The 288358-nt window shown below is 40.1% G+C and overlaps 6 protein-coding genes and 1 long non-coding RNA gene across 21 annotated transcripts; 3 read left to right on the top strand and 4 right to left on the bottom strand.

The window, feature by feature from the left end:
- Positions 1-4383: 4383 nt before the first annotated feature.
- GDF9 (growth differentiation factor 9) lies at positions 4384-9448 on the bottom strand. 2 transcript variants are annotated; one of them, XM_019924416.3, is made up of 3 exons: positions 9349-9448; positions 6725-6920; positions 4384-5587 (listed from the first exon to the last, which is right to left on the bottom strand). In XM_019924416.3, the coding sequence occupies exons 2-3, from the start codon at positions 6900-6902 to the stop codon at positions 4620-4622; spliced, it is 1146 nt and encodes a 381-aa protein (XP_019779975.1). In that variant the 5' UTR covers positions 6903-6920; positions 9349-9448; the 3' UTR covers positions 4384-4619. The 2 variants fall into 2 exon arrangements, with proteins under 2 accessions (XP_019779975.1, XP_004331608.1); XM_004331560.4 differs by lacking the exon at positions 9349-9448 and having other exon boundaries at positions 6725-9342.
- Positions 9384-10707, top strand: UQCRQ (ubiquinol-cytochrome c reductase complex III subunit VII). Of its 2 annotated transcripts, none has more exons than XM_019924417.3 (3): positions 9384-9522; positions 9689-9856; positions 10508-10707. In XM_019924417.3, the coding sequence occupies exons 2-3, from the start codon at positions 9703-9705 to the stop codon at positions 10600-10602; spliced, it is 249 nt and encodes an 82-aa protein (XP_019779976.1). In that variant the 5' UTR covers positions 9384-9522; positions 9689-9702; the 3' UTR covers positions 10603-10707. The 2 variants fall into 2 exon arrangements, with proteins under 2 accessions (XP_019779976.1, XP_004331609.1); XM_004331561.4 differs by having other exon boundaries at positions 9419-9531.
- A 142-nt stretch (positions 10708-10849) lies between these two features.
- LEAP2 (liver enriched antimicrobial peptide 2) lies at positions 10850-17879 on the top strand. Its single transcript, XM_004331562.4, has 3 exons — positions 10850-15637; positions 15856-15995; positions 16302-17879. Exons 1-3 carry the CDS (start codon positions 15581-15583, stop codon positions 16336-16338), a joined length of 234 nt encoding a protein of 77 aa, XP_004331610.1. The 5' UTR covers positions 10850-15580; the 3' UTR covers positions 16339-17879.
- On the bottom strand, positions 17313-110073 carry AFF4 (ALF transcription elongation factor 4). Of its 6 annotated transcripts, XM_019924412.3 has the most exons (23): positions 109777-110068; positions 96134-96834; positions 80785-80876; positions 80189-80315; positions 77251-78045; positions 75183-75227; positions 70995-71081; positions 52344-52380; positions 50603-50651; positions 48295-48349; positions 47807-47844; positions 47198-47360; positions 45673-46590; positions 43530-43618; positions 42680-42920; positions 38718-38812; positions 38041-38104; positions 37791-37927; positions 36319-36390; positions 28116-28209; positions 27187-27230; positions 25739-25959; positions 17313-23022 (listed from the first exon to the last, which is right to left on the bottom strand). In XM_019924412.3, exons 4-23 carry the CDS (start codon positions 80309-80311, stop codon positions 22895-22897), a joined length of 3495 nt encoding a protein of 1164 aa, XP_019779971.1. In that variant the 5' UTR covers positions 80312-80315; positions 80785-80876; positions 96134-96834; positions 109777-110068; the 3' UTR covers positions 17313-22894. The 6 variants fall into 6 exon arrangements, with proteins under 6 accessions (XP_019779971.1, XP_019779969.1, XP_019779972.1 ...); XM_019924410.3 differs by lacking the exon at positions 96134-96834; XM_019924413.3 differs by lacking the exon at positions 96134-96834 and having other exon boundaries at positions 80189-80334.
- Positions 110074-124063: 13990 nt separating this feature from the next.
- ZCCHC10 (zinc finger CCHC-type containing 10) lies at positions 124064-173433 on the bottom strand. Of its 6 annotated transcripts, none has more exons than XM_073802521.1 (8): positions 173202-173433; positions 168039-168173; positions 166284-166338; positions 150814-150947; positions 150308-150452; positions 136198-136359; positions 132514-132555; positions 124064-131861 (listed from the first exon to the last, which is right to left on the bottom strand). In XM_073802521.1, the coding sequence occupies exons 3-8, from the start codon at positions 166316-166318 to the stop codon at positions 131594-131596; spliced, it is 786 nt and encodes a 261-aa protein (XP_073658622.1). In that variant the 5' UTR covers positions 166319-166338; positions 168039-168173; positions 173202-173433; the 3' UTR covers positions 124064-131593. The 6 variants fall into 6 exon arrangements, with proteins under 6 accessions (XP_073658622.1, XP_073658624.1, XP_073658623.1 ...); XM_073802523.1 differs by lacking the exon at positions 173202-173433 and adding an exon at positions 172911-173178; XM_073802522.1 differs by lacking the exon at positions 173202-173433 and adding an exon at positions 172893-173178.
- Positions 144095-150301, bottom strand: LOC141278321 (uncharacterized). Of its 2 annotated transcripts, none has more exons than XR_012330851.1 (2): positions 150132-150301; positions 144095-144422 (listed from the first exon to the last, which is right to left on the bottom strand). It is a non-coding gene; the product is annotated as an uncharacterized lncRNA (long non-coding RNA). The 2 variants fall into 2 exon arrangements; XR_012330852.1 differs by lacking the exon at positions 150132-150301 and adding an exon at positions 146544-150123.
- A 225-nt stretch (positions 173434-173658) lies between the features above and the next one.
- On the top strand, positions 173659-216572 carry HSPA4 (heat shock protein family A (Hsp70) member 4). 2 transcript variants are annotated; one of them, XM_019924419.3, is made up of 19 exons: positions 173659-174001; positions 184447-184504; positions 186567-186707; positions 188545-188667; positions 193901-194000; positions 194650-194783; positions 197465-197709; positions 201644-201720; positions 203210-203361; positions 203854-203960; positions 204399-204532; positions 205753-205934; positions 206971-207060; positions 208810-208962; positions 209849-209974; positions 210755-210862; positions 212592-212711; positions 214023-214184; positions 214367-216572. In XM_019924419.3, exons 1-19 carry the CDS (start codon positions 173895-173897, stop codon positions 214568-214570), a joined length of 2523 nt encoding a protein of 840 aa, XP_019779978.1. In that variant the 5' UTR covers positions 173659-173894; the 3' UTR covers positions 214571-216572. The 2 variants fall into 2 exon arrangements, with proteins under 2 accessions (XP_019779978.1, XP_019779980.1); XM_019924421.3 differs by lacking the exons at positions 173659-174001; positions 184447-184504; positions 186567-186707; positions 188545-188667 and adding an exon at positions 193778-193800.
- Positions 216573-288358: the final 71786 nt, after the last annotated feature.

A 288358-nucleotide genomic window follows, 5' to 3' on the forward strand; every position in this document is an offset into this window, starting at 1 on the left:
CTGCTCCTGGGTATATATCCACAAGAAACAGAAACACTAATTTGAAAAGATAAATGCACCCCAGTGTTCATAGCAGCATTATTTACAATTGCCAAGAAAGTAAAGTAAGCGCTCATCAACAGATGAGTGGATAAAGAAAATGTGGCATATATATATATATATGTATATACTCACGTATATATATATATATACACATACAATGGAATATTGCTCAATCATAAAAAAGAATGAAATTTTGCCATTTGCCATAACATGGATGAACTTGGAGGGTATTATGCCAAGTGAAATAAGTCAGACAAAGACAAATACTGTATATCATTCACATGTGGAATCGAAAAATGCAACAAACTAGTGAATAAAAAAAAAAAGAAACAGACTCACAGTTATAGAGAATAAACTAGTGGTTACCAGTGGGGAGAGGGAAGTGGGGAGGGGCAAGATAGGGGTAGGGGATTAAGAGGTACAAACAATTATGTATAAAATAAGCTACAAGGATGTACTGTACAACACAGAATATAGCCAATATTTTATAGTAACTGGAAATGGAGTATAACTTAAAAACTGTAACCTGCTATATTATACACCTGCAACATACTATTGTACATCAACTATACTTCAATTAAAAAACCCTCAAAATTTCAAAGGTAGAGATGAAATGGTGTTAGACAAAAAAATATTGAACCATTATTTCCACCCAGAGATATCAAAACTTTATTGATGTTAGGGTCAACATTTCCCTTGACCCAAGTTGGTTTCAACGTGTGAAAAATTCTAACTTAGTGTATCAATGTCAATATCCTAGTTGTGACAGTATGCTATAGTTTTGCAAGATGTTATTGAGGGAACTGGATAAAGGATACATGTGATCTCTCTATTATTTCTTACAATTACATGTGAATCTATAATTATCTTTAAAAAGTTTAATTAAAAAATTCTAAAGGTAAGATAATTTAGTATTCATTCAGCCTGCTTATGTAGTACCACCCCAAAATGTATTCCTCCACAGAATGTTCTGTGGTGCTGAACGCTCACTGTTGGAACTTAATAATAAAGGAAGTCTCCATTTCTGGTAGGTGATATATTTTTCCCGGAGCTGAGGACATCAGACTGTTCTTAAGCACACACAGCACCTGCCCATAGTCAGTGTTCAATAAATATTTATTCAATGAGCTAATTATTTCTGAGAATGCCAAAATGACATCCAGGCACAGGCTATGAACTCCTAACACTGCCTGTCACAGCACTTCAATGTGCAAAGACACCAGCACCACAGACAGGTCTGTAAATGACTCTGAACTGTTCACAAAGCACTTATTCTTAATAAGATGTCCAAAATATACAGCTGACTCTTATCCACATTTATCTAGTTACTCAATTCTTCCATACAAGTTGTATTACGTAGTAAGGTAGAACGAAGAAATTACTGTCAGGCCATCTATAAAATCCTGTTCTTTAAATGGATATTGAAATAGTCCTAGTCTTACTGACCAATCAAGCCCCTTTCCAAAAATTGACTAGTATAAATGGGGTTTGGGAAGGACATCTCCATCAGGAAGTAATTAACCACATGAAGAGAACCTACTTGGCTTGTCAATTCTGGTAAAGGATGAAGTGTCTAAATCTCCAGGTTGTGTTTATTTTTCCGTCTATTTATAGAACAGTTAATGTATAAAACAGCATACTTTTCTGCTCTATCATAATCCACTCAGCCAATCTCTATATTTAAGGAATGTTTTGGGGACTTAACATCCTCTAAATATTCTAAAGAGTATTTTAAGTGTTTTAATTTCATTTCAATTATTTTATAAGTTACAATCTCTCCAAAGTTGCAAATTGAAATCAATTACTTAAATTTTTGATATAAACCAAGTTCTTCTGTCTGAGCATTTTTCTTTTATCACTTATATAGTCAGGAATACTTCCTCCTTTACCTCGTGAAAGAGCAACTTAATTTTTCCCACAGGCTGTCTAAATTGAGTTCTGAACCAACTCGAGCAGCTGCTGCTCCTGAAGCTGATTAGTAAAACAAAGTATTCAGCGTAACACAGGAGTTGATTTAAACCGATAAAGAGCAGGAAACTCAGAGCTGAAGGAGAACCCAGCTCCTGACATGGCCCATTGTTCCTTGGTACACTAAGGCACTCATCAAGTTAGGTGACCTCGTATCTCATCTGGACTAAATACCAAAGCTGAATGCACCTATTTAAGGCAGATGAAGCCTCATCCTTGAATTTCCAGATCTAAATCACTATGGTCCTTTCTCATTTATTTTCTAAATTGGCAGCTTTTATAAGAGTAACTGAAGAAACACAGGTTTCATACGGAGAAGGCAGTTAGGAGACTAGTGTATCCTCCTCGATTGTGTAGAAGAGAATCTTTGAAGTTTAAATTCAGCAGATATAGAAGCCCTGCATATTAACGCTGTCCTCTGAATGAAAGAGACTAGATTTACAAATAAAGCCTAAAGGGATGGGGGAAGTAAAGCTTACGGTTTTCAAGCTATCATTACTCAGCTATAGCATCAAAACACTGTGCAAAAGTGTTTTAAGTCAGTCAATTTTAGAACTTACCTATACGGATGAACTATAATATTTATCTACTCCTAATTTTGGCATTGACCCTAATACTTAACTTCCACCAAAACTACCCCACCATTTTCTTCTTTTCAAAACCTCTGATTGCCGACCATATTCCATACTCAGCCGCAGAACTAGGCCATGAAAAAAAAAAAACCACCCCAAAACAACAATAAAGCAAAACAAACTCCCCTGTTTAAGGGGGAAAAAAATGTCAGTTTTGGGCATTTGGGGAACTATGAGGAATCCTTAAAGTTGATGTAGATTTCATGTGGTCCATTTGAAAACAGCCATATTTAAGGGAGATTTACCTTTAAATAAGCTCAGTTGTACCTTGCCACCATCACTCATGCCCTGGCCATTCCAAATATTTTTTTACTCCTAAGAATGACAGAGAATGATACAAAACCCTGAAACACCATTTTATCTCTTATACTTGCAGCTTCATTTACCCAAGAGTAATGACTCCTTCAAGTTATACAACAGATGGCAAAGTTATTTGGAAACTAGGCCACCTAAAACTTTTCAGTCCCATTTTTTGGAAAAAATGTTTTTTGGAGGGAAAAAATCATGAGCAGATAGAGCATTTTGGACAGTGTGTGCAGGTTTTTAAGGTGTATACAAGATAACACCAGGAAACAATTCAAAAATAAAGCTAAGAAAACAATTTCATTCCCAACAGCATCAAAAGAGAATACTTAGAAATAAATTTAATAATGTAAAGTGCAAAACATACTCGAAAACTACAAAATACTTTCTAAAGAAATGAAAGATCTAACTAAGTGGAAAAACTTCTCACACCTGTGGATTGGAAGACTTAACATTGTTAAGATGGCCGTACACCCCAAACTAATCTATAGATTCAACACAATCCCTATCAAAATCCCAGCTGACTTCTTTAGACACTAAGCACCAAGCAAAAATCATTTACAAGAATGAGAAGTACTTGCATCTTGGAGTTACTTTTGGTTTGTAGATAAGGGTTTTACAAACTCTGAAAAAAATCACTGCATCGGCCCCGGACTCTGCGCCTCCAGGGCTTTCTCAAGGTAGGTTTACTGAAAACCCACATAAAAGCCCTCATATCCAAACAAGGCCTGCTCTGTAATATAACCTAGTCACTGCCAGCTTAATTTAGTGCTAACAGTGCTATATCCACCTGGAAAAAAAACCTGTCGGGGTGGAGTGATAGGAGCTGAGGGAAAGCAGCAAAAACAAGCCAACCAGCCAAGAAGAAACGCTTCTTGACCTCCTTGCAATGGGTCAGAGTTTTAAAATATATAAAGGAGAAAATACGTTTTAAAAACCTTGAACTCTGCATTTTCTTGGGAAAATTTGCAAGGCTATTTCCTTTAAATAAATGGGACAAATGTTATTGTTTGACATGAGTCAACCAATTTATATAAGCCATCTAAGGAGCAGAGTTAGTACCAATCACTAATACAACAGATATGGGTTATATTGCATACTCTCTAGTCTAATGACTCTCACTTCGTCAGGATATAGAGAAGTTAGTCTCTCTCACTCTGAAAAAGGGATAGTAAGTGGAGCTGAGACTATCTTTTAGACACATTTCCTCTCCCTCTCAAATGACCATTTAAAAGCAAATCTTTAATTAAAACCACACACAGAGAAAATTTATGCCACTCACAGGAATTTATGGTTCCATTAAATAAGACTATAGCAATCTGAATTGTCTATTTAGAGCTGCAGTTCCATCCAAGATTTATGCTAATTAAGCTTTTTTTTCTTACATCAAAAACAAGACTCCTACAAAAGAAAAAAATAATCACTCAGGGGAAAAAAATTTAAAGCTTTCCAAAGAAGTACATTTTATTTACATTTGGAAATGAGAAAGGCAGCTGTTATCCCTTTACAGTGATAGATGCCACAGAATGTGCTAATCTACACAGGCTCCTCCTTACACAACACACTGCATTACATTTAGAGATTTGATACATGAAACTTTCTCCCAAAGGCAGACAGCCGCACGATATTTACTTTGGCCAGGAGACTCACGGTTTTACTTGAGAGGAGCCTATGTTAACGACAGGTGCACTTAGTGGCTATCATATCTTCATATTCTTTATAAGCGATTGAGCCATCAGGCTCAATCGCCAAAACACTCAAAGGGCTGTACTTGGCAGGTACACAGGATGGTCTCGGCACTGAGGAATCGAGCTTCTCATGGATGATGTTCTGCACCATGGTGTGAACCGGAGAGCCATACCGATGTCCGACCGCCCTGGGACAGTCCCCTTTACAGTATCGAGGGTTGTATTTGTGTGGAGCCACAATCCAGTTGTCCCACTTCAGCTGACTAAAGCTGAGTTTAAAGTCATGGAGCTCACACTCATTTTGGGGAAAAAGAAACTGTTTGAAGTATTCACTCAGATTGAATGAAGCTGGAACCAGAGGCTTCTTCAATTCAGAGCTGACAGTTTCCTGATCTCTCCGGTGACGGGACGATCTTACACCCTCAGCAGGCTCTTCTCCCATGGGATAGGCAGACAGCTCTCTCTTCTGGTCAGGACCCTGTGAAGGCCTCTTTTTATAGTGGAGGGAATACCACCTGTGATAAGCCTGAGCACTTGTGTCATTCAGATATAAAAGCAGTGAGGGGGCTACCAGAAGAGTCATGTTAAGTGGACAGTCCTGCGCTGAAGGATGCTGCAGCTGGTCTTTTACACACGTAACGTTTACAGACATGTGAATACTCCTCTTGTTGGAGGCCACTAGAGGCTGAAGGAGAGCCGTCACATCAATCTCAATCCATCTGTATTTCTTTCTAAGTTCAAACTGTGAGTGAAAGGTAAATGAGTATGGAACTCTTGGGAGAGTCTTGCTAGAAAACTCTGGCTCTTTTATCACCAGGTTGCACACACATTTAACAGGAGAGGGGAAAGAAACGGAGTTGTTGAAAGTGTATAGCAAGACTGACTTGAGTAAATGTTCAACAGCAGTAACACGATCCAGGTTAAACAGCAGGTCCACTGATGATGGGAGGGTACCTGAGGAGAAAAACACGCCACCAGTAATGCTCAATACAAATCGAAAGCAACACAAAGTCAGATCAAGGAATTAGCACCTCAGAATGTGCTTCCACCCTTCTTTTCCCACTTTCTCAAGTCTCAAAACAAAAGTTGGGGTGGGATGGGTGTTATATAAAAAAAAAAGGTAACCAGTACCATAACTAAGTCCCAGCACTTACAGCTGGATACTTAATCACCAGCAATTCAGAACAGCTCTGGTGGTGAATTAAAACCGGGACTCACTACATTCTGAAGTTTCAGAATCTTAATAATTTGCTTCAAACATAGAGGAAGCTAAGGAGGAGAGCAGTATTTTTCTCTTGAAGAGTCTCTAAGGGGAAAAATGTAATAAAGACACTTGCCAGGCTTGTTAAGAAAACGTTCAAGTCCTTATGGACAGAATCAATAAAGAAAACATAATTGTCTAAGTTAATTTGGAATACTTGAGACCGACAACAAATGGAGGCTCTAAACCCACTATAACAAAACAGGACATCAAGGAAGGAGGAAGGGTTTTAAATAGCCACAAAGGACCTGCTGAGTTAGAAGGGTTTTCTGTAAGTTATGAGCTAGTGAATATAGATTCTGTTTTTTAATAGTGCTGTTCTGTTCTCTCTCACACACAAAATTGTTGACTAATGCTTTGTTCTTATAAGGATCTACTGTTCCACGTAGGTACTTAAGCTTTCCTCTCACAGAAAGCAACAAACATGGGTAAATATCCTGTTTCATAAAACACACCAACAACTGAAAAAGATTCTTTAGGCACATATCCAGGCCAGAATTGGTAGAATGAGAAGAATATGCAACTAGAAGTCAAAATACCTCTTTTCCAGTCTTGATTTTGTGACCTTGGACAAGATGCTAACCTCCAGCAGCGCTTTCCCAGCCTTTAGGGCCATTAAGTCTCTTCTATCATATTAGCGCAGCTTAACCCATGAGAGAGCATTAGGAAGAAACAATAAGATCAAGTACCAGATTTGTCTGGAATTTGATATTGAGTATCATGCAAAGTAAAATGTAAGTCAAGGAGCAAGGGCCAGATCCTTTCTGTAACTGAAATGCAGAAGGTCTATCTTCTTCCCTCCACACATTAACCAGTCTGCTCCTACACACCTGTCACCTGGTCCCCAGGAGCCTGCTTGTGCTGGGCACAGGGGGTGAAGAGCCGAACAGTGTTGTAGAGGTGACTTCTGTTGGATTTCGGGATCCCCTCCTTGGTAGCACATGCCTTATAGAGCCTCTTCATATAGTGCAAAGCTCTGTCATCTGGCTGCAGCCTGGGGGCCTCCATTTGCCCATTGTACAGAACCTTAAAGAGAGGGGAAAGGAGGCCAGGTCTGTGTCTCCCATCTAGAGGCTGCAGAGAGGACTGAGGCTCAGCCTCAGTTTCCAATGGAGCACTAGCTGCAATCTGAGCTTCTCCCCTAGAAGCCTGAGAACCAAGGCTAATAGGAAAACAGAGCCAGGCAAAGCAGCAAAAACAAAGGAAGAACTTGCTGGGAAGTGCCATGGCTTGGAAGAATTAGCAAGAAACACGTTTCCCCATACCAGTCTTCTTCCTAAAAGCCAGGAAGAGCCTCTGTTGGTCTCTTAAATAAATGTTAGGTGTGTGCGTGGGCTAGGTTCACTTCTGTAATCAGACATCAAGGATGCCTAGCTGAAGGTAATTTTATCAGCTGTATGTCAAACAGCTGATAACACCCTATTTATCCAATTTCTCCTAACTAGATACAGATTTACTTGGTTATGTAGCTTTCCTTTTCCTTTTCCCTGGCATTTATTTAAAATCGCTTAAGTTAATGGACTAGTTATGTAGCTGAAAGGCTAAGAGGAATTGAGGAAGGCTCTTAAAATAAAACCACCCATTTTCTGAGAGAGATTAGCATCCTTAAAGTGTTCCTTAGGTGCTTGCTGAAACTTCCAAGGGACATGGAAAGGCTAACTAATTATTCATGATGATACACAGATCTGTTGGTATGCAACTTATGGTATTCGGTTTACTCTCCCTCTCTATTCTCATCACCTCTCCCACTTCCAGGTGCTTAGAATAATTTACTGCATGTTGATTTGGAGGGTGAGAGAAAGTCACAATTGGCAATGAAATTCCAGAGAGCACAGAACTATTAAGTTGCCTAGTTCTCTCAGGTAGCTTAGTAAGGATATGTACTTGGAATACTGCAATATGCTTTTAAAAAGGAGGACATCGCCTTTAATCCTGACTCATTTTTAAATATAATTATCTTGATGCCTTTACTTTGGTCTGCACATTCATCTATACATACTTTAGTTGAAAGGTTTAGAGGTGTTTTCAGGTGCTAGAAAATAATTGAAAGTTCTATTTTTTATTAATCACTCTAATGGTAGTAGAATTTGCTAGGATATTTTTGTTCTTAACTGTTATAAGTATTTGTGTTCTTGCCTCTGAGCTAAAATCAGGTTAGAGATTATGTTTTAGAAAAAATGAGATGCGTGCACAATGAAGAGCTGAATATACTCATGGTATAAGATACAGACCAGTCTATGCAGTACCCAGGCTGATAAAACCGAGGTATATTTGTAAATATTTTTAAAATAAATTTATTTATTTATTGTTTATTTTTGGCTGCATTGGGTCTTCATCGCTGCATGCGAGTTTTCTCTAGTTGCCGCGAGCAGGGGCTGCTTTTCCTTGTGGTGCACTGTCTTCTCATTGCGGTGGCTTCTCTTGTTGCGGAGCACGGGCTCTAGGCGTGCCGGCTAGTAGTTGTGGCACGTGGGGTCAGTAGTTGTGGCTCGCTGGCTCTAGAGCTCAGGCTCAGTAGTTGTGGCACATGGGCTTAGTTACTCCACGGCATGTGGGATCTTCCTGGACCAGGGCTCGAACCCGTGTCCCCTGCATTGGCAGGTGGATTCTTAGCCACTGCGCCACCAGGGAAGTCCCTATTTGTAAATTTTAAGTTCATTGCCTGCCAAGCCTCCCTGGCCCGTGGCTGGTAAGCAGGGTTATAAAACACAGCCAAACTGTTGAATGAGAACTTAGTCCTAGATTACACATGGCCAGCAATGCCATGAACAAAACATTCACAGACATGCTGCATCAAGTGGAAAAGTCAGTCAGCTGTACAGGACAGCGGCATCCTTAAGCAGACAGCACTTTTCCGAAAATGGAATCGCTTCCCTCCTGGGAAGTGGAGTGAACTGTGGGCAACGTGACATCCCGCCCGCGGCAGAACCCTGTCCGAGAGAAGCCGGCTGCTGTGGAGGTCGCTTCTTTCTTCCCTCCTACCACCACTAACAGCTGTTCAGCAGTTGCTGGACTATTACTTGAGGGCTCCTGTGGCTAAATTTGAGGAAACATTTTTATTCTCTCTTGGGAAAGTCTACACCCTGCCAGTGGATTCTAATCCGGTGGGTGCCAAGAGAAGTCCCAGATCCGTGTCCCTGATTCGGGGCCTGAGGTCGCTGAGAGCTTGAACATACCCGATTCCTGTTCCAGCTACTGGACAAAACCCTACAAAACGTCGCGTCGGCTTGCCAGGCGGCGGCTTCAGGGGCGCTCTCCACCACGGGAGAACACCCGACCCTAAGCGCGCGGCCAGCGAGGCCCTCGAGGCCGGCGGGGCCCTGGCTCTTCAACTCTTAGTCCGTGCGGCTCCCGGGAAAGGCGGGAACCGAGGAGAAGTTTGAGAGACTCGAGAGGGTGCCCCCAGAGCCCACTCAGTCGCGCTTGGCCCCACCCCCAAGCAGGCACCACCCACCTCACGTCACTCGGCCGGGGCGCTCCTCTCCCGCCCGGTGCGGATGGCGCCTTCCTCCGGAGACAGCCGAGAAGGGGTCCTCCCGGAAGTGACCTCACTGCCTCCTAGCGCGGCGTCCGATCCTACCGGAAGTGGTGGACGGAAGCCGGTGGATCCCGCGCTGCGGAGGGCGAGGTGACCTCGGTGCGGGAGTGGGGTCCGGTAGTGCGGTCTCGGTGGCCCTGGCGGGGTGGGGGCGCCGTCTAGGCTGGGAGGGATGAGGAGCGCCGGGGAGAGCCTCGGGTTGGGGGCGGCATGTCCGGGGCCTGAGCCGAGCGCCTTTCCACCCTCCGTCCTGCAGGCGCCACCGCGACCATGGGCCGCGAGTTTGGGCATCTGATGCGGATGCGGCATGTAATCACCTACAGCTTGTCGCCCTTTGAGCAGCGCGCCTTCCCGCACTATTTCAGCAAGGGCATCCCCAACGTGCTGCGCCGCACTCGGGCGTGCATCCTTCGCGTCGCGCCGCGTGAGTGTTCTGGCCGGGCGGGGGGCTGGACTCCCATCCACAGTGGGCACTGCGGGTCCCTCACTGAGCACTCTACAGCTCGCCATACACACGTTTTCTCATTGAATAGTCCTGAATGACGTTGAACTGGTCGTATCCTCCCCATCTTATAGACGAGGGAGGTGAGTCATAGAGAACTTAAATGACAGGCCCAAGGTCACTTGTGTGACTCCAGCGTCTCCCTCTGAGGTCATCTTTACCCACTTCTTAGCGATGAACTGTTTTGTGTTAAAGGTGCAGCAGATAGTGATGATAGTTGCACAACATTGTGACTTTGCTAAAAACTACAGAAGTGTACGTTTCAAAATGGTTAAATGATGAAGTTTATGTTATGTGAATTTGATCTCAGTTATCTCATTAAAATATTTTAAAATGTGCAACAGGGGAGCCATAAGGGAAGAGTTGGTCACCAATTTTCCTGGGTAAACCCCTTTCTTTTACACACCTGTAAAAATGGGTTTGTAATGTAACTTTTCTTGATCGTCTCGTTTAAGAGTGGTTTCTTAAAAACTAGAGACAGGAAGGCAGAATATGTTGTGAATCAGAAAAGAGGACTGAGATCCATGTGTCTTGTAAGTGCTCACTGCTTATTTTCATTTATTATTTTTATAGCATTCGTAGTGTTTTATCTTGTCTACACATGGGGAACCCAGGAGTTTGAGAAATCCAAGAGGAAGAATCCAGCTGCCTATGAAAATGACAAATGAGCAACTCATCTGGATAATAGTTCCTTGTCTCTGAAAGACCCTTCTCTGGGAGAGGAGTCTACATTGCAGTGTCTTGAAGACACAATAAACTTATTGTAGGCTGCACTGTTATGATTTTGCGTTTTGTGTGAGCAGAGTCCTTGGATGTGACTGTTACTTTTCAAGTTCATGAATTCCCCTCCCCAGCATGAGTCCTGAACGGTTTTGGCTAGTCTGAGTTTGGTGAAGGATTGTAGCTCGCTCCTTGTTCCATAACCTACAAGAATGTAGCTGCAGCTACTCCTGTAGCTGAACAGTCGTGGATGGCATCGACTGTGGGTAATGTTGGCTCCCTGCCCACTATTTCCATACTGACAATAAAATCTAGTAGTTACAGTGTGTCAGGTACTCTTCTTAGCCCTTTACACAAAAAAGTTCTTTTAAACCTCACAACTACCTTTGGTTTTTTGGGTTTTTTTCCTTCAAAACTACCTTTGAAGTATCATTATTACACTCATTTTGCAGATGAGGACACAGGCACAGAGACGTTAAGTAATTTGCCTCAAATTATACAGCTAGTGAATGGTAGAGCGCTAAAGTTTGTGCTCTTAGAGCTGTGCTGTACCACATGATAGGAAGTCAGCTATGAAAGGAAAGGGTGAGGTGACCCCTTTGCCTCTAGAGCTGGGGTCAGCAAGCTGGCTGTGTTTGTACCAGGTTGCTAACAGTGGTTTTTAGCTGTGTATGGAAGGAGATTTCCTGCTGGTCCAGAGCAGCAACTTTCACAGGGCAGCCAGCATCTGGCCCAGGCTGTGTCTTTCCTTCTTATTCTAATGATTGTTTCTGCCTTTCAGGAACCAAAACTACCTCAAAACAAAACAAAAATCAGTAAGATGGCACTGATTGTGAGGCAGGAGAAGGAGGTACAGCTGAGACTGACACCATAGCCTTTAACTGTTGCTTCCTCAATGTGTTATCACACCCTCATTCCTTAGCTGTGAGCTTCGCATTCATCAAATAGATGTATTAAGACAAAGCCATAGGTCTGAGGTTAACAGTGAAATGAGTGGCGTGTAAGAGTCTGGCAGGGTGGTACAGGCTTAACAAAGGACAGCGGTGTGATGAAAACTCTTGTCTCACCAAACATAGTCTAATTTTCCTGTTTGGCTTTTTGTCCAAGTTTATTCCCAGGGCTTGCTGCCTGATCTGCAACGTATATGGGTTATAGACTCCTTTGAGAATCTGGTGAAAGCTGTGGGCCTGAAGAAGGTATAAATGCATCCTTAACCTGGCATAGTTGGAACAGGTTCACCGGCCAGGGGAGGATTGATCACTGCCTTGACAGGCCATTGATCTCTGGGTTTTTTTTTCCCTCCAGTTTTAGCCCCAAGCTTCCTAGGGACTATGGCCACCCTTCCTTATCCCATATCTTGGCTTCATTTTACCCTTAGACTTTTATTCTGGTTCTTTTGAGTCCTTTGGAGATATCAGCCCAAAATCAAACTTATCCTTTCTTAGCCCAGACCAGGCACTGAGCCTCTTGGTCTGAAACCTTTTATCCCAGGAGTGCTCTACGGAGACGACTGTCCTATAAGCCCTTGCTAAGCTTCTGCTTTTGGATAAAATTGTTAAAGGCTGCTTTAAGCCTGTCCCTCACCAAGGGGCTTCCCTCTCTACGCTTGGAGACCCAGAGCTCTGTGTAGCAGGGTCCTGTGGGGGTGGTGTGGGGCTGGTGGATGGTGTGGAATATGAGTTATATCTCAGTGCTCCTGTACATGATATGTATGGGATCTGGGATCATTTTATGGTTTATTCTATCTGTAGAAATCCATAAAGAAAAGGAAAGTGGGTGAAGTCTCTTAACGAGGGATCACTGTTGTGGGCCTCTGTGCCTATAACCCACCCACCTGGAGCCTCCAGCCAGGGTGTGGCTCCTTCATCTGCTGCTGGGGCACAATCCCGTGTTCATTTAGCCCTTCTTTTCCCCAGCAGTGCACTTGCTCCCACAAGGGCTTTTATCTCTGCAGAATGCGGCAAAGGGGATTTTTCCGTTGGCCAACAGAGTCCCAGAGATACAGGCCCAGAAGTCCGTGCCAGTTCTAGCCAGCAATTGAGCAAATACACTTTGACCCTTTGTTGAAGTTTTACCTGGAAAAGTCTTTCCATTTCAGAGGCTTTCATTTTTCATTAGGCATCTCCTGCTCAGGGGCAGCAAAAGTTTCCAATTACTGTCAAGCCCTTCATGATTTCCCCTCTACCTGGAATGTGTTTCAGATACCTGCTCATGTAGCTACACACTCTGTCTCCCATTTCACCCTAGGCACTTAACCTCAGAAACACTTGTATTGTTGTATTCAGAGTTTCCAAGCTGTAAGCTATCAAACATGCTTCAGTCTCTTTCTTCTTCTAAATTAATCATTTGAACCCCCAAATGTCAGTGCCTGAGGGGCCTCAGAGATATGCTCCCATCTCATTGACAGAACAAGAAACTAAAGCCCAAAGAGGGGCAGGGCTGGCATCTGGTCAGCTCCCCTACCTGGGCCCCTGGCTCCTGCCTCCCAGCCAAGCATTTCTCCTTATGGACGCCTAGACCTTTCTGCTGGAGGAAGGAACATGTACTTTGGGTTGATTCATTCAGCAAAATACTTGATTGTAGAGAGCCCCTAGACTTTTACAATTTTTATTTTTTAATGTCAGGAACAGGCCACAGCTACTCAAGGGATGTGGGATGGCTGTGGACAACTTCTGTCACTTCAGTTTAATGCTGTTTGGATGCTGCTTTAAGTTTGATTTTGCTCCATATTTAAATAAAACAACTACAGAGTTTGTAGACACATGAAATACTCTCCCTCACAGTGATTCCTTCCACAGGCAGTAACTAATGCATCTTTTCTTTTGGGAGGAGGGATGGCATACAAGATAGAGGCTTAAGGGACTTCCCGGACGGTCCAGTCGTTGAGACTCTGCGCTTCCACCGCAGGGGGCGCGAGTTCCATCCCTGGTCGAGGAACTAAGATCCTGCATGCCTTGCGGTGAGGCCAAAAAAAAAAATAAGAGGCTTGAGCTACAAAGGCTTCTGCAGTGTTGTCACACCCATGATGATGAATAGTCCTTCTCCCCGCGCACAGAGGGGGCCCAGAGCCTCAGGCCCTTATCCTTGGCTGTCGTATTGGCTTTATAAGTTAATACAAAAGGCTACTTTGATTTTCCTTGAAATACAGGAAGGCAGAAATGGAGGATTAGGAGAAAGTATCCGTCTTTGGAATCAGCACTTTCCAAATCCCATTTGGCACATCCGTCTACGCTCAACAGGAGGCTGGCACTCAGTCCACAGACCCAACTGGCTCTAGGATATCACGCTGTTCAGTCTTTCACTTAATCAGATTTGTGTTCTTACCCAGTGTTCACTAGGTCACCACACAGCCTCTTCCCCACCCCACAAAAGTTCTAGCTAAGCCCCTACTTGGGGTCATTCTGTATCAAAGCTCAGGAGTAAAGGGAAGGAACAGCTGACTAGTCTCAAAATTGCAGGATTGCTTAGGTGAGTTTGGCATAGTTCTGCTTCTCAATGTTCCTTAAGTGCAAGCAGTGGTATCTCCCTCCAGGCCTTGCCTGGTCCTGAGAGGACTGGAACCAAGCAGACAGATCTGTGGAGTCACAACCCGCCCAATCCCAGCTCTGAGGCCCACCATACCACCCTCTTCTCCCTTGGCAAGAGGATTCGTGACTGTCCTGTTCCACCTTCAGCTGTGCCACATCTCCTCCACTTTCCCTTGGGAACAGGCAGGCCCTCACCACATATCCAACCTGTGAAGATGAGAAGGGCTTTGGGAAGAGGTAACAGCCAGGTGTTCAGGAGGACACAAGGCTGAAGAAAAATTTTGTTGCATTTGTCTTCTTGGCTTTTCCTTCCAGGTTATAGGAAAATCTGAAGTCCTATTTATCTTACTCAGAATTCACACCTTTCCACACAAATTTATTAAAATGTCTATGTCATTTAATGGGTACCCATAACTACTCATGGTTTAGGTACATGCTCTTTCTTGGTCTAGAAACTTGTGTTGGTTCCTACTGAAGGTGACAATGTTTTGGGCTTTGGAGAGATCTCAGCCCTATGCCTGCTTCCCTGAGGCTGCTGGAAGGATGTGCTCTGTAAAAGGCCCAGTCAGCTACTGGCAAGAAAGCTAGTAATTCAAGGTTGACAATGTTTATCACCACCATCAAGCTCTCTCACTGATTTAGGGGCCCCTGCTATCTCCTCATTCACATTTTAAAAAAGGAAACAAAGTCAACCTATACTTATTCATTCAATTCACCCATGATTGAAACAACCAGTCAGTCCTGATTGCCCTTCCCCTGGGAGATGGCAGGTAGGCCAGACTTTGAACTTTCTGCAACTGGGTTTCCATTCTTTACAGAGATGATGTGGAACAAATAATTAGGGTGATAGTCCATCTATACAAATGGGGATCTGGGGCACTTGTAGACCATGCTTGCTGAAGTATCCTCCCACAGATGGGAGATAAGGGCCTTATCCAATTGCCTGTAACAAAATAGGTCAGTGCTTTCCTAGACAAGGCTGAAAGGGGTCAACACTATTTCTGAAGACCTCATTATTAGAATTCTGTTTTGACTAAAGTGATCTCACTAAGCTATTTTGGAATCAAAACGTGGCTAGGTGTCTGGTCTCCCTCAATGGCTTCACGTGGCTTTTCAAAGGGGAGGCGGTAGTGCTGACTTTTGGCAAAATGGGTGAAAAGGTCCACGCCAGCAACAGATCACTCAAAGTCCAGATGAGGGATCAGTAAATACTACATGCCTGAAAGGCAGGCCTTGAGCACATTCCTCTCTGGTAGACATTAACTTATTAAATTGACCCTGACTGCAAATATAAACTTTGCCCCCATCTCACTTGGCAACCATAGAAGAGGCAGATCTACCTATAAAAGGGAGTGGGAACTGTCCCCAGCCTTCATGATCCAATATCCCATCTACTGAGATGTGGCACCTCAAACTCTTTGCAGTACTCCTGGTCTGCCTGTTGCTGTTAGGCCAGGTAAGAAGAGAAGGATACATACGTGGGTGGGTGGGGATGGTAGTGGTGGTGGAAGAACTGTAAGCAGACCTTGAGCACCAGACTCAGTCCTGAGGAATGGACCCTCTGCTCTGAGTCTACAGTATCTGGCGGGGGGGGGGGGGGGAATCATTATTCCAAGTTGTACAGCAAGGCTTCAACTCTTCCATACCTGAGGTGAATCTGTCTTTGTCCTACAGGTATATGGCTCCCCAATACCAGAATTGAGTTCAGCAAAGAGAAGGCTGAGGAGAATGACCCCATTTTGGAGAGGGGTTTCCCTCAGGCCCATTGGAGCCTCCTGTTGGGATGATTCTGAATGTATCACAAGGCTATGCAGGTACTCCACAAACCTGGGCCCAAGAGGCCTGGGAAGCTGCGCAAAGGAGAGATCAGCACATACACAGACCTAAAAATAAAATTGGGGTGGAAAAGTGCCTGGGTTGAGGTGGGAGCTCCACGGGGGAGAATCCCTCAAGAGTTAAAAGCCAAGAACGGCTCCACACAGGTACCATGAAAGAGTAGTCCTTTCCTTTCTTCGCTCTACCCTGAGATTGGATATCAAGCAGAGGAAGGGAATGCAGTAGACGTGGCTCTGGGCACTGCTAGACCTCTGTCTTAAAAATCACCTTTTCTTTTCCCTTAGAAAAAGACGCTGTTCCCTAAATGTGGCCCAGGAATGATGTATATACACCAGGGGAAAAGAGGACAGCACTTACCTACAACAATGCTCCGTTCTATGGAATATTGATTAACTGCATTTGGTTGGAGGCACTTAAGTAAAGCAATGTTGTGTTTTTAGATGTTTAAAGACAGGTGTATGCTTTAAATTGGTCTCCGTTTCTTCTTACAATGTTGATATGCAGATAAGCATAACTAGTCAACTTAAGAGTTTATTTTTCTATGTATACTATAAAATGTCTCAAACTGAAATTCTGGCAGCCTGGAATTCATGCTTTTGAGGGGAAGAAGGATTTATTTTGTATACTATAGAAAACCCAGCAAGGCCTAATAATGTGTTAACTTCTCAATCCGGAAAGCGCAGTGAGAGTTAACATTTCTTGAAGAAATAAAGAACACAATGGCAGGCTAAAGGCAAAAGTTTACTAATAGCTAGTGATTAACCTCGGCAAGTTCATAAACTATGGCCCTGGATCCTAACCCTTCACTCCACGTAAAGAACATTTCAGTGAGGTGTCAAAAGACAGGCGATACTGGCACTCAGTACCTGACGATGTGCCCTAGTTTGTCTATGAACAGAGAACTGGAAGAAAATGAAACAATAAAAGCCCAAGCCATGAAGAATAACAAAAAGGATGTGTATGAGATTTCTGTTGGAGCAGGGTGAATTCTGATCTATGCAGAAGGACCCATGGCCAGCCAGTTCAGAATTTCTATAATCAGAAATTAAGACCTGGACTGATGGGACCAGACTTTTAAAGAAGAGTAGCACTGGACCCTAAAATACAAAACAGAAATTACACGAAAAGGGCAAAGTAGGACTTGAAGAAGTGTAGAGAGCAGTGTTTATAAACTTTAATACAGAAAATCTATTTGATATTTATTAAACTTCGTTTCTCCAGCTATGGTTTGGCATTATACAAAGCATCTTAATGACACAGTAGAGTTAAAAAGATCTTTACAAATTGAAATGTGATACCCTTGTCTCCAAATATTTTAATTGCCATAAATTTGTTTAAAAATACACATTAAACGCATGTTTGACACTCTAAACTTTCTATAATCTCAATACCACAAAATACATATAATATACTATACAGATGTGGAAAAATCTAGTTAGTATATAATACTTTGCTCACCATTAACAGCTTTGTTATGTGAAATGCACATACTGACTTAGAAATCCTAGCTTTTGAGCCCCAAAGTACCTCTGAAATTTTAATGTATTACAACAAATAAAAATCACAGTATATAATTGAAATTTTGGTTGAAAATGTCAGATGCCTAAATATTTTGGATAAAAGAAATGTAAAACAAAGATTTGGATCATGTACAAAACAAAGGCATTCTATCAGACACTAACAGTACCTTTCTGCAGAATCAACAAGGCTTTTATCAGCGGCATTACCTCCCCTCCAAAACCCTCCCCAAATATCAAACCATTATTCACCAAATAATTTTAATTTCAAATAAAAGGATTTTCAATAAATATATAAGTATTTCCATCCTCCATATACAAAATTTCTTAAAACCATTCAAAACGGAGGCTAGATAGAAATTTTCATAACTGTGCTTACCAACCCTACATCCGGTCCTCAAAGGTGATGCCTTTTCAGGCACTACCACCTGGGCCAGCTCTGTTGGTGAGCCCCGTCCCGTCCCGCCCCGACCCCAGTACTGCTGAATGCTCATGTCAATGATTTGCCAGGTGTGTGCATAAAGTTGTAAAATGGGGACACTTCTTGAACAGCAACAACAAACTCAACAGTATGGATAATCATGGCATTGATTTGAAAGGCAGCATTTCCAAATAGATATTTTCCAGAGAGGAACACAGCAGGTAGAAAATTCCAATGGATAAAACCTGAAAAGAAACCCTATGTGGAAGCAGTAAGAGGTCAAAACTGAATATTACTAGAATTTCTGGGTGAGAGCTTTTTTCCCCATGCTCATTTAGAGAGCTTTTTAGCTGTTTCTTTTTAAAAATGGGAATTTATGCTTAGCCGAGCAATGGTGGCAAGGAGAGGTCCAAGCTGACATTCCTGAAAGTCAACTTCATTATATGACGATTACTTAGGTTGCTATTTTAGGTTGCTTAAAGATTGTAAGACTTGGTTTAGACTTAACTCTAATGCCTTATTCTGTGACCAAATTCTATCAAACAGAAGAGACTGAGATATTCTTTCCATTCGCTTTTCTGGAGACTGTAAGTTCTTTTTAATTAACCATATGGTTCGAGTAAATAGAATCTGTATCTGCTTTACCAACTGTTAATAACTTACTTCCTATCACTTGCCAGCTTAGTTACAGGGTCTAGGGGTCTAAAATGAATTTCTCTATTAGTGAATATGTGAAAGATATGCTCACAAACATGAACAATTTGGCCTCTTGTCACTACATATTCTAAGTAATTCAATACTTATCTCTTCTATTTATTTTACTGAATAGCAACCTTAGATGTGCAATATTATTTATTATTGGAAAAAAGTTTGCCTCTCCAAGACATAGATAGATACATGAAATTGAAATGAAATCTGTGTTCCACATAATTAGGGAATATGAGTTATAGGAATCTATATGGATTTGAAATGTTTTGCTTCCCAATTTATTTAGGAAAAATAAAAAATCATCACAATCTGCCTAAAGCATCATTCCCAGTAGATGTTCGTGGGACCCAGAGGCAAACTTCTATAATTCAAAACACATTATGAGGCCCTTTTGTTCAATTAGCAACTGGAAAATTAAAATCCTTCCCACCCTGTAAGAGCCCTATTATACTACGGAAGGGCTCAAATATATTTTAAAAGTTAATTTACTACAAATCATAGTAATTAAGCTTTAACAATCTAAAAGGAATATACATTGCACCCTTGAACATTAATATTCAAGGTGTCAACAAGAAAGTGTCTTAGATCAATTTAATAAATAATGTGGAAATAGTTGCACTAAGCTAAAATACTAAACACACACATTTTTGACAAACTAACTTCATGTTTTCATACATACATACATACATATATATAAAGTGTGTATGTGTACATAATTTTAAAATCCAAAGTCGCATACCCTCACACTTATAAGAGTGCACAGCGTACCTCTCCCCTACACAACTAGGCATCACTGACTGGAGCGATCACGGGCTGTGCTGAAACTCCGCAGAGTGCTGCTGGCCTCCAGAGCCAGAGATTTCACTTAGAACAGGTGTGTTTTGTAGGCTCTTGCTTCACAATGCAAGCTTATTCAATAAGGTAATTTCTCGAAGTTACTGTCATTAAATATAAAAATGATGCTGTCTGATCTAGCTGATTAAACCTTTCTTTAATGAAAAGAAACAAACAACAATTAAAAAACAACAACAGCAGCGAACCTAATAAAGCCATTAAGTGTGTCGCTCAAAGTGCAACCCAGATGCCTGTGGATCCACCAGCATGAGAGCCCCACAGAGCACAGGCATGTGTGGGCACGTGCACACATTTCTCTAGACAGCTTTTACATTGGAGAGTTAAACTAGTGATGCTCAACCTTCTCTACTCTTCAGCAACTACAGCTGTAAATTTATCTGAAGTACTCATTGCTTATAAAGTCAGTTCTTAACTACTTGCCCAGAAAAAGGTGGCACTGAGGCAAGAAATGGGCTGAATCCTCCCCAGCCAGACCGGACCTGTGCTGGATTGAGGAAGCCTGAATCACCTGGAGGGGAGTGCTCCCCACAGCCCAGCCTAGGCCGGGCAAGACTATACCATGTGACAACTTCATCCACCATAGTATGTTCGTTGGTTGCCTGTAAAGAGTCCAGTGGGGTAGGCTACTGCCTCCTGGCATACAAGTGTGGTCTTAGAGCAGTCAACAGAGTAATTTTTTAAATAGCTGCTATTTTTATAATTAACTATATTAAATACAAGTCTCAGACTAAGTAAGTTTTTAGCTATTTGTCAAAATCAGTTGTAAATAGTTAGAGAACACTGAAGACACCTACTGAGGAAGAAGGAATGGTCGCCTGTGAAGGAGTGCAAAGTATGTGCTGGAACAGATGAAGACAGAGAGAACTTCTGAGGAGATGGACACAGAGGAGAGGGAGTGGTGTTTCCAGAGACTATTACACTGAAAATTCAATTATTTAGAAGAGGATTTTGATCCATTGCCCATTACCACCTGGTGGGAAAAACCCTCAACAATGAAAAGCTTATAAAAATTCATTTTCCAAGAATTAACACAGTTTTAGAGAGAGAGTACTTTACCACAGCACCAAAAAACATGCAGGAAATTCTGCTTTAACAAATTATCACTGTGATCTGGGAAATGCTCCTGCTACCCCTCAGGACCCACAAGAGACTAGAACACACTGGAACTCAGAAGTGCCCCACTGGCTGCTGTTGCTGGAAGTCTAAAAGCTCAGAGGATACTTTTTCCATTTCTAAGATATCATGGAAAATTAAGGAATCAGAGTCAGAGAAATCAGAGAAGAACAGGACAAACATATACTTGATTAACTGTGGCAAGTTTCTTACTGAATAACGATCACTGAGAAGCTGTCCTCTTAAGGAAAACTGTTCCTAAAACACACTAAGATTAAGTTAGCAAGGTACCAGAGGCAATTTCTCCAAGGGAAAATTGTTAAATTCAGCATAATTTGGAGATCTGAATCTTCAGTGATATGCAAAAACAACTTGAGGTACAAAACCATTAAGAAGCTCTATAGAGGCCACAGGACAATGAAAGTTCACTAGCTTCCTAACTGTAGACTCAGATGCAGAGGAGTCATTATACCACTGGGCTTGGAGATTTTCTATCCCTTCTTTCCCATTTCAAGCCTTAGCAATCATCTATAAATAGCAGGGCAATCCTTTTTTCTGATTGGATGGATTCATTTTTGAAATTGGGAGAAGGACAAACTATTTTTTGAAGCAGCATTACCCAACAGGTTAGACTAAGTCATGTACCAAAGCATTAGCTTTTCTGAAAGAATTAATCTTTATGTGACCCTAAAGGACGATTGAAAAGGAAAGAGAATTTAACATTATTACTACAGAATACCAACCATATGGGTGATCTGCAACTAGTGTAAAACTTCATCTGTAAACAATCCATAGACCCTTCATTTAAAGGTAAGATTTAAGGCACACCAGACATGATAGGGGCACTAAAAACAAAAGATAGAAGGTATATTTCTCACTTTTGACTCCTATATGCACCTTATAGGGAAAGGTACTTTGATATACAACTCTTACAGAGCTGGCTTCTCAAGCTCTACCCCTGCTTCCCTCCCCTTCCCAAGAGAATTCATACTGAACCAAGTTAGGTACTTTTCTAGTGTGAATTTTCTGATCCCATCAGAAACATACATCATTGATGAGGGCCTTCATAATACAAAGGTAGTAAACACAAGACAGGTTTAAAAGGAGAAACTGATCATCTCTACATCAGGCATTAGAGCTCTAAGTTGTATAGCAAAAGCACACACACCAAAGCTCCAGCCCATTCCTACATCAGTCACTGAATGCTCCTATCAGAGCATCACAATCTAGTGTGGGAAAAAAATTTTAAATTAGAATTCTGAAGAGAGATTTTACCCTACAAACATCATCAATGCAAGAGATATAGGCAGCAACGCTCAGGAGTTAGATCATCCTTTGTTCAACAGTAACTTATTCTGTTTCAGTTAAGTGTCAAATTATTAGTAACAAAAAACCCCAAAAAACAAAAAACATGGTTTTAATAAAATCCATAAGGTTCAAGATTGTCCTTTTATGAAACCCTTCACATGATATGCTTCTCCTAGAAAGTTTGCCTGCCCTCTTTTGTAATGCATTAAATGCAAGTTATAGTCACCTTGTGATTGCTATAGTGTTATTAACACATGTTCACAGTTCTTGAAATAATGCATACCAAATCAGACACATTTCCTTTTACATCCATGTAGAACGCCATCTTCTCATATTTAAGTGATTTTTCATGTGTAGAAGAATATCCTTAATACTAAGTATAAATTCTGCAATAATAAAATTGTACTTAAGATCTGAAGTAATATCAGGTAGTAGGTGTAGAAAGAACATGTCCACATTCTAGATGAACCAACTCTTACTCTTAGAAGAGTTACCACAAAAAGACATTATTTTTAGGTAACAAAGCTCCCAAAGTATATAAATAAAAATGCCTACATTAAATTTACACAAAATATTCAACAGAGTAAATTCATAGGCAGAAATAACTAAGTTTTAAACTAGCCCCAATCTGGGCACTTAAAAAAATTAAAATAAATAGAATTTCAACTGATTAGTTATGAATTGCAACTGAAATTTCAATCTTATTACAGATCATTGAAACCAGCTTATCAACGTGCTGCAGGTTTAAAAGCATTTAAATAATTTTTCATATTGGGAATATTGAAGGGGTCAAACTACATGATGGCTTTGGGTTATAAAAAACAACACATGAACCAGGGAGGAGAAAACCATTCCTCATTCTTAGTGTCGACTAGGTGGTATGTTATGGCAGTTTTCCTTCGTGATGTGACACAGTGTTGTGGAGAAAATCAGAGGCAACAAGAATGTGTTCAGTTCAGGATATCAACTTGGCATCCTGGCGAAGCCAGTGCAGTCCCTGCCGGGTATAACGAACTAGGTCTGTCATGATGCTTGCGTTAAAGATGAGAGGACCCATTACTTTATCCAGTTCAGCAAAGAATTCTAGAAAACCAAAAACACTTATTAAATGATGCACACTCTTTTAAATAAGTGCTTTATAAAGTTTTTAGTCTAGACTGTAAAATGCTATTCATATAAAGTAAAAAGCACTCCCTCCTGCACTAAAATAACTCTTCGTGTTTTAAAACAAATCATCCCATAGTTTGTCAAGTTATATTTTTTCCCTAAGTCACGAAACATTTTTAAAAGACTATATGGTCAGGAATTAAGAGTTACACATATAAACAAAATGTCACTGATGGAAATTGCTAGTATGCAGCAAACATTATTAAAATGGAGACCTAATTCTACAATGTACTATGACTCAAAACATTCTCTGCGTACTGTTTTTGTATAAGAAGCAAGTGGTACAAAAAAGGAGGATGTTATCTGCATTTTTCCCGATAAGAGCCACTGTGAGGTTAGACAACCTTTCTGCTATAATCATATGTCATACAACTTTGATACATTAAATCTCATGTTTTAGACAGTAGTTTAAAAATGTAAGAGACAGAAATGAAAGGATTCTTCCTATGCAAACAAATACAGACTGATGTGCATGTAAGGCAGGGTGCAGAGAGGAGGAAGGAATGATAATATCCTGACATTTGATCCCAATGCAATTTTGGAAGAAGACGGATGTAGGACTCAGTAAGGAGAGTTTTTACATGTGCAGTGATGACAAAGACCTCAGTATACTTAAACAAGATAAGAAGTAATCAAACAGTTGAGGAGAAAAGAATCTTCTTTATAGAATTCCAGCTAATAAATTCCTGATGAATTTTCTGTTTCCTAATGGAATAGCACATGTAGGTGATGACCATCAATGGATGCTAAAAGCCTAAGTTAAAGTTTAATAGGGAATCTTAACATCAAACTGAGTCAGGCCGACACCATCTGAATGAACCAATGGTCAAATCTTACTGACACTAAAAAAGGGATAACCATTACATGCCTCGTAATATGATGTAATAGGAAATATAGAGTAACACCTATGAAAAGTTCTTATCTAAAATAATGAACTTGAATCTAATCAAGTCTCAAGATATAACTATCAGCATGAACGAAATGAGGTGGACAGAAGAGCAAGCTAAATGTACCATGAAGAAGTAATCAGCCAAATCTAGACTATGACACATGCTATGCTGCAGTTTCTCCTTGACATCAATGGCATGCCTGCCCCCCCACCCCCCCAAAAAAAAGTGGAGAAGAGGGAGATACTTAAGAGACTGATTAATGAATGTTTGGATCCTGTTTGAAACAAACCCAACTGTTTAAAAAAAAAAAAAAAGGCATATTTGAGAAAATAGGGAAATCTGATGGGAGACTATGTCTTAGATGACATAAAGGAGTTATTGTTAATTTTGGTGGCTGTGATAAAGGCATGGCGGTCATGTTTTTTGAAAACTCCTTATCACCTAAGGATGCGTACCAAAGTATGTTCAGGTGAAATGTCGTATCTGATACATGCTTTAAAATACACAGGGTAAAGAAAAGTAGGACGGGGGGCAGTGGGGAGTGGTCAAGGGTGGGAGATAAAACAAGATTAGCAAAATATGTTGCTGAAGCTGAACTTGAGTAAAAGGTACATGGGGTTCATTATACCATTCTCTTTCCTTTAGTCAATGTTTGCAAACTGCCACACAATAGGTAGGTAGGCAGACAGGCAGGCAGGCAAGTAAGTGTGTAAGCAAGGAGCCCGGGAGAGAAGAAAGAAATGAGGGGGGAAGGGTTGGAGGGAGGGAGGGAAAGGAAAGGAAGAATGATGCCAGAAAACTGGCATCAGGGAGAAGAATGTAAAGTAGGGATGACTTAAGAAGAATTTCAGCTTTGTAACCTTTCCTGAGTAGCACTGACAATATTTAAAATTTTAGAAACAAATTAGGTTTTCAAAAACACAACTTTTTATTGCATGTTGGGGTTCCCCTTCTACCTTTCTCCCACTATTATCCCTCTTTAGGGATAGGAATTTTTCATTTTCATCTGATTACCTGTTCATGCTATAAGTATTTAAATATACTGTGACAAAAGGACACTTGATTGATTTGCTACTTCAAGTGTTTCTCTACAAAGGAACTGCCTGAATAGATGCTACACACACATATTTACTAAAAACATCTACTAAAATAAGATGGTGTTTATCTTGTTCTTTTCCAAAGATCCTTAATACTTTCTAATTCTCAGTGTTCTTAGTTTTGGAGATAACAAACAGGGTGCAAGACCTCAAACGACCTAATATTAAAGAATGTTATACGTCTATTCATTTTGTAGTCTCTTTTATCATATAAGTTTCTTCCAATATACCTAAAAATTCAATATGAACATGCTTTCTTATATATTAAACATCTCATATGTACAAGATGTCTGGATGTAATCCTATGCCCATAGCCAAATTTACTGTTAACTATCCCAGAGTAGAATATACATTTTATTACTTTTACAGTATAAGCTGTAATTAAATTTGCCTGAATAAAGGCATATTTGTCTTAGACCAAAAACTATTTTTTGTTTAGTTTGTGTCACCACTATAGTACAAGGTATTTTTTGACTGAATTCAGTATATTCACGATTGATAAGCAATGGCAATCAGCAAACTGATTGTCATTAACTCTAGACTAGATAATAAACTAAATGCATACCAGAGACTTATACTTAATTATATCATAAAAGCTCTTTTTAACAATTCCATCATTCAGATTCTCTCCAGAGACCTCCCTACCTTTCTGCTCTTTGGAAAGCTGTTCAGCTTGGTCCCAAATTTCGGTGGCATAGAGGAAGTTGGATGTAACCTGAACATAGCTGGCTGCCATGTGGTGGATCCTCTGTGGAATGGTCACTGAAGAACCACTTGCTGAAGCACTACTGGCCCCAGAAGAATAATTTCCCGAATTGCCTGGTGACAGCTTTGGAGAAACAGGGGAAGGCATCCCAGCAGCTTTGCTACACACAGAGAAATAGGAAGTTTATTCATATGAATATGGTGAATGTGAGGAAATCAATGTACTACTGGCTCTTCCTACATGAAGACTTTTAAAATTTAAAGATTCTTTTAAACTAGAAGAGTTTCGAGAGAAGTACAATTTCTTTTAAATAAATACTTAGCTCACTGAAGACCACTGCGAATTATCATTTTATCTAGACTCTTTCCTTTAACAAACGGCAACAGAACAAAAGATGGGAAAGAAGTAAGGAAGTCATATACCTTAGTAGTAGCGGTTCCAAGACCTAGAAGCTACATCATCTCACTCCCAGCTCAACACACTTTCCACCTATTTGGGCAAATAATTGGGTACTTTCCAACTGTTTCATAGAAAGCTGGTTGGATTAACAACTAACGCACAAAAAAATGTGGTAGTAGATGGAAACATCTTATTTTGAACTCCATAATTTCTGGTACTTTCCTAGTTTAACCAACTTATTCAGAGCTGACAAAGAAGAACAGCTTTCTCAATCAACTGCAATCATCTCAAGCTTCCTGTCAATTAAGCATTTCCTAGAAAACACATGTTGAAATCTGGCAGGTTCATTTCAGCAGTACTAAAATTTCTGAAAAGGCCCAAGACCATAAAAAAAGGAAAATCAAACAGTAGTTGAGGGGAGAAAAGCTATTTGTTAAGAATATTTTTATCTGCACATTTCGCACTTTAAATGTGGTTAAGAAAATACATAAAGGCAAAAGACAGACTGTCGATTAGCATAAACAAAATAATTGAACAAATAAACTTAGGAAAAAAAGATTTCATGGTGTTTTTCCTCCTTTTTGTGGGTGGGTGGGCTGGGAGTGATGTGGGAATGGAGAAGAAACCGTAATCATGCCACTGTTATTAAATTCGTGTCAAAACATGAGTAAAGATAAGCTCAAGGTGATAAAAACCAGGCTAGCCACAGAAATCAAACTGTGAGAAGGGTTGAGGTGCTGTAAAAAACTTAAGACTTCTGCAGGTGAAATGTCCCCTCTTTAATCTTTCTAAGATCATGTTCATGATATTTTCAACTTAAAAAAAAAACAGAAAAAAATACTTTAAAAAATACATTATTAGACATGGCCTTAATTTTTTTTTAAAGTTGTCATCTTTCCATTTTTGGAAAGTGGCCAAACCCATTCCACTTTTACATAAAAATAAATAAACTTGTCACATAATATTTTATAGAATAAAATTTACCCACCTTCCCAAACCTGGTGATGGTGCTTGAGAATTATTATAAGAATTCTGTAGAGAAAAGAGAACGTACTTAATAAAAAACAACAACAAAAAACACTACTTATGAGGTACTAAATATATTCAAAAGCTTTGGGCCAGTACTGATCTTACGAAAGTTTACAAACTTAAGAAACCAAAATGTGTGTGTGTGTGTGTGTGTGTGTGTGTGTGTGTGTGTGTAAATGTGCAACAGAAGGAAGTTATTTAGATGGGAGCTGGGGTGTTGTGGAAAACTGAAAGGGAGAGACAAAGAATGAGTAACATTCAGATGGATAAAGAACAGGGGAGAAGGCAAAGAGAGGTAAGTCATACTATGTACAAAGGCTGCAGAAAAGAGAATGTATATGACCCATACAGTTTATCTACAGCAAAGGTTTAGAAAAGGAACGAGAGAACGACAGAGAGAGAGAGAGAGAGAGAGAGAGAGAAATCTTGAGGGCCTTGCAGGTCAGGGTAAGAATCTTTGACTTGACTTGACTCTGCAGGGAATGATAAGCTATGAAAGGGTTCCAAGTCATAATCAGGGCAGAATTTTAGGAAGACTTATGTAGTGCTATCATGAAAAAACATATGAAGATATTTTAGGAAACTAAGAGAATAATTTAAGGAAGGATGGTAGTGAAAACAAAAGACCATTTAAAAAGTATAAATTAGGTTTTGTGATAAAAATAGGCTACATCTACTGAAATATTATTAAGAGCTACTGAATATGGCTACATAGGTTCTACAATCAGATACGTGTGCAGTTTAAACATCAAATTATTTGAAAGTTCCCAAATAGTAGCTTCTCCCCTGCTCTGGTAGGGAAAACATGAGGGCACTTCTGGGGTGGAGATAGGAGACTTTATAAATTTTTTCCCCTGGGAAACAGATACTCCTCTTTTGCACACTTACCTTCAGGTGCTCTGTTAGTGTCTTTGAATACTTCAGAGCAGTTTCTTTCTTCAGTTTGAATAGCCTCAGGTACAGCAAAGACTGGCATCGCAGGCTAGCCAATGGAAAAGGGCAGCTTATTTACCAGGACAACAGACTCTGGCCACATCTGTATAGACAACCTTTGCGTCGTGCCAGACTACATGACTGGCTCATGTGAGCAGACCATGGCATAAGGACAACAACACTAACTCTTAGGCAAAACCAAAAGATGTGATCTTCTTATGGTACATACCCTAGGGAGAGGAAGGAAGGGGAAGAGACCTAGGACTAGCCTCCTATTTGTTGACATTCAAAAATCAAAACCTCACCTACAGGACATCAACATGTTATTATAACATATGGACTAAAAAAATCCCTGCGGGGAAATTCCCTGGCATCCCAGTGGTTAGGACTCAGTGCTTTCACAGCCACGGTCTGGGTTCAATCCCTGGTCAGGAAACTAAGATCACGCAGGCCACGTGGCACGGAAAAAAAAAAAAAAAAAAAAAATCACTTTGGGGCAGAATCTCTACATCAAATTACAATATAAATAATGTAAAATAGTAAAACTAGGAACTCAACTATGAATATCACAATTCTTTCCTTTTTATACATCTTTATTGGAGTATAATTACTTCATAATGCTGTGTTAGCTTCTGGTGTACAACAAAGTGAATCAGCCATATGCATACATATATTCCCCCCCTCTTGAGCCTCCCGCCTACCCTCCCTATCCCACCCCTCTAGGTCATCGCAAAGCATCGAGCTGATCTCCCTGTGCTATGCTGCTGCTTCCCACTAGCTAAAGATTTTATTTGGTAGTGTATATATGCCAATGCTACTCTCACTTCGCCTCAGCTTCCCCTCTCCCCGGCCCCATGTCCTCAAGTCCATTCTCTATGTCTGTCTCTTTATTCCTGCCCTGCCACTAGGCTCATCAGTACCATATTTTTTAGATTCCATATATATGCATTAGCATACAGTATTTGTTTTTCTCTTTCTTACTTCACTCTGTATGACAGACTCTAAGTCCATCCACCTCACTACAAATAACTCAATTTCATTTATTTTTATGGCGGAGTAATATTCCATTGTATATATGTGCCATATCTTTTTTATCCATTCACTGTTGATGGACATTTAGGTTCCTTCCATGTCCTGGCTATTGTAAATAGTGCTGCAATGAACATTGGGATACATGTCTCTTTTTGAATTATGCTTTCCTCAGGGTACATGCCTAGTGGTCAGATTGCTGGGTCATATGGTAGTACTATTTTTAGTTTTTAAAGGAACCTCCATACTGTTCTCCATAGTGGCTGTATCAATTTACATTCCCACCACCAGTGCAGGAGGGTTCCCTCTTCACCACACCCTCTCCAGCATTTACTGCTTCTAGATTTTTTGACAATGGCCATTCTGACCGGTGAGAGGCGATACATCATTGTAGTTTTGATTTGCATTTCTCTAATAATTAGTGATGTTGAGCATCTTCTTATGTGCCTCTTGGCCATCCATCTTCTTTGGTAAAATGTCTGTTTAGGTCTTCCTCCCATTTGTTAATTGGGTTGTTTGTTCTTTTGATATTGGACTACATGAGCTGTTTGTACATTTTGGAGATTAATCCTTTGTCCATTGTTCCATTTGCAAATATTTTCTCCCATTCTGAGGGCTGTCTTTTCGTCTTGTTTACTGTTTCCTTTGCTGTGCAAAAGCTTTTAAGTTTAATTAGGTCCCATTTGTTTATTTTTGTTTTCATTACTATAGGAGGTGGGTCAAAAAAGATCTTGCTGTGGTTTATGTCAAAGAGTGTTTTTCCTATGTTTTCCTATAAGAGTTTTATAGTGTCCAGTCTTACATTTAGGTCTTTAATCCATCTGGAGTTTATTTTTGTGTATGGTGTTAGGAAGTGTTCTAGTTTCATCCTTTTACATGTAGCTGTCCAGTTTTCCCAGCACCACTTATTGAAGAGGCTATCTTTTCTCCATTATATGTTCTTGCCTCCTTTGTCGTAAATTAGGTGACCATATGCGCGTGGGTTTATCTCTGGGCTTTCTATCCTGTACCATTGATCTATATTTCTGTTTTTGTGCCAGTACCATACTGTCTTGACTACTGTAGCTTTATGGTATAGTTTGAAGTCAGGGAGCCTGATTCCTCCAACTCCGTTTTTCTTTCTCAAGATTGCTTTGGCTATTTGGGGTCTTTTGTGTTTCCATACAAATTGTAAGATTTTTTGTTCTAATTCTGTGAAGAATGCCATTGGTAGTTTGATAGGGATTTCATTGAATCTGTAGATTGCTTTGGGTAGTATAGTCATTTTCACAATATTGATTCTTCCAATCCAAGAACATGGTATATTCCTGCATCTGTTTATGTCATCTTTGATTTCTTTCATCAGTGTTTTATAGTTTTCTGAGTACAAGTCTTTCGCCTCCTTATGTGGGTTTATTCCTAGGTATTTTATTCTTTTTGTTGGAGTGATAAATGGGGGTGTTTCCTTAATTTCTCTTTTTGATTTTTCGCTGTTGGTGTATAGGAATGCCAGAGATTTCTGTGCATTGATTTTGTATCCTGCAACTTTACCAAATTCATTGATTGGTTCTAGTAGTTTTCTGGTGGCATCTTTAGGATTTTCTATGTATAGTATCATGTATGGTATCTGCAAACAGAGACAGTTCTACTTCTTTTCCAATTTGTATTCCTTTCATTTCTTTTTCTTCTCTGATTGCCATGGCTAGGACTTCCAAATCTATGTTGAATAAGAGTGGTGAGAGTGGATATCCTTGTCTTCTTCCTGATCTTCGAGGAAATGCTTTCAGTTTTTCACCATTGAGTATGATGTTGGCTGTGGGTTTGTCATATATGGCCTTTATTATGTTGAGGTAGGTTCCCTCTATGCCCACTTTCAGGAGAGTTTTTATCATAAATTGATGTTGAATTTTGTCAAAAGCTTTTTCTGCATCTATTGAGATGATCATATGGTTTTTATTCAGTTTGTTAATATGGTGTATCACATTGATTGATTTGCGTATACTGAAGAATCCTTGCATTCCTGGGATACATCCCACTTGATCATGGTGTATAATCCTTTTAATATGTTGTTGGATTCTGTTTGCTAGTATTTTATTCAGGGTTTTTGTATCTATGTTCATCAGTGATATTGGTCTATAATTTTCTTTTCTTGTGATATCTTTTTCTGGTTTTGGTATCAGGGTGATGGTGGCTTCATAGAATGAATTTGGGAGTGTTTCTCCCTCTGCAATTTTTTGGAAGAGTTTGAGAAGGACTGATGTTAGCTCTTCTCTAAATGTTTGATAGAATTCACCTGTGAAGCCATCTGGTCCTGGATTTTTGTTTGTTGGAAGATTTTTAATTATAGTTTCAATTTCATTACTTGTGATAGGTCTGTTTATATTTTCTAATTCTTCCTAGTTCAGTCTTGGAAAATTGTACCTTTCCAAGAATCTGTCCATTTCTTCGTGGTTGTCCATTTTATTGGCATATAGTTGTTTTTAGTAGTCTCTTATAATCCTTTGTATTTCTGCAGTGTCAGTTGTGACTTCTTTCTCATTTCTAATTTTATTGATTTGCATCCTCTCCTTTTCTTGATGAGTTTGGCTAAGGGTTTATCAATTTTGTTTATCTTCTCAAAGAACTAACTTTTAGTTTTCATTTGTTTATTTATTTATTTATGGGCTGCATTGGGTCTTTGTTGCTGTGTGCAGGCTTTCTTTAGTTGTGGCGAGCGGGGGCTACTCTTCATTGTGGTGTGAGGGCTTCTCAGCGTGGTGGCTTCTCCTGTTGCGGAGCACGGGCTCTAGGTGCGCGGGCTCTGTAGTTGTGGCTCGCAGGCTCTAGAGCATAGGCTCAGTAGTTGTGGCTCACAGGGCTTAGTTGCTCCGCGGCATGTGGGATCTTCCTGGACCAAGGATACCCATGTCTCCTGCATTAGCAGGTGGATTCTTAACCACTGCGCCACCAGGGAAGTCCCCAACTTTTAGTTTTATTGATCTTTGCTACTGCTTTCTTTGTTTCTATTTATTTCTGCTTTGATCTTTATAATTTCTTTCCTTCTACTGACTTGGGGTTTTCTTTGTTCTTCTTTCTCCAGTTGCTTTAGGTATAGAGTTAGATTGTTTATTTGACATTCTTCTTGTTACTTGAGGTGAGACTGAATTGCTATAAACTTCCCTCTTAGAACTGCTTTTGCTGTGTCCCATAGGTTTTGGGTTGTCACGTTTTCATTGTTATTTGTTCCCATGTATTGTTTTATTTCTTATTTGATTTCTTCAGCAATCTCTTGGTTACTGAGTACCACACTGTTTACCCTCCAGCTATTAGTGTTGTTTTACAGTTTTTTTCCTGTAACTGATTTCCAATCTCATAGAGTTTGTGGTCAGAAAAATGCTTGATATGATTTCAATTTTCTTAAATTTTCCAAGGCTTGATTTGTGACCCAGGATGTGATCTATCCTGAAGAATGTACCATATCCACTTGAGAAGAAAGTGTATTCTGCCACTTTAGGGTGGAATGTTCTATAAATATCAACTAAACCTATCTGGTCTATTGTGTCATTTAAAGCTTGTGTTTCGTTATTTATTTTCTGTTTGGATGAGAGGTCCATTGGTGTAAGTGAGGTGTTAAAGTCCCCTACAATTATTGTGTTCCTGTTGATTTCCCCTTTCATGGTTGTTAGCATTTACCTTATGTATTGAGGTGCTCCTATGTTGGGTACATAAACATTTATAATTGTTATATCTTCTTCTTGGATTGATCCCTTGATCATGATGTAGTGTCCTTCCTTATCTCTTATAACAATCTTTACTTTAAAGTCTATTTTATCTGATATGAGTATTGCTACTCCAGCTTTCTTTTGATTTCCATTTGCATGGAAATATGGAATATATTTTTCCATCCCTTCACTTTGTATGTGTCCCTAGGTCTGAAGTGGGTCTCTTGTAGACAGCATACATATGGGTCTTGTTTTTGTATCCATTCAGCCAGTCTGTGTCTTTTGGTTGGGGCATTTAATCTATTTACATTCAAGGTTATTATTGATATGTATGTTCCTATGACCATTTTCTTAATTGTTTTGGGTTTGTTTTTGTGGGCCTTTTTCTTCTCTGTGTTTTCCACTTAGAGAAGTTCCTTTAGCGTTTGTTGTAAAGCTGGTTTGGTGGTGCTGAATTCTCTTAGCTTTTGCTTGTCTGAAAAGCTTTTGATTTCTCTGTTGAATCTGAATGAGACCCTTGGTGCGCAGAGTAATCTTGGTTGTAAGTTATTCCCTTTCATCACTTAAGTATATCCTGCCACTCCCTTCTCCCCTGCAGAGTTTCTGCTGAAAGATCAGCTGATAACCTTATGGGGGTTCCTTTGTATGCTATTTTTTGCTTTTCCCTTGCTGCTTTTAATATTTTTTCTTTGAATTTAATTTTTGTTAGTTTGATTAATATGTGTCTTGGTGTGTTTCTCCTAGGGTTTATCCTGTATGGGACTCTATGCGCTCCCTGGACTTGGGTGACTATTTCCTTTCCCATGTTACGGAAGTTTTCCACTATAATCTCTTCAAATATTTTCTCAGATCCTTTCTTTTTCTCTTCTGCTTCTGGGATCCCTATAATTCAAATGTTGGTGCGTTTAGTGTTGTCCCAGAGGTCTCTGAGATTGTCTTCAATTCTTTTCATTCTTTTTTCTTTATTCTGCTCCTTGGCAGTTACTTTCACCATTCTGTCTTCCAGCTCACTTATTTGTTCTTCTGCCTCAATTATTCTGTTATTGAATCAGTATTTTTCATTTCAGTTATTGTGTTGTTCATCTCTATTTGTTTGTTCTTTAGGTCTTCTAGATCTTTGTTAAACATTTCTTGTATTTTCTCAATCTGTGCCTCCATTCTATTTCCAAGATTCTGGATCATCTTTACTATCATTACTCTGAATTCTTTTTCAGGTAGATTGCCTATTTCCTCTTCATTTATTTGGTCTTGTAGGTTTTTACCTTGCTCCTTCATCTGTGACATATTTTTTTGCTGTCTCTCTCTCTTTTTTTTTTCTTTTGATGGTTGGGATTGTTTTCCTGTCTACTGGTTGTTTGGCCTGAGGCTTCCAGCACTGGAGTTTGTAGGCTGTTGGGTAGAGCTGGGTCTTGGTGCCGAGATGAGGACCTTTGGGAGACCTCACTCTGATGAATATTCCCTGGGGTCTGAGGTTCTCTGTTAGTCCAGTGGTTTGGACTCGGAGCTCCCACAGTAAGAGCTTTGGCCCAATCCCCAGCTCGTGAACCAAGATCCCGCAAGCCATGCAGGGTGGCAAAAAAAGAAAAAGAAAAAGAAAAAAAGAGCAGAGCAATAACAAAGAGTGAAAAATAAAATGAGACCAGGAAACTAACAGATATGTTAGAAAGAATATAAAAATACAGATGAAACAACAATCGGAAGGTAAAACAGAACCACAATAGTAAAAAAGGGGGAAAAAAAAAAGGAGAAAAGGCCTTGGCTGTGTGGGTGGGGCTTAGGCAGGGGTGGGGTTTTTAGGCTGTGGGCAGGGCCTATGTTTAGGACCCACAGGGCTGGAAAAGGCCCTGGCGGGGGGCGGGGTTGGGCCTAGGCTCAACAAAACAGAGGGGTCCAGGCGTGCCCCTGGTTTGCCCTGAGTGGGCAGGGCAAATGCCATCCTCACCTCTCCTGCTCCTCAGGTCCTGGAGGGTCCCTCCCACTTGCCTCTCCTGTTCTCCCCCGCCTCCCTCCTATGCTCCCAGGACCCACAGGGCCTGGGAGGGGCCTGTGGAGGGCTGGGGACCCAGCCTGGGAGCCCAGCAGGCTTCCTAGGCTGAGTGGGCAGGGCAAAGCCCTCTGCACCTCTCCTGCTCCTCTGGTCCTGGAGGGTCCCCCCACCTGCCTCTCCTGTTCTCCCCCACCGTCCCTCCTATGCCCCCAGGACCAACACAGCCCGCAGCGGGCCTCTGAGGGCGTAGGATCTGGCCTGAGAGCTGGGCAGGTTTTCCGGGCCAACTGGGCAGGGGAAACGCTAGGTGCACTCCCCACTGATCCGAGCCCCTGAGGGTCCCTCCAGGTGTGGGAACCCCTCCCCCATCCCAGCCACCCCTCAGCAGCATGGTCCTGTCCCGCCTCCACTTCTCCTCTCCCCTCAGTCCCCCCACATCCTACCCGGTCGCTTGGGGGTTCCTCCCGTCTCCTTGGGCGTCAAGGTCTCCCGCCAGCGTCCGGCAGGCGCCCTAGTTGTGGGGAGACGCTAACTCCGCGTCTTCCCATGCCGCCATCTTGACTCCTGGCTCTGAATATTACAATTCTGATGTAACATATATAAACCCAACACGGCTTACAAAGGCCCTGCATGATCATCACTGCCTACCTCTCCAGTTACTTTCACTTACTTCTCCCTGTCTTTTAGTTCCTTGACAGAAAGTTTCCAGTTTCTTTCCACTATCCAGCTGTGTACATGTTTCCTCTACCTAAGGATTAAGTATCCCTACATTTTACCGTTATAGTTACATAAACTTTTGCTTCAAAGTACTTAATTCATATACTTGTGTGGTTATTTGATTAATTTCTGTTTTGTCACACTAGACACTAGACTCCATGACAAATAGGACCATGACAGTTTTTCCCAAGGCTGCACTCCCAGCTGTTAAACATGTGCCAGGTAAAGTATATACCCACAACAAATAACTATCCCTCTGGGAACAAGCAAACAAACCATATTCTTTATCCTGAGCAAGCTAGATGTTTGCTCCCTAAGGTAAGGCATATGTATATGTAAATGGAGAGAGAGGCTACCAAAAGAAAAAAAGCCTGGATTTTTTATGGTGTCCACCTTTACTTCAATACACAACAGCAGTCTGAGAGTAATAAAAATAAACTATAGTTAAATATAAAAAACAAAAAAAACCCCAGAGCCTGAATAAGTGACCACTCAAGACAACAGAAAGTTCTCATATCAGTCCCCCTCTACCAAGGCTTTTGCCAAGAGGGCAATGGATCAGAGACTCACAGCAACTAAAGTATTTCTGAAGGAATTCTGAGTTATTTTCTACTTTACCCATAAAGAACAGATTTATGACTGAGTTATGGAAGGAAGATTCAAGGATAACTTTCAGAAGAATATAGCACAATTCATTATGAAACTGCTTTGTCATCTAGCAGAGGCTAAAACACATAACACTTACCAAAGTACTGTGAGTCTTTTATCTGCAGCTGTAGCATCTGGTGCCAAGTAATTCTTTAGCTTCATGGTGTATCTGTGAGATAATATAAGAAACAAATGACACAAAATGAAATACTTCATCTGTCTTATGACCTCCTTAGTCCTCTAAACATTAGAATCAAACCTAAATAAAGGCAAAAATACCCATTAAAGCAGAGGTCCCCAACCCCTGGGCCACGGACCGGTACTGATCTGTGGCCTGTTAGGAACTGGGCAGCACAGCAGGAGGTGAGCAGTGGGCGAGCAAGCGAAGTTTCATCTGTATTTACAGCTGCTCCCCATAATTCGCATTACCGCCTGAGCTCCATCTCCTGTCAGATCAGCAGCGGCATTAGATTCTCATAGGAGCATGAACCCTACTGTGAACTATGCATGTGCGGGATCTAGGCTGTGTGCTCCTTATGAGAATCTAATGCCTGACGATCTGAGGTGGAGCTGAGGCGGTGATGCTGGCTCTGGGGAGTGGCTGCAAATACAGATCATCATTAGCAGAGAGGTTTGACTGCACCGAGACCATAATAAATCAATTGCTTGCAGACTCATATCAAAACCCTATCGGTAGGGCTTCCCTGGTGGCGCAGTGGTTGAAAATCTGCTTGTCAATGCAGGGGACACGGGTTCGAGCCCTGGTCTGGGAAGATCCCACGTGCCGCGGAGCAACTAGGCTCGTGAGTCACAATTACTGAGCCTGCGCGTCTGGAGCCTGTGCTCCGCAACAAGAGAGGCCGCGATAGTGAGAGGCCCGCGCACTGCAATGAAGAGTGGCCCCCACTTGCCGCAACTAGAGAAAGCCCTTGCACAGAAATGAAGACCCAACACAGCCATAAATAAATAAATAAGAGTAGCCCCCGCTCACCACAACTAGAGAAAGCCCACATGCAGCAACAAAGACCCAATCAGCCAAAAATAAATAGATAAAATCATTTAAAAAATAAAAAAATAAAAATAAACAAAATAAAGCCCTATCAGTGAGTGGCAAGTGACAATTAAGCTGCATCTTACAGAGTAGACGGGACATAAGCAACACACTTTGGGTGTGACTGTCTCCCATCACCCCCAGATGGGACCATCTAGTTGCAGGAAAACAAGCTCAGGGCTCCCACTGATTCTGCATTATGATGAGTTCCATAATAATTTCATTATATATTACAATGTAATAATAATAGAAATAAAGTGCACTATAATGTAATGCGCTTGAATCATCCCAAAACCATCTCCCACCCCCAGTCCGTGGAAAAATTGTCTTCCACGAAACCAGTCCTTGGTGCCAAAAAGGTTGGAGACTGCTGCACTGAAGGGTCTAGTTCTCCTTATCCAAGGACAATAAAGGACTAAGGATCCTCTGTAGCTTTACTGTATATAACTATATTAGTCTTTTCCTAGAAGGACCAGAGAAATGTTATTGCCAGTGATGTGGCAAGTCTTCCCACTTACTTGATGAGCTCCACTGTCTCTGAATACATAAGGAATGGGGATTTGGATTCCTGAGCATTTTTCTCTAATGCATTCCCACATTCAATGAAAGATACCACAGCATCAAGATAGTATACAGCTTTCTCAAACCTATCAGACTGAAGAAAGGAGAATAAAGGTAAATGAGAGCCGCACTGATGTACTATGAGAACAAATGAAGATTTAAGTTAATTTGATTAAATATATAAATGTGAGGAGAATATTTACATACCAATGCATCTGCATTGTGCTTTAGCTTTTTTGCTTCTTGTAAATAATGGTCTGCTGAATAATTTCTGCAATGTAAATTTTTATTAAAAGTAAAATGGTAAATATTTTCATGATACTAGTTCACTTTAGTCTCTAATATTCCTCAGTTTTCATGTCCTCAAGTAAAGAAAATGAACTATTACTAAACATTCAATTCAGTTTTTTCTGATGAATGTTTAAATTGGGTTAAGAGCATAAATCATTTTGGCCAACTTGGCAAATTTTCTACTAGGAAAACAGAAATCAAACTCCCTAGTATTAACTGCTAACTTACCCAAGTTGTTTGAAAGATTGAGAGTAAACAAAGTGTGGGTAGGAAACATAACCTTTTATCAAAATGGAGGGAAAAAAAGCAACATTGCTCTTACTTATTTAAGAAAGCCCTTATTTTAAACAGTAAAGTCAGCAGCAGTAAGATTCTACTGGAAGGTACATTATTCACATTCCCCATGAGAATCATGGAGTTAATAAGGTAAAGGAGCAATACTTGGACTAGTAGGTGCCTTTCAAATTAAAATCTGAATATTCTTTGATCACAACTCAATCAATTCTTCTGGTCACTGACAGAAATTAAAATGAGTTTTTTATATGCTGACTGGAATGATTTCTTGAATGCATAAAAATTCATATTTATCTCACCTGTCATCAAAGGCAAGCTTCGTTCTCCGAGGCTTAGAAGCATCAGGAGTTGGTGTAGATGGAGGACAGTTAGAAGAGCTATTTGGAGCCTTTTCCTGACCAAAAAAATATATATAACTATGTTGAAAATTGTGAGATTAAAATTAAAAGTATTTGAGCCAGTGGTTAAAAAGCAAACAAAATTCCATTGCCTTTGGTAATTAATTTCCTTGTTATAAAATATTAAAATTTCAGAATGTAAATGTCCTTTTTATGGAATAAGCCCATCTTATATAACCAAAAATATTCTTTATAATATCAGGGGTCTACTATGTGCCAGGCACTGACCCTGGCACTTGTAAAAACATAAGGAAGACACAAAACTATTATCAATATAGCAGTATTACTTAAAACAAAATTTACTGGTAATAACTGGTCGATGAAAACAACAATAATATCTAACATCTACTATGTGCCTCCTACTTACTAGGCACTCAGTTAACTAAGTACTTAGCACAATCATTAATCCTTCAACAACCCTATGAAATATGTACTGCTATTAGGATAGAATAAAAATTAGTCTCAAGGAGGCTGAGTAACTTGTCCAAGTTCAAACAGCTTTAAGCAGTATTCCTGGAAACTCAGCTTTAAGTCCAGATCTGTCAGACTTCAAAAGCCTGGACAGGGACTCCCCCTGGGTCCAGTGGCTAAGACTTCATGCTCCCAATGCAGGGGGCCCGGGTTTGATCCCTGGTCAGGGAACTAAGATCCCACATACCGCAACTACTGACCCCGAGTGCTGCAACAAAGACCCACCGCAGCCAAAAAAGGAGCCTGGACACTTTCTTAAATTTTATTCTGCCTTCTATCAACATGTCCATCCTGTCTCCTATCAACACAGACCTCTATGCAATGGCTATGACCCTGTCCTCCCAACTGCTTCCCCATCCAGCCCTATGACACAATAATATATATTTTATTACTTCTGCTTAAAATCTATTTTTAAAAAACCATGTAACCATTTTTTTTTCTTTTCTTGTAAGAGTCCTTCAGTTCCACCCATTACAGTTTCCTTCAAGAATGAAAATAAAAGCCCTGAGATTTGAGAAAATGCTAAGCTCTTTACACAGTCTGCATGTTTATGAAATTGCTTCCTAAATACTGTTGCAATCTAACATTACTTGGACAGCTTTCCCTCTGTGTTTTATAAACAGATCTACAAATGCCTAAGTTTAAGTTTATTGATGGAAAACTGAAGTTTCTGAAAATAAAAAAAGAAATTACTATGTGTGGTAAGAGATGCTAACTAGACTTACTGCAGTGATTGTTTTGCAATATATACATATATGTAATCATTATGTTGTACACCTGAAACTAATATAATGTTATATATCAACTATATCTCAATTAAAAAAAAACGAGAAGAACTTCTCTCAGTGGACAACAGGACAAACTGACAAAATATCAGTCAGCATATAGGTGTGAAAACATGATTAATCTAATTGAATTATATAGCTCCCTGTCCCCAATTCATGTGGAAGACACAGTCTTTTCAAACAAATATAGAACATTACAAAAATCTACCGTATACTATGCTCTTTTATAAAGCAACTCTTAACAAATATCAAAAGACTGCTACACGCAGATCACTTTCCAGCCCCATTGCAACTAAGGTAGAAGTACTAACCAAAAGACAACTAGAAAAATCTCTATGTTTGGAAAGTGAGTAACACACGTTTAAATAAGTCTTGGATCAAAGATGAAATCAGAAAGGAAATTAAAAAACATTTTAAACTGAATTATAAAAATATTATATACCATATCTTGAAGATTAAGCTAAAGCAGTATTTAGAGGAAAATATATAGTCTAACTGCTTATATTAGAATATTAGAGAAAAAGGACTGAAAATTAATTTTAAAAAACTTGAGCTAGGTATCCATCTTTAAAAGTTAATAAACAGAGCAGCAAAACAAAAAGAAATTAAAAGGAAATTATAAAGCATGTAAGTTAATGAAACAGAAAACAAAAATAAACTACAGAGAATAAAGACAAAGAAAGGTTGTTTTTTGAAAAGACAAGTAAAAGTGATAAGCCTCTGATGAGACTGATCAAGGAAAAGAGAAACATGGCACAGAAAACTAATACTAAAAATAAAAGAGAATCATGGGCTTCCCTGGTGGCACAGTGGTTGAGAGTCTGCCTGCCGATGCAGGGGACATGGGTTCGTGCCCCGGTCTGGGAAGATCCCACATGCCGCGGAGCAGCTGGGCCCGTGAGCCATGGCTGCTCAGGCCTGCACGTCCGGGGCCTGTGCTCCGCAATGGGAGAGGCCACAACAGTGAGAGGCCCACGTACGGCAAAAAAAAAAAAACAAGGATCATAAGTAGCAATATTATAGATATTAAAAACATAAGAGACTATAATGAACAAAATTTATGCCAGCATATTTCAAAAATTTGATATGAGCAAATATCTAGAAAAACAAAATAAAAATTATATGTAATTTTGGTTTTTCATGTTATCTAATTTTTCTTTAGTTGACATGAGAAAGAGCATATTTTCTAAGTTAATTATAGAATTTTCTTTAATAAACCCATATATAATTGCCTAAACTGGAAACTGCCAAGACTAACATTAACAATTTTAACAACTGTTAAGTGCCATAAGATCTTGAAATCAAAGGGGTCAGGGCCAATACATTTTATATTTTGTTGATAACAACAAAGAACCAAATAACTACATTTGATCCAAATGTTTCCTCATTATCCAGTAAGTTAAACACTGGATAAAACACAAAACATGTGAGATACAAATCCCTGCTTTCAAGAACCTGACAAACCAATAAGGAAGAGACACAGAGTGTTACCTATGAGCTAACAGAAGCCAAATGAGCAGGTGAGCTCACTTAGTGAGTGCATTGAAAGCGAGAGACAGAGAGAGAGAGAGAGACAGAGACAGAGTGAGACAGAGACAGAGAGAGGGAGAAGAGATTTAAAGAAAGAAGCACACAGGCCTGAAATCCTACAGTTCCAGGATGGGAAATGGAGAAAGAGCCAGTCAGGAGGTAGACAGAGAACTGGGACAGTGAAAGAGGCCAAGAGGACAGGTTCCTCGAGGGCACTAGGACTAACTCTCTAAACTACTATGGAAGAGGGTCCAGCAGGAGAAAACATCTTCTGTATATCTCAATTGAGATGTTCACCATTTAAATTACCTCAAAATTTGAAATATTTAATTACCACATTTAATAAGCACAACTAACTGCCTTTAACAGTCAATTTTTTTCAACTCTTAAGTCTCTGTTTATTTAAGTCACAAATAATTCAGTAAATTATATACTTAAAAATCTAGGTATTTTCTTAATTTTGTCAGGTAGTTTGCTCCTGATCAGAACACTTTAGAAAGCAATACAAATAACCTGGTAAACAAATTCAGGGTGAGAGCCTAAAGTATAGCCTTGAAAAAGCTTCTTTGATCTAATTACATACCCACAAACATTAACAGTATTCCCCCACATTATGATCATACTCTAGAAATAATTCCAGTGGTAGCTCAGCTAAAGAAATTTTTTCTTCTTCATGAAACCAAATGGTTGCTTTATCACTTTATAAGTAGTATAACTTGCTTGTAAAATCTAATTCTAAAAAATCCAAAGTCCATTTAAAACCATAGATAAGAACCCAATCAGAACAACTGGAGCTATTTACAAATTTGATCATAATCAACTGTTTTTCCATAACCAACTTTTCCAATTATGGGTTTCTACCCTAACCAATATGCATATGGCCAGATGACTTCATTCCTTTCATGGTCTCAGACCACTGCACAAGTTTATTAACAAGATTATGACATTTTGAGAGTAAAAATGCACAGGTCTACAAAATTAAGATGTTTACGAAATTTTCAAAGCACAGTGTCACCTTGGAGAAGTCACATGGCAAGGAGATTTTTTTTCAAAAGGCTCAAGCCCCCAATGCCTTACCTTGACCTCCTTAGAGCTACTGGAAGTCTTCCCTTCAGTCCTCTTCTGCTTTGATGTGGAGGAACTGTTTTTGCTGCTGCTGCTATTTTCCTTGTTGCTGTTATTACTTGACTTTAAGGAAGAAGACTGACTAATAGTCCTCTTCCGAGAACCATGCTCTGTTTTTGGATCTTTTGAAGGAACAGGCCCAGCAGGAGAAGGCAACAAATCTTTTTCTTTAGCAGCACTCTGTTTAGATGACCTGCCAAACCAAACAAATGCCCTCATTTCTCCACACGGTCATACAGGAGTGATGGATTTTTTCCACTTGACTTTGCCTGCTTTCAAGACAAATTTGTTTTTCCCTATTTGATTACTAGAACACATGATTTCTGCAAAACAAAATAAAACTGTAAATTTCATGAGGGCAGACATTTTGTCTGGTGTTTCCCCCCATCATGGTTGTATACCCAGTGCCTAAACCTTGGCCTGCCACACACGTATTCAATAAATAGTGGTTGAATAAATTAACGAAAAGATGAATGGTGAATGATGATATTAATGCTCGTAAGTCTCCTGCAAGTTATACCTAAGTTTGTCACCGAGCCTGAAAGTGGTAAAGCTTTACTTTAATTCTTATCCTATAAATACCTCCTATTCCACTAAAAAAAGGAGAGAGGAAGATGTGACTGAATCTTAATTGCTTTTCATCCCAATTAGCTAAAAGCAAAACCTCCCACTATTTGGTATATGACTGTGTATAGATGTGTATGACATACACTTACTAAAAGGAACAGTCTAAGAGCATGTTAGAAAGTACCCAATAGCAAATAACAGATTGACACACATGTAACATGTTTTGCAAACGTACTCTTTGTTGCTGGATGGCTTGTGGCCTGCCGAATTCTTGTCTTCCGTTTTGGGTTTCTTGCTCTCATTGGCTCTGTTATCATCTTCATTCTGCATGAAAAATAGAAAAAAAGCAGCTAGGTTTGATTTCTATTCATCAAATTTCAGTTTCCAGTACTAGTTACCCTCAAACAGTTTATCTCTGATAAACTTCAGAAAGAAGATAAATGTGAAGTGAAAGAATTCATTTGAACGATGTTCAATAAATTCGGTTTTAAGTCTGAGAAGGAGCCTCCTATTTTAGATGAGAAGAGCTGAAATGCTGCAATAGCCTTTTAGTGGCATCTTTTCAGCCTAATGATTTGGGGAGGGCTGGGGATGAGATTATAATTCAGATATAATTCACATACCATAAAATTCCCTTTAAAAGTACACAATTCAATGGCTTTTAGCATATTCACAAAGTTGTACAACTATCACCACAATCAATTTTAGAATATTTTCATTATCTCGAAAAGCACCCTGTTCTCCATTGGCACTCACTCCCCATTCGCTCCACCCCCAGATCTGGCAATCACTAATTTACACATTTTGTCTTTATGGATTTGCCTATTCTACACATTTCAAAAAGTGTAATCATACAATATGTGTGGCCTTTGTGTCTGGCTCCCTTCACTTAGCATAATATTTTTAAGGATCATCTACGTTGTAAGATTTGTCAGTACTTTATTTCTTTTTATGGCTGAATATATGGTGGTATGGATATACCACATTTTATTTATCCATTCATCAACTGAGTTGTTTCTACTTTTCAAGTACAGGTTTTTGTATGGACATGTTTTCACTGTTCTTGGGTATACACCTATGAGTGCAATTGCTGGGTCATAAGGTAATACTACATATTTACTTTGTGAGGAATTGCTAAACTATGTTCCAAAGTGGCTACATCATTTTACATTCCCACCAGCACTGCAGTTCTCCATATCTTCACCAATACTTGTTACTGTCCATCTTTTTGCTTATAGCCAAGCCTAAAGATTTTTGAAAAACGTTTTTGCTGAAACAAAACCTATGGGCCTGTCTATAATCCCCAAGATACTTGCTTGATGCATTTAAGATTTCCTATTGACTTAAATATCAGGGCATGAATATAGCAAACTTTCTGCCATAACAAAAGAATTTGTTCCCATACACAAATGATTAAAGTTGGACAAGTGAAAACATGCGAAAAAGGAATCCACATTCTTCATTATCCTTGGCTGGGTCTCTTCTCAGTACTATCTGCTGTATCTTCAGGAACTGCCCCTGACACTTAATTTTACCAAAGCAGCAAATCTCAAAAATCATCACTGGGAATTCCCTGGCGGTCTAGTGGTTAGGACTCGGTGCTTTTACTGCCGGGGCCCGGGTTTGATCCCTGGTCAGGGAACTAAGATCCCGCAAGATGCGGGATCATCACCCAGTTTCCTGGTGATATACATACATTTTATAAAATCAAAATTTGACTTATAGGTATTGATATAAAAAACCTGTGAGGGGGCTTCCCTGGTGGCGCAGTGGTTGAGAGTCCGCCTGCCGATGCAGGGGACACGGGTTCATGCCCCGGTCCGGGAAGATCCCACATGCCGCGGAGCGGCTGGGTCCGTGAGCCATGGCCGCTGGGCCTGCGCGTCCGGAGCCTGTGCTCCGCAACGGGAGAGGCCACAACAGTGCGAGGCCCGCGTACCGCAAAAAAAAAAAAAAAAAAAAGTGTGACTTGGTCTGGGTGTTAAGAGAGAAAAAAGTGTTAGGGACTGTGACAACCTGAAGAGTAAATAATCCCAACTAAAGACATTGAAAACCAAAATTTAAAGAATGTTGTGAAGGCCAGTTTGCAATCTCTGCTTCACTCTCGCCTCTATACTGGCCAGCACACATCATGAACAGAAGCACTGGCTCATTTCTTATTTGATTAGAAACTATAATTCTTTACTAAAGGAGACAGGCAGAGGCAGAATGGTCTTCAAGAGTCTCTTATGTCTGGAGCTTCATTGGGGCTTTAGGCTCATCTCTATTTTCCCTCATAGCTGACTCAACTAGCTATTTTTTGGCTGACTGAGATTTCCATTGCATTTTAGATGCTGATGTTCAAAAAACAACAACAACAACAAAAACCCTTTACAAACCTTATGTTTCCTTTTGCCTTTGTTGGAAACTTTTTCTGAGGCTTGTTTCTGAGCCTCTCTTGTGTGCTTTTCTGGAACATTTTTCTTTTCCCCCTTGGGTGTCTCTGTTTCTTTGTAAGGCTTTCCTGGTATTCTAGTCAAGAGATTCAGGTCAATCTTCACAATAAGTGGATACCTGTCATCAGGCTCACTGAGGGGTGAAAGAAGTTCCTTCTCTTCCATAGGAGAGAACATTCGTTGCCGAAAAAAGCTATCTTCTTCCTCCACTGAGGAGGGCTTAACGGGAGTCCTATTACTCTCAGGGTACTTAGGAGTTTGTGAGGAAGGAGGAAGGCTCTCGCTTTCATCCGAATCTGAGGATGAGGTATCTGTTTCTATGATTTCCCTTGATTTCTGGGAAGATTTACTTGTTGACTTGTATTTCTTTTTCTCTGCTGAAGGTCGAGGGGAAGATTTGGACTCCTTTTTTATATTGGGTTTCCTTGAGCCTTTGGTAGCTGCTTTGTGTCTGCTGGAGGGCATGCTGGTAGCCATGTCTACAGGAGTTTCACTCTCTATCTTCAGGCCTCCGCGGGGCTCTTCAGCAGCTGCCTTCTCAGTCTTTTTGGGTTGTTTTTTGCCTACAGTTCTCCTCTGTGCTGTGCTGTCACTCTGTGCAGGAGACTTCTGCCTCCCACGCCCACTCTCTGATCCCTTTTGGACAGTTTTGGAGTCTCGTCCAGGAGTAGCAGAACTTGTTTCTTTAGGACCACCTGGATCAGTATAGCTATTCCCTGTGCCCTGTTCTCGGCCTTCCTTTTTATAGCCTTGAGATGATGGGATATTACTGTCCACAGAAGAAGCTGGTGACACTTTATGTGGGTTCACTTTATTCAGCCAATTATCAAGTTGCCATTTGTTTGTGGGTGGTGGTTCAGGCTGAAAAACAGAGAAAGAAGTATGCTTTTTCAGTACTGAAACTTTCTCCTTCCTTTAAAATCTCGAGGAAGAGGGAAAAACATAATGCCTAATGCCACAAAGGCATTTGTTTTTCATTGTTCTGACTGAACCAAAGCAAAAGGCTTAATGTTATATATAGCATTTAATTACTGAATATCCCTGTCAGGAATCCAAATGACCATACAGTACATTTAATTCCAGAAAGTAAACAAATGATGTAGGTACCACAGAGATTTTTAACAACATTTTATCAACCTATAGTGAAATTATACTATTTAAGACTTTTTTTCCACCATAACTAAATAACATTACCAAGTTGAAACAAAAATAAAACCCAAAGTAAATAAATCCAATATTTTAGTGACCTGAAATATGACTGCAAATAGTCCCTATTCTAGACCAAATATGTTCACATAACAAGGACACTGAAGTATCTAAATTTCCTCCAAGATACACAGTTCAGTTTCTTTTTGTCAGAATATGTAATCTTCTTTCCTTCATTTTTATATTTGAAACTAGTGTTTACTGGCCATCACCAGGGGCCTTCCGAGGGCCTATGGAAGGCACCCCCTTGCCCCCCTCTCACCTCAGGAGATGCACTCTGGGATGGCTCATTTGCCTCACTGTCACTGGAACTACTTTCACTCTCTGAGTCAGATCCAGAGCTGCTTTCAGATCCACTGTGGCTGCTAGAATCATCCCTGGAGTTATCTGCCCCTTCACTATTATGGTGTGAAGGTTCAGAGTTACTAAAAGAGATAAAACATATAAATGACCAGAAGTTTTTTTTTTTAGAGGGACAACAGGTAAGCATTCAAATCTGACAATGAACTTTATTTAAAATGTTTACTATTTGTTAAGCTCTTATAATTCTATGAATCTAAAACTTCATTATAAATGAAATAAATACTTCCTTAAAAATATCTGAAATGCGGCTCAGCCATTAGTACTTACCTTTAAAAAACAGTTTTACTGTGGTATAAATTACACACCATAAAATTCACCCATTTTAAGTATACAATCCAATGATTTTTAGTTAATTTACAGAGTTGTAAAACCATCATCACAATAGATAATATTTACTTTATAATCGATAATATTTACTTTTATAAGTATATTCAATTACTCTATCACTACACTGTTATCAGACTGACCCTTCCAGTCTAAATAAAACAAGAAATAAAAGGATGCCTACCTTCCAGGTGTACTCCTTGGCATTGTCTTATCACAATCCTAAAATTAAAACATGAGAGGAAATCTGTGAATGAATAAATAGTACTCTATCTGCTTGATGTGAACAATATCTGAAATCTTAATAGAAAAACTGGCTTCTCTAATGTATGCATCAATGGTCACTTAACACTTACAAAAATACTGTTTTTACCTAAAGAATAATTGCCAGGATAAGATTAAAAGCTGTGTTAATAGTTCTTGTCAACAATCTCATGCTTCATGAGTATATTCTGATATATGATAAGTATTAAGGAAAAGCCAGTTTTTTTAAATAAGAAAAAAATGGAGGTTTAAAGACAAAGTGGAAAACTATAACATTCTAGTGTCAGACAGCAGGAAGGAACTTATTTTAAATAACTGAATCATAAATGTATTATTCAATTATAATTCTTATAAACTACAATGAAAACACTGTATGAAACTGGCAAAATTATATAGTAGTAGACACACCTGTTCCCCATCACTGTCTTCACTGCTGCTTAGTTTTAAGTCATCTTTTAACATACTAAAAGGAAAACGCAGAAAGAATTATTATTTTTGGAACTTCATCATGGCATACCAGAGTATTAAATATCTACCAATAATTCTAGGAATAATCACTGTGGTAGCCAAAGATTTACTTGAAAAATAAAGAAAACAACAAGTAAGTCTTACTCTATCTGGTCTGGTGCACATCTAGAGTAAAAAATTAAGAAAGGTGGAATTTAACAGTTTTGGAAGCTCACTTTTCCATAAGTACAATATTCATCTTTCTTTTCTAATTAAACAAAAGCTACCTTCCACAAACTCTTATACTCACTTCTGTTATCTCTAGCTTTTCTCCAATTGCATACACACAAACTCTTCCATTATTAAAACAAATGACCATATGCATACCCAACAGTCCACTAGAGAAATATAACTCCTAAAAGGAAGGAAGATAAAATGAAAGCATCAGCAATTCTCTTTCACTGTCCCCAATGTTTCATGAAGAGATATGTATACTTGGGTGATTGTGAAAACCAGAACACACAGTCAAAGTTCTAGTTCATAAATGCCTTGCTATGAAAGACGACTGATCCTTGCAGATGTAACAATTTTGGGTAAGAACCTTGGTTATACAAGAGAAATAACCATGTATAAATTAAAAATAAACTCCAGTCTCCAAATCTTCCTTGATCAAAAAAATCACAAATAAATACTATAAGTTGATAGTTTCTGGAATTAGTTTTTGAAAGTAAAATTACAGATTTAAATTTTCCTTAAGGCCATAAGACCAAAATTAAAAACTGAGTAATGAACCACAAAACACTCCTTGCCTTTTTACAAGAAAGGAAAAATTAATACAAAGCTTAGGGAGAACTACAACTAGAAAATGTTTAATTTCTCATTACCACTAGCTCCATTTACCTTTCTTCTTAAAATTTCATGACAGTCTCCAATCAGCGGAAAGGAAATCTTCTTTCACTCCAACAACTACTTATACTCCCCGCTCAAAGCTTAACCTGAGTTTCTAAATCTGATCCCAAATTCAGAGTACCACATAAAAGATCACCTTGAAACAAAGTAACCACATGCTTACAGAATTAGGAAAAGTGTTCTAAGGATGACCAATTAAGTGGGACAGAGAGAAAGAATTTTTTCTTTTGGACAAGGGCTTAGTGCATCTTTATGACTGATTTCCTGTAAAGAAATGTACTTACTCTGAATTCTCTCAGCCCTTATGCTTTAATAATGGCAGCTCAGTGAACCTGTTTACACATGTGAATATGTCAAAGCTTTTACCAGACCGCTCAAGGTCCTTCATGCTTTTGTTCTGTCAGCAACCAAAGTGATATGCACATACATGGTAAGCTCCCATCAGTTTTCTGCCCATGAATAAACATGATAAATAGGAATTTACATAATTTGAATTCTTCAGCAGTGAGGCTAATCTCCTTGCATTCATATATTTTCATTCTCAGCTCCCACTATGTTTAGCTGAAGAGGCTGAGGTTATCAGTATAGACTGTGGTTATGGTATAAAGCTAGCACTGTGGCCAGTTTCTTTAGAATTTTGTTTTAATCATTGGGTTAAATTGTGGTCTCAGGAATTCAGTAGTTAGTTCATTCTTTAAGCTTGGAATTTATTATCATCCAATATACAACCCTATCGTATTTTGATTTATTGGGATGGCCAAAAAGTTAATTCGGGTTTTTCGTAAGATGTTATAGAAAAACCCCAATGAACTTTTTGGTCAAGTCAATATATTCCTGGGTCTACCTACAAAATAAAAGCAGGAAAACTTATACAGTATGAACTATGTTGCTTTAATATTCTACACTTAGTGGTCAAATGGAGGGCATACTAAGAAGAATCCTATACTTTTTCATGTTTTTTTTTAAATTAAAAACAAGCTATCAACACACACAAACACACACACACTTCTGAAAGATGAGAAAAAAGTGTAATCGCAATCGCAGATCAGGGGTAGGCAATCTATGATCCACAAGCGAAATCTAGACCTATTTTGTAAAGAAAGTTTTATTGGAACATAGCCACACCCATAGTCTATGGCTGCTTTCATGCTACAACTGCAGAATTGAGTAGTTGAGACAGAAACCATTTGGCCCCTAAAGCCTAAACTATTTCACTATCTGGCCCTTTATATAAAAGTTTGCCTACCGCTGCCTTGAAAGATTAAGTACATATTTCTAAGTGTTGTTCTAAATATCGAGACTACAGTTAGACTTTTAGCAAAAAAAGACAAACATTAAACTTACTAAGCCATAAACTTACGATTTAGACTGGTGCCCACTGGAAGTTTTAGAAGAAGGATTATATCTTTCTGGAACAAAAAGGAATGCAGAAATCAGCAACTATAGTATGGCTATTTATATTTTTAAATATCTATCAATATAACCTCAAAGAAATATAAATCATAAAATTGGGATAAAATTCTTCATCCATCAATTTGGTTAACACCTTAAAATGCGATAATATGAAATACTGGTGGAAATAGGCATGTTCCTATGTCATTGGTAGGGCTCTAAACTCATACAATCTTTCTGGAGAGCCATCTGATAATATTATCTTACCAATACTGTAAATGCACATATCCACTGACCTAGCAATTATAAGGAAAGGAATTTACCTTACAGGTATATCTAGAGGAATACATAAACACACAGACACGCGGACACACACACACACACACACACACAGTTTATTATAGTATGATTTGCAACAGCAAAAACTGGAAACCAATGTCCATCTACAGGGGACTAGATAAACAAATTACAATACTTTCAACAATATAATACAATTTTGCTTTTTAAAAATAATGAACTAGAGCTTTATACTGATATAAAAACAGTTCTAAAATAAATTAAGTGAAATATACAGGTAATAAAGAGTAGGTGAAGCTTATGAGCCCGGGTGCCAATAGGGAGCTTTGGGGAGAGAGAATGGGGGAAGGGGAGAAGTAAGGATGAGACATTCTTAGAAGATTTTAAGAGAAAATGTAAACTTTCTGGCCTACAGCTAGCTATTTGCTGTATATCAACAATGTTGGGCCCTTTTTTTCCTGTAACTGCAGCTTTAAGGCAGAACGAAGAAACAGATACATAAAAAGTTTGTTAACCTTAAAATGGATATTCTTCTAGTTTTGTCTCTGCTTTAAGATAACTAAAGACAACTAAGGATTAAAACGCTCCACATATTAATCTCCCAAAATAGCTTATTACCAGAGTAAATCTACCTGAAAAGTTATTGCTCTTGGCAAAAGAACATTTGTTTTGTTAAAGAGCTATATGGTGAAGCCCAAACGTTTGCAAGGTTCCTGACCTTACCATTACCAATTCACACAGCCATCAACTCTTTGAATCACACTTGAATTCCCCAAGGCTATCTTCCCCTCAAGTTCTTTTGAGAGGCCAAGAGAGTGGAGGTGGAGGGGAGTTGTGTAGCAGACAGGAGACTTTCTTCCCAGCCAAAAACACCCAGGAAGAATAGATAAATATAGATATGGGAAGAGAAGAGCCATGGTAAGCTACAATGACTCCTTCTTGCCTGGAGTTTTACCATAATAGAACCCAGTATCTTCATGAAGGAGATGGAAAGACAGAAGTATGGCTCTTGGGGTTATGAGGTGCCCATCAAATTGAATTCATGAACTCTGAACTATTAGTTCAAATACTTAGTAAAAACAGTTAATTTTGATCTCCAATGATCTTTAATTCTTCATCTTTCAAGCCAAGATTCAGTTCAATCCATTACTGATCATCAGATAAACACTGGGATAAGGGACTTCCCAGGGGGTCCAGTGATTAAGACTCCTCGCTCCCACTTCAGGGGATGCAGGTTTAATCCCTGGTCGGGGAACTAAGATCCTACATGCCATGCGGTGTGGCCAAAAAAATTTTAAAAACTGGGATACGACATACAAAAGAATTATTAAAGAAATACATGATGTGACCATGAGAAATGAATGTGCAACAAACAGCTTAATTTGAAAACCAAGAGGAAAAGAAATACTCACTTTGTTCTCCAGGGCCAAAATTGGACTGCTGAGACTCCTAAGAAAAAGGGACATAAAATTGTATAGTGACATTAAGAGAAAAAGGTTCATTAGAGAAAAATGCTTCAAATTAAACTATTCAATTCCAGCTAATTCAATGAAAGATCCTGTTGAGTTCCTAAGAATGCATAAAAGAAAAAAACACCAAAAGAATTTAATGATTCCATCTGATCAGCCTCAGCAATTTTGTGGTCAATAACAGAGTTTCCCAGAGCTTAATACAAAAAGCATCAAGCTATGTAAGTCTTTATCATTCATTTCTATTCAGCAGCATCCATGGTACTCATATCCTAATTTAATTCTTGGTCTTAAGAAAATATTATTTTTAAAAAAGTAATACTAATAACCATATACTAGAGTGAAAATAGCTGTACAAACTATATAGACTCAAAATATACCACTTTTATGAACTAGCAACTCCTACTATGTTATTCCCATGTCATTTTACTTCCTCTCCCTGCTCCCAATATCTTACAATTAGCAAACTGAGGAAGAGATTTTCCATACTCGTTTTATATACTTCTTTGTAAGCCCTACTAGCACAGTGCCTGGCATTCAGGAAGCATCCGTAAAAAGAAAGCCAAAAAGAAAAGAAAACCAAAACGTCACTGTCCGTGAAAGAAACATGACTTTCCAAACTCAACTTTAAAGATCAGAACAGCTGTTTCACAAGTGCAAATTGTGCATTTTTCTAGGTGAAGTCTGTGGTACACAATGTAGTACTAAGATTACACAAATATCCCTAACATCTGTAACAGCTTACTTAAAAATAAGCACAATCTTCCTTTAATGACAGAATTATCTGTGAAAGAGAAATCCTAACAGTATCTAAGCTAAAATATAGTTTTGGTGTTAAAAAAAACTGTAAACCTACATCAATTGTCAACTGATTTTCAACAAGGGTGTGAAGACCATCCAACAGGGAAAGAATTCTCTTTTCAACAAAAGGTTCTGGGACAAGTGAACAGCCATATGCAAAAGAATGAAGTCGGATGCTTACCACAGACAATATTAAAAAAAATTAACTTGAAATGGATCAAAGACCTAAATGTAAGAGATAAGAGATAAAACTACAAAACTCTTAGAAGAAAATGTAGTGCCCAAATCTTAATGACCTTGGATTTGGCAAAGAATTCTTACATGACACCAAAAGCACAAGACACAAAAGAAACAAACAGGTAAATTGGATTTCATCAATATTAAGAACTTTTGGGCTTCTCTGGTGGCACAGTGGTTGAGAGTCCGCCTGCCGATGCAGGGGACGCGGGTTCGTGCCCCGGTCCGGATGGATCCCACGTGCCACGGAGCGGCTGGGCCTGTGAGCCATGGCCGCTGAGTCTGTGCGTCCAGAGCCTGTGCTCTGCAACGGGAGAGACCATAGCTGTGAGAGGCCCGCATACCGCAAAAAAACCCCCAAAACAATATTAAGCACTTTTGTACTTCAAAGGACACCATCAAGAAAGTGAAAAGACACTACCATAAAATAATAATAATGCCAATAAAAACAAAAATATTCTAAGAAAAAAAAGTGAAAAGACAACACACAAATTGGGAGAAAATATTTGCAAATCATATATCTGATAAGAGACTGGTATCTACAATATATAAAGAGCTCTTACAACTCAATGATAAAAGTCAAGTAAACCAATGATAAAGGGGGCAAAGGATCTGACTATATATTTCTCCAAAAAAGATATACAAACGGCCAGAAAGCACATGAAAAGATGTTCAACATCATTTGTCACTGGGGGGAAATACAAATCAAACCCACAATGAGATAACCACTTCACACTTACTAGGATGACTAGAATCAAAAAGACAGATAATCACAAGTGTTGACAAGAATGTGGAGGAAATGAAAGCCTAATGGGAAATACAAAATGGTGCGGCTAGCTGCTTTGGAAAACATTCTGGCAGTACCTCATATGATTAAACATAGAGTTACCATATGACCCAGCAATTCTGCCCCCAGGTGTATAACCGAGTGAAACAAAAACATATGTCCACACAAAAACTTGCATACAAAGGTTTACAGAAGTATTATTCATAGTAGGCAAAAGCTCAGAACAAAACAAAACAAAAAGCTCAAAACAACCCAAATGTCCATCAGCTGATGAATTCAGAAACAAAATGATATACATCTATACAATGGAATATTATTTGGCCATAAAAAATAATGAAGGAACTGATACATGCTACAACTTGGAAGAACCTTGAACATTATGCCAAGTGAAAGAATCCAGTTGCAAAAGACCATATATGATATGATTCCATTTACATGAAATGTCCAGAAAAGGGAAATCTATAGAGAACAGATTAGTAGTTGGGTAGCACTGGGAGGGGAACAGAGGGGAAAAGGTTGATAGCTAAACAGTAGGGAGTTTCCTTTTGAGGTGATAATGTTCTAAAAAATTATTTATTTATTTGTTTGTTTGTTTAGTTTTGGCTGTGCCATGTGGCTTGTGGGATCTTAGTTCCCCGACCAGGAACTGAATCCAGGCCCTTGGCAGTGAAAGCACAGAGTCCTAACCACTGGACCACCACGGATTTTCCAAAATGTTCTAAAATTGACTGTTGTAATGGTTGCATATGTCTATAAATATAATCAAAACCATTTAATTGTATACTCTGAATGGATAATTTGTATGGTATGTGAATTATATCTCAATAAAGCTATTCTAAAACACTCTTTAAATACAGCAGTGGCCAAGAGGTCACTCTTGTGAATCTTATTAAAAATGAAGAGAATTCTCCGCCCCCCTTGAAAGGCTAATTGTCTTATACTCATTTACCTAGTAAATGGCCTAAAAGTTTAATAGCCCAAGCTTTTAAGTAATCTCTGACTCCGTCCCCTCAGCTCTGACAATAATCAGTCAGCTAGTTACCAATGCTACTGGATTCTGTCTCCAGACCATCTACTACATGCAACACCTTCTCCTCTCCATCTACGCTGCAAAGACTTTAGGTCCTCACCTCTCTTCATCTACGATGGCCATCTAATGGATTTTCCTGGCTCTAGTCTCTCTCTCCTTCACTCAGCTATAGCCTCTAGTTGACCTTTCTAAAGCCCAAGTCTTAGTATTTGTCATAATTACTCCTATTTTTCACAGAGCCTCCAATGGCTCTTTGTTTTTCCTAGGGATGAAACCCAAACTCCTTGATAAAACATTCACTCACATATCTAAGTACTGGAAAAACAGAATTAAGCAAAAACTAACATGGGCCTTGTCCTCATGGAGCTTAATGTCAATGAATATCTTTGCAACTACTCATGCAAATCACGGTAAAATAGCAATTGTGTTAAGTACAATGAAGGGCAAATGCTTACACAGCATTATAAAAGAGCTTACAATTGTGTGTGTGTGTGCACGCGAAACAGACACATACAGATACATACATACACGCACAAACACACACACACACACCCCTGATTGGGAAAATGAACAAAGGCTTCCCTGAGTAGGTACTGTTCAATATGAAATTTGACGGTTATGTAGGAAGTAAACTGGGAAACGAAGGGAAAGGTTAAGTGTTTAGGGTAGAGAGAAAAGCATGTGTAAAGGCAAGAAAGAACAGAAGCACAGCTAGTATAAAGAACTTAAAGGCAGCCCATGGGAGGAAAAAGTACAGAAGGAAGAGGGTTAAGAAACTAGACTCAGGACCAGAGAGGCTAGATCACATAGTTTATAGACTTTATAGACCATATTAAAGATTTGTGTGTGTGTGCAATTTACTAAGCAGAAGAATTATACAAGCACATCTGCATATTGTGATGATTACCTTGGCTATTAAGTAGAGAACAGCTTTGAGAAATCTAGAATGGAAGTAAAGATATTTGTTAGGAGATAACTGCAGTGGTACAAATAGGAGATGACAACAGCTTAAACAAACTGGTCTCCAAGCTTTTTTGATCATGTACCTCCCACCACTAAGAAATTTTTGCATTTGTATCTCCCAAATACGTATACTGTATGCATTGTTATTTAACTAGTATATATTATGTAAAACCAAAATACTGAAATTTTAAAGGGCTCAGATAATATTCTAGAGTAATTTAAAAATTATATTTATCAATGACAACAACACTTTTCTTACACACACACAAAATATATAGTGCTTCAAAGGTCTGACACCAAAACTGGCTTGATATTTGGTTTCATTGGACATCACAAAGACACAGCTATACAAATGGAAGTGCTATACTTACTAAATCACGATATCAAAATTTCAATTTATACCTTAATTATGCAAAGGTTTCTGTTGAAATTGAGCTAATAGATTTCCAATGTTCAATGATACAAAACAGGTTTTCAAGAAAATAAACGGTTGTGGTTTAATATTTTTAGGAAATAGGTTCAAAACCCACTGAAGTTAGAAAATTCTGTTTCTAAGTCTTTAAAGTTTGCACATATGACAATCGTCATAGTTTCTGTCAACAATAAAAAATACATAGTAATGACATTATTTTTTAAATCCTGTTTTCCTAGCTTGAGGCAGTCACTTTTTCACTCATTAAGACATCAATTTTATTCTAAGAAGAGGGTTTAATTTATTATTATTTTAAATATGTTATGAAAAGATCTAATGTATTTGGGACTTGTGTGTGAAAGAGTGAGAGGGAAGAGGGGAGAGGGAGAAAGGAGTGAGGGAGGGAGGAAGGAGAGAAGAGGGAGGGAGAGAAAGGAAGGGAAGGAGATGTCTAATTCATGGTTTTTTTAGCTTGAATTATGCGTTTATATAATTCAAGATAGAGAGGTACAGAGACTACATTTATTTTTGATGTGATTATTTTAAAATACTAACATTGTAGTGGTTTGGGCAACTAGGTCAGAGCCAGATATTCTTCAGAATCATTATGGATTAAGCACTGCCTTTCGATGAATTCTTTTCTTTTTTTTTTTTTTATAAGTGAGCTAACTTCTTATGTCATTAAACAAATAATCAGTGAACTTCTGCATTAGTATAAAAGGTATCTGGGAGTGCCACACAGGTTCTCCATGAAGGAAGGAGGAAGAAAAATTATTTATACTTTAGGATTTAACTTCTGTTATATCTTTCTTTGAGTGGTATACACACAAAAAATTGCTTTTCAAGTATTTTATAACTAAAAAAGAATCTAACAATATCTTAAACTACCAGAAGCACCTGCACCTTCATCAATCTATATATAGCTAACTTTGTACACTGCATGATTTATTCTAATATTTGTTTCTTGAATCTTTAGCTTTGCTTTCTAAGCCTGTTTCAATAGTGTTTCCTGACAAAAGAACGCATTTTAGTATGTTTTCTCTGTGTTCTCTCTGTAGTGGATTTCAGTCATTTTCATTGGAGTAAAAAGACTGAGTTTTTAAACAAAGATTATAGAACACTGGGAGAAACATCAAAAGAAGTTTTTAATAAAATTTTATTAGGCCTGATCTACGTATAACGACTGAACTGAATACCACATAATTCAAAATATCACTAAGTACAAATTATGATGCTTTCAGTTTCATCAGTTACTATCTCAAGGCACTTGCTATATACACTAAAGGCAAGGTTAATGATAAACATGCATTTTTTCTGCTTATGGCATCTTTGTTTCTACTTTGTAGTGGCAGATGAAGAGCTCATAACAGGAGAAGGACAATCTCAACTCTGCCATTTTCTTGTTTGGTCAGAAATGCATTTTAGTGTTACTTTCATCCAGTAGTTTCACTGCAGGTAGGTCTTTTAAGCCATTTGTGCATTAGTGAAGATTAGTTGAATTAAAACCAGTTAATACAATCTGTAAATCATCTTAACCAAGCACACTTAAAACTGCAATATGACACAGCTAGGAAGAACAAATGAATGAAAACAACTCTATCAATTTTCCATATTGAAAAGACCTAAACTTCTCTTGGGATACCTCACATACCAGACATAAAATGTGACCATCTGCCATTTGGATCAAGAGACAGCAAAATGTACGTATTTGATTTTTCTTTTAAAATTAAAAAGCAAATAAATTGGGATTTTTAGAACTAAAAAATAAGAATAAACTTTTCACCCCCATCCCCCATTCTCTAATGCACACAACACTGGGGTATATGTTTTCCACTCTGGAGACCACTGACTTACCACAGCGGTAACAATAAAGATGGAGAAAAATGAATGAAATTGAAATGCATTAAAGGAGTTAAAATCATTAGGACTTGGTGACAGTCTATGAGGTGTGATGAAGAGCAAAGTGCCAAACATAACTCCTATAAGGTTTTCTAGCTTCACTAAGATATGGAACAGCAGAAGAGAACCATGCTTGTTTTTCTCTTTGCTTTTTGGTTGGGAGAAAAATGACTTCTCCTCATGTTTAACTGTGCATCCAATTAAACACTAACATGTAATTCTTTTTTCTTTCTTTTGTATTACTTCATTTCCACAACCAAATGCTTGACACATTGGCAGAACACATTTCTTCTTTTGAATTCTCTTATAGTACTCAACACAATGCCCGGAAAACTTACTTTTAATGGTAGAGGGAGAGACAGAAGAGAAAAATGAGCAACTGAAGAAACAAAGTAAATCTAGATGAGCAGTGTATAGTGGGAGACAAGGAAGAAATAGGTTAAACAACATTCAATACTCATGAGAAGCTCAATGAAGATAAAAAATGAAAAACATTAATTGGAGTTGCCAAAATGGGCCCCTGGTGATCTTAATGTTTTTGGTGAGACACTGAGAGTGAAAGCAAGATCAGCTTGCACTGAGGATTAAATGGAGGAAAGTATATAGACAGCAAATATGAACCACTCTTTAATAAGATTAACTCTAAAGTGGAGGAGTAGCTGGAGAACAACATGGAACAGACTGGATTTTTTTGTTGTTGTTGTGTTGCTTTTAAATGGCACAGATAAAGAATGGTTAAGCAAATGATAGTGATTCACTAATAAACTAGCTCTCCAAGTATGTTCTTAAACTCAAATTCTCACCCATGACTGTGAACTGCTCTTTCAGATCTGTTAATGGGTAGGAAATCTTCTCTGTTGTGGTCCTCTTCTTCCCATGTGCTTCTGGCACTCCTGCACTTCCCGCTCTAATCCCGGTTATTGTCATCTTCTCTAGGATGCCGTCTCCAAATTCCCTGAGTATCAAAACTTTGTCCCTTCTCTGTCCGCTCATTAGACTTAGTCCATACGGTCAGTGCACAAGGAGAATAAATACCTATTAAAGCTTCATATAAAGCTTTAAGCTATATTATATGTGAAGCTGTATTCACTGAAAATTCAGAGCATGAGACAAGCTATAAAAGAGCAAAACCTTGTAAAAGCAACCCAACCAAAGCAATAATCATTAAGCAGCTAACTGAGCTGTTTAATAAATATCAAAAATCTAAACATAGTTACCTGAGTATATATACCCAAATTCAGTCAATAAACATTTACTGAATAGCTATTATGTGCTAGGAACTATTCTACACATTGACGCCATCTAAATGGTTCAGTGCTGCGTGTACAGCACCTAGAACACTGTCAGGGATTGTTCAGAACATACAGTGAATATGAGTAAAGGCAGTCAAAAGCTTTAGTTTGCTTGAAACTATCACTGGAAAATCTACCTACCTATCTCTAACTACACCCATTCACTCTGCTTTCCCTCCTGTGAAAAAGAATGACCTAATTGTGCTCTATTCTAAGGCCAATCTTCTCTACTTGGGCATGAATGTCAATCCCTCTTGTGGAGATTTCCTAAGGTTACCTTCTCTCTTTCCCATATATCACTTGTTTTTCCTTTTTTACAAAATCATTTTCATCAGCATATAAATACGATAAAATGTCCTCATCTTATAAAAAATGCCCCCCTGATAATATCACCATACCCTTTTGGCACCACCACATTTCTCTGCTCCCTTTTACAGACAATGCCTCAAAAGAAAATCTCCATTTATATAATCATTGCCTCCAATACTTTTTGAGCCCACTGCAATCGTTCTTTTGCCCTCACCTTTCTAACTAAAAGTGTCACCAATAAAGAATACATTGTCAGGGATGTGCTGGTGGTCCAGTGGTTAAAAATCTGCCTTCCACTGCAGGGGACGCAGGTTCGATCCCAGGTTGGGGAACTAAGATCCCACATGCTGCGGAGCAACTAAGCCTACGTGCCACAACTACTGAGCCCTTGCACTCTACAGTCCGTAAGCCACAACTAGAGAGAAGCCTGCATGACACAACAAAGAGTCCACACACCACAATGAAAGATTCCACATGCCGCTACGAAGATCCCACGTGCCACAGCTTAGACCCAATGTAGCCAAATAAATAAATAAAAATTTTTTTAAAAAAGAATACACTGTCAAGTACCATATGATATCACTTGTATATGGAATCTAAAATATGACAAAAATGAACTTACCTATGAAACAGAAACAGACTCACAGACATGAAGAACAGCCTTGTGGTTGCCAAGGAGGAGGGGGTGGGAGAGGGATGGATTGGGAGTTTGGGATTAGCAGATGCAAACTATTATATACAGAATGGATAAACAACAAGGTCCTACTGTACAGCACAGGGAACTATATTCAATATCCCATGATAAACCATAATGGAAAAGAATACGAAAAAGAATGTATATGTTTGTGTAACTGAATCACTGCTATACAGCAGAAATTAACACAACATTGTAAATCAATTATACTTCAATAAAATTTAAAAAAAATTTTTTTAAAGCTGGAAAAAAAGAAAAAGCATTGCAATAAAAAATACATTCTCGGGAATTCCCTGGTCGTCCAAGTGGTTAGGACTCCACGCTCTCACTGCAGAGGGCTCAGGTTCAGTCCCTGGTATGGGAAATAAGATCCTACTAGCCCTATGGCGTGACCAAAAATACTGTAAATAAATAAAATTTAAAAAAAATACATTGTCAAATTTAGTATCTGAAACATAGTAAGAACTTAGTATCTGTTTGATAAAACACATAAACATACCAGGTTTACAGAGATGAAAACTAAAATATCTGAGATTAAAAATATGTCAAATGGGATTAATAGCAAACTAGACAATGCAGAACAAAAGTTTACTGAACCTGAAGAGCCATAGAAAGAACTCAAATGAAACAACAAAAGATAAGAGATTGAGAAAAATGAAGAGCACATTGCTACACTGTTGAACAACTTCAAGAGGCCCAATATACATGTAATTGGAGTCTCTAAAGAGGAAAAAAGGAAAGAAGTGAGTACAGAAACATATTTTGAGGTAGTAATAGAAAAATTTTTCCAAATATGATGAAAACTATGAACCCAAAGTTCCAAGAAGCTAAAATCAAACAAACCCAAGCACAAGAAAGATGAAGAGAATCACACCAAAACACATCATAAATGAACAACTTAAAATCAGTTGCAACCAGAATACTCTTAAAAGCAGCCAGAAAAAAAAAAAAAGACACATTATACACAGATGAAGAAAGAACAACAATAAATTACTTATCAGAAACAATGCAAGCCAGAAGACAATGGATCAACATCTTCAATCTAGAAATCTATATTTAGTGAAAGTATCTTAAAAACAAAAAAGAAAAGGTGAAATAAAAATTTATTTGAGACATACAAAAGCTAAAAGCATTTATCACCAGCAAATAAGCACTATAAAGAAAAGTTAAAGAAGTCCTCCAGGTAGGAGGAAAATGATACCAGAGAGGAATCTGGATTAACACAAAGGAAGAAAGAGCAAATGAAATGGTAACTATATGGGGAAATACAAAAGCCTTTTTTTCCTATTATTTAAATCTCTTTAAAAAATAACAGACTTTAAAAATGATTAACAATTTTGTGGGGTTTATAACTTACATGAAAGTAAATGTATGCAACAACAGATGCAGAGAAGTGAAAAACACAAGCATAATGTTGAGAAATTTTTATATGATAGAAAAGAATGGCTTAGTATTACTTGAGACAGATTTCAGTAAGTTAAAGATACATTCTACAAACCCTGAAGTAAACATTCAATAACACAAGAATGACAGCTAATAAGCCAAAACTGATATGTAATAATAAGAAATACTCAATCCAAAAAGAAGGCAAAAAAGACCAGATGGGGCAGGTAGATATCAAAAAGCAAGATGGCAGAGATAAACCCACCCATATCAATAATCACATTAAATATAAATGGACTAAATACCCCCCAAAAAAGGAGAGTGTCAGACTGAATACAAAAAAGCTCTAGACAAAATTACGTTACCTATAAGAAATGCATTTTAAATGTAAGAACACAGGTTAAAAGTAAAGGATAGAAAAAGGTATACAACCTAACATTAATCAAAAGAAAGCTAAGTGGTTATATTAATATCAGGCAAAGTAAATTTTATAGCAAAGAATAATATCAGGATTAAAGGGAGGTCATTTCATAATGATAAGGGGCCAATTCATCTAGAGCTAATCACAATCCCAAATGTTTAAGCACCTAAAAGCAGAACTTGAAAAAGCAGGAATGAATAAGTAAGGACAAAGAGACAAATTCAAAGTAATAGCTGGAGATTAACTATAAATTAATAATTGGCAGAACGAGAATAAAAAAGAATAAAAACACAGAAAACTTGAATAACACCATAACTAACTTGATCTAATTGACATTTACAGGACACTCCACTTGACAATGGTACACTCTTTTCAAGGGTACACGAAACATTTACCAGAAGAGACAATATTCTGGGCCATAAAATAGTCTTAACAAATGTAAAAGGATTCAAGTCACACAAAGTATGTTCTCTGACCACAATGGAATTAAACCACAAATCAATAACAGAAGATATATGGAAAAAATCTCCAAATATTTGGAAACTAAATGACACTTCAGAATAACCCACAGAACAAAGGAGAAATCAAAGAAAGCAGACGTTTCTGTTGACGGAATTCCCTGGCGGTCCAGTGGTTAGGACTCCGTGCTTCCGCTGCAGGGGGCACAACTTGGATCCCTGGCCAGGGAACTAAGATCCTGCATGCCATGCATGATGTGGACAAAACACAACAAAATAAACACAACAACAACAAAAAGTTATGTTGAACTGAACAAAAATGAAAACATATCAAAATCTCTGGGATGTAAACAAAACATTACTTAGAAGGTAGTTTATAGCATTAAAATCCTATATTAGAAAGTGAGAAAGATCTCTAATCAACAACCTTAGCTTCCAGTTTAAGAATTTTTTTAAAAGAAGAGCAAAATAAAGCAAAACAAAGCAGAACAAAAAAGTAATAAAGATCAGTGTAGAAATCAATGCAACAAAATTGAAAAACAATGGAGAGAGGGAAAAAAAGCAGTTTTTTAAAAATAAGATCAATAAAACTTACAAACCTCTAGACAGATGAAAAAGAGAGAGAAGAAACACATTACCAATAACAGGAATAAGAGAAGTGGCATCACAACAGATTTTTTAAAGTATAATAAAAGAAAATTATTGAAAACTTCACATCAATAAATTTGACAACATTTGACAATGAGTGGATAAAATGGACAAATCCCTTGAAAGACACAACTGCCAAAGCAGATGCAAGGAGAAATAGATAACATGATTATAAATTCAGTTTTTACAAAACTGTCCTACAAAGGAAACTCAATACTCATAGGGCTTCACTGGTTAATTCTAGCAAACATTTAGGAAGAAATAATATTAATTCTATACAAATTATTCCAGAAAATGGAGAAGAGAGAATAATGTGCCAACTCATTCCATGAGGTCAGCATTACTCTGATACCAAAGCCAGACAAAGACAACAAGAAAAGAAAATTACAGACCAGTATCCCTCAGGAACATAGGTGCAAAAATTCTGAAAAAAAATTTTTTTGAAAATCAAATTCAACACTACATAAAGCAGATAATACATAATGACTAAGTGCAGTTTTTACCAGGAAATGTAATGTTGATTTAAAAATTTAAAATTAACCAATGTAGTCACCATTTCACAGACAAAAAAAAAGGAAGATCCTCTCACTATATCAATAAATTCAAAGAACACATTCAAAAAATCCAAAATTCATTCCTGATAAGAACCCTCAGGTAAATAAAAATAGAAGGGAACTTCCTCAACTTAATAAATGACAGCAGGCTTCCCTGGTGGTGCAGTGGTTAATGCAGGGGACACAGGTTCGATCCCTGGAATCTGCCTGCCAATGTAGGGGACACGGGTTCGATCCCTGGTCTGGGAAGATCCCACATGCTGCTGAGCAACTAAGCCCGTATGCCACAACTACTGACCCTGCGCTCTAGAGCCCGCGAGCCACAACTACTGAGCCTGCATGCCACAACTACCAGAGCCCACGTGTGTAGAGCCCATGCTCCGCAACAAGAGAAGCCACTGCAATGAGAAGCCTGCACATCGCAATGAAGAGCAGCCCCCGCTCGCCGCAACCAGAGAAAGCCTGTGCGCAGGAACGAAGACCCAATGCAGCCAAAAAACAAAAAACAAGAAGATCCAGTCACAAAAGACCACATGTTGCATGACTGTATTTATATGAAATGTCCAGAATAGGCAAATCTACAGAGATATAATGTAAGATTAGTGGTTGCCTAGAGGCTGGGGGGTGGGGAGTGGGGCTGGAGGAAACAGGCGGGTGACTGCTAAAGGGTACAAGGTTTCGTTCTGGGGTGATGAAAATGTTCTAAAATAATTGCGGTGATGGTTACACAACTCTAAATATACTAAAACCCAGTGAATTGTACATTTTAAATGGATGAACTGTATGGTATGTATATTACATCTCAATGAAATAGTTACGGAAAAAAAGGAAAAGTAGCTATTAGCCAGAATTACAAACTTATATTCAAAGTCTTCTGATAAACTCAAGCTTTAACTTACAATTAAAAAAGAGGTATAGTTATTAAATAATATAAGAGACAGAATATTAAAAAATAATTATTTAACCCAAAAGGATCTCAAGAAAGGGAACAAAGAAAGAAAAAGCTGATGGGACAAATAGAAAACAAGTAGCAAATGGAATATTTAAAGCCTACAACACTAATGATTACATTAAAGGGAAATCTTTTTTTTTTTTTTTTTGCTGTACGTGGGCCTCTCACTGCTGTGGCCTCTCCCACTGCGGAGCACAGGCTCCGGACACACAGCCTCAGCGGCCATGGCTCACGGGCCCAGCCACTCCACGGCATGTGGGATCCTCCCGGACCGGGGCACAAACCCGCGTCCCCTGCATCGGCAGGCGGACTCTCAACCACTGCGCCACCAGGGAAGCCCCAAGGGAAATCTTTTGAATGTGCCAAGATTACACACTACATGGGCAGAGTAAATAAAAAATCAAGACCCAATTATATGCCACCTATAAAAAATTCACTTTAAATATAAAGACACAAAAAGATTAAAAATAAAAGAATAGAAAATGTTAAACCATGTTAACCATAAATTCTTAAAAAGCTGGAGTGGCTTTTATATGAATATCAGACAAAGGAGAGTTGATTGTCAAACTAAATAGCACAGCAAAAGTAACCATAAACAAAATGAAAAGACAACCTACAGAATGGGAGAAAATATTGCAAAGAATGCGACCAACAAGGGCTTAATTTCCAAAATATACAAACAACTCATATAACTCAACAACAAAAAAACAAACAACCCAATCAAAACATGGACAGAAGACCTAAATAGGCATTTCTCCAAAGAAGACATACAGATGATGGCCAACAGGCACATGAAAAGATGCTCAACATTGCTAATTATTAGAGAAATGCAAATCAAAACTACAATGAGGTACCACCACACCCTGGTCAGAATGACCGTCATTAAAAAGTCTACAAATAGGGACTTCCCTGGTGGCACAGTGGTTAAGAATCTGCCTGCCAATGCAGGGGACACGGGGTGAGCCCTGGTCTTGGGAAGATCCCACATGACGTGGAGCAACTAAGTCCGTGCGCCACAACTACGGAGCCTGTGCTCTAGAGCCCGTGAGCCACATCTACTGAGCCCACATGCCACAACTACTGCAGCCCACGTGCCCAGAGCCTGTGCTCTGCAACAAAGAGAAGTCACTGCAATGAGAAGCCCACACACTGCAACAGAGTAGCCCCCTCTCACCGCAACCAGAGAAAGCCCGCACACAGCAACGAAGATGCAACACAGCCAAAAAATTAATTAATTAATTTTTAAAAAGTCTACAAATAACAAATGCTGGAGAGGGTGGGGAGAAAAGGGAACCCTCCTATACTGTTGGTGGGACTATAAGTTGGTACAGCCACTATGAAAAACAGTGTGGAGGTTACTCAGAAAACTAAAAATAGAATTATTATATGATCAAACAAAATAAACTTCAGAACAAGCATTAATACCAGATACATAGAGGGAAATCTTATAATGAAAAAAAGAGATCAATTCATCAGAAAGACACAGAAATCCTAAATATATATGTACCTAAGGACAAAGCTCCAAAATACATGAGCACAAAATGGACAAAACTGAAAGGAAACATACAAAACCACGAATACAGATGTAGATGTCATCACTCTCCTTTCAGTAACTGAGAGGACAAGTTGATAGAAAGTCAGTAAAAATATAGATGACTTAACTACTCTCAACCAACCATATCTAACTGACACATATAGAACATACTGTGTCTGGTGCACATGGAAGAGTCACCAAGAGAGATCATTTACTAGGCCTTAAAACATTTGAATAAATTTAAAAGGACTGAAATTCTACAGCATATATTCTCTGACAAGAATATAAATAAATTAGAAATCAGTAACAGAATAATATCTGGAAAATCCTCAAATACTTGAAAATAAAACTACATATTTCTGGGCTTCCCTTGTGGTGCAGTGGTTGAGAGTCCACCTGCCGATGCAGGGGACACGGGTTCGTGCCCCAGTCTGGGAAGATCCCACATGCCGCGGAGTGGCTGGGCCCGTGAGCCACAGCCGCTGAGCCTGTGCGTCCGGAGCCTGTGCTCCGCAACGGGAGAGGCCACAACAGTGAGAGGCCCGCGTACCAAAAAAAAAAAAAACAAAAAAACCCCCTACATATTTCTAAATAAAACAAAGAAGAAGTCATATAGGGAATTAGGAAATATTCTGCACTGAATGATAATAAAAACACAATATATCACCATTTGTGAGGTACATTTAAAACAGGGCTTAGAGGGAAACTGATAGTTTTATATACTTAAAACAAGAAATGTTTACAATCTATGATCTAAGCTTCCAACTTAAGAAATCAGGAGAAAAGCAAATTAAACCCAAAATAAGTAGAAAGGGACTTCCCTGGTGGCGCAGTGGTTAAGAATCTGCCTGCCAATGCAGGGGACACGGGTTTGATCCCTGATCCGGGAAGATCCCACATGCTGCGGAGTAACTAAGCTCGTGCGCCACAACTACTGAGCCTGCGCTCCAGAGCCTGCGGGCCACAACTACTGGAGCCCATGTACATAGAGCCTGTGCTCCGCAACAAGAGAAGCCACTGCAATGAGAAGCCCCACGCACTGCAACGAAGAGTAGCCCCTGCTCACTACAACTAGAGAAAGCCCACGTGCAGCAACAAAGACCCAATGCAGCTATAAATAAATAAATAAATAAAAAATTTAAAAAAAGAATCTTCAAAATAAGTAGAAAGAAGAAGATAATCACAGTAAAAGCAAAAATCAAAGAAACAGAAAACTGAAAAAAACTAAAAGATGGTTCTTGGAAATGACCAACAAAACTGAAAAAGGTCTAGCTAGACAAATCAAGGAAAACAAAAAGAAAGAGAAACTACAAATCACCAATAGCAGGGAAAAGAGTACTTCACTATATATCTTACAGACATTAAATAGTAAGTATAGATTATAAATAACTGTGCCAATAAATTTGACTGAAACGAACAAAATTACCAAAACTGACATAAGAAGAAATCGAAAATCTGAATAGCTCTATATTTAATAAAGAAATTTAATTTGTAATTTAAAACCTTCCAATATAGACTACTAGGGGTACAGACAGCTTCACTGATTAATTATATTAAACATACAGGGAAGAATTAATACTAATATTTCACAAATTATTTCAGAAAATAGAGATGAAGGGAACATTTCTTTGCTCCTTTTAAGAAGCCAGCACTATCCTGATATCAAACCAAAGACATTATTAGAAAAAACAAAACAAAACTACAATCATCACCCACCCAACTCTGGCATCACCACAACCACCACACACACACACACACACACACACACACACACACACACACACACACACACACGGCAAAGGCCAAAGTTTGAACTGATATTTCAAAAAGAATGGCCAATAAGCTCATAAAGAGGTTCAACATCATTAGTCATAAGGGAAATACAAATTAAAATCAATATGAGATACCTCTACATGCCCACTAAAATGGCTAAAACTAAACAGAATGACAATAGAAAATGTAGGCAAGGATGTAGAACAAATGAAACTATCATACACTGCTGGGAAATGGGAGTGGGATAAGGTAGGAGTGTGATACAATCAATTTAACACACACTTAACACATGACCCAGCAATTCTACTTTTTTCCATATGACTCAGTATTTACCCATAAGAAAAGAAAATATAAACACAGAAATGACTGTTAGTGAATGTTTATAAATACTTAATTCTTAATAGCCCAAATCTAGAAACAACCCAAATGTTCATCAACAGGTGAATGGATAAATAAATTTTGGTATTTTCATACAACAGAAATAAAAATGAACTATGAATAAAAAGGAAAAAATTACTGATATATTCAAGAACATGGAAGAATTCCAAAAGTATATACTGAGCAAAAGAACGCAAATAAATATGCCAAAAAAGTATACACTGTATGGAGTACATTTATATGAAATTCTAGAAAAAGCAAAACTTACCTATAGCAACATAAAACAGGTCAGCCATTGTGTGCAGCCAGTGGTGGGGGTGAGGGGGACTGCAAAGGAACTTGAGGGAACTTTGTGGGGTGACAGAAATGTTCTAATTCTTGATTAACGTGGTGGTTACACAGGTGCGTATGTCTATCAAAACTGAGGCTGTACATTAAATATATGTGCATTTTTTATGTGTAAACAAAGTTGACTTAAGAAAGTAAAAGAGTGGTATGGCACACATATAGGCAGATGTGAGTGATATACCCCACATCACTTACAAAAATAAACTGGGCTAAATATAAACAAAGAAAACAAAACTGCAATCACATTAAAGGAAAAATAAGAAGATATGTTTATGATCCTGGAGAAGGAAAAGCTTTCTTTAACAAGACATTAAAAAGCAAAAGCTTTATAGAAGAAAAAGATAAATTTATTCATCAAAATTAAAATCTTCTAGACCATAAAACTTAAAAGGGCTCTAACTGGGAGAAACATTTGCAGTATATGGAACAAATTATTTGAATCCAGAATTCAAACAACACAAAACAAAACAAGAAATTCTGCTGAAACTTATTCAGTGAAAGACGTAGCCCAAAAGGCAGAGGAAATAGGCCAATTCATCCACATAGAAGTTAAATGGACTAAAGATGATGAAGCTCACTAGCAATCTAGGAAATGGAATGCCATTTCCCACTCAAAAGACTGGTACTTAAAATAACAAATAGTGCTGTGCATGTAAGGAATAACAGAGAATACAAGTGGGAGTACTGACTAGTACAATCACTATGGAGGGGATTTGAGAGAATATATTAACTATATACCCTCAATATCCAACAACTATACTTCTTGCTCTTTACACAAAAGAAACTCATATGCACACAAGAAGGCATGAACAAAGTTATCCACTATAGCAATGTTTACAATTTAACTTGGCAACAAGTTAAATACCAACAGGAAATGGCTAAATAAAGTAAGATATACTTATAAAATGGATGCAGTTAAAAGAACTGAAATACCTCTATATGTAATATATTATCTATATATAATCTCTCTCTCTCTCTCTCTCTCTATATATATATATATATACACACATAAAATAACATGAAAAAATCTCTAAGACCTATTGCTGACTGATGAAAAATACAGTAGACTGTATCTGTACAGAAATTAAACAAATGAGAAAATACAAGTATGTAACAATTACATTACATGTGTATGTAAATGTATATGAAAAGACTTGTAAACGTATGTATGAAGTAGCTCTGGTGAGATGTAGGAGACAGAATATAGGGAAGACTATTATTAGGGGTCCTGCCCAAACTTTCACAAGGAGAATATATCTTTGCATTATTTGTATAAGTATAAATTAATGTAAAAAAACCAAATCTGCTGATTTTAGATGAGCTTGGAACTGTTGTCTGAGGAACCTTTACCATATGACGTAAGTACGGTTGTTGTGTCTTCTGGAAAGGAGTTCCTCATACAAACAGTTTGGGAAGTCCTTATCATCTGTGGCCTAGCATATCATAATAGTTTGCAACAAACATTGATAGCTTCTAAGTCTCTTTCCCATGTTGCCTTCAAAGATTTTCCAAGTATCTCTCAATCCAAGTTAATCTCGATTCTATGTTCTAGTTTTATTTTCTTCATAGTAATATCACTATCCAAACTTACCTATTTATTCACTTATTTATTATCTATCTCCCACTAGAATGAGAATGGCAAGATAATTCTGAATTCACATGATTTTAGTCAAGCCATTTAGAGTTTTCTTACAGTATATAGACACACTTCATTTACTTACCTTAGTTGGAAAAGGAAATTTGGAAGGTTCGGTTTTGCATGGTGTATGAATAGCCGTTAGAGGGGGAGGCCATGAATGCGTCATCTCCTGAAATGTAATTATTACAGTTTGTTTTCAAGCAGGTCAAGGATAAAAATTACACAACTAAAAACCAGATTTGTATTATAAATGCTGGTTTCGTGATTGCTCCTCCAAAAGTATACATATTTAATCAATCAATATTAATTAAGCACAGTGTGTGCAAGGCACTATGTATGTTATGGGGTAGGTAATAGGAAGATAAACAGTTTACACTCTCTAGCTTCAAGGAGCTTAGAGTTAAGATGGTAAGACCTGTGAACAGTTATAGAAATCAGCCTGTAATCAAACACAAGGCTAGTAAAATGCTACTGAGGAAGAGCTTGCTGTGGGAGTGGGAGGAAGGGATTAACAGTAAGAAAAGCAGCCAGCATTTACTGCGTACCTTTAATGGGCCAGATACTGTTATTTTACATGTTTGTAACTCAACTGGTCATCATAATGACATTATGAAGTAGATACCATTATTATCCTGACTCTATGTAGGACAAAACTGAAGCACAGAGATTAAGTTATTTACTCCAGGTCACACACTTAGTAAGTAATGGACGCAAAATTTGATCCTAGGTAGTCTGGCTACAGAGCCCATTCACTGAAAGGATATTTTGGTCAGGTGGAGGAAATAAGAAGAGAGCTATCAAAAGCACACAAGGAGGAAAACAGACAAGAAAGGCCATAGGTCTGATTTTATTCAATGCCTTCTGTCTAATCATATGCCAAGTATGTCCAAGTAGAGGTTTGGATATAATCACAATGTATATGTTAGAGAAGCAGGAAAGAGAGAGGTATCAGAATAAGGAGGGAGTGTTTTATCTCTGGCATTTAGTTCAAAGTAAGCCATCAAGTAGTCTGAGAAAATACAATAAATTAAAGGTGATATAACTTCTAGGAATTTACCCTATAGCTATACCCACACAGTTATGTAAAGATACATATTCAAGGGGTTCACACTTTTAAAAAATGAAAACAACCTAAATATCCAACAACAAAGGATTAGATTACCAGACATTCATACAAGGGAACACCAAGCAGACAGAAAAATGAGAAAGCTACCTACTGAAATAAAATGATATCCACAGTTACTATTAAGTGGCAAATACACATCATAGTGTATATCCTCGTAAATGCTTATCGATGAAAAAATCTCTGGAAGACAGTTAACAGTGGCTACCTCTGGACAACAGAATGACTGAAGGAGGAAGAGACAAGGGCACTTGATGCAGCTTCTACCACTTGAATCTTCTGAAACAGCCACCTGCACTAAACTTGCTCTTTATCCTCTTACAAGGCTTTATTTTTTAATAGCATTTCACTTTCTGAAGTAATTGTATATAATTGATTATTTCCTACATCCTGCTCGAGAATGTCAGCTCAAAGGATGCAACACTATCACTATTATCACCACTATGTCCCTAGTGCTTGACACACAGTAGGTACTCAATTAGTAAGCTTTGAATTAATACATCATTTTTTACAATAAACATGTATTACTTTTAGATTAGAAAAACTTTTTTTCCTTTAAGTTCGTGATGGGGTTCCCAGAAACAATATGACTACAAATATCAAGAAAACACAAAGGGGGACTTCCCTGGTGGCACAGTGGTTAAGAATCCGCCTGCCAATGCAGGGGACACGGGTTTGATCCCTGGTCTGGGAAGATCCCACATGCCATGGAACAACTAAGCTCGTGCGCCACAACTACTGAGCCTGCGTTCTAGAGCCCATGCACTCTAGGGCCTGTGTGCTGCAGCTACTGAAGCCTGAGCACCTAGAGCCTGTGCTCCGCAACAAGAGAAGCCACCACAATGAGAAGCCCGCGCACCACAATGAAGAGTAGCCCCTGCTCGCCACAACTAGAGAAAGCCTGCGTACGGCAACAAAGACCCAACACAGCCAAAAAAAAAGAAGAGAAAAAAAGAAAACGCGAAGGGAATGTAGACCTGAACTTCCTTGCACGCTGTACATAGGGAAGGGAAAAGAAACAGAAACTCATATGCCCCAGGTTTTCAATGTTGGCATTTTACACCTCAAATACCAAAATACTCTCAATAGAAAATCTATTTAACTCCCTACCATCAAATGACTGAGCACCTATTATACCCAAGGCCACGTGCCAAGTCCTGCATATACATAAAATGTAGAATAAATGGTCAGTAACATCAAAGATATAATTAAATATAAGAAAATCTAAGATTTCTTCCAGATATTAAAGTGCCATGCATTTTTGAGGATTTAGGAGTAAAGATATATGCTCCCTTAAACTTTTTATGTACATGGCAACTGAAAAATGAATGCAATATGAGTTATCACTGTAGTCTGATGGCCTGATACAGGGGGAATAAGGATTTCAGTGGGATTCTAAGAAAAAACAGAATCTATGTATAACTGAAGAGGAAGGAGAAACACATTCCATGAAAGTTTACTTTACAAAGATGAAAGAGCAAGAAAGTGTACGGCTTAGGGAAACCAGTTTGGCAAAGTGGTAAATCAATAGTGCGAGAGGGTGAAACTGGCCTGTGGACAGCCTAACATTTAAAATGTTAAATTTGCACACTATTCTTTCTAGGGTCCTTAGAGAGCCACTGAAAACTTCTAAGAAGGATATCATTTTATGAAGACAAAGGATTAAAGCAAAGAATCTGGCAGCAATACAGAAGACAGATGAGCAGGGAAACTCTGGAGACAGGCAGAGTGAGGACTGTATATTACAATTACTGAAGCTCAAAGTGGCAGAAATGGAAATGAAGGAATGAATATTTTCAAGGAATTTTCAAAGTCTACATGAAGTTTTTGTGATTAAATAGAACATGAGAGAAAGAAGTGGAAAATAAGTAGGATTCTACACTTATAAGCAAGGGAGAATGGAGATACTACTAACAGAAGTTAACTCTGATAAATATGGCTTTAGACATGTTGAGTCTGAAGAAGCAGGGAGAAATCCAAATGGAGACCCAGCTAAGAAGCAATTAAGAGACACAAACCAAAACCCAAAGGAGGCCAAAGCAGGAAAGACTGAATAGTTGTCTAACAGATAAATCCCAAAGGATGGAGGAAAATCACATCAAAGAGGAGAAAGAAAAGAGGAGAGGCTAGACAATGCACTCATATTTAAGAGATAAGAGAAGACACAAGTGTTCCCAAAGGGCAGAGAATGTGAGACAAGAAAGGTGTGCGGAAAATAAGAACAGAGAAGCACGACAACAGTCAAGGAAGAAAGAATGATGTTTTCTGAAGAAAAAAATAAAAATTCTTCAAAACAGCAGAAAGAACTCAAATGAAGCCTCTGATGACATGGAAGATAATGACCTTGGAGAAACAAGTTCAGCAGAATGGTAGAAGTAAAAGAGATTTTAGCAAGCTAAAGGAAGGAAGGAGAAAATGAAGTGGAAGCAGCCATTACAAGTAGTCTTTCAAAAGTATCCATAGTGAAATACAAGTACAGACACAAAAATTCAAGAGTGTACACAAAAAATACAATTAATATGTGACTGATGCTTTTTGTCTATTGAGCCAAAAGCAGTCACTGTCACTCAGTTCACTGGACTTTCTCTTCTTCCAAAGGACAACGTTTTCTTTTCCCAACAGAAGAATGTACTCTTTGGTCATGTGTCAAGTTTAAACATATTCCATTAAACACTCAAAATGTGTAGTATTCAGAGAAGATCTTTCATCGTAGGATTTGACCAGTATATACAGATGAACTACAAAGCAAGCTATTTTCAACACAATGGTTTGACTGATAACTACTGAGATTTTTAAGTACTTCAAATTATTAACCAATAAACCTGAGAAGGTACAGTTTATATTTGGTTTCTTCCTCTTTTCAAAGCAAGCTGTTAAGACTAGAGTTTGTTTTTACTTACAAAACAAAAAAACAAACCAAAAAACCCCAGCTTTTTGAGGGCAAATAGTAAACAAACCAAGTGATTTAGAACTTAAGTATGAATATAAGTAAAACAGAGTCAATTATTTTTGACGGCCATAATCAGGTTATACATGTAAGCAATCTGCTGCAGTTTCAGACACTTTGTGAAATACAAAGGGAAGGAAGGTAAGAGGTAGCAAAGCATCATAATTAAAGAGACTAAAACTATTTTTTAAAAAACTTACTTTAAGAATTTCATCCACACAGCTCACATCACCAGAAGCAGATGCCTAAAGAAAGAGGAAAAGAAACACACGTTAGATATGGAGTCATTTCTTATTAGATTTTCATCATTTGTTGCACAGCTTTAACATTATTAGAAATGAGATTAAAATTAAAGGCATATTTAGTATCGCACTACTCTAAGTCAGAACACTAATTAGAATCTTTGGACTAATTTCCTTAAATACAAATTCTCAAGCACTAAAAAAATTTTAATCACTAAGCTGTACATGACTGGAAGAACTTTATATTTTTAAAAAATTTTTTAATTAATTAATTTATCTTTGGCTGCATTGGGTCTTCGTTGCTGCGCACAGGCTTTCTCTAGTTGCGGCGAGTGGGGGCTGCTCTTCACTGAGGTGCGCAGGCTTCTCATTGTTGTGGCTTCTCTTGTTGCAGAGCATGGGCTTGAGGCACGCAGGCTTCAGTAGTTGGGGCAGGTGGGCTCAGTAGTTGTGGCATACGGGCTCTAGAGTGCAGGCTCAATAGTTGTGGTGCACGAGCTTAGTTGCTCCGCGTCATGTGGGATCTTCCCAAGACCAGGGCTCGACCCGTGTCCCCTGCATTGGCAGACGGATTCTTAACCACTGTGCCACCAGGAAAGTCCCAAGATAAGATTCCTTAAAAAAAAATTTAAGGACTTCCCTGGTGGCGCAGTGGTTAAGAGTCTGCCTGCCAATGCAGGGGACATGGGTTCGAGCCCTGGTCCGGGAAGATCCCACATACCGCAGCGCAACTAAGCCCCTGCGCCACAACTATTGGGCCTGCGCTCTAGAGCCCGTGTGCCACAACTACTGAGGCTACACGCCTAGAGCCCACGCTCCAAAACAAGAGAAGCCACCACGATGAGAAGCCCGTGCACCGCAACGAAGAGTAGCCCTCACAGCAACAAAGACCCAACGCAGCCAAAAAAGGAATCTTATCTTTCTTACACTTGGATTAGAAATAATTTTTAAAATGTACTTTTTTCAGGTGAACAATTTGTCAAAAATTTAAAAGCTGGTTTATATACAAAATATACCATGGTACTGAGATCATCATTTCACATAAATAACAAACAGAATAAAACCAATATTATTGAAAGATTAGTTGTCTGGAACATGCTGGACATTTTACATAGTATTTCTTAAATCTCGAAAGTTAATTTTATTCTGAAGTACAAACAGGAACTGGAGAGCTACAGTGAAGTCTAACTCTAAGGATCATGTTATATTATTTGAAGAAAGAACAAGTTACCACTTTACTGTTCTCTTGAGAGGAGTAATTATATGACAAATGCTACAAACAATGAGTTTCCCAAGGCCACAAGAAAGATTTTTAAATGTCCTTAAGACAGCATTTTACCTATTCCTGATCCCTTCCCCCACCGTTTTAAGCTATGATTTTCAGCTACTGATATTACTTAAAATATTTTTTATTGCAAAAACTAGATTAAAAGATAAAATTTCAGCTATTTCACAACGAATACTCACTTCTTTGGTTATTCTGAATAGCATGTTTTGGTACATAGTTATAACTACTGTAAATTTCAAACCACTACTATGCCTGGAGCAGCTGCCTCAAACCTTTAAGTGTAACCAGAGAAAAGGATCATGGCCTCCAAACCATAAAACATCACCATCTTCATGTACCCAAAAAAGTTCCAACATTCACTGCAACGAACCATGCCCACATCTCATTGATGAGCATCACAATGAGAAGAGAAGTAATTTTTTTTAAAACAAAAGAACACAAGATGTATTATTCCATAAAATCAAAACGAGGTAATCTAAGGTATTGATAGACCATGTTTTAATTCTGTAACTGACTTGTCATTTTAATATTTGAGAACAATGAATGACATTTTCTCTACTGCTCAAGAGGGGCAGCTAAGAGCTCTACAGATTCACTTGGGAGTCAATCACAAGTCTTTCCTTAAACTTTTACATTCCTTACTATTAAGACAAAGAGACAGTTCAAGTTCAAACATAATTTCAGGGTGAATTGCTTCATATAGTTACAATGTTAAAAAGCTCTAAATGTGTGACTTACATCCAATGGTTGGGAAGGTATTTTCAGCTTGGTGAGATGAGCTTTGCTGCTGGGCTTTAGTTCAGTCATACTGTTGCCATGAGATTGGCTGCTGTAGTGTTCAGAGGACAGTTTTGGTTCCATGGATTCCTGTCCATCCATAGGCCGCACATAGGCAGTGGGTTTCTGTAACATTGAACTGGACTTTGACATCAATGAAGGCGGGAAAGACTGATTTGAGTGCTGCCCACTTGAAAAAGGTACTCGGGAAGGAGAATCCCAGTTTGCATCAGGGTCCCGAGGTGATTTGGAACGTTGATGTTCCTTGCTATGGTGATCATTCCCATGAGACCTGGAATGACTGGAGCTTAATGAAGAAACAGCCTGGGGTTTTCCAGGGCTGGAAGAGCGTGATTTGGAGTGTTCTGATCCATGCTGGCCTTTTTTCCGGCTACTGCTCCCACCACTGCTGTATGAGTCACGGTCATGCCTCTGGCCACTGCTATTAGCGCCACTGCTGGCACCTGCACTGGCCCGCTGGCTACTGTGTCCACTCTGTAAACCTGAGGACCGTTTCTGAGACTGAGAAGTGCTGGGTGCAGGTCCTACTGGAGTCCATTTGCTACTCTGATGAGAGCTCCCATGTCTCTGTTCAAAGAAATTTGGGTTAGATTTTTCATCTGCTGTCGGCGGTACTGTAGGCTTGGGAATTGCAACAAGCTTTGGTATAGATCTGTCTCCTATGAAATCCTTCATTTCATCGTAGTTTCCAAGCATACTCTGAATACGACTTGACAGCTTATCTTCTTTGCTAGTCTACAAAAACAATTGTAAAATAAAATTAGCAAAACTAGAAATAAAAGATGCTTCTAAACTAACTTTACAAACTTCAAATGGAATGGAACTTTTCAAAAGGAAGTCTCATCTCATATCTTAAGGTTAAAATCTCAAAACAAACTCCAAATGTATATATTTTTATGATAAAAAAATGAACTGAAAGTGAAAAACCTTCATGTTGAAACACAAATGTCCTAGAGGACACTGAGAAATATACACAATAGACTACAGGAGATTTTTTAAAAATCCAAATTCACCAATAAATATATTGGAACAGTAGTAAAATCTTTTGAAAAGCAGGAAAATTATGCCTTTATGTAATTAAGTTCCAAGTCACAGATTAGCCAATACGCACATTTTGGCAGTCTAGGAAAACATCATATTCCTTATAATTCAATGTTATAGTTAGAGGCAGAAATAAAAACTTAGTTAAACAAGTTATACGCAAATGACTTTTTAGAATTCCTTCTGTTACTGTGACTCAAGAAGTTAATAAAAATCAACAACAAATTAAGCATGGAAAATCCAGTAATAAAGTTTTAAATCTTGACTATTAATTCTGACCATCAAATGCTCCAACTTTTGAAGTCAATAATACATACTTTAAGTTTCAAGAATTATTCTTGAATAGTAAGGTCTAAGATGTCTACAAGCTTTAGGACTCTTTTGTATTCATATACATGAAAGAAAAAAGTTGACTGATTACATTAAAAGGGAAATCAAGACTTTGAAACAAACAGAAAAGCCTGAACCACCACTATTTATTTTGAGGTTGGCAGGAATCAGTAATGACTTTAGATTATTTGAAAATCAGTCTGAGAGGTAAATCTACAGCAATTTATTGACAACATCAAGATCAGAAATCAAATCCAATTCATTACAATGTAATTACAAAATAAATTGTAGTATGATTCAAAGAATCTGGACCAAACTCCTGTTTTTTTCCAAAATGTCTTTTATCCCAAAGTTTTGTGTTACACTCATAAATGATGTTAGTATAACTGGCCGTCACTGGACAATCCTTATAAGCTCTGAATAAATGGTTTTTATAAAGCTCCCAAATGGTTTCTACAAACACCAAATGTTATAAGGGTAAACCCAGGATATGTCGTTACATTCATATTTCATCAGAAAAAAGTCTAACCCACTCTCAATCTCATACTATAAAGCCAACAATGGTCACTAGTGCTGCAATACATAGTATTACAACTATTATACACAGTACAAGCCTTTAAATTATAATAATACTTCCAATGAAATCCAAAGCCAAATCAAACATTAGAGAGACATTTGTGGCCACTACAGCTACAACAGTCATCAGATTCAGTGTTTTATGTAATCCCAAATCAAGTACCATGATAGTTAAAAAAAAAAAAAAAAAAAAAGCAATTAGTTCAATTTATTGAACGTTTGATAACATGCTTTAATCTAAATTTGATATTGTTAATTAAGCATTAAACATATAGAAAATCAGGATTTAGTATATAATAACAGAAAAAGAATCAGATTGATGCTGAAGACACATTTATTCAAACTTACTAATAATCACTGAAACTTAGTAAACTAAGTAAGCAAATGGCAAGAAATAGGGAGAAACAAAAGAATCTATGAAATATTTGTCTTTGATGTTATACCCAACAGCCAAGGAAACAGCAGACAATGCATAGTGATTCACAAACTTTTAATTTAATTCAAGGCTCAGAAAGGTGAAATGCCTGCTCAGGGTTAGTGGTAGAGCCAGTAATACAGATATGAATGTTTGAGCTACTCCAGACCATATTTCAAGAGTATAGGGTAGCAATGGGGGTAGGGATGGGGGGTTGTGAGGATGACGTTAGGGTACTAGTGATGCTGTAGTTCTTGATTTGTGTACTAATTATGTGAGGATGCTCATGTGGTGAAAATTCTTTCATTTGTAACACTTACTTTGTGTACTTTTCTACAGTATGTTATACTGCAATGAAAAGTTTACATCAAAAAAGTATATTCTATTATGAGAAAAGGAAAAACTGTTAAAAGGTGTAACATAATAACTCTTTCTAATATAAAAACTCAAGTTTAAAAATTTTAAAAGCAAAAAATGTTATGTTACAGGGGAAAAAACATTCAACAGACAACTTACAACTTTGTATGGCTCAGCAAAGAGAGGAGAGCTAGGTGGGAAGGCGTCGTCCCCCTGCTGAATTTCTTGATTCCGCCTTTCCCGTTCTTTCATACGCAGCACATTCCGGTCTTCACGGTTCATGTTGCTATGAAGAGAAACACAACCTTTACATCACAGGAAGAAAAGGAAAAATTAAATGTTCTGTACTCATTTTGTCACTTTAACGCTTCAATCGGAGATTCCCTTTCAACTTTCAAGTAATAACAGGCATTAGCACTGAAGTTGGGTTTTGGCAACGGTTTTATCAACTAAACCAACAGTGTCTTCCACAACTATCCAGACAGGAAACATTAGCCCAGAATATTAGGATCCACCCCACTGAAATACTTAACCTTATGAACTTTTAAATGTTCTGCTAGCTAAAAGTCAACTAAAACTTCTATATTCAAAGGGAAAGTAGTACTTAAACCCATAATTCTTAATATTTCCTATAAGCCTTCTGTGGTTTCCTCTTCAGAAATCTAGCTATTCTTTGCCATTAGAGGCATACAACCCACTCCCACCTACCACCCTCTCCCCCCAGGGTCCAGTGCTTTTCTCTACTTTGCATCTACCTTATCTTGATTTCTTTTTGTCCCAAACACAGCTTCCTTGGTGTCCATCCTTATGGCAGTTTGACCTCAGCTTTGCTGTTGCTCTAGATTCCCTAAAAAACGACATTTCTGCTCTAAATACATTAATATTTCAATTAGCACCTCAATAAATGGCAAAACTGAGGCTTTCAGCAATAGAATCTAAAATTAACTTGGGTTAGTAACAGTAGTCGAAATTGTATGGAAAAAGAAAAAGTCTTTTGGGAGAAAGGGTAAATGAGGGTGTCATTTCTATAATCATGACAGTATGTTGTCATACTGTTGTCACTAAGAACAAACCAAGGAAAATATTTTATTTATAGCAGCAGGAATTTTGGTTAAATAGATAATGAAAAATGTTGTCAACACACTCTTCCCAGGAGATAGATTTAATCATCTGTCCTGGTTATGTTTTGTTTTGTTTTGAAAGTCCTGTTGGCGGCCAAAGGGAAAAAACAGGTTATACTGTGGAGTATTTCCAGCCTTATGATTCATAAATCAAATCAAATCAGAAAATTAAAGTCAATCAAGACTGGGGGAAACTATAATCATAAAATGAGAATGGACAGCAAAACCAATATATTCTTGAGGACTTTTATAAGTACAAATAAACATTCAAAGATAAAACATCCTGATTTGCACAGTTTAATATCATGCAAATAAAGCAATTTAGTGTTTAAAAAAATGTTCTAAGTGTCCAAATATGTATTCAAGTTCTTTCTTACATGCACAATTTTCTAATAAATTTATAAAAGAATATAAACTATTTTGAGGTTATGGAAATAGTGTGTGCTTGCTTTGGTCTCCCATCAGAACCACAAAAAGTATTTGATTCTTTCTTTAATAAATACCATAAAACATCTACACTTTGGTACTCAAAAATAAAAACAAAGAACATTTATTATCCTCCAGCACACTTGAACCAACTAATAACTGTATATCACCAACAGTCAGGTTTCAAATAGACCTCTAGGGCTATGGTGCTGCAACATACAAACTTATCTGTATCTGTTAGGGTCTATGTTAACGACCGATTTCCTTATGTTTCCCTAAATTTAATTCTTGAAAGATCAGAAAACAACAGAAATGCCTTATTTAAACTATGATTTAATTTTATGTATTCAACAGCACTAAAATAATCATGCAAGAAAAACGTGAACATTTACTTCAAAAACGGATGATTCCCACAACAAAATTCCTCCTATAATTCAATAATAAAAAACCTTTTCTTAAACAATAAGTCATCACACTGAATACTTCCTCTTTTAAACAAGGCTGCCAAGAAGCTCATAATGAAATTAAATGATTATACGAACTAATATTAAGTTCTATAAGCTTATAGAACTATAAGCTTATAGAACAATAACTTATATAGAACTATATAAGCTTATAAAAACTAATATTCTAGTTGTAGCTCTTATTCTCTAATTTTTTTCTGATTTGACTTATTTTCACATCTAATATGTCAGTTCTATTCTTTTCTCCTGTGTCTTTCAACATCAGTATCTCTGCCTAAAATAAAGTTTTCCCCAAAGCAGTAATTCCAGTAATTCCACTTGAGCTGCCCTAAAATTATTATGAAATTTAAGTATGACTCAATTTGAAGTATATCTCTGTTTGTAGAGGCAAAACGATATTCCTCAGGACATCTGCAACTGTACTGAAACAGGATTCAGTAAAAAATAACAAATTGCTGTATCACAACAATATGTGACTACTAGATAAAAAAATTTTTAAAAGAAAATTAGCAAGTAGAAAGGAGGTTCTTCATCTAAAATTTTTAATTACTTAAGGTACATTGTTTAAGTACCCATCCGGTACTTATTTTAAGTTGATATATTAATGACAAATTTTTTCTTCCAGTTTTACTGAGGTATAATTAATATACAGCACTGTACAAGTTTAAGGTGTACAGTATAATGATTTGATATATATCATGAAGTGATCATAACAGTAAGTTGAGTGAACATCCATCATCTCATATAGATACAGAATTAAAGAAATAGAAAAAAATTATTTTTCTTGTGATAACTAATGATTTACTCTCAACTTTCATATAAAACATACAGCACTGTTAATTTTATTAATCATGTTGTACAGTACCTCCCTAGTACTTATTTATAACTGGAAGTGTGTACCTTTTGACTGCCTTCATCCGATTACCCAGACCCTGACCCCAACACCCCCCATCTCTGGTAACCACAAGTCAGATCTCTTTTTCTGAGTTTGTTTTTGAAGTATAATTGACCTCCAACACTATGTTAGTTCCTGTAACACAACATAGTGATTTGATATTTCTATAACATTTGAAACTGATCACCACAATGAATCTAGCTAAGGTATGTCACCATACAAAGATATTACATAGTTATGACCATATTCTCCACACTGTATATTTCAAACCCTTGACTCATTTACTTTGCAGCTGGAGTTTGTACCTCTTAATCTCCCTCACCTGTTTCTTTCCTTCCCCCCCAATCCCTTCCCTCTGGCAACCACCTGTTTGTTCTCTGTATCTAAAACTCTGTTTCTGCTTTGTTGTTTGTTTGTTTTTTAAGATTCCACATATAAGTGAAATCATACAGTATTTGTCTTTCTCTAATTTATTTCACTTAACATAATACCTTCTAGGTCCATCCATATTGTTGCAAATTGCACAATTTCATTCTTTGTTATGGCTGAGTAATTTTCCATTATAAATATTTATAGATCACATCTTCTTTATCCATTCATCTACTGATGGGAACTTCAGTTGCTTCCGTATCTTGGCTATTGTAAATAATGCTGCAATGAACATAAGGGTGCACATATCTCAAGTGTTTTTGTTTTCTTCAGGTAAATACCCAGAAGTGGAATTGCTGGATCATATGGCAGTTCTATTTTTAATTTTTTGAGGAATCTCCATCTTGTTTTCCTTAGTGGCTGCACCAATTTACATTGCCACCAACAGTGCACAAGGGTTCTCTTTCCTCTACATCCTCCCCAACACTTTTTATTTGTTTTCTTTTGATAAAGGCTATTGTGTGTGAGGTGACATCTCATTGTGGTTTTGATGTGCATTTCCCTGATGATTAACCATGCTGAGTATCTCTCCTGTGCCTCTTGGCCATCTATAATGTTTTCCTTGGAAAAATGTCTACAGATCCTCTGGCCATTTTTCAATTGGGCTGTTTGTGTTTTTTATGTTGAGCTGTATGAGTTCTTTTACATTTTGAATATTAACCACTTATCTGACAGAGCATTTGGAAATATCTTCTCCCACTCAGTAGGCGGCCTTTTCATTTTGTTGATCATTTCCTTCACTGTGCAAAAGCTTTCTAGTTTGACACAGTCCCATTTGTTTATTTTTGCTTTTGTTTCCCTTGCCTGAAGGAATATATCAAAAAATATCACTGAGACCAATGTCAAAGAGCATACTATGTTTTCTTCTAGGAGTTTTATGGTTTCAGGTCTTACATTTAAGTCTTTAATTCATTTTGAATTTAGTTTTGTACATGGTGTTAGAGAGTAGTCCAGTTTGACTCTTTTGCATATAGCTGTCCAGTTTCCCAACACCATTTACTGAAGAGGCTATATTTCCCTCATTGTATATTCTTGTCTCCTTTGTCATAGTTTAATTGCTCATGTACGTATGAGTTCATTTCTGAGCTCTCTGTTCTGTTCCACTGATCTATGTGTCTGTTTTTGTGCCAGTACCATACTGTTTTGATAGCTGTAGATTTGTGGTATGGTTTGAAATCAGGGGACATGATGCGTATAGCTTTGTTCTTTCTCAAGACTGTTTTGGCCATTCAAGGTCTTTTCTATTTCCATACAAATTTTAAAATTATTTGTTCTAGTTCTGTGAAAAGTGCCACGTGTATTTTGATAGAGATTGCATTGAATCTGTACATTGCCTTGGGTGGTATGGTCATTTTAATAACATTAATTCTTTTAATTCATGAACATGTTTATCTCTTTCCATCTATTTGTATCATCTTCAATTTCTTTCATCAGTGTCTTATAGTTTTCCAAATACAGATCCTTTACCTCCTTAGTTAGGTTTACTCCTAGGTATTTTATTCTTTTTGATGCAATTGTAAATAGGATTATTTTCATAGTTCATTGTTAGTGTATAGAAATGCAACAGATTTCTGTATAATAATTTTTTATCCTGCACCTTTACCGAATTCACTGATGAGCTCTAGTAGTTTTTCGGTGATGTCTTTAGAATTTTCTATTTATAGTATCATGTCACCTGCAAACAGTGACAGTTTTTACTTCTTCTTTTCCAATTTGGATTCATTTCTTTTTCTTACCTGTTTGCTGTGGCTAGAACTTCCAATACTATGGTGAATAAAAATGGCAAAAGTAGACATCCTTATCTTGTTCCTGATCTTAGAGGAAATGGTTTCAGCTTTTCACCATTATGTTGTTAGCTACAGGCTTATCATATACAGCCTTTATTATGTTGAGGTATGTTCCCTCTAAACCCACTTTGCGGAGAGCTTTTTATCATAAATGGACACTGAATTCTGTCTGAGGCTTTTTCTGCATCTATTGAAATGATCATTTAATTTTTATTCTCCAATTTGTTAATGTGTATAACACTGATTTTCAGATGTGGAACCACCCCCTTGAACCTCTGACATAAATCCCACTTGATCATGGTGTATTATTCCTTTAATGTATTATTGAATTCAGTTTGCTAACATTTTGTTGAAGATTTTTGTATCTACATTCATCAGTGATACTGGTCTGTAATTTTCTTTTTTTGTGTTGTCCGTGTCTGTATCAAGGTAATGCTGGCCTCAAAGAATGAGTTTGGAAATACTCCTTCCTTTGCAATCTTTTTGAACAGTTTGAGAATGATAGGTGTTAACTCTTCTCTAAATGTTTGGTAGGATCCTCCTGTGAAGCCATCTGGTCCTATACTTTTGTTCGTTGGGACTTTTTAATTTTTTTTTTTTTTTGCGGTACGCGGGCCTCTCACTGTTGTGGCCTCTCCCGTTGCGGAGCACAGGTTCCGGACGCACAGGCTCAGCGGCCATGGCTCACAGGCCCAGCCGCTCCGTGGCATGTGGGATCCTCCCGGACCGGGGCACGAACCCGTGTCCCCTGCATCGGCAGGTGGACTCTCAACCACTGCGCCACCAGGGAAGCCCGGGACTTTTTAAATTATTGATACAACTTCATTACTGGTAATTCGTCTGTTCATATTTTCTACTTCTTCCCAATTCAGTAAAATTCAAAACAGTTTTAAATGAAATCCTAGGGACAAAAAGAAATGCAGAGAAATATCTGCAACTTTAGTTGGTTGGTTGCTGGTAAAGATAATGGTGTAGCAATTTTATTGCTACAAGACTGAACAAATAAGTAAATGTAAACATCCTGAAACTTTTAGGGAACCAGGGACCTTACTATGAGGAAACAGATACAAATATAGAGTGGAATAAGGAGAAAAAGAACCTTTGGGGATTAGGAGGTAGTACTATGAACTCATGCTTATATTAAAAATAAAATAAATTATACCTAAGTATATATACACACATATACATATATACACACACACATATATGGTGTCTCTAGCTCCATCCACTGAAAGAGTCTAGAAGCAGTGACAATCTGGTAGAAAGAAGCACCCGCAGCAACCAAATTTTGTTTTCTAATATCATTCCCTGCTAAAATGGAATAGGACTTCTTGGGGAAATAGTGAATTCCAGAGTTACAGCAAGGAAGGTAAAAAGTGAGCCTAAAGTATCTTGTTGTAACAGTAAGAAAATGCTCAAAAACAGATGGAGACATATCAAAAGGACACAAGATCCAGCTTGAAGGGGCTCTCACCGGTCAAATTTTAAAACATGAGCATCACAATGAACAAGTAACAGAATATAACAAATTGAATGAAAAAAGAATCCCTGAGACCTATACCCAATATCTTGTAAAAATCTATAATGGAATATAATCCTCAAAAAAGCCAGAATCACTATGCTGTACACCTGAAACTAACACAATATTGTAAATCAACTATACTTAAAAACAAAAGAAAAATCCCTGAATCCGCAGAATAATAGCAAAGAATAAAATTAAAAGACAAATAAGTCAGGGAGCAAATGTACTTCTTCATAGAAAAATGCCAACTAATAAATGTAGGAGAAATGAAAGAATTAAAAAAATCGCTTTTCTGCAGCCACTAAAGTAATAATTAAGGCAAAAAACATCAATGGATGCTAAAACCATTGGGTAAAAATTTGGGAGGCAATGGAATATTCAGTATCACCCCCACAGAATATCAAGTATAAAGAAAAAAATCTTTGAAGTAGAGAAGTAAACACTACCCATAATCAAGTGATCAGACTTATATCAATAGTGGGGCAAACTGACATCATGTGCCTTCTAATGTGATGCACTAAAGACATATCACCACCTCAGTATTCTACCTGCTAAAAATATTTAACCTGAATCTAATCACAAGTAAGCAGACAAACCTAAACTGAGAAACATTCTTCAGAACTGGCCTGGACTCTTCAAACAATGTCAGAGAACAAAAGGAGAGACAAACAGACAGGGGCAGGCACTGGAGATTATGTCTATATTCTACATTCAAGATGACACAACAGGACTTCCCTGGTGGCACAGTGGTTAAGAATCCGCCTGCCAATGCAGGGACACGGGTTCAATTCCTGGTCCAGGAAGATCCCACATGCCGCAGAGCAACTAAGCCCATGAGCCACAACTACTGAGCCCACATGCCACAGCTACTGAGCCCACATGCCACAACTACTGAAGCCTGAGCACCTAGAGCCCGTGCTCCACAACAAGAGAAGCCACCACAATGAGAAGCCTACACACTGCAACGAAGAGTAGACCCCGCTCGCCACAACTAGAGAAAGTCTGCATGCAGCAATGAAGACCCAACGCAGCCATAAATAAATAAATAAATAAGAAAGAAAGAAAGAGGACACAACTAAATGCAATGCATGATCCTTCATACCCCAGACCCTGGATCTGAGGAGGAAAAAATGATTGTGAAGGTCATTAATGGAAAACTTGGGAAAATTTTAATATGAATGGTATTTCAGATAATCATAGCAATGTGATAACTGTATTTGTTTATGCAGGAGAAAATCTTTGATTCTTACTTAGGACATACACAACACACAGGCTAAATGTCATCATGTTTGCCAACTCTCAAATGGTTCAATGACCACTGGAATATATATTTATTATGTATAGATAGCATGTATATAGATAGTATGTGTGTGGAGGGTGGGAGAGACAGACAGAGAGAGATGGATAAAGGAAGGAGGGAAAGACACAGGGTGAGGGAGGGAAAGAGTCAGGAAGAGGAGAGGGAAGAGTAGCAGCAGCAGCAATTAAATGTTCGCAGTAAAAATGTTAACAATCTAGGTGAAGGGTACACAGATGTATATTATACTTCTCTTATAGGTGTGAGATTTTTCAAAATAAAAGATGGAAGGATAAGAGTGATAAAATTTACATATTAGAGCACTATGGGTGCTTTCCAACATTTTTCAGCCTTGGGATTTACCATCAAACTGTCTCTTCTCTAGGGCTTAAAGTATTTCTCTCAGGACTAAGGTGCACTCCTGTCTCCAAATTCACACCGATATCCAATTCTCCTCAACTCCTCTGGGTCACAATTTATTACATTTCAGAAAGAAATTACATTTATTACACTGCTAGGAGGGGACAACATCCACATGCCAAGCTCAGCTCCCTAAAGTAAATGGGCATCCAAAATTTATCTAAAGCAAGATTTAATGTTTATTATTAAGTGTACTATTAACTTAATATGCAACAAGCATCTATTAAATACTTAGCATTGGGGAGAGAACAAGAAGAATTGGCCACACTAGATTAAAACTTACTATAAGCCATCACCATTATCAAAATAGCATGGTAGTGCACAGAAATGAACAAACTGATCAGTAAAACAGAGGGAAGAAATAAACCCAAAGATATATGGGATTTTAATAGTTAACAAAACCAATTCAATAATAAAATGTTTTGGGACTTCCCTGGTGGTCCAGTGGGTAAGACTCCTCGCTCCCAATGCAGGGGGTCAGGGTTCAATCCCTGGTCGGGGAACTAGATCCCACATAAATGCCGCAACTAAGAGTCAGCATGCTGCAACTAAATGATCCTGCATGCCACAACTAAGACCCGGCCCAGCCTAAATAAATAAATAAATAAAATTTTAAATAAATAAATAAAATTTTTAAATAAATGTTTTATTTAATAACAACAGTTAAAAACCACGTACTTTTCTAAGATAACAGTTATAAAATGGTGAAGACATTTCAAACTCAGCCAGAAAAAAGACAAATCCTTCAGCCCAGTAACCTCACTCGTGGGACTATATTCCACAGAATTAAAAGCACAGCCATATGCTATGAAGATGTTTACTGCAGCACTGTTTTTAGCGGTAAAACAATTTAAAATAACTGAATGCCCAAGAACAAAGAAATGCTTAAATAAACCATTGTTTTTTAAAACAAATGAGGTAGATCATTGCCAGTTACCTTGGAGGAATTTCCATAAATGCTGTTTTGTGAGGAAAACTAGATGCAACACAATGTATGCCATATGACTGATGACCTCATTATTTCTTTAGGGTAAACTCAAAAGTAGAATTGTTAGGTGTTGAGTATATAGAAAGAATGAGATACAACTAACTCAACTAACAGCAAAATATGCCAACTACTATTCTCATAAGCTAAACACAAGAAAACTGAAATCTGAATATCCAGTTTTCACACATAATATGAAGGATGTCTCTCTATTTAGGTAAATCTTCTTTCTTGTCCCTAATAAATATTTTGGCTGTTCTTGTAAATGTTAATAAGGAACAGTCTTCCACTTTTGTATTTTCCAACAGAGATAAACCTTTCTAAAACAATTTTTATTGAAATATAGTTATTTACAACATTGTGTTAGTTTCAGGTATACAGCAAAGGGATTCAGTTATACACATATATATATGTATATATTCAGATTCCTCTCCATTATGGGTTACTACAAGATACTGAGTATAGTTCCCTGTGCTATACAGTGGTCCCTTGCTGGTTACCTATTTTATATATAGTAGTGTGTATATTTTAAACCCAAACTCCTAATTTATCCTTCCCCTCTGGTAACCATAAGTTTGTTTCTATGTCTGCAAGTCTATTTCTGTTTTGTAAATAAGTTCATTTGTATCATTTTTTTAGATTCCACATATAAGCAATATCATATTTGTCTTTCTCTGATGACTTACTTTACTTAGTATGATAATCTCTAGGTCCATCCATGTTGCTGCAAATGGCATTATTTCATTCTTTCTGATGGCTGAGTAATATTTCATTGTGTATATATACCACATCATCTTTATCCATTCATCTGTTGATGGACACTCAGGTTGCTTTCATGTCCTGGCTACTGTAAATAGTGCTGCTATGAACACTGGGGTGTATGTATCTTTTTGAATTATAATTTTCTCCAGATATATGCCTAGGAGTGGGATTGCTGGATCATATAGTAACTCTGTTTTTAGTTTTTTTAAGGAACCTCCATACTGTTCTTCATAGTGGCTACACCAATTTATATTCCCACCAACAGTGTAGAGGCTTCCTGTTTCAAAAGAGATAAACCTTGATGGGTCTGTTTTTCCAATTACACAAGTAATACTCGCTCTTTGCTCAAAAACTCTAATATGATTAACGTAAAGTAGAAAGTAGAAGTCACCAATAGTTTCAGGGAAGTGAAACTTCCCTTTAATATTGCAAAGAGTCACACATTAGTCGTGTAGAAAACTGTTACACATACAGTTCTTATTTCATTTAATAAGTAATGAACATAGTTCCATATCAATACATATGAATTTTCATTCTTTGATTGACTGCATAGTATTCATTTAGCCAGAAAGCCCCTGATAGGTAGGTTGTATCCAGAATTTAGTATGATAAACATTATAATGATTGTGTGTGTGTGTGTGCACGTGTGCACCCGCACACTATTTCAGTTTCAGATAAATTTCTCCACGTGAAATTGCTGAGTCAAAGGATATATGCTATACCATTTTAACGTATATCACTAAACTGCTTTTCGAAAAGATGTGTTAACTGACAGCGCCCCAATGGAGTATGAAACTGCCCTTTAACCATGCCATTTTCAATCCCAGGCATTATGAGTCTTTTTTAATTGTGCCACCAATCTGAGAAGTAAAAAAAAAAAATTATTCCAACGTTATTTGTTTATTTCATTCATTTAACAAATACATGAGCCTGTCTACTATGTCTAGGTACTATCTTAGGAGCCAGAGATAAAACGGAGAATGACTCATGGTCTTTGACCTTATAAAGCTCATAGTCAACTGCTTTCTAGTCAATTTCTCCGATAGTTAAACCACACATCTTTTTCATGTCCTACTTAGCCATTCATATTTCTTCTCCTGTGAACTGCCTATTTACATCTTTTGCCCATTTTTCTATTAAAGTGATAGTCTTTTGATTATGTAATAACTATGCTTTCTCAACCTGCCCTATATCTTAGCTGAGGAATATAAGGTTAGGACTAAATCTTATGCTAAACTGCATCCTAATTCTACTGACCACCTCCTTCAAGTCGTCTGCCTCCTCTTTCAGGACCACTCCCAAACTAGGGGAAGGCCATGCCTAAACTCTCCTCAATCTAAGATGCAAACTTCACACTGTGGTTTTCAAAGTTTGTCAATGCTCTCCCCAAGTCTCTTGATTTGTTTCTGACTGGCTCTTTTTTTTTTTTTTAATTTATTTGTTTGGCTACGCCTGGGTCTTAGTTGCAGCACGTGGGATGTTCAGTTGCGGTATGTGGGATCTAGTTCCCTGACCACGGATCAAACTCGGGCCCCCTGCATTGAGAGCATGGAGTCTTAGCCACTGGACCACGAGGGAAGTCCGTCTGGCTGGCTTTTTGACTTTCACCTTGATCTGAATCTGTTTAGCCTCTCTGGAGTTTTCCATTCTTTATTTCTGTGGTCTAACTAAAATCAATCTAAATAAATAACTTTAAATGTCTATACTACAGATAATGTGCTATCTGTATCTTTACTTCTCAGTTACCTAGTATCTGAAGAGACTAAAAGTGAATTATACTATGGACTACATGGGACTGAGGTACTAAAGGAAGGAAAGGGCTGGCTTTGATAGGCAGCCTCTGCTACCCATTGCAGTTATTCTAAGTCTTATCCACCCACTACTAGCAGCTCTGTCCAAGTGAAACTGCATTTATAGCGGAACTGGACAAATTTGAAAGCGGTTATTTCTCAGTCATTTATATTTCTCTGAAGATCCTTGGGACCTCCTGGGGAGAAAATGGAAGGAAATGAGAGAGAGGTTAAGAATACCAATCTCAGGGAATTTCCTGGCAGTCCAATGGTTAGCACTCGGCACTTTCACTGCCGGGGCCCAGGTTCAATCCCTGATCCGGAAAGACACTGCAAGCCGTGCGGCGAAGCCAAAAAAGCAAAGAAAAAAAGAGAATAGCAATCTCAGAAGAGCATCAAAAATAACTCAGAGCATATGGTACATGTGCAGTAACTATATACTGGAAGAATATTTGGGGGAAAAAGGGATGTCCTCCCTTATTTCTCCATAATCAATATCAAAGAAGCTAAGGTATTAATTCGCAAAATGACCCTCTATTTCCTAACACACAGTTCTTCAAATCGTAGTGATTCAGGTGGTTTAGTTATAAGCAAAGACTATTGGATAATCTTGATGTAGAGTGGTATCCTTGCTAATAAAAACTCTCAAACATAAAACATCTAGTAACCAAAAACCAATACAGGCAACTACCTCTTTATTAACTTCTTAAATACCTTAACAAAGTAACGTAACTTCCAAACTTCAATTGAGCTGTAAACAGCTGAGGCACCATAATTTTATAAATGGGACAATTAGGGATACCTGCTGTTTAGTTGTGATTATATAACATACTAGACATATGATTTAGGCAAATAATCTCCCTAAACCTCAGTTTCGTCTATTATAAAATGTTCATACTAATCTGATGGTAAGGATTAGATGAGAGAACTATTTGAATGTAGTTGAGTATTTAACACTATACAAGAGGGCTTCCCTGGTGGCACAGTGGTTGAGAATCTGCCTGCCAATGCAGGGGACACAGGTTCGAGCCTGGTCTGGGAAGATCCCACATGCCGTGGAGCAACTGGGCCCGTGAGCCACAGTTACTGAGCCTGCGCATCTGGAGCCTGTGCTCCGCAACAAGAGAGGCTGCAATAGTGAGAGGCCCGCGCACCGCGATGAAGAGTGGCCCCCGCTTGCCACAACTGGAGAAAGCCCTCACACAGAAACGAAGACCCAACACAGCCATAAATAAATAAATAAATATTAAAAAAAAAAAAGTAAACACCTCACTTGTAACCAAATACAGCAAACAGCTAACATAATAAATAAATAAATAAATCCCACTATACAAGAATAAAGGGGGGACTTCCCTGGTGGCACAGTGGTTAAGAATCCGCCTGCCAATGCAGGGGACACAGGTTCGATCCCTGGTCCAGGAAGATCCCACACGCTGTGGAGCAACTAAGCCCGTGTGCCACAACTACCGAAGCCTGTGCGCCTAGAGCCTATACTTCCCAACAAGAGAAGCCACCACAATGAGAAGCCCACGCACTGCAACAAAGAGCAGCCCCTGCTCACCGCAACTAGAGAGAGCCCACGCGCAGCAACAAAGACCCAATCCAGCCATAAATAAATAAATATATATATATATTTAGGGAAAAAAAAAGAAGTAACAGGAAGCCTGAATAGACCCATAACAAGTGAAGAGACTGAATTAGTAGTCCAAAAACTGCCTATAAATAGAAGCTCAGGACTGCATGGCTTCATTGCTGAATTCTAACGAACGTTTAAAGAACAATTAACACTAATCCTTCACAAACTCTTCCCAAACAATGGAGAAAGGAGGAAACTCCTTCCAATTCATTTTGTAAGGGCAATAGTACCCTGATATGAGAACCAAAGACAAAAGACATTACAAGAAAAAAACCTACAGATCAATAAAAAGCTTATTACATATACATAAAAATCCTCAACAAAATATTAACAAACCAAATCCAGCAATATTACAAAGGATTGTACACCATGACTAAGTGAGGAATGCAGGATTGGCTTAATATCCAAAAATCAATTAAAGTAATACACCATAACAACAGAATATAGGACAAAAACCAAATGACCATCTCAACAGATGGAGAAAATGCATCTGACAAGTTGCGACATCCCTTCTTGACAAAAACACTCAACAAACTATGAATAAAAGAGAAGGGGGCTTCCCTGGTGGCGCAGTGGTTGAGAGTCCGCCTGCCGATGCAGGGGACACAGGTTCCTGCCCCGGTCCGGGAAGATCCCACATGCCGCGGAGCGGCTGGGCCCGTGAGCCATGGCCGCTGAGCCTGCGCGTCCGGAGCCTATGCTCCGCAATGGGAGAGGCCGCAACAGTGAGAGGGCCCGTGTACCGCAAAAAAAAAAAAAAAAAAAAGGAAATTTCCTCAAGCTAATAAAGTGCATCTACAAGGAAAACACAGCTATCATATTTAATGGTGAGGGACTGAATACCTTTCCCCTAAGATCAAGAACAAGACAAGGATGTCCTTTCACCACTTCTATTCAATACTGTATGGAGGTTCTAGTCAGTCAATTAGGCAAGAAATAGAAATAAAAGATATCTGAGCTTGAAAGGAAAAGTAAAATGATGATGTTGTACATAGAAAACCATGAAGAATCCACTGAAAATCTGTTAGAGCTAATAAACGAGTTCAACAACATTGCATGATACAAGATCGATACACACACAAAAAAGGATTGTATTTCTGTACAGTAGCTATAAACAAACCAAAAATGAAATTAAGAAAACAATTCCATTTACAATATCATCAAAAGGAATAAAATACTTAGAAAAAAATTTAACAGAAGAACAGCAAAATTTACACTCTGAAAACTACAAAACATTACTGAAAGTAATTAAAGACCTAAATAAATGGAAACAATCCTATTCACAGAATGGAAAATTTATTAAGATGAAAATACTCCCTTAATTGATCTACAGTTTCTACAGAATCCCTATCAATATCCCAGCTGACTTCTTCACAGAAAGTGACAAGTTGATACTAAAATTCACATGGAAAGTCAAAGGATCCAGAACAGTCAAAACAACCTTGCAAAAGAACAAAGCTGGAAGACACACACTTCCCAATTTCAAAACTTACTACAAACCTATAGATCAAGAAAAGAGAACTGGGAGTCCAGAAATATACCACACTTTTTTTTTTTTTCCTGGCCGCATCACGCCTCATGCGGCATTGTAGTTCACTAACCAGGGGTCGAACCCATGCCCCCTGCAGTGGAAGCAGAGTCTTAACCACTGGACCACCAGGGAAGTCCCTATACCTCACATTTGTAACAGATTTTCCACAAGAATGCCAAGACAAACAACTCAGTCAAAAAATGGGAAAAGGATTTGAATAAGTTTTTCTCCAAGGAAAATATACAAATGGCCGATAAACACATGAAAAGATGCTAAACATCATTAGTCATTAGAGAAATGCAAATCAAAACTAAGAGATACAACATCACACCCATCAGGATGGCTATTATCAACAAATTAAAATTTAAAAAAACAAACAAAAAAAGTGTTGGCAAAAATATGGAGAAATTAGAATACTTGTGCAGTGCTGGTAAAAATGTAAAATGGTGCAGCTGCTGTGGAAAACAGTTTGATGGTCACTCTAAGAGTATAACATAGAATTACCCTATGACCCAGCTATTATACTCTTATGTATATATGGCCAATGAAAGCAGGAACTCAAACAGGTAGTTGTACACACCATGTTCATAGCACCGTTATCCACAACAGTCAAGAGGTGGAAGCAACCCAAGTGTTCACCAACAGATGAATGGACAAACAAAATGTGGTATACACATAAAAGAAATATAATTCAGCCTTAAAAAGGAATGAAATTCTGACACATGCTACCATGGATGAAGCAGTCACTTACATGAGGTATGCAGAAAAGGCAAACTGATAGAGATAGAAAGTAGAATGGTGGTTGCAAGGGGCTGGGCATAAGAGGGAATAGGGAATTATCGTTTAATGGGTATGGAACTTCTGTTTAATGGGTATGGAACTTCTGTTTAGGATGATGAAAAAGTTCTGGAAATGGACAATGGTGATGGTTGCACAACACTGTGAATGTAAATAATGCCACTGAACTGTACATTTAAAATGACTGAAATGATAAATTTTGTTATGCATATATCACAATAAAAAAAATTACAGTACTCACAGTTCAAAAAAAAGTGTGCATTCCCAATGAACCAGAAATTCATCTCCTATAATCCTTTTAATAAAAACATGTATTAGTTTTATAATCTTTTAAAATTTAAAACTTCAAAAATAGTAAAGAGTAAAATGTGACCTTTAACTTGCCCCTTTCAAGTGTTCAGAACCTGTTACAATGGTTTTTTTTCAATTAGTATCTTAGAACTATCCTACTGAAAAATGAAGCCATTCAGCTACCAGATTATTAAATGATTTACACTCCAAAAGTCAAAATGAGACTTAAGCTAAGATTTCAATTATTTTAGAATCCAGTTTATTACAACTGCTATTAAACTGTAACTTTAAAATACACTATCTTAAAGCAAAAAGCCTTATAGGTAGAGAAATCCCTCTTGGCCTCATTTGGCAGGATTTCTCTACCCATGAGAGTCTGAAGAGGTCAGTTCCTACAAGGTAGGCAAACAGAGGTTGTACACCTGGAGATCAAAGCCAACAATAACAGAACATCAGGTCCCAAAATGGTGTTTTGCATAAAAGGACCTTTCACCCAAAGTTAGTCATGAGATTTCTATAGCCTTCAGGTTTAAAATAACATAGAAAAGGGACTTCCCTGGCAGTCCAGTGGTTAGGGCTCTGTGCTTCCAGTGGGGAGGTGGGGGGGGGTTGTTTGATTCCAGTTGGGGAACTAAGATTCCACGTGCTGTGCTGCGTGACCAAGAAAAAAAAAGGTAGTAAAAAACATGAAAGCAAAGATAATTCCATACCATTTTTGCTTTCTTCATCATATCTTTATACATTATCTAATTTCTCATAATCATGTTTCATGAATCACTTTCAACTAGGCCCTCAAAGTTTCCTGGAAATTTACTATCCTTCTCTGACGAATGCTCTTTCCTATTCCGCACAAGTATTTTCATGGAGTTCTATGACTCTTCCTCCTAGCTTCCATTCCACAAATGACCTTATCTTACTGAACAAAGATTACAAAGATTAAAGACCAGAGAGAAATCAACTATCAACTTTCAAACTATTAACATTGCATCCATTCTCTTCTTTCCTCTGGCTAAAAAAGAAAAAGCATCTCTCTATCAAAGAACAATTATGCCCATTTTGCTATCTTCTCCTAGATCTTTATCAGTTACTGCCTTCTCTCCAGCAACTTCAACTTTTCTCTCTTTAATGAATCCCTTCCATCATCATTCAAATATATTCTTCTTTAAAAAAAAAAAAAAAGTCTTCCCTGATCCCATAGATCTCTCCAGCTATTACTCTATCTCTCCTCTACTCTCCTTCACAGCCAAAAGGACTCTTGGTGATTCCCCACTCTCTCTGCAACCATTTGTTTGTTAAAAAGTGACCCAAAAACGTGTAAGGAGCAATATAGTGAACACTTGTGTTACCCATGAACCACCTTGGGAAATACAGCACTGCCAATATAGTGGAAGGCTACTGTGTACCCCTCCTGGATCACATCTCCTATGCTCCCTTCCCCTTCAAGAGATAGCCACTATTCTGATTTTGGTGTATACTTTTACTATGTATGTATCCCTAAGTAAGACATTGAATTGTTCTGCATATTTTTCAACCTTTAAAAAGGGTACACTTTAAAGACTCTGAGCCTTTTAAATTCTCAGCATTATGTTGAGGTTAATCCATCATGATACATGTTGCTGTAGTTCATTTATTTTCACTACTGTGTATCCACACAATTTACTTATCCACTCTCCAGATGATGGATATTTAGGTAGTTTCCCCTTTCTCTGCCATTACAAACAATGCTGTAATTATCTTTTTTTTTAATAAATTTATTTATTTATTTATGGCTGCGTTGGGTCTTTGTTGCTGTGTGCGGGCTTTCTCTAGTTGCAGAGAGCAGGGGCTACTCTTCGTTGTGGTGCACAGGCTTCTCATTATGGTGGCTTCTCTTGTTGCAGAGCATGGGCTCTAGGCATGCGGGCTTCAGTAGTTGTGGCACATGGGCTCAGTAGTTGTGGCTTGTGGGCTCTAGAGCGCAGACTCAGTAGTTGTGGTGCACGGGCTTAGTTGCTCCGCGGCATGTGGGATCTTCCCGGAACAGGGCTCAAACCCGTGTCCCCTGCAATGGCAGGCGGATTCTTAACCACTATGCCACCAGGGAAGTCCCTGTAATGATCATTTTTATACACTTCTCTTTGTACCAGCGAGTGAGAGTTTTCCTGGAAGAGACACCTACAAGTGGAATTGCCAGGTTGCAGGGAATGAGCATCTTCAATTTTAATTGATATACACAAACTGCTTTCCAAAATATATCCAATCACTATTCCACATTGTTTCCAACCTCCCAACATTGTTTCCAACTTCCCACACTCCACTCCTTGCCAAGATCACACTGATTTGCAAGTTGCTAAATTCAACAGACACTATCATTTTAGTTGACCTACTGCTCAACATATTCAGCCACTAATGGCTCCTTAATATATTTTTGGCTTCTATAACCCCAGCCCTCCCAGTTTTCCTAGCACCTCTGGCTTCTCCCATTCTATCTACCAAACTTCTTAAAAATTGGTGCTCCTCTGCACTCAGCCACAGGTCTTATTCAGACTCTGATTAAGTCTACATTCTTTCCCTACATTCTCATGGCTTAAAATACCATCTATATGTCTATAATACAAATACCAAAATATACTCCACATCAAGCCTGTTTGATCATGTCCTTTGACTGAGGAATATCAATCTTAATACATCCAAAATTGATTTCTTGATCTCTTTTCCCTACCGCCAACAACTTCTGCTCTAGTGATCCTCATCCTACCAACCACCTGCTCTTGCTGAACACTCCCTTCAACCTCTCTCCACATCCACTCCATAACCATGGCCTCCAAAATATGTTTTGAATTTATCAGTTCCCTTCCTTCTCCACTGCCACTGTTCAAAACAAGCCATCATTTTACCTCAGACTTGGACAAATGCTACAGCCTTCTAATTGGGACTCCTAGTTCCCCTCATCTCTCTCTAATCCATATTTCATACAGCAGCTAAAGTGATCTTTTTAAAAAAAAAATAAATTTATTTTATTTGTTTATTTATTTTTGGCTGTGTTGGGTCTTCGTTGCTGCGCGTGGGCTTTCTCTAGTTGTGGCGGGTGGGGGTTACTCTTCGTTGTGGTGCGCGGGCTTCTCACTGCTGTGGCTTCTCTTGTTGCAGAGCACGGGCTCTAGGCGCACGGGCTTCAGTAGTTGTGGCTCGCGGGCTCTAGAGAGCAGGCTCAGTAGTTGTGGCACACAGGCTTAGTTGCTCCGCAGCATGTGGGATCTTCCCGGATCAGGGCTCGAACCCGTGTCCCCTGCATTGGCAGGCGGATTCTTAACCACTACACCACCAGGAAAGCCCTAAAGTGATTTTTTTTTTAAGTGATCTTTTTAAAACACAAACCAGATCATTTCACTCAACCCCTGCTTTAAAAATTTTAGTAAGCTTTCCACTTGCCTTAGGATAAACTTTAAGGTACTTAACATGGCCTTCAAAGCCAGGATTTGACTTTCTACTGATGTGACTCCTGCCTATCTCATCAGATTTATTTTATATCTCACTGCCCTCCCCTCCCAGCTCCCACCAAGGGCCTTTTTTAGGCTTCTTGAACTGTGGCGCTCTTTCCAGCTTAAAAAAATTCATGTAGACAATTCCTGTTTCCTTCAGAGTACCTGATCACAATTAAGATAATAATCAGGGAACGTGCTTGTTTTTCAGCATTGCATACCTAGAACATAACCTAGTAGAAAATCACTTAAATGAGTAAACTAATGAACTTCACAACTTGGTTAGAAAGTAGAGGTTCTCTCATTTACTAGGGGTTATCTCATTTACTACCTCATTTCCTGCGTTCAATATATTATCACCAAATAAAGCATTAATATTGATACTAAATGAATTTGGTTGTTTTTAAAGCAATTTCTCTAAAAGAGTTTATCTAAAAGAAAAAAAACAACATATGTACAAGAAAAAAAAACACTTGTACAGAAATGATCAATTTCTATTTTTACTTAAAACCTACACTCTCAAATGTTCACCAAATACAAGTGCTAGACTGTAAAATCTCATAATCATACTTGGCAAACTGAGACGGTATAAAAACTGAGTGTTTCAGTAACAACACCCAGAAAGAAATGATCTGTTCAAAAGAGTACTTCAAGACTGCTTTCATTTATAGTACCTGAGGAAGCCAAGAGAAAATAACACACGTCAAAAAGGCAAAATAAAGGCAATTTTATTACTTAAAATGCATATAGCAAATTAAACAAAAGTTAAAAAGCATTACACAGCAAAGGTTCTTTAGAGTTTACACTAAAAAGGAATTATTTCTGATTAATTTCATCTTCATCTGCATATGTGGAAGACAAGTGATAATAAAGTATCTGGGTTTCCTAAAATATATTTACTGTCTTAGAATATTACAAAAAAGGTTAGAGAGAAAACGCTAATGTACTGAATGAAGAAGGCGTATACTCAAAGCTTGTGAACTTAAATTAGCCCCTATCCTAATTACCCTAACTTCTTGTTAATAAGGTTCTATTAAAATGTAAATAAGCATATTGCTTTAAAAGGTAGTTAAGGTCATTTAAGGCTATTGCTCTTTAATCACGGAATACAAATTTATATATTAAATGAGTTATTATGGCAGAGAGAATATTTACTTTGAAAAATCAATTTATAAAGTGATAAGAGTAAACCTATTGTCAAACTATTTTCTAATTCAGACTTGTAACATATTTAAACAGAACTCAGAAGATTCTAAAGGCTTTATAACTCTGATTTTAAAATCTGTCTCTTCAGCATAGACCAATATTATATATACGGTACAACGTTAATACTGTAGTTAACCAGGGCATATGTTGTGTCACACACTGCACTAAGGCTAAGGATATAAAAATAAAAATTACCCATGATCTCCAAGATTTCATTGCAGCTAGACCAACTACAGAAAGGTGGCAGGAGGATAGGAGGAGGGAAGGGAAGGAAGAAGAGGAAGGGAGGGAAGTTAGTTCTGAGCAGAAAGAATACCATGTGGGACAGCCCTGAAGAGAGAACATAGCATACACCCAGGGAATAGAGATAGATCAAGAGTAGTTGGAAAATAGGATTGGGGGAGTACAAAATGAAAGGTAAGACTGTTGAAATACATGGGATCAGACTAGACCTGTGGGTTTGTTTCTGAAATCTGAAAGACATAGGATACCTTTCCAGAGAAAATTAATATCTCCCAGATCTTGAGTGATGACCTTTTAAAAATTATAATATTAAGAATCTGGTATGGATATAAAATTACGTATGAACTCATTATGTTATATAGCTCTTATGTAACCGTAACACTAAAACAACTTTAAAAAATTAAATACAAAACAAAAATTTAAATAACACTAGTGGGACTTCCCTGGTGGTCCAGTGGCTGGGACTCCATGCTTCCACTGCAGGAGGCACGGGTTCCATCCCTGGTCAGGGAACTAGGATCCTGCATGCCACGCAGTGCAGGCAAAATAAATAAATAAATAAAATGCTAATGTAACAGATTATGTTGTTTTACATAAACTAGACCAATGATGTATTCAATCCTGGAAATATGTAGTCTCAGGTCTAGTTTTATACACACACACACACACACACAATTTTTTTTTTTCGGCTGTGCCGCGTGGCTTGTGGGATCTTAGTTCACCGACAAGGGATTGAACCCGGGCCCTTGTCAGTGAGAGCGCAGAGTCCTAACCATTGGACCACCAGGGAATTCTCATAGTCCTATATTTTTAAACCACTTCTGTAATTTGACTTCAATAACAGTAGTGCATAAAATGCTTATAAATATGTAAAACTAAACAGATTTAATAACTGCAAATGTTTATTTGCTAATTTAGGGAAATACAACCTTATATATACTACCATACCAGCTAGCGGTCCTTAAATGTCAGTTTTAAAGAGGCCAACTTGTTAACTCTGGCAATCTTTCTTGTTCATTTGTGGTTCAGTACCTTAATGAAAACTACATTAAATGTGTATCTAGTATAATCACTGCTGAAGTTTGGAATAAAACACACACACTGCAAACAAACTGTTTCACGTTGATTAATTACAAGATGGGATCTACCAGATACATCTCACAGTGAAAATATGATACTAAATACTAAGCCGGGGTTTGGCCTGCCTATACTAACATATACCATGAAATGATCTAATTTAACTCACCATCTTTCCCTGTCTGAGCATCATCAGTACAATGCTTTATGAGTTGGCACAAACACAATAATAAACAAAATCTAAACACAGCAACAAACTCCCAAGGGATTACTTGGCTATAAAGCAGTCCTTTAGAAGTTACATAAAACTCATTAATGTACAAGAATGCCCAGTTAGAAAAATACTACAGAAAATACAACATTACTAAGGAGTTCTAAGAGAAGTGAATTTGCAGTTTAGAGGGGGAAAAAAATCACTTTGGTACAGGATGAAGTAGATTATAAGGAAACAAATGAGAAGAATCCAGGTAAGAAATGAAAGCCTAGATTAAGGCAGTAATAGTAGGAGTGTTGATAATGTAGATAAAGGGTTTGGATTCAAAGATGTTAAGGAGGTAGAATCTTGGGGCCAGACAGATGTGAGATGTAAAATGGAGGAATCAAGGACAACTTGCAGGTTTCTAGAAAAAACAATGATAGTGGTACATCCTCCAAGGCAAGGAAAATAGCAGAATTTAAGGGTGAGGGGATTGAGAAGTAGCAGAATCAACACTTACAGGGACTATTTGATCATCTTCTACTCTCACCTCACTCACTCCCAGCTTTCCTCAAAATTCTCTCCCCCATTCACATAGCTGTACTAAGAGCAACCATGTTACAATGTAACCTATAGTGTGATCCTACCTGCAGGGTACAGTTGACAGATAAAGTCTGAATCCTTAACTAAAGCTACACCAATATGCAGACTCCACCTGTTTTATTTATATCTCTATATGTATATGTAAATGGGTATGTACACACACATATGTATACACACATGTATACCCACATTTATACATACATACACACAGAGATATGTATATATACATATACATATATACACACACACACACAATCAAACAAAAAATCCCCTAACAACCACCATAGTAAATAGGACCTTGTAACTAACTGCTCAACCCTAAGGCAATCCTCATACTCAAATATCCACTAAGGGCCATTTGATCTGCTAAGACAAAAGTTGACAAACTGTTTTAAAGCCACAAAGTAAATATTTTAGGCTTCACAGGCCATAAAGTTAGGACTACTTAACTCTGCCAGTGTATCAGCAAAAGCACCTACATACAATACATAAACAGATGGGTGTGTTGTCTGTGCTCTAATAAAACTTTATTCATGGACACTGAATTTTGAGTTTCCTATAATTCTCACATACCACAAAATATTCTTCTTTTGACTTTTTCCCACCATTTTAAAAAAATGTAAAAACCATTCTTAGCTCTCAGGCCATACAAAAGCAGGCAGCATTGGGCCTACTAACCTTAGTGTGTCAACCCTTGTGCTAAGGTAACACAGAACTGCCCTCTCCTTTCTTTCAAATGTCCTCTAAGTGTCAGAAAAGGAAAATCTTTCTAGTGGACAGAATTGAAAATCTTCATTTGGCTGCCAGAGAACTCACTCCATTTGCAAGGAAGTAAGTCAACAAATGAAGCCCCATGCAATTTGCTGGTTCTATCATTTACCTTCTACTGTACCTGTCCAGCAAGATACGGTGTTAAGTTTCGGAACAATGATACCTTCCTCTTCCCTCCCCTCATAAGAGTTTTTAGCTATTTTTTTTTTCCTACCACTGTGTATCAGTTATGCTGGGGATGGTTAAATTCAGTACTTAGTCCACAATTTTCAAACATGTGACAAAGCATAGCTAGGCCTGATTAACAAAGAGCATCACCTTTAGAATCTGGACTCAGAGAACAATGACCTCTGGATGTGGTAAGTAGATATGAATTTGGGTTGTTTCCATAGAAGAGATGAGAGTGTTTGCTGGTATATAGAGATAGTGAGATTATGTTAAAGAAAATATTTAATATATATAAGAAAAGTAGGACTCTGTGTGGGTGCGCTCAATAATAGCCATGGAATGAATGAACTGGACAACTATGTTTTAGAGTGTCCTTTACTCCTCTTCTTTCTGGGATGTAGCCCGCTAGCCAGAGCTGTGGTCCAGAGCTGGACCTATAACCTAACGAGTCCCTTTCCTGAGATTTGAGACTGAGAATCAGGTCAGTCTCTCTGATGGCAGAAACTATAAGATTTAAAACTCAAAAGATATTAGTAAGTGTTAAAAACTGACCTGCAGCAAGAAAGAACTAACTGAACACACAAAGAGTATCTTGTGTGAAAAAAAAAAAAAAGAGTATCTTGTGAGACATAAAGAGATACTCTTGACCACATATGGAGTCCCTGGATCTAGCTGTTCCTGAGTTCCAGCTGTCCTCCTATGGCTTGATTGCCTTTCTGAGAATTCACAGGATACCCGTATGTTTCCAAAAAATTCTTCTTTTTGCTTCAGTTAGGTATGTGTCGCTCTCCTAACTAAAACAGAGTACCTACTGGACAATCTAAACAGGGATATTCAGTTGGATCAAAGAGTTCTGGTGAGTTTAAAACACTTAAGGATGGTAGCTACAGCAACAAAAATGGAAGAAATCACCAGGAAGAGTGAAAAGAGGTGGTCAAGGTGGAAATTCATAAATATCAATATGATTAGCAGAGAATTAAGAGTCTGCAAAGAAGCAGCTAGTAGTAAGAAAGGCAGGAAAGGGACAGTCACAAAAGTCAAGGAAAAAAAAACAGTATCAAGGACACAATGGTTAACAATGTCAAGTATAGAAAGAGGTAAAGGAGTAAGCAATGATTTTACAATTTGTCAATGTACAAGTCACAGGTGGCCCTGATAAGAGTTATTTCACTGGCATGCTAGGATGAGAAGCCAGATTGAAGGTTTAAGAATACATAGGAAGTACACAACTCTACCTATGAAGTACTATTCCCATTGAAAAAAAAACATTCAAGCCTGAATCGGAGCAAGCTTCTAGAGGTAACTACCAATTTACAGGAAAAACTGTGGACAGAAGAACATATTACATGAAACCAAAGGGATGCAATCAGCAAAATCCAGACTGTGAGAAATCTCATAGGGCAAAAGCTTGGTTTCTTTCACAAACCAATTGTATGGGAACAAGAACAAAAAGACAGAAAGAAAAGAGGGTTGAGACACACATCAACACAATAAAATGTATGAACCTTATTTGTATCCTAATTCAGACAAACTGTTAAAACAAAACGAAAACTGTAATCGAGGAAATTTGAACACCGACCAGAATATGTGATGATATTAAGGAATTAGTGTTAATTTTTTTAGTAAAATCTTAAATTGGATTATTATTTTAATTCTTAGAGATATACAATAAAATAGTATAACACAGTCTTTATTCTACTAGTGAGTCTTCACTGATTGTGCTCAAAGTCATCCAGCCTGCTACAGTCCCATAGTTAGCTGCATAACAAATATTAAGAGAGCTACAAAGCGATACAGGGATTCAAAGGAGATAAGTCACTATTGGGGTAGGGAATCAAGCAAAACTTAAGGCAATGGTATTTGCACTGTGCCTTAAAAGATGATGAAATGTTAAGAGACAAGGAACAAGACAGGAAAAGTGATATTCCAGATGGAAGAAATGATAGCAATTGGAAAGAGGTGGGAAGGCCTATCTATGAAGAGTATTGACTCTACTCACCTTTCCATAAAACTGTCCCTACCCTAGTGATGACAAGAAAAGGAAAAGTCAAAGTGAAACATCATAACCCACTAGGCAGCTCCAAGTTGACAAAATCATGGGAGACCCATTCAGGCCCAAAGCAGACAGAGAAAGCCCAGTTCCAGAACAGATCACAACAGTATCTGGGTAGCCAAACCATACTGGCTTTCCAGAGTAATCTATTCATGTCAATCTCTGGGTGTGGGGAGTTACTGCAAGTAGGGGTGCTCTCCTTACACCAAAGGGAAAAGTAGCAAGGTAACAGGTCAGGTTAGCTTTAAGCAATTTTTACTCACTGACTACACCTTATTTCACAATTAACTGAGACTAGCAAACACCCTCCCAGAAATCAATATAATTGTTCCAACTTTTCAGAGAAAATAAAAAAGGAAATGGGAAAACCATAATGAAGACTGGGGGTTCAAAAGCTGGAAATCCTTTACATTATACAGGAAAGTTTTTATAGTAAGTTATCTGTAGAAGAGAGCTGAAATAAAAAATAAAATCTACCATATGATCCAGCAATCCCACTCTTGGGCATATATCTGGACAAAACTATAATTCAAAAAGATATATGCACCCCTATGTTCATAGCAGCACTATTCACAATAGCCAAGACATGGAAACAATCTAAATGTCCATTGACAGATGAATGGATAAAGAAGATGTGGTACATACATACAATGGAATACTACTCAGCCATAAAAAAGAACAAAATAATGCCATTTGCAGCAACATGGATGCAACTAGAGATTATCATTCTAAGTAAGGTAAGTCAGAAGGAGAAAGACAAATACCGTATGATATCACTTATATATGGAATCTAAAATATGGCACAAATGAACCTATCTACAAAACAGAAACAGACTCAAAAGACATAGAGAACAGACAGGGGGGCAGGGGATGGACTGGGAGTTTGGGGTTAGTAGATGCAAACTATTACATACAGAATGGATAAACAAGGTCACACTGCATAGCACAGGGAACTATGTTCAATATCCTGAGATAAACCATAATGGAAAAGAATATAAAAAAGAATGCATATATGTATATAACTGAGTCACTTTGTTATACAGTAGAAATTAACACAACACTGTAAATCAACTATCCTTCAATAAAAAATTTAAAAAAAGTAAAATAAAATCAAATCTAAGTTATCAATTTTTATAATACACACTGCATTTCTGGGTCACTGTCCAGGTGTGCCTTCGATATTTAAGACTACCTCTTTGGGGACTTCCCTGGTGGCGCAGTGGTTAAGAATCTGCCTGCCAATGCAGGGGACACGGGTTCAAGCCCTGGCCCAGGAAGATTCCACATGCCGTGGAGCAACTAAGCCCGTGCGCCACAACTACTGAGCCTGCACTCTAGAGCCCGCGAGCCACAGCTATTGAGCTCGCGTGCCACAACTACTGAAACCTGCGCACCTAGAGCTACAAGAGAAGCCACGGTAATGAGAAGCCTGGTACCGCAACAAAGGGTAGCCACCGCTAGCAGCAACTAGAGAAAGCCCGCGCACAGCAATGAAGGCCCAACACAGACATAAATAAATAAATAAATAAATTTATATTAAAAAAAAGACTACCTCTTTGATTTTTATGAAAAATACTATGAAGAGAAGGCCTCATACATTTTGGACTTCATTCTAAACCAGTAGGTGGCCACAAAAGAATACCTGTTTTCTTTGTTCCTCTCAGGTACACATAAAACCATGACATTTACCTTAACTCTTAAAAAAAATGTAAGATACATAATTTTAGAAGGCTTCACCTTCTGTCATCTTCTGTAGCTGATAGCTACTTTTTCCCCTACAAATAAATACTGATCACTTGCTCATACAGCTTTTTTTTTTTTTAAGAGTACCCTTTTGTGAAATCTTGGGTTGGATATCACATTCAAATTCAACCTAGTAATTGTATAAAATACTGGGAAGGACACAAAGAGGTATAAATATAGTTCTTGCTCTAAAGACATGACAGACCTATAAAAAAATTACAATACAAAGCAGAATGCATCAACTGTCACAAAGGGGGTACAGTATCTCAAGAGCACAGAGAAGGGAATGTACATCATCTGACAAGAAGAAACTGAAGCTGAATGAAAATATGCTATCTTTAAGAATGCTTAATTACACAGCTTCAAAGCACTGTAGAATCACCTTTACACCTCAAAACTGTAGACCATTTTCGAATAATCACAGCTAAGCTCTTTTTTTTTAAATCAAACAGTAAAAGTTTGGTCACTCACAAACATCCTATCTTGCCTCCACTTGACACAGAATTTTATTTAAAGCAAAATCTGCCTACTGTTCCAGTAGAGCTAACAAAAACCAAAGCCGTCAGCCTGCAAGCCACCACAAACTGAATGAAAATGCTGGTGTTAAAAAAAAAAAATTTTTTTTTATTGCCTCAGGTAAGTTAATGCTAAAAGATAATTTAAAATAACTTCTTAAGATTTTTTTTTAATGTTTGGAGACTGAAGGAGGCATTGATGAATGAGTAAAATAAACCTGAGCAATTTAAAGAAGCCAGCTTTGTTAAAAACCAGATGGCCACTTGCCAACACTTCTTCATACACGTAAAACCAAAGATGATTCTAGGCAAGATTCACAGGCCACAGAGGCTCTTTATTAAATGTCAAATTAAGAAAGTTCTCATATTTCAATTTTGATAAGTTAAAGGACAATTAAATAAAAGGAGCACTTTACAAAGCTTTGCAGAATCAATATGGAAACAAAGCTTTGCGCTTTTAACATCTGAACCCTCAAAAACAAGACATTTTAAACGTCACATTTACAAACATCCTATTCACAAGGAACTATCGCTTAGATTCTGTAAGGAAAAACAGTGGTAACTGGAAAAGGGACTGGCCTTAGTTTAAAATCTCCAACAGGCCAGCTGAAAAGAAATCGCACAATTCTTAATTGCAAGTGACCGGGAGAACCCTAAATCGAACTCTTCGTCTTAGTTTGAACTCCATACAAAAGCATTTCAGATTTGTATCTTTGTACAAATTTGCACCTTTGTATCATTCCTACAAATGATACCGTTTGTGAAAGAAAAGGCAATAAGGATACAACTCAAACTCCTATATCCCATGATCCATCCTCAAAGAGTGGAAGGAACAGCAAAGTGGAAGGAACAAAGCACTGACGTCAATTACGAGATTAACCCCGGGCACAGGCAGCTGGAGAAAAGGCCTACACATCAATATCCAAATGCAAGGTATCGGGGTAACTAGCTAACCGATTCTGAAGTTATGGGGGGGTATTCAAGTATTACACCCCCACATTCCCATTTTTAGTCAAGCCCCTTCGCCAGTCGAAGGCGGAAATTTTTTTCCTCTTTTTTTTTTTTTGCGGGGGGGGGGCGGGGAGGAGGAGGAGGAGGAGGAGGAGGAGGAGGAGGAGGAGGTGGTGGAGGAGGAGGTGGAGGAGGACGTACGCAGGATCGCGAGAAGGAAAGCGAGAACTAGTTGGGTAATGATAGCCAGAACCTAGGCCTATTTTCTCTTTAACTAGAAATAACTTGAAATTGAGAAGGGTATTAAAAAGTAACAGATCAGTTGATGGAATTTCTGAGGGAAGGAATGGATTAATGGACGAAAGGGGAAAGGAAAAACAGTGCAAAGACTGATTTCTGGTAATTTTTGTTAGGACTGGGTTAGCCTTTTTAATTAATTTGTATTTTTGAGGGTCGGGGGTGGAACGCGAAGACGAGGGAAGCCGTCTCGAGCAGCCCTAGCCCGAAGGGTCTCTCCGGGCCCCCAAACGGACCCTGTCCTCCCCTCCCCCCAGCCCCTCCCCGCGGCCGGGCCCAGCCCTCAGTCCGTCTGTCTGCTCTTCTCACCTCCAGTCCCGGCTCCGCTAGGCCCGAACCATTTCCCGGCTGCGGCAGAGGCGGCGCCGGGCCTGCACCTTCACCGGACGCGCATTCGAACCCGCTCGGGGGGCGGCGACAAACTGCCAAGGGCGAGGAGCTCCGGGCGGCGGCGGGGGTTCGGCAGGTCTCGAAAAGCGCAGGCGGCGGCGGTGGCGACGCACCTCACACAGCACAGGCGGAGGTTCCGCCCCGCTCCATGACTGTCGAGCCCAGACCGGGACGGCTGGCTGAGGAGGCAGGGGCGGGCTGACGAGGACCTGGCACAGGGATCCCCCGCCCCGTCCGCTGGCGGCGGCAGCGACGGCGCTCGACTCCCGCAACCAGGACAGTGACTGACGCAGCGGCCGCGCCACCCATGTGACCAGGCCCGGGCGGGGACGAGGCGTCACGTGGCGACGCCGCGCCCCTCCCCGTCAGAAAAGCGGAGGGTTGCGGATCCTACAGCGCCGGGAGGTGACGCTGGAGGTGGTGACGTGCTCCGACGACGCCGGGCTGGCCGGGTACTGGCCCAGGTGGCCTAGGTCCGAGCTCCTGAGCCCGGCGGCCGCGTCTGACAGGGCGGGACCGGCAGGATCGGGCCTCCACACTTCGCGCGCGCACGCTTCACGCGCGCACACTTCGGCGCGCACACCCTCCAGCGCGTAGCCGCTAGCGAGGTTCAGAAGGGCGGGGCCGGGTGGAGCCGGATCTACTAGTTCTGGGGCTCAGGAGGTCAGGCAGTCCGCCCCTCCTGAGGGTGTGGTCGAAGCCCGCAGGCCGGTGGTGCGGTGCTGCCGTCGAAGACCGGAGTCAGTGCGGCGGCCCTCGACAGGTCCGGTCGGAAAAGGAAGTCCGCTGGGAATTTCTCTGCAGGAGGCCGCCTAGAACCTCGCTTGAACTTCTCAGACGAAGCCAAGCCAGCCCTTTTTCTTGATCATCTAAACATCTTCTACTGTTAATACTTCTTTTCAAGATATCATTCCGAACACTTTTCTTCAGTTCTTAACATCCTGCCAGTCAGGGCAAACTATAATTTAATTGAGAGTAAAGCCATAGTTATAGATTAGACAGGATTTTCAAAGGGTCTCATAGAACCCAGTACGGTAACTGTCCAGAGAAACTACTTTGGGTTCATTTTTTTGGAAAACACTTTATAATTTCCTGCTTCTTATCTGTTTTCTTTCCATGAAGGAGCCTCATGAAGGTGTTTTTTTCACTCTCTACTAATTTTGAAGCAAACATTTAAAAGATTTTTTAAAATAAAATTCAAGGATTTTGAGGAACTTTATGATAAACTATAAAGAGTGTGCATATGAAAATGTTTTTATTAGCCCTAAAAGCTGGTAATTCATCAGCAGCAATAGTAGTATAATATTTTTCTTTTTAAAATTCTGAAGTGACCACATATTCTTTTAAGCTAAACTCTATATAGATTTTTATCTATCTATATAAATTAGGAAATGATTTCATGCAAAACTCAAAATGAACTGTGACAAAATATAGTGAAAAATAATTGGCAGTCCCATCCCTGCCCTTCAACTACTCCAGTTCCGGAGGCAATCACTTAACATTTTCTAATGTAGCCTTCCCAAGATATGTTGTAAATATATATTAAAATACACTTATATGTACCTCTTTTTATGCAAAAGATAACGTACTATATACACTGTTAAGTTCCTTCCTTTTTCACTTAAAATATCCTGGATATCTTTCCATATCACTGTGTAAAGAACTGTCTCATTCTTCCTAGGGGCAGTATAATATTCCATTGTATGCAAATATCTATTTCAACCAATCTCCTACAGGTGGACATTTAGGTTGTTGCCAAGCCATTACTAAATTACAAACTAAGCCGCAACTAATAGTCTCATAAAATGGATAAGTATACCAATAACTCATTAGACTGCAATCTTTAAATCAAAAGGTATTTTCAGTTTGGATAGAGATTGCCAAATTGTCCTCCGTAGATGTAATGCCAATTTCACGTGTTTTCTTTTGTATTCTGCCTTGGAAGATTTACAAGCCTGTATAGGAAGGGAGGGAAGATGGAGACTGACAACAAGAAAGATTATCATTTTACACAATTAAAGAAGTATTAAAACATTGAAGATATGTCATAAACTTTACAAGAATATTCCTTTACTTATTCTGGTGTAGATGTTACTTGGCTAACCAAAAGATAATATGCTTTTGGTTCCATAAATTATCACAATAATTTTTCAATATAAATGAGACCTTACTTAAAAACCAAAAGAGGGGACTTCCCTGGTGGCACAGTGGTTAAAAATCCGCCTGCCAGTGCAGGGGACACGGGTTCGATCCCTGGTCTGGGAAAATCCCACATGCGGAGCAAATAAGCCTGTGCGCTACAACTCCTGAGCCTGCGCTCTAGAGCCCACGAGCCACAGCTACTAAAGCCCATGTGCCTAGAGCCTGTGCTCCACAACTAGAGAAACCACCGCATTGAGAAGCCCACGCACCACAACTACTGAGTGCCTGTGCGCGACAACGAAGACCCAACGCAGCCAAAAAAAAAAAACGAAAAACAAAAGGGGGCCTGGGTTGGAAAAAATAGACTTTCCTTTGGAATTATTCTGCAAATAGGAATTTCTTTCCCTTTTAGCAATGAGAGAAAAAATTCCTAATTATGTATTTCTCAACTCGTAACATTTTAATACTCTGTCATTTTATTTAATCAGATGCATCCATTTTAACAAAGTGACTTTTCTGTCTCTAACTTCATGTTCTAGAACAATGTAAGTCAACTGCACAGTTTGGTGTAATCAGAAAATACAAACCATAGAACTTTAAGAGAAAATAATCTCAAAGAAAAATATGACTTTTATTAACAGGCAATATTTGAACAAAGTATTCAGTATATATTGTTACAGCAGCAATTCTCAGTAGAGTTCTGGGGTGTTTTTAAGTCAGATTTTTGTGAAGGTATAATTTACATACAGAGAATATATATATATAACTGAGTCACTTTTCTGTACACCAGAAACTAAGACAACATCGTAAATCCACTATAGTTCAATAAAAAATTAAAAAGTAATAAAATTTACATACAGTAAAATTTATCCTTTTCAATGTATGGTTCTATGAGTTCTGACAAATGCATACAGCTATGTGACCACCACCCCAATCAAGATATAGAACATTTCCTTTACCCCCAAACATTCACTCTTGCTCCTCTGTAATGAATGCCTCACCTCAACCCCAGTTCCTGGCAACCACTGATGTGCTTTCTGTCCCTATACTTTTACCTTTTCCAGGATATCACATGAATAGAATCATACAGTATGTAGCCTTTGAAGTCTGCCTTTGTTCACTTAGCATAATGCCTTTGAGATCCATCTATCGTTGTCGCGTGTCTCAGTAATTTATCCCTTCCTATTGCTGAGTAGTATTCTATTACTATAACATAGCCTGTTTAGGCATTCATCCATTGAAGGACATTTGGGTTGCTTCCAGTTTTTAATGATTATGAATAAAACATATAAACATCCACGTACAAGGTTTCACTCAGTCTTTAAAATGATTTTCTGAAAGTCACTTCTAGACATAGGAATTACTGTCGTAAATATATCTACATAAATATTATTCTATGTTATTTTAGAAACTCAAATAATTTATTCATTATGTATCAAATGTTTATGAAACATCTACTATATAGCAGGTACTGTTCTAGGCATATGGATAAAACGATGATCAAACGCTGGCACCAAAAAAAATAGCCCCAAAATGGTGGGTTGATAAGGCAAAGTTGAGTTTATTACTTACTGATAAAAGAGACCAGTGCCTTGATGTTTTCAGTAGCATTTCCAAGGGGAAATTGGAACACTTATAAGGTTTTGGGGTCTGGTCTAAGGGGGTTTTTCAGTTTAGGGGGCTTGATTAGGATTGGATAAGAATCATGGTATAATAGGTTAGGATTAGAACACACAGCAAGGTAAAGGTTTTAAAGAGTCTTGAGAGTGTGTTAGTTTTTATTGCTGCTTTAACAAATTACCACAAACTTAGAGGCCTAAAATAACACAAATTTATCATCTTACAATTTTATAACTCAGAAGTCTGACACAGGTCTCCCTGTGTTAAGATCAGAGTGTTGGCAAGACTGCTCCTTTCCAGAGGCTCTTTTCCATCTTCTAGAGGCTGCCCACATTCCTCAGCTTGTGACCCCCTTCATCCATCTTCACAGTCAGCAAGGGCTGGTTGACTCCTTCTTAAATCACATCCTCTGACCTTCTGTTCTGCCTCCCTCTTCCGCTTTTGAGAACCCTTGTGATTACTGCGGACCAACTCAAATAATTTAGGATAATCTCTCTATATTAAGGTCAGCTGAATTAGTAACCTTAATTCCATCTGCCACCTTAATTCCATTTTGCATGTAACATAGCATATTCAAAGGTTCCAGGGATTAGTACGTAAACACCTTTGAGGGGCCATTATTCTGCCCACCACACAGTGTAAACTGTCATTTAAAGTCATCTGTTGAATGGGGAAGGTATGGGTTGGGAGTTTGAGGTTAGCAGATGCAAACTGTTGTCTATAGAATGGATAAACAATAAGGTCCTACCATATAGCACAGGGAGCTATAACCAATGTCGCACAATAAACCATAATGGAAAAGAATATGAAAAAGAATATATATAACCGAATCACTTTGCTGTGCAGGAGAAACTACACAACAATGTAAATCAACTACACCTCAATAAAAATAAATAGGGAATTCCCTGGCAGTCCAGTGGTTAGGACTCTGGTCTCCCACTGCGGGAGGCCCGGGGTACGATCCCTAGTTAGTTGGGGAACTAAGATCCTGCAAGCCGCGTGGCGCAGCCAAATAAATAAGTAAAATTAAGTCATCTATTGAAAAGTTGACTAGGTTTTTGTTCATTTAAATGAGACTTTGAGAAGTTTCTGAAATGAAAAGTTGCAATTTTTCTGTTCCTGGTCCAATGTTCCTGGAATAGTAGTAATGTTGAAGATGGCAATGAAATAATAAAATTATGTTAATGTTGACAGTAATCCATGTAGATATTTAATGTTGATAGTAATCCATGTGGATACAGACAGTTTCAATTCTCAGTGCCTGACTTTGCAGCCATTTTTCAGCCTGAGTTGGAGAACATTAACATCTAGAACCATGATCAGTCCAAATCTTCACTGTTACATGAGGTGTCATGATTATGAATCAAATTTCTGGGGGATGGTTGTTTCAAATTGCACAAGTACCAGGTTTTCCCATTCGTAATCCTTCTGGGGAACACTGGAGAACACATCTCAGTTACCACATCTGAGGGGCAAGGAAGCTGGAGTACTTTTTTTATTATTATTTATTTATTTATTCATTTATTTGTCTGCGCTGGGTCTTAGCTGCAGCACGCGGGATCTTCCTTGCCGTGTGCGGTATCTTCCTTGCCGTGTGCAGCCTCTTCGTTGAGACACGCGGGATCTTTTAGTTGCTGCATGCGGGCTCTTGATTGCGGTATGCGGGGCCTAGTTCCCTGACCAGGGATTGAACCCGGGCCCCCTGCACTGGGACCCCGGAGTCTTAACCACTGTGCCACCAGGGAAGTCCCTGGAGTATTTATATAACTACTCCTGTTGATCACTGTTGAGGGCTTTCTAGCAACTTCGGCCTGTTACATGTAAGTAGAGCAAACTACAGCAGCCAGAGACGTTTTTCAGGCAAATAAAATCAGGAACATCTGCATAATTCAGAGTTACACTGATATTCCTGAAATGGTAGAGGTGAGGGACATGGGCGGGCAACATCCATGTCTGCTTCAATGATAATTACTGTACATACTATGTGCCGGGCACAAAGCTAAACATTTTCAGATGCATTATTTAATTTTTTTAACCTTTTCCTCTCTATCTTTTCCGCTACCAGCATGCCACTGAAACTCCAAGATCACCATCAGTTCCCACACTGTCAAATCCAAAAGTTGAATCTTTGTCTTTACCTTACTAGTGTTTAACACAGTTAACCATTTTTTCTTGTTTGAGACACTTTCTTCTCCTGGTTTTTGAGAGGCCACACTCTCCAAGTTTCCCTCCTGGCTGCTGCTTTTCAGTCTCATTTGCAGGAGATCCTTTCCCTTTCCCTGACTTCTGAATAGAGGTGTCTCAAGACTTGATCTTTAGCTCTTTTCTCTCTCTTTCTTTCTGGGATCATTCACTTAGCATAATGCCTTTGAGATCCATCTATCGTTGTTGCATGTCTCAGTAATTTATCCCTTCTTATTGCTGAGTAGTATTCTTTTTCTGTAAAGGCCAGATAGTAAATATTTTAGGCTTTACAGGCCAAGTGGCAAAAATCAAGGATTTCGTGTAGGTACATAATAGGTTAAAAATTTTTTCTGTCAATTTTTCATGAAATTCAAAATGTAGTAATTAAGCTTTGTAATTCAAGTCTACTAATGAGAATAATAATTTTTCTTTTTCGGCAGGGAGCGGGGATAACATTTCACTTACTTGGGATTCAAAGTTAATATTTCCTATCATCAAGTGTGATTTCAGATATTCTTCTGTTAATGTTTATCTGTTGTAAAGTTTTATGTATTTAATTTTGAAAACATCTTTTCACACAGATAGGTACTGCCAAATACTGATATCAATACACTGGCATGTGATATTAGTTAAGAATATTCATTGCTGGGAATTCCCTGGTGGTCCAGTGGTTAGGACTCCATGCTTTCACTGCCACAAAGTCCAGAAACCTCCATGGGCACTGTAGTTCAAGCTTAGAAAAAATATATGCTGCAAATCTGTATGGTAATAGACATTTTACTTATAACTTTGAACAGCACAGGAAGTATACAAAACAACTTGATATTGTGATTCAAAAAAAGTTGTTGCTGAAATGACTTGTCTGCAGTAAAATTTCACATATAAACAGTTTGCCTTGTAACTTAGGTTGAACTTGTTAATAAGCATTATTGAGTCTTCAGTAAAAGTTAATTTCCAAGCCATTTAGTGTTCAACAGTCGTTGAGGGCACTTATTCACAAAAACTTCCATCTGACAACATTATTCCCAATAGCCAAAAGGTGGAAGCAACCCAAGTGTCCATTGATGGATGAATGGATAAGCAAAATGTGGTATATTCATTAACAAAATATTATTCAACCTTAAAAAGGAAGAGAAATTTGCACATGCTACAACATGAATGAACCTTGAGGATATTATGCTAGGTGAAATAAGCCAGTCACAAAAAGACAAACACTGTATGATTCCACTTATAAGAGATACCAAGAGTAGCTAAATTCATAGAGGCAGATAGGAGAATACAGTTGTCAGGGGCTGGGGTGGAGGAAATGCGGAATTATTGTTTAATGGGTATAGAGTTTCAGTTTTGCAAGATGAAACAAGTTTTGGAGATGGATAGTGGTGATGGTTGCACAATAATGTGCATGTACTTAATACCACTGAACTGTACATTAAAAATCGGTTAAGATGTTAAATTTTATTTTATATGTATTCTACCACAATTTAAAAAATTTCTATCTCAGTCCAGAGCTCAAATAATCACAATAATACTTTACCATTACTAAGCCATCAAACTGCTGTGTGGTACAGCAAGTCAGAATATTCAGGTTTATTTCTAAAAAAATTCCTGGGACACGTGGTGGTTAAGTCCAGAAGAGCAAATGAAATTCACTGTTGATAATGTTGGTCTGATGACACATGATAAATTCAAGTATTTGCAACAGGCTTTAAACACCTTACATTTTCAAAAGCTTTGTAAATCTGTCCAACTAAGCTTTTTCTCCTCCACACATATTGGTACCACCATCAATTATAACACATCTTATTCAGCTCAACAGCAGGTTATACTGAATTAGGGTTTCCTCAACTTCTTTGAAAATATTCTCATGTGTAGTTGTCCCACACAGACTACTCTTAGTGGTAATTCTTCAAACTCAACATTGATTTCTTGAATAAGCAACTGACTGGTATCAGTAACTTCTGTGTACTCATCAAGAGTCAAGTACATATATATGAATGGAATAGGATTGAAAGTCTAGACATAAGTCCTCATATTTATGGCCAGTTGATTTTCAACAAGGATTCTAAGACAATTCAATTGGCAAATAATAGTCTTTTCAACAACTTGTGCTGGGACAACTGGATACCCATATACAAAAGAATGACATTGGACTCCTACTTCACAACATACAAAAATCAGCTCAAAATGAATCCAAGCCCTAATTGTAAAAGCTAAAACTATAAAACTCTTAAAAGAAAACATAGGCATAAATCTTCAATGGTTTATTAGATTAGATATGACACCAAAAGTACAAGCAACAAAAGAAAAACATAAACTGGACTTCAACAAAATTAAAAAGTTTTGTGCTTCAAAGGACAACATCAACAAAGTGAAAAGACAAAAGACAAATACCCAGTTTTTGAAAAATGCACAGAGGTTTTGTTTTGTTTTGTTTTGGCTTTCCTCAAAAGGTTAAGCATAAAGTTACCATATAACCCAGAGTTTTAAGAATACACCCAAGAGAATTTTTAAAAGTCCTCAAAAAACTTGCACATGAATGTCCATGGCAATATTATTCATAATAGCCAAAAGATGGAAAACAACATCAATGTCCAACTAATGAATGGATAAACAATGTGGCATGTCCATACAATAGAATATTATTTGGCAATAAAAAGAAATGAAATACTGATATATGCTACACTATAGATGAACCTTGAAAACTTTATGCTGACTGAGAGAAGTCAGCACAAAGGACAATACACAATATGCTTCCATTTATATGAAATGTTCATAATAGGCAAATCTACAGAGACCGAAACAGATTAGTGGTTACCTACGGCTGGGTGCCTGGGGGCGAAATGGGTAAGGACTGCTAATGGGTACAAGGTCTCTTTTGAGGGTGATAAAAATGTTCAAAAATAGATTCTGTTGTTGGTTGTACAGCTCTGAATTGTATAGTTTCAATGGGTGAATTGTATGGCATGTTCATTATATCTCAAGAAGCTATTACAAAAACATTAAAGAGTCAAGGAAAACCAGTCGATATGACTTAGCTTGTGTCTTAATTGACTATTGATGTTGCTCTCAATGTCTTCAGCTCTGAGTAACTGTTCTCACAGAAAGGCTAATAATCTTAAGTTTATTTTCTGTGGATATATTTCTTTGGCTGCTACAATCAAACATGATGTAATGAACCTGCCATCAGTCAATGACTTGCCTTGCTTGCATAATGAGTCACTCAGAAACTTGGGTTAAAGCCTCTTTTTCATTTTTTAAATTGTTTGAAGAAATTCAGTTGGAATGAGATATTCCATTTAAAATTTCCAATGTCTTTTATGATCAGAAGTCCCATTCATTTCTGCAATATTCTATTGGTTGCACAAGTCAGCCCTATCCAGTGTGCGAGGGGACTGTACAAGGACATGAATACCAGGACTCAAAAGTCATTGGGAGCCATTTTAGAGGCTGCCTACCACAATGCCTTGTTAAGAAAAGGGGATCAACAAAAAATGTTGCTGTAAAAATGATCCTAATTCAAACATTAAGAAAAGTAGTTAGTACAAATTCACACATTGCTCATAGTCTCTATACATATCTGCATCCCCAAAATAAAATCCAAGTATACTATTAAGGCAAATGAGAATATTAATGATTTTGTTATTATTAATTTATTCATTCTTTCAACAATTATTGGTAGAGTGCCTATGATACACCAGGTAGCGTTCTAAGCACTCTCGGTCTTAGGGGCAGTAGTGAACAAATAGTCCTTGTTCTCATGGGGCTTCCATTTTAGTGGAGAAGAAAGACACACACACAAACACAACTCTAAATTTCTGGGTATAAATGTAAAGAACAAAAAGCAGAGCAAAGGGATAGAATGAGTTCAGGGGTTATTTCAGCTAGGTTGTCTAGGAAAAACTTCTCAAAGGAGATGAGCGGAAGCTTGAATGTGGTCTTTGAATAAATGTTTACTTTAAAATATATGAGCATTAGGTTTTTAAAATTATTGCATAACAAATTGCTCAAAACTTAGTGGCTTAACACAACAATAACCAATTATTATCTCTCACAATTTCTGTGGGTCAGGAATTCAGGTGTGGCTTTGCTAGACAGTTCTGGCTTGGGTCTCTTAAGAGGCTGTAGTCATATGAAGACTTAACTCCGGATGGAGGACCTCCTTCCCAGGTGGCTCCTGGATGTGACTGGCAGGTTGTTGCTGGTTGTTGCTTGGAGGACTCAGTTCCTCTCCATACGGGTCTTTCTACAAGGTTGCTTGAGTATCCTCATACCACAGAGGCTGGTTCATCCTAGAGTGAATGTTTCAAGAGACAAGGCAGAAACTGCAATGCCTTTTATGACCTAGCCTCTGAAGTCACACACTGTCACTTTTGTACTGTTCTACTGGTCACAGAGGTTAGCCCTTATTCTTTTTTTTTTTTTTTTTTTTTTGGTTAGCCTTTATTCAGTGTGGGAAGGGACTATACAAGGCCATAAACAACAGGAAATAGGATCTTTGGGAACCATCTAGGAGGGTAGTTATACCAATCCAAACCATAGTTTTCCTTCATATGATTTCAAGCAATTTACACAGGAAAAAAAACTCACTAATGAACAGTAAAGTCTACATTTTTTTTATATTGGTTCAATTTCATTTCCAGTCCTTATCCACATGCATAACCTGTGTACATTAACACTTATAGAAGACTCCACCCAACAATAGCAGAATATACATTCTTTTCATAGGGCACTCAGAACATTTACTAAAGTGTATTTACTAATGTAGTCCATATTCCAGATTGTAAAACAAGTCTCAATAAAGGTAAAAGAATTCAAGTCATACAAGATATTTCCAGGTATTATATCTGACCACAGTGGAATTAAACTAGAAATCAATAACAGAAACATCTCTGGAAACTCCCCTAATATATGGAAACTGAATAATACACTCTATATAACCCATGGGTCAAAGAAGAATTCCAAAGGAAAAATTAGACAATATTTTCTATTTCATGTATAAATTTAAATGTTTATAAAAGTACGAAATCACATTTTTGAAAATGTGAGTTCTCTTTGTGGGAAATTTTTTAACTAAAAATTCAATTCCTTTATAAATATACAAGTATTTAGTTCATCTGTTTATTCTTGAGTGAAACTTGTTAGTTCGGGTTTCAAGGAATTTTTCCATTTTACCTAATTTATTTTATTATTTATTTATTTATTTTGGGGTATGTGGGCCTCTCACTCTGTTGTGGCCTCTCCCGTTGTGGAGCACAGGCTCAACGGCCATGGCTCACATGCTCCGTGGCATGTGGGATCTTCCCGGACTGGGGCACGAACCCGTGTCCCCTGCATCGGCAGGTGGACTCTCAACCACTGTGCCACCAGGGAAGCCCTTACCTAATTTATTAAATGAGTAAAGTTGTCTTACTATTCCCTTAGTGTCTTTTTAATATATGTGGAATCTGTAGTGATAGCATCTCTCTATTTCTGATATTGGTAATTTGCCTCTTCTCTCTTTTTGTTCTGAGCTGTCTGGCTAGAGATTTATTGATTTTATTAATCTTCTCTTAGAACTACCTTTATGTTATTTTATTTTATCTCATTTTATTTATTTATTGGCCACACCGAGGGGCTTGTGAGATCTTATTTCCCTGACTAGGGATCAAACCCAGGTCCTCGGCAGTGAGAGCGAGGAGTCCTTACCACTGGACTGCCAGGGAATTCCCATAGAACTACCTTTTAGATTCATTGACTTTCTCTATGGTTTGTTTTCTATTTCATTGATCTCTGCTCTTGATCTTTATTATTTCCTTTCTTCTGTTTGTTTTGGGATTTATTCGCTCTTCTTTTTCTAGTTTCTTAAGGTGCAAGCTGAAGTCGTTGTTTTGAGAACTTTCTTTTTCTCTAATATTTAGTGCTATTAGTTTTCCCTAAGTATGCATCAGAAGCATCCCACAAATGTTCTGCTTTCATCTTTGGTTAGTTAAAATATTTTTGGGAAAAAAAAAAGTATTTGGGGGACTTCCCTGGTTGTCCAATGGTTAAGACTCTGTGCTTTCACTGCTGAGGTCCCAGGTTCGATCCCTGGTCAGGGAACTAGTATCCCACAAGCTGGGCGGAGTGGCCTATACATATATATATGTAATATTCCTTTTGAGTTTATGAGTTCATTTTTTTAAATTAATTTATTATTTATTTTTGGTTGCATTGGGTCTTCGTTGCTGCACACGGGCTTTCTCTAGTTGCGGTGAGCGGGGGCTGCTCTTCATTGCGGTGCATGGGCTTAATTGCGGTGCACGGGCTTCTCTTTGTGGTATGCAGGCTTCTCATTGCAGTGGCTTCTCTTGTGGCAGAGCATGGGCTCTAGGCACTTGGGCTTCAGTAGTTGCGGCACGAGGGCTCAGTAGTCCTGGCTTGTGGGCTCTAGAGTGCAGGCTTAGTAGCTGTGGCGCACGGGCTTAGCTGCTAGGCAGCACGTGGGATCTTCCCGGATCAGGGATCGAACCCATGTCCCCTGCATTGGCAGGCGGATTCTTAACCACTGTGCCACCAGGGAAGTATGAATGAGTTCATTTTTGATCCGTGAGTTATATAGAAGTGTTGTTATTCAGTTTCCATATATTGGGGAATTATCTAGAGATGTTTCTGATATTGGTTTCTAGTTTAATTCCACTGTGGTCAGATAAACCTTGTCTGTACTGTAAACGAAGAAAAACAAAAGAGCATTTTTGCTCACCACCCAATTCTATAGGGATTAACCTGCTGCAGACACTCATAGACAGTGCAGTCCGTGCTTCAGACAGAGGAAATGACGATATCAGGATGCTCTGCACTTTTGACAAGGAGGCCCCTTAGATGTATATCTCAGGAAGAATTTTAATGAACTCAGATTCTTGCATCTTCCCACACATAGGAAAGCACTAAAATCATATAGACATCATGAGATATCTATCTTTTACCAAGATGTATACTTGAGTGCCAAAAATATCACATATAAACTGGCTTCTCTCCCACCTCTTCGGAGCAGTTTACTCAGAGCTACTGAGTAGCTGTCTGCTGGGCTATAGTCCTCAGTAAGACCTTGAATAAAACTCATAACTCTGACTCACTTTGCTGTACAGCAGAAACTAACACAACATTGTAAATCAACTATACCCCAATAAAAGTTAATTTAAAAAATTTCTTTCAGGGACCTCCCTGGTGGTCCAGGGGTTAAGTGTCCGCCTTCCAATGCAGGGAACGCAGGTTCAATCTCTGGTGAGGAAACTAGGATCCCACATGCCGTAGGGCAAGTAAGCTCAAGAGCTCTAGAGAGCAGCAACTGGAGAGCCCTCATGCCGCAACGAAAGATCCTGCATGCCACAGCAAAGATGCTGTGTGCTGCAACTAAGACCTGACACAGCCAAATAAATAAATACTCAAAAAAATTCTTTCAGTTGACTTGAATCCTTTTAGCTTTATTGAGACTTGTTTTACAATCTGGAATATGGGCTTACCTTAGTAAATATTCTGGATGCACTTTCAAAAGAATGTGTATTCTGCTATTGTTGGATGGAGTGTTCTATAAATGCTAATTATGTCAAATTGGTTGGTTGAATTGTTCAAGTCTTCTATACCCTTGGTGATTTTCTGTCTACTTGTTCTGCCAGTTACTGAGTATCGGTATTGAAATCTTTGACTATACTTGTGGATTTGTCTATTTCTCATTTTATTATTTCCATCAGTTTTACTTCACATATTTTAAAAATCTGTTATTATGTATAAATGTTTAGGATCATTATGTCCTCCTGATGAATTGACCACATTGTCATACACAGTGACTTTCTTTGGCCCTGGTAATATTCTTTCTTCTGAAATCTACTGGTCTGATATTAATATAGTCTCTCTAGTTTTCCTTTTATTAGTGTTAGTATACCTATGTGTGTGTTTATATTTAAGGTGCATTTCTGGTTGGCAGCGTGTCTTGCTCTTTTATCCAATCCGATAATCCCTAACTTTTAATTGGAGTGCTTAGATCATTTATATATAATGCGATTACAGACATGATTAGGTTTAAATCTGTCATGTTGATATTTATTGTCTATTTGTCCCATTTGAGTTTGTTTTCTTTTCCTCTTTTACTTTTTTTTTTTTGAATTCCATTTATTTCCTTTGTTGGGTTATTAGCTATAGTGCTTCCTTTTGTTATTTTATTGGTTTATAGGGTTCATAGTATATTTAATAATTCCCCGCTAGGACTTTCCCCGAGAGAAATGAAAGCATATATCCACACAAAGACTTATACATGAATGTTCATAGCAGCTTTATTTGTAATAGCCAAAAACTAGAAACAGTCTAAATGTCCATCAATACATGAATGGATAAACGAATCTGGTATATCCATACAGTGGAATACTACTATCAATAAAAAGGAATGAACTGTTGACAGCCATAAGAACAAGAATGATTCCCAAAATAATTATGCTGAAAGAAGGCAGACCAAAAATGTACATACTATATAATTCTATTTATATAAATTCAAAAAATGCAAACTATTCCATAGTTAAATAAACTATATTTGTGGTTGTCTGGGGATTGGTGGGGGATAGGGTAAGCAAAGAGGAATGGGTGGGAAGGATTCCAAAAGGGCACATGGACACTTTGTGGGGCAAGGTTTAATTATCTCGCTTGTGGTGATGATTTCATGAGTGTATACATATGTCAAAATCCATCAAATTATACACTTTAAACATGTGCAGATTATTGTAGGTCAAGTGCATCTCATAAAGTTTTAAAAAGAAAATTGAAGAGAATTTCCTGGCGGCCCAGTGGTTAGGCCTCGGCACTCACTGCCGTGGCCGAGGTTCAATCCCTCTTTGGGGACCTGCAAGCCACACAAGAAAGAAAAAAAGAGAGAGAGAGAAGGAAAGGAAGAAAGAAGGAAAGGAAGAAGGAAAGAAAGAAAATAAAATTGGAAAGTAAGGAAATAAAAAGTGTAATTTATAATCTTACCACCCAAATATGATAACTATTAGCAACTTGTTCACTATCAAACTCTATAGACACATTTTCAGATACCCAAGTGGTATCTGAAAATTTTCACAAACTGTAATATTCCATTATGTTAAAAATAGTTTGACGTTTCTCCCATTGCTAGCGTCAGTTTATATTTGCCAAGGTAGTAGTTGCTATTATTGTTATAATTATACTGAAACGAATACTTTTATTATACAGTCATCCAGACAACAGATCTTGAAACCTTCCTAGGTATACCTCTCTTACCACCAAAATCAACTGATCGCTAAATTCTGTCATTTCTACCTTCTCAATGTCTCTCATATGTCACCTCCTTTCCACTCTCATCTTTAATGTGTTAAGTTAGTATAATTGTGTTAGGCTTGCATAAATTACAAACAAGAACACAAAAATCATACAACAGAGACTCTACTGTAAGGGGATGTGTTCCCTCTGGCCTTGCAGAGAGTGATGGGGATGAGTAGCTGTATCAAGGCTCTGAGGACCAACGTCCCCAGGAGTGACCCTCATTATTCTTCTGAAAAAGTGAAATAATATCTCTCATTCTTTTATCATAATGTTAAAGATATTAAACCAATAAATCTAGTAAAATGTGAAAAAATCAATTTTTCTTGGACATTTAAATGTTGATTACAAGCTGATCAATTAACTATATTTTATATATCTGAGTATTAATCACACACATATATATATTTGCATGGGCTAAACAACTCTTTCTCAGCCAAATACACCTCCCTTGAAAGGCTTTACCGAACTCTCCCTGCAATTTTCTACTTTAAGCTCTCTAGTGACTTAAGTTTGCACCACTTAAGACATGTCTATAAGTGTTTAATAGCCTATGAATCCTCAGAGGACAAAGACAGGTACTTAATACTAGCTGTTAAATTTTATGTGAATGAGTGTTTTCTCCTTTGTCCACATACACACTGATTCCCCTCAAGGCAGCTAACTAGTTAGGGATGATTTTCTTTGTGCAAGTATCTAGTTGTATTGGCTTATATGTTTAGTGATCCTATGGATTTGCCTAGTACAGAACCAATCTTTTCAGAGTACCCTCAGGACTTCTTAAGGAAGGGAATTGTTTTATCAAGTGTATACCACAATGTCCATGTAAAAATGTTACCCAATAGTTCCATGCTTTTTCATTCTTGATTTTGTCCAGAATTTTGGGGAGAGTAAGATCCAGTGCTGGGGATTTATCAATGAGGTTTAATAGCATTTATTATCTATAACCCAAGTGGCTTGTAGCATATGGCAACTTGTACTATGTCTTATTTAATTTTAAATTAACATAGTATTCATTAATCATAGCAGGTTGAACCCAGGTGTATACTACTGCTAACTCACAGTATGTCACATTCAAGTAATAAAAAATAATAATAATAAAAATAAACCCACTGAAACAGCACAAACAGGAGAGGAGCACACAGGGGCACAGTTTCTTACATAAACTTAGCACCACTCTTTCTGTCTTCGAGCACTCCCTGCACCTTGGCTGATGAGTGTATTGTACCATCAAGTTTGGAGCCTTTGCAAAGTTCTGTGGCATAAATTGGTTTGCTTACTGTTGACTTTCTGTCACTGTAGACCAACAATTTGGCCTTGTTTTGTTGTTTAAGTTGGCATTCAGGATTCTATCAACTTTCCAGCTTCCAAAAGAGTTGCAATTTCTCATGTTTCATCTCCTCTACTTTTCTCTTTGCCTTATGGGTTTATGCTCTTTGTTTCTTTTCTACCATTTTAGTTAGGTGTGTAATAAACATGGGTTCAATTTGCTATGTTTCAATGAAAGTCTTCTTTCCGTTGCTCTCAATGATTTTGTGTGTGTCTCCCCAACGGATAGTGAACTCCAAGGAAATCACTGTTGAAGTGTTATTTATACATCGTGGTACAGTACCTTCCAAATAGGAGTTATACTGTTTGTGTTTATTACTGATTACCTTGAATAGCAGGTACAAGTGTCTTTGGGGGTACACAAAAGATTTTTCAAGGACATTGGCAATTTCCAGGTCCTCAACTTCCATCTGTAACCTCTCCTAAAATTCATCTGAGGATGTCTGCAACCCAGGTATTGTACTGGCTTTCCTTTCTCTCTTCCTCTCTCACACTGCCTTTCTCCCTCTTTCACACACACCACCACCACCACCACCACCACACCTACATCTTTTTATTTATTTTTATGGCTGCCTTGGGTTTTCGCTGCTGCGCGCAGGCTTTTCCCACTTGCGGAGAGTGGGGGCTACTCTTCGTTGCGGTGCGCGCGCTTCTCATTGAAGTGGCTTCTCTTGTTGCGGAGCACGGGCTCTAGATGCGTGAGCTTCAGTAGTTGTGGCAAGTGGGCTCAGTAGTTGTGGCTCGCGGGCTCTAGAGTGCGGGCTCAGAAGTTGTGGTGCACGGGCTTAGTTGCTCCGTGGCATGTGGGAATCTTCCCAGACCAGGGATCAAACCAATGTTCCCTGCACTGGCATGCGGATTCTTAACCACTGCGCCACCAGGAAAGTCCCCACACCTAAATCTTTTTATGGCACAATTTTCCCAGGATGTATAAACTCACAGGACAGTATATAAAAATACAATTTGAAATATTACTTTGGGCCAATTTCTTTCAATTAAGGCACTATAACCCAAGGTCTGAATATGGATATATATTTGGCCTATGTCTCAATTTAGATATACTATAGAGTGGGGGATGGGAGGAAGTAATGACAAAATTTTTTTTTTTTTTGACTGCACGGCGCAGAATGTGGGATTTTAGTTTCCCCAACCAGGGATCGAAACCTCGTCCTCCGTCCTCTGCATTGGAACCACGGAGTCTTAACCACTGGACCACCAGGGAAGTCTCTAATGGCAATTTTTAATTAAAGACTTTGTCTCTTCCACCTGTTGTCAAAGAGCTTTGCTGCTGAGGAAGAGTCCTGTGAAAGCAAAAAAAGCTAACCTGAGAAATGTTGAATTAACTAATTTCTTCCTGCTAATGGCAGGTCTCCATGTCTTAACTACCTACCTTAGAACACTATTATACAAAATGTATAAGAAACCTACTAAGACAGCACCCAGATCATGGATTCTAAACACCATTCTCCAATTAAAAACCAGGGCAGGCCCCTTGGAGAAGTGGTTTCTTCCAAAGATGGGGCAAGGAGTCCACAAGATGAACCCGGAACATCTTGTGGTCCCACAAAGTAAGGAAGTCCTAACAAAAAGATGAGGATTTGTTGAAAGAATGAAGGAGCCTACGTGAAGGAACTCTTCTAATAGCCAAAGGTGTAAGAATTTGAGCAACAAAGGAACACTATTATTGAATTTTAACCCACAGAACAAAATAAACATCCAGGAGTCCACAGTACCATTGATTAAATGAATGGGGGAGAAGAGGCAGCTCTTCCTTAGAGTATAATTCCAATTAGTGTAGAAGTAAAGAGGGAAATGGAAAATCACCATTTGCAAAACATCACAGTAATAATTGTTCTAGACAAGATTCACTAAAAGTAGTGGCTGACTGTAAGGACAATTTGCAAAGTCTCAAAGTATCTCCTCCAAGATATCTATCAACTAAAAGGGGAAAGACAGTAACTTTGCAATGGAGAAACCTGATGAAACCACCTTCACCAAGTAATCAAGGTCAACATCACCAATAATAAATGACTTATTGACATTGGGAATTCTTCATTTCTGTGATATTCTTCCAAAAAGCATAACATGAGTTCAGTCATGAGAAAACACTAGGCAAACCCAAATTGAGGGACATTAGACAAAATAACTGATCAATACTCTTCAAAAGTGACAAGGGCATGAAAGACAAGGAAAGACTAAGGAACTCAGCCGCAGACTTAGAAGTAACTAAATGTACTTTCTGGGTAATATAATGGAACAGAAATAGAACATTACTGGGAAAGCTGATGAAATATGAGTAAGGCTTTTGATTTAATTAACAGTAGTTTATCAAATATTAATTTCTTGGTTCTGATCATTGTACTATGGTTATATAAGATGCTAACATTAGGGGAAGCTAGGTGAGGTATACACGGAAATTGTAATATTTTTACAAATTTTCTGTAAATCTACAGTCAGTTCAAAATAGCAAGTTAAAAAAGTAAATAGCGAGGCTTCCCTGGTGGTGCAGTGGTTGAGAATCTGCCTGCCGATGCAGGGGACACGGGTTCGTGCTCCGGTCGGGAAGATCCCACATGCCGCGGAGCGGCTGGGCCCGTGAGCCATGGCTGCTGAGCCTGCGCGTCCGGAGCCTGTGCTCTGTAACGGGAGAGGCCCCAACAGTGAGAGGCCTGCATACCGCAATTAAAAAAAAAAAAAAAGTAAATAAAACCATGACTATAAAGTACACCTTCTCTGTATTTTTTTCCATTTCCAGTGCTAACTTGGCCTAATGCCATCTTTTGATCCCAAGACAAATTTACTATATTATATAGTCATACTAACAAATGTTTGTGGAGTGAAACCTATCATCTAATTATGTCTCCTTTTGATATGTTTGTGGTTGTGGTTGAGAAATAATACATTTATTACATTTGCCAGGGATTCAACATCCAGAGTTCTGCTTTTAGGCAGGATGGAGAGAAACTCTTTGGAAGCTACTCTCCACTTTGCCATTGATTCTGCTTTTTTGAGTAAACTGTGTGACTAGAATAAAGTTCCTGTCCTCTGTACTTTCCCAGGTATACCTTTTAACATCTGTAATAGTAAAAATAATTAGAATTTAAATACTCTTACCATGTAAATAGATAAGAAGTGGCATTAAGTAAAACAGCAAAGAGATAAAAGCAGCTTACTAAGCTCGTCAGCACAAACTGAGCTTTATTTAACTGCAAGTGATGTAACCTATGTACACATTTGTTTCCCTTCCAAGTTTAACTGCTAAAATTGCCCTTACAGAGATTACATTGTAAACTGTATTTCGTTAGTAATTTATTAAATTTGCCTGTCAATTGACACATTCTGTATGGAGCCTTAAAATGATGTTTTGAGAGTTTATTTACAATCATTGAAAGCAACGGTTCTGTAAAACAGGTAATTACAGCTCTTTAAGCTCACAACATACATATACTTAAACATTTAAATAGAAGTCCATTTTCTTCAAAAGTAATTTTCTACTGCTTTTTCATAAAAATATAAAAAGACAACATCTGTAGTTTTAAAAAACCTATATTTAACCCAAATCAACATTTTTCTACAAATGATACCTCTTTCCAAAAAGTTTAAAAGACATCACAAAATAATGTGATGTTAAACCAAATAATTTCACCATGGCCTGGTACTTTACTTTTAAGAAATACTGTGCAGTATTTCTTTTTAAACTTTCATGCTAGATGTCAACTGCGTATACGCTATGTCAACACACCAGATTAATCCAAGTCATTCATATTTATGCAGTAGACTGTCATATACGACCAGTTACCATATGAACTGTCATACCACAATTGCAAAATGGTAAAAGGCAATCTTTATGAAAACTTAATATTTTAGTAAAAGGCAACCAACATCACTCTAATTTTCTGTAAAAATTACCTCTCTTCCTCCTACCATTTTTTTCCCCTTTGAATGGTATCTTTTATAGCATATCAACACACGAAGGTATTTATATCACTTTTACTTAAGTTAGCTTTTTTTTTTCCCGTATGCGGGCCTCTCACTGTTGTGGCCTCTCCCATTGCGGAGCACAGGCTCTGGACGCGCAGGCTCAGCGGCCATGGCTCACGGGCCCAGCCGCTCCGCGGCATGTGGGATCTTCCCGGACCGGAGCACGAACCCGTGTCCCCTGCATCGGCAGGAGGACTCTCAACCACTGCGCCACCAGGGAAGCCCTAAATTAGCTTTTTAAATGACTGTTTTCTTTTCTGATACAATGAATTTATCAAAAGGCACCAAGATTAGAGTCCTATGTAGTTTCAGAATTTTGTTCCTTTTTAAGTTCCTCTAGAATAATTTTTGTCATAAAAGGGTAACTCTAAGAACCAGAAGAAAATGAATGATACAACACAGTAACTTAAAACTTGTACCATCAAAAAGGTATAAATTTATTAATAGATTCCTTGAACTTTTCACTTAGAAGAAGTCAGAAGAACTTTCTGAACATAAACATAAAAATAGAGCACATGTATTAACAGTAGGAAAACTCTAAGCTTATAGAGGTATTAAATCTTACATAGTAACATACAGCCAAAAGCATTAGAAATTCACCGCCAGATAGATATTCTGATGCATTATCCTGAAAACGTGTCTGACACATAGCACTAACATGTAACAAAGTATGGCATTTATTTCACAGGGAGAAAAGATAGGTTTCATCACAAAAAGATTTACTAGAGGGGCCTCCCTGGTGGCACAGTGGTTGAGAGTCTGCCTGCCGATGCAGGGGACACGGGTTCGTGCCCCGGTCCGGGAGGATCCCACATGCCGCAGAGCGGCTGGGCCCGTGAGCCATGGCCGCTGAGCCTGCGCGTCCGGAGCCTGTGCTCTGCAACGGGAGAGGCCACAGCAGTGAGGCCTGCGTATCGCCAAAAAAAAAAAAAGATTTACTAGATTTCAGCTTTGATTAATTTTAGAGATATATTTTAAAGATAAAAAAAAAAAAGATTCACCCCTAAAATAAAAAAGTCTTTATATATATAATCCATTATTAATACTCTTTATGCTCCTACAATGTAAAACATTTAGAAACTTTTGAACTCTAAAAATTTTGATCAGTTAACCTATTTGGTCTTAACACATTCTAAATTCCCTTCTGAGAATCGCATTAACGTTTTTAGTCCATCAGTCCAACATGGATGGAACAATTCTATTTCTTTTTCTTCTTCTTTGGTGGTTCATCCTCAGAGCTACTATTTGTGCTGCTGCTGCTGCTACTGGAAGAGCTGGAATCTGAGTCTGAATCGGAGGACGAGGAAGAGCTTGTGGAGGAGGCTGAAGATGATGAACTGGAGGAGCTTTCATCAGAGTCACTGTCCTCTGAGGAGGATGAGGTAGAGGTCTCTTCACTCTCTGACGAAGAATCACTGGCTGAACTGTCACTGCTATTGCTACTGGAACTAGTTACACTCTTAGACCTATTAGACAATTATATGCATGAGAAGCTGACATTTAATAGAATGTTTAAAAGCAATTTCACTTGAGTATTATGTATATATATATACACTGAAGCTTTGCTAGCATGTTATCTCTAGATCTGATGTTTTGAGGATTCCCTAACTGTAATAACCCCACCGTGCCCACCCTCTCCCCTCAACCACAAGGTCTTTTACTACAGCAATTTAACTCTCTTGGATGGAGTCTGAGATAAGTGTATCTACTATACTATGCTCCAGAGTGAATGATGTTAGAATAAAGTTGCAGTTTAACAACTGGGTTTATTTAAACCTCATGTAGAGTGGTAAATGCTTCATAACCTTAACTACTTTATACCAGATACAGCTGGTCAATAATTTCTTACCACTCTAATAACATTTCCTAATCTAAGACAAGAGAAATTACTATTTCCAGGTATAAGGACTCTAGAAAGTTGGAGAAAAAGGATAAATGAAGGAAGAAACTCCAGATAGGTAAACAGAGGAACATATCAGAAAACAGGATGATATTTAATCATGAATTGCAAACAAGAGACTTCAGATCCAAATCTTTTAACTATTATTTTAAAATCACACACCCCATCCCTCCAACTAGTATTATATATTATCTATATAATACTAAAGCCACACATACCTTTTTTTCTTGGTCTTTCTTTCTACATTAGTTTCTCCAATGCTGATAAATGTGACGGGGGGAAAAAGCTCCTGTTAATACAGTGATTATAAACAGCTCAAATGCTTCTGCTATCCCCAAAACTTTTTTCATTGGAAAAACACTTTGTCTTTTATAACATGTACTGAGAGTCCAGTGTTTATTGCTATAATCAAGAGGAAAGTTTCCTGTTGCAGGTGTATATGGTACATACAGTCAACTTAACCAGCACTTAAGCAAGACAAATGTTATCAACTGTACTTTAGAAGCGAGGTTAAGTTAGTAGTTAAGATGACCAAACGCACCAATTTGATTGTTTTTTAGTTTTTTCCCAACTCATCTATTTTATTTATTCATTCTTGGCTGCACTGGGTCTCGTTGCTGTGCACAGGCCCTCACCAGTTGCAGCGAGCAGGGGCCACTCTTCTTTGCTGTGTGCGGGCCCCTCACCACGGTGGCCTCCCCTGTTGCGGAGCATGGGCTCTAGGTGCGTGGGCCCCAGCAGCCATAGCACACAGGCCCAGTAGTTGTGGCTCACAGGCTCCAGAGCACAGGCTCAGCAGCTGTGGCGCACAGGCCCAGCTGCTCTGTGGCATGTGGGATCCTCCCAGACCAGGGCTCGAACCCGTGCCCCCTGCATTGGCAGGCGGACTTCCAACCACTGTGGCACCAGGGAAGCCCCTCTTTTTTAGTTTTGAACTTAGATTGACATGGCTAAATCGACTATTTAGTGAACAACAGAACAAAGCAAGTAATAGCACAACAGCTGTAATTTATAATTTGGGTTTCTAGAATGGTATTATAAATGGCCATTTCATATAAAAAAAAAAGCAACCTTTAATTTAAAAAACCATTTCTTAATTGATTCACTTTGCTGTACACCTGAAACGAACACAACATTGTAAATCAACTATACTCCAATAAAAATAAAAAGTAAAAATAATTAAAAAATAATTAAAAACTATTTCTTGTGACTTCCTTGGCAGTCTAGTAGTTAAGACTCTGTGCTTCCACTGCAGGAAGCCCGGGTTTGATCCCTGGTCTGGGAACTAAGATCCTGCATGCCGCGAGGAAAGGCCAAAAAACAAAAACAAACAAACAAACAAAATACTTCTTTTTCTGCATGTCCCCCAAACGTTCAGTTATTTACTGCTTAAGAACCAGAGACTTAATACTTCAAGACTGTGTTCCCTCACATTATTTATAAAGAACAAAGTCTGGAGATTTCTGAGTGAAATACACAAATGGCTTGCTGCTATACAACTGCCAAACAACATGCATAGTAAATCAGGCTTTCAAATTACAGATTTACTTCTATTACTATATACTGTCCTGTAAATTTAACATTTTTATATTCTGAACTTCTCTATATTTCCTAGATAACATTATATCCTTATTTCCTGGGTCCTCAAATATAAATATGTATTTATGTAAAGTTGTTTTACACGATGGAATTACTTACTGGAGAATTGTAATTTTTGCAGTAAAATAAGTGGTAGAAGTACATTTGTTAAGTCACACCACAAGAATGCAAGATCACTGAAATTCACACACTTCCATAATTTTATCATTGAACCAAAAAATCAGCAGTCTTTACGTAACAGAGCCAAAACTAAAATTCATGTAGTTCTATGTATTTTTAAGACCAAGATAGTTGTGTAATACAACTAGAAAAACAAAAGTAAATGTTGAAATGAAATTATTCATAACTCTTATATTTTATTCTTTAGGACAGAGGTCTTCAAACATTTTTTGCTTACATTCCTAATAAAAGAAGTTTGAAAAATTATGTTTTTCCCCTCAAAGGTTATAAAGTCTGGCATATTATATATTAAATATTGATATTTTAAAAAGAAAATCGTTACATCATTTTGGTAACTGTAAATACCACAAAATTTGATATGTATCATAATTAATTTTAAAAAAATAAATGAACAAGCTTATCTTTAACAATTGGTACTTTTACACTGTCCTTTTTCCTCTTTGAACTTGAATTTTTATTCTCCTTTCCCCACAGAATGTATCGTAATATATTTTCATGCCTGAAAATTTTAGTGATCACTTACATTTCTCTGCAGTAAAAATATAGACATAACTTAATATTGTATCTTTTAATTACTTGTGATCATAAGGTTTTAAAAGTGTTTAAAAATTCTGAGTTGAATTACTATTATCATTACTACTATACAAATTGATTAAAACAATGTAAAATATATTATAACTTTTTGTAACTATTATACATAAAAAAATTTCACTGGAACTGTACCTCTTAATGACACGGATTTTTTTTTCTAGCTTATGTATCCATGGATCTTATTGCTTGACTATGACAGGGTTCAGTATCAATTTAATTCCTATATTTAACTTTTACAGATTGCACCCTGAGAAAGCTTGTTAACCTGAACAGGTAGATGGGAATAGAAAGAGTTTTGCTGTAGCAATGTCACTCAGTTCTCTGAATTCCTCCCATGTTATATTCCACAAGTCACGTAACGATGTATCATTAAAATATACTTTTAAATTGACAACTCAATTAGATCCTCCTTCAATTTTGCTGAGAAAAAAAATTACAAAAGAACTTGCTCCCAATAATTTGGGCCTTTTACTTTCTTACAAACACCAGTATTTTGAAAGGTCTCTAGGATTTTATACGTGAGCACAATATACCAAGGTAAGATTAGAGATAGGCGAGAGGTGTGCCTTTCTTTTGTGAAATTAGAGAGGGGTAGGCAAGGTCTCATACAGATTTATCTTTGGAAGAAACATATATGAATATTGATAATCTAGAAACTGATTACCTGTCTATTCCTGTATAACCCTTGAAGAGCCTTCCTGTCCACAAACTGGAAGACTGTTGCCTGGAAAATCCAGATGTTTAAGACACTATTATATTGCTAACGGTCCTCATGAAGGTGCTACTTCTAATATGCAGCACTAAGTAGACCTGACACCTTCCTGTTTCAGTTACTCTGAAACACATAAGCTTACTTATTTCATGGGAATTTGAAAAGCTTTATTCAAAGGGCATGAAAGGATAAATAACAATTTTTCCCTCCTACCCAGTTCTCCTTCTAGAAAAGAACCACTATTATCAACCACTTATATCCCCCCCCCCAAAAAAAGCTCCATTATTCCTTTTTTCTTCCTTTTTAACATAAATGATAGTATATTATATATACTGTTCTCTACCTTGTTTATATACTTAGTATAAGTATCTTGGGTACTTACTTTGGATATCTTTCCATATCAGTTCATATAATCTACCTCATAGTATTCTGCTGTCATTTCATTGGCAGTTGAGGCAAGAAAAGCAAAGTGATTAAGAGCATGGACTCTGGAGACTGGCTAGTTGGTTTAACACTTAACTTTTCCACTTACTTGCTGTGTGACACTGAGCAAGTTACTGAATCTCTCCATGCCTCAGCTTCTTCATATGTAAAATGGGAATTATAATAGTACTTACCTTAACGGTATAGATGTGATGCTGAAATAAGCTAATACTTGTAAAGACCTTAGTACGGTGCCTGGCACACAGTAACACTCATTAAACATTAGCTAATATTACAATATAATCTAAATCTGGATAACCACCGTGAGATATTTAGTCCCTTAATAAATTTTATAAATACAAATAAATATTCCTTTGGATACCATATGTAACCTTACCTTTGCTGTAATAATAATCTGTTTTCTTTTTCTTTTAAAGCTTTCTTTAGTTCTGCTGTTCTTGAAGGCCTATGTAGGTACTTTCTTTTTCCTGTGCATTCATAAGTCCAATGCCCAAATTCCAAGCATTTCTGACATCTTACATGTTGTTTATTTGCTTCACTGCAGAGTAAAAAATAGAATACAGGCCTTAAATTTTTGACCTGACATTTTCTGTCATGAGAAGCATGAACAATATAAGCATAAAATGATGCTTATGTAAAGGTACAATCCAAAAATAAGCACCATTTTACACTTTAAATTATTTGTTAGATTTAATCACAAAGCAATATAGTAAGTGGTTAAGAGCATGGACCTGGGAGTTAGACAGAACTGAGTACAAATCTTCTTTCCTCAATTCCATTCCAGTAATGGCAGACCAGGTAACTCAGACCAACTCTTCAGCTCAGAACTAGAAAAGACAGTCAAAACATTTTTAACAATGTGCTCGAGGTATCAGAGAACTAACAAGAGATTAAAGAATAACCAAGCCAAGATATGGAAGAAGCTGGAAACCCAGAGTGGTCAGTCCTACGTTTAAGTCAACTCTGGGTTTTTTTCCCAACTCAGGAGGGTAAGCAAGCATCACTTACAAGGAGCAAGGGAGACAAATTATGCATTCAGAGTTGGGACTCTGAAGGGCTTTACTCTAAGAATAAAGCAACTGCTTATCAAGTGCAGCCCAGATTCTAGTCACCTAGGAGACTAAGAAAAATCTCAGTCCCTGAAATTGAATTAAGGTGTGGCAAGTGAAGAAAAATAGATAAAGGAATTAGAAAGGAAGAAATAAAATTGTCATTCCTTACTGATGATGTATCATGTAAATGGCAAATCCAACAGACTCTACAGATAAAAAAAATTTTTTTTGGCCCTGCCATGCGGCATGTGGGATCTTACTTCCCCAACCAGGGATCAAACCCTTGCCCCCTGCATTAGGAGCGTGGAGTCCTAATCGCTGGATTGCCGGGGGAGTCCCAAAACATTTTTCAATAATTAGAATTCATAAGTGAGTTTAGGAAGGTTTTATATTGGGGTCAGTAAACTTTGTCTATAAAGTGTCAGAGAGTCAATATTTTAGGCTTTGCAGACCAAGAGGCAAAATTTAATATATTACAAAGGTATTTATATCACAAGAGAGAAAACAAATTTCTACAAATATTTTATTAATGAAAATATTTCCAATAAAAGAGGTTTATTAATGAGAAGAATGGAATTCTTTTCTATAACATTTCACTCAATTGAGGTTCAAAATTAGTGTTCTCTATCATCAAATTGATCATATATATACAAACATATGTAAAAAGCATTCTTGGTTTGCAAGCCTATAACAGGCAGCAGGCAGGATTCAGTGGACTATCGTTTGCCAAACTTTCTATTAGATATTAGGTCAACACATAAAAATCAATTGAGTTTCTACTTAACAAAAACAGTTAAAAATAAAAATTTAAAAGGTGGTATTTATGGGCTTCCCTGATGGCGCAGTGGTTGAGAGTCCGCCTGCCGATGCAGGGGACACGGGTTCGTGCCCCAGTCCGGGAAGACCCCACATGCAGCAGAGCGGCTAGGCCCGTGAGCCATGGCCGCTGAGGCTGCGCGTCCGGAGCCTGTGCTCCGCAGCGGGAGAGGCCACAGCAGTGAGAGGTCCGCGTACCGCAAAAAAAAAAAAAAAAAAAGGTGGTATTTATAAAATTCTGAAAAATAACAAGCACTTATAAATAAGTGAAAGAAAATATATGCAAGAATTCTATGCAGAAAACAAACATTACTGAGAGAAATTAAACATCTAAATAAGTAGCTAAGTAAAAGGATTACCATGTTCATAGACTGAAAGACTCAATATTGTAAAAACTGTCCATTCTCCCCAAACTGATCTATAGATTCAAAGCAATGCCAATCAGAATCTCAACAGGTGTTTGTTTGGTATGGAACTTAAACTTATTCCCTAAAATGTATATGGACATTCAAAAGGCCAAGAATAGCCAAAATACCCTTATAAAGGAACAAGTAGGGAAGACTTAGATTAAAATAAATTGACTTGTGGTGATCATTTTGTAATGTACGGAAATATTGAATCTCTTTGTTGTACACCTGGAACTAATGTAGCGTTGTAGGTAAATGATATTTCAAAAACAAACAAAAAAATCATAAAAAAAGAGTTCAGATTTGTGGTTAACAGAGGTGGGGGATAGGGGGAGCAGCAACCAGATGAAGGCAGTCAAAGTACAAACTTCTAGTTATAAGATAAATAAGTACTAGGGATGTAATGTACAACACGATTAATGAAATTAACAGCTGTATGTTATACGTGAAAATTGTTAAGAGTAAATCTTAAAAGTTCTCATCACAAGAAAAAAACTTTTTTCTTCTGTTTCTTTAATTTTGTATCTATATGAGATGATGGATGTTCACTAAACTTATTGTTAACAGTGACTTCATGACGTATGTAAATCAAATCATTATCCTTAAACTTATACAGTGCTGTACGTCAACTATATCTCAATAAGACTGAAAGAAAAAAATAAAAGACAGTGACTTATGATACAGCTATAATAACTTAGAATGTGAGACTGGAGCAAATATATACAAATATGCCAGTGGAACAGAACAGAATGTCCAGAAATAGACTAATGTATACATGAACAATTTATGACAACCATGGCATTAAAGAGCAGTGGGGGGAAAGGTTAGATTATAAATGATGTAGGGACAACTGGTTATGCACATGGTAAAAATAAGACTTAACCATAAGCCCAAAATGATTACAAACTTGGTCAAACAATAAGGTTTAAAAGATAGTATAAAAAAAGTGACATATTTGAGTTAGGAATTCTTAAGAAACAAAAACAAAGCACTAAGACTTCCCTGGTGGTGCAGTGGTTAAGAATCCGCCTGCCAATGCAGGGGATATGGGTTCGAGCTCTGGTACAGGAAGATCCCACATGCTGCGAAGCAACTAAGCCCGTGCGCCACAACTACTGAGCCTGCACTCTAGAGCCTGCAAGCCACAACTACTGAGCCCATGTGCCACAACTACTGAAGCCCACGTGCCTAGAGCCCGTGCTCCACAACAAGAGAAGCCACCGCAGTGAGAACCCTGCGTACCGCAATGGAGAGTAGCCCCCGCTCACCGCAACTAGAGAAAGCCCGCGTGCAGCAACGAAGACCCAACGCAGCCAAAAATAATAAATAAATACATTAATTTTACAAAAAGCACTAATCATAAAAGATTGATAAATTAGAATTACTAAAATTAAGAATTTTCAAAAATTAAGAATTTCTGTTCATCAAAATATACTATAAAGAGAGTAAAAAGAGAAGCCAAAGAGTGGGAGAAGATATTTGTAACACATTTTGCCAACAGCTTCATCTTAAGTATACAAAGAACTCTTATGAATCATTAAGGAAATGATGTACAATAGAAAAATAAGATAAAGTGGAAGATGGAAAGGCAGTACAAAAATGGGATTGGGAAACAAATTAATAAACACATGAAAAGGTGCTCATTACTAACATAAGAAAAAGCAAAAACCACTATAGTTGAAGAAATGCATACTCCACAGTCCAGCAATTCCACTTGCAGGTACTTACACAACAGAAATCTACAAAAAACTATACCAGATAACATGTGTAAGAATATTGGAATATTGCTTTCCTTTACGTAGCTTTTAAAAGTTTTGAAATAGTCACAACCTTATAGAAAAGCTGTTAAGTACAGTTCAAAGAACTATTTTTCCTAAATCATTTGTGAACTGTTTTTGCTGAGCCATTTGTAAGTTGCCAACCTGATGCCTCATCAAACCAGAATACTTTACTGCATGTTTTCTATAAACTAGGACATTCTCATATATACAATGTAACCATCAAAATCAAGAAGTTAATGTTGATACCTTCAAGATCCCATTTAAGTTTAATCTTCAGACCCCATTTAAGTTTCATCAAATGTCCCAAAAACATTCTCTATAGCAAAATCCAGTTCTGCATCAATGTTGCACATGTTGTCATGTCTCTTCCTTCTTCTGGAAGAGTTCCTCAGTCCTGTGTCTTGCTTTACATGACCTTGACACTTTTTGATGATTACAGCCAGTTATTTTGTAGAATGTGCTTCAATTTGAGTTGGAGGATTTGCTTCCAAGTTCACTCATGTGGCTAACGGGAGGCTTCAGTTCCTTACCTGCTGGCCTCTCCATCGGGCTGCTTACAACATGGTTTTACCCAGGGAGAGTAACCAAGATAACTCAAGAAAGAAGTCAGTCTTTTATCACCCAATCTTGGAAATGACATACCATTACTTTTGCTATATTCTACTGGTCATACAGACCAACTCTGGTACTCTCTGGAAGAGAGTACACATGAAGCAGGGATCACTGGAGATCATCTTGGAGGCTGGCTACAACATCTGATATCTCTATATGATTAGATTCAAGCCATGTATTTTTGGCAGGAATATAACAGAAATGTGCCGTGTTCTTCTCACTGTATTCCTGTCAGGTGACACAAGACTACAATTTGTCTTGTTACTGATGATGTTCGTTTTGATCCCTTCATTATGGAGGGTCAACCAGATTTTGCAATATAAAGTTATTTTTTGTCCTTTTGTAATTGAGGTGGTTTTAAATTATGTCCACAAATTCTATGATATCCTTACTTCAAGGGTTGGAGCCTAACTACCCTCCCCTTAAGTGTGGCTAAGACTTAGTGACTTGCTTCTAACTAACAGAATAAAGCAGGGTGATGGAGCGTGACTTTAAAGATTAGCTCATGTAGCTGCCCTGTCATGAAAACACTCAAGCAGCCTCTAGGGAGGCCCACGTAGTGAGGAACTGAGGCTTCCTGCCAACAGCCCTGTGAATAGCTATCTTGGAAGCAGATCCTCCAGTTGTGGTCAAGTCTTCAGATGACTGCAGCCCCTGGCAACATCCTGACCACAAACATGTGGGGAGAACCTAAGTCAGAACCACTCAGCTGGGACTTCCCTGGTGGTCCAGCGGTAAATAAGCCGCTTTACAATGCAGGGTACGCGGGTTCGATCCCTGATTGGGGAACTAAGATCCCACATGCCGCAGGGCAACTAAGCCCGCGCGCCACAACTACTGAGCTCCTGCGCCTCAACTAGAGTTCGCGAGCCGCAAACTACATAGCCCATGTGCTCTGGAACCCACGTGCCACACTACAGAGCCCATGTGCCCTGGAGCCTGCGTGCCACAACTAGAAAAGAGAAAACCCACATGCCAATAGAGAGAAGCTCACACGCCACAACAAAAGATCACGCATGCCTCAATGAAGATCCCGCGTGCCACAACTAACACCTGAGGCAGCCCCCCCTACAAAAAAAAAAAGAAGAATGAAAAAAGAACTACGCAGCTAAGTCACTCCTGAATTCCTGACCACAGAACTGAGATGTTTATTGTTAGAAGTCACTAAATTCTGGGGTAATTTGTTATACAACTATAATTAATATCTAATAAAGCAATTAATAAGTATTTTGTGGGTTGGTATTTGAAAGTACATAAATACCCTGCTCATTAAATTTTTAGTTCATTTATTCATCTATCAGTATGAAGTCTATTTTTCTATTTTATTGAATGAGTTACTATCCATTACCATGATTTATTTTGATGCTCAGATTGCCCTAGATTTGGTCAGTGGGAATCCCTCCAAGTTGGATTCTGTGTTCTTTTGACATGGTTCCTTCATTCTTTGAGCACTTCCTTGCTTTCTGGTACAACAAAAAATTCCAGGCTCATCTTATACTTTCCCTGTCCTAAAATCAGGCCTTTCCAGGCCTGAAATCAGCCTGATGGAACCCTGATGACATTCAGAGTCAAGATCAGGGCACACATGTGCTCACTGTAACTGGAATGTTGCTGCTCCCAGTTACCCTCAGTGGACAGAGCTAGGGAACAACACACACATTACTATCCATGTATCAAATACACACATCTACAGCTATATTTAACTATATATTTTGAAAACCATGAATTCATACCGATACCTTTAATTCCAATTCAACTTCACAGAATTTACTCTATTTTCTCCTTCCCCATACCTCCTCCTCCTTCAGTGAGAAATCTGGCTCCCATTATCCTTAACAGATTTAGTTATTTGGTCAATCTGTCTTATGAAACCAATTGCCCATTGTTGCCCCCTCACCCTTACAGATGCCCTCTTTACTCCATGTGGGCTCTGGTACTCTGCCCTTTGCTGTCCTCCCACACTCCCCATGTGAACATGCTCCTCACCCTGCTTGGGCTCTGACTTCCACTGCCGGGCCAGTCCACCTCACATGAACTCATTTCTCTTTCTATTTAGACTGTGCCACCCCACATCAAATTATACCTCCCCTCCCCCATGGAGACATTCTCCCCACTAGGGTGACAACTTGTGTTAAATGGCCCTCCCTGTGTGGAAACCCCCCTCACTCTGCTTGGGATCTGGTGCCCTGCATTGGACCTTCACTCAACTGGATGCCCTCTGCACCCTGCTGGCACTGCACGCCAGTTCACGTCCCTGTGTGGATGCCCTAGTTACTCCCCTTCAGCTCTAATACTCCAGTGCCAAGTCAGTCCTCTGCATGGATCTATACCACCTCATGGCTTTAGGACTGACTTGTTCAAGTAGGGAAGAGGAAGAGGAAGAACTATAGTAATATTCTTAACAACAAGATTTGTAAAATCCTCTAAATTGGAAATAATATCAAAGAAGAATGGATGATCTGTGGTATAGAATACACTGGAATACTTCATAGTGATAAAAATGAACAAATTCCAGCTTAATATAACTCAGATGGAGCTTAGATATAAGAAGCTAAACTCAAAAGAATCTAAATTGTCTGATTCTGTGTAAAGGTTAAAGACAGGCAAAATTAAACTCTAGTGAATAGTTAGATGGTAAAAGCACAGAACAGAAGCAAGTTAGTAATTACCATAAATGTTGGGATAGTGGTTACTTTAGGAAGGAGGGAGGAGGTTGTGATTGGGAAAGCTTGGTGGCATCTAGTATATTGGCAATTTTTTATTAAATACTTGATCTGGGTAGTGGTTACATGGGTTAAGAATTATAAAAATTGAAAAAAAAAGAAAAAAAAAGAATTATAAACATTACCTATTAAGGACATATTTATGTTGTCTGAACTTTTTTGTAGATGTGTTATAGTTCACAACAATAAAATTTTTTTAAAATCTTGGCTCTTTCACTACACAGCTTTAGGCTCATTAGCAAGCTAGTTTTTGAACTTCAGTTTCTATTCTAAAAAATGGGATAATATCTACTTCACTAGGTTATTGTGAGAATTAGATAAGACTATAACCGTGGTTTATACTTACTGTGTGCCAGGAATTTAGCTAAGTAGTATTTATACATAAATACATCTAATCCCCATGATAACCCAATGAGTTTGAGAACAATATCCCCATTCTACAGACTGGGATGTTTGTATAGAAAGCAGTAAGGAATCTGGCATAAAGTAATAGACAAATAAATGGGAGTTGTGAATATCAATCCACACATTAGGCTAATCAATTATCTGGACTAACGAAACATGGCAATTTAAATTTTCTCAAAACATGGTTGCATGATGGGATGCTAGATTCTTAATTTCGACCTAGAGCAGTCACCTTTTTATCCCTGGAGAACACATAATTGGTGTTCAGTAAATGTTTCTAAAATGACTGACTGTTTAAATAGGCAAGGGTTTAAGAGGACATATATTGTTTATAGTATGCTTTTCATTAATGAATTCCCACATCATCAGCCAGCTTCTGTAATTTTGACAGTAATTTATTTTTAGCGTTTGTTCAAAAATTAAGCCAATCCTAACATGAAGAACTAATGTTTCAAGCAAGGAAATACTACTCAGTAGTAGTTTCTTTTTTTAAATAAATTTATTTATTTTTGACTGCATTGGGTCTTCGTTGCTGAGCAGGGACTACTCTTCGTTGTGGTGTGCAGGCTTCTCATTGAGGTGGCTTCTCTTGTTGCGAGCACGGGCTCTAGGTGCACAGGCTTCAATAGTTGTGGCACGTGAGCTCAAGTAGTTGTGGCTCGCTGGCTCTAGAGTGCAGGCTCAGTAGTTGTGGCGCACGGGCTTAGTTGCTCCGCGGCATGTGGGATCTTCCCGGACCAGGGCTCGAACCCGCGTTCCCTGCATTGGCAGGCGGATTCTTAACCACTGCGCCACCAGGGAAGTCCTGAGTGGTAGTATTGAAAGATAATAAAGAAGAGTCAGCTTTTTACCATAATAGTAATAGTTCATAAATTTCAGTAAGCAACTGCCAGAACCACGACTATAACTTCAGAGCTTATCTGAATGTGTAATGTAGCAAATTGTTAAGGCTATCAATAATAAAACACTCTATGGACTTAATATTAAGTTGCCCACTTTTCAGGCAAAAAGAACCACTAACACACTTAATATATACACAATTGTGATATGCATTCCAGAAATAATAAATTCAAAAACATTAAAGGATAATTAGTAAAAAATGTAAAATCATGACTCTCATATAAATATAAAGTGAACACATGTCAAAGGTTTTATTTAATCATTAATTAATAAGGGAACCAGTAAGATGTTGCAGTTGGTTCAAAACAGAATCCAAACAACACACATATATGAGCAATCAGGAACACAGGAAACGAATTTACAGATAGCTAAAAACTGGTCAAAAAAAACCCAAACAAAACTGGTCAATAGACACAGGGCAAGAATCAGTTGTACTGTCTTTTCATGGGTAAGAATCTTTTCTACCAGCTTTCTACAATTTACAGAGTCATTTTAAAATAGCTCAAAGAGGGCTTCCCTGGTGGCGCAGCGGTTAAGAATCCGCCTGCCAATGCAAGGAACACGGATTCGAGCCCTGGTCTGCAAAGATGCCACATGCCGCGGAGCAACCAAGCCCGTGAGTCTGGGAAGATCCCACATGCCGCGGAGCAACTAAGCCCGTGGGCCACAATTACTGAGCCTGCGCTCTAGAGCCCGTGAGCCTCAACTACTGAAGCCCACGTGCTTAGAGCCCGTGCTCCACAACAAGAGAAGCCACCGCAATGAGAAGTCCGCGCACCGCAACGAAGAGTAGCCCCCGCTCGCCGCAACTAGAGAAAGCCTGCGCGCAGCAACAAAGACCCAACTCAGCCAAAAATAAATTAAAAAACAAAACAAAAACCAAAACATATATATATATATATCAAAGACAGTGAGGCACAGGCCCTCACAGAGTCACTAGCCAGGACAGGGAATTAGACAAATCAGCCAGTAATCTTTATTTTTTAATCCATTTCAAAGCCTTTCACAATATTTCCTAACAATGAAAATATGGAGGAGTGTGGAAGCCTCTCAGAATCAAGGAAATAAAGTCTTCTCCAACTCATAGTTTGTTTTCCCAATATTAAGAAACTTATAACCTGAGATCACAGCCATTAAAAATATTATCTACCAGCACTGTGGAGTTTGCTTTTTGTTGTTATAAACAAAACATTCACCAATACCTGAAGCCCACCTATGATGTTCTAAACATTAACACCCCTAAAAATACTTAAATCTTCCAGATAGAATACTGAATGAGGCACACCTATAATTTCAAAATAAACACAAGATCAGCATTTATTTCTTTTCAAATGAATACCCTATTTTTTTTTTTTTTTGGTGGTACGCGGGCCTCTCACTGTTGTGGCCTCTCCCGTTGCGGAGCACAGGCTCCAGACGCGCAGGCTCAGCGGCCATGGCTCACGGGCCCAGCCACTCCGTGGCATGCGGGATCCTCCTGGACCAGGTCACGAACCCGTGTCCCCTGCATCGGCAGGCAGACTCTCAACCACTGCGCCACCAGGGAAGCCCTGAATACCCTATTTAATAATATTCCATTTCTATATTCTAAGCTAAGGCTTAAGGAAGTGTTTTAATGGTACAGCCTTTTTGGGTGAAACCACCTTCTTTGATACCATTTCTGCCAGATTGGCAAAGCTGTTTTTTAAGCCGATTGTTGGCAAAGATGGAGAATGGGCACCCCTAAATGTAGTAAGATACACATTCTTAATTGCTGGTAAGAATGTAAGTTGCAGATACTTTCTGAAGGGCTATTTGGTAATATGCAACAAAAATCTTAAAAATGTACATACCAAATAAACAAAAAATATAATATAAATGATGATTATCTACCTAGAAAATCCCTAAGAATCCAAAATGGAGCTATTAGGACTACTAAATGAGTTTAATAAGGTCACAGGATACAAGGTCAACATACAAAAGTCAATATACTAGCAACAAACAGTTGGACATGGAAATTTTTAAAAAATACTATTACAATACTTACTTTTACCCTTGTTAAATTTCTTCTTGTTAGACTCAACATAGAGTTCCAGCCTGTCAAGACCTTTCTGGATTGGGATTGCGTCATCCATTGTATTAGTTATCCCTCTCAGCTTTGTGTTAACTGCAGGTTTGATAAACACGCACATGTGTCCTCATCCAAGTCATTTATAAAAATGTTGACAAGACCAAACTGAGGACCAAACTCTGCAGGCCACCATGGGATACCGCTATATATTTACTTAAACCCATTAAACAATACTCTTTGTCCATGATGTTCAACTGATGTACCTAATTGTTCTGTTTTCACAAGAATATTGTGAGAGACTTTTCAAGATGGCTTTTTGAAATCCAAACACCTAAAAGGCAAAAAGGGTATCAATCTGTAATGACTTGATACCTGATGATCTTGGCTTTTCTTTCTGCACGTATTTAATAAATCGAGCCAGAATTTTGGCTGGAATGGATATCAAGTTCACTGGTCTGGTTTGTGGAATCTACCCTTCTCACTTTGAAAATCAAAACAGCATTTGCCTACTTCCAGTCCTTAAGCACCACTCCTGTTTGCCAGGGGTTCTCAGATTACCAGCAGCAGTACAGCCATGTCACCTGGAAAATCTCTGTTATGCTGGGGAGCAATCACATGCGTCAAGTGCCTTAAACACATTCAGAGTGGAATAGGGCTCTATAACTCACTCCTATCTTCTCATGCTGCATATAATTATATGTGAGTGAAATCTGATTCAAAGTGAAAAAAAGTGATTCAATCAGATTCAGTGAATCAATCAGATTCAATCAAAGTGATTCAATCAGATTCAAAGTTCAATCTGATTGAAATCTGATTCAAAGTGAAATCTGATTCAAAGTGAAATCTGATTCATTCAGCAGATCCCTGAAAGATCTGCTGAATGAAAAGTTCAAATTTCCCCCCTTTCCTCCTTTAGTCCAAAGACTTTTAAAAACAATGTCAATAGTACTTTCTCACTTCTCATAACTTGTAGTTTAAGACTTGTTCTTATGGAAGTGCTATATGCTCTTTATAAATAAAATTAAATCTTTTTGATGAATATAAAATGAAAAGTAAAGGCTCCTCGTCTGCTTTCCCCCCCCCAAAATATTCCAAATTCTCCTGGACTCCCCTTGCCTCTAAAGGCCCTCCCTCTCCAACTCCCTGGGAATTGTCCCGACAGTCTGCAAACCATGACAGGTTTCATTATACACCATGTTTTCTTTCCAGTAAGACTAGAAGCTCCTAAAGCTAAGATTGTCTTTTACTTCTGTGTAGCTCATGTACCAAATACAAGCATACTGCAGAAATAGAACATTTGTTTAACTGTGTGATACTCCAAAACTTATGTTAAAAGCACCAGAAGTCTTACTTTCAGCTTCATATTTAAGTGGACATTGGTTGGTTTTGTCAATCTAGCAATCATTACCTCCTCTGACCTACCCACCCATTCGTTTATTTTTATTTTATTTTTTTACCACCCATTGGTTTATAAGGATCCATTCAATTATCCTGGGAAGAGAATGAGGTCCAAGTCAATCAAAGCTTCATAATCCCATAGACATGGTTCAGGGTAGGGTATGTAACCCAACCTAGACAATGAGATGCTATCAACTTGAAGCTGAAAGGATATAAAGGACCCTAGATACTGCAGCCATCTTAGGACCAAAGGAGTGATCTAACCAAGTATGGAACCAACACCCAAAAGGGCAAACCTGAGAGAGATTAGACCCTGGTGACATCATTTACTGCACATCTATTAAGTATTACTGTTACTCCATTCTTGATCTCAGAACCATATGACTTCAAAGCCTTCTTCCTCCACCAAGCATACTACTAATTCATTCTGATTCCTTAAGTCTTTATCCTTATGTTCAAGGAACCTCATCAGGCATAAGAGGTAGTCTGATGAAAGGGAGAAGAGAAGGATCAGGGCTCTTAGAATAAAAAATATAAATATAAAAAGAAATACAGGGCTTCCCTGGTGGTGCAGTGGTTGAGAATCTGCCTGCTAATACAGGGGACACGGGTTCGAGCCCTGGTCTGGGAAGATCCCATATGCCACGGAGCAACTAGGCCCGTGAGCCACAACTACTGAGCCTGCGCGTCTGGAGCCTGTGCTCCGCAACAAGAGAGGCCGCGATAGTGAGAGGCCCGCACACCGCGATGAAGAGTGGCCCCCGCTTGCCACAACTAGAGAAAGCCCTCGCACAGAAACGAAGACCCAACACAGTCAAAAATAAATAAATTAATTAGAAAAAAAGAAATACAGGGGTTTCCCTGGTGGAGCAGTGGTTAAGAATCTGCCTGCCAATGCAGGGGAAACGGGTTTGAGCCCTGGGTCCGGGAAGATCCCTCATGCCATGGAGCAACTAAGCCCGTGCGCCAACAACTACTGAGCCTGCGCTCTAGAACCCGTGAGCCACAACTACTGGGCCCACATGCCACAACTACTGAAGCCCTCACACCTATAGCCTGTGCTCTCCAACCAGACATGCCACCGCAATGAGAAGCCCGCGCACCACAAGGAAGAGTAGCCCTCACTCGCCGCAACTAGAGAAAGCCCGCGCGCAGCAACGAAGACCCAATGCAGCCAAAAATAAATAAATAAATTTATTTAAAAAGAAATATAAATATACACATTAGAGCAGACTGTGAGCGATATATTATTAACGGGCAAATGGTGATGCCATGAAAAGCTGACAGAGTGAAAAAGTGTCGGACGTTGTTTGGGTATGCAGACTGATAGAAGAAAAAAAGGTTTCACAAGAAAGGGACATCTGGCACAAACTCCTGCATTATCTGTTCACAGAAAACCTCTTGTGCTATTCTCTCTCGCTCATTATCCACAATGGCCATCTTTCGTTTCTTAAAAACTAAGTTCTTTGCTGTCTCAAAACAATTATGCTAGTCTGGGTGCTTTTTCCCCAAATCCTCTCATGACTGGTTCCTTTCTCACATTTCCGATCTCTGTTCAAATACCATCTCTTCAGAGATGCCTTTCCAGTCCAACCAACCTAACCTGTACCTTTTTCTCTTTCCATCACCTCTTATTTCCTTCAAAGCTCTTATCATCAACTGTATTTACTTAAAATGCTTAGTTTATCGACTCTTTCCACCAATAGAATGTAAGCTTCCTGAAAGCAGGGATTCCGTCTTGAACACCTCTTTTTACTTACACCCAAATACCGGCATAGAGCGATAGGTAATGCATAAATTAATATTTGTTGGAGAATGAATGGCAGAAAGTGAGAAGAGAGCTTGACAGAAAAGTCAGGCTGTTCCTAGGGAAGGCGATAGGAATGGGGCAGGAAAAGCCAGTGGGCTGGAGGCTGCACAGGAAGCTGAAGGTTTACGTCGGCGAGAGTAGGCGGTGTTGGACGAGGGCTACAGGTTTCGCCCGGTCACGCGTGGGGTGGGCGGCCGGGTTGGCAAAGGGGCATAGAACTCTTAGCGACCAACTCCTGGGCGTTCCCTTCGCGGGAACCAAACACGAGACTCTCTTCAGGCACCCCCTAGGTCCCGCCCAGCGGTCTTACGCAGCCGTCTTCCACGAAATCGCTAATCCACAGACATCAAACTTACCGCCCCGGCCCGAGCCCCTCGCGGGCAGGCGACGTGTGAGAAAAACGGCCAACCTCCGCCTGACCACGCTGAGGATCCCACACCGACCCCGCATACCGTCGCCCGCTCACTAGCCGGCTGACGCGCTTCTCCCCGCCCCCAGCCCGCCCAGCGGCCCGACTCCGGCCCTAACTTACGCTTGTCTCCGGGCTATGAGGCGATGCATGGGAGTCGCCATCTTAGCGCGGCTGAGGCCTGCCGCGCTGGGTTTTGGGAAACTCCTCGGAGGGGGCGGGGACTTAGAACCCCGGAGGCCGTAGGCGTGGGCGGGACCAGTCGGGCCTGGAGAGTTAATGGGTCAGCTTTTGGGGCAAGTAGTGGTTAGGGCCTGGTCTGTTGTGTTTCCTGTGTGCGTCTGTAGTTTGAGGGAGAGGAATGAGGCAGGTTGATCGGTCAGAATGAGGGATTTTAAGGATGGGTCCACGTATATTGCGTGGAGAGTCAGAGAAGAACATTCTCGAATGAGGGATCCATCTATCCATCTTTATATACAAATGAATTTATATATAAATATAAATATAAATATAAATGAATAAAACTGCATTGTTCAGGACACTAGAAGTAGTTTGGATAGCAAAATAAAAAGGAATGAGTTCAACAAGATTGGGACCATCAATTGAAAAAGAATGACTTTAGGACTTACCTGGTGGCGCAGTGGTTGAGAGTCCACCTGCCGATGCAGGGGACATGGGTTCGTGCCCCTCTCCGGGAAGATCCCACATGCCGCGGAGCGGCTGGGCCCGTGAGCCATGGCCGCTGAGCCTGCGCGTCTGGAGCCTGTGCTCCGCAACGGGAGAGGCCACAACAGTGAGAGGCCCGCGTACCGCAAAAAAAAAAAGAAAGAAAAAGAGAAAGAATGACTTTAGCAAATTATAAAATGCAAATATATGTTGTTTATATTTTTCATAATGATGTTATAAGGCTATATAGGTAAAACTGCTTTTTCAACTGGAAAAAGATTATACAAATATTAATTAAGGATATTTTAGTATTTAGTGTCAGTCATAGAAATTTATTCTCTTAAATCCAGTCTTTGAAATATAGATAACTTTTTTTTAACATCTTTATTGGAGTATAGTTGCTTTACAATGGTGTGTCAGTTTCTGCTTTATAACAAAGTGAATCAGTTATACATATACATATATCCCCATATCTCTTCCCTCTTGCATCTCCCTGCCTCCCACCCTCCCTATCCCACCCCTCTAGGTGGTCACAAAGCACTGAGCTGATCTCCCTGTGCCATGCGGCTGCTTCCCACTAGCTATGGGTTTTACATTTGGTGGTGTATATATGACCATGCCACTCTCTCACTTTGTCCCAGCTTTCCCTTCCCCCTCCCCGTGTCCTCAAGTCCATTCTCTAGTAGGTCTGCGTATAGATAACTTTTTGAAATATATATATGTATGTATGTTTCTGTGTCTCCATTCATTTTTTTTAATTTATGTTTTTCAATTAAAATGTTTGAGGAACTGAAGGCAGAGCATTGAACAAATAAAGTCGTTGTACACATGGAGCTTTCTACAGACAATAAACAAACGCAATGTCCAACGTGTGTGAATACTCTAAAGAAAAATAATTTAGCGTAAGGGGTAAAGAGTGATTCAGCAATGGGAGTTAGAGAAGGTGATGTCATGCAACCTTTGTGCACATCTTGTTCCTTAAAAAGTGGAATCTTACTCTCTGTTCTGTTCCTCAGCTTGCTTTGTTCATTCCTCACTGTGTTTATGGACATCTTTTCCCATATCAGCACATGCAGATCCAATTCATTCTTTTCATGTATTATGTTATATGGATTACATGGATATTCCACAATTTATCCAACCAGTATCCTGTTGTTGAACAATTACATCATTTAACACAAAGATGGAATGAACAGATTTTTAAGCACTCACCCATGTTTCTGTAACTTGACTTCCTAGAAGTAAAAGTGCTGGGTCAAAGGATATGTGTATTTTTAATTTTGATAATTAAAATTAAATCATCAAATTTAATTTTAATTAAATTAAATAATTATTTTATTAATTAATTAATTAATATTAATTTTATTTTTTATAATAAAAAAATTTTTATAATAAAAATTAATTTTATTAATTTTATTTTTTAAATTTTATTAATTAATTTAATTAATTAATATTAACACATTAAAAATGTGAATTTTTAATTTTGATAGATTATACATTTTGCTCTTTTTAAAAAAATATTTATTTATTTAGGCTGCCCCGGTCTTAGATGCTGCATGCAGGATATTTTAGATGCAGCATATGGACGCTTAGTTGCAACACGCGGACTTCCTAGTTGCAGCATGCATGTGGGATCTAGTTCCCTGACCAGGGATCGAACTCAGGCCCCCTGCATTGGGAGTGCAGAGTCTTAGCCACTGGACCACCAGGGAAGTCCCTATGGCTATATATATATATTTTGTTTGTTTGTTTGTTTGTTTGTTTTGCGGTTCACGGGCCTCTCACTGTTGTGGCCTCTCCCGTTGTGGAGCATAGGCTCTGGACGTGCAGGCTCAGTGGCCATGGCTCACGGGCCCAGCCACTCCGCAGTATGTGGGATCTTCCCGGACCGGGGCACGAACCTGTGTCCCCTGCATCGGCAGGCAGACTCTCTACCACTGCGCCACCAGGGAAGCCCTATCACTTCTTTATTGACTTGAAATGCCACTCTTTCATAACTAAATATGTACAAATTTAATTTGTTTGGACATTCTGTTTTCTTCCAAAGATCTGTTTGTGCCAGCATTTGTACTGCTTTAATTTCCATAATTTTATAGAATATTTTGATATCTGGTAGGGCAAGTCCCTCCTAAATATTCTTCTTTTCCTCAGTTTTCTTTATTGCTCCTAGGTATTTATTTTTCTAGATGAACTTTATTCACAAACTTTCAAGTTTTCCACAAAACGATATTAAGATGTATTTGTCAGGTAACTTTAAAAAAAAAAAATTTTTTTTTTTTTTTGGTCACACTGTGCAGCTTGCAGGATCTTAGTTCCCTGACCTGGGATCAAACCCTGGCCCTTGGCATTGAAAGCGCAGAGTTTCTGGACCGCCAGGGAATTCCCATTTGTCAGCTAATTTTAAAAGAAATTGCACTGCAGGGACTTCCCTGGTGGTCCAGTGGTTAAGACTCCCCACTCCCAATGCAGGGGGCCCAGGTTCAACCCCAGGTTGGGGAACTAAGATCCCACATACCACAACTAAGCACGCATGCCGCAACTACTGAGCCCTTGCACTCTAGAGCCCATGCACCACAACTAGAGAAGCCTGTGGGCTGCAATGAAGAGCCCTCGTGCCACAGTGAAGACCCACAGCAGCTAAAATAAATAAATTAATTAATTTTAAAAAAAGGAAACAAATGGCTCAGGAAGAGCTTTAAAAAAAAAAAGAAGGAAATTGCACTACAGCAAATGTAAAATGGCAAGAGACAGAATAAGATATAAGAAATAGAGAGGAGGAAGCAAATGACATTTTTTGTGGTGATTTGGTTTGCACACCTGGAAAACCTACAAGAGTTAACTGAAAGCATCTAGATACAGGGGCCAGATACACACACACACACACACACACACACACACACACAATACAATAATGTTTTGCTTTTTCAGGACTTCCCTGGTGGTCCAGTGGTTAAGAATCTGCCTTCCAATGCAGGGGACAAGGGTTCAATCCCTGGTCAGGGAACTAAGATCCCACATGCAGGGCAACTAATCCCGTGCGCCGCAACTAAGACCCGACACAGCCAAAAAAAAAAAAAAATCTTTTTTTTCAACGGCAAGACCAAGCCAATGTAGCTCTTTCCCATTGAGGCCCATGGACTTGAGGGACTCACAACTTTGTCCAGAGGGCCCAGGCTAAAATTCAGACACTAAGTACTGTAAACCTTAATGGGTAGAAGCTGAGAAAAATTTAAAACTCTTGTGAAAGCTGCAAGTAATTTCTAGCTGGCAAAAATGAACACTTTAGGAGGGAAGGGGGGAAGGGCAAGATAGAGGTAGGGGATTAAGAGGCACAAACTATTAGGTTTGCTACAAGGATATATTGTACGGGACTTCCCTAGTGGTCCAGTGGTTAAGAATCCACCTGCCAATGCAGGGGACATGGGTTCGATCCCTGGTCTGGAAAGATCCCACATGCCTCGGAGCAACGAAGCCCGTGCACCACAACTATTGAGGTTGCGTGCTGCAACTACTGAAGCCCGCGCCTAGGGCCCGTGCTCCACAACAACAGAAGCCACCACAATGAGAAGCCTGTGCACTGCAACGAAGAGTAGCCCCCACTCGCCACAACTAGAGAAAGCCCGCGTGCAGCAACGAAGGCACAATGCAGCCAAAAAAAAAAAGGATATATTGTACAACAGGAGAATATAGAAAATACTTTATAATAAGTATAAATGGAATATAACCTTCAAAATTTGTGAATCACTATACTGTACACCTGTAACATATAATATTGTATATCAACTATACGTCAATTAAAAAAAAGGAAAAAAATGAACACTACTAAGACTTAAGCAGACTATCCTTTTATCCTAGGAAAGCTTCCACCAAGTGTCTTATAGTTATGTAAGATGTGGGGGGAAAGGGGGGTTGGGATGAATTGGGAGATTGGGATTGACACATATACACTAATATGTATAGAACAGATAACTGATAAGAACCTGCTGTATAGCACAGGGAACTCTACTTCACATCACTGAACAGTAGAAACTAACACAACATTGTAAAACAACTATACCCCAATAAAAAAAAAATTAAAAAACAAAAAAAAGAAAAGGAAACTGAAATTGAAAGACTGGTTTTGAGAATTAAACCTTACCTCAGCTAATGATTTTAATTGACACTATGCTGCTGTGAAACAAAGTTGGATTTATTTCATAACTCAATGTTAGAAAACAGTAGGAGACATAGACAAAAGGCACATTTTATTATGTGGTATTTATTTTCCATGATATATTCATTTTGGGACAATACACTTTTTTAAAGCTTTATTGAGGTTTGGTATACAATAACTTGCATATATTTATAGTGTATGAAGATGAGATTTGATATTTATAAAATATTTTATATATTATAAGCTTTTTATAAGGCTGAAATCATCACCACAATCATGATCATGAACATATCTATCACCACCAAAAGTTTCTTAATGCAACACTGTAATTCCTGATTACCACCCCTCTGTCACCATCCTTCAGAAACCACTGATCAGCTTTTTGTCACTGTAGATACTTTGCAATGGGTTAAAATTTATATGAATGGAATAATACAGTGTTCTTTTTAACAATGCTTTTTTCACTCAATCATATTGAGATCCACCCAAGTTATTACAATTATAGATAGTTTAATTCTTTTTTTTTTTTTCTGTGGTACGCGTGCCTCTCACTGTTGTGGTCTCCCCTGTTGCGGAGCACGGGCTCCGGACGCGCAGGCTCAGCAGCCATGGCTCACGGGCCTAGCCGCTCCGCGGCATGTGGTATCTTCCTGGACCGGGGCACAAACCCGTGTTCCCTGCATTGGCAGGCGGACTCCCAACCACTGCGCCACCAGGGAAGCCCCGATAGTTTAATTCTTAATGCTAACTTGTACTCAACTTTATTGCTATTCGACAACTTGCTTATCCATTAACTTGTTGATGTGCCATAGAGCATGCCCAGTTGTTGGTTGTTATAAATAAAGCTATGAACTTTTGACTAAAAAAAAAGAAAGATGTGGGGGAAAGGTGGATGTAAAAGGATGGATGTGCTGGAGGGAGATTTGCATCTCTGAACTGGGTTGCTTTTGGTCAGGATGGTTGTTTCCTGCCCTGACCGGTTCATGAGCATCTGTGGTTAGAGAGCTGAGCACAGAACATAGCTTGCCACCTCATGAGCAGGGAAACGATACACTCCACAGGGACCTGTGCTTAGAAAAGTCCCACACTTGGCTTAATGCTTTGCTATTGCTGTCTTGAAATTCTTAATAACTTTTGAACAGGGAGTCTCACATTTTAATTTTGTACTGGGCCCTATATATTATGTAGCTGATCCTGTTACCGAGTCCAAGCTCACTCTGCTCGCCGCACGGCATGCCAATAAATCGGGAGATGAGGTGTTGAGGCAAGGAACAGCGACTGTATTCGGAAAGCCGGCACACCAAGAAGACTGCAGACTAGGGTCTCCCAAAAACCATCTTATCGGGGTCTGGATGCCAGTTTCTTTCATAGAACAGAGAGAGGGAGGAGGTGAGGAAGTAAAGTAAAAAGGTAATGCATTAGTTTTATCTGGCTTGGCCATCATCGGGAAGGGGATGTGTTAATTTCTTCTTTTCTGCAGCCATTCACAGGTGGGCAGGGTCAGATTGTCTCCCTGTGACCTGAACAAAGGCACTTTAACATTCAGGCAGAGGGGCAGGGTTCCCTGTGGCAGGTCATTATGTATGATTATAATAACAAAAGCAACAGAGAGCAAAGGTTACAGTCAAAGAAACAGATCCAACATGGAGTCCCATTTAGTTCGTCCCTGTTACAATCCTGCACCAGAAGTTGGTGAATGTGTTTTCATAAGAATGTGAGACTAACCACAATGGAAACTAGCTCCACCAGCATCAGGAAGAGGGGAGAGAACAGATCCACCAACTTTAAAGGTTTTTGCCCTTTCATTATGTTTTACAACTAGTTATTGCAACTATTCAGGAAAAAGTGCTGTAAAATTGGACCCTGGTGCAAAATCAAATGTGGGTTCTTCCTTCATATGCCTTTGCGTACCACAAAAAGAGCTCTTCTCCTTCCAGTAGGATAAGAGAATTTGACTAACTTGGTTAAGTAAGGGAGAGGTTCAGAGCAGGGAGACCATTTGTTTTGTAAAGGGGAGTGGCCATGCAAGGGGACTGGTGGAAAGCCATTCGGGCCTCTGTGGATATGAGGCTCTGGTTCTCCAAATGAAAAAAAGGATGGCCCTTCCATCCACCTCTGGGCTTGTGGGTGAGAGTGGTGCCTAAAGCTCCCTGGAGTGGGCTAAGAGCTGCCTTCCTCAATTATTTCCACTTTCCAAGGGGGCTTGAAAACTAAATACTCAAAAATTGTATCGTATTCTCTCATCTTCATACACAGCTGCTCGGGTCCTTGGGCCTTGATGACATGCCTTGCTGTGATATAAAGCTGTGTGCTTTTGAGTCCAGGATTTGCTGGTTTAGGAGAAACGGAAGTTGACATGCTGAGAGAAGTAGAGAAGAGAGACAGAAAGACCTACCTAGACTTGATTGCCTTTTCCTTTGATTCTTTGGGTTATCACAGCCTTCCTTCAGTAAATCTCTTTTGTGATTAAGATGGTTCAAGTCAAGTTTCTGTGCCTTGCCCCCAGAGGATCCCCGTTTTACAAATTAAGGGACTGAGACTCAGACCTCTTTGTTAAGTGATTTATCCAAGGCCCACTGCCCTGAGCTTTTTCCATTATACAACTCTCCTTCCCCTCTAGCCAGTTTTGTTTATAGTCAGCCCTCCTTATCTGCAGGTTGGGTATCTATGGATTCAATCAACCATAGAATGAAAATATTTGGGGAAAAAATTCCAGAAAGTTCCAAAAAGCAAAACTTGAATTTGCACTGGCAACTGTTTACATAGTATTTACATGTATTTACAATGTATATTTATATAGCATTTACATTTATATAAATGTATAAATGCATAAATTTATACATTTATAATGTATAAATGTATAAATTTATATAAATGTATATATTTATATAGCATTTACATTGTATTAGGTATTACAAATAATCTACAAATGATTTAAAGTACACAGGAGGATGTGTGTAGGTTTTATGCAAATACTGCACTGGTTTGTATAAGGAACTTGAGCCTCCACGGATTTTTCGGGGGCGTTGGAAAGTGTCCTGGAACCAAGCCCCTGAGGATACTGAGGAATGACTGTATTTTGCGATAATATAGAATGAATGCCCTTATATATTTTAGGATTCAATTGCAAGAAACACAAAACAAAACTTTGGCTAAATAAACAAAGACTTTATTAGTAGTTTATTGGCTGGCTCATAATTTAGAAAGAGGAAGTACAGCCTTGAGAAGGCCTTGAACCAGAAAAGTCCAGATCTTAGTCATAGGAGCTTGTGTGCTACCTTTTTAGGCAATTGCCAGCAGATGATCAGGTCCAACCCCCTGTGGTACCTGTGTGCCTCATTTCAACAGTGAAGTTCCCTTGTAGGAGTTTGCTTGGCTTCTTAGTGAGATGTGCCCATCCCTCTGGTAGGGGGTGGGATCCCACAGTTAGCAAGCCACCAGAATGAAGAAGATCAGAGGAATACTTTAAGGAATGAATGCTGAGCAGAAAAAACAAAAGCTGTACATTATATCCTATAACAGGACCTCTTCATAAGATATTTCCATGTAAAATTTTTCACAAGTAGACAACAGTGGGAGAGGTAACGTGTTTTACAAAGGCCTACAGGTGGCCAAACATTTAGAAATGTCATATAGGCACTTCCCTGGTGGTCCAGTGGGTAAGACTCCGTGCTCCCAGGTCCGGGTTCGACCCCTGGTTGGGGAACTAGATCCTGCATGCCTGCCACAACTAAGAGCTCACATGTCACAATTAAAAGATCCTGTGTGGGGAGATCAGCTCGGTGCTTTGTGACCACCTAGAGGGGTGGGATAGGGAGGGTGGGAGGGAGAGAGATGCAAGAGGGAAGAGATATGGGAACGTATGTATATGGATAACTGATTCACTTTGTTGTAAAGCAGAGACTAACACACCATTGTAAAGCAATTATACTGTAATAAAGATGTTAAAAAAAAAAAGGTCCTGTGTGCTACAACTAAGACCCAGAGCAGCAAAAATAAATAAATAAATATTTAAATATTTTTTTAAAATAGAAATGTCATATAGCAACAACAAAGGAAAAAAAAACAAAAAAAACACAAAGGAAACTAGCTGAAATGAAAATACCCATCTCAGCTCTCTTTCTCTCCCTTTTCTGGTGAGGAGGATATAAACTTCTGTGCTCTAAATCCAAACATTTTAATTGCAAGGTCAGATATATGATGGTTGATTTATTAAAGTTCATGTGAAATTTGGAATGATGATCTAATATTTCTTCCAGACATACCCTCATTCATCGAATGTCTCTGGCCGCCCACCCCCTCTAGTGTACCTTTTCTGCGACGTGGGTCCTGAGGCAAAAATGACTTTATCCCGGTTTGAGCTCGAGTCTTGAAACCACACCCCTCCTGCCTTTATTAAAACACAAATGATCCATTTTCATTACGGAAAAACTTAAAATAGAGATTGAGAAAACAATGCATGTTACTTTCCACTATCTACGTATAGAGATGTTTGAGGTTTTCTTTTTAAAAAAAAAAAATTATTTATTTATTTTTGGCTGTGTTGGGTCTTTGTTGCTGTGCGCAGGCTTTCTCTAGTTGCAGCGAGCGGGAGCTACTCTTTGTTGCGATGCGTGGGCCCGTGGACTCCAGTAATTGCAGCTCGTGAGCTGTAGAGCACAGGCTCAGTAGTTGTGGCACACGGGCTTAGCCACTCTGCGGCATGTGGGATCTTCCTGGACCAGGGCTCGAACCCGTGTCCCCTGCATTGGCAGGCAGATTCTTAACCACTGCACCACCAGGGAAGTCCCACAACTGAAACTTAACTAATTCTAACACATTTTAAAATATCATGGACAATGTTTCTCGAGAATTTTATTTATTTATTTATTTAGCTGTGTCGGGTCTTAACTGCAGCATGTGGGATTTAGTTGATGTGGCATGCAAACTCTTAGTTGTGGCAGAATTATTTCTAGACAGAATTGTTTCTTAAGTTTTTGACTTTTAAAGAAAAGTTTTACTTCTGGTAAATGTAAAAAATATGGAAAAACACAGAATTTACTTTTAGGTCCTTATGTGTACATAGATTAAACATTTGTAAAAATTTAGTATTGTCTTTGAATGTATATCTTAAGGTTTAAAAAATATGAAGTGAGTAATATTTTACCATACCAAACACTCCTTTCTGTGATAGATAAAACAACTGATAAAAGCTTTTTAAATTTTTTTCCACGTTACTAGTGCTACTAGTGAAAAAACCCAAGTTGGCCAAAATACTTAAAAATAAATACCTCTAAATCATTTTTCATTAGAATGCTAATCAGAAAAATACTAAATCAAGATTCAGTTTATGTGGTGTCTAAAGCAAAACAGAAAATAGTAATTACATTTTTTTAATGAATAAGAGCGGCAAGATAGCCTCTTTCTAAAAAAAAGGAGGTACATCCTAAGAGCACTTAAATTTTTTGTGAGAAGCACTTTATATAGTGCTTCAAGTTCAAGACGGCTCTGGAGTTGTCAACAGATCCTTTTCTTGTACTTGCTATGGGTAAATTTGCTATAAAGATTTTCTTTTTGCACCATCTGGTTTTTAGCAATCTTTTGAGAATTTGGAAAATTTGAATCAACTCCAGACATTGTTAAGAGTTGCTTCAAATTTCCAAGTATTACCAGCATTTGTAAATCTTCTCCATTTTAGGTATTATACACCTTTCCATTCATTACATGTTGAACCAGGATTATTTTTGTGACAAAACATTTATGCCCTGTCTCTGCATTTTAAAAATTCTAACTGTTGGGAGTTCCCTGTGGTCTAGTGGTTAGGATTCAGCGCTTTCACTGCCATGGCCTGGGTTCAATCCTGCAAGGTACATGTCATGGTCAAACAAACAAACAAATAAAAAAACTAACTATTCTGTTTCTTTTCCATTTTCTTCAGTGAAGTTTCATGAATCTATTTAAAAATAGATGTCATGAAGGACTTTTTTTGGGAGGTATAATTGACACGTATTACTTTCAGGTGTACAACATAATGACTTGTATTTTTATATAGTACTAAATGATCACCCCAGTAAGTCTGTTTAGCATCCATATGAAGGGCTTTTTATCATTGCTAAATCCTCAAAGTGAATTTTTTTTTTCCTTTTTGGCTGCGCTGCGCAGCTTGTGGGATCTCAGTTCCCCGACCACAGATTGAACCCGGGCAACAGCAGTGAAAGCCTGAAATCCTAACCACTAGGCCTCCGGGGAACTCCCTCAAAGTGAATTTTAATCCCAATAATTTTTACATGAAGATACTTATTGCATTTAGAAAGTGGGGCTGTTTTTAAATTATATCTCTGATTTTCTTCTTTTTTAAAAAAATTATTTTATTTTTGGCTGCGTTGGGTCTTCGTTGCTGCGCGAGGGCTTTCTCTAGTTGCAGCGAGTGGGGGCTGCTCTTCGTTGCGGTGCACGGGCTTCTTATTGCGGTGGCTTCTCTTGTTGCGGAGCACGGGCTCTAGGCACGCAGGCTTCAGTAGTTGTGGCTCGCGGGCTTCAGTAATTGTGGCGCTTGGGGTTAGTTGCTCCGTGGCATATGGGATCTTCCTGCACCAGGGATCGAACCCACGTCCCCTGCATTGGCAGGCAGATTCTTAACCACTGCGACACCAGGGAAGTCCCTTCATTCTGTTTTCGACAACTTTTTTCAGAGTACTTGCCACTTCTCCCATTCTCCCTCAAAGCCCAATTTGCCTTAATGTGGGCTAGAGGTCACAGAAATCCCTGCTCCCACCATCTAAGAGCTTTAAGGCTTGAAGGTATATGAATCAGTATGGTAAGAAAATAGACCATTGTAATAAAGTTCCAGGGAAATTTGATTCCAAAGAAGCAAATATAGACTAGAAGTCTTAGAATCTAAAGAACATCCGCGAGTTTTGAAATTCCTCACTGCTCCATTTCACCAGGCCAACTGCAGAAAAAGCACAGAAGCCCCATCCTGTGAAGGATCAGGATTCTAACTTGTATTGATAGTTAGCCAGATTTAATTTAATCACAGGTTATTTAATCACGCTGCTATTGGTGAAATCTTTTGTGGTTTCCTTCTTTTTCCCTGCCATTAAAATCGTAACCCAGTTGTCACCTAGAGGCTTCAGTGCACTTAGAGAATTGGGTAAACCTGGCTTTGATATCCAGGGTCTGGGGTAATTCAAAGACTACTCTACTCTTCTAGCGGTTTAATTCCTCTTAGGTTCCTGCCCCAGGTCACACCTGGTTATGAAGTTGCATTCCCCTTTCATGTGCCCACCAGAAATCCCATCACACCAAGTGGCTCATGATTTTACTGAAGATTTATGGGCTGCTGTAAAGGGTGGTCACATTGTAGATGACATGACCACTCTCTCTCTCTGTGGCAATCAATGACCTCTCTCATTTCTTCTCAGATCCAGTTCCTTCTGCCCTTCCAAACTCCCACAGTCCCTACACATTACCTTGTGAAGCTCTCTGGAAAGTGAAGTATAGTAAATGCCCTCCCCTATATATATAATGTTTATTTCAAAGCCCACCCAGGACTATCTGGATTCCTCAGTGCTCTAGGATTCTGGGACAACATCTTCTTCCACTGCATCAACACTGTGAGACATGTGTGGGGTGCCTTTCCAGCTCATGATGACACAGTCTTCTGAGACTGGGATTAGTGACCCTGTATTCTCAGGTATACCTGACTGAACCAGTTTGACTGAGCCAAGCTGGACCATTACCTGGGAATTTTATAATAGAACTGAAGGTCTTCAGTTTTCATCTCTGCATAGGGCTGGACTTGAAACATGTACATTCGGAGCTGACAGGCAGCCAGTACATGAAGAGAGAGAAATTGGGTCTACAGAGAAAGAAGTATATTAAGATACTTTTAGCTTCAAATAATAGAAATCTGGAATCAAAAGGTTTTATACTTGCCTGAGTGTGTCTGTAAGGTTCTCTGTTGACTGTCCCTGTTTCTCTAGTCTATGCTGATGGGTCTCTGTGCTAATACCCACTGTGTGGCACATGTCCAGGATAGATGTCCTTGGAGGACCCCTCTGGGCCTCCTACTCCATAGTTCCCTGATGAGGGGATCCCAGCTCCAGCTTGACCATTCCTTCTCAACTGCTGCCTCCTGTTGCAAGGGTCTCTCCCAGCCAGCAGCTTCTTGGGTAGGGTCTGGTGAAACAGTTCAAGTTCAGCCACCTCTTCTAACGTGCGGTAGATCCAGGGGGAATACTTATTTCCTTGTCACACCATATTACTTTCCTCTCTTGGTCCCTTCATATAGCTTGCTGTCTTCAGTTTTCTTTTCTTTTGTTCATATCTGCCCCTCCTTTGTTCAAAGGGGGAAACTGGCTAGCATGCTGCCTCAGCAAATGGCCAACTAAGGCATGGAATGGAGGTCTCCCCTCCCTATGTACCTCTCTCCAGTCTTTACAAGAGCCTCCCTTCTCATTTGTTTTCCCTGGAGAGAGCACCTTCTGCCTCTCTCCTGCTGGGAAGAGAAAATCCCTCCTCATCATGAAGTAATTCTGCACTCCCCGCAAAGCAAATCACCAAGTGCCCTTCACTCCTCCTCACTTCTACAGAGACCTGGAAGGGTGGGGTGGTTGGAGTAGGGAGGAGGCTGGTAATGTCTAGCCTGTTTCTGCTTAGTCTCTTGGGGAGTTGCCTGGCTCCAATTACTGGCAATTTTCTTAAGGGTGCAGGTTAGTTTTCACTTCTTTGTTCTCACCTGTGGGCCCTAATCACCAATTCTGGGACAACTGGGAAAAATCTCACACAATATCCTATTAGAGCAACAACAGTAACGACCACCTCTAATATTTCTTGAGCATATGCTCTGTGTCAGGTAATGTACATTTTATAATAACTGTCTTATTTATGTGTCACATCAATCTTATGAGGTAGGTCCTATTATTTCCCCCATTTTGTAGGTGAGGAAACTGAGGCTTGTAGACTATAAGCCACTTGGAACTGGTATTCAAGCCCAGGCTGTAGGGTTAAGTAGTCTACTATACTCCCTCTCTTGTATACACAGGGGAAGTATGCTTGCCCATCATTTTGTAAGGATATATTCCTTGAAGTAGAACTCTTGTCACAGAGTATGCACACTTTTCCCAAAATGCTCTCTAGAACGACAGAACCAGATCATATTTTCCCTGATACCTTTGCCAGTAAGGTGTATTGCAGTTTGTTTTATATCATATAGTTTTTCCAATATGCTATAAAGAATAGAATTTCACTGTTGTTTTAATTAACATTTTAAAAAATCCCAGGTGAAGTTGAACATTTTATATTTATTTGTCATTTGTACTTATTCTTTCTTTTAAACCATTTTATTTTATTTATTTGGCTGCACCATGTGGCTTGTGGGACCTTATGTATTATTATTTAGTGAACTTTGTTTTCTAATCTTTGGTCCATTTTTTATGATTGACTTACGACAAGTATGTATATATAAAGAATATTTGATGTCACATACCTTTTTTAAAAAAAATATTTATTTTGACTGCACTGAATCTTAGCTGTGGCACGTGGGATCTTTAATGTGGCATGCAGGATCTTTTAGTTGTGGCATGCAGGCTCATAGTTGCAGCATGCGGGATTCTTAGTTGCAGCATGCATGTGGGATCTAGTTCCCCGACCAGGGATTGAACCTGGGCCCCCTGCATTGGGAGCGCAGAGTCTTACCCACTGGACCACCAGGGAAGTCCCTGATGTCACATACCTTAAGGATATTTCTTCCCAAGTTGTTGTCAAAGAATAAAATTTTTTAATGTGGGAAAGTATACAAAACATAAAATTCATCATTTTAACCATTTTTAGGTATACAATTGAATGGCATTAAGTATATTCACAATGTCAGGCAATCATTACCACTATCCATTTCCAGAACATTTTTTATCATCCTTAATAGAAACTGTGTACCTAGGAATTCCCTGGCAGTCCAATGGTTAGGACTCGGTGCTTTCACTGCCGAGGGCGCAGGTTCAATCGCTGATCAGGGAATTAAGATCCAGCAAGCCGGGACTTCCCTGGTGGCACAGTGCTTAAGAATCCACCTGCCAATGCAGGGGACACAGGTCCGAACCCTGGTCTGGGAAGATCCCACACGCTGTGGAGCAACTAAGCCTGTGCTCTAGAGTCTCTGCTCTAGAGCCCGTGAGCCACAACTGCTGAGCCCACATGCTACAACTACTGAAGCCCACGTGCCTAAAGCCCGTGCTTGCAACAAGAGAAGCCACCGCAATGAGAAGCCTGTGCACCACAAGGAAGAGTAGCCCCCGCTCACCACAACTAGAGAAAGCCCCCGCGCAGCAATGAAGACCCAACACAGCCAAAAATAAATAAATAAATTCATTAAAAAAAAAAAAGATCAAGCAAGCCTCACCGGCGCGGCCGAAAACAAGCAAACAAAAACAACAGAGAGCTTCCCTGGTGGCACAGTAGTTGAGAGTCTGCCTGCCGATGTGGGGGACGCGGGTTTGGGCCCCGGTCCAGGAGGATCCCATATGCTGCAGAGCAACCGGGCCCATGAGCCACAACTGCTGAGCCTGCGCGTCTGGAGCCTGTGCTCCACAACAAGGGAGTCCGTGATAGTGACAGGCCCGTGCACCGTGATGAGGAGTGGCCCCCACTTGCCACAGCTGGGGAGAGCCCTCGCGCAGAAACGAAGACCCAACACAGCAAAAATAAATTAATTAATTAAAAAACTCCTACCCCCAACATCTTCTAAAAAAAGAAAACAACAGAAAACGCTACCCCCCCCAAAAAAAACCCCAAGCTGTGTACCCATTAAAAAATAACTCTGATTCACCCTTTCCCACAGCCTATGGTAACCTCCATTCTATGTTCTATGAATTTGCTTATTCTAGGTACCTCATATATGAGGAAGTCATACATTTGTCCTTTTGTGACTGGCTTATTTCAATTAGGATAATGCTCTCAAGGTTTATTCATATTGTACCATATATCAGAATTTCATCCCTTTTTTATAGCTGAATAGTATTCCATTGCATGTGTATACCACATTTTGTTTATCCATTCATCTGTTGGTGCACACTTAGCTTGTTTCCACACTTCGGCTATTGTGAATAATGCTGCTGTAAACATTGGTGTATGTGTATCTGTTTGAGTCTTTGTTTACAATTCTTTTAGGTTTATACCTAGGAATGGAATTGTTGGATCATATGGTAATTCTATGTTTAACTTTTTCAGGACAAAGTATATAATTTTTAAAAAGTTAAAAACATACAAATATATATAGTGAGGCTATGTCAGTGATTTATTTACCTCAGTGAGGAGACCAGCAGGAGAGTAAAGATCATTCAATGGAGAACTCAAGATCCTGAAGTGAAAGAAACAATGCTGAAATTAGATTGCTAAGTTAAATACAAAACCTGTTATTGTTCTACAGGGCAATGAAAGCATAATCTTTGGGAGTATCTTTTCTACCAGATAGAAATCATTTGCATCTCTCCCAAACAAATACCATTTGTGATATCAATCTTCTACAATCTTTTACAAGTTAACTAAGTTAGCTAATTTTACAGTCTGGCGGTAATCTTTTTGAACTTTGTATTTATTGCTTTTCATTTTGTTTACGGTCTTTTCTGCATTCATTTTTCTATCTTTGCTTTTACTGTTTTTGTCTTTTGTTGTTGTCCTTACAAAAGATCATTATGTGTGTGTGTGGTTGCATAAATATATATAATGTATATATTCACCTTTATTTTCTGGTAATCATATGTTTTTATTTTATTTATTTATTTTTAACATCTTTATTGGGGTATAATTGCTTTACAATGGTGTGTTAGTTTCTGCTTTATAACAAAGTGAATCAGTCATACATAAACATATGTTCCCATATGTCTATGTTTTTATTTTTGAAACTTAATTTGTAAACCTTTAAGTATTTGACTTATCAGGAATATATTCTTGCATACGGTTTGAGGTAGGGATCTAAAATTTTTTTCCCAAATGGTTAGCTAATATCTCAACACCACCTCTCCCTCACTAGTGTGAAATGCCAAGTATCATATACTGGATTCTCATACTTGGATATGTTTCTGGAATTTTATTTCTGTTTGTCCTTGTCTTTTCTGGTACCAGTATCACAGCTGTAATTATTACTGCTTCATTACACTGTGTTGCCTCTTATAGAGGGAACAGAATGTCTCTGCTACCAGCAACCACGCCTTTAGTCAAAGGGAGCTACTTCTCACAGAGGCAGGGCAAGTGCCCAGCCTTGCTTCACAAGCACCAGCAGCTCTCAAATATTTCAGTGCTTTAGGAAATTCCACTGAAAATTCTAGAGAAAGTAACCCACCTAAGGGATCTGAAAGTAAAGGCTGAGTGCTATGTGTGTGTGATTGAGAGGTGGGGGGCAGGGGGTGGAGTGAGGAGCTCATTCATGAACTTCCTCTCAACCACGTAGTTTTACTTTCTGTTTGTTTACATGGAGATGCCAGATTGTCACTGTGTCCTCTCTGCTTTAGAAGGGGATTTTACTTTTAGAGAAGAAGCCCTAAGAAAGAACATAAGAGAGAAGCCCTAATGGAGGCATTTTTGTCACTCTACTGACACTCTAAATGACTGGAAGAGATCTTTTAGTGTGATGGGGCCTTCTTGGGGCCCTGGATCTCATCTCATTTAGGGGTAAGATGACATGAGAAAGACGAATATACTACGCTTTCCTGACTTCTCAAAACAAGTGCTAGTACTATTGCAATAAAAAAAGATATCCCAAGCTCTGTTCACTGGCACAAACTACTGAATCAAGTAAGGATATTCAGCTGGGATCTTTTCATTGCTCTTTTCAAAAATAACTCTTGCCTTCAGTGGAAATGGCACAAAATATGGCCATATTTAATAGACTAAATAGTATTCTTAAAGGGCCAGTCATCCATTTCTGAAGAATGACTTATTAACCTCATTTCTACTCTTTGCTGAGTGCCTTATTCTTTCAAAGCATTTCAAGAATACATAAAGTTCTTATCATGCTTTTTGTTTCACAGTATCTCCATAGTGGAAGTTTCTTCCCGCTACCTTTTTCAGGCTTGTCTTTGTCTTGTCTGGAAGAGAAACTGATGCTTCCAGTGAGCTCCAGTCATCCCCTCTGTTGTTTCAGCCTGCTGTAGCTGTTGCTGCTGCCTTTGGCCATGGGGATGGATTCCTGTGCCACTGCCAGGAAAACATGTTAGTCACTCTCCTCTGAGTTAGAGCTTGCACTGCTGGCGTTCAAGTGTCAAACTGTAATCGTCGGTGATATATTTAGATTTTGAACTCACTTTGCATTTGAACATTAACTACATGTCCATAAGAAAATAAATGGTCCTCCTGTGGTTGTGACGCCATGCCTGGGCAGAGTGCCACATGAAATTTTTCATAGTAACACTGTTCATAGTAACACTGATTCTTTATCAAATTACACATATTCATACCCCAGATTCCTCTTTAATCAGGAAACCTGAAAAGTGAATTATTATCTGAGGCCACAGGGCCTTTTAAAATCATTGTCCTTGAGTCTTAGAGCAAGAAGCAAAGAGCATTCTGTCCTGAGACAAAGAAGCTGTATTTAGCTGAAGGGAAACCAGCACAGGATACACTGAGTCCTGATGAATTTGACACTTTAAACAAAAGATGGTAAAAGAGTTTTGTAATTTGCAGACATGAGATGGCAGGATAGCTCCCTGGGGGGGTCCCTCTGTACTCAGGAACAGGACAAGCCACAGCAAAGCCCAGCCGAGCAGGTGAGTCTGAGCAGGTGAGAGTCACGTTTCTGGTCTCAGCAGACCAGACCAAGAGGATGGACTTTGGGGGTGGAGTTGGAATGTCAGCTGCTATAGAGGTGGAAGAAGGCTGAGTCTGGGGCTGGTTGAGGAGAGGGTGGAGCTTATAGGTAAGGAGGCTATGAATCAGGTCAGGAAAATTATCAGTGATCAAGAGGCCTAGATGAAGGGGTTAAAATTTCCTGATGGTATCAGTCTGTGTGGCCTGGAGAAATCTTTGCAAAGTTCACCCAGCATTTTAAGATTACAAAGAGGGAAAGGTTTGGGATACTGATGATACTGCAGGACGTATGTATAAGTGTAATCAGCCCGAATAAAGGCAAAAGAGTGAGGCTTTGGGAAAGGACCTCAGAATGAGATCATAGTGCTACTATGTAAGCAGACGGTATAATAGTGTGAGGAAGGACACTAGGATTTCAGCGAATTTGGGGCTAGGAGTGAACTGTAATGGTAGTTTCTATATCAGAAGAGTGTTAAGATTAGAAAAATACTTGAGGGAAAAAACCAGGAGACTAAATTGTGCCCTACAACTCCTTATATTTATGCTTGTTATACTTGTACTTATAATTAAACAACATTTAAACAGGTTTTCTTTAGACTTCTCAGAGTCTTTAAAATGACATTATTATTATTATTATTATTTTTTTTTTGTGGTACGCGGGCCTCTCACTGCTGTGGCCTCTCCCGTTGCGGAGCACAGGCTCCGGGCGCGCAGGCTCAGCAGCCATGGCTCACGGGCCCAGCCGCTCCGCGGCATGTGGGATCTTCCCGGACCGGGGCACAAACCCGTGTGCCCTGCATCGGCAGGCGGACTCTCATCCTCTGTGCCACCAGGGAAGCCCAAAATGACATTATTAACCTATTCATATCTCATAGAACACAGTTTGGGAAAGGCTGGTTTAACCTAATAAAAAAGGCACAACCAAATTCAACCATCATATATACATAACAAAAACACTGAAAGTAAGGAAAGTATTCCAAAAGGTCTACAATGAATGACTAGTTGAATTAATTTCTCTTATTCTTTTGTTTCCCATATTTACTCTATGGAGCCTTTACAAGGAACATGAGCTTAAAGAAAACAGTGGTGTAGTTGTAGGAGGCCATTTAGAAATTGGAGTTTTAAAAGTTATATAACCTTGGACAAGCTCTTTAACCTCATCAGGTCTGTTTTTTCATCTTCAAAATTGGAAAATGACACCCACCTAATGGGTATGCTGTGAGGATTAAATGGATTATGATATCCAAATCACTCAGCACAATGTCTGGCACATACTGTAGGAGCTAGAGATGAAGTAATTACCATTATTATTGAGTTGTTAGAGTTTTAGAGTTTAAGAAAGGAGCGCTGGTTCTGCTAAGGGCATTGGTCCACTCACTGTGATATCAGGGAAGCCAGAAAACACCATTATCTGAGTTTGTAGCTTACTTGTGAAGCAAATGATTCCAGAACCTGCTCCAGAATATAGAACAGGATTCCACTGGACACCTGGCAGGGAAGACTATGAATTCCCAACTGACTGAGAAACTTTTGTCTTGTGGTAGGCAGGCTATGAACACTGTGTACTGAAAACAAACAGACAAAAAATTTGCTAATTGCTTAGAACTAAATTTGATCATTGTATCAGAGAAAGGCATTTAACAACTTCCTTCTAAAATACTCAAGATGCTCTGCTAAATGAAAAGAACTTGTGCTACACCCATGGTGCCTTTAACATTAAATATTCTGGCAACTTTACTGCTTCACAATCGATTCTTGGAAACTTGCTCCTTTAGATTCTTTGGAATTCTTAAATAACCTTTTCTGACTTCATTTATTTAAATATCCCAGAATAGCCTCTTGAGCTATAAGTCTGATGATCAAATACACTATTTTTAGCAGGAAGAGTGCTCTCTGTAACTGATGTTATGCTTCATTTTGAGAAGGACAAATTGTTCAAAAGATTGATAGAACCAATGGTATTTTAAACTGAAAGCAGTGCCAAGGCAAATAAGGCAGGTAGGTATGAAGTTGGAACACAAAAAGATAGGGATGTTTTTTGCCAGTTTAGCTAAAGGCTGGGGAGGCCTCGCACAAGATGGAAGGCAGAGACAGAGTCCACAACCCAGACGTAGTGATCTTCTAGGTAGTTTAGGCACTTCAGCCTAGGTCAGGCTTGTTACCCCAAAACTGGGTTCCCCTCTTGGTGGGTGTTGAGCCAAAAGACACAACCAAGCCAAAGATATGGAGAATGAAGGATTTATTACTTGAAGTTAGAAAGGAGAACACCGGGGATCTTTCCCAAAGCAGTGTCTCCCTGAACAGCAAAACTGGGGAAGTTTTAAGCCAAGAGTACGTGCATATCCATGAAAGGCCTTGTGTGGTATATGCATATTCATGAAGGGGCTTGAGCTGAGGAGATTTTTAACATTGAACTGGGACAAAGCTTTAGGTGATTAAAGCCACAAGTGTCAGAAAAGATCAACATCATTCCATCCTCCATCTGGGTGGGGGCCTTAGTTCCTGTAGAACTTGAAGATGTGTATCATATTATGTACATCCCTTGAGGAGGAACTAGGACTCTGTTTTATTGCTGAACTACTGTTTCTTGACTGCTTTTCCTTTGTTCCTGCATTCCCTCACTTCCCTTACGATCATTAATTACTGAGACCTGTTCAACGACAAGCATTGTGGCCAGGCTTAGATCAAAAAATGGCTTCGGCCAAATATGGCTTTTCTTACGTCAAGAAAGCCATACCTGGTTCTCTTTCTCTGTGGACCCCCTACCCTATCTGTTTACAGACTGGCTTGTTTGTCCAGTGCTTAATACCCCAGAGTAGACAGATGGAGACAGGACTCTGTCATAGGTAAAGCCAGTAACATCTTTGGTGTTATTGATATCCTCCTAGGTGGGAGAAAAATAGGAGATAGAGGAAGGAAGGTCAAGTACAATTTTTCTTATTTTTCTTTACTTTTAAAATTGTGGTAAAATATACATAAGGAAACTTACCATTTTAACCATTTTAAAGTGTACAAATCAGTGGCATTATGTACATTCACATTGTTGTACAACCAGCACCACTATCCAACTCTAGAACTTTTTCATCATCCCAGACTAAAACTCTGTACCCATTAAACAGTAACTCTCCAATCCCTCCTACCAGCCAGCCCCTAGTGACCACTATTCTATTTTCTGTTTCTATGAATTTGCCTATTCTAGGCACCTTGTGTAAATGTAATTAGTCAATATTTGTTTTTTTGTGTCTAGCTTCTTTGACTTAGCATGATGTTTTCAAGGTTCATCCATGTTGCATCGTGTTAGAATTTTGTTCCTTTTTAGGCTGCATAATATCCCATCATACGTATATACCACATCTTAAAAACACATTCATGCATCAGCGGACATTTGGGTTGTTTCCACCTTTTGGCTATTGTGAATAATGCTGTGAATATGGGTGTACAAGCATCTGTTTGTCCTTGTTCTATTTTTCAAAGGCTTTTTCTTCCTCCCTCCACACCTCCTATTACAGCCTCAGGGAGCACTCAGTGCTTGTTTTTGAAGACAAAAACAGGTTTGATTTAGCCAAAATGTGAGAACCGTGTGGTGATTAGCAAGTTTAAAGGCACCCAACGTGGGCTTTGGGCATTGCTCCTGGAGACTGAGGTACCTTCTTAGGCAGCAGGTGTGAAATAAAATTCATATTTTATGGCAAGACCAGAAAAATTTAAACAAAAAATTTTCTCTGCCCTTTCGCCTCCGCTCCCCCATTATGTGTGGACAAACTTGCCACCAGGTACTGGGACCCCATTTACCTGTCTAGCTACTCTTGTACTGGATTCAGGTTTTGTGAGGTTGAAGCTTATACAATGCTTAAGTATTTACAAAGTAAATACTTAGAATAAGACATCACATCAAATTACTGAAGACATGGAAATTCAAATTCCCTGTCTTCTATCTTTAAGCGATTTATCAGAAATGCTCATTACAAAGAGTTGCTTCCCGATTGACAGCTGGCTTCCGCTCCACAACTGGAAGCCACCATAACTCTCAGCAACTCCTTGCTCTTCCAGGTGCCCATGCAAGCGAGGGGTCCTGATGATTCGCTAGCTTCATTTCATCCTGCCACTTACCGGCTGGTCTGAACGTACCTAGGAGCATGTCATCCACCTCAGTGTCTCTTGCATCCAGCTCAAGACATGTGCTTAGAATGGGTTGGGGATTGAAAGGCTTAAGTGCCGTAGGCTCCTCAGTCTGATCTAAGGACAGGAGTGGTTTAGAAAACGGTGCGACGAGGCTGAACGAAAAAAACAAGGCGGTGGACTTGAGGGTGGAGTCCTCCCCTCCGCCGCAGAGGGCGCTGTCTTTGACTTTGACAGCGTCTTAGCTAAGACTGCCGAAGGCCGCGTTCCAACGGCGGCCTTCTCTACCCACCAACCTACCTCAAGGAGAGCAGATGAGAGACGCCTCTGGACTTTTAAGATTAGTTTGTGCTCCCATTTCCCAACACAAGGTGTGGCGTAGGAGGTGCCACAACCAGAACTTCCTTTGAGATAAAGAAAAAAGCGGAAGTAGGACAAAAGCGCTTCCTCAGTATTTTGCCTCAAACCGGCTGTCCTACTTTCTTCTGGAAGGGGAGGTGCTCCACTGCTCTTTGCCGCCGCCCTTAGCGCGGCGGCGGGGTCCGTGTACATGCTCAATGGCCAACCCCGCCTCCCAAATGTCTTTCGCCGGCCCTTCCCAGGTTCTTGGGCCTGGGAGTGACGTACACGTGTACGTAACTGGGGGGCGGGGCCTCAGGAAGAAAAGCGGCTGACCCGGAGTCTCGCGAGAACATTCCCTCTCAGTTCTCGCGCTGCTTCTTTACTCTCGTAGCGACGAGACCTTTCGAGATCTTCTCCGCCCCCGCTACCGGCGCCCAGGCTGCGGCCGCTGAGCCGGAGCCGGCCTGAGTAGTGTCCTCCGCTGCGGCCCTCCTTCTAACAACCTAGGCTCTTGTGTGGCCCTCCGCACGTCTCCCACTAGCCCCAGTTTCCTGGCCCACGCGGCCCGCTTTACGCGCGCCAGCCCCGCCGGGGTCCGTGTCTTGTCTTGCCGGCCGGACCCGGGCTCGAGCCTGAGCTGTAGCCGGCGCCATGTCGGTGGTGGGCATAGATCTGGGGTTCCAGAGCTGCTACGTCGCTGTAGCCCGCGCCGGCGGCATCGAAACGATCGCTAATGAATACAGCGACCGCTGCACGCCGTGAGTGTGGGCCAGGGTAGCCGCGTGCACTGGGGGTTGGGGGGTGGTGGGGAGGTAGCGCTTGCTCGGGTCTGTGACCCTCGCGGCTTGAGGAACGCGGGCCGGGCAGTCACCTCCGTTCCGAGCCGAGGCTCCGGTGGGTAGTGGACCCCCACTGCGTTTTAGGTCACTAGGGGCCGCGACCCCCCGTGTGGGTCTGCGCCAGGGGCGAGGCCTTTTTTCTGTGGCCCGCCGGCCGAGCGAGGGCTCCGAGTGGGTACTTGGACCAGCGGAGGCTGTGGGTAGGAGCTGGGGGGAAGGCAGGCCCGGGATGTGGGATGGACCGAGATTCTCTTTTAGAGGGCACATAATAGGCCCAGGGCGTACTGACGTCTCAAAAGCCCAGCACAGAGTTGGGAGCTTTGCACACAGCAGGAGCTTAATAAAAGTTTAATTGAACAGGTCTGGCGTCTGCCGGCAGGCGGTAAGACAGTGCAGAGACCGGAGTCCCACGTGAGTGGGGGGTGGGGTGGCGCACGGAAGAGAGGGAGTCGGAGCACCAGAGATCTCCAGATAGGATTGGCGCGGAAAGATATCAGAAAAGGATTTAATAAAATCGATGCCTTTTGGATACCTTTTGCATTCGCTTTGGTTTTTCACGTCGCTTCAGTATATTGAACTGAATGTTGGGTCATTCTTTGCTGTCATTCTTTGCGCACCTATCCCTAACAGCGTTCCGCTTTCACTGTAATACATTCCAACCAGGGTGTTGGCTGCAATTGTTAATGAATGACTCAGGGGCTCACTTTGACTTTTAGAACCTATGGTAAGTTATGGAGCCAGTATAGACACAGCGCTAAGAAATCATGACTGACCCAGGTCTTTCCTTGGATAGGGTAAGAGTCTTGTACGTAGAGACACCTTTCAATCCATTGTCTTCCTCTTGGACAGAATCTCTTTAAGAAGTTTCTGTTATTTGCTAGGTTCTCATTGTGTCTCATTAAGGGCCTCTGTTTTAAGGCTCGTTTTTCACCCTACCTTTTGTTACACTTCTTGAGCAATTTCTGGCCAACTCGATTGCTCCCTATACCAGACTGATATTTGCTACCCAGAAGACTGACAACATTTCCCTTAAACTTATCAAATTTCTATCCCTTATTTTAGACGTAACCCATTTGCTTCCCGCAAAACCCATCCCAGATCCAAAACCACAGTTTGATGTTCCTTTCTCAATTTTATTTATAGTTTTTAACTAATGAGATATAATTCACATACCATGCAGTTAACCCTTTTAAAGTGTACAGTTTGTTTTTAGTGTAGACACAAAACTGTGCAACCATCAACACAATTTTAAAACATTTTCATCATCCCACAAGAGAAACCCTGTACTCATTAGCAGTCACAGCCCAATCCCCAACCCTCCCATCTTAATAGTTTTTAACATTGGGTCTAATTTGTATTTCCAGGGAAGTGTATTGTACAATGAAGTTTTTAAGTATTTAAGCATTAATTTCCTATTTGTTATTTTCCTCTCTGGATCCTAGTTTGCTTCATCTGTAGAGATAGTTTTCCTCAAGAAATTAAGAGGGCTAGAGCACTGAGTTAGGCATGTAACTTTTTGGTCTTTTCCCAGCTAGAATTGAACATACTTTAGCTCCAAAGGTAAGAGAATTCCAAATATTGGAATGAAGTATTCCTGTCCTTTCTTTTAGACTCTTATGACCCCTTTTCTCCTTTAAACAAATAGTAACTACAGCAGTTTTACCATGAATCTCATTATTTGGAACTGAAAGAGTTGTTTCAGAAAAGAATTTAATCTTCCCAGATCACAGTTAAATTTGTCCCAAAGACTATTTGATGGGTGACCAGATACACCATGTAATTGTGATAAGAATATATGTTTAAATACTTAAAAGTAATTTTCCTTACATGTTCCTATATTTCCAGGAACTTAGAGGGATGCCATACATTCAAGTAGTTTTTTTTTTTTTTTCCCCCGGTACACGGGCCTCTCACTGTTGTGGCCTCTCCCGTTGCGGAGCACAGGCTCCGGAAGCGCAGGCTCATCGGTCATGGCTCACGGGCCCAGCCGCTCCGCGGCATGTGGGATCTTCCCGGACCAGGGAACGAACCCGTGTCCCCTGCATCAGCAGGCGGACTCTCAACCACTGCACCACCAGGGAAGCCCCCAAGTAGTTTTTGAACTGTGATCTCGATTAGCTTAGATTTCTGTGTTGGAGTCTTTGGCTAAGTAGAACATGGTGGGCAGAAAGGTTGATTTTTTTTTTTTTTTAAGTAGTGATTATGGAAGAATGGATTTATATCTCAGAGGTACACAGGGAATGTGAGATAGGTTTGTTTTAGTGTGAGAGTGGAATGAGATGCAGGTTCTGGAGGGCTGGGTATAGTGAAAGTAACTCATTTAAAATTGTGGGTGCAACAGGATTTGAATTCCATTTTTGAGGAGCCAGTTGAGCCTTACCTAGAAGAGACCCTTGCTTTCCCACCAAATTTAGGCTTCCTTTCATTTCAGCAGATAATGAGTAGCTTCTAATATGCCAGCTGTTGTGCTAAGCACTAAAGGTACTCTGATAAACAAGTAAGATCCTGCCATCATGGACATGGCTAGTGGAGAAAACCAGATGCTAAACAAATAGGTAATTACTGACTGTGGTAAAGGTCCAGATGGGAAAGTACGGAAAGCAATGACGGGGACCTAATTTAAATTGGATATGGGGTGGTGATGGAAGGTGCTTCTTAAAGAAGTGTCATTTAAGATGAAACGCAGAGGATGAGTAGGGTTTTACCATGGAGGTTCGTGGTGGGAGCGAGGAAGAGTTGTTCCAGGCAGAAGGAATAGCAAGTGAGGAAGAACTGAGGCACACTTGACAGACTGAGAGGATTATAGCCACTTGAAAAAATGCTGTGAATTGAATCTGCAGAGAAGTTAGGCAAGACAGGTTAGATTATGGCAGGGCTTTGTAAATCATGTTAAAGATTTTTATCTAGGTGCTGTGGGAGGTGATCCAGTTGATATTTTAAAGATGTGATTGGCTTTTTTATGGAGAACGAATTTATTTGAGAAGGGCAAGAGAAGAAGCCGGATGATGCTTAGGAGGATATTGCAATCATTTGGTCCACGTGGGAGTTTATGTTGCTCTCCACCAGTGTGGAAGCATGGGAGAAAAGTGTGGGCGGCTTAGAGATAAACTTTGGAGTTTTAACTTACGAGTGTCGTGTTGATATTTCATGACCATAGGCTTTGGAATAAGATGGAAAGCCTATTTTTATATTTAGTTGGATTATTACACTAGAAAGAGTACAACCTTAAAGCTTCTTTGGAATAAAAATGTTAACGGACTGCCAAACATTACAGGAGTTAATTGGGCCGTACTGTACAAAATTTATAGGGTAGATATGAGTTACCTAAGAAGATAATTTTGTGTATGAATAGTTATCATTTTCATGGACTTAGTTCCTCATAAAACAGTATATTAGGAATTTGAAGAGATGAAATTGTCTGTTAATAACTGCCCTTGGGAGCAAAAGCTGAAAGTAAGGTGGGTTCTGGCTAACTGGCAGATTAATATCTGATACCTTATTTGTGCAAGAAAAGTGTTCCTCTATGGAGTGAATATCTTTACACGTTGTAGATCTAAGCGCGTCAGGATGACTGGATCTTTTGGTTTCAGTGAATAGGAAAGTTGATTGGTTAACTAAAGCTTCAGATTGCTAACACTTCTCATGTCTAACTGAGGTTATCAAAGTAGTTTCTTAGACTCATTTAAGAACTAAAATACAACTTTGTATATAGAATTGGTAGGTGTAATCTACAGGAACTTTATGTCATCAGGTTCTAAATTGGGTTTCCTAAATTAAAACTTTTTCTGACTTCATAAAATACTTGTTTGCTTTAGCAACAACAACAAAAATAAAGTGCTAAGTAAAATTGTTTCTAATTATTTGCTGTTTGCTGTCTATCCTTGCATAACTTTTTCTAGACTTCTACAAATATATGTGGGGATGTGTGTGCCCATATAAACAAATAGGATCATACTATATTTTGTAATTATTTTCTTTCACTTATATTTTAGACATCTTTCAGAGTCAGTAAATATGAATTTACCTCCTTAAGTACATAATAGTCCATACTATGGCTTTAACATGCTTTCCTCAGATGTTCAGGTTGTTTCTAAATTTTTGCAATTAGAAATAGTCTTCAACAAGTCTTTTATATTTATGTTTACATGTTAATACTTTTATTTTTGTTGGATAGATTTCAAGATGTGAAATTGGTGAAAGGATATATATGCTTAAAATTTCAGTACCTATTGCCAGAATACTTTACAAAAATTTAAGGGATTAATTTACACCAGGAACGTAAGTGATTTCTCTGTTTCACTGGGGTTTGTGAGGATTATGAGTTATATAAAATATTTAGCATAATGCCTGTTACATAGTAAATACTGCCCAATTGTTTGCTCATATTGTTATTATTACCTTTTTGTATATTTTATTAATTCTGTTCATTAATGGACCATATATTGGGACAGTAAAATTAAATCTATGGAAGTTTGCCTTTAGGGTTTATCAAATATGTAGCTTTTAATGTGTAAATCTTACTGACTCAGGAGTTTGTGGTTCTTAAGGAACTGCATATCTTGCTAGTATGAGTTGTTTGATCTGTTCGATATCAACTGTTTTGGGTATTTTCTAGCTCTGGGCTAAGGCAGTGACCGTGGGGTAGTCTGATTAACCTAATAACCATTTCCATGCCAGTCTTGCCTGCTTCTCTTATTTGATAGTCTAAATACTATTGTAGGTTCTCTGAAAAACTCATTTTCTTATATTGTTTAAGAAATTGAATTAGAGTAACAGCTGTCTGAATATTCTGAGAGCGGTCCTACACACACTTATAAACGTGAAACTGTACCTTTTAAGGATCCGTGCCGGTTGCAGCTGTTCATAACATCCTATCAGAATATCCATAAATGTTTGGTCAGTGGTATCTTTTACCCAGGAAAGAGAACAACGGCTATTCTCTGGTTTAAAAAGATGATTATTTCTAGGACTTAAAGATTAGAACAGAAAAGTTTTGAACTTGATTTAAATTAACTTTGTGTAATGTCAGCCTGTAATTTGGAATGGAGAAAAGGTAATATCAGTCAAGTAGCAAGTGTCTTGAGTACTGCCATTTTTAGCAGCATTAACTTGGCCTTGTGAAAAGTATAGAGGAAGTGTAAGATAGAGTCCTGCTGTGGAGATGTAATCATTCTAGTTGGAAATATGAATGACGTAAAGCAACAGTAAATAGAATAAGAATAGAGAGTACAATTATGGGCAAGGTTATTAAATATAGACCTTAATTATACAAGTTCAGAGGACAAGTCATATCTGTGGGAGATAGAGTGATAAGGAAAGGCAGGAGTGGGACTTGAGCAAACAGGATTAGAATACATGAAGAAAGGATTGGGACAGTCTGGTGAAGGTATAGAAGTAGGAATAAATCTAGAGGGTTTGGTAGGCAGTACAAAAGTATGTATGGGGACTTCCCTGGTGGTCCAGTGGTAAAGAGTCTGCCTTCCAGTGCAAGGGTTGCGGGTTCGATCCCTGGTCATGGAACTAAGATCCCACGTGTAGTGGAACAACTAAGCCCACACGCCACAACTACTAAGCTTGGGCGCCTCAACGCCAGAGCCTGCGTGCTGCAAACTACAGAACCCACGTTCTCTGGAGCCTGCGTGCTGCAACTAGAGAGAAGCCTGTGCGCTGCAAGGAGGATGCAGCCAAAAAAAAAAAAAAAAAAAAAAAGGTTAAAAAAAAAATGTATGTGTGGGACTTGGAGTTTGGTAGTCCTGATTTTGAATCCTGAGCTCTAGTACTAGTTATGTTTCTGGGCACATTAACTTGCCTTTATTCAGTTCTTCATTTACAAAATTGGGTCAGTAATAGTTCTTGTCTTAGAGTATTGGGGAGAATCAAGTGTAGAATGCTTAGCACACTGCCTGGCATATGAAGGCTCAAAAATGAAAGCCGTGGGACAAGGGAGCTTGACCTGCTTGGATGAAAGAGAGGCTTCCTACATAGGGATTGCATGCAGGCTATGTGAAAATTTGGAATTTCCTGGTGAGTGGGAAATAGTATCAATACATATTTCCGTTAAATATCTGTTCCCTATCCAAATCCTGACAGAATCATTCAGACACTGAAGATTTTTTAGAGTGTTTGTTGAGGAGAAACAAACTTAATGGGGGTATTTAGCTTCTCTTTTTAAAAGAATTACTTAATTTATTAGGATTGCATAGCAGTATTTACCTAAATAGTAATGGCCGTCTCTGGTAGGAGGGTGTTGGTTGTAGAGTTACTGATAATCCCTATGTTCTTTTTTACACTTTTCTAATTTTCTACGATGAGCTTGCACTAGAAAGCACGGAATAGGTTCTAGCGTTGGCCCTAAAATTTGACGTAATCTTTTTGGGCCTTTTTCACATTTAAATATTAGATTTCTTTATGTAAGCTTTTACTTTAAAAAACCCTTTCAATTTGTGCTGTTTAACATATCTACCCTCATTCAGTCGTCGTCTTTTTTTTTTTTTGCGGTACGCGAGCCTCTCACTGTTGTGGCCTCCGCCGTTGTGGAGCACAGGCTCTGGACGCGCAGGCTCAGCGGCCATGGCTCACGGGCCCAGCCGCTCTGCGGCATGTGGGATCTTCCCGGACCGGGGCATGAACCCGTGTCCCCTGCATCGGCAGGCGGACTCTCAACCACTGCGCCGCCAGGGAAGCCCTCAGTTGTCCTTTTGAAAAGGAAATGGTAGAACTTTTTATTCCTCATGATTTTAAAGATGGCTGAGTGGGTTTTAGTGGATAGTTTGAGAAGGTGAAGCACAATTTACATAGCAAACTAGTTGGTATATTTTTGGTTTGTTCTGGTTTTTTTTTTTTTTTTTCTTTTTTTGTCTGTGCCCTGTGTCTTGTGGGATCTCAGTTCCCCAACCAGGGATTAGACCCAGGCTATGGCAGTGAAAGCCCAGAATCCTAACCACTAGGCCACCAGGGAACTCCCTAGTTGGTGTGTATGTGTGTGTGTGTGTGTGTGTGTGTGTGTGTGTGTGTGTGTGTGTGTGTGTATATATTTTTTTTTTTTTTTTTGCGGTACGTGGGCCTCTCACTGCCGTGGCCTCTCCCGTTGCGGAGTACAGGCTTCAGGCTTCAGGCTCAGTGGCCATGGCTCACGGGCCCAGCCGCTCCGCGGCACGTGGGGTCTTCCTGGACCGGGGTACGAACCTGCGTCCCCTGCATCGGTAGGTGGACTCTCAACCACTGCGCCACCAGGGAAGTCCCGGTATATATTTTTTGTATGAAACTCAGACCAAGGTTTCATTGGAGATTTAGTAATATATAATGTTATTTATGATGTGCCAGTCTCTGATAAATGTCCTTTAAAAGTGGATCAACAAATTTAATCCTTATAGCAACCATATTACATAGGTGCGGTAATTTCCCCCATTTTAGAGATGAACAAATTGAATTTCAGAGCAGTTAATTAACAGGTCACACAGCTAGAAAGGTAGAGAAGGGATTCAGACAGACCCATACTGTCTAATTCTAGAGCCTGAGCTCTTTTTACTGTACATGTGTTCAACTCAATCAAATTGACCATAAAGTGGAAAAGCTAAGGATTCCTTTCTTTAATGTACTAGTTGGCTTGTTATAGAACTTTTTTTAGAATGTAAGAATTATGTAATAATATATTAATGATTTTCTATAATACGATAAGAAAAGTGTGAATTCTGCCCATACTTTGCAAGAGTTATGCCTTGTTTGAGGTGTAATTGCCATATTATGTGGTAAAGATTGATGTTCCATTAGTTACATTTGATTGCTTTGTAAGAAGTTGGGAACTGTTTGTAGTGTGTGCATATATAGACGAATAAAAGGATGAATAATTTGAACTGAGACAAACTTTTATTTAGCTTTTCAAGATATACGAACCATTTCCTATCTATTACTTCTAAGGCAGATGTAGATTTTAAGAGTAAGTAAAAATGTTAACTGACTTCAAAGAGAATATTACCTAGAGCAGCTCCGTACAGTAGAACATTGTGTGATGATGGAAATGTTCTACATTCACATTGCCCAAAGTCCAGTAAGTTTTAAGCCAAGTCTAATAAGTTTTAAGAGGTAGTAACAATTTTTACTTGAGAGGGATTGGGAAGGCATCACAAGTGTGTGATGTCTCTGGAGAATGAGTGAGATTTAGAAGGACCAGGGCATTTCAGGTGGCAAAAGTGGTAGAGCAAAGCAGGAGGATTGGAAGACTGTTTGACTTGTGTTGGGGCACTGTGTGCTTGAGATTGCACCTGGAAAATGGGGGTGGGGTTGGGATTGTGAGAGGCCTTAGGTTCTACATTACGGAATCTGGACCCTATTTGCTGGTAATGTTTTTGTTTGGAAGGTAATTAGAAGCAAGACAGATTCAGAGTTACCAAGGTAGAATAGGAAATTAACCCTTCAACAGACATACAATAAAGTTGGGAACATTAATTTTTTCATTCTTAGAGCTAGTATTGTTTTGAGGAGATGAAGGCTTGAAAACAGGGCTGCAGGAAACAATGGAAGATAAATAATGTTGGCTTTTAGTTATGTTGGGATTGAGTTATTGGTGGGATGCATGTTAGAAATTCAGATCTGGTGGCTTTTAGAAAGATGTAGGTTTGCATGCATAGGCTAGAAGGAGTGGACAGGGTGAATGGAGTAGGTAAGATTACGGTGGGCAATTTCCTAAAGGGCTGTAATAGGGGAGACATTTAAGTGGTACTCAGGATTTTTTTTTTTTTTAAGTGATAGGTGGTATATTTGCAGAAAGGCTGAGCTTGATACCTGTGCTCTAGAGGGGCTACCCCTCAGCATGTTCTAGGCCCATAGAGCTTAGGGCTCATAGGAAATCTGATGAAATTCCAGGCTGTGTCATTTATTCAGGGCATAGCTGCTTGTAACTTTTCTGGGAGATTGGCTCACAGGGACTCTTGCACCATTGTTTGGAAAGGACCACTGAGGCACAGAGAGGCTGAGCATTCTGCCAGTTTGTACAAGGCTGGTAAGTTTAAGTAAAACAGTTCTACTTAATTAGTAGGTCATCTAGTGCGGTCAGATTTGGACCAAGGCAGTATGGCTGCAGAGCTCTTATTCTTACTCGTTCCACTAAATTCGAAGAATTAGGGGTCCAGGGGGGATAGAGAGAGGGTCAAAGCTAGCTAGAGTGTGAAGTATGGAGAAACGATCTATAGTCCTGACGCCCATTGCTTTCAGATTGTATGACTCTGGACAAATTTACTTATTAATACCTTTTTGGACTCAGTTTCCTCTCCTATAAAGTGGGAATAAGATAGGGTGCTTATGAGGATTAAATGAGATGGTGCATATAGGCAATTTATGCAGTCATTATTATTAAGTAGGAGGAAGAGAAGGCTTTACTAACCTGAGGGAGAAATGGACTCTGGGAAGAGCTTTGTCTTTTGGATTTTTTGGGGGTGGCATGGGTGAATTTGATCTTATTTTAGCTTGAGAGAAATCAGCTACTGGAAAGGGAGATGACAAATATATCCAAGGTTCCAGAGTGAAAAACAGGGGGAAGCATGGAGGCCATGATAGCAAAAACATCAACTCCAAAATAACTGACTTTTTAAGCTTAAACACAGTGTTTTAAAGTGTTTATACCTTTAAGCAAGTTTCAATTTTGCTTTCTAAAATAAGCAGCATATACATCAAACCAGCAGGCAGTGTATGAATTGATTTGGAAGAATGTGTTCAGAAGTGGGAATGAAGTTCCTTGTCAGAAATTGAGTCTTTAAAAAAAAAAAAAGAAATTGAGTCCTTGGAAACTAGTTCTAGAAAAATAACTTTTTATGTATTCAATATTCACAATAGGACAAGCGTTGTTTTCAGGGTTTATAGACTATTCTCTTGGTGAAGTTATGAGCTGTTCTAAACACAAAGAACATTTTATTGATGTATTGATATGAGGGTATACTATTTTATATTGGAATTTTGAACACCAGACTTGAAGAATTAGAGGACAGTGGAGACTGGTTAGTCCACCTCTCTCCAGTATTTCAGACAGATGGTCATACCAAACTTGTACTTCAACATCTAAGTGATGAACTCCCATTATTCTAAGAAGCAGCGCATTCCATGGACAGTTTACTCAGTAGAAAGGTCAAAATCATAGACTTACTGTGTGCAGTTAACAAAAATAGGGCTTTTCGGCTAAGCAGATTTTTTTGCTGTGCTGCGAGGCTTTTGGGATCTTAGTTCCGTAAACAGGGATCGAACCTTCCCCCCCCACTGCAGTGGGAGCGCGGAGTCTTAACCACTGGACCACCAGGGAAGTCCTTGCCTGCTTTGGTTTTGGATGTAATAATTGCAGTAAGGTTTGATGTTTAAATGTTTGTTTTGTCTTCTAGGGCTTGCATTTCTTTTGGTCCTAAGAATCGTTCAATTGGAGCAGCAGCTAAAAGCCAGGTAGAACTTTGTTTTTCCCTAAAGTGACTTTCTTCTGTGGTTTGTCCATCCTTCCCATTCAGCAAGTATTTCAGTGCCCATTATGTGCCCACCACTGTGAGCCCCTGGGTGTACAACTGAGAGATGAACCTGATCCTTCTTAACGTACTTGAGTGAGAAGCAAATAGCTTTTTAAAATAGCATGAACATGTATAATCTGTTTAATGCAAAGTGCTAGGATGTTTGCTTGTTCCTGGGTATTTTATTTTTTAAATTTTTTCCTGGGTATTTTATTTTATTTTATTTTTTTGTGGTACGTGGGCTCCTCACTGCTGTGGCCTCTCCCGTTAAGGAGCAAAGGCTCCGGACGCGCAGGCTCAGCGGCCATGGTTCACAGGCCTAGCCGCTCCGCGGCATGCGGGACCCTCCCGGACCGGGGCACAAACCCACGTCCCCTGCATTGGCAGGCGGACCCTCAACCACTGCGCCACCAGGGAAGCCCTTTCCTGGGTATTTTAAATGCTCGTTAAAGTGTCTTGTTCTGTCTTCATCGTATTCATATTTAAGGTCAGTGTTGATCAAGGTTCTCAAGGAAGGAAAACATACTTGTAGAAGCACACTTACCATTAGTTTACTTTTAAACCAGGAACCTGACATATTTGCTGGTTCCTCTGTAACCAGAGCAGCAGAACCTGAAGAGTTCTATTTCCCTGAGTGTCTGAGGTTGCTGTAAAATTAAGGAGTTGCATGTTAGATGTTTTAATAGTTCAATCTGGAGCAACGTATAGAATGAATAACTGTTTCTTTTTCTGGACCAGGCAGCGCCTAAGATTTATAAGCCCAAGAAAATTGTGCTTGGCCAATTTAATTAAATTGGGTGTTTTATAATCTCATTTTCAGAAAGTTCAACATGTTTTAGGAGACAGTAGATAGCAAGTACAGAGCTGTTTTGAAACGTCTTTCCTTCTAAAAGTCCAGTGAATTCTTCCTGTTTTTAAACTTGCTTTCATTATTGAGAATAGTTATTGTACTAAACTGGCTGCCTAGTTCTAGGTTGACATAGTTATTGTGATACTGAGTTTCTACTTGGCAGCTTACTGAAACAGGGCCTGACTTTGGAGCCCTCATATTGTTTTACAAAAGAACTTCTGTTTGTGCCTTTTGACATTGCTGATGCAGAGGAGCTCTGCTGTTCTTCCTTGGGACTTGTTGCACTTAACTTCTGCATTGGGAAGAGGAGCCTATAAGTCTTAAGCAGAAGTTCATTCTGAAATTTTTTGAATGTCCTTTGCCAGCATTTTTTCCCATAAATTATAATACTTTATTCTAGAGAAATTAGAAAATATAGATGTAAAAGTGTGAGGAATTTAGAAGTTAGCATACTACCATTATCCAAAAATCACTGTTAATATCTTAATGTGTAACCTTTTGTACTCTTTCTAAGCATATAAATGTTTTTCTCCCCACCCCAAGAAAGTGACATCATATCATATAGATACTTGTCTCCAGACTTCTAAAATAATATTAACCATTGTATGGATATGCCATAATTTATTTACCCATTCTCCTGTCATTTACCCTCTAGGCTCTTTGCAGTTTTCTGCTGTGATAAATAATGCTCTATCAGTTTATTTGCATTAGCTTTGTGGGCTTAGTGTCATCTTTTTTTCCATTATGGTAAGTTTTCTTCACTAGAATAACTGAATTGATACATACTGCCAGATTGGCCCCTGGAAAGTTCAAATAACAAACTACGGGTAGTTTTTAAAAGATAAAAATTATTTTATGTAAATGTTTGTTAGAAGTTTAAGAACAGAGAATACTTTTATAAGGGTAATGACCTGTCTTCATGAGGAAGTAAGGCAATCTGGGCTCCGGTCCTAGCCCTGCATGTGACCTGTACAGGTCCCTCACTCCTCACTTCACAAGCTAGCAGGCATCGTTCAGAAAGGTTTAGTGCTAAAGAAAACTAACTCAGAAGGAAAATGATTCTAATTTAATCCTGAGATTGTTGAATTTTTTTTTTCATAATTTCATTGCTATTAGTCTTTCCACTCTTTGACTCTGATACACTTTTTCTTAGGTAATATCCAATGCAAAGAACACAGTCCAAGGATTTAAAAGATTCCATGGCCGAGCATTCTCTGATCCATTTGTGGAGGCAGAAAAATCTAAACTTGCATATGATATTGTGCAGTTGCCCACTGGGTTAACAGGTATAAAGGTAAGGTTTTCAAGATAATACCTTAATGATTGAAATACAGGTCATTGTATATTATACCATTCTACTTTCAAGTTGTAATGAAAATGGTTACAAATGCTTTGGAAAGTCTTTTGCTAGTAAAGACCATTGGCAGTTTTTGAATAATCTGGATTTTATTTGGGAGTCATAGGTGGCACTGTTAATAGGGGTTGGACAGATAGGTGGTAATGATGTGAAGTTGCTACTTGTCTTGTTGACTAATGCAGCAGTCTTGCTGGTATGATTTTAGTGAATGACTTCCGGAGGAGCAGGCAAAGAAATCAACACTTTAAAGTCACCGCCAGATATGTGGTCATACTCTTGACAGTAGGATTGGAAAGGTGTTGTTCTTTTGGGGAAAATGGAGTTTAGTCTTTGCTATCTCTGCACCATCTAGGAGAGTCTCTTTGTGAAGCATGCAGTGAACTGATCATACAAAAAAGATTAGAGGCTGAGGGATGGGTACGGTGAACACATTTGTCTCTCTTGCACTCAGGTGGTAAGAGGAATCCAGAAGGTTGTTTGAGCTTTTCAGGCAACTGAGTTTAGAGAGAGGAAATGTGGTGTTTGAGACACCCCATTTGTAGAAATAAGGATCATGGGAACAGGTTCAAAATCCAAGAGATGATGAGAATTGTGGGGAAAAGGTAGTTAATTGTGCCATTGTAGCTGAGAATTCAGTTGAATTTGGAAGTGAAGAATTTTGATAACTGAAAAATGATCACGGGTTTACTTATGGTATTTTCAGCAATAATTTTAGTACAGTTTGAATGGGCCTGCTAATGGATAAATATGGAGTGCAGAGGAGGAAAAAAGGAAAGGGAGCTGAGGAAATGGGGGATACTTATAGTCAAGAAAGAAATAGGATGCGTATTGGCAGATTTAGTCAGAAGCGTTACAAGTGCCAAAGGAGAAAGAGACTAGGGAGAAGACCTGGGAACAAGTGGATCCAAGTATGAGCTTGGAGGAATTGACAAAGACTTAAATGAGGGAAGAAGAGGTAGCTTTGAAAGAGGCTCACTGGGAGGGTTATTTTCCGATCTTTATCATGCAATAAAGTGAGACACTGTTAAATTCTAAACCAGAATAAATTATGGTTGGACTGGGGAGTGAGAAGGTGGTGTTCAGGTTGAGTTGGAGCAGGAACTAAAAGAAGAAAGTGACATTTTCTGGTCTGGGTTGTACTTGGGGAGTATGGGCATGTGGAATAGGACCTTATCTTACTTAGGCAGTCTTTTCAACATTTAAAGTTTGTAACTGTTGTCAAAGTTGCATACCTTTATCCAGGTTTAGGATATCTTGAAGCTTTGTTTGTTGTTTATTCTTTAATTCAACACGTATTTATTGTGTCAAGTTTGTCCTCCGTGTTGGGGCTATGACAGTGAACAAATCTGACAAAAACCATTGCGTTAGATTGGATCCTAATTGGGACGATGATCATAAAGTCAACACAGTAAACAAAGTAAAATACACACAGTACGTCAGATGGTAAAATAGTTTCCACCACCAGATCCCTTTATGGAGGGACAGTGTGGGTCATAGTGAGCTATACCAATTTGCTTCTGCCCAGGTAATTGTCTTCAAGTTTTGTTGGTGGTCACAACGTGCCATTTACATAGTGGTCCTCATCTCCAGGTATCATGCTTGACAAGCATATTAAAAAGCTAAAAGTGACCTTCAAGTTGTTTTCGCTTCTAAAACTAGCTTTCTTAATTCCTTCCTGAGTTAATGTTCCATTGATGATTTAGAGATTATTCATTTTAGGTTTTTAGGACATGAAGAAGTATTAAGTTTAGATCCTTTTGGTTTTTTATTGCAGGTGAAATACATGGAGGAAGAGCGAAATTTTACCACGGAGCAAGTGACTGCCATGCTTTTGTCCAAACTGAAGGAGACAGCGGAAAGTGTTCTTAAGAAGCCTGTTGTGGACTGTGTTGTTTCGGTGAGTTTGATCCCTATACATTATTGGGATCTTGCATGAAGAAGCAGAAAGAAGAAAGCTATTAATTGAAAATAAAATTGCTTTTTGTCTTAGGTGGTAATGGTTATTTTAAGAATTCATCAAACTAGTTCTCATATTCTTGAATATTTTTTTCTGCCCCCTAGTTTTTGCTCATGATTCTGTTATTCTGTCTGTTTAAAGGCTTATCTCAGCCCACTTCTTCCTGGATTCCTTCTAGCACCTAGCATAGTGCCTGGCACATGGTAGACACATGTTTGTTGAATTAGTTGAATACTCTCAGTTAGAAATGCTGTTTTTTTTCTTCATTTCTATCTCTGTATCTTTGCTGTTTTTGTATCTAGCACTAAAGGCAAGGCAGCAGTAGACTTGATCTTGTCTTTTCCATTTCCCTATTTAGATGGAAGCCTGGCTGTTTGTAGCTTTGTGCTTGTAGTATGGTGAAGTCCATAGGGACTGTTGAAATTTGGGTGGTTGTATTGGCCTTTCCAATGAATCTCCTCATTCTGCCGCTGTTATCTGATATTTTAGCTCTTTGGCCTCCTATGCCTTTTAAAATTTTTGTTTATTAAAAAAAATTTTTTTTGAAGTATAGTTGATTTACAGTGTTGTGTTAATTTCTTCTCTACAGCAAAGTGATTCAGTTACACATATGTATGTTCTTTGCCATTATGGTTTGTCACAGGATATTGGATATAGTTCCCTGTGCTGTACAGTAGGACCTTGTTGTTTACTGGCATCTTTTGTCTTAATTTTGGTGCATTGGTTGTCAAAGCAAGGACTGTTAGGTGGCTTATTTCACCTCACAGTTTTTTGACTGATGGATTCCTTGGTTCTAGGCTATCTAGTAAAGTAGTACTGACATTTGTCAGGAAGAATTGGCTTATGGCTCATAACCCACATTTTGGAGATGCAAAGAATAAGAATGCTACTTCCCTTAAAGAGCTCAGATTCAATACAGGCACTGTATTTCTTAGATGGTTTCTGCCTTCCCCCAAATCTCTGTTGGACTTGGTGATTTGTCCCCATTTCCCCCCATCTACCGCCCTAACTTTGATTCTGAATTTTGCTCCATGTAGAAGTAAAAAATTTTTTTTATTTTTTTTCCCTCCCCGGAATGCGGGCCTCTCACTGCTGTGGCCTCTCCCGTTGTGGAGCACAGGCTCCGGACGCGCAGGCTCAGCGGCCATGGCTCACGGGCCTAGCCGCTCCGCGGCATGTGGGATCTTCCCAGACCGGGGCACAAACAAGTGTCCCCTGCATCGGCAGGCGGACTCTCAACCACTGCGCCACCAGGGAAGCCCTAGAAGTAAAATTTATGTAAAATGGCAAGACTGCCTGAGTGGCTTTTCCAGCTTTTGGGATCAAGTTAAAAGGTGATGAATTAAGTTATGTGTTGGGGGTCCTCAAGAGTTTTGGTGATTTGATAGGAGAATTTACAGGACTCAGAATAAAGCCATATTCACGGCTAAGATTTATTATAGTGAAAGGATGCAAAATAAAATCAGTAAAGGGGAAACATACATGGACAATGTCTGGAGGAAGCCAGATACAAGCTTCCAAGAGTCACCTTCCATTGGAGTCAGACCAGAAGTGCTTAATTCCTCCAGCAGCAAGTTGTAACAGCACGTATGAAATGTCATACACCAGCAAAGTTCTGCCTGAGCCTTGGAGTCCAGGATTTCTATTGGAGGTCATTCACATAGGCATGTTATGCCTTGCATGTACCGAAATTCCAGACTTCCAGAAGCAAATTAAGTGTAAAGCATAAACTACATTGTACAGTTTAGGCACAGTGAACCACTCTTATAATTTAGGGAAATTTTTCTGTTGATTTAGGGAACTATTTATCATTCAGATTCCTAGATGCAGAAAAGGGCCAACCTTGCCATCGGGCCTAAGGATAGTGGTCTCTGGCCTCTGTGAACTCTTTTCTGCACAGTCTTCTCTGCACAGTCATTGCTCTAGATTTTGGTACTATGGTATATCTGATTGCTATGTAAATAAGGCCTGGGTGGATTTTGCTTTATTTATAAACTGATTATTGTTAAAATATAAGCTTTATTTTTGGGGGAAGGTAATAGTAGCCCTCGTGTTCAAATCAAATGAAATGTGTAAAAGGGTATATGGGAAGCTTTAGCACATCTGTTACCTAGTAAAGTAGATTTTCCTTCCTAGAGGTTACCAGTTTTACCACCCTGTTACAGATCTTTCCAGAGGTTTTTATGTACCCAGGCAAATATGTATAGGTCCTTTTTTACTTTCATTTTTCTTTTAGTATATTTTGGACAATTTACCTTATATATGTTCCATAGCAGTAAAGAGGTGCTTCGTTCCTTTTAGTGGAGCAGTGTCGCAGTTTATGTGTACCATAATCTGTTTAACTAGTCTCTTTTTGTTGGACATCCAGGTTGCTTCCAGATTTTTTTTTTAATTGCAAAGAATACTACAATGAGTAAACTTTAACAAGTATCATTTTGCTCTTATGTGATAAGTTTGTAGGTTATAGGCTAAATTCCTAGAAGTGCAGTTGCTGGGACAAAGGATATGTGTATTTTAAACTTCAACAGCTGTTGTTTAATTGCCCTTTAGAGAATTTGTGCTGATTTACACTTATATCAGATGCCTGAGAGGGCTTGTTTGACCACAGCCTCACCAGCACAGCTTATTGGTATATTAAATAATTCTGATAGATAAATAATCATAGCAAAGTGTGTGTGATTTTAATGCTGATATTTACTCTTTAGGTAAGCTAGAACATTTTAAAATTTATGAACCATTTTGTATTTTGCTTTTTGTGAAATGTTCCTATCCTTTCCTCATTTTATTTTGAGTGTATGGTCTTTATTTTGATTTGTAGTTCTTCGAATATTAGAGAGTTTAACTCTTTGCTGTTTTATGATGTGAGTAGCAAATATTTTTCCCCATTTGGTCATTAGAATTTTTTAATGAGTCAAATGTATCAACCCCCCTCCCTGCCTTTTTCTTTTCTTTTCTTCCCCAGCAAAACATTCTCTTATTTTTATCTCAGCAGATGTTCTCATTTGGCACCTGACATCAAACCAAAGACCTTAGTTCGGTGGGCTGAGACCATTTGTAAACTTAGTGTTTGTAGGTCTCAGTGCCTATGAGCATCAGAGCACCTGCCCTCCCTCTGATCCCTTAGGGATGCCTAAATCTGTCTCAGTGTGCTAACAGTGCTGGCCACAGGGTGGTGGAAAAGTCGTGGCACTGCCATCTGCTGGGATAGGAACCCAAGCTGCGCCTTGAAAGCAAGTTCTTTTCAAGTCTCCAGAGAGAGTCCCAATTATGCTTATTCAACATACTCTTGTCTGCCTGGGCTGGAATGAAGAAAGGACCATTTTCCCCAGTGGCACAGGGGAGGATTCACAAGCTGGTTTACACTTTTTAGAGCTCAAGCATCTAAGGAAGTCTTGTCTTGGGGGCTGGAGCAGTGCGCTTCCAGGTCAGTGCTGCTACCCAGGGGAAACCCCAAGTCCAGCTTGGCAGCCTTTGCACAATGGGTACTTTCCCAGGATCCATGAAAATATTCAGAGCTCATCAGAACATTTTACTTATATGCAGTTTACAACTGTCAGAGGAGTTCAGGACTGTCTGGCCTGGGACTCTTATCAGGATCTCATTTTAGGATTAGTTATTCAAAGCATGAAATAAAGGGGAATACTTTTTTTTTTGCCATACCATGTGGCATGTGGAACTTCCCCGACCAGGGATCGAACCTGTGCCCCCTGCAGTGGAAGTGCGGAGTCTTAACCACTGGACCACCAGGGAAGTCCAAGAGGGAATACATTTTACTTTTTTTTTTTTTTTTTTTTTTGCGGTACGCGGGCCTCTCACTGTTGTGGCCTCTCCCGTTGCGGAGTACAGGCTCCGGATGCACAGGCTCAGTGGCCATGGCTCACGGGCCTAGCTGCTCCACGGCATGTGGGATCTTCCCGGACCGGGGCATGAACCCGCGTCCCCTGCATCGGCAGGCGGACTCTCAACCACTGCGCCACCAGGGAAGCCCCAAAGGGAATACATTTTAAGGATCAAGGCTGCTCTTTGTAGCCCTGCTGAGGCAACTATTTCAGACATGATCAGTACAGAGAAAAGTGGGTACTCAGCAGGGCACAGGTGGCTTTCAGACCCAGACTTCTTCAGTGGTGTGGTTGAAGAGGGACTTCAGCTTGGGCATTCTGTCAATAGCTTATCCTCTGCAAGGCTGGTTGACCCAGCAGGTGCAGGTCAAGAGCAGCTTCAGGAGAATGAAGACTAGAGACTTGATCAGGTCAAAGGAGAGCTCTCGAGTCTGCTCCACCAGCTTCTGGCATAATAACATCTTGAAAATGAACTTGAGGCTAAGAACTCTAAGGACCCAGAAAAGGCTGAGCATGGCCAGCTGCTTCTCTCTCTCCGTCCTGGAAGAGATGCACGGAGATGATAGTGGGGAAGTAGGTGCTGAGCCTGTTAGCGGCGAAGAAGGGCACAGACACGTTTCACCAGGAGAGGCTTGGAGCCAGGCTGTCCACACGCAGGGTCAGTAGCACAGAGAACAACAACAGGGCCAGCCAGGTGCACGAAGATCTTGAAGGTAGTGAAACCCAGCCACTGTTGGCGAGAAAAGCATCACGCAGGTTGAGCGAGCCAGGGACAGCTGTACGTCCCACCCACCGGGCTGCGCCTCCAGTCCCCACGGGCCTCACTGATGTCTGCCGTTGTTGCTGCCAGGCGAGCGAGAGGCAGCGAGCAGCCCTGCCCGCTGCAGCCCTTGGCCCAGGTGTGCCACTGATCTCCCGGCCCCGGCTTGGGACCCAGCACTGGCCACCGGCGGACTCCCGCCTTGACCTGCCGGTTCTTTTGGGTTTTGTGTTATATTTAGAAAATTCCATCTTTTCTTTGACGGTAAAGATTCCCTTTTATTATGGTACTCATGATTTTTAAAAAACATTTAAAATTTTGATTTGAAATATATTTTGGTATTAGGTGTATAGTAAGGATACAACTTTATTATTTTTTCTGTATGGCTGTCCATTTGTCCCAAGACCACTGAATAGTCCAGCTTTCTCCTACTGGTTTGAAATACTTCCTTGGTCATATACAGAATAAATTGCTGTAAGTATTTGAGGACGTTTCTGGATTTTACTGTTGTTTGACAGGTATATTTTAAATGAGGGATCTCCATAATACAGTAAACTTTCAAATTTTTTTATAGGTTCCTTGTTTCTATACTGATGCAGAAAGACGGTCAGTGATGGATGCAACACAGATTGCTGGTCTCAATTGCCTTCGATTAATGAATGAAACTACTGCAGGTAAGAGATTATTAACTGAAATTCTTGACTTACTCCATCTTGAAGGTTGTGAAATCTTAAAACCCTAGGGTTTCTTGTTCCCTGTTTTGCTTGGAGCACTTACCACCTGTGTGTCATAGTATTTTTGGATACTCTGTCACATTCTGTGAAGAGTTCACCTGAGAAGTGCTTTTTCTGTATCCTCATAGCACTTACTTTGGTATTTAATTGCATGCTTGTTTGGGAAGGAACGCATTTATTGTGTGTTTGGAGTATTGCTTTGGTTTAAATATTGGGTTTTTCTCCAGCTTGTGGATTGGTGGAGTTACAGGGGTGGGGTATAAAGCAACATCTCAGGGGGTAGAATATATGGGAATGTTGAGATGGCACAAGGATGGTAGAAGCATGGGAAGAAATGTTTGGAGAAGTGGAGGAAGTGGTTTTGGGAAAAATTGTCAAAGTTGTTGGAATTGGAAACGTAAGGAAGCCTAAGTGAATGTCGGCATTTAACTATTTGAAGTTAGTGTTCTTCATGAATAAATCATGCAGAGCTTATAAAGATTTTGAGTCTTTCATGGATCTGTATACAGAGTCTGTTTTTTCCTACTTAAATGAATTTTAAGTTTAGTACTTAAATGATAACATGTTGAATTTTTTTCTTATTGTGTAGTTGCTCTTGCATATGGAATCTATAAACAAGATCTTCCTGCCTTAGAAGAGAAACCAAGAAATGTAGTTTTTGTAGACATGGGGCATTCTTCTTATCAAGTTTCTGTATGTGCGTTTAATAGAGGAAAACTTAAAGTAAGTATATTTTTTCCAGAAGACTGTATTACAAGTGTATGTTAATTAGGAATTTATGAGAGACAACTTAAAATAATTGGTTAAAGAATTTTGTTTCACTAGTGGAAACTTGGTATGAGCCATCTGAACCTGGAATTAGGTAGGTAGGGGTTGGGTGGAAGTTGTAAGCCCAAAATAATTTATCAAGAGTTGACATGGTATGAAGCAAAGAGCATAGACCTTGAGGAAGAAACTCTTAGAGTCCTGAGCCTATTTTTCTTACCTATAATGTGGGGAAAATAATGCTTGCCTTGCAAGCTTACTAGGAGGAATCTTTAACATGTAGTCCCTTCATATATCTTACACTGAGGATTGAGGAGATGATAAACGTATTCTCTTAAGGTTTTGAGTGGTCTGGGAACAGGATGGAGTGACTAGAACTTGGGTGGCCGAAAGAAACCAGACTAGGAGTGATATTCTACATGTCTGGAGACATTAGAGCTCTGGAGAAAGCAGTTTTGTACACAGAGAAGTCTAACAGTGTTAATGGCAGAGAGGGACCAGAGGGTGATCATAGTCACAGTTGAAAAAATTTTTAAAAAATATGTATACACATTTCCTGTATTAGTCTCTTTATTAAGGTCAAATTTATATAGAGTAAAAGGTATAGATTTTAGGTGTTCAGTGAGGGTTTTTTTTAAATTTATATTTTAAAATTGAAGTATAGTTGATTTACAGTGTGTTAGTTTCAGGTATGTAGCACAGTGATTCAGTTATACATATATATTCTTTTTCAGATTCTTTTTCCCTTATAGGTTTTTACAAAATATTGAGTATAGTTCCCTGTGCTATGCAGTAGGTCCTTGTTGGTTATCTATTTTATTTATAGTAGTGTTAATCCCATCCTCCTAGTTTATCCCCCCGCCCTTCCCCTTTGGTAACCATAAGTTTGTTTTCTATGTCTGTGAGTCACAGTCAAATTTGGTGGTATATGCTAGTTCCTCAGTGGGATATAAAATCAGTTCTCTGGCTTGGTGATTTTATCTAGAATTTGCTTAAGAGCCAAGGATATTTTGAGTATTTAATTATTTGGGTTCTGTATCAAGGTTCTTAGTGCCAAGTCTAATTCTGCTTCCAATTTAGGAGTTGGTCGAGTGGACTACCTATCCCAAAATAAGTACTTGTTAGGTTTGGAGGGCATTTTGAGTTTCTGTTACAATCCTGCTTCTTTGAAAACTGGGCTTGCCTCTGCTTTATATTCTGATTTGTTTCTATGGTTTATGTTTTTTTTTTTTAGTACAAATCTTTGGGATGGTTGGGAAATAAGAGGTTCACGATTTTTACAGATATGAATGATGGACCAAGTGTTATTCTCACTTTTTAAGCTTTACTTTTATCCATAATAGGATTATTTCTAAATTCCATTTTGTACTCTCATTTTTTAACTTTAATTATTTGTTTTTAATTTTATTTATTTATTTTTGGCTGCATTGGGTCTTCGTTGCTATGCGCGGGCTTTTCTCTGGTTGCGGTGAGCGGGGCCTACTGTTCGTTGCAGTGCCCGGGCTTCTCATTGTGGTGGCTTCTTTTGTTATGGAGCCAGGGCTCTAGGTGCACGGGCTTCAGTAGTTGCGCGGCATGTGGGCTTAGTTGCTCCGCAGCGTGTGGCAGCAACATTGGCATTGTTGCTCCCTGCATTGGCAGGTGGATTCTTAACCACTGCGCCACCAGGGAAACCCTCTCACCTTTTTCGACAGAAGATACTGGCCATAATTTAGTCTTGTCTTTGAGTCAAAGTGATGTGTATTAGTTTCTGCTTCATTATCAGCTGTTACTTGTCAGTTTTCCAATTATAATTAAAACTTAATTATCAAAATACTTATTATAAAATCAAATTTTGGAACATTTATGTATAAAGAAAAGACATTCATGATCTTACTACAGTTTGGTGTATTTCATTCTAGTCTTTTATGAAAACAAAATTGGAATTACACAGAACTGTGTCTTGTCTTTTTTTTTTTTTTTCCTCTCCTATGAGTTCACTTATTAAGAAAAACTTCCTGAGGACATTTAACATTCTTTGAAGAGATTGTTTTAAGGGTGTGGGTCATCACTTATTTAGCCAGTCTTCTATTATTGGATCTGATTAGATCTAGTTTGCTTCTAATCTGCCAGAGATTTGGAAAAGGATAACCTAACCTAATTAGTCTTCTATGTTGAATAGAAACAGATAGCTGTGACTTCGGACTTTAGCATATTTTCTGGTAGTAAATTGCGTAGAACTAAATAAGCCTTTGGTATTATTCACAGTTTTGTGGTAGCAATAAAACTAGAACTGTACATGACATGTTAGTGTATTGGGCCTTGAATTATAATTGTTGCTTGGAGTCAGATTGGTGTAGTGGAGAAGGCATAGGTTTTGGAATTGAGGTTGGGTTTTGAATTCTATTTCTACCACTTAATAACTTTGTGACCTGTGACCTATCTGATCTATCTAGGTCTTTGTATCATCTGTAAATTGGGGATTGCAATGTCTCTTTCCATAGTGGTTGTAACCATGATTAAATGACACATGCGCATTGCCTTGTTTCAACCTTAATGTCCCTTCTCGCCTTTTTATTACAGTTTACCAGTTAAATATATACCATGATAAAATTTTAAATTGGTTAGTTTTTGAATTAATTATCATATTTTTTTCAAAGGTTCTGGCCACTGCATTTGACACAACACTGGGAGGCAGAAAATTTGATGAGGTGCTAGTAAATCACTTCTGTGAGGAATTTGGGAAGAAATACAAGCTAGACATAAAGTCCAAAATCCGTGCATTATTACGACTGTCTCAGGAGTGTGAGAAACTCAAGAAATTGATGAGTGCAAATGCTTCAGACCTTCCTTTGAGCATCGAATGTTTTATGAATGATGTTGATGTATCTGGAACTATGAATAGGTAATCATATTAATATTTTGGTGGTAAACTGAACTGTGATGTTTCTCTACTTATATTAGCCTTAATTAGCTAATTGTTGAAATTATATGGATGTTATATAACTTCAGTTCTATAGGTAAAAATCAGAGGCCATTCAGGATCTTGCCTTTATTTTATTTAAAAAAAAAGTATTTATTTATTTATTTTTATGTTTGGCTGTGCTGCATGGCACATGGGATCTTAGTTCCCTGACTTGGGTTCGAACCCGCACCCCCTGCATTGGAAGCGCAGAGTCTTAACCACTGGACCGCCAGGGACGTCCAGATATTGCCTTTGATGTGAAGGCTGGGTTTGGTTAGTCTAATAATGTAGACTATTTCCAGGAAATTGGCAGTTCCTTTACATGTGCATGTATTACACGTGAGTTACCAGTTTTCATAAATTCAGGGCAAAATGCTTTAGTGCAGGATTAAACAATTTGCTTTAGTCATTGATTCAGAAATTGGTGGTTTTGAGTAGTTCAGTATCACTTGAGGACAACGGGTCTTTTTGTATAATACTACAAGAATTCTGGGTAACTGACATTTCAGGGCTATCCTCAGAAATACCCAGAATGCTTCTGTTATCTGGTTAGGTTGCTTGGATGTTCTTTAGTATGTGAACTCTACTGGTAGAATTCAGGCAAGACTGATGGCTTGTTTGGAGAAGGGTGGCCTGAGCCATCTTCAGAAAATTGTGATGGAGTCAGAATTGCTTTTAATCTGCCACAATTAGATTACTGTGCCTAGTAACCAGATTTGTAGTCACCTCTCTCTTCTACTTGAAAGTGATGGTTTTCATTATTATTAAACAGCAACTTTTTGTGTATCTATGATGTGTTAGGGGAATCATACAGTATGTGTTTGGCTTCTTTTGTGTCTGGCTTCTTTAACTTAATGTTTCCTAGATTCATGTATTAGTACCTCATTGCTTTTTATGGCAAATAATACTACATTTGTGTGGGTATATCACATTTTATTTTTCCATTCATCAGTTGATGGACATTTGGGTTTCCACCTTTTAGCTATTGTGACGAGTGTTTCTATGAACATTCATGAACAGGTTGTTTGAGTATCTTGTTTTCAGTTCTTTTGGGTGTATAACTAGGAGGGGAATTGCTGGGTCATGTGGTAATCATATGTTTAGCTTTTTGAGGAATCACCAAGCTATTTTCAACGTGTCCAGTGCATCTCTAGTGGCAGTGCACACTTCTCTTCTAAAAGCTCAGAAGGGACTTCCCTGGTGATGCAGTGGTTAAGAATCCGCCTGCCAATGCAGGGGACAAGGGTTCGAGCCCTGGTCCGGGAAAATCTCACATGCCGTGGAGCAGCTAAGCCCATGCACCACAACTACTGAGCCTGCGCCCTAGAGCCTGTGAGCCATAACTGACCCCTCATGCCACAGCTACTGAAGGCTGTGTGCCTAGAGCCCATGCTCCGCAACAAGAGAAGCCACTGCAATGAGAAGCCCACGCACCGCAACGAAAGGGTAGCCGCCTGCTCCCTGCAACTAGAGAAAGCCTGTGTGCAACAACGAAGACCCAATGCAGCCAAAAATAAAAAAAAATAAATAAATTCATTAAAAAAATAAAAGCTCAAATACTTATTTCACATAAAAATGAGTAAAATATAGAGTTATCATATGATTCAGCAGTTCCACTCCATACCCAAGAGAAATGAAAGCACATTTACACAAAAATTTATATATAAATGTTCTTAGCAGCACTACTTATAATACCCCCAAAATGGAAATGACCCAAATGCCCATCAACTGATAAAATAAACAAAATGTGATATGTCCATACAATGGAATATTATTTGGCAATTAAAAAAATGTTGTAGAGATGCGTACTGTAGCATGGATGAACCTTGAAAAGTTTATGCTAGATGAAAGAAATAAGTTAAACTGGACTACATTTTGTCTAATTCTGTTTATATGAAATGTCCAGAATGAGTGGTTGCTTAGGGCTGTTGGGTTGGTGGGGGAGTTGGGAGAATAATGTTAATGGTGATGAAAATACTCTTTTTTAGGGTGATGAAAAGGTTTTAAAATTGATAGTGGTGATGTTTGCACAATTCTGAATATAGTAAAAGCCATTGAATTGTACACTTTAAATGTGTCAATTCTATGGTATGTGAATTAAATTTCAATAAAACTTTAAAAAAAGGAACAACCTCTACTGCTGCTGCTGCCATCTTTCTAGAATGCTCTCTGTACCTTTGCTTTTCATGTTTTTATTTTGGACATTTTCAAATATGCAGCAAAACTGAAAGAATTTTACAGTGAACATCCTTATCCTGGCACTTAGGGTCTACTGATAATATTAACTGTACTTGTTTTTTCCACATACCTATTGATCTGTTCATCTATCCATCCTTCCATCTACCCATCAATTTATTTATTTATTTAGACAAAGCTAAGAGTTTTAAAAAAATAATCATTCATTCATTCATTCATTCATGCATCCTGCTCCAGGTCTTAGTTGCGGTATGTGGGATCTAGTTTCCCCACCAGGGATTGAACCTGGGCCCCATGCATTGGGAGCGTGGAGTCTCAAACACTGGACCACCAAACCGTCATTTTAAACTGTTTCAGTTGCTACACATCCTCACCAAATATTGGTATTAGTGATCTTGAATTTTTGCCATTCTGGTGGGTGCATTCTATACCTCCACTATTTTTCTTTTTTTTTTTGAGATGTAATTCATAAAAGTCACGCATTTAAAGTATATAATTCACTGGGTTTTAATATATTCATGGAAGTGTGCAGCCATTACCACAACCCAATTTAAGAATATTTTCATCACCTCATAAAGAAACTCTAAATGAGCTATCATTCTGTGAAGAGACGTGGAGGAACCTTAAATGTATATTTCTAAGCAAAAGAAGTCAACCTGAAGAGGCTGTATGATTCCAACTATATGACATTTTAGAACTATGTGACATTCTATATGACAACTATATGACCTTCTAGAAAAGGCAAAACTATGGAGACAGTAAAAAGATCAGTGGTTAGCCAGGGTTCAGTGGAAGGGAGGGATGAATAGGTAGAGTACAGAGGATTTTTAGGGTAGTGAAACTATTCAGTATGATGCTGTAATGGTGAATACTTACACCATTTGTCAAGTCATGTAGAACCCTAATTTATACTATGATGTATCAATATTGGCTCATCATTTGTTAGAAATGTATCTTACTAATGCAAGATGTTAACAGGGGAACTGGGTGTGGGGGTAAGAGGTGTATGGGAATTCTCTGTACATTTTGTTTATTTCTCTGTAAACCTAAAACCAGTCTTAAAAAATAAAGTGTATTAATTAAAGAGAAAAAAATATCTGTACCCATTAGCTGTCTTTCCCCATCTGTTCTTCCTCCCCCAAGCCCTAGGCAGTGGTTAATCTACTTTCTGTCTCTTTGGAGTTGGCAGTTCTGAACATTGCATATAAATGGGGTCAGTTATATATAACGTGTTCTTTGTGATAGGCTTATTTCACTTAGCATATTGTTTTCAAAGTTCATCCATGTTCCAGCATGTATCAGTCACTTTTATTGTTTTTGTTCCTTTTTGCTGAATACACTTGATGGATAATAGGGTTTTTCACGCTATTTTGCCTGTGAATAATGCTGATATGAACATTCATGTGCAAATTTTGTGTGGTCATGTGTTTTCAATTGTCTTGGATAGATACCTAGAGTGGAATTGCTGGGTCATATGGGAGCACTATATATAACATGCTGAGCAATTGCCAAACTCTTGCAAAGTGGCTACACCAATTTTACATTCCCACCAGGAATGTGTGTGAGATCCAGTTTCTCTCCATCCTTGCCAGTACTTGTTATCTGTCTTTTTGATTATAGAGATTTATTTTACATAAAAGTGGAATGTGATTTAACCTATTATTGTTCTTTTCCATAGAGGCAAATTTCTGGAGATGTGTGATGATCTCTTAGCTAGAGTGGAGCCACCACTCCGCAGTATTTTGGAACAGGCCAGTAAGTATTATTGTGACTGTTCATCTTGGACTCTTTGGAAAATGTTAATTACTTTTTTTTTTCCAGTTTTACAAATTTTCATTGTATGAACTACTTCAGTGCAATATGAAACTTCTTTTTATCAATATCGTCCCCCTGGAGGACCTCCAGTAGTGTCTAGGGAAATCTGATAGTTTTCCCAGGAAATGTAATTCAGATTCAAAGATGGATTTAAAGTCTCAGGTATTTCATGGTGGTAAAAATTGTCTTTAGCAGTGTTGCTGTGGTAGTCTTGTAGGTTTTTTTTGTCAGTGAATCTTTTGTTGAAAAATAAGTAAAGGGAGGATATGATAATCACATACTTAACAGGATGCTTTAATTTTATCTTGGGCTAAAAGGTGGAAGTTTGATTTAGGAATGCATTACTAATGTTCTGCAAACCTTTGACAAACCTTTTCCTAGAGTCCACTCTTGTGTTGGTTGCTATTTCATGGTGTTGAGATGTACTCTAATCTTGACACAGGCTCAGCTCTTAAATCAGAATGATTATCACAGATGGGCATGTTCTTTCCATACTGGGTCAGCCCATTTCTTTAAATAGCCCTTCTCAACAAATTGTCAGTGTTTGTTGCACAAAATGTGACCAGGAAATCAGGTGGGTTTTTTTTTTTTTTTTTAATTTTAATTTTTGGCTGCGTTGGGTCTTTGTTGCTGCGCGTGGGCATTCTCTAGTTGCGGCTAGTGGGGGCTACTCTTTAGTTGCAGTGAGTGGGCTTCTCATTGTGGTGGCTTCTCTTATTGCAGAGTATGGGCTCTAGGTGCGCAGGCTTTAGCAGTTGTGGTGCACGGGCTTAGTTGCGGCATGTGGGATCTTCCTGGACCAGGGATTGAACCCGTGTCCCCTGCATTGGCAGGCGGATTCTTAACTACTGCGCCACCAGGGAGTTCCCAACCAGGTGGTATTAAGAGGTGTTTTATGAGTGACAGCAGAGCCTTGGTGTGTACCTTCTCTCCTTCTGATATGAGGAGATTGTACCTGTGTTATAATCTGGCCTATGCTTATACTCTGGCTGGAGTGCTGGAGTGACTAGATGTGCATCTGCATACTTTTTTTTTTTGCATGCCATGTCAGGGATAGTCCCAATATTTTGAGGCCCTTTTATTTTCCTTATGGCCAGCTCAATTATTGATGTTTTAACATTTATTTGTGTGAGGCTGTTTCCAAGATTGTAGGATTTGTGTACTGTAGGACATTAGGTATTCCTGACTCTCACCTCTTAAGTCCCAATATTGTCGTGCCACTCTGCCCTCATTATTTTGAGCGTGCACCTGTCTGTGTGTGCGCGCTCACGTGTTATTGTGGAGGGGATTAGGGGTGGTGGGGCTTTGTTATACATTTGTGAATTATTTTGTTGTGATAAGATGTTATATTGCTCTTTTTATTTCACTGTAAAATACTAATTAAAAGATTCTTTTAATATAAATGTCTATTCTAATTGTTTTTAAATAGAGTTAAAGAAAGAAGATATTTATGCAGTGGAGATAGTTGGTGGTGCAACACGAATCCCTGCAGTGAAAGAGAAAATCAGCAAATTTTTTGGTAAAGAACTTAGTACAACACTAAATGCCGATGAAGCTGTTACTAGAGGCTGTGCATTGCAGGTGAGCTTGCTTTCTTTCACAGGTAGCCATTTATAGGTCATTGTAAATACAGCAGTGGTTTTATGTATCCAGCTAGTCTGAGATCAGCTCAGTGACTTAAGGTCTAAGATTCTAAAACTTCTGTTTTAAAATTGGTATCAGAAGTTGTGTTCATAAATGGAATTGTTTGTACTATATAACATGTAACAAGATGAAATAAGTTACTAGAAACATACGTAAGCCTGAAATACCACTAGAATTTGACGTATTTGTTGCATGAAGTAGTGTTATACATCAGTTAAATAAAGGTTGAGGTTAATGGAAAAGTAATGAGGAATAGCTAGATTATATGGGTGGTTTGACAAATGATAGACATTTATAAAACCACTTATTTAGGTACTATTAAGTTATTAATGTAAGTAGATGTCTTCTGAAGTCATTCTTTATAGGTATTGTAATAATTAGTTCGTATGTCTACTTGCCAAATGGAATTTTTAAAAATTATTATTCTAGTGTGCAATCTTATCGCCTGCTTTCAAAGTCAGAGAATTTTCTATCACTGATGTAGTACCATATCCAGTATCTCTGAGATGGAATTCTCCAGCTGAAGAAGGGTCAAGGTAATAATGTTTTTTAGTCATTTTTTACTTACGTGTTAAGTCTTAGAAAATACTCTCCATTTCAAGTTATACACATCTGTAATATTTTGCCGTAGTGCATGAAGCAAAGTGATTATTTAGTCATTCATCACACAAATAAGTTTGTGTCCTTACTAGCTTCTTTTATTTGATCCTGCTGAAATAATTGGTGCCTTTTATGTGCTGATTGAAGTATATATATATGTTTAAAACTGACACTAGACACACACACACACACACACACACACACACACACACACATACATATTTTTTTTCTTAGGAACTCCTATAATCTGCAAACAGTGCCAGTTGAGAAGAGTAACTAGAGCTATACAGTGATTACAAATCTAGAATACATGGGTAAAAAGTGTTAGCAATGTCCTAAATTTGTGTTTTTGTCTTTTTCCTCTCTCTGTTCAGTGACTGTGAAGTCTTTTCAAAAAATCATGCTGCTCCTTTCTCTAAAGTACTCACATTTTATAGAAAGGAACCTTTCACTCTTGAGGCCTATTATAGCGCTCCTCAGGATTTGCCCTATCCAGATCCTGCTATAGGTAAGTAAAGAATTGGGAATTAAAAAAAAAGAAAAAAAAATTATGTGTGCTTGGGAGAACTGGAATAGCAAAGCAAGTAGAGTATGCTGAAATTTAGGTATTTTAGATCACACGCACAAAAAAACCACTTGCAGTCGTATTACCAGGTTTAGAACCAGCAGGATGGTCATTATTTAATTGGATCTCCTATTGTGGGCTGTAGTTCTTGTTTTCTTTTTTTTTAATTAAAATTTTTTTAGTTTAGTTTTTATTTTTATTTATTTATTGATTGATTGATGCTCTGTGCGGCTTGCGGGAAGTTAGTTCCCCGACCAGGGATCGAACCCACGCCCTCGGCAGTGAAAGCACAGAGTCCTAACCACTGGACTGCCAGGGAACTCCCTGGGCTGTAGTTCTTGGTTAATGCACATTATTGTTATACCTTGTGCATAATGTGGTGCTAGTTACTGAAAGGAGTTGAAGAGATTCAATTCTGACCCTAACATAGAGTTAGGTGTACACAGAAAATCATTAGAAAATTGTGATGATCAGTATCACAGGTTATGGAACCATGTTGGCTTGAGTCTTCATTGACTCTGAGAAACTTAGAATCTGGATATAATACCAGTCGAGGAGAGAGAAACTAGAGTTAATATGATAATTATGGAACTAGAATACATGGGTAAAGTATTAGGAATATCTTGAATGGCACTTAGAAGCTTGGAAAGTTAACCTACTCTATTTTCCTCATTTGTAAAACAGGACTAGGTGTGATAATTCATACTTTACAGAGTTTTATGAATTAAAAAACATAAGCAAAACCCTGGTATAGTAACTGAATCTAGAAATGTCAGTTTCTTGATAAGTGACAAGCAGTATGGAATCACTGGGGTTTTCAGTAGAGGAAAGTGGGACAAATCTATTCTAGGAATTTATCTGGCAGTAGCCTATAAAGATGAATTGGAGTAAGGCACTGGAGGGAAGGACATGTTTGAAGAGTTAGGAGGTACTTGAGTCCTTAATTGAGACAAGATAAATAAGAGTTTGACTCTTTGTGAGAGAGGAAGGAGAAATCTGATGATTTAGTAAGATTCTAAGAGTGCCCACTTCGCTTATTTGAAGTATCATGTTACTGACCTTTCACTGAGAAATGGACATAACCTGGCAGTATGGGCATGTATTTGTGTTTGAATTCATCCTCTTAGGTTATGTGTTCTCTTTTGTCTTTCTTATGTCCTTAGCTCAGTTTTCAGTTCAGAAAGTCACCCCTCAGTCTGATGGCTCCAGTTCAAAAGTGAAAGTCAAGGTTCGAGTAAATGTCCATGGCATCTTCAGTGTGTCCAGTGCATCTCTAGTGGAAGTGCACAAGTTTGAAGAAAATGAGGAACCGATGGAAACAGATCAGAATGCAAAGGAGGAGGAGGTAATCTAGACAATCTTATACCATTTTAGGCCATTCATAATGGCTCAGAGGTGACACTTGTCTAGAAATTCTAGCAAATAGACTGGGTGACAGAGCTGCTGAGAGTAGGTTTGCATACGTACCCCATCATATGTGAACTAGCACAAAGTCTTTATACAGAATTTGTATAGAAGTGGGACATAGTTGGCTTCCTCCTTCAGACCATGCACCTCTCAATTTGACTTATTCTTGGTTCTTTCTGATTACTGGGGAATGCTGAGTCTCAGTTGATTATTTCCACAGGTAGCATAGAATTCACTCATTTGTTGGAATCATGTACTGGGTCTTGTACTTACTGTGTATAAAAATCAAGGCTTTATAAAACTATAAATGTTTGGGGTCTCATCCCCACAGATTTTGTTCGACTTGGTCTGGGCTAGAGCCCAGGTGTCAGTTTTAAAAGCCTCCGAGGTCATTATAATGTGCTGCAGGCATTGAAAGCCAGTGTGATTCAAGGTCTCTACAAACTTCTCCCTTCTTTGTCATTTCTGTCAGCCTTTGTTCTTTTAACACCTTTAACAGAATTTTCAAGGTGTCCACCTCCCCTAATGTACACAGTGGTTGTACTTTTGAGGATGGAAAGGCTGATTTAAAAACTGCTAGAAAAAGTTAAGACTTTTGAGAGAAATGTATTCATGAGGAAGCTAGGAGAAACTCATGCTTTCTTCAGATTTTATTGTGTTAAATATTGCCACGCTGTTTGCTTATAAGTACTGCTATGGTTTTACAATGTAGTTCTATAGCCGCTCCTATTTATATAAGGACAAGGCAAGAGTTATTTCCATTGTACAGATGTAGTAACCGAGATCCAGAGAGGAAAACTTTCATGTTCTAAGTGTAACATATGTGTTATAGCTGGAATTTGAGTCTGGGTTGTCTGATTGTTGGTAATTAGTAGGAATTCCACATCATGTGATTTTGCCAATGTGTCATGAAGGTTGCTTAGTCTTTCACTAGTATTTCCTAGTTTCAGGATTTGATGTGACCTGTTTTTCAGAAGATGCAAGTGGATCAGGAGGAACCACATGTTGAAGAGCAACAGCAGCAGACACCAGCAGAAAATAAGGCAGAGTCTGAAGAAATGGAGGTATGAATTGTGTTTTAGAGTATGATTTGCCGTCTTTTTACATAATGGTTTTGGCTGACATATTATGTCTTGGAAGGGAATTATATTAGAAATCTTCATTTATCTGAACAGTCTTTAAAGCAAGATTTTGTAGTATGGTTGGAAAGTATCTTTGACATTTGGCAAAATGGTCTTTGAACTTCAGTCTGGATGGTTTGTGGGAAGGAAGCACTCAGAAGCCCTAGTTTTACTAGGCTAGTGATTGGTTCATGCTGGTTTCTGAATGGCTGTTACTAATAGTCATCCTACCCATAATTTATTCTTTACTAATAAACAATGAAAGATGTTTCTTTCAAGTTTTGTCAACTCTCTGAAACTTGTCTTTTTGTTGAAATACAGTTTTCAATAATAATGTTTTGAAATATATTTTGTAAATAATGTTAATATTTATCCCAAGTATTTAAATGAATATGTAGCATTTTTGGATCCTTTACAACCTGTTCTTTAACTTTTGAGTTTTCATGTTTAAATTTTGTCATCAGCATTGAAAACAGCTTTTCTTTCAAATTATTTGACATTGCAGTGTATAATTTCACCTTCTAATGTATTTCTGATTGTGGCATTTAAAAAAGTTTGGCAGAGCCTTTAGGAGGCTTAAGTCTGGTACCCATTTTCATGTCAGTTAACAAATTTTATTCCTTTAGCTGTGCAAATAATTGTAAAAAAAAAAAAATGCAGAGGAAATCATCCTCATAGATGCTTTCGTGTACTGTAGGCCTTTTCCAAGGTGGAAGACCTGTTATTGCCTGGGTTGGGGGCAGCAGTGGGCAAGAGAAGTACGTATTTTTCTGTGTTTGGGAAGGTCGGGGAGGAGAAAGGAGAGAGGTGGACCCGCCTGCCCCCCCCCCCCCGCCAATTTGTGGATCAGCAAGAGCTTTCAAAGCGTAAAGGCAATGAAAGTAATCACAAAGGAAAAGGTGAATAGATTCAACAATAAAAGCTTGCATAGACAAATAATAGAAGATTAGAAAAAAGCTAGAAGAGTCAATCACTTGGGGGGAAGAATCACAAAGATCCCAAGAGAACGCTGGATGAAATATGACTAGGCTATTTGAAGAAATAAGTATGCCTTATAACTTTGTGAAAAAAGGTTATTGACCCAACGAAAATAATAGATCATGGTAAATGAATTCCTTTTTTTGGCCGGGGTACAGTGGAATGGATTCTGTTACTCCTTGTGAGAATGTAAATAGGTGCAGATACTCTGGAAGTCATATTAGTACTGGATTTCTGATCCTTAAAAATTTCATACCCTCTCCCCACTAATTTCCTATGCATGTTCATATGTTTAGATAAGAGTGGAAGAAAGTTAGAGAATATTTAATAGTGATTATATGTTGATAGTGGGATTATGGCAGGTTGTTTTTGTGTGTATGTATGTAAATAAGTGTATGTGTGTGTACAGATCAGTAGTGTTAAGTATAATCACATTGTGCTACAATCTTTTTCATTTCGCCAAACTAAAACTACCTATTAAGCAACAATTACCCATTCCTCTATCCCTCCTCCCCCGTCCCCTGGCAACCACCATTACTTTCTATCTCTATGGATTTGACTATTTATAGGCAAAAATATTTATATTTTTAACTTTCCAGATATTGTAAGAACACAAACTAAGTTAATAAAAGAGCAAAACCAGCTTTTGAAACATGACTCATTTGGAAGTTTAAGAGTCTGTATAAGTGTTCTTAATGATTTCTGTTATTTTAGACCTCTCAAGCTGGGTCAAAAGACAAAAAGATGGACCAGCCCCCTCAAGCCAAGAAGGCAAAAGTGAAGACCAGTACTGTGGACCTGCCAATTGAGAATCAGCTGTTATGGCAGATAGACAGAGAGATGCTCAACTTGTACATTGAAAATGAGGTGGTTATTTTAAGTCTTCTAGAACAATAAGCTAAAAAGTTAACTTGACCGTAACGTTCAAACTCTGTATCTAGTGACCTTCATGTATTTTAGGTTGTATGGGGTTTGAGAACAGTTTTAGGTTTTGGGGTAGTGGAGGACAAGTTTAATAGATCCCAAGACATAACATCAAAATTCTTTTATGGTGATATTATGTCTTTATTGCTAAAAACTCTGTTTTGAGATCTTTGACATTTAGGGGAGGTATCATTCATGTTTGGGTGTGTGAGTTTGATTGTTCACTAGCGATTGGGATGTTTGAGGCCAGGGTCAGGGAAGTTGATCAGCAGGAGAAATTACATTAGCCTTAATATTTTGTTTATTAGTTCCTTTCCCTGTTGCCAGTCAATATGTAACTCTAGTTATGGTGAGCGATGCAAGGTTTGGGACCCTGGAGCACAGTTATTCAATTAATTATTGTCTGTGAGGTTTCTCATCATATATACATTGGATCTTAGAATAGTTTTGTTTCATAGACCCTTTAGCCTCTATACTATATGAATAATTTGATTTTCCTGGGTATGTAATACAAGCAGAGTATACTCACCTTGTGACATTGAGCTAATAGTTTCTTAAAGTTCTCTTGTCTTAAATTCTTTTCCTTATTTTTGCTTTTGAGTTTCAACATCTTGATATTTCTTCTATTGCTCTTTTTTTCTAAGTACACCCACAGAACTCTCACTTGATCTTAATAATTTACTAAGGACTGATGCTTCCAGCTCTCTTTCCGTGAATGATTCGCAGAACTAAAAGGATTTGAGGAAGAAGGCTTTTCTATTTTTATATTACTTAATAGTTAAGGGGAAATTGTCTCAGTTTTCTGAATGTCTAACTGTACTGTTCACAGGGTAAGATGATCATGCAGGATAAACTAGAGAAGGAGAGGAATGATGCTAAGAATGCAGTAGAAGAATACGTGTACGAAATGAGAGACAAGCTTAGTGGTGAATATGAGAAGTTTGTGAGTGAAGATGTAAGTATGTGCTGCAGTGTGTCTACTTAGTGTGCGTCTTCCGGCAGGATCCTTAAATGTAGTTAACAAGGGGAAGTTTGTATCTGTAGGTATACAGAAAAATGATTAAAAATGCACTTTTTTGGGGAAAAGTTTTATATCGTTTTATTTTCTATTGATGGAGTGTTTCCCACAGGTTAGATGTTGTACATCACTCTTTTTTTGGTGTGTCACTTTTTGATACATTTTTGCATGCTATTATTTACCTAGTATTTTTCTTTAAATCAGTTCACTTTTCCCTGATGTTTATTTTAACTCACTTCTTAAAAAAAATTCAGTATAATTGACATATAACTTTATATTAGTTTCAGGTGTACAGCATAATGATTCGATGTTCATATACATTGTTAAATGATTACCACAATAAGTCTAGTTAAACATCCGTCACTACACATACTTTTCTTGTGATGAGAACTTTTAAGACTTATTCTCTTAGTAACTTTCATATATGCACTACAGTATTATTAACTATGTAACTCACTTAGTTTTAAATGTAGTTTTTAATTCTGAAATTTTCAAACATATTCATATGTCCCCTACAGTGGAGAAAATAGTGTAATAAACCCCTTTGTACCTATAAAGCAAAATAACATTTTGTCAGTCTTGTTTTCCATATCCCCATCTCTCCACTCCCCCATATTTTAAAGAAAATCCATATATATCATAGTTTGTGCCTGTTTCTTCATTTGTGAATCTACTGATTTTTGACTGACTAAATTGCAATGTTTCCTTCATCTTTAGGACCGTAACAATTTTACCTTAAAACTAGAAGATACTGAAAATTGGTTGTATGAGGATGGAGAAGACCAGCCAAAGCAAGTTTATGTTGATAAATTGGCTGAATTAAAAGTGAGTGACTCTTGAAAGCAGAAATGCTGTAGTTTCCATGGAGAGTATCTCAAAATTGAGAGTAATTCTCATGTTAAGTAATTGAAGGCAGATTGAAAGTGACTGAAGAGCTATACTTTTTATCACTTAGGTTCACTTTCTTTCACAACTTTGTAACAGCAAAAGAATTTTTCTGAAAATTGAGTTTAGCCCTAAACTGTTTCACTGAATTGGAGCTTGACTATGTTCTTGGTGTCAAGAGATTGAAAGACTAGCAAGATGCATCCCTGTCCTAAAGGTACTTGCAATGCAGTTGGAGCAGGGCTGCGTGTATACAGCTTTGATTCTCAGTAGAGCAGAAGTGTCTGGTTTTGTATTTAAAGAAGCTGATAGTTACACCTTAGAGTTAAAAGTACAAAGAATTATTTAAAGTTGAGTTGAGGCCTTTTTTTTTTTTTTTTTTTTTTTTTTTTTTTTTTTTTGTGGTACGCGGGCCTCTCACTGTTGCGGCCTCTCCCACTGCGGAGCACAGGCTCCGGACGCACAGGCCCAGCGGCCACGGCCTATGGGCCCAGCTGCTCCGCGGCCCGCGGGATCTTCCCGGACCGGGGCACGAACCTGCGCCCCCTGCATCGGCAGGCGGACCCCCAACCACTGCACCACCGGGGAAGCCCGAGGCCTTTTGTTTGGAAAAAGATGCAAATACACAAGAAGAACTTTTTGCATTTCTCTGGATTACTTAGTTTCTTGTCAAACTGGGCCATTGTGACTAACCTCTGGAATGGAATTGCTGAAGGACAGTGCCTGCAGTTTCCTGTCATTCTGGCAAGAATATAAAGAGTCTCTAGTGAGATCCTTGCCATTGAGGTTTTTGATTTACTTTTTATTATGGGAGATGTCCAACACGTGAAAGTAGACAGAATTATAGCTTCAAATGTTGTCAACTTATGTCTGGTTTTGTTTCATTTCTGCTCGTTTCCACTCCCAGTTATTTTAAGCAAGTCTCTCAGGTTATATTTAATCCAAAAATATTTCAGCGTGTATTTAAGAGAAAATGTAGCCTTAAGCTGTACCATTATCACATGCATAAAAATTTCTTAATGTCACCATTAATATCACCATATATTCAGTCTGTTTTCAGGTTCCAGTTGCTTCATAAATTATTTTTTAGTTTGTTTGACTCAGGATCCAAACAGGGTCCATACATTCTGTTGATATGTCTCTTAAATCTGTGTCTGTACTTCTCCTTCCACCATTTCTCCTCCCTTACTTAGTTGATGAAAAAACTTGATCATTCGTGCTCGAGGATTTATTCCTGGTCTGGATTTTGCTCCTTTTCAACTCTGGTGTTTAATCTTATCTGGTAAATTGATGGTTACAGCTGGAGGCTTTGTCAGATACAGGTTTAAAAGAAAATTTATTTTTTATTTTTCCAAGTGTACTTCATATATGGTGAAGTATACCATATCACTGTCTGGAGGCACCTAATTTTTGGTTGTCTCCCTAATGTATTTTGAGAACTAGGGTTCAAGTGACAAGTTGAAGTGGCTCCACTTGGAACAGTATTGAGGTATATTCTCATGTAGACTGAGGATATATTTCAATTGGCTGGGGAAAAATATTCAACTTCTTATATATAGAACATGGAGATTAAACGTATTTTAATTCATAATCAGTCTTAGTAGAAAGATAATACTCTTAAAGTTTAAACTCCCCTGTGAAGAATTTGTATATTCTCTCTTCTGTTAAGAATCTAGGTCAGCCTATTAAGATACGATTCCAGGAATCTGAAGAAAGACCAAAATTATTTGACGAACTAGGGAAACAAATCCAACAGTATATGAAAGTAATCAGCTCTTTCAAAAACAAGGTATCTTTTTTTTTCTTTTTTTTTTCTTCTCCTCTTCCCTACTGTTGTTTCGGTAGAGTTAAGTATTGAGACATTTACGTAGCATTTGTTTGTCTTCTTTTTAACAGTTGTTTAATGATAGTATTTTCTTTTTGGATGTTAATGTAATGTATAATATTTTATCTAATCTTACTAACAACCCTGGGATTTGCTGCTTCTCTTTAATAAGGGGACTATGGAATTGAGCAGTATTATTCAGCTTCCTTTTCTTGTTTTGAAATGTTTGATCATTGACTTAACTTGCTCTATTTTGGTGTTAGAACACATTAGGCAAATAATTTGGTTTGTTATGCAGATGTAGGACTGTCTCAACAATAAACTACTTTCATTATTTTTGAGCACTATATGATATATACTCCATAAATATATTATCTGATTAAATTTGCACAGTACCCTTATGAAGTAGGTGGTAGCATCAACATTTATAGATAATTTCTAACATCTTTAATCCTCACCCAAGGTTACTATTGGGGGAGCTGGGATTTGGCCTGAGGTCTGATTCCAGAGTTTCGATGGCTCCCAAACTTTGGTAAATAGTTTGGTTAAGTCCACTGCTATACTCAAGGATCTTGATGTATTGTCAGTGTAAGAAACTTTAAGACAGATAAATTGAGCTTTCTAAAAAAATTACTTTTAATTAAAAAATTGTGCTTCTTTCGAAAGGACTCTTTTTTTTTTTTTTTTTTTTTTTTTTTGCGGTACGTGGGCCTCTCACTGCTATGACCTCTCCCGTTGTGGAGCACAGGCTCTGGACGAGCAGGCTCAGCAGCCATGGCTCACGGGCCCAGCCGCTCTGCGGCATGCAGGATCCTCCTGGACCGGGGCACGAACCGGTGTCCCCTGCGTTGGCAGGCGGACTCTCAACCACTGCGCCACCAGGGAAGCCCTGAAAGGCCTCTTATAAACTGTACTCATTATTATTTTGGTTCCTAACAAGGATGCCTAAATCTCAGGCCTCATACCTAATGACATGTAATTTTTTTTTTGCATTGTATAAGGTTTTGTGTAAAGCATGTGCTATGTATACTGCTGAAGCATTTTAATTACCACCTTGTGTAATTTTGGCCTTTAAATGTATTTCCTCTGTGTTTTAAAAATTGGGGTTACTTTTCTGAATTCTTCGGGAATTGAATGTCTATGTAGTTTGCGAGGCTAGATGGGCTTCATTTTGGGAAAGATTGTAACTTTTTGAAAGATGGTGAAGAACTAGGCAATGTTTGAGTAGGGACAGTATCATCCTTTGACACTTGTCTGGTTGGCTACTGGTTGCAGGAGGACCAGTATGACCATTTGGATGCTGCTGACATGGTGAAGGTAGAAAAAAGCACAAATGAGGCCATGGAGTGGATGAATAACAAGCTGAATCTGCAGAACAAGCAGAGTCTGACCATGGATCCAGTTGTCAAGGCAAAAGAGATTGAAGCTAAAATTAAAGTAATGTATGATTTTAAAGATTTAATAGTCTTTTCTAGTCAGTCTCATTATTATATTATTAATAGGAGAGAATTTCATTATTGCATCTTTGCTTCTGGCTTGGGGATAGGGTGGACTTGGATTTTAGTATGCCATGTAAAATTTGTTACAAGAAACCACAGTTTTCTCTCCTGTTGTTCTAGGAGCTGATGAGTATCTGTAGCCCTATAATTTCAAAGCCGAAACCCAAAGTGGAACCTCCAAAAGAGGAGCAAAAAAATGCAGAGCAGAATGGACCAGTGGATGGACAAGGAGACAGCCCAGGCCCTCAGGCTGCTGAGCAGGGTACAGACACAGCTCTGCCTTCGGATTCAGACAAGAAGCTTCCTGAAATGGACATTGATTGATTCCAACAATTGTTTATATTAAAACAGACTATTATAAAGCTTTAAGTTGTCAACTTTGTTCTAAATATCAACTAGAGCAATTAAATACTGGAGATTTCTTAGTTTTTAGGGGATTTGGGTGGCGGGAGATATAGGTAATGTATGGAGCATTTTGACTTCGAAATAGTTAGATACAGAAATGAAGTGCATTGTATCTTTTTCATAATGGTACTATTTAGAAGCCCAGTGAGTCTTACTGAGCTTATGCTTCACTCCTTTTATGTTTAATCATGCTTATACAAAGAGAAGTTTGTTTTAGAAAGTTGAGCTATAGCACAAGCTATACCTAGCTATCAAGCAGACTTGTTATGACATATATGGCAGGAACTCTAATTGTGCTTCACAGATCTGCTGTGGAGATTGCCACAAAGGCTCCCCGCTTGGTGTGGGGATGGAGGAGGGGTCTCCCTCTGTTTCTGAGGACTAGAGAGCATGGCATGGATTAACAGAACAACTAAAAGGTATGCTCTGAGCTTCATCACGTGTCAGTCAGCTCCGCTGGGACTCCCACCCCGTCTTCCTATCTTCCCATCTTCCCCCAGTTAAAGGAGCTCCTATTACAAATGCCGTGTGTTGCTCCTGGGAAAATAGATCCTTTCACCTGGAGCAAGTTGTTAACTGAGGATTTTAGACCTGCAGGCTCTTCCTAAGAATGTATGTTCCTGAAAGTATGTCCACTAATATCCCAAGTATCAAAGTCTAAATAATTTTCTCTTCGGAAGGTTAGAATTGGGTAGATGTGCTGTTGGATATAGGCCTGGTAAATTTAACTGAGGGACTGATTCTTGTTAATTATGGTGTGAAGATTTGTATCCTGGCCTGCTTATTCAGGTGAGATGTTCTGTGTAAATTTGAGGTATAGCTTGAAGTCTTACGACAAGAGTTAAAAGTTCTTTTTTGCTCATTCACAATCACTTATGTGTTGTGTTAATATCTGTCATGAATCTGCCAATTTGTATGTGTTAAACAGCGGACAGATCATACAGAAAACTAAGATGCACTGGATTGTACTGGATGAGTCTGAAATAAGTGTTAAAGAAGTGTGGTGCTGACTTTAGCAACACCTCATTCTTACTGTGCAGCCAGTGTCAGGAGCACCAAAGCATTCCCTGTGACTGCCCTTTGGGCAGTGTTGATAAGAGTGAGGCATTTTGGAAACTAAGGGAAACCTGTAGTATTAGAGGCCAGAGCTGGTACCTGCCCTAGAAACTGTTACAATCTTTGTTGGTTACTTTTTGGACCTTTGTAATTGTTAATCTGTATTAACAGAGAGCTGCTCTGTTAATTTTGGCCTATGTTGTTAGAAATAAGATTATACCTTGCATATCTAGAATATGTTTCTGTCCATCTCATGCACTAAAATATTTAGAGTGTTACAAGCTCTAAAGTGCTATAGAGAAACATCACTTAGAGGAGGAAGGTGGAAGTGTATTTATGTTGGAGTGTAAGCATGTGTGGAAGCCTCGCAGCACCAGGACTTTGGCCCTGTTCTTAGAGCCTCCTCTATCCATTCTCTACCTGTCCTGCTTCAAGAGTTCCAGCTGGCCTGCTGTGAGGCCAAGAGCTACTTAGGAGTGCTGGCTGCAGGATTAAGCCAATTCTTAGGCAACTGACTCAGTTCCTAATGGCCATTTCTTCTAAAAATTTTCTTTTGTGTGTGGGGGAGGGTGTGGGTCTTGGGATGGGGGTGAGGTTGAGGTTTAAAGTTTAAACTAGAAATAAGATGATGTGGTCTGCTTGCTCTCTGTTTAGATAGGCTTTAAGACCAATTGGATTTACATGGAGGCCAGGCCAGAGAATCGTAATCAATGACTTGTGTGCAGACAAGCATTTATCCAGGTTGCATTGTCCCAATTGGTTTGTTAAAGCTCCAGGTTATGTTCTTACACAAAGAAAAACATTCAGTAAACATGAGACAAGTTTTAGGAAAACTTAATAAAAAGAAACCTGTCTTACACTCAAAGGAATGGTTTTCTTAATTTCATAATGAAGGGTGTGTATGTGTGTGTTTGTATGTTTTTGTGTTTTAAATAAAAACTCTTCTCTAGAGGTAAGAGTCCTCTAAGCTAAATTCCAAGGAGTTAACATTTGTCAGAGACCTCCATTCTGAAGAACATTTGAGGCTTAGCACACTGGGTGGTAAAAAGTAGCTCTTTCCATACTTATTCTCCCATGCTGAGTCTTGGCCCAGTTCTCTGACTTAGAAATCCTTACCTTGCTCCTGTGACTGGGCCTTTGAGGGTTTTGGTATTAGCAGGAGGTGGGTTACGGCCCTATAAAGGCCAGTGCCAGGACTGATGCCTGCCCCTTCAAAGAACAGGACATGGCCCAGAATGTGCTAGTAACAGTTGTTACCAGTGACAGTTACCAGTGACAGTGTGTGCATGTATGTGTGTCTTGGTGTGTATGTGGGGTGGAGTGTTGAAGGGGGGTGAAGCCACCAGAAGAGACACTAACTATACAAAGCATAGGGCCTAGATGGGGAGGGGTCTGGGGCCTTCCTCGCTGTAGTCCTGCTACTTAATAGTCCCGGTGCCAGGCCTGCCAACAGGGCCTGTGTCCACCACCTTCAAGAAGTGTCTGGAGTAAAGTCTTTTTTTTTTCTGGGCCTCTGTCTTAGGGAGAAAAGTGGACACCTGGTAATATGAGTGGGAAGCCAGCTAGCTAGTGATTATCCAGAGTGTAGCCATTTTATAGGGCTGTTGGAATCACCTGGAAAGAGTAGCATACCTGTTTACCCAGGAGAGATACCAGCATCCCCGGTGTCACTGGGGAAGAGGGTGTTGGAGGCAAGCCAGGGCTGTTGGGACGGTTTTGCAGTGGGGCAGCTTCAGCTTAACGTGAAGAACTTCTGTGGCTCCCGTCGGGTTGATGAGAATTCACACAGAGGCTTTAGACCAGTGGCCTTTGACATGCCTATCAAACATCTTGAGGGGTTTTTGTTGGGGCGCTGTCAGAGGTGGTAGGGCTGAGAGACTGGAGTCCTGGTGTGGAGCACTGGGGCTTTTAGCCTGACCTGAGAGTGACAATGTTTTAGGGATGCTCATGTGATATGTGCAGGGTGAGTGGGGCCTGGGGGAAGTTGGAGGTAGTGGAACTTTTAAAATAATCCACGTTTTAGGGGGATGAGCCAAATGAAGGGGGAAGTGGTAGGTCTTGGTACAGGAGGAAGGGGGAAGATGGAAAAGTAACTAAAACAACCATGCTGTTAGAAGTAGAGGAAGTAGTTAACCTTTACGGGGTAATGACAAGGCAACTCAGGCTAGGCTTCAGGGGCCTACTGACATTTTATATTGAGCTGGCTTTTGGTAGTACACTTTGTATACTTGATTGATTTCAATCATTCTTCTTTAAGTAGCTTAACAGATCATTTCGTATGTAAAATTATAATACAGGTTATAAAACAATACGCACAGCTTCCCATGTTTGGAAAGAACATGGAAGGTGTTTGCATAAATATCAAAACTGGATAGGTGTTTCAAAATGAAATGGTTTTCTCCCAGTTGTGGGATTGTGAGTGATTTCTGTTTGTAAGTTTTTGCTTGTTTGTATTTTCTAAGATTTCTGTAATAAGCATTTTGGAATTTTATAATGTTAAATTAAAAATATATTTCAAAAAGAATGGCTCCAAGGTTTCAAACCTGGAATAAAAGACATAATAGACATGTGGAGCTTCCGGTCTGCAGGAGTCAGTGCAGATGTTTGTGAGAGTCTGGATAAGATTAGGAAATTGTACAGACATGGAATCGAGAGATCCTGAAGCTGCAGTTGGGTGTGGAAGGAAGCTTTGGGCGTCAGGGTGTGTTCTTCCTGCTTTAGAGAGTAAAGGATGGTGTTTGGTTGTGTCAGGAAGAGGAAGTGGAAGCTTTGAAGGAAACGAGCAGCTGCCAAAATGATCATCCATGAGGCATGTTAGGGAGGAGGGAGATTTGAGAAGTGAGAGGTGGCAGTGGCCAGTGGGGTTAGATGCTGAGAGGATGCTTTAGAAGGGTAGCTGGGCTTTGTGGGCGTGCAGTGAGGCCTCAGGTGGAGGAGAGTATCTGGTCAGGAAGCTTGGCCTAGTTGAAATGAGGGATCTACTTGGGGAGGAAGGAGGTGGGCAGCATCCTAGGCCCGCTGTCTTGTGTGCAAAAGGGGATAGTTTCCTTCAGTTACCTGGAGACCATGGCATTCCTTTCCTGGGTGGTGCTCCCTTGCCTCTGGCTGGAGCAGCCCTGGGATATGACTCAATGCCCTGGTCCTCTGAGCTGGATTACTGCAATTTGGAGCAGGTGCCGTAACTGTAGAAATCAAGAAGGTGACCTCTTAAGCAGCAGGGTAGGAGGCAAAATGGAAAAACAGCCATGTTGTTGGGATAGGAGCAACATTTCCAGGATGGTAACGGAGGGAATACATTTCTGGGGGATCAGGGAAGGGAAGATCTCAGAGGATGTGAAAATACAGACTGGTTTCTAGATCCGTCCAATAACCATGAGCAAGTGCCACGCTAATCCTGACCTTGTCACTCCAGTTTTGACACATGCTGTAAGGGCAGGGAGGGAGAGAAGGGGAAATACTTCTAACCTGGGATTTGCCAGGTTCAAGGACAACAAGCAGAAAAAAAAATGGAGCTATGTTTGGGGCCATTTCCATTAGTTGTGTCTGTGTGTACATCCTTCAAAGTCCAGGTAGACTGGTAAGATATGGAGTCCTGGATCAATGGAGGGAGAGAGCACTTAAAATTCTTATCACAAGTAAGCAGGCCCTTACCCACCGCATACATTGTTTTTTCTACCTGCACATTATTTTAATTAATTTAGTTTTGGCTGTGTTGGGTCTTCGTTGCTGTGCGCGGGTTTTCTCTAGTTGCGACGAGCGGGGGCTACTCTTCGTTGTGGCGCACAGGCTTCTCGTTGCAGTGGCTTCTCTTGTTGCGGCGCATGGGCGCCTGGGCTCTAGGCGCACGGGCTTCAGTAGCTGTGGCTTGAGGGCTCTAAGCGCAGGCTCAGTAGTTGTGGCTCACGGGTTTAGTCGCTCCACAGCATGTGGGATCTTCCTGGCCCAGGGATCGAACCTGTGTTCCCTGCATTAGCAGACGGATTCTTAACCACTGCACCACCAGGGAAGCTCCCTCAACATGCACTTTAAAATTTAAAATAGACTGGTCTACTATTTGGTCAAGACTTGGCTAAATGCTCAGGGGAGAGAAAGCTAGAAACACTTGGGAAACCGCCTCAATGCCTCAGCTTCCAAGATGTAAATCCCAGCAGAGCATTTCTGAGGATGAGCAGGATCAGTAGATGTTCCAGAAAAGGATGACCCAAATGATAGGGTACCTTTCAGCAATGCCGGTAGGCAGTCTTCTAGAAATCATGTGAGACTGCCATGAAGACCAGGAGGGTTGTGTGTAACAGAACTTAGAAAATTGAGAGGGCCCATGCAGTCATAAACAAAGCCCCAGGTTGGGTGAGGGGCCTTTCCTCTGTGACGGGTCCTGTCTGTGTTTATTCTATATCTTTCAACTGAAGGATGGACTCTGCCTAGTTCACAACTGCCCCCTGCAGCCAGCATGAAGCACGGGATACTTGAATACACACGTGCAGTATTTTCAGTGAATAAAAAACTCAGAACATGAGAACTATTCTTGAAAACATATTCAACTCTCCGCTTTGTGGATGAGGAAACAGCCAAAGCAGGCGAAGCTGACAGAGCAGGTGGATGGCAGAGTCAGGAATCCCTATTCCAGCTATTTTGAAAAACGTTTATCTTCTGGAAAGGTGTGTGCCTAGAATATGGGGCTTTTGCCCCCCAAAACAATTGCTCTGCATATTACATCATCTGGCTCCCTGAAAATACGATGGCCTTCCTCCAGTCAGTTCTGATTTGGTGTTGTGTGAGCTGCAGTGTTGAAGCTGCCACTTGAGGGCGGCATCGCTCTTCGTTTGCCTGGGGTGACACCAGTAAAGGCTTTATTCCTTGAGGAGTCCCAGAGTTCAAAGAATGCAGACCTCCATCTCCTCTCCAGGGTAGCTAAGAGCAAAACAAGTGTGGTTTAACAGAGCCCCCAGGTGAGAAAGCAGAGAACTTTTATGGACTTTTGCTAGTAAAAGGTCCTTATCACTCAAAGTGTGGCATCACTTGTTGTAAAAGAATATTGGGGACTTCCCTGGTGGCCCAGTGTTTAAGAGTCCGCCTGCCAATGCAGGGGACACGGGTTCGAGCCCTGGTCCAGGAAGATCCCACATGCCGCGGAGCAACTAAGCCTGTGTGCCACAACGACTGAGCCTGCACTCTAGAGCCTGCAAGCCACAATTAGTGAGCACACATGCCACAACTACTGAAGCCTATGTACCCTAGAGCCTGCAAGCCACAATTACTAAGCCCACCTGCCACAACTACTGAAGCCTGCAGGCCCTAGAGCCCATGCTCCGCAACAAGAAAAGCCACTGCAATGAGAAACCCGCACACTGCAACGAAGAGTAGCCCTGGCTCGCTGCAACTAGAGAAAGCCTGCGCACAGCAACGAAGACCCAACACAGCCTAAGTAAGTAAATAAATAAATTTATATATTAAAAAAAAGAATATTGGACTGGCCCCAGATCTTGAGTAAGTACCCAGCCCAGTGCTTCTCAAATTCAGGTGGGGCTCTTGCTAAAAGGCAGATCCTGATTCTGTAGGGTCTTGGGAGACTACAGTTCTAACAAGCTCCCAGGTGATGCTGATCATGGACCATATTTTAACTTGGAAAAAGACCTCTAGGAGCCTTAGTTTCTTCATCTGTGTAATTGTGATCACACCAGTTCTGCCCATTACATGAAATGATGGATGTGGAAGACATTCTAGACAAACAAGAGGGATAAAGGTATTGTGAGCACCAGGCATGTAATTTGCCTTTTTATGCCCTATTAGCAGTGCAAGGAGCAGCTGACCCAGGTATAAGCAGTCCCAGGGCTGTGGAGGAAACTTCTTTCTTGCCCTTGTCCTGCCAGTAGCCCAGATTCCTAAGGAACGTTGTTGATGGGCAGCCTAGGGAGCTGAGAGGCACTGACCTCCTTCTGGGGGGCATGGTCACTAGCCCCTGGGTTGGAGAGGGAGTGTTGCTTCCTGCCCCTGAGCTGCACGTGAATCCATCCTACCTAGTGCCAGAGGACACTACTTATGACTTGAGCCTATCCTGTTGACTCGGTGTGATCCCACTGGTAGCCCCAGAAGGGGGTTGCTCCTGACCTCTGTAGAGGTTAGGGTCTCCAGGTGTGCATAGAGATTCCCAGGAATCAGCTGTATGACTCTCTGAATCCTGGGCTCTGCTGCAGAGGATTAAGACCAGCTTCAGAAGAACTGGGGTAAATTTGAGCCTCCAGACACCTAGTTTAGTGTCCCCTCCTTGCCTCGTGGTAGGTATCCCCGTTTGAGTGATATGAAAGACACAAGGTTCCCTAGTGTATGAGGGTCCCCAGGCCTTCTCCTCCACCCCCAACCATTTAAAGAGGATTATCTCCTGCAATTGCCCACCCTCTGTGAGTTCTGTCTTGGCTACTTGTTCTCCAGATTTCTTTAATGCCAAATCAGGAGAACAGGTACAAGAGATTGAACTGAAGCAGCAGGGCAGAGAGTGGTGGGGAGGATCCTCCCTGTGGATCAGCTCCTGGGCTCTCCTCTGAGGTAAAGCAGTGGCTCAACTGTGCCTCTGAAAGCCTTGGGGAGCCTGTTAAAACCCAGGTTACTGGGCCCTACACTCAAGAGTTTTTGAGTCAGAAGGACTGCTGTGGGGTCCGAAGATCTGCATTTCTAACAAGTTCCAGGTGATGCTGATGCTTTTGTTCTGGGAATAGAGAACCTGGGTAATGGGTGAAGGGGAAGTGAATGAGGCTGTTGATTGACAGAATCCGCAGTTGAGGGTGAAGGTGGTTGTGGGCTGGAGGTGGAAAGGGAGAGACTGGAGGAGAGTCGTGGGAAGCAGGAGGCGAGGAAGGTGCAGCGTTCCTCTGGAAATGCCAAGTCAAGTTTGGAATTTGTTTGAGACTACTTGTGATGGCAGGGTGATGCGTCTCTTTGGACACAACATCTAGTTTACACTTGTCCTGGCGTGACTGGGGCACTAGTGTGTGGGGCTTCTCTTCTCCAGGACCAGTGGCCTTCGGCCTATCTCCACGGTGCATCTTACTTCCCTGGCCCTCACAGGGTAGGTAAGTCTTGTGATTTCTTACTCTGCGTGTGTCTTTCTCCTGGCTGTAATAAGAGCTTCTCCAGGGTGGAGAAGCATTTGCTGGGTTGAGTTCCCTTCTCGAATTGGGCCCACAGGCTCCAGAGCCTAGCTTCATGTATGCACACCCCTGTCTACCCCCTCCTCAAACTGGAGGAGATATCTGTAGCTTGGAGGGGTCCTCACAGTTCAAGGGAAAAGCCTCGGCATTTCGATATTCTCAGCTGAGACATAATATCATGCGATTTCCATTAAATCAGACTCAGCTCTTCAGCCTGCTCCACACAGCTTTTAAGGACACTTTAAAAATAAGCCCTGAATTGGAATGAACTCATCAGGCAGCACTATCTGTTAATGAAATTGCTTCCTGTTAATTTGAGTTTACAAAATAAATGGTTCCCGACAATCTGGCATTGCTGTGATGGCACCCACCTCTCAGACTAGGCTGCCGGCAGTGGCCACCAGAGGACAGCACCTGGGAGCCATGGCAACCGCCGCAGGAAACCTGGAGGTTGCAACAAATGGGGAGCCTGGACTTCATTTGTTGGCTCACTGGTCCTTTCCACAAACATTCTCTGAGTAGCCCTGGGGCTCTGCCCTGTCCCAGGGATGTAAATACAACAGGGCCCAGAGCTGTCTTGCTGTAGCCCGTCCTTTGCTGGGGCCTACAAATAAATAGGTAATTGACCATCAATCCCAGGGTGGGATTGGAGCTGAGAGGTAAAGGGTGAGTGGGCGGCAGCTACATAAGCAAGTAAAAAGGAAGCGGTTGGTGCAGGAGCCCTAGACAGAGGAGAAAGAGTGACCAAAGGTGTGCAGGGATCGACAAACAGCTCTGGGTGGAAAGTGTGGGCAGGGCAGGGAGTGGTCAAAGATGAGGGGTGGGGGGCCACTGGGTGGAATCACATAAAACACCCCTCCCCACAAACCCTTTTTGCAGCCATTATTTTATATGGGGATTCGGGGCCTTTTGAAATTGAAGATGATATACACCACCAGAGATGGGGGTGGTGGTGAGCAAGGTCAGATTCTAGGAAAGGCCACAGGGACCCATGAGAGGGTCTATAAAGCAACCAGGAATCCGGCCTGGTGATAGAGGAGGGAGGAGAAGCACATCCTCACCCTGCCCGCTGCAGCTTGAGGACACCTGGGTGTGTGTGTGGAGACAGCTGGCCCCCAAGCCTGCAGTGCCTCGGCCCCAGGCACCTTTGCCTGAGTGTGGCTCTCTTGAACAGGAAGGACAAAGGGGTAGGTGGTTTAGTAGGTGTCTCACGTCTGGGGACTGTCTGTGGCTACAAGCACAGCCTCTGGGCCTGTGCTGATGTCTGGCACCCCTTGTAGGACGTGGCAGGTAAGTCACCTGTGCAAGCAGCATCCTGGGAAGTCCTAAGTACTTGGGGAGGGAATTCCTGGGGCTTGGATCCTTGTATATTTCATAAGAGACAAAAATGGCCTTGATTTTCTCCTGAGGGTGTTGATGAGCCCTGGTAAGTTTCTAAGCAAGGACACAGTTTGTGGGATTTGCATTGTAGAGAGGTCCCGCTGTTTGGGGGTAGGGGGGAGGAGGGGACGGACTGGCAGCAGGGAGGCTGGTGAGGAGCTGTGTGAGGCCGAGTGGTTGGCTGTGGGGTCATGGCAGAGGGCCTGTGTCTCTGGGAGATAGTGATCCTACGGTTGGGTGGTTCACTGTGGAGGAGGGTGGCCAGAGATCTGGCCAGGTTTCTGTGATTAGGCGGGGGCTCACGTGTGCTATGAGCAGAATCAGAGGGAATCAATCTGCTTTTTAGGAAACACACAGTTTCCATACGTTAAGAAAGGCACGGCATGTGTTCAGAGTGGGGATCCCGTGAGCACAAGCAGGACAATCCGTTTGGGATGTGTCTTCTCTCCAGCCACCACTTCCTCCAGCTCCTGGCCCTTCGGCAGGGGAAGTTGAGGGTGAAGGATGAAGGCTGGGGGGCTCTGCAGGAGGAGAGGCCTTGGTGAGGATGCAGGTGACTTGGTGAAGATGGGCAGGCGGAGCTCAGGCCCCAGGGGTCTCTGGAAGTGCTCACTCGAGGACACACTGGCCATTTGCTGTCCTTGTTCAACCCGGCTCCTGAATTTCCAACGTTTAAAATGGACTTGGCTAAGGTTTCTCCCCCCACTCATAATTGCAGTGATCAAGGTCATTCCTCAGCTCCCTGACAGCTGGGTGACCTCATCTTTTGCAAGGGAGGGGGAAAGAGGAACACCTGCCCTGGATCTCAGAGAAAACGGCCCAGCGTGTGGGTGTCGGCATCACAATTGCCATTCCCAGTTGGAGGACACGTGTAAGTCATCTTTCGGGACAGTCATTTGTGTCTTTTTTTTTTTCTTTTTTTTTGTGGTACGTGGGCCTCTCACTGTTGTGGCCTCTCCCGTTGCGGAGCACAGGTTCCGGATGCGCAGGCTCAGCGGCCATGGCTCACGGGCCCAGCCACTTCGCAGCATGTGGGATCTTCCCGGACCGGGGCACGAACCTGTGTCCCCTGCATCGGCAGGCGGACTCTCAACCACTGCGCCACCAGGGAAGCCCCCATTTGTGTCTTTTCTGTTCGGCCCTCTCTCTCTCACGTAGTGACCTATGTGACTGACTATCAGTGGCAGTTTTTGTCTCCTGGAGAAAAGGTAGATGGATGTTCCTGCCTTCTTTTCATACTGGGCTCTTGGGGAACAAGCTGGGCAGTATTTGAGGGAGCTTCTGTGGAGGTTCTGGTGATGCCCCCTTCATGCCATTTTTGAACCTTTTTCTTCTTATTTCATAGGCCCACTGGTGTTGATGAAAATTCCTTTCTTTTCAGCCCTATTTGTGTTAAAATGGCCCAGTTAACAACTTCACCAAAAACATGGGACCACGTGAACACCTTAGTAGGGCCTTTCACAGGGCCTGGAGGAGGCTCATGTTAGGGGGGGCCCGCTTCTGCCCTGTCAGCATCCCAGTGACAGTGGGGTGTTTGTTTGCTGGGGCTGCTGTAACCAAGTCCCTCACGCCAGGGACTTACACAACTGAATGATTCTCTCACAGTTCTGAGGGCCAGAAGCCTGAAATCAAGGTGTGGGCAGGGTTGATTCCTTCTGAGGCTGTGATGGAGAATCTGCCCTTGACTCTCTCCTGGCTTCTGATGGCTTCAGGCATTCCTTACCCGTGGATGGCGTTCTTCCTGTGTCTTATCATCGTCTTCCTTCTGTGTGGGTCTGTCTCTGTGTCCAAATTTCTCCTTTTCATAAGGACACCAGTCACATTGAGTTAGGGTTTACCCTAATGAGCTCATTTCACCTTGATTAACACTGTAAAGACCCTATTTCCAAATAAGGTCCCATTCTGAGGTACTGGGGTTTAAGACTTCACCCTATCTTATTGTGGGGGAAACAGTCAACCCATAACTGGCCCCTTTATGTGTGGGTTTCTCAGAGACTTCAGGGCACACGTGCTCAGAGACGAGGATGGGTCGGCTGAGTTGCTGGGATTGCCCTGTGAGCAGGTCCAGGGGCTGGTCTGTCAGGAAGGGCCTCCGGGTTTGAGCAAAATGTCGAGAAACTTTGCTATTGAGAATTCTGTGCAGGGAGTTCCACTTTCGCAGACTCCTTTTTCTGTGTCCATCCTGCATCCACTCCTCCCACTTCCTCTGTGGGCAGTTGTGTGAGGAGGCACGTGATGTAAGCAGTGCTGGTTGCAGTGCTGGCTTCCTGGAGTCCCTGCTGTGGGTGGCCCAGGGAAGTCCCAGAGGCCCAGGTGTAACCTTAAATGCTAATCACATGCAAATGTGCAAGAACTCACCTTCCTATTTGGCCCGTATAAATGTGCCGAGAATCAGGCTGATTTGGGTTCTGGAAGGGTGGTCTGCTGGACCAGGTTTGGGTCACCTAAAGTATAAACTCCAGAGGGCAGGGGCTGGTGACCCCTTTGACCTGTACTCTGGGGTCATCAGAGGTGAGCCCTGGGGGCCTGTCCTCTGCTGCACTTCGTGCCAGTTTGTTTCTGTATGTTGTTCCTGGGGTTTCAGAGTAATTACCAGGACACCAACTCCAAATGCAGCCTTGGCTTCAGAAACATGGGACAAAATGGCAACAACTGAATTTCAGATGTAGATCTTGCCGCATTTAACATTTATGTGTGGCAATAAAAGGGAAGGTTGGAATTGTATCTGCAGTTCTCAACCACAAGCCATAATTTTACACACTCCAACATCTGTTTTAAGATCATAGCAGAGAGTGTCGGGTAATTGGCTCCCTTTTGCCCTGGACCCATCAGTCAAGCCCCATCAACTTCGTTATACATTCTCAGGGATTTATTAGTAAACAACATTTAGGGAGCCTGATGCTGCCACACTGCAGCCAGGGAGTTTGAAGCATCTGAGCATGGACCTGCCAGTCAGTGCTTTCCTGGGTAGCCCAAGAGCTTCTAACCTGGGGAGCCCCAGGACAGGAGGTGGGGAGAGAAGTTAGAAGGTACAGCTCCCTGGGAAAGAGGCCGTGCAAGCATGGGCAGGGGTGGTGGTGGTTCCCACCGCCTGATGCACTCTGGGGTCTGGTGCATTGGAGATTTGGGTGCAGAGAGATCTGATAGGGCTGGAGGCTGAGGGAAAAGGTGGAAGGCTTTGGAATTGGACAGGCCTGGCTTCAGTCCCAGCTCTACCATGCACCAGCTGGGTGACCCTGGCAAGGCATTTAAGTCTCCTCATCTATAAAATGGAGATGATGCTATAGTCCCGCCTGCGAGGATGATGAGGAGGAGTAACAAGACTGCGTGTGAGGGCTCAGCACCATTCTGGGCACACAGAGAGATCCCACAAAGTGGGATATTAGTACCAGGCAGTGAAGGGAGAGGGCTAAACCAAAGAGCTGGGAGGGGTGGGCAGCTGGCTGTCCACAGGAGCAGTTGAGGGCGCTGGGTTTGGTGGGTTCTGTATGGCTGCCTTCCTTATGGCAGGTGTGGGCCTGTGCAGGAGAGGGAGGAGGTGCTGACTGCATACTACTGCCTGGGCTGGGAGAGTGGGCAGCGTCTCTGTATTGCAAGGTCTTTCCTGGCTCATCTGGGCCTCCATCCTAGCTGTCACGTTGTTCTCCTAGTCTTTTGGCCAGACTCTTCATCTACCAATGGGTCCACCCACCCTGCCTCAGCTCCTATGGGAGCAGAGGTGCCGAGCAAGGCTCAGTAGGAGTTGTGGTTGGGTGTAGGGGACCTGAGGTGGGGTGGTCCTCAATGTCCTTTGTCTGGGGGTGGGTTCTGGCTTAACTTCCTCTCTGTGTCCATGTGGTGGGGCATTCCCAGGACACAGGGATGATGGGGACCTAACAGGTCTGCAGACCTGCACTCCAGGGTTTGAGGTGCCGTAGGGCAGAGGAACTGGTTGGCTTGGGGCTTCTCTTTTGACCCAATGGCCTTGACACAGCGTGTCTGGCTGACCTGCCTGGAAGAGCTGGAGCTGGGCAATTTCTTTGGGGAGGACATAGCCCAGGATAGCTCTCCCAGCCTGGCCGCAGACAGGCTTCCCTTCCCTGCAAACCCCAGTCTGGTCTCCTTCGCGGCGGGCCGGGGGGTGGCAGTGATGGTGACAAATCCCTGACTCAGTCTGCTCCAGAGCACTCCAGGGTGACGGGTTCCCAGCAACGAACCCATGACTGGTCATGTAGCTCACACAGCCCTGAGCCCGAAGCCATGCCCCTGCCACCCAGCCCTGGAGCCTGCAGTTAGCTTCCTGACTTGTGAAATGGGGTAAGGACAGAATCTGTCTGCGGGGATTAAACAAGATACTGTGTGTCAGCGCTTAGCGCCGCACCTGGCACCTAGTAAGTCCTAAATAAACGCTAACTCATCTTATTCCTCAGGGTACACGAATCATACAGGCATTCAGTGTGAGATAAGCCCACCTGGATCTCGGTTGTGAAAGGAATCCTCTTGATGAGGCATAAACAATACAGACTCTGGAGTCGGGCAGGGCCCAGTTCAAATCCTGTCTCTGTCACCTGTGTGACCCTGGGAACGTTACTGTCCTCTCTGAGGCTCCACTTCCTCATCTACAAAATGGGCATAAGAACATGGCCTACATCATTCACTTGTTGTGAGGATTAGATGAAACATGCTCAGTAAGTGTCTGGCTCAGTGAATGTTGGTTTCATTGTTATGAATGTGTTTATTCACATTAAGGGAACAGTTTTTTTTCTGAGCCGTGCTCTTCCTCCTCACGTCACCCTGGTTCAGGGCTCTGATGTACATGGAGGTGGTGACAGAGGGGAGAAACCCTGTCAGCATGTGGCACAGACGGTGAGGATGGGCTGGGGCCCAAAAATTCACCCCGCTTTTCTCCATGTTCAGCATACATCCGTATTTTTCTCACCCGAACTCTAAACTATCAAAGAAAACCTTGGATCTCATGGCACAGGACTGTGGTTGTAATTAGTTTTCAGGTACTTGCAGATCTGGGAGGGAATAAAAAGACAGTTTTTGCCCCAGATGGGAAATGAGTGGCAGGAGAGGCCAGCTTGGCAGGGAACTCATGCCACATTGTCTGCCAGCTGGATTCTGAGGTGCCCTCATGGGCAGCTGGGGCTCTGGCCTCACCCAGGAAAGGATCCTGCCCTTCCCGTCCCTCACCCTGGGGCGGCTCCATGCTACTCTCCGGAAGTTTGGCTCCCCAGGGGAGTGCATGAGATCTCTGCTTTCTATCAACAATAAGACTTTATCTTATGTGATCTCCCCAAAGGCCCCAGAACGTGCAGGGCCCCCTGGCAGATGAGGAAATGGAACTCAGTGTCAGGGCCCTGCCCCACGCCCCCGCCATCCAGTGGGAATCAGAGCCCTCACTCCACTGGTTCAGCGTGTGCTCGCCATGGACTGGCTTTTCGTGTGCTTTGAATCAAAGCCTCCCTCTTTCTCAAGGAGATCTGGGTCTGGTCTCCTCTGTAGCCCCATCGGCGCCCACTGCCCTCCTCCTGCTCTGCATCCAGCCTCAGCAGCCCTCCTTTCATTCCCTGGTCGCGCCCACACTTGGTTTTGCATCTGGAGTTTGTGGTGCAGTTTCTGCTGCTTGGCAGGCTGCTCCCCAGGTGCCCCCACCGTTCCTTGCTTCCTCAGGTCTCCATCCCTCCTCAGAGAGGCCGTTCTGGGTTCCTGTAAGTAAAAATGTCTCCCCCCAGTTGCTCTTTCCCGTTACCCTGTTTGTCTCCTTTATGGTCTTATCACAAGAGACGCAGAGTGAGGGGGTTGAGAGAGAGGGCTTAGAACCAGACACATCTGTGTTTGTGGTTCATGACCCTCCATTTCTGGGCTTGTGTGACCTTGGATGAGTTATTTAACCACTTTGTGCCTCCTGTGTAAAATGGAGATAATAATAGAACTTTCCTCATAGGATTAGATGAGTTAATACATGTAAAATACTGAAAATAGTGCCTACCAATAGAGTCAGGCTTAGGGAGTGTAAGCTTTTATGATTATGATTACAGTCTGTACTTGTCCTATTTGCTGGTATCATAGCCACTAGACTGTAAGCTCAGTGGAGGAACCACTGAGCCATAGTCTTCAGACGAAGGCAGGAACCACGTCTCACCTGTTCATTGCTGTGTTCCAGTGCCTATGACACACCCAGGATGTCATGGGTGATCCATAAATGCTCATTGAATAAACCAACAGTACCAAGGCCGTCTCAGTGGATGGCAGAGTTCAGGCCCTGGAACGGGCCTCAGGTGAGAGAGGGCCTGAACTTTGTTCCCTTTGTTTACCCTACACTGACATTCCTAGGTAAAAACATTCTAAATTATTTAAACTCAACTCTTTTGGTTCAGTTTTATGCCTTCCCTCAGGAAAGTAATTTGTAAAGGAAAATAAAAGGGTATCTTTCATCGCCGGCTGGAACTGTGCTGTAGCAGGAGAGTGGCTCGGTCACAGTGGTGTGGGTGAGATGGGAGCAGGGGGCAGGCTTGTCCTTGCCTTCCCTTCCCTTCCCTTCGTTCATCACAATGGTCATCTGTCCCAACAAAAGACCCACAGCGATGCTGGGGTGGGAGCGTGGGGTGTTGTCTGCCTTGTTCTCAGCCCTCTGGTGCTAGGATTCCCATGGGGGTCTGTAAAAGGCCTGGCCTTTATCTGGTGTCCACTCCCACCCAGCCTGGCGCTTGAGTCTGGGAAGAGCAGTGGGGAAGTGGAAGAACACTGGGGAGAAGGCGCTTGGGCAAGGATGGAGGGGACTTTGGGGAGTGGTCCCACGTCCAGTTGCCCTCAGGGTGTGCTTGGTCCACGTAGAGGGACATTAGGGGAGATGTTGGCATCTGCCACCTAGGCAGGAGGAGAACCAGGCGGCTGAGCTGACCCAGCTGCCTCATCTTGGATTATTCACGTAAATTCTGGGAGCCTCAGTGTGTAAAATGGATATAGGAATTCTGTCTTCTTCTTCCCCTCCCCTAGGCCACACTTCTAGGGCTGTAGTGCCACCAGGACTTGTGAGTCCACAGTTCAGGAAACATATAGGGGGATGAGCTTGAATCTCCCTCCTGGCGGAGGAGGGAGAATCTCCCTCCTCTCCCGAAGTTTCCACGCAGACTTGGGGGCCGAGCATCCTCTCTGCTCCTCCTCTGGGAGGGGACCTTCCACAGTTTCTGGGCAGGAGGGGTGACAGGGTGTATAAGGGCCTGCTTGGCCATGTCTTAGTAAGTGGGCAGAGCTGTTCTCTTTGAAATGTGTGGGCCTTTCTTCATGGTGTCCTGAGCTTTGTGGCTCAATCCAAACTCCAACCCGGGAAAATCCCATCGACTGAATGTTCTCCTCTTCCCCAGGAGATCGGCCTGCTCCAGGAACAGCTCTTTCCGGGGCTTGATCCTCCCTCTCTCCGGACCTGGCTGGGCACCTTCATCATAGTTGGCAGCTATGAGAACTGCCTATTGCATCAGACTCAGCACACTAGGAACCAGATTGTTTCTGCCTCCCGAGCCTGAAGTCCAAGGGCAAAGGATTGAGGTGGGTTTGGTTGGGGTGAGGGGAGTGAAGCTCAGGCCTTGACCCTTCCCTGTCCCCCACCTGCTCTGAACCAGTGTCCCTGAGATTTAGGTGCTGCTGGCCTGTGTCCATGTCTCATTACAGATGGGGCTGCAGGCTTATTTGTCTGATTTATGTCTAATAGTCTCCTGGTTCTCATCAGTTTAATAATGATCCATAAACCTGTCTCCCTGGACTTAGATTTGGAAGGTCTGAGTCTCTGGGGACCATTTTGATTTTATACATTTTGTAAAGTAACTGGGGGATTTAAACTCTCTCCTGGCTGGCCCACCTTCACACACATTTCTTTGACTCTCAGCTCATCGGGAACCGCTTCCCATCATGGTCTCCCCATGTATTTTGTGATTGCCCTTTATGTCCTTGAACAGGTTGAGCCGGGTTCATGGTGGTGTGTCTGGGTTGTGTTCTCCTTATTTGTTCCAGGTCCATCAGCTGGTCTCTGGTAGGTCCCTTGGGCCCTCCTGACTCTGGCTAGGTCCTCCTGGTTCTGAAGGTGCTGCTGTCTCTCCCTGGAGCCTGTTTCTTGGGTATTTCAGGTTCATGCATATAGCCCTGAGCTTCTACAGAAGTGAAGAGAAGGTACATCTTTCTCTTTCATGTTTCCTCAGCTGGAGGGAGTGTAGTGCAGCCAGACTGCTGACGTTCTGCAGCACTGCAGTGTTTGTAGGAGAGGGGCTGTTGGTTTTAATTTATAGCCCTCTTCTCTCTTACACCCAGGTTGAATCATCAGGGACAGAGCTGGTCACATCATCAGGCTTGGTCTCTGGGTTAAGTTCGTCAGACTTGGTCATTTTTCTCTCAGGACAAGTCCTCTCCTGGGAGATGCTTCAATGTCTTAGCAGATGGACACCCAGGAAGCCCATTTTACTCTGTTGTCAAGCTTGCTGGTCATGAGCCCAGCCCGGCTTAGCCTGAAGTGTCTCCCCATACACATGTTTTTTCCTGGGGATTGTTTAGGGATGATGTTTTTCTCTGAAGGATGTTGAGAGGCCTACAAGATGAGGGCTGCATGCGGAGTGGGGACAGACAAGGGCAGATGGAACTGCCCATGAGGGAGTAGGTGGTTCCAGTTTAGTGGACCCCAAATTTCTGAGAGAGAAGCCTATTGCTTCTTCTTTTTAAATTTAAATTAATTAATTAATTTTGGGAAGGGCTGATGGTTTTTATTTTATTTATTTTTTACTTTATTTTTTTTATTGAGGTATAGTTGATTTACAGTGTTGTGTTAATCACTGCTGTACAGTAAAGTGATTCGGTTATGCATATATATATACACAACTATATCTGTATGTGTGTGTGTATACATATATATATGTATATACACACACACATTCCTTTCTAAAAATATTCTTTTCCATATGGATAATCACAGGATATTGAATATAGTAGGAACTTGTTGTTATCCATTCTATATATAAAAGCTTACATCTGCTAACCCCAACCTCCGACTCCATCCTTCCCCCAACCGCCCCCCCGCCACCTTGGTAACCACCAGTCTGTTCTCTATGTCTGTGATTCTGTTTCATAGATAGGTACATTTGTGTCATATTTTAGATTCCACATGTAAGTGATATCATATGGTATTTGTCTTTCTCTTTCTGACTTCACTTAGTATGATAATCTCTAGTTGCATCCGTGTTGCTGCAAATGCCACTATTTTGTTCTTTTTTATGGCTAAGTAGTACTCCATTGTATATATGTACCACATCTTTATCTGTCCATTGATGGACATTTAGGTTGTTTCCATGTCTTGGCTATTGTGAATAGTGCTGCTATGAACATAGGGGTGCATGTATCTTTTTGAGTTATAGTTTTGTCCAGATATATGCCCAGGAGTGGTGTTGCTAGATCACATGGTGTTCTGACTGGTGTGAGGTGGTAACTCATCATAGTTTTGATTTGCATTTCTCTGATAATTTGCGATGCTGAGCATCTTTCATGTGCCTGTGGCCATCTTGTATGTCTTCTTTGGAAAAATGTCTATTTTGGTCTTCTACCCATTTTTGGATAAGGTTGTTTTTTGTTGTTGTTGTTGAGTTGTATGAGCTTAATATTTTGTAAATTAAGCCCTTGTCTGTTGCATCATTTGCAAATATTTTCTTCCATTCTTTTTTTTAATACATCTTTTTTGGACTATAATTGCTTCACAATACCGTGTTAGTTTCTGTTGCACAACAAAGTGAATAAGCCATATGCATACACATGTCTCCATATACTCTCCCCCTTGAGGCTTCCTCCCACCCTCCCTATCCCACCCCTCTAGGTCATCGCAAAACACCAAGCCGATCTCCCTGTGCTATGCTGCTGCTTCCCACTAGCCAACTATTTTACATTCGGTAGTGTATATATATCGATGCTACTCTCACTTCGCCCCAGCTTCACCCTCCCATCCCATGTCATCAAGTGCATTCTCTATGTCTACCTCTTTATTCTTGCCCTGCAACTAGGTTCATCAGTGCCATTTTTTTTTTTTTTAGATTCCATATATATGCTTTAGCATACGGTATTTGTTTTTCCCTTTCTGACTTCACTCTGTATGACAGGTGCATCCACCTCACTACAAATAACTCAATTTTGTTTCTTTTATGGCTGAGTAATATTCCATTGTATATATGTGCCACATCTTCTTTATCCATTCATCTGTTGATGGGCATTTAGGTTGCTTCCATGACCTGGCTATTGTAACTAGTGCTGCAATGAACATTGGGGTGCATGTCTCTTTTTGAATTATGGTTTTCTCAGGGTATATGCCCAGTAGTGGGATTGCTGGGTCATATGGTAATTCTATTTTTAGTTTTTTAAGGAACCTCCATACTGTTTTCCATAATGGTTATATCAATTTACATTCCCACCAACAGTGTAGGAGGGTTCCCTTTTCATGACACCCTTTCCAGCATTTATTGTTTCTAGCTTTTTTGATAATGGCCATTCTGACTGGCGTGAGGTGATACCTCACTGTAGTTTTGATTTGCATTTCTCTAATGATTAGTGATGTTGAGCATCTTTTCATGTGCCTCTTGGCCATCTGTATGTCTTCCTTGGTGAAATGTCTATTTAGGTCTTCTGCCCATTTTTTAACTGGATTTTTTTTTTTTTTTTTTGATATTGGGCTGCGTGAGCTGCTTGTATATTTTGGAGATTAATCCTTTGTCTTTTGTTTCATTTGCAAATATTTTCTCCAATTTTGAGGGTTGTCTTTTTGTCTTGTTTATAGTTACCTTTGCTGTGCAAAAGCTTTTAAGTTTAATTAAGCACCATTTGTTTATTTTTATTTCTGTTACTCTAGGAGGTGGGTCAGAAAAGATCTTGCTGTGGTTTATGTCAAAGAGTGGTTTTCCTATGTTTTCCTCTAAAAGTAGTATAGCGTCTGGTCTTACATTTAAGTCTTTAATCCATTTGGAGTTTATTTTTGCATATGGTGTTAGGGAGTGTTCTAATTTCATTCTTTTCCATGTAGCTGTCCAGTTTTCCCAGCACCACTTATTGAAGAGGCTGTATTTTCTTCACTGCATGTTCTTGCCTTCTTTGTTGTAAATTAGGTGCCCATACGTGTGTGGGTTTATCTCCCATTCTTTAGGTTGTCTTTTTGTTTTATTTATGGTTTCCTTTGCTGTGCAAAAGCTTGTAAGTTCGATTAGGTCTCATTTGTTTATTTTTGCTTTTATTTCTACTGCCTTGGGAGACTGGCCTAAGAACACATTGGTACAATTTATGTCAGGGAATGTTTTGCCTATGTTCTCTTCTAGGTGTTTTATGGTGTCATGTCTTATGTTTGAATCTTTAAGCCATTTTGAGTTTATTTTTGTGTATGGTGAGAGGGTGTGTTCTAGCTTCACTGATTCACATGTGGTTTCCAAATTTCTCAACACCACCCGCTGAAGAGACTTTTTCCCATTGTATATTCTTGCCTCCTTTGTAGAAGATTAATTAACTATAGGTGTGTGGGTTTATTTCTGGGCTCTCTATTCTGTTCCATTATACATATGTCTGTTTTTGTGCCAATACCACAGTGTTTTGATTACTGTAGCTTTGTAGTATTGTCAGAAATATGGGAGAGTTATGCCTCCTGCTTTGTTTTTTTTTCTTCAGGATTGCTTTGGCAATTCTGGGTCTTTTATGGCTCCAAATGAATTTTAGGATTATTTGTTTTAGTTCTGTAAAAAATGTCATGGTAATTTGATAGGGATAGCATTAAATCTGTAGACTGCGTGGTTAGTATGGCCATTTTAACAATATTAATTCTTCCAATCCAAGAGTATGGGATATCTTTCCATTTCTTTGAATCATTTTCAGTTTCCTTTATTAATGTTTTATAGTTCTCAGCATATAACTCTTTCATCTCCTTGGTCAGGTTTATTCCTAAGTATTTTATTTTTTATTTGGTATGATTTTAAAAGGTATTGTTTTTTACATTCCCTTTCTGATATTTCATTGTTGGTATAAAGAAATGTGACTGATTTCTGTATGTTAATCTTGTATCCTTCTACCTTGCTGAATTTTTTTTATCAGTTCTAGTAGTTTTTGTGTGGAGTCTTTAGGGTTTTCTATATATAGTATCATATCATCTGCATATAATGACAATTTTACCTCTTCCCTTCCAATTTGGACACATTTTACTTCTTTTTCTTGTCTGATTGCTGTGACTAGGACTTCCAATACTGTGTTGAATAGAAGAGGTGACAGTGAGCATCCCTAACTTGCTCCAGATTTTAGCAGGAAGGCTTTCAGCTTTTCACCATTGAGTATTATATTGGCTGTGGGTTCGTCACAAATAGCTTTTATGATGCTGACATATGTTCCCTCTATGCCAACTTTAGTAAGTGTTTTCTCTTGAATGTGCGCCACCAGGGAACCCCTTGATGGATGTTGAATTTTGTCAAATGCTTTTTCTGCATCTATTGACATGATCATGTGGTTTTTGTCTTTTGTTTATGTGGTGTATCACATTGATTGATTTGTGTATGTTGAACCATCCTTGTGAACTTGGTCATAGTGTATGACCTTGTTTATGTATTGTTGGATTCAGCTTGCTAATACTTTGTTGAGAATTTTCACATCTATATTCATCAAGGATATTGGCCTATAATTTTCTTTTTTTTTTAACATCTTTATTGGGGTATAATTGCTTTACAATGGTGTGTTAGTTTCTGCTTTATAACAAAGTGAATCAGTTATACATATACATATGTTCCCATATCTCTTCACTCTTGCGTCTCCCTCCGTCCCACCCCCCTATCCCACCCCTCCAGGTGGTCACAAAGCCCCGAGCTGATCCCCCTGTGCAATGTGGCTGCTTCCCACTAGCTATCTACCTTACGTTTGGTAGTGTATATATGTCCATGCCTCTCTCTCGCTTTGTCACAGCTTACCCTTCCCCGTCCCCATATCCTCAAGTCCATTCCCTAGTAGGTCTGTGTCTTTATTCCTGTCTTACCCATAGGTTCTTCAAGACATTTTTTTCCCCTTAAATTCCATATATATGTGTTAGCATACGGTATTTGTCTTTCTCTTTCTGACTTACTTCACTCTGTATGACAGACTCTAGGTCTATCCACCTCATTACAAATAGCTCAATTTCGTTTCTTTTAATGGCTGAGTAATATTCCATTGTATATATGTGCCACATCTTCTTTATTCATTCGTCTGATGATGGGCACTTAGGTTGTTTCCATCTCTGGGCTATTGTAAATAGAGCTGCAATGAACATTTTGGTACATGACTCTTTTTGAATTATGGTTTTCTCAGGGTATATGCCCAGTAGTGGGACTGCAGGGTCATATGGTAGTTCTATTTGTAGTTTTTAAAGGAACCTCCATACTGTTCTCTGTAGTGGCTGTACCAATTCACATTCCCACCAGCAGTGCAAGAGTGTTCCCTTTTCTCCACACCCTCTCCAGCATTTATTGTTTCTAGATTTTTTGATGATGGCCATTCTGACCGGTGTGAGATGATATCTCATTGTAGTTTTGATTTGCATTTCTCTAATGATTAATGATGTTGAGCATTCTTTCATGTGTTTGTTGGCAGTCTGTATATCTTCTTTGGAGAAATGTCTATTTAGGTCTTCTGCCCATTTTTGGATTGGGTGGTTTGTTTTTTTGTTATTGAGCTGCATGAGCTGCTTCTAAATTTTTGACATTAATCCTTTGTCAGTTGCTTCATTTGCAAATATTTTCTCCCATTCTGAGGGTTGTCTTTTGGTCTTGTTTATGGTTTCCTTTGCTGTGCAAAAGCTTTTAAGTTTCATTAGGTCCCATTTGTTTATTTTTGTTTTTATTTCCGTTTCTCTAGGAGGTGGGTCAAAAAGGATCTTGCTGTGATTTACATCATCGTGTTCTGCCCATGTTTTCCATTAAGAGTTTGATGGTTTCTGGCCTTACATTTAGATCTTTAATCCATTTTGAGTTTATTTTTGTGTATGGTGTTAGGGAATGTTCTAATTTCATTCTTTTCCATGTAGCTGTCCAGTTTTCCCAACACCACTTATTGAAGAGGCTGTCCTTTCTCCACTGTACATTCCTGCCTCCTTTATCAAAGATAAGGTGACCATATGTGTGTGGGTTTATCTCTGGGCTTTCTATCCTGTTCCATTGATCTATCTTTCTGTTTTTGTGCCAGTACCATACTGTCTCGATTACTGTAGCTTTGTAGTATAGTCTGAAGTCAGGGAGCCTGATTCCTCCAGCTCCGTTTTTTGTTCTCAAGATTGCTTCGGCTATTCGGGGTCTTTTGTGTTTCCATACAAACTGTGAAACTTTTTGTTCTAGTTCTGTGAAAAATGCCAGTGGTAGTTTGATAGGGATTGCATTGAATCTGTAGATTGCTTTGGGTAGTAGAGTCATTTTCACATTGTTGACTCTTCCAATCCAAGAACATGGTATATCTCTCCATCTGTTTGTTTTGTCTTTAATTTCTTTCATCAGTGTCTTATAATTTTCTGCATACAAGTCTTTTGTCTCCTTAGGTAGGTTTATTCCTAGATATTTTTTTCTTTTTGTTGCAATGGTAAATGGGTGTGTTTTCTTGATTTCACTTTCAGATTTTTCATCATTAGTGTATAGAAATGCCAGAGATTTAATGCCAGTGCATTAATTTTGTATCCTGCAACTTTACCAAATTCATTGATTAGCTCTAGTAGTTTTCTGGTAGCATCTTTAGGATTCTCTATGTATATAGTATCATGTCATCTGCAAACAGTGAGAGCTTTACTTCTTCTTTTCCGATTTGGATTCCTTTTATTTCCTTTTCTTCTGTGATTGCTGTGGCTAAAACTTCCAAAACTATGTTGAATAAGAGTGGTGAGAGTGGGCAACCTTGTCTTGATCCTGATCTTAGTGGCAATGCTTTCAGTTTTTCACCATTGAGGATGATGTTGGCTGTGGGTTTGTCATATATGGCCTTTATTATGTTGAGGAAAGTTCCCTCTATGCCTACTTTCTGCAGGGTTTTTATCATAAATGGGTGTTGAATTTTGTCAAAAGCTTTCTCTGCATCTATTGAGATGATCATATGGTTTTTCTCCTTCAATTTGTTAATATGGTTTATCACGTTGATTGATTTGCGTATATTGAAGAATCCTTGCATTCCTGGAATAAACCCCACTTGATCATGGTCTATGACACTTTTAATGTGCTGTTGGATTCTGTTTGCTAGTATTTTGTTGAGGATTTTTGCATCTGTGTTCATCAGTGATATCGGTCTGTAGTTTTCTTTCTTTGTGACATCTTTGTCTGGTTTTGGTATCAGGGTGATGGTGGCCTCGTAGAATGAGTTTGTGAGTGTTCCTCCCTCTGCTATATTTTGGAAGAGTTTGAGAAGGATAGGTGTTAGCTCTTCTCTAAATGTTTGATAGAATTCGCCTGTGAAGCCATCTGGTCCTGGGCTTTTGTTTGTTGGAAGATTTTTAATCACAGTTTCAATTTCAGTGCTTGTGATTGGTCTGTTCATATTTTCTATTTTTCCTGATTCAGTCTTGGCAGGTTGTGCATTTCTAAGAATTTGTCCATTTCTTCCAGGTTGTCCATTTTATTGGCATAGAGTTGCTTGTAGTAATCTCTCATGATCTTTTGTATTTCTGCAGTGTCAGTTGTTACTTCTCCTTTTTCATTTCTAATTCTATTGATTTGAGTCTTCTCCCTTTTTTTCTTGATGAGTCTGGCTAATGATTTATCAATTTTTTTATCTTCTCAAAGAAGCAGCTTTTAGTTTTATTGATCTTTGCTATCGTTTCCTTCATTTCTTTTTCATATTTCTGATCTGATCTTTATGATTTCTTTCCTTCTGCTAACTTTGGCGTTTTTTTGTTCTTCTTTCTCTAATCGCTTTAGGTGCAAGGTTAGGTTTTTATTCGAGAAGTTCCCTGTTTCTTAAGGTAGGATTGTATTGCTATAAAATTCCCTCTTAGAACTGCTTTTGCTGTATCCCATAGGTTTTGGGTCATCGTGTCTCCATTGTCATTTGTTTCTAGGTATTTTTTGATTTCCTCTTTCATTTCTTCAGTGATCACTTTGTTATTAAGTAGTGTATTGTTTAGCCTCCATGTGTTTGTGTTTTTTATAGATCTTTTTGTAATTGATATCTAGTCTCATAGAGTTGTGGTCGGAAAAGATACTTGATACAATTTCAGTTTTCTTAAATATACCAAGGCTTGATTTGTGATCCAAGATATGATCTACCCTGGACAATGTTCCATGAGCACTTGAGAAAAATGTGTATTCTGTTGTTTTTGGATGGAATGTCCTATAAATATCAATTAAGTCCATCTTGTTTAATGTATCCTTTAAAGCTTGTGTTTCCTTATTTATTTTCATTTTGGATGATCTGTCCATTGGTGAAAGTGGGGTGTTAAAGTCCCCTACTATGAATGTGTTACTGTTGATTTCCCCTTTTATGGCTGTTAGTATTTGCCTTATGTATTGAGGTGCTCCTATGTTGGGTGCATAAATATATACAATTTTTATATCTTCTTCTTGGATTGATCCCTTGATCATTATGTAGTGTCCTTCTTTGTCACTTGTAATAGTCTTTATTTTAAAGTCTACTTTGTCTGATAGGAGAATTGCTACTCCAGCTTTCTTTTGATTTCCATTTGCATGGAATATCTTTTTCCATCCCCTCACTTTCAGTCTGTATGTGTCTCTAGGTCTGAAGTAGGTCTCTTGTAGACAGCATATATATGGGTCTTGTTTTTGTATCCATTCAGCCAGTGTGTGTCTTTTGGTTGGAGCATTTAATCCATTTACATTTAAGGTAATTATCAATATGTATGTTCCTATTCCCATTTTTTAAATTGTTTTGGGTTCGTTGTTATAGGTCTTTTCCTTCTCTTGTGTTTCTTGCCTAGAGAAGTCCCTTTAGCATTTGTTGTAAAGCTGGTTTGTTGGTGCTGAACTCTCTCAGCTTTTGCTTGTCTGTAAAGGTTTTAATTTCTCCATCAAATCTGAATGAGGTCCTTGCTGGGTAGAGTAATCTTGGTTGTAGGTTTTCCTCCTTCATCACTTTCAATATGTCCTGCCACTCCCTTCTGGCTTGCAGAGTTTCTGCTGAAAGATCAGCTGTTAACCTTATGGGGATTCCCTTGTGTGTTATTTGTTGCTTTTCGCTTGCTGCTTTTAATATATTTTCTTTGTATTTAATTTTTGACAGTTTGATTAAAATGTGTCTTGGCGTTATTTCTCCTTGGATTTATCCTGTATGGGATTCTCTGTGCTTCCTGGACTGGATTAACTATTTCCTTTCCCATATTAGGGAAGTTTTCAACTATAATCTCTTCAAATATCTTCTCAGTCCCTTTCTTTTTCTCTTCTTCTTCTGGGACCCCTATAATTCGAATGTTGGTGTGTTTAATGTTGTCCCAGAGGTCTCTGAGACTGTCCTCAGTTTTTTTCATTCTTTTTTCTTTATTCTGCTCTGCAGTAGCTATTTCCACTATTTTATCTTCCAGGTCACTTATCCATTCTTCTGCCTCAGTTATTCTGCTACTGATCCCTTCTAGAGTATTTTTAATTTCGTTTAGTGTGTTGTTCATTGTTGCTTGTTTCATCTTTATTTCTTCTAGGTCCTTGTTAAATGTTTCTTGCATTTTGTCTTTTCTATTTCCAAGATTTTGGATCATCTTTACTATCATTATTCTGAATTCTTTTTCAGGTAGACTGCCTATTTCCTCTTCATTTGTTAGGTCTGGTGGGTTTTTATCTTGCTCCTTCATCTTCTGTGTGTTTTTCTGTCTTCTCATTTTGCTTATCTTACTGTGTTTGGGGTCTCCTTTTTGCAGGCTGCAGGTTCATAATTCCTGTTGGTTTTGGTGTCTGTCCCCAGTGTCTAAGGTTGGTTTAGTGGGTTGTGTAGGCTTTCTGGTGGAGGGGACTAGTGCCTGTGTTCTGGTGGATGAGGCTGGATCTTGTCTTTCTGGTGGGCAGGTCCACGTCTGGTGCTGTGTTTTGGGGTGTCTGTGGCCTTGTTATGATTTTAGGCAGCCTCTCTGCTAATGGGTGGGGTTGTGTTCCTGTCTTGTTAGTTGTTTGGCATAGGGTGTCCAGCACTGTAGCTTGCTGGTCGTTGAGTGAAGCTGGGTGTTGGTGTTGAGATAGAGATCTCTGGGAGAATTTCGCTGTTTGATATTACGTGGAGCTGGGAGGTCTCTTGTGGACCAGTGTCCTGAAGTTGGCTCTCCCACTTCAGAGGCACAGCACTGACTCCTGGCTGCAGCACCAAGAGCAAAAAGAGGAAAAGGGGAAAAAATAATAAATCTTGCTCTCAAAGTCCACCTCCTCAATTGGGATGATTCTTTGTCTATTCAGGTATTCCACCGATTCAGGGTGCATCAAGTTGATTGTGGAGATTTAATCCGCTGCTCCTGAGGCTGCTGGGAGAGATTTCCCTTTCTCTTCCTTGTTCGCGCAGCTCCCAGGGGCTCAGCTTTGGATTTGGCCCCGCCTCTGCGTGTAGGTCACCGGAGGGCGTCTGTTCTTCGCTCAGACAGGACGGGGTTAAAGGAGCCGCTGATTTGGGAGCTGTGGCTCACTCAGGCCGGGGGGAGGGAGGGGCACGGAGTGCGGGGCGAGACCCTGGCATTGGTGGGCTGCACAGCCTCCTCGGAAGCGGGGTGTGGATAGTAACCTGTGCTCTCACACAGGCTTCTTGGTGGCGGCAGTAGCAGCCTTAGCGTCTCATGCCCGTCTCTGGGGTCCGCGCTGATAGCCGCGTCTCGCGCCTGTCTCTGAGCTCCTTTAAGCGGCGCTCTTTTTTTCTTTTTTTGCGGTTCGCAGGCCTCTCACGGCTGCGGCCTCTCCCATTGCAGAGCCCAGGCTCCGGACGTGCAGGCTCAGCAGCCATGGCTCACGGGCCTAGCTGCTCCGTGGCATGTGGGATCCTCCCGGACCGGGGAACAAACCTGTGTCCCCTGCATCGGCAGGCGGACTCTCAACCACTGAGCCACCAGGGAAGCTCCTAAGCGGCGCGCTTAATCCCCTCTCCTCGCGTGCCAGGAAACAAAGAGGGAAGAAAAAGTCTCTTGCCTCTTCGGTAGTTCCAGACTTTTCCTGGATTCCCTCCCGGCTAGCCATGGCTCACTAACCCCTTCAGGCTGTGTTCACGCCACCAACCTCAGTCCTCTCCCTGCGATCCGATGAAAGCCCGAGCCTCAGCTCCCAGCCCCCGCCCGCCCCGGCGGGTGAGCAGGCAAGCCTCTCGGGCTGGTGAGTGCCGGTCGACATCGAGTCTCTGTGCGGGAATCTCTCCGCTTTGCCCTCCGCACCCCTGTTGCTGCGCTCTCCTCCGTGGCTTCGAAGCTACCCCCTCCGCCACCCGCAGTCTCCGCCCGTGAAGGGGCTTCCTAGTGTGTGGAAACCTTTCCTCCTTCACAGGTCCGTCCCACTGATGCAGGTCCCGTCCCTATTCTTGTGTCTCTGTTTTTTTCTTTTGTTTTTTGCCCTACCCGGGTACGTGGGGGAGTTTCTTGCCTTTTGGGAGTTCTGAGGTCTTCTGCCAGCGTTCAGTAGGTGTTCTGTAGGAGCAGTTCCACGTGTAGATGTATTTCTGATGTATCTGTGGGGAGGAAGGTGATCTCTATGTCTTACTCTTCCGCCATCATCCCCCTCTCCCAGGCTTTTTTTCCCCGGCAGGCGGATTCTTAACCACTGCACCACCAGGGAAGTCCCTAGTCCATTGACATTTAAGATATTTATTTATTTATTTATTTTGACCACGCTGCACAGCATGTGGGATCTTAGTTCCCTGACCAGGGATCAAACCCGTGTCCCCTGCATTGAAAGGTGGATTCTTTACCACTGGACCACCAGGGAAGTCCCAAAGGTAATTATTGATAGATGTGTATTCATTACCATTTTAAACCTTGTTTTCCCATTGATTTTATATTTCTTCTTTGTACCTTTTTCTTTTTTTTCCTTTTGTTATTTGATGATTTTCTTTTTCTTTTTTTTTTTTTGCGGTATGCGGGCCTCTCACTGTTGTGGCCTCTCGCGTTGCGGAGCACAGGCCCTGGACGCGCAGGCTCAGCAGCTATGGCTTATGGGCCTAGCCGCTCTGCAGCATGTGGGATCTTCCCGGACCGGGGCACGAACCCATGTCCCCTGTATCGGCAGGCAGACTCTCAACCACTGCGCCACCAGGGAAGCCCTCATTTTCTTTTGTATTATACTTATGTTCTTTTCTTTTTGGTTTTTGTGAATCTGTTGTATGTTTTTGATTTGTGGTTACTCTGTTTTTCAAGTATACTCACTCCTTCCTATCTCTACTTGCCTTAGACTGGTAGTCATATAGGCTCAAATGCATTCTAGGAAAAAAAAATCTACATTTTCTTATTCTCCTCCCTAACATTTTATGATTTTGATGTCCTCTTTTACATCTTCATGTTAATCCTTTAGCTGTTCATTATCATCACTTCCACAGAATTCTGTTGATTTTTTTTTCAATCTGTGTACTGGCTTATTTAATGATTTACTTTCCGATTGTGATTTTCTCTTTCCTATAGATTCTTCTTTTCTATTTAGAGAAGAACTTTCAATATTTCTTTTACGATAGGTTTAATATTCTTTTAGTTTTTGCTTGTCTGAGAAGTTCTTTATTTCTCCTTCTATTCTAAATGATAATCTTGCTGGGTATCCTGGATTGCAGATTTTCCTCTTTCAGGACTTTGAATATATTTTGCCACTCCCTTCTGGCCTGCAGTGTTTCTGTAGAGAAATCAGGTGATAGCCTTATGGAGGTTCCCTTGTAATTAACTCTTTGTTTTTCTCCTGCTGCCTTTAGAATCCTCTCTTTATCTTTAACTTTTGCCATTTTTATTATAACATGTCTTAGTGTAGGTCTGTTTGGGTTTATCTTGTTTGGGACCCTCTGTGCTTCCTGTACCTGGATATCTGTTTCCTTCTTTAGATTTGGGAAGTTTTTAGCTATACTTTCTTCAAATACATTTTTGATCCCCTTTTGTCTTTTTTCCCCTTCTGGAATCCCTATTATGCATAGATTGGCACACTTTATATTATCCCATAGGTTCCTTATATTGCTTGCTTTCTTTCCTTTTTTTTTTTTTTTTTGATCTGGCTTTCTGTCTGCTGTCCTGATTGGGTGATTTCCATTATTCTGTCTTCCAGCTCAGCTTTTGTCTCTGCAAATGAGTTTTATAATTTTTCTTTGTTCCTTTTTATAGTTTCTAGTTCCTTGTTATAGTACTCTGCCTTTCTGTTGATAGCCTTTCTTAATTCCTTCAGTATTTTCATTACCTCCTTTTTGAAATTGTTGTCTAATAGGCTGAAGAGCTCTGTTTCATTGTTTGTTCTTTCAGGGGAATTCTCTTGGTCTTTTAACTGGGAGTGGTTCCTCTGCTTCTTCATTTTACTTATATTTCTCTTACTCTGTGAGTTTAGGAGAAACAATTATCTACTCTGATCCTGGAGGGCTATTTATATGTATGGGTGTCCCTGTGTAGCTTGTGTGGCTTTAATATATTTGGTGCGAGGGCTGTTTTTAGTACCGATGCCTGTCGTCTCTTTCCTCAGCATGTGCTCGTCATTATCCCCTTGATAGGGGGTGTGCAGATGTGGTGGCTGGTTCCCAGTCCTAGGGTTCTTGGCAGCAGTGGCAGCTCAGGTGTGCCCCTGGAGCACATGATGGGAGCAGAGGTAGCTCCTGACCACTCCTAGAGTCTGTGAGGACAGTGGTGGTGGCTGGCGACCACTCCCAGGGTCTGGGATGGAGGCAGTGGGGGCTTGCAACCACTCCTGGTGTCCGGGAGGGAGACATCAGGGGCCTGCGACCACTCCTGGCCTCTGGTTGGGCGGTGGTGGAGGCTTGCGACCGCACTTGGAACCCGTACAGGTAGTGTCCTGCTCTCTGCAAGTGTGCACACAGGGAAAAAGACTACAACCCGGGTTCCTCCTCTCACCTCATGCTCCCCTCAAACAATGGCGACTGGCCTCTAAGGCAGCCCAGACTTTCTCTGCTTACACCCTCAGTTGTGGGCGCACTGGATTCCAGCCTCCTTAGGCTGTTTCCACACAGCCAACCCCAGTCCTCTCTCTGGTTCTGATATCTGAAGCCTGAGTTCTAGCACCCAGCCCTCAGCCACACTGGGGGTCATGTGTCTAAGGCTGGAGAGTGCAGGGTGGCAGCACTGACTGTCTGGGTAGTTCTCCCTCTGCTCTGGCTGCCACAAACCAGCTGCTGTGTTCTCCTCCGAGGCTCTGAAGTCCCCTCTGTCCCTGCAAATCTCCCTGCTGATGAGGGGGCTTCCCAGGGTGCAGGAACATTTCCTCTTTCACAGCTCCCTCCCAGGAGTGCAGGTCCCATCCTGATTCCTTCCTCACTTTCTTTTTTTTCTTTTTCTTTTTTCCTACCTGGTTACATGGATATTTTCTTGCCCTTTCAGCAGTCTGAGGTCTTCTGCCAAAGTTCAGTAGATATTCTGTGGGAATCATTCCACATGTAGTTTTTTTTTTTTTTAACATCTTATTGGAGTATAATTGCTTTACAATGGTGTGTTAGTTTCTGCTTTATAACAAAGTGAATCAGCTATACATATATCCCCATATCCCTTCCCTCTTGCATCTCCCTCCCTCCCACCCTCCCTATCCCACCCCTCTAGGTGGTCACAAAGCACCGAGCTGACCTCCCTGTGCTATGCGGCTGCTTCCCACTAGCTATTGGTTTTACATTTGGTAGTGTATATATGTCCATGCCACTCTCTCACTTTGTCACAGCTTACCCTTCCCCCTCCCCATATCCTCAAGTCCATTCTCTAGTAGGTCTGTGTCTTTATTCCCGTCTTACCCCTAGGTTCTTCATGACCTTTTTTTTTTCTTAGATTCCATATATATGTGTTAGCATACGTTATTTGTTTTTCTCTTTCTGACTTACTTCACTCTGTATGACAGACTCTAGGTGTAGATGTATTTTTGATGCATTTGTGGGAGAAGTTGAGCTTCACGTCCTACTACTCTGCCATCTTGATCACTCTCTGCCTATTGCTCCTTTTCCCATTGTGTCACTGGTGTGCCTACAGGGTGTGCCTGGGAGAGCACTGGGGTGTATGTCTTCAAGTATGTGGACAAGTGGCCCTGAGCCATCCACAAACTCTCACTCAAGGGAGGAATAAATGAGGGGCTGGCTCCAAAGTCAGTTTGCTATTGGGGCCAAGGGTCAATCTAGGGCCACTGGGGGCTGACATTTTGGCTGAGTCATGTGGAGAGTATATTCTTCCTTTGAGAAAAGGCACTTGGGCCATGACAGAACCCTGATTTTGTCCTTATTCATTATTCATCTACATAATAATTACTCACTGGAGGCATGGTGATAAGCAAAATCTATGGTCCCTGCCCTCATGGAGCTTATATTCTAGCGGTGCCAGGTATTTAATAATCATATGTATGAAAGCATTATCGTAAACTGTGATGAGTGCTGTAAGGAAAATGTGTACATGGTAAGGAAGACTTCCTACCATGGGAAGGCATGTTTAAGCTGAGACCTGAAGGATAACCTGAGATAATTAAGCAAGAAAGGTGGGGTATGAATGGAGGGTAAGGGCCCTGTGATGGGATGGTCGAGGTGAGTTCAAGAGACCAAATGATAGCTGGAGTGCAGAGAGCAAGTGTCTGTAGTGGGAGGTGGAATGGGAGAGGCAGGCTGGAGCCAGAGCACACAGAGCCATGAAGGCTGGAGAGGAAATGTGGTCTTTATGTACAAGCAGTGGGATAGTACTGAAGGTTTTAAGCAGAGGGTAAGTGACCCTGGCTCCTGATTGAGAATGAATTGTCCAGGAGCCAGAATGCAAGTAAGGAAGCCCATTAGGGGATGAGTGCAGGTGTCCAGGTGAGAGACAGTGGTGGCTTGGACCAGGTGGTGGAGGTGGAGATGCAGAAAGGTACACTTATTCAAGAGGCAATAAAGAAGTGGAATCACTGGGACTTGGGAGGGTCAGGCATGTGGTGTGAGCAGAGGGGAGGTGCTGAGGGTGGCTTCCAGGTGTCTGGCTTGCCCTGTGGGATGGCTGGCTGGAGGAAGGTGCCAATCCCTTAAGTAGGGAAAGTCAGGTTTGGTGGAGAAAATCACTAGCCCAAATTTGGATGGTTGAGTTTTAAATGTCCATGACTTTGTAATGATGTTGAAATGTCTGAGAGGAAATGTCAAGATGGCAGTTGGCTATTTTAGTCCGGCACGTGGAGTAGAGAGATGGCCGGAGATAGCTATCTGAGGGTCACGTGGGAATAGAGTCCACAGGGGTGCAGGGGATGGCCTAAGGGGAGTGTCTAAGTGAGGAAGGGTCACCCAGCTGAGCAGGGTGCCCAGTACCCCGCTTCCTTCTTGTCTCTCCATCCCAGGCTTTGTGGAGCTGCTCTCTTTGAGATTCAGGAACCCAAAAGTGCAGGAGGTAAGTTCCTTCAATGTGGGGCTGTGGCTGAAGAAGGCCAGTGGTCCTGCCTCCCTCTCTCAGTGACCGTCGCCAGCCTCTGTGTGGGTTGATGTCTAGATACTCCCAGAGTCCATCTGTACCTGGGAGCTGGGTCCCCACCCCCTCCAGGAGCCCTTACCATAAATACCCCTGGACTTGAAGGCCAAAGATGCTGACCCCCAGAGTCCAAGGCTCTCTGGGAGTCTGCATGAGGAACACTGCCATGCTGACTCATGTGGGCTGCTCCAGTGAGGGCCGTCCAGCCTTCAGTCCCAGCAAGAGGACTTGGTGGCTTTCTCAGGGGAGGAGGGAGGATGAAGCTGTTTGCACACACAGTGTGACCCTCATCATTCCTACTCATCATTTTAGGTGGGCTGTGGCTACTCTGGAAATGACACCCAGTGCTTTTGCCTGGAGGAAATGGGGAAAATTTTTAGTGTTCAGAAAAATAAATTTCTTGGCTGGGTTGAAGATATTCTTTTTCCTATTCTTTATTCATTGTTATGAATTGCAGTCAAAGACAGTTTAATGGTGAAATTGCTATAAAACGGTGGAGAAAATATTTCTTTTGGTATTAGTTTTGTTTCAGTAAATTACAAAGTAGTGATTTAACTTGCCACTTTCAGGATTATTTCTGCCTCTCAGTGGGGTAATATAATCAGCGAGATCTACTATGGCCTTCATTTTCTAGAGAACACAGATAAATAATCTCCCGATATGCTCTTGAGCAAACTAAATTACCTGTGACTTTTGATATCTCCCATCTAGATCCAAGAGGATGTCGCTTTCATTGGGTGGGTAGGGAAGGGGAGAGACTACAGATCCCTGGGAATTTTGCTGCCAAGGGGACAGACAGTTAAAGATGGAAGCTGGGACCCCAGGAGAGTCACTCCAGGAGGGGCTCTGCATGTGAACATGTGTGCAGGGTTTTCCCAATGGCCCTGCTGCACCAAGGCTGGGATGTCCACAGGCACATGGGCTTCTGGAGAAATGGGAGGAGGCTGAGATTAAGAGTGGGGACCCAGAATAAATCAGGAGGTTGGGATGAACATACACATACTACTGTATGTAAGACAGATAACCAACAAGGACCTACTGTGTAGCACAGGGAACTCTATTCAATATTATGTGATAACCTATGTGAGAAAAGAATCTAAAAAAGAAAGAATATATGTGTATGTATAACTGAATCACTTTGCTGTACACCTGAAACTAACACAGCATTGTAAATCAACTGTATGCCAATAAAATTAAAATAAAAAAAGAATGGGGACCCAGACAGCCCATCGGTGACACAGGTTATTAATGCACCATAAGCTTCCCACCTGATTATTTATAAACATTTTCTGAGTCCTTACTGTGTGCCAGTCCCTGCTTGTTGGGACTGTTTTGGTTACAGTATCCATATCTGCTCTTTGTGCGGGTCAGAGTATGGAGGGGCACCTGAATCAGCAAATGTATTGTTCACAGGGAAAAATGCAGGTGGAACAGTCATTCTTCTTGGGGCTGTCACGGAAGGCTTAACTGAGCTGAGCTCTGGTCAAGCCTCAAAGGCTGTAAGGACTTTTTTGAGCAGGAAAGGGAAAGGAGAACATTACAGGCAGAAGGAGCAGCATGGGTGGAGGCATGGAGGTGTGAAGTCCCTGAGCTTGTTGAAGGCACCTGCAGGTCACGCTCTCCAAGGCGTGCTGTCTCTGGGAGACAGGATGGGAGGAAGGTGGGACTGGTTGGTGAGGGCTCCTCTTCATGGGCCTGCCTTGGCGGTGGAATGGCTCTGCGACCTTGGAGGAGACCCTCTGAGAGCCCTCTCCTCTGCCTGTTCTCTTTGTCTAGAGGGGCTGCCTGTGGGGAAGGGTGGGAGGGAAGAGGGCAGCGACGTAGACAGTGGGCAGCCTGTGGTCCAGTCTGCTGCATCACTTTTATTGATACCCTATGTAACTCTGGGTAAGGCACTCAGCCTCTCTGAGCCTCAGTTTCTTCATCTCTAGAATGAGACAGGCTTCTGTACCCCATAAGCTGCTGGGGGGGTCTCAGAGAAACTATAAGTTCTCCAAGTATGTAAGAACTGGGCAGTCTCTGTCCTGGGACCAATATTTGTATATTTCTCCAGCCTCATCGGCTGGTCCTGGAGAAGAGAGAATTCACTTGAACAGAGAAAATGGAATCTGAGCAGGGATAAAGCTGGTTGAGAGGTGGGCTGGCTGAATAACATCCTGGAACCCCATCTCTCAGGGGAGCTAAGAGAAACCTGAACGTGGACAGAGCTGTGATGACAGGTCTCACTGCCTATGGTTGGGAAGAATTCCCTTAGGGTCTTCTAAGAAGTGGGGACAGTCTTCCGGGGAGCACGGTTAAGTAACTCAAGGTGGTTAGACTGTGTTTGGAGGAGGCCAGTCTGGTGACTGCAGAGCCTGAGTTTTGCAGAGAGGGTTTGCCGGTCTGGGGCTGGACCTTAATTGCTCAGGACAGTGGAGGAGGGGCTGTGAGTATCATCTGCAGTGCCCTTTGTTTTCCTGTCCTTCCTGTCACACTGCTTAGCTAGTTCTCTGATTAACTGCTTAGCAAACACTTAGCAAATATCAATTTGAAAAGGCCCCACATTATTAGGGTGGCCTCATGTCTGGGTCTGGCCTTAAAATATGGTAGCTGCGAGCTGCGTGTGGCTGTTGAGCACTTGAAATGGGGCTCGACCGAATTGAGATGTACCATAAGTATAAAATACACACTGGATTTTGAAGACTTAGTACCAAAATACGTGAACTATCTCAATAATTTTTATACTGAATACATGTGGAACTGATAATATTTTAGATATATTGTGTTAAGTAAAATATATTAAAATTAATTTCACCTTTTTAAAGACATTTTAAAATGTGACCCCTAGAAAATTTAATATTCAATATGTGACTTGCATTTTATTTATTTATTTATTAACATCTTTATTGGAGTAGAATTGCTTTACAATGGTGTGTTAGTTTCTGCTTTATAACAAAGTGAATCAGTTATACATATACCCCCATATCTCCTTCCTCTTGCGTTTCCCTCCCACCCTCCCTATCCCACCCCTCTAGGTGGTCACAAAGCACGGAGCTGATCTCCCTGTGCTATGAGACTGCTTCCCACTAGCTAGCTATTTTACATTTGGTAGTGTATATATGTCCATGCCACTCTCTCACTTCGTCCCAGCTTCCCCTTCCCCTTCCCCAGACTTGCATTATATTTTTACTGGACAGCACTGATCTAGAGGCTGAAGGGAGGAAGCGGTGTAGATGAGGGGCCCTTTGTACCTTGAAAAGAGATTCCCCCCCACCCGGTCAGGGACTTGAGCAGCACTGCTCTGGGTGGCTGGGAGCTCACTTCTTGGCAGCTCCACGTGGGATGTTGCTCCCCTCTTTTGCCTTCTGGGTCTGCTAGGAAAACGTCCCTGGGCCAGGCTGTGATGGAGCTGATGGGGTGGGAAACCAGAATGTGCTGCTTGAGGATCCCAGACAGAGAACACATTCAGGTCTCCAGAGGAGCTAACTGCATGGGCTTTATTCATAAAGGACCCTCTTCACTGGACTGAGAGGTCTTTATGGGTGGGGAGCAGCTGGTACTCATTTCTGTAGCCATAGACCCTGGCATAGATCCTGCATGCAGTAGGCTGGTTGGATAGATGGGTGAGTGGATGTGTGGCAGGATGGTTTTTTGAGGACATAAATGAACCTAGAGATTGAAAACATTGCAGTTGGATGAATGGTTGGCTGGATGGAGCTCAGAGAGATGGACAGATGGGTGGTTGGGTGGAAAGATAGATGAATAAAAGGGTGGATGAAAAAGAGGGTGGTGAATCTGTGGATGGATAGCTGAAAGGAGGATGGGTGGATGGATGGATGGATACATGCATGCATAAATAGATGGAGTGGATAAAAGGAAGATGGGTGATTAGGTGGATGGATAACTGGGTGGTGGTTGATGGAGAATGGAGAGGATGAATGAGGTGCTCATTCCAACACAAGCATTTGTCAGGGCCTGTTGAGGACATCACATCTTATGGTCAGCACATTTCTTGGCACATTTCTCTCCCCTGTTTTGCACAGACATGTCTCGAGATCCTCCAGGCTTTTGTTGTGTTCTCCAGAGAGTTCTCATTGCTATGGCTATGCTAGTGAAGTCTCTCTGCCTAATTAGAACTGTCAGCTCCCTGGGTGGGCCATGCTCTCCGTTGTCGGGGTCAGGCTGGGACATGATGTGCATGGGGTGCAGGGGATGATGTGTTTGCTAGATTGTGTGGAGAATTCTTTATGACAGGTCAATCATCTTTCTATACAAACCTCATAGGTCTTTCCAAATAATCAAGGAATCAAGAGTGTGACAGGAGAAGGAGGAGAAAGGATTCTGAGTTAATGGGATGGGGGAGACAAGATAGAAATAAATTTCTTTTCAGGACATTATTCCTGACCCATGTGGGACTGTCCTCACATATGCAGACATGGACCTTCCAGAAAGTGCTTTCTCTGATACCCCAGTCTCCTTTCTCAGCAGTCCCAGGAGGCCACAGGGAAAGCCTGTCTCCTTTGAGGAAAATGAGCATCAGAGAGAAGAAAGGATTGCCTCCTATCTCTGGATTTGACTTGTTTCTCTGGAGGTGGCAGGAATGGGTGCTGGAATGGGAAGCTCTTTGTCTCCCTAGTGATAGGGGCCCTGCGGGTGTGGAGGGGAGACCAGACTTCTCCATCCTGGTTGGACTGCATCACTGCCCGGGGAAATCGGGGGAGACATGCCAGCTCTGGTCCTTTCAAAGTTCCGGATTTTCTGCATCAGCAAAGGCTTTGATCATCCTGATCAACAGTCAACTCATCACCATTAATTAAATTACGTTTCAAGCAGGGTTCCTGGAGAGGTTCTGTTGCAAATGGTGCAGAAGGACAATGGGGCTTTTCTGCACACCACAGCTCATCCTGCACTCTGGGAAGTTGGGGGAATGTGCGCTTGCCGGCGGCGCTCTCCTCAGAAAATGCACAAACCTTCCTGTGCTCCCTTTCCTCTTATATTTAGGATCACAACCACCAAATCTCATCCTCTACACTCCATCCAAGTAGTGCGTGGATCGTTTTTTCCCCCCTTTGAAATCAGAAAAAAAAAAAAAAACTGGACCTCTTTTCATTAAGACAGTCTCAATACAGTTAAACATCTAGAAGAAATGCACAAGTCTCTCAAAGCCTCGATGGGGAAAATGAACAGATTTACTGAGGTTTTCTTAATGGGATCACCAAGGAGGATTTATTAGCAAACTTCCTAAATGTTCTCTTTTGTCCCTTTGTGTCCTTGAAGACTGGATCTTCTAGCAACTGCTCAGATCTCTGCTTTCTTTTCAAAATGCCCAATCTCCAGACTGTCTTTCTTCCTTCACTATTCCTTCTGGCTCTGGCCAAGGCTTTTTAAGCAACTCCCATCTCCAACATTTTTATTTTCCTTCCAGTAAAGACAAGTCAATTTTTTCTTTTTTTTTTAGATGTTGAGGGTAGGAGTTTATTAATTAATTAATTTATTTTTGCTGTGTTGGGTCGTCGTTTCTGTGCGAGGACTTTCTCTAGTTGTGGTGAGCGGGGGCCACTGTTCATCACGGTGCGCGGGCCTCTCACTGTCGTGGCCTCTCTTGTTGCGGAGCACAGGCTCCAGACGCGCAGGCTCAGTAGTTGTGGCTCACAGGCCTAGTTGCTCCGCGGCATATGGGATCCTCCCAGACCAGGGCTAGAACCCGTGTCCCCTGCATTAGCAGGCAGATTCTCAACCACTGCGCCACCGGGGAAGCCTCAAGTCTATTTTTTTAAAATTAAATTTTTATTGGACTATAGTTGCTTTACAAGTTGTATTAGTTTCTGTTGTACAGTAAAATGAATCAGCTATACGTTTACATATATCCCCTCTTTTTTGGATTACCTTCCCATTTAGGTCACCACAGGTCACTGAGAAGTGTTCCCTGTGCTGTACAGTAGGGTCTCATTAGTTATCTAATAGTAGTGTCTATAGGTCCATCCCAATCTCCCAATTCATCCCACCCCCCCTTCCCCCCATGGTATCCATATGTCCTTTCTCTACTTCTGTGTCTCTATGTCTGCTTTGCAAATAAGTTCATCTGTATCATTTTTCTAGATTCCACATATAAGTGATATTATACGATATATATTTTTTTCTTTCTAACTTACTTCACTCTGTATGACAGTCTCTAGATCCATCCTTGTCTCTGCAGATTGCACAGTTTTGTTCCTTTTTATGGCTGAGTAGTATTCCATAAGACAAATCCATTCTTATATAGTTACCTTCTGGCTCTCCTCATTCTCATCCTTCTCTGGTTCCCCACTCTGACCAGTCCAATGAAGGGAGCTTGGTGTCCAAGCTGGTTTGGCCAAATTGCCTGGAGTGACTTTGGCCGGGCTGCACAGGCCGAGGTACAAGGTGCAGCCTCTGGGAAGGTGAAGGTGGACAGAAAAGAAGTCAGGGATGCTGAGGGTGAGGTGCCCTCAGATTGTGTACGGCATCCTAAGGTTTCACTGTTAGAAATATGCTAGTAAAACTATCTTTGGTTCTGAGGAACAGAAGCCCATTCAAACTAGTTAGTGTCAAAAAATTATTACAAGGACATAGGAATTTCTTTCACAACCCAAAGAGACGGAGAGAGCTGGGACTCAGGAATGGGCTGAGACTAGAATCTAGAAAGTGGCCCACTCTCTCCCTGTCCTTCTCTCCCCTCCCTCGGTCTCCCCCTCATCCCCCTTCTCCCCATCTCTCTCACTTGGCACTCAGTTCCAGTCACATGAAGAAATTAACATTAACATTTTGAGTTCAAATACCTGGAGAAGATTCTCACTGACTCAGCTTGGCTCAAGTGGTCTCCCCAGGTCTGGTCAACTGTGGTCAGGGAGCAGGGATCATGAGGCACAAACATTGGTGCCAGGACCCACACTTGTGGTGTGGGAAGGCAAATTCTCAGGGAAATGGGCTGACTCATGGGCTGTGCAGATACCCCTAAGGTGTTTACCATAGGAGGTACTTGTTGGATAAATAAAAGTGGGAGGAATGCTTATGAGACTCATTGCTATTAACATGGCTGTGATCAAACTATATATGATTTTGTTCTATTGCATTCTTGTTTTAGTAGTTTTCCATATTATTATATATATTTTATAGACTTCAACTGGATTAATTATAAATTACTTAATAATTTTCTCATTGTGGGACATTTAACTTGTTTAAAATTTTTTCAACCATTATAAATAATAGAGCAATAGTCATGTTTATGTGTAAGGTGCTTTCTAGGTTTTGTATTATTTTCTTTGGAATAGATTGCTAGAGGAAGAATTAAAGTTTCAGGCTCTTGTTTGTAAATGAGAGAATCTACTGGGGATATTTAAGCAGAAAGGAATCTTTACACAAGATAATAGGTATCTCTGGGGGGTTGGGGGTGGTGATGCAGAGAACTAGGCTTGGATATAACCAGGAACAGTGCAGCTGGAATCTGCTCCATCCCATTGTGGGACTTTCTAGTGAAACACTCTTGCTGCCATTTCCTGATGCTTTGCTCTAATGACTCCTGGGTTTTGGGCTCCAGAAACTCTGCCACATATTCTCTAGGAGGACCAGTTGCCTCCAACAGCACACTACTAGAAAACTGAGCTCTTTGCACATGGCTGTCATTTCACCTCTCCCTTCTGAATCCAGGTCTCATGCGGGTGAGTCATACTGGCAGAACTTGGGACCCACGTCCTCAGTCTAGTAATAAGGAAGTCTGATAAGTGGATCTTTGGATTCCTAGTACAGGGAGGTAAGACTCATGTGAAACTGCCAAAATATCATGGGGTTATTAAAAAGATGTCAGACAGCCATGAATGATGGATGCCTAGTATGTGTTCAGATGCAAATTTAGAGGAAAGACTATACAGGCTGGAGGAGTGGCTCAGTGATATCATCAAGAGCACAGGTGCTTTCTGTTTTTCAGTGTATTGATAACGTATGCCCTCATGGTCTAAAATAGCTGCCATAGCTCCAAGCATCACATCATTATTTGGTAGAATCCCAAGGAGGAAGGAAGAAGGTAGGAGCAAAAGGGATTTCTTCTTAAGAGCTTTCTATTTGCAGAGATTAATGTCTTGAGCAGACTTTCCTTTATGTGGTCTAAGTCAAATGTGTACTCCTACACCCATCACTGGCAAAAGGTAACAAGACTACCATACCATGATTGCCTTAGATCTGGGCTGAGTACATTGCTCCCCAAAGTTTAGATTCTTTTTTTTTTTTTTTTTTTTGCGGTACGCAGGCCTCTCACTGTTGTGGCCTCTCCCATTGCGGAGCACAGGCTCCAGACACACAGGCTCAGTGGCCATGGCTTATGGACCCAGCCGGTCTGAGGCATGTGGGATCTTCCCGGACTGGGACACGAACCCGTGTCCCCTGCATCAGCAGGCAGACTCTCAACCACTGTGCCACCAGGGAAGCCCCTAGATTCTATTAGTAGGAAAGAAGCAGGAATAGATTTTGGGAAAGCAAGAGTATCTGTCATAAGGGGAATTAACATTTATTTATTTATTTAATTTTTTGATTTATTTTTAAAATTTATTTATTTGGTTGTGCTGGGTCTTAGTTGCAGCAAGCAGGCTCCTTAGTTGTGGCATGTGAACTCTTAGTTGAGGCATGCATGTGGGATCTAGCTTCCTGACCAGGGATCGAAACTGGGCCCCCTGCATTGGGAGCAAGGAGTCTTAACCACTGTGCCACCAGGGAAGTCCCGTCATTTATTTATTTTTATGTGAATATTCTAAGATTCCTAATACCTATTGCCAAATTGTTTCCAAAAGGGTTGTACCAACTTAAAAATTCTTACGAACAACATATGAGTATGTCAGTTTTACCACACCCTTGCCCACTCAGGAGTTTTGCATATTTATTAGTAACATGGTACTGCACTCTCTTATTATTTCTGATACATTTTTAGATCAAATTGTCTTGAATTTTACAAGAATACAATCTTGTCATGAATGAATGAATGAAAATGATAGTATAGTCTCATTTTTAATAGTTATAGATTTAAATGCTGTTTCTTATTGTACTGATCAGGCCTTTCTGAACAGTCTTAGTTAATAATGGTGATAACAAGCCTCCCTGTCTTGTTCCTGATTTTCACATCAAAATTTGAGTGTTACGTTGGTAGGTGTGAAGTGAATTGTTCATTTGAGATATGTCTGATTTCCTCAGATTTAAGCTATTTGTTCTGAGATGTACCAAGTTAATGATAACTTGATGGGAAGAGGAGGGGAAGGAATTACTTAATATTAACCTTACACATTGATCGAAAGGTATTATTTCAACAATGTGAAAGAAATAGAATAAACAAGGAGAGTATTTATATATTTTCTTCCCATTGATAGTGTCATATAATTAAATACACAATTATTTGAATATAACCAGGATCCTCATGGAAGATAAATTCTTTGTATAATATATACTTTATTATGTATAGCAAGTATCATTCTATTCCCAGATTTTAGAATTTTCATGAGGTAAACATGTTGAATTTAACAAGAGTCTAAGCATAAGGCTGTCACTAAAAAATTGATGCCCTGATCTGGGAGATTATATGACTAATTTCCTAACACTAAATCATTTATGCAATCCTGGGATGAATCCTACTTTATTGTTAAGCATTATTCTTTTAATATTCTATTGAATTCTATTTTCTGGTATTTTATTTAGGATTATTACACTTTTTAAAAAATTTATTTTATTGAAGTACAGTTGATTTACAGTGTTGTGTTAATTTCTGCTATACAGCAAAGTGATTCAGTTATACATATTTATACATTCTTCTTCATATTCTTTTCCATTATGGTTTATCACAGGATGTTGAATATAGTTCTCTGTGCAATACAGTAGGACTTTGTTGTTTATCCATTCTATATGTAATAGTTTATATATGCTAATCCCTATACTTATTTCTTTTCTTTTTTAAAAACTTTATTTATTTTTGGATGTGTTGGGTCTTCGTTGCTGTGTGCAGGCTTTCTCTAGTTGCGGCAAGCAGGGGCTGGTCTTCTTTGCAGTGCGCGGGCTTCTCATCACAGTGGCTTCTCTTGTTGCAGAGCATGGGCTCTAGGTGCGTGGGCTTCAGTAGTTGCAGCACATGGGCTCAGTAGTTGTGGCTCACGGGCTCTAGAGTGCAAACTCAATAGTTGTGGCGCACAAGCTTAGCTGCTCCTCGGCATGTGGGATCTTCCCAGACCAGGGATCAAACCCTTGTCCCCTGCATTGGCAGGCGGATTCTTATCCACTGCACCACCAGGGAAGTCCCTCTACACTTATTCTTTAAGTGAGGAGAATCCATGTTGTTTATATTTCTCTCAGATTTTAGTGTCAGAGTTAGGATAGATTCATAAAATAAATTAGATTGCTGTTCAACTTTTTTTCAGGTAGTAAAATTGTTCACGTGACAAGAATTAGCGGTTTCTTAAAAGTTAAATTTGACATGTGGACATGTAGACTTTTATGGAAGTAAATATTTGGTAACTTTTTCCTTGATTATTAATCTTAAAGAATTCTTAAAGGATTGATTTTTATAATTTCTATTTTCTCCAAACAATCATCCATATTGTTGAGATCTTCAAATTCATTAGTAAAAAATATTAATAGTTAAGTGCCTTGCAGTTTTTTTTGGGGGGGAGGGTGAAAGTGTTTTTTAAAAATTAAAAAAATTTTATTGAAGTATAGTTGATTTAGAATGTTGCTTTCTGCTGTACAGCAAAGTGACTCAGTTATATATATAACTTTCATATTCTTTTCCATTATGGTTCATCACAGGATATTTGATACAGTTCCCTGTGCTATAAAATAGGACCTTGTTGTTTATCCATTCTATATATACTAGAATAGTTTGCCTCTGCTAATCCCAAACTCCCAGTCCTTCCCTCTCTTCCCCACTGCCCTTGGCAACCACAAGTCTGTTCTCTATATCTCTGAGTCAGTTTTTGTTTTGTAGATGTGTTGCTTTGTGTTGTATTTTAGATTCCACATATAAGTAATATCATATGGTGTTTGTCTTTCTTTGTTTTCTTTTTAAAGATATATTTATTTATTTATTTTTGGCTGCGTTGGGTCTTTGTTGCTGCATGCGGGCTTTCTCTAGTTGTGGTGAGCAGGGGCTACTCTCCGTTGTGGTGTGCAGGCTTCTCATTGTGGTGGCTTCTTTAGTTGCGGAGCACGGTCTCTAGGCATGCGGGCTTCAGTAGTTGTGGAACGTGGGCTCAGTAGTTGTGGCTTGCGGGCTCTAGAGTGCAGGCACAGCAGTTGTGGCACACGGGCTTTGTTGCTCTGTGGCATGTGGGATCTTCCTGGACCAGGGATTGAACCTGTGTCCCCTGCACTGGCAGGCGGATTCTTAACCACTGCACCACCAGGGAAGTCCCCAGTCTTTCTCTTTCAGACTTACTTTGCTTAGTATGATAATCTCTAGGTCTACCCATGTTGCTGCAAATGGCATTATTTCATTCTTTTTGATGGCTGAGTAATATTCCATTGTATACATATACACCACATCTTTTTTATCCACTCATCTGTCAATGCACATTTAGGTTGTTTCCATGTCTTGGCTATTGTGAATAGTGCTGCTATGAACATTGGGGTGTATGTATTTTTTTGAATTATAGTTTTGTCTGGATATATGCCCAGGAATGGGATTGCTGGATCTTATGGCAACTCTACTTTTAGTTTTTTGAGGAACCTCCATACTTGTGGAAACATGCATACATGTTTCCACAGTGGCTGCACCAATTTACATTCCTACCAATAGTGTAGGAGGGTTCCCTTTTCTCCACACCCTCGCCAGCATTTGTTATTTGTAGACTTTTTTATGATGGCCATTCTGAGTGGTGTGAGGTGGTACCTCATTGTAGGTTTGATTTGCATTTCTCTATTAGTTAGTGATGTTGAGCAGCTTTTCTTGTGCCTCTTGGCCATCTGTATGTCTTCTTTGGAGATGTCTATTTAGATCTCCTGCCCATTTTTTGATTGGGTTGATTTTTTGTTGTTGAGTTGTATGAGCTGTTGGTATATTTTGGAAATTAAACCCTTGTCACTTGCATCATTTGCAAATATTTTCTCCTAGTCTGTAGGTTGTCTTTTCATTTGTTTATGGTTTCCTTTGCTGTGCAAAAGCTTGTAAGTTTGATTAGGTCCCATTTGTTTATTTTTGTTTTTATTTCTATTGCCTTGGGAGACTGACCTAAGAAAACATTGGTATGGTTTATGTCAGAGAATGTTTTGCCTATGTTCTCTTCTAGGACTTTTACAGTGTCCTTATATTTAGATCTTTAAGCCACTTTGAGTTTATTTTTGTGTATGGTGTGGTGTGAGGGTGTGTTCTAACTTTATTGATTTACATGTGGCTGTCCAGCTTTCCCAACACTACTTGCTGAAGAGACTGTCTTTTTCCTGTTGTATGTTCTTTCCTCCTTTGTTGAAGATTAATTGTCCATAGGTATTATGAGTGCCTTACACGTTTTAATTTTTTCCCTATATCTTCTTCATTTTTTATCATTTAGCATATCTTTTTTGTTATTTGCCAGAGATTTGACTGTTTTAACTCTGGTTTTCCCCAAAGAAGAGTCATAAATGTATTTATTAATGTTATTGTTTTATTATGTTTGAGTTTTCTCTGTTTTTCTTTAAATAATCTAATGTTTTCAGTCCAAGTCAGTATTACCTGTTTTTCACACAGCTGATGAAAGTTTGACTTCCAGTTTGATCCATGACTGTTTTGTTGCTGAGTTTTGGCATTTCTGGATTGCTGTGTGAATCAGAGCTACAAGGCAGGGATCTCTATTCTTTTTCTCTGTGATGTAAGCATCTAGAACATCTAGAACAAGCATCTAGAACAGTTCCTGGCCCATAGTCGGGTGCAATATGTATTTATTGGCCAAATGAAAGAATGAATCTAGGGAACTGGTTGGAAGCTGCCGGAAGCCTCCTCTCCTGGGAAGACCTCTTGGGGGACGGGGAGGAGGGGGAGACAGGTCACAGGCCTGACTGCACAGTGAGCTTTTGCCCCTGCTTCTCCTCCCTCCCCCGCCCACAGCCGGCTTCCCACACATTACAAAGGAAACTCTTGGAACCTGTGGTAGCCAGTGTTAGGGGCCAGGCCCTTTTGAGCTCCATCCTCGTAGGCCTTTGGCTTCTGGTGGTGAAGTCTCTTGTGGCCACAGCTAGAGATGCTGGCAAGAGTGTGAAGGTGTGGAGAAGGCTGTCTCCTGGAAGGTGAAGGTGAACTCTAGGTAAGAGATGAGTCAGCTGGATGGAGGAGCTGGACAGGGGCAGGGGCTGAGGCAAGAGCACACAGTTATTTTGATGAAAAAGACCTCCAGGTAAGGTTTCATTTGTGGCCCTTCAGAGTTTTGAGCCTGAGCCCAGGATACCTGATGTGTTGAGGATAGGAATGACCATGCGGCAGCTTGTGCCTTAGGAACAAGAGAGACCGCCTGGGCTGGCTGGGGAGGTGCCCATCCGGTGGACACCTGCATCCATCTCATCTCCATCCAGAGATTCAGGATAAAATGCAGGATGCCCCGTTAAATTAGAATTTCAGATGAATGACAATTATTTTTAAAACACAAGCCCTACAGATTTGAGGCCTCTTGATTTACCCAGATCTGAGGCATGAGGCTTCCTAGAACCTGGAAGGGACGACTCATTGGGAGGGCAGTAAGGCACGCATCCCCTCCAACCCAAACACACCCTAAGATAGTCCCAGCAAAAAGTGAAGCCTTTGTTAGAAGTCCTTATTAGACTCATCCCATTCAGTCTTGCTCCTCAAATGCAAGTGTGAACTAAGCAAGCTCTCTACACCTTCTTCCTCTTGGTGATGGCCTTTTGGGAGATGCAAGTTCTGTCTCACGGGCTCTGCTGGATACAGGGGTGAGTGAGGTGAGCGCTTGCCTTCCAGCAGGTCCCAGTAAGTCAGAGGAGGTGGGGCAAGGGGCCAGGAAATAGTATTTTGGGCGGACTGGGGGTTATATAAACTGAGTGCTGGGGCTTGGCCAGAAGGACAGACTGGAGGGGTGAGGTGGGCAAGGGGGCCATGCTGGAGGTGACCAGAGGCTGAGGGGGAGCAGCCTGATGGCTACAGAGGGGAGATGTGAATCCTGTAAGATCACGGGGACCCTCCCTCCCAGGTACTTCTTCAGTGCCATTTGCTTCCAGGGGCTCTGAAAAAGCTGAAGGACGACCTCTAAGTTTCTGGGCTACAAAACAAACTTTGGGAAGTACTCTAGGTATTGTCATAAAGTGTGTGTTACCCTTTGACCAACCTCATTTATTTTAAGCAGAAGGTTAAAAACTATACAAATAATTTTAATGGACATAATTATGTTCTCATCACAAAATAATGCGACACAGTTTCATAATTACTCAAAAATGATCATTGTCTGAATAGCTATTAATTAGTGAATAGCTTTGGAAAAAAATTTCAATACATTTGGGAAGCATTGTTAATAACCCATTACGTTATGTCTGGGGGGTCAAATCACCATGTCATGTCAAAGCATAGATTTATGGCTCTATTTTTAATCATTTCAAAATAATTAGGAATGTGCTGTGCATCTGACTGGGCAGATTTGAGACACGAAAACCATATATCTGCATTAGGAAGGGAACGGATAATTTCCAGCCACAGTGGAGATCAAAGCTCTTTCGACATCCATTTGTCAAGAGCAATGCACATTTTATAGCTTCTCAGAAAGTATTAGTGATTTTAGATAAATAGCATTCAGCTTTTCTTTTCCTCTCCCCATGGCCTTCTCTCAAGCCAAGAGAGGAAAATCACACATTGTCAGGAACTTCTGACCTTGACTTGGAACTCTGGGGAGTCCAGCCACACGTTGTTGCTAGTAGAGTGGGGGTATTTCTACAGTACTCTTTGCCTTTCTCTAGAGAGGGTCAGCGGGAAGCAGCCTTGCCCTTCTCTCTGAGGGAGACGCTCATGCTTTTGGGGGATGGGTGCTGGAATCCCTTTTAGGCCAGCACCCTTCCTGTCTCGCTGGAGCCTGCAATATTAGGGTGTTTTGAGCCTTTGGGAGCAGCCCCACCTCCTGGATGTTCCTGGAATCCTTGTTGGGTAGGGGAGGGGAGTTGATGCTCACTGAGAGTCTCTGTGTGTCAGGTGCTGTACTGGACACTTTTTTATTTTTTTAATTAATTAATTTATTTTTGGTTGTGTTGGGTCTTTGTTGCTGTGTGTGGGTTTTCTCTAGTTGTGGCGAGCGGGGGATACTTTTCATTGGGGTGTGTGGGCTTCTCATTACGGTGGCTTGTCTTGTTGCGGAGCATGGGCTCTAGGCGTGCGGGCTTCAGTAGTTGTGGCTCGCAGGCTCTAGAGCGCAGGCTCAGTAGTTGTGGTACGTGGACTTAGTTTCTCCACGGCACGGGATCTTCCCGGGCCAGGGCTCGAATCCGTGTCCCCTGCATTGGCAGGCACAGTAACCACTGTGCTACCAGGGAAGTCCTGGACACTTTATGTACATTATCTCAAGCCTCCACTGGAGCAGGTACTGTCATCCCTGTCTTACCAGTGAGGGAACTGATGCTCAGAGAAGTGAGGGGATCCTACAAGATTGTTTATCTTGAGGAGGACGCCTAAGGCTTGCAGAGAATCTTTAGGTCCAATATGCTATCTGATGTTTGACTCCTTTGGTGACTTACCCATGTCACCAGAGGGCTGACCATTTGGTCCTCCAGTCCAGGGCCACCACCTCTTGCGGAGGGGTGCTTACTACCAAATGACCTGTCCCATTCAGCATGAGTGATGAGTGTATATACTCATTGTTTAAACCAAAAATGCATATAAAGTAGAAGATGATAGCTCTCCCATGTCCCTTCTAAATCTATTCATCAGAGGAAATGACTGTTAGCACTTGAGTGTCATTCCGAATAGCTTCCTATGCATGTATAAATATGTCATTTTTATAGTGTAAGTAGGATCATATGTTCGGCTCTAATATGCTTCTCACTCAACCATAGACTGGGGATGTGCTTTCAGATACATATACGCACCTACACAATCTCTCTAACCATCTATCTTTATCTGTCTAGTTGGTTCTACCTTCAAAATAAATCTTCAAGGTAGATCTGACCATTTCTTACTTCTATCTTCCTGTATCTTAATTGGATTTTGATCATAGCCTCCTACCTGGAGCCCCTGCTTCCACTCTAGCTCTGCCCTAGAGGCAATTCTGAAACCAGAAGTCAGCGCGTGCCTTTCAAAATGCAACTTGGGGCACATCACTTCTCTGCTCAAAACCCTCCCATCAGAGTAAAAGCCATAGCCTTGGCTTATAAAAGCCGTGGCCTTGGAGTCTCTCCGTGGTCTGCCTCCTGCTGCCATCCTGATCCATTTCTTTGATTACCCCGCCCACCACTCTCCCCCTTGTTTACTCTGCTCCTGCTGTGCTGGCATCCTTGTTCTTTATTTTATTTTATTTTTTAACATCTTTATTGGGGTATAATTGCGTTACAATGGTGTGTTAGTTTCTGATTTATAATAAAGTGAATCAGTTATACATATACATATGTTCCCATATCTCTTCCCTCTTGCGTCTCCCTCCCTCCCACCCTCCCTATCCCACCCCTCCAGGCGGTCACAAAGCACCAAGCTGATCTCCCTGTGCTATGCGGCTGCTTCCCACTAGCTATCTACCTTACGTTTGGTAGTGTATATATGTCCATGCCTCTCTCTCGCTTTGTCACAGCTCACCCTTCCCCCTCCCCATATCCTCAAGTCCGGTCTCTAGTAGGTCTGTGTCTTTGCCTAGCATGCTACTGCCTGCAGGCCTTTGGATTTACTGTTTGTGCTGCTTAGAATGTTCTTCCCAGAAAACCTTGTGGTTCCTTCTCTTCCTTCCTTTCAGATTTGTGCTCAAATGTAGTAAAGACCTTTCCTGACCACCCCTCTATAGATTGATATAATTTCTTAGGGTGATTTAAAAAAATCATGTGCACATACACCCCAAGTCTAAGCCATCATTATAATTACTGATGAAATATAAAGGCATTCAAATTTACACGAGGAAAAAGACAAACCTGTTGAATTGGTCTCTCTATTCATGCGCCTGCACTGCACTGCTGGATTGGGCAGACAAAGAAGGGGTGGCAAACTGGAGGTCCTGGACTGGTCACAGAATGTCCAGAGAAGTAGTAGGCTAACAAACAACTTGGGAAGAGGAAGGTGTGGTCAGAGTGTGATGTCTGAATTAATGATGGTAACAGGGGAGTACTGTTGGTAGATGACAAGGTCCAAGGTGTGACTCTTGGTGGCCGAGATGGAGTGGAGGAGGAGGGCACCGGAACGAGGTGGTCTAGGAAGCGGAGGTCAGGGCGCAGGATGGGTTATCCATGTGGATGTTGGTAACACAGGAGGAGGGAAGGAGTGGAGGTGAAGGGGATGATGGGTGCCAGGCGCACAAGTCTTAGGTGAATGAGTTGCCAATCAATGGGTGACACGATAAGGAGGCTATTGAAGGTAGGGAAGTATTGATGTAACAGCAGAGAGGGAAAGGACTCCACTTCCCATCCCCGAGGGCCTGGGGAAGCGGCATCTTCCATGGAAAGTCAGGTTGCAGAGAAGGCAGGCTTTTGAATAGAGGCTGATGATATGGGAGAATTTTTTTTTTTTTAGATTTGAGAGAATGCTTTATTAACTGTAAAACACTATCCAAGTTGCAGTCACAGTTATTTCCTGTCCTTTTCGATATGGGAGAATTTTAAAATTATGGAGCTGTAGTTCTAGAAGCCCTAGTGGAAGGCTGAGGTATTAGAGGAGCTCTGTCCTAGAGAATTATAGATATTAAAATTCCTAATTGAAAATTTTAGACAGTCTTAATAATATAGTATATTTCTAGCATTTTATACTTATTTCCCTTCACAGTTTACCAATTTATGTATAATTAACATTTGGTTGAGGCCAAAGAAATGGCTGCTTTCTTTCTGCGCACTTAATGATTCCTCACGTGTCTCAACTGATGTGTCACCTCCCAAGTCGGAATGAAAAACACCTTTGGCTGTAATTGTCTCTGCTCTTTCCATAGCCTCTTACCTGAGGTCTGTGAGCCCAGTGGGACACTTTCTGGCTGGATTCCCCCTGCCCCACCATCCCCTGAACAGCAGACAGAGCCTTGACACAAACATCAATAACGCCACAGAGACACTAAGGCAGGGTGAGGCCACCTTGCATGGTTTCTTGGCTGTGGACATCAATGAGACTCCTGGAGGGGGCTGTCTGAGTGCATGAGATCCAGTCTTTACTCCAGGTTCTGGGCAGATTCAGCTTACTCTAGGATTACATGAGAAAGAGCCTAGAAAAATGTCCAGCACGTTTCTTGGTGCACAGTAGGTTGTTTTTTTGTTAGTCAAAAGGTATGTTGGTGGCAGCAGGGTGTCCAAGTGGCTTGTTCAGGCTCTGCGTTGCAGTAATGCTTCTGGCTGCAGTCCCATCCATCAGGACCGTGGCTGTCGTGGAGGAAGTTGCTGATGCACAGCCATGAATCACAGTGTGCGAACTGCTCATAATTGCCTAATGTGTGTTTTCACTTCTCAAATTTAAAACCGTTTACTGCTGGGAGCAGATGTTAAATTCAGGACACTTGTCAATTGTTGGTGCTATACACAAAAAAGATGCTTAAAATTAGAGGCCTGATTGAATTGTAAGTACAGTGATCACAGTGGTTGGAACTAAAATAATTGAAATGGTAAACAGCTTATTGTGGGAGATGGGAGGAAGCAATGGAAGGAGAAACCGAACTTAAATTTGAAAACCCATGATGCAGAGTTATAATGGGAATTCTACAATGGTTGTTAAGTTAATTAATACTTAATTGTAATAGAAACTCTCTAGCAGGGCTTGAAGAACATTCATTCTTAACTTACATGATTGCAAGAGAAGCCATATGGCTTCAGTAATAATAGTGAGAATGATAGCCATCATGTATTGGGCCTCTACTATGCGTCAGATATGGGGTGCACAGCCGGACAGGCTGGCCTGAGGCAAGTCTGCACCCCCTGGGTGTGCTCAGAGGAGGCTGGGTCTTGGCTGCTGAGCTCTGGTGGACCTGCTCCTCATCCTTTTGGTGCTCGGGGTGAGTGCATGCCGTACGTCAGCTGCAGCAGCAGCAGCGGCAGCTTTTAGTTCTTTGGCCATATTGGTTCTTCTTTTAGGGACACCTCCTCCCGCTACACCCCCTCCCCACCGCCTTCTCTGCTTTGCCAAGGTGACTTCTAATCCTTCAAGCCTCAGCTTAGAGGTTTCTCCAGGAAGCTTTCCCTGATTCTGCCATGACTCTCACCCTCTGCTGGGTCTAGTGACTGCCTGTCCTCCCAGTGTACCCTGCACATCCTGTATCACAGTTCTGATCACACTGGGCTGTCAGCGGCTGTTCACTGGCCCAGCTGCCCCGCTAGCTCATTGGTTGTGTGAGGGCAGGTCCAGCTCTCGCTGGGCTGCAGCCTCAACATCAGCAGTGTGTAGTAGGTATTGGGCAAGTGTGGGATGAAGCCCCTTCACAGCTTCCAGTTCTTGGGAAGAAGCACAGTGTGTAGCCCCTTTGCTGTCTGCTTTCACTGGCATCCACCCTGTGTTTCCGCGGGTTCCTGTGCTCCACGGGCTGGCCGAGTGCACAGACTACTGGGAAGTGGCATGTGTGGAGGGAGGGTGGAGAAGCACCAGAAAGGTGAGATCCTAGCCTGGCCTCAGCTGCTGAAGCACCCCACCCAGGAAACCGCCCTGACCCCTTGAGAGGGGGATGCGTTGTATGGAAATGGGCGCTTGTTGAGATTCAAGTGAATTTAAGTCAGGGTTCAGTTTTCCGTTGCGTTCTGAGGTTTGCTCTTTGATGCGAATTTCTGGCTGCACTTGAGGGCTGTGTGCTTCACAGGGCTGCTTGTTCCCTGTTGCCATTGTTGGTGGGCTGTAAGCCGAGTAGATTTTCATGTTTCTAAACTCACAAGTGGTGTTGCAATTTGAAATCCAACAGAGATACCCTATTTCTGCCTTGTTATGTGCTTCATGTGGTGGTCAAGATGCTCGTTACGTAAATACCGTGTTTTAGGCGTGGATCTCGCATGAGGAGCCCCATGCAAAGCACCAAGAGAGTGCCAGCTATCCTGGGAAAGTCCTTGGTGATGCCGCAAGGTCAGAGATCAAATCTTAAGCCTGTGGGCCTTGATGAGGAAGAAGTGTGGCCCACAGTGTCCATCAGTATTAACAGAGTGACAACTTTTGATAGCTTAGGAAAGTCATGGCCCTTGTATCTGTTTTCCTTTAATGTGTCCTCTCACAAGGCGTGTGTGCATAATTTTTTAATTGCCGGAAGGCCCTTAGTAATTGAGACAGCAGATTTGAATCCAGATTCCATCACATACTAGCACTGTGACCTTGGGCACATCATTCTCCTCTTTGGGCCTGGGTTTTCTCATCTCTAAGTTGGAGATGACAACCACAGGTGGTTGTGACAATAAAATGAGACAAGTGCTCACCACTAGGCCTGCCACATCACAAATGTTAAATATAGGATAGGCATAGTGTTAGTTTAGTTCTTATTTAGAATCCCTAACTCATGCCGAATTTAGATTTTAGCCTCTTGCATGCTACCAGACAGACTCTGGTGTCTGTGGTCTTTCTTCTTCCCAGAGTAGAGTCATGTGGATTCTGATTCTGAGAGTAATTTACTCTGTGGTCCAATAAAAGGACTTTGGGAAGGGGATTCCAGCCCGCTCTATGCTTCCCTGCTTGGGGAAGACTCTCTTTTGTTTCAGGTTATCTCTGCCTATAGTATAGACAGTGTGACCATGGCAGAAAGAGAAATGTTTGGTGTGCTTAAGGATTCTATGTGTGGTTGGAGCAGGTGAAAAAGACCTTCTTGTGGCAAGTCTGGGTGACCTTGTATTATCATCTGTCCACTCCTCAGCAGGAGAAGGCTGCTTGTGCTTGTGTGTGTGTGTGTGTGTGTGTGTGTGTGTGTGTGTGTGTGTGTGTGTGTGTGTCTAAGAAAGCTTCTCTATGCTTGGTAGAGACTTGGGATTGGCCCAGCTGTCCAATGTTGACTAAAGCTGCTGCTGTGACAGATGTTCTTTTGTTTAGGGATTCATTTTGTGGTATTTAGTACAAAAACTTGAGGTAAACAGTTACTGCTCAAAGATTCATACTCTACATTAAAACCTCCTTATTAGCAATCTGATTCAATGGGCACATAACCCAGAGTCCTGAGATAGTCATCTGCCACCTATTGAACATAGTTCATCAGATAATGGTGTGAGAACCAGCTGGGCGGCAGCCCTGCGAGGTCAGAAGTTGCTTCCTGAGCTCCAAGGATCCATCGGAAGCTGATTATTAAAGTGTCAACCAGTACCCTCCCCTTTGCACTCCGTCTAAGGTCTGCTGGTTTCAACAGCACACAAGCAAAATCCTGGGTGAGAAGACCTAGAGGGAAAGCCAGCCCTGGAAGTTGGGCTCTGCTGTTTTTTTTTGCTGTGTGACCACTTTTTCTCTTTTCCTGCCCTCATACCCATGCTACTAACTCTCACTGTACAATTAACCCTTGAACAACATGGGTTTGAACTGCATGGCTCCACTTATACACAATTTTTTTCAGTAGTAAATACTACAGTACTACATGATCCATCGTTGATGGAATCCACGGATGCAGAGGAACTGCATATACAGAAGGCCAACTATGAGTTATAGATGGAATTTTGATTGCACAGATGGTGGGCCCCCCTAATCCCTGTGATGCTCAAAGCTTAACGGTATATGATATCAAAAGTTCCCTCAAGTCCCCTCAGATGTAGAGGAGTTCTGGTTCATGGAGGAGAATGGGTGATGTGCAGAGCTCTGAATTGCCCAAGGTGAAGGCTCTTTAAGCTCCAGAGGTTTTCTTTTCATCATCCAAACACCCAGGGTTATAGATCCTGTGAGAAGGCTGCTGCACAGGTTCAGCTCTTCTGGGGTTAGGAAATTGTTAGTGGAAATAAGACACCATGTTTATCAAACTCCCCTCATGTCTTGCCTTCTGGGATCTCACTCTCTGTCACTGGTGTTTTGTCCCTAGCTTCAGGAGAGGTCTGAAGGATGGTTGGCAAATGCAGTTGGAATGCCCATCATTTCCGCACATATGTTCCCTCTGCAGGACAAGGGAAACTGATTTTCTGATTAGCCAGAGAATTCTTTGTCCTTTTGTCTTTTCCATTGTGCATCTGGAACAGTATTTCTTCTCCAAAGCCTCAGAAGCTAGTTTTCTAAAAACAAATGAGAAAAAGAAAGATAATTAAAATGAGCCAAAGTAGAGAACACATTGAAGGGTGAGATCTCCATCTAGTTTATCTAGCTTTGTAAAATGTTATTTGTCTTGACGAATATTTCCATATTTCATCTCGTTCCTCCTGTGTGTTCATACATCAAATCAACATGGTGTGACTTGCTCTAGTAAAGGGGAACTGAAGGTCAAGACATTCAATTGCCCAGTAGCCACAGGGACACTTTTTTTGTATAACACCTGACTGGTTAGCAAATAGAATTCTGGTTATGGAATCTATTACGGCCCACAGCGGTCTTCACAGTAACTCTCATAACAGAAGCATGGCTGCTCATCTGTAAAATTTGTATTTGTCTTTACTGGTTCTCTCAGGAATATCCCTGGACTTGAGGAGCTGGTGGTAGATGTGTGCATCTGCCTTTCCAGTCTCCCGTGTCAGAGCCTTCTTCCTGTGTAGGAACTATGTCTGGGTCCTCAGTGTGTGGAGTGGGCCTAGCATGGCAGTGTAGGCTCATTACAGGTAACCTTGCAAAGCTCACAGAGTGTTGTTGGCTTGGAAAAAAGTTGTACCCAGTCACTGGACTTGCCCTTTTCACCTGGGCCCAAGTCTATAGGGATACACAGGCCCTGGTGGTGGGATTTGCAAAGGCACCAGAAAGGTCTCCCGTTGCCTGGAAAGACTGCCCCCACCAACATGCATTCATGGTAAGCTTCCTAGAGCTCTGCCCTTTTTGTGTTAAGCAATCCCTTCTACCTGTAAAACCCTGAATGTGGCACTGGAGGACATTGGTGGTTAAATTCCTTCCTCTGAGGTCAGGACCGGGCCCTGGGGCCAGAGGCAGAGGCTCCAAAGCCATACAGAACCTGGGAGCTTTGTTCTCCATCATCTTGTCTTGCAGTGAGGCAGCACTTGCTGTGCATTTTTTTGGGAAAAGATGTTTTAATTTTTTCTGAATTTGTTTTATTTTAAAATTTATTTTATTTAAAAAAACTTATTTTATATTGGAGTATAGTTGATTAACAATGTTATGTTAATTTCAGGTGTACAGCAAAGTGATTCAATTATACAATACATATATCTATTCTTTTTCAATTCTTTTCCGATTTAGGTTATTACAGAATATTGAGCAGTGTTCCCTGTGCTATACAGTAGGTCCTTCTTTGTTATCTCTTTTAAATATAGCAGTGTGTACATGTCAATCCTAAAATCCCAATCTATTTCTGTCCCCCCACCACCCCGCTTTCCCCCTGGTAACCATAAGTCCGTTCTCCAAGTCTATGGACCTCTTTCTGTTCTGTAAATAAGCTCATTTGCATCATTTTTTTTTTTAGATTCTGCATATAGGTGATATCATGTAATATTTGTCTTTATCTGTCTGACTGACTTCACTTATTATGATAATCTCCAGGTCCATCCATGCTGCTACACATGGCATTATTTCATTCTTTAAAATGGCTGAGTAATATTCCATTGTGTATATGTACCACATCTTCTTTATCCATTCCTCTTTCGATGGACATTTAGGTGGCTTCCATGTCTTGGCTATTGTAAATAGTGAACAATGGGGTTCATATATCCTTTTGAACCATGGTTTTCTCCAGATATATGCCCAGGAGTGGAATTGCTGGATCATATGATACCTCTATTTTTTTTGTTGTTGTTCGTTTCTGCTTTATAACAAAGTGAATCAGCTATACGTATACATACATATATCCCCATATCCCCTCCCTCTTGCCTCTCCCTCCCTCCCTCCCTATCCCACAAAGCACTGAGCTGATCTCCCTGTGCTATGCAGCTGCTTCCCACTAGCTATCTATTTTACATTTGGTAGTGTATATATGTCCATGCCACTCTCTCACTTCATCCCAACTTACCCTTCCCCCTCCCTGTGTCCTCAAGTCCATCTCTACATCTGCGTCTTTATTCCTGTCCTGCCACTAGGTTCTTCAGAACCATATTTTTTTAGATTCCATATATGTGTGTTAGCATATGGTATTTGTTTTTCTCTTTCTGACTTACTTCACTCTGTATGACAGTCTCTAGGTCCATCCACCTCACTACAAATAACTCAATTTCATTTCTTTTTATGGCCGAGTATTATTCCATTGTATATATGTGCCACATCTTCTTTATCCATTCATCTGTCAGTGGACACTTAGGTTGCTTCCATGTCCTGGCTATTGTAAATAGAGCTGCAATGAACATTGTGGTACATGACTCTTTTTGAATTATGTTTTTCTCAGGGTATATGCCCAGTAGTGGGTTGCTGGGTTGTATGGTAGTTCTATTTGTAGTTTTTTAAGGAACCTCCATACTGTTCTCCATAGTGGTTATACCAATTTACATTACCACCAGCAGTGTAGGAGGGTTCCCTATTCTCCACACCCTCTCCAGAATTTATTGTTTGTAGAGTTTTTGATGATGGCCATTCTAACTGGTGTGAGGTGATATCTCATTGTAGTTTTGGTTTGCATTTCTCTAACAATTAGCGATGTTGAGCATCCTTTCATGTGGTTTCTGGATATCTGTATGTCTTCTTTGGAGAAATGGGTCTTCTGCCTATTTTTTTTTTGGTTGTCAGTAAATATTTATTGAATTAATTTGCTCTTTTATCTTCTGGCTTCATTTCTCAAATTCTATGTTTTCTTTTGTTTCCTGGGACATAAACATTTATACATTGCTTATTATTATCTTTTATTTTACTTATTTTTATTTAATTTTTATTTTATATTGGAGCATAGTTGACTAACAATGATGTGTTAGTTACAGGTGTACAGCAAAGTGATTCAGTTATACCCATCCAGATATCCATTCTTTTTCTTTTTCTTTTTTTAACTTTTTTTTTTTAAGATGTTGGGGGTAGGAGTTTATTAATTAATTAATTTATTTTTGCTGTGTTGGGTCTTTGTTTCTGTGTGAGGGCTTTCTCTAGTTGTGGCAAGTGGGGACCACTCTTCATCACGGTCCGCGGCCCTCTCACTATCGCAGTCTCTCTTGTTGCAGAGCGCAGGCTCAGTAGTTGTGGCTCACGGGCCTAGTTGCTCTGTGGCATGTGGGATCTTCCCAGACCAGGGCTCGAACCCGTGTCCCCTGCATTAGCAGGCAGATTCTCAACCACTGCGCCACCAGGGAAGCCCTTAACTTTTTATTTTATATTGGAGTATAGTTGATTAACAATGTTAGTTTCAGGTGTACAGCAAAGTGATTCAGTTATACATATACACATATCTATTCTTTTTCAAATTCATTTCCCATTTAGGTTATTACAGAATACTGAGCCGAGTTCCCTTTGCTATACAATAGGTCCTTGTTGGTTATCTATTTTAAATAGTGTGGACGTGTCAATCCCAAACTCCCAATCTATTCCCCCCACCCCCCGCCACAGTTTCCCTGTGGTAACCATAAGTTCATTCTCTAAGTCTCAGTGTTTGTGTTTTGTAAATAAGTTCATTTGTATCATTTTTTTTTTAGATTCCGCCTATAAGTGATAGCATATAAATTTGGCTTTCTCTGTCTGACTTAACATGACTTAGTATAATAATCTCCAGGTCTACCCATGTTGCTGCAAATGGCATTATTTTGTTCTTTTTAATGGCTGAGTAATATTCCATTGTATATATGTACCACATCTTCTTTATCCATTCATTTATTGAGAGACATTTAGGTTGCTTCCATGTCTTGGATATTGGAAACAGAGCTGCAATGAACATCGGTGTTCATGTATCCTTTTGAACTGTATTTTTCTCTGGATATATACCCAGGAGTGGGATTTCTGGATCATATGGTAGCTCTAGTCTTAGTTTTTTAAAGAACCTCTGTACTGTTCTCCATAGTGGTTATACCAATTTACATTACCACCAGCAGTGTAGGAGTGTTCCCTTTTCTCCACATCCTCTCCAGCATTTATTGTTTGTAGACTTCTTGATGATGGCCATTCTGACTGGTGTGAGGTGATATCTCATTGTAGTTTTGATATGCAGTTCTCTAATAAGTAACAATGTTGAGCATCTTTTCATGTGTCTCCTGGATATCTGTATGTCTTCTTTGGAGGAATGTCTATTTAGGACTTCTGCCCATTTTTTGATTGGGTTGTTAGTTTTTCTAGTATTGAGCTGCATGAACTGTTTGTAAATTTTGGAGATTAATTCCTTGTCAGTCGCATCATTTGCAAATATTTTCTCCCATTCTGTGTGTTGCCTTTTCATTTTGTTTATGTATTCTTTTGCTGTGCAAAAGCTTTTGAGTTTAACTAGGTCCCATTTGTTTATTTTTGTCTTTATTTTCATTACTCTAGGAGGTTGGTCAAAAAAAATCTTGCTGTGATTTATGTCAGAGCACTCTCTGCCTGTGTTTTCCTCTAAGAGTTTTATAGTATCCAGTCTTACATTTAGGTGTTTGATCCACTTTAAGTTTATTTTTGGTGTTAGGGAGTGTTTTTTTTTCTGATTTGAATTTTATTTTACTTTTTTATACAGCAGGTTCTTATTAGTTCTCTATTTCATACAAATTAGTGTACATATGTAAATCCCAATCTCCCAATTCATCCCCCCACCCCCGCTTTTCCCCCTTGGTGTCCATAGGTTTCTTCTCTACATTTGTGTCTCTATTTCTGCCTTGCAAACAGGTTCATCTGTACTATTTTTCTAGGTTCCACAATATGCGTTAATACACAATATTTGTTTTTCTCTTTCTGACTTACTTCACTCTGTATGACAGTCTCTAGGTCCATCCACGTCTCTACAGATGACCCAGTTCCATTCTTTTTTATGACTGAGTAATAGTCCATGTAGATATGTACCACATCTTCTTTATCCATTTGTCTGTCAACGGGCATTTAGGTTGCTTCCATGACGTGGCTATTATAAGTAGTGCTGCAGTGAACATTGGGGTACATGTGTTTTTTTGAATTATGGTTTTCTCAGGATATATATGCCCAGTAGTGGGATTGCTGGGTCATATGGTAATTCTATTTTTAGGTTTTTTTTTTTAACATCTTTATTGGAGTATAATTGCTTTACAATGGTGTCTTAGTTTCTGCTTTATAACAACATTAATCAGTTATACATATACATATGTTCCCATACCTCTTCCCGCTTGTGTCTCCCTTTCTCCCACCCTCCCTATCCCACCCCTCCAGGCGGTCACAAAGCACCAAGCTGATCTCCCTGTGCTATGTGGCTGCTTCCCACTAGCTATCTATTTTACGTTTGGCAGTGTATATATGTCCATGCCTCTCTCATTTTGTCACAGCTTACCCTTCCCCCTCCCCGTATCCTCAAGTCCATTCTCTAGTAGGTCTCTGTCTTTATTCCCGTCTTGCCCCTAGGTTCTTCATGACCTTTTAAAATTTTTTCTTAGATTCCATATATATGTGTTAGCATACAGTATTTGTTTTTCTCTTTCTGAGTTACTTCACTCTGTATGGCAGACTCTAGGTCCATCCACCTCACTACAAATAACTCAATTTTGTTTCTTTTTATGGCTGAGTAATATTCCATTGTATATATGTGTGACATCTTTTTTATCCATTCATCTGTTGATGGACACTTAGGTTGCTTCCATGTCTTGGCTATTGTAAGTAGAGCTGCAATGAACATTTTGGTACATGACTCTTTTAGAATTATGGTTTTCTCAGGGTATATGCCCAGTAGTGGGATTGCCGGGTCGTATGGTAGTTCTATTTTTAGTTTGTTAAGGAACCTCCATACTGTTCTCCACAGTGGCTGTATCAATTTACATTCCCACCAACAGTGCAAGAGTGTTCCCTTTTCTCCACACCCTCTCCAGCATTTATTGTTTCTAGATTTTTTGATGATGGCCATCCTGACCAGTGTGAGATGATATCTCATTGTAGTTTTGATTTGCATTTCTCTAATGATTAGTGATGTTGAGTATCTTTTCGTGTATTTGTTGGCAATCTGTATATCTTCTTTGGAGAAATGCCTATTTAGGTCTTCTGCCCAGTTTTGGATTGGGATGTTTGTTTTTTATGATATTGAGCTGATGAGCTGCTTGTAAATTTTGGAGATTAATCCTTTGTCAGTTGTTTCATTTGCAAATATTTTCTCCCATTCTGAGGGTTGTCTTTTTGTCTTATTTATAGTTACCTTTGCTGTGCAAAAGATTTTAAGTTTCATTAGGTCCCATTTGTTTATTTTTGTTTTTATTTCCATTACTCTAGGAGGTGGGTAACAAAGGATCTTGCTGTGATTTATGTCAAAGAGTGTTCTTCCTGTGTTTTCCTCTAAGAGTTTTATAGTGTCCAGTCTTACATTTAGGTCTCCAATCCATTTTGAGTTTATTTTTGTGTATAGTGTTAGGGAGTGTTCTAATTTCATTCTTTTACATGTAGCTGTCCAGTTTTCCCAGCACCACTTATTGGAGAGACTGTCTTTTCTCCAATGTATAGTCTTGCCTCCTTTGTCATAGATTAGGTGACCATAGGTGCATGGGTTTATCTCTGGGCTTTCTATCCTGTTCCATTGATCTATATTTCGGTTTTTGCACCAGTACCATATTGTCTTGTTTACTGTAGCTTTGTATTATAGTCTGAAGTCAGGGAGTCTGATTCTTCCAGCTCCGTTATTTTCCCTCAAGACTGCTTTGGCTGTTTGGGGTCTTCTGTGTCTCCATACAAATTTTAAGACATTTTGTTCTAGTTCTGTAAAAAATGCCACTGGTAATTTGATAGGGAGTGCATTGAATCTGTAGATTGCTTTGGGTAATATAGTCATTTTCACAATATTGATTCTTCCAGTCCAAGAACATGGTATATCTCTCCATCTGTTTGTGTCATCTTTGATTTCTTTCATCAGTGACTTATAGTTTTCTGAGTACAGGTCTTTTACCTCCTTAGGTAGGTTTATTCATAGGTATTTTATTCTTTTTGTTGCAATGGTGAATGGGATTGTTTCCTTAATTTCTCTTTCTGATCTTTTGTTGTTAGTGTATAAGAATGCAAGAGATTTCTGTGTATTAATTTTGTATCCTGCAACTTTACCAAATTCTTTGATTAGCTCTAGTAGTTTTCTGGTGGCATTTTTAGGATTCTCTATGTATAGTATCATGTCATCTGCAAACAGTGACAGTTTTACTTCAATTTGTATTCCTTTTATTTCTTTTTCTTCTCTGATTGCCATGGCTAGGACTTTCATAACTATGTTGAATAACAGTGGCGAGAGTGGACATCCTTGTCTTGCTCCTGATCTTAGAGGAAATGCTTTCAGTTTTTCACCATTGAGAATGATGTTTGCTGTGGGTTTGTCGTATATAGCCTTTATTATGTTGAGGTAGGTTCCCTCTATGCCCACTTTCTGGAGAGTTTTTATCATAAATGGGTGTTGAATTTTTTCAGAAGCTTTTTCTGCGTCTATTGAGATGATCATATGATTTTTATTCTTCAGTTTGTTAATATGGTGTATCATGTTGATTGATTTGCATATATTGAAGAATTCTTGCATCCCTGGGATAAATCCCACTTGATCACGGTGTATGATCTTTTTAATGTGTTTTTGGATTCTGTTTGCTAGTATTGTGTTGAGGATTTTTACATCTGTATTCATCAGTGATATTGTTTTGTAATTTTCTTTCTTTTTTTAAAAGAATTAATTAATTATTTTTTATTTTTGGCTGTGTTGGGTCTTCGTAGCTATGTGTGGGCTTTCTCTAGTTTCCGTGAGTGGTGGCTAGTCATTGTTGTGGTGTGCAGGCTTCTCGTTGCAGTGATTTCTCTTGTTGCGGAGCACAGGCTCTAGGCATGTGGGCTTCAGTAGTTGTGGCATGTGGGTTCAGTAGTTGTGGCACGTGGGCTCAGTAGTTATGGCTCACGGGCTTTAGAGCGCAGGCTCAGTTGTAATGCACGGACTTAGTTGCTCTGTGGCGTGTGGTATCTTCCTGGGACAGGGCTCGAACCCATGTCCCCTGAATTGGCAGGTTGATTCTTAACCACTGAGCCACCAGGGAAGCCCTGTAATTTTCTTTTTGTAGTATCTCTGTCTGGTTTTGGTATCAGGGTGATGGTGGCTTCCTACAATGAGTTTGGGAGTGTTTCTTCCTCTGCAATTTTTTGGAAGAGTTTGAGAAGGATAGGTGTTAGCTCTACTCTGAATATTTGATACAATTCACCTGTGAAGCCATCTGGCCCTGGACTTCAGTTTGTCGGAAGATTTTTTTTTTTTTTTGGCAGTACGCGGGCCTCTCACTGTTGTGGCCTCTCCCATTGCGGAGCACAGGCTCAGGATGTGCAGGCTCAGCGGCCATGCCTCACGGGCCCAGCCGCTCCGTGGCATATGGGAGCCTCCCGGCCTGGGGCACGAACCCATGTCCCCTGCATCGGCAGGCGGACTCCCAACCACTGCGCCACCGGGGAAGCCCCTGTCGGAAGATTTTTAATCACAGTTTCAATTTCATTACTTGTGGTTGGTCTGTTCATATTTTCTCTTTCTTCCTGGTTCAGTCTTGGAAGGTTATACCTTTCTGAGAATTTGTCCATTTCTTCCCGGTTGTCTGTTTTATTGGCACAGAGTTGCTTGTAGTAGTCTCTTATGATGCTTTGCATTTCTGTGGTGTCCATTGTAACTTCTCCTTTTTTATTTCTAATTTTATTGATTTGAGTCCTCTCCCTCTTTTTCTTGATGAGTCTGGCTAAAGGTTTATCAATTTTGTTTATCTTCTCAAAGAACCAGCTTTTAGTTTCATTGATCTTTTCTATTGTTTTCTTTGTCTCTATATCATTTATTTCTGCTCTGATATTTAATATTCCTTTCCTTCTGCTAACTTCGGGTTTTGTTTGTTCTTCTTTCTCTAGTTCCTTTAGGTGTAAGGTTAGATTGTTTATTTGAGATTTTTCTTATTTTTTGAGGTAGGCTTGTATAGCTATAAACTTCCCTCTTAGAACTGTTTTGCTGCATCCCATAGGTTTTAGATCTTTGTGTTTTTGTTGTAATATGTCTGTAGATATTTTTTGATTTCCTCTTTGATTTCTTCAGTGATCTCTTGGTTATTTACTAACGTATGTTTAGCCTCCATGTGTTTGTGTTTTTTACGTTTTTTTTCCCTGTCACTGATTTCTAATCTCGTAGCATTGTGGTTGGAAAAGATGTTTGATATGATTTCAATTTTCTTAAATTTACCGAGGCTTGATTTGTGACCCAAGATGTGATCTATCCTGGAGAATGTTACGTGTGCACTTGAAAAGAAAGTGTAATCTGCTGTTTTTGGATGAAATGTCCTATAAATATCAGTTAAATCTATCTGATCTATTGTGTCATTTAAAGCTTGTGTTTCCTTATTTATTTTCATTTTGGATGATCTGTCCATTGGTGTAAGTGAGGTGTTAAAGTCCCCCACTATTATTGTGTTACTGTCGATTTCCTCTTTTTTAGCTGTTAGCAATTGCCTTATGTATTGAGGTGTTCCTATATGGGGGCATATATATTTATAATTGTTATATCTTCTTCTTGGATTGATCCCTTGATCATTATGTAGTGTCCTTCTTTGTCTCTTGTAACAATCTTTATTTTAAAGTCTATTTTATCTGGTATGAGTATTGCTACTCCAGCTTTCTTTTGATTTCCATTTGCATGGAATATCTTTTTCCATCCCTTTACTTTCAGTCTGTATGTGTCCCTAGGTCTGAAGTGGGTCTCTTGTAGACACCATATATATGGGTCTTGTTTTTGTACCCATTCAGTGAGCCTGTGTCTTGTGGTTGGAGCATTTAATTAATTCATGTTTAAGGTAATTATCGATATGTATGTTCCTATGGCCATTTTCTTAATTGTTTTGGGTTTGTTTTTGTAGGTCCTTTTCTCCTCTTGTGTTTCCCACTGAGAGGAGTTCCTTTAGCATTTGTTGTGGAGCTGGTTTGGTGGTGCTCAATTCTCTTAGCTTTTGGTTGTCTGTAAAACTTTTGATTTCTCTGTTGAATCTGAATGAGATCCTTGCCCGGTAGAATATCTTCGTTATAGGTTCTTCCCTTTCATCACTTTAAATATATCATGCCCCTCCCTTCTGGCTTGTAGAGTTTCTGCTGAGAAATCCGCTGTTAACCTTATGGGAGTTCCCTTGTATGTTATTTGTCGTTTTTCCCTTGTTGCTTTCAATAATTTTTCTTTTTTTAATTTTTGTCAGTTTGATTACTGTGTGTCTCAGCATTTTTCTCCTTGGGTTTATCCTGCCTGGGACTCTCTGCGCTTCCTGGACGTGGGTGGCTATTTCCTTTACCATTTTAGGGAAGTTTTCAACTGATCTCTTTAAATATTTTCCCAGTCCCTTTCTTTTTCTCTTCTTCTTCTGGAACCCCTATAATTCGAATGTTGGTGCGTTTAATGTTGTCCCAGAGGTCTCTGAGACTGTCCTCAGTTCTTTTCATTCTTTTTTCTTTATTCTGTTCCACGGCAGTGAATTCCACCATTCTGTCTTCCAGGTCACTTATCTGTTCTTCTGCCTCAGTTATTCTGCTATTGATTTCTTCTAGTGTATTTTTAATTTCAGTTATTGTATTGTTCATCTCTGTTTGTTCTTTAATTCTTCTAGCTCTTTGTTAAACATTTCTGGCATCTTTTTGATCTTTGCCTACATTCTTTTTCCAAGGTTCTGGATCATCACTATCATTATTCTGCATTGTTTTTCTGGATGGTTGCCTATCTCCACTTAATTTAGTTGTTTTTCTGGGGTTTTATCTTGTTCCTTCATCTGGTACACAGTCCTCTGCCTTTTCATCTTGTCTGTCTTTCTTTGAATGTGGTTTTCGCTCCACAGGTTGCAGAATTGTAGTTCTTCCTGCTTCTGCTGTCTGCCCTCTCGTGGATTAGGCTACCTAAGAGGCTTGTGCAAGCTTCCTGATCGGAGGGACTGATGGTGGGTAGAGCTGGGTGTTGCTCTGGTGGGCAGAGCTCAGTAAAACTTTAATCTGCTTGTCTGCTGATGGGTGGAGCTGAGTTCCCTCCCTGTTGGTTGTTTGGCCTGAGGCAACCCAGTACTGGATCCTGCCCGGCTCTTTGGTGAGGCTAATGGCGGACTCTGGGAGGGCTCACACCAAGGAGTACTTCCCAGAACTTCTGCTGCCAGTGTCCTTGTCCTCATGGTGGGCCACAGCCACACCCTGCCTCTTCAGGAGACCCTCCAACACTAGCAGGAAGGTCTGGTTCAGTCTCCCTTGGGGTCACTGCTCCTCCCCCTTGGTGCCAATGCGCACACTACTTTGTGTGTGCCCTCCAAGAGTGGAGTCTCTGTTTCCCCCAGTCCTGTCGAATCCTGCAATCAAATCCCACTAGCCTTCAAAGTCTGATTCTCTAGGAATTCCTCCTCCCATTGCCGGACCCCCCAGGTTGGGAATCCTGATGTGGGACTCTGAACCTTCAGTCCAGTGGGTGGACTTCTGTGGTATAAGTGTTCTCCAGTTTGTGAATCACCCACCCAGCAGTTATGGGATTTGATTTTATTGTGATTGCGCCCCTCCTACCGTCTCATTGTGGCTTCTCCTGTGTCCTTGGCTGTGGGGTATCTTTTTTGGTGAGTTCCAGTGTCTTCCTGTCAATGATAGTTCAGCAGTTAGCTGTGATGCCAGTGGTCTCACAAGAGGGAGTGAGTGCACATCCTTCTACTCTGCCATCTTGAACAAATCTGTGGCTAGTTCTTTGTGTTTGGATGTAGAATATTGTTTTTTGGTAGGATCCAGCATTTAAAAAAAATTTGTTTGTTTTTGACTGCACTGGGTCTTTGTTGTTGTGTGCGGGATTCTTTCTCCAGTTGCAGTGAGCGGGGCTACTCTTTGTTGCGGTGTGTGGTCTTCTCATTGCGGTGGCTTCTCTTGTTGTGGAGCACGGGATATAGGTGTGTGGGCTCAGTAGTTGTGGCTTGCAGGCTCTAGAGTGCAGGCTCAGTGGTTTTGGCACCTGGGTTTAGTTGCTCTGCAGCATATGGAATCTTCCCGGACCAGGGTTCGAATCCGTGTCCCCTGCCTTGGCAGGCGGGTTCTTAACCATTACCCCACCAGGGAAGTCCCCAGCATTTTTGTCAATGGTTGTTCAGTAGTTTGTTATGATTTTGGTGTTTTTGTAAAGAGGTGAGCTCATGTCCTTCCACTCTACCATCTTGCAAAGTCCTTCCCAAAATGTAAATCTTTATTCTAAGCAGGGAATTATTTTTTCAATAGGCTTCATCAGAGAAAAAAGTCATTAGGGTGCAAACAAGCTCAAGGAAAAAATTGTTTTCCCTGAAAACCCAAATGAATAGAATGTGGTAGAGCTGGGCAGCAAATTGTCAGTGAGCATCTCTATTGCAGAAAACTCATCCACATCAGTCAGCTCTAGGAGTCCTATGAGAGAACTGTAAAATGAGGTCACTGGAATGGATGAGCTACTTCCACTTGGAGAGGCTGTAATTCCAGTCCATAAGATGGATCTTCAGTCACTTTTCCCAAAAAGGTGTAAAATGATCACCCCAAACCCAGGTAGTCTTTGTCCCCTCTGAAACAGTCATTCCAAGTACTCCTGCCAACATGAGCTGTGACTTGCATGGAGCATGCAGGCTGTGGTCTCAGCCTGTGCCTGTTCTTCAATTTGGTCATGTGGTGTACCACACTGATTGATTCATGGACATTGGAAAATCCTCGCATCCCTAGATAAATCTCACTTGATCATGGTGTATGATCCTCTTTAGTATTGTTGGATTTGGTTTAGTAGAATTTTGTTGAGGATTTTTGTGTCTATATCCATCAGTGATATTGGCCTGTAATTTTCTTTTCTTTTTTTTTTTTGTGGTATCTTCGTCTGGTTTTGGTATCAGGGTGATGATGGCCTCATAGAATGAGTTTGGGAGTGTTCCTTCCTCTGAAGTTTTTTGGAATAGTTTCAGAAGGCTAGGTGTTAACTATTCTATAAATGTTCGGTAGAATTCACCTGTGAAGCCTCTGGTCCTGGACTTTTGCTTGTTGAGGGTTTTTTTTTTGTTGTTGTTGTTGTGGTACATGGGCCTCTCACTGTTGTGGCCTCTCCCGTTGCGGAGCACAGGCTCCGGATGCGCAGGCTCAGCGGCCATGACTCACGGGCCCAGCCGCTCTGCGGCATGTGGGATCTTCCTGGACCGGGGCACGAATCCGCGTCCCCTGCATCGGCAGGCGGACTCTCAACCACTGCGCCACCAGGGAAGCCCTTGAGGGTTTTTTAATCACACATTTAATTTCAGTACTTGTAGTTGGTCTGTTCATATCTTCTATTTCTTCCTGGTTCAGTCTTGGGAGATTGTGATGTACCTGTACATTTTGATATAGCTGTACCATTCCATATTCCCACCAGCAATGTATGTGAGATATAATTTCTTTTCATCTGTGTCAGCATTTGGCAATGTCACTATTATGTTACTGTTCTAATAGGTGTAGTGATAGCTCATTGTGGTCTTGATTTGCATTTCTCTCATGGCTAATGATGTTGAACATCTTTTCATGTGCTAGTTTGCCATCTGTATAATCCTTTTCAGTGAAATGTCTCTTCATGTCTATTGTTTTTTTGTTTTGAGAGTTACTTATTATTCTGATGGGAGGAGTGGTAGGGAGGCATAATATTTTTTGATGCTTTTTGGTTCTAAATGGATACTAAGAATTAAAATTTATGACCTTAGAATATTCAGAGATGGACAAAGTTGCTATACTAGTTTGTACGTCCACCAGATCTTTCTTGTGTGCTCATTTCCCCCATATCTTTGTAAATATTTAATCTTATTAAACTTGTTATTTTTTGCCAAGTGGATGAGCAAAAGTAGATCCTACTCTTTTAAGCTGCATTTGTCTGAGACTGAGTATATTTTCATAGGTTTTTGGATTTGTATTTACTCTTTTAAGAATTAATTGTTTGTATCCTTTGTCACTTTAAAAAATCAATATTTAATCACACAAATAATCTGTGTCTTATTTTTCATCATCTTTTTTTAAAAGGAAAATTACGAGTAAGGCTAAAGTCACCTTTGAATACCATCCTATTCCTTAACATATCAACCCAAACCTTAGTAGTTTAAAACAGCCACCATGAGTCTCTAGGTTGCCTGGGTAGTTCAACTGATTGGGGCTGACCTAGCTATAAACTGGCTGGATGACTGTGGTCTGGTTGTCCTGGATGGTCTAGAGTAGAATGACTTTCCTTTTCCCCACTTATCCTTCCATTAGGGCATTCTGGAAATCTTCTCATTATGAGTTCAAGAAAGGAAATGGAAACATGTAAGCACATTTTGAAGACTGCTTGTATCCCATTTACTACTATCCCACTGGCTAAAGCAAATTACATGGTTAGGTGCAGAGACATTGTGAGGGCACTGCTAAAAATCATAGATACAGGGAGGTATGAAACAATGGGGCCATTAAAGCAGTCAGTCTACCATAGTCTACCATTTGGCCATGATTAGTCACCTCCCTCCCATATGCAAATTATGCTCACCCCCATTCCAGGATCCCCCAAAGATTTTCCAATCACGTCATTATGCTTGGAGTCTAGGACCTCATGATCAACATCAAATCTGCATATGGCTCCCTGGATGCAACTTCTCTTTATCTGGGGACCTGTGAACTAAAAAGACAAGTCACTGCTCTCTGCTCCCAAATACAATGGTGAGACAAGGACAGGACACCTGCAACAGACACTCCCATTTAAAGGGAAAGAATGGGGAGGGCATATTGAATCACTGTTCATAGCAATTCTAAAATCAAGGTGGAAAAATAGTGCCAGGTTCCCCTGTTTTTGGCAGGACTTCACTCCAGGTACCTCCTACTTCAGGGATGGTGAATGTCCTTCTTTTTTGGCTGCTCCGTGCGGCTTGTGGGATCTTAGTTCCCTCACCAGTGATTGAACCCGGGCCCACAGCACTGAAAGTGCCAAGTCTTAACCACTGGACCACCAGGGAATTCCTGGATGGTGAATGTCCTTTGAATGGCACCTAATTCTGCTTACCAGGAGTGGCTTTCTAGTCCATTATATTCCAAGGCCCTTGACATCACCCTCTGAGGTGTTGTTAATTTTCCATTGCCCTCCTTTGGCCATTCCTGAAGAGAAAATATGCCCTTTGCACAATTTCTCAGCCTTTTTCCTGTCCAGTGGCCTTTTTACATTTTGAACAGTTTCAGCCCAGTCTGGAGGCACTTATACAATATCCTCAAAAACTTTATGGATTTTCTTTGTATCTGATTCTATTCAACTCCATTTTCTAAAAGCTATATCCATAATTTTTAAAGAGCTTCATCCTTTCTACGCCTGATCACTGTTACTCTGGTCTTGTCAGGCAATGTTCTTAAGATTCCTAGGTTCAGCAGAGAGGGTCTGTAAGGCAAAACCTTAAGCTTTTGCTTATGTCAAGTTTTTTATTTCCCCATTTGCCAAAGCAAGTCATATTTTTAAGCCCAGAGTCAGTATGAGCAGGCACTACAAAAGGGCATAGATGGAAAAAAAAAAAAAAGGGCATAGATGAATGCCCATCTATCCATTTCTCTATTGGGTTGCCTTTTTCCTGGGAGTCTTTGTGTATGCTGAATACTTTGTTAGGTGTGTGATAAATGTACTCTTCAGTATACAGCATGGCTTTTCATGTTGTTTATTTTGTTTTTACCTTTTATACTTTTTGTTGTAGTTTCTTAGGACAGGGCCGAAAGTAAGCTCATCACACGAGATGAATTGTGCCAAAGCACAGCAGTAGAGGGCTGCCGCTCGCTCAGGCAAAACAGCGCCGTCTGTCTTGATGTGGTAACTTTTATTAAAGCATTATCTAGATTTACACTTTAAGACTTGTTTTCTTAACATTTCAGAAGTGCCAAAGCAGCAACCTATGTTTTTATTAATTATACAAGCAATAATTAGCTACCGTGAGCACCTGCCGTGCTTCGTCCTTGAGCGCAAGAACAGCACAAAGTTCCCACCATTATTTTGATTATATTGAAGTAGCACAGGGACATTTCCTTGCGTTCCCACCACTCTGATTATACTGAGGACATCTCATGGATCAGTGCCCAAAGCACTCAATGCTTCTTTTGCAGGCCCCCGGTTTGCCGGGGGGGCGCTCGAAGCATTCAGAACTGTTCACAACTCTGGCTTATTCGCATGCCCCCGGTTTGCCGGGGAGGCTCAAAGCAATCAGGACTGTTTGCAGTTCTGGCTTATTCTCCAGCCCCCAGTTTGCTGGGGGGAGGGGGCTCATGGGTCACGTCTCCTTTCCATGTCCTCAGTTATCCCACTACACTTTTGCATTTTTATTTAGTCAAATTTAAAATTTTTAATTTATATTTATATCTGTTCATTATTTGTTTGAAAGAGCTAAGTTCCCATTTTCTTATAAAGCTTTGACTTTTTCAGGGAGGTTTAGATCTCTCCTCTATCTGGAATTTCCTTTTTTTAAATTGAAGCATAGTTGATTTACAATATTGTGCTAGTTCCAAGGGTACAGCAAAGTGATTTTATATATATTCTTTTTCAAATTATTTTCCATTATAGGTTATTACAAGATGTTGAATATAGTTGCCTGTGCTGTACAGTAAATCCTTGTTTATCTATTTTATATATAGTAGTGTGTATCTGCTAATCCTATACTCCTAATTTATGCCTCCCTAGAATTTACTTTAGAGAATAGTATGTAGGGACATACTATAATATTATAATACTATAATTATTACATAATTATTTTTTCCCCAAATGGAGAATCAAGTGCCTCAGTAACATTATTAAAAGGTCCAGTTTCTTCCCACTGATTTGTAATGCCTCTATATACACATGAATCCATTTCTGAGCTCTCAATTACATTCTTCTGGTCTATTCACCTATCCTTACACTAATACAAACAATATTAATTTCTATAGTTTTATAATATGTTTTGATGTTCAGTAGGGCAAGCTCCACTCTTCTTTTTCAAACTTGTTTTTTTACTACATTTGTATATGTACATTAAAAAAAATTAACTTATTTTTCTATTAAGACAAAATTTTTAGAGCAGTTTATGCTTCTTAGCAAAATTGAGGGAAAGGTACAGAGATTTCCCACATCCTGCCCCGACACATGCGCAGCCTCCCCTGTTATCAACATCCCTCACTAGAGTGATACATTCATTACAATTGATGAGCCTATGTTGACATGTTACCCAAAGTCCAATAGGTTACATTAGGGTTCATGCTTGGCGTTGTACATTCTGTTGGTTTGCACAAACGTATAATGACATGTATCCATCCTTCGGTTATCATACAGAATATTTTCACTCCCCTAAAAATCCTCTGTGCTCTACCTATTCATCCCTCCCTCTCCTAACCCTGGCAACCACTGATATTTTATTGTCTTCATAGTTTTGCCTTTTCAAAATGTCTTA

Source organism: Tursiops truncatus, chromosome 3 (genome assembly GCF_011762595.2).
Source record: "Tursiops truncatus isolate mTurTru1 chromosome 3, mTurTru1.mat.Y, whole genome shotgun sequence".
Classification (NCBI taxonomy): domain Eukaryota; kingdom Metazoa; phylum Chordata; class Mammalia; order Artiodactyla; family Delphinidae; genus Tursiops; species Tursiops truncatus.

What these genes read in the sequence shown, in the direction of transcription:
- GDF9 (XM_004331560.4), bottom strand. Translation starts at nt 7,121, where the DNA reads ATGGCACTTCCCAGCAAGTTCTTCCTTTGTTTTTGCTGCTTTGCCTGG. An exon ending in TCCTGGGGACCAGGTGACAG is followed by an intron (nt 5,588 to 6,724) that starts GTGTGTAGGAGC and finishes TTTTCTCCTCAG; the next exon opens with GTACCCTCCCATCATCAGTG.
- UQCRQ (XM_019924417.3), top strand. Translation starts at nt 9,703, where the DNA reads ATGGGCCGCGAGTTTGGGCATCTGATGCGGATGCGGCATGTAATCACC. An exon ending in CATCCTTCGCGTCGCGCCGC is followed by an intron (nt 9,857 to 10,507) that starts GTGAGTGTTCTG and finishes TTATTTTTATAG; the next exon opens with CATTCGTAGTGTTTTATCTT.
- LEAP2 (XM_004331562.4), top strand. Translation starts at nt 15,581, where the DNA reads ATGTGGCACCTCAAACTCTTTGCAGTACTCCTGGTCTGCCTGTTGCTG. An exon ending in GCCTGTTGCTGTTAGGCCAG is followed by an intron (nt 15,638 to 15,855) that starts GTAAGAAGAGAA and finishes TTTGTCCTACAG; the next exon opens with GTATATGGCTCCCCAATACC. An exon ending in TGTATCACAAGGCTATGCAG is followed by an intron (nt 15,996 to 16,301) that starts GTACTCCACAAA and finishes CTTTTCCCTTAG; the next exon opens with AAAAAGACGCTGTTCCCTAA.
- HSPA4 (XM_019924419.3), top strand. Translation starts at nt 173,895, where the DNA reads ATGTCGGTGGTGGGCATAGATCTGGGGTTCCAGAGCTGCTACGTCGCT. An exon ending in GAGCAGCAGCTAAAAGCCAG is followed by an intron (nt 184,505 to 186,566) that starts GTAGAACTTTGT and finishes ACTTTTTCTTAG; the next exon opens with GTAATATCCAATGCAAAGAA. An exon ending in AGAAGTTTGTGAGTGAAGAT is followed by an intron (nt 209,975 to 210,754) that starts GTAAGTATGTGC and finishes CTTCATCTTTAG; the next exon opens with GACCGTAACAATTTTACCTT.
- ZCCHC10 (XM_073802521.1), bottom strand. Translation starts at nt 166,318, where the DNA reads ATGATCTTTACTCTCCTGCTGGTCTCCTCACTGAG. An exon ending in CTGCTGGTCTCCTCACTGAG is followed by an intron (nt 150,948 to 166,283) that starts GTAAATAAATCA and finishes TGCGGAGCACAG; the next exon opens with GCTCCAGACGCGCAGGCTCA. An exon ending in AGATTATTATTACAGCAAAG is followed by an intron (nt 132,556 to 136,197) that starts GTAAGGTTACAT and finishes CACATTTATCAG; the next exon opens with CATTGGAGAAACTAATGTAG.
- AFF4 (XM_019924414.3), bottom strand. Translation starts at nt 80,311, where the DNA reads ATGAACCGTGAAGACCGGAATGTGCTGCGTATGAAAGAACGGGAAAGG. An exon ending in TTTTGGCCCTGGAGAACAAA is followed by an intron (nt 50,652 to 52,343) that starts GTGAGTATTTCT and finishes TTTTTGTTCCAG; the next exon opens with AAAGATATAATCCTTCTTCT. An exon ending in GAGACAGTGGAGCTCATCAA is followed by an intron (nt 36,391 to 37,790) that starts GTAAGTGGGAAG and finishes ATTATCTCACAG; the next exon opens with ATACACCATGAAGCTAAAGA.